At 39.4% G+C, this 228,439-nt stretch overlaps 1 protein-coding gene across 1 annotated transcript; it reads right to left on the bottom strand.

The window, feature by feature from the left end:
• Positions 1-13,078: 13,078 nt before the first annotated feature.
• Positions 13,079-136,192, bottom strand: CYYR1 (cysteine and tyrosine rich 1). The gene is made up of 4 exons (XM_043892709.1): positions 135,746-136,192; positions 129,544-129,646; positions 27,258-27,415; positions 13,079-15,498 (listed from the first exon to the last, which is right to left on the bottom strand). Exons 1-4 carry the CDS (start codon positions 135,816-135,818, stop codon positions 15,374-15,376), a joined length of 459 nt encoding a protein of 152 aa, XP_043748644.1. The 5' UTR covers positions 135,819-136,192; the 3' UTR covers positions 13,079-15,373.
• Positions 136,193-228,439: the final 92,247 nt, after the last annotated feature.

Below are 228,439 nucleotides of genomic sequence, written 5' to 3'. Positions count from 1 at the left end.
TATCTTCTTTCATTTGACTCATCTTACAAGGATAGCTTTCAGAGAAAACTGGAAAATGCCATGAATTATTGACTCAAGGGAAATGCTAATCTTACATTGAGAACCACTGTGGTTATTTTCAAATTTGAAGTCATCCTTTGAATGTTTTATGTAGGTAAGGGATTAAAATCTGGTAATTGATATAGGAAACATTTGAATGGTTTGTAAATTTTATTTTGTAATGGACTAATTTGGGGATGAAAAATGATTCATACTCATAAATATATGATGGGTTCTCTGGACATCACCTCCATATCTATCTGTTATTATGAATGCTTAAGTGAACATGAGACACACACTAAATTACTCGTCATTGAAAATGTAAAAACTATTAGATATTCATAGCAATAAACTAAAAGTTTCTACTTTCAGAAGTGTACAGCCTCCTTAAATTCATTTTAGAGGGAACTTATGGTCAAATCATATTTCTCATTTTCACTTCCTATCTGCTGAAAACATGCACAAAAGAATGTTAAATGTATTTTGTAAATTACAATACCTTTAGGAAGTAAAAGGCCCCACGTTACATGGCAGTTCTGGCAAAAAAAAAAAAAAAATGGTAAAGCAAAAGAACATTCATAAGAACCAAGGACTGGCTTCCCTGGTGGCTCAGTGGTAAAGAATCTGCCTGCCAATGCAGGAGACACAAGTTCGATCCCTGGTCTGGGAAGATCCCACACGCCACGGAACAACTAGGCCCAGGTGCCACAACGATCAAGCCTGTGCTATAGAGCCGCAACTACTGAGCCCTCATGCCTCAACGACTGAAGCCCGTGCGCCCTAGAGCCCAGCGGTCAGCAGCAAGGAAGCCACCACAATGTGAAACCCACACACCACAGCTAGAGAGTAGCCCCTGCTTGTCGCAGCTACAGCAAAGCCTACAAAGACCCAGCACAGCCAATAAATAAATAAGATTTTGCATATATATATATAAAGAACCAAGGGCTTACTGCCTCTTATATTTCTAATAATCTGACACAACCTTTCTTGTACATACTCACTGCCCATATAAAGAATGAAATTTTATGTGTATTTTTGTGTAGTATCATAGAGATAGTAAACACTCAGAAACGTAGGCAGAACCATACAAGCAACCAGATTTTCCAGTCCAGGAAACTGTAAATTGGCTGATAGAACATCTCAGACTGAAGACCTAAGGGCTTCTTCAAATGAAAAGGAAACTTTGACACCTAATCTTGGAAGTTTTATTTCTGGATGTGCCTCGGGTGGGCAGGCAAGGAAGGGCTGAGTAGAGCTCGATCACTATTCTCCAAGCATTAGGGGACATTTTAGGGATCAAAAAAACTTCAGGGAACCATTGCTCCCCACTTTGAAGTGACCCTAATTTTATTCCAGTACCGTCTCTCTGTGAGCTACTCCCAACTGCTACCCAAAAACCCAACTCTGCTCCCTGCCCCCTCAAGATCCAAAGCAGTGACCCAATTCTCAAAATTTTATTTATCTTGTTGTTGTTTAGTCACTAAATCATGTCTAACTCTTTGTGACTCCATGGATGGTAGCCCAGGGGTTCCTCTATCCATGGGATTTCCCAGGCAAGAATAGGTTGTTACTTCCTTCTCCAGGGGATTCTCCTGACCCAGGGATCAAACTCACATTTTCTGCATTGGCAGGAAAATTCTTTACCGCTGAGCCACCAGGGAAGCCCAAACTCCCTAGGAGGATACAAAAAGCTGTTTATATCTGTGACTTAGTTAAGCCTTGCTAAAGCTAGCCAACCAACCAATCAACTGACAGTCAAACAAATCTAGGTTTATTAAGCAAAATGAAATAAAAGCAGTCAGTGTTGGTCACATTAAAACAATAAATAAAAAAGAACTCTCAGGTTCAGAAGACAAATGTTCTTAAGGAAGACTCTTTAGATGACATGAGTTATGAGCCTGACTAGAGCTAAAGTGCATATACAGCTGTATTTTCCCTATTGGTGGTCTTGTTAGTCTTCTACGTGGATGAAAATCACTTCTACTTCTTCTGCATTAACTGGTGTGATCCTCAGGCATGCCTCTTCCTCTGTCTAGGCTCACCTAAGCCACTTCCCCTTCCACTTCATCCTTCCCATCTTTGAGATAATGGAGTCAAGGTTAATGACTTCTAAGGTTGCATCTTGGACTAATTTCTCTTCACAGAACTTCCTATAATTGGAGTGGATAAATGGATTTTGACTGGTATTTTTCCTGTATGGCAAATAGAGACTACTGTAATCTCTGTGAGTCCAGAAACCTTGTCCATTTTCTTTATTGCTAACAACCCAGAATTTAGTGCCTGACACAAAATAGGTTTGCTATAAAAAAAATAATCCTATTGATTGAAAAAAAAAATGCCCAAAGGGACTTCCTTGGTGGTCCAGTGGCTAAGACTCCTGCTGCCAATGCAGTGGGCCTGGGTTCAATCCTTGGTCAGGGAACTAGATCTCACATGTGGCAACTAGGAGTTCACATGCTGCAACTAAAGATCTCACATGCTGCAACTAAGACCCAGCCCAGCCAAATAAATAGCCAAATTCATGAATGAATGAGTGAAAGAAAGTGATTCTTAAAGAAAGTGTCCACAGATGTTCCAGGATTTTGCTGTTCTTCAGTCACGAAGTTGTGTCCAACTCTTTGCTGCACCCCAAGGACTGCAGCATGCCAGGCTTCCCTGTCCTTCACTATCTCCAGAGGTTTGCTCAAACTCATGTCCACTGAGTCGGTGATGCCATCCAACCATCTCATCCTGTCATCCCCTTCTCCTCCAATCTTCAATCTTTCCCAGCATCAGGGTCTTTTCCAATGAGTTGGCTCTTTGCATCAGGCGGCCAAAGTACTGGAGCTTCAGCATCAGTCCTTCCAATGAGTATTCAGGGTTGATTTCCTTTAGGATTGTCTGGTTTGATCTCCTTGCTGTCCAAGGGACTCTCAAGAGTCTACTCCAGCACCACAGTTCCACGATTTTTTGTAACTTTCTGGAAAAATATCACTCCTTCCTGTGAAATCTACCAACTTCGTTTTATTTTAAACCTAGACCTGGAGATATCATTAGATCAGTGGACCCATTTTAGTAATTTTGTTTTGTTCTCCTTATATAAGTAGAGAAGTGGCCTCTAACATTTTAATTTCCATCATATCTCATGGTTACAGGGCCTGATTTACTTAAACCCAAGCCCAGAATATGTAAGAAGCCAATGTTTGTGCATCCAAAGACATTACCTTAAGCCTGGTATCATAAAAACAGGGCTTCTTGATTGAACTTCCCCTAATGAATGGAGTCCATAAAAAGGACTTATTTCCGACATCAATTATTCATACTCCAACAACTTCCACTTCCACAAGTTACCATGCACCTCTTCACCAACAATAAAACACAGCAGCTTCACTCTGGATAGAATGCAGTTTGCTGTCAGGTAGAAATATATCCTGCCTTGAATAGTGGATATTTGCATCCATTGCTGAGAGGCAGCAACATGTGTCCATGACCTGAGTGAAACACAGCTGTCTAGACAAAACTGCACTCAGAGAGGCCAGAAAGCTACTTGAGATATTCTTGCTGTTTACCACGTGTCTTTGAAGTTTGAAGTAGAGGATGGAGGTAGCAGATATATTAATACTCCCTTGTTCCTCAGACCAGCACAGTCAGGGGAGCAATTCACTGCTAATGGCATGTCTTGTGGTCATTAATTCTTGGAAACATTTCAGAATTAATGATGCAATATGTAATTGTGGATTTTTACCTTTTGCGTTGACTCTGAAGTGCTCGAGGAAAGAAAACCTGGGGTAAAACTTTGGCACCTGTTGCTGTTGGGGTGGGTCAATTCTTTGTTTTGCTTTCCAGTGTGATGTTAGTTTCTATTGTACAGCAAAATGAATCAGCTATACGTATACATATATCCCTTTTTTGGATTTCCTTCCCATTTAGGTTACCACAGAGCATTATGCAGTGTTTCCTGTGGTACACAGGAGGTCCTCACTAGTTACCTACTTTATGCATGCATGCACAGTCACATCCGTCACTTCGAGTCTGTGACCTCAAGGACCATAGCCCACTAGGCTGCTCTGTCCATGGGATTATCCCAGCAAGAATACTGGAGTGGGTTGCCATGCCCTCTTCCAGGGGATCTTCCCATCCAAGGGATTGAACTTGGGACTCCTGCATTGGCAGGCAGACTTTTTATAGCTGAGCTACCGGGGAAGCCCCCTATCTATTTTATACATAGTATTGTGCCTGCGAGCTAAGTCACTTCAATTGTGTCTGACTCCCTGTGAACCCATTGACTTGCAGCCCACCAGGCTTCCCTCATCCAGAGGCTTCCCCAGGCAAGAACACTGGAGTGGGTTGCTACGTCCTCCTCTGGGATATGTAGTATCAATAGTGAAAATAGGTCAATTCTAGTCTGCCAATTCATCCAATCCCTCTTTCCCCCTTGGTATCAATATATGTGTTCTCTATGTCTGTGTCTCTTTTTCTGCCTTGTAAATAAGGTCATCCATACCAATTTTTTCAAAGTCCACATACATGCATTAATATACAGGATTTGTCTTTCTGACTTACTTTACTCAGTATGACGTCTCTAGGTCCATGCACTTCTCTACAAATGACCCAGTTTAGTCCCTTTCAGGACTGTCTTTGTGCTACGCTAAAGGTCAGTAGCATCTCTGCAGGCACTGCATTAACTGATGCAATTGCAGGCATTGCATATGCATGTTGTTCCGGGGACCCCTGGTCCCAGGTGGTGGTGATAATGAGGTCAGCTGTGAGTCTGGCCTTAGATAAAGTGCAAACACAGCTATACTTTGCCCTTTAGTGATGCTGTGACATGTGTAGATGAAGATCTCATCTACATCTGTGTTAACTGGTGTGAGCCTCAGGCCTGTCTCTTCCTCTTCCACGGCCCCTCATCGTGGATCATGCCCATGAAGGCAGGGAATAGGGAAAGAGAGTAGAGAAGGTAACACATAGGAAATGGTGACTCAGAGTAATGGCAAGGGAGAGTTGGAGACTTAGCCAGATCGGGTTGCCAGGGAAGCCTTGGATTGTGGTTTGATATTTAAACTGAGATGTGAACAATGAGAAAAACAGGATCAGCAGGTGCAAAGTCCCTGAGGTTGGAAAGAGAATGGTAATAACAACCAGAACCAGCAGCTGTATAGAGATGCGGCATGGCGCAGTGGGTAAGAGCGAAGGCTTTGGGATCCTATGAGTTGCCACCACCAAGTTGGCTCATCACCAATGACTTTGAACAGGTCTCTTCTCCTTTCTTTTTTTCCCCTTTCCCTTTTCTATGTCTATTTTCTCACTTTAGAAATAAAGATATTACATAAAAATATTCTTATGGTGCCTTATAGCTCTGAGTCTATGCAATTCTTTTTATTAGCTTGTTCATCTTAAAAGCTGCCACATAGCGATTTATCAGTCCCTTATAAGACACATTAGTTTCTTATTTGGTTCAGTTCAGTCGCTCAGTCATGTCCGACCCCATGGACTGCAGCACACCAGGCTTCCCTGTTCATCGCCAACTCCTGGAGCTTGCTCAAACTCATGTCCATCTAGTTGGTGAAGCCATCCAACCATCTCATCCTCTGTCTTCCGCTTCTCCTCCTGTCTTCAATCTTTCCCAGCATCAGGGTCTTTTCCTTCACGTCAGGTGGCCAAAGTTTTGGAACTTCAGCTTCAGCATCAGTCCTTCCAGTGGCCCAGGCCTCAGGGTGTGTGTCTGTCCAAACTATAATGGCCCCTGGAGCCAACAGCCTTCAACAGCATCTGGAGGCAGATATAGCCCATGGGTTATTCTTCATGATAGTTCAGTCACTGCAATAGTGGGCAGTGACAATGTAACATGGTACCTCCTGAAATAACAGGAACACTGGTGTCTGGGCCCAGCAAACCAGCGCACAGATCTTAACATGGGTCTTGAACAGCATGGTAGGGCCACGTGACCTCATGCACTCTAGTGGTTGGCAGATGTCAAGCTAATAACAGCAGTAAAGGGAACCTAGAGAAAAAGAAACTGGAAGATACAGCTTAGTAACTTAAAGGCTGTAAGGCATATCCTCTGGGGACTCCCAAATATAATTATAGGCTGTACTTTGTAGGAGTATGAAAATCCTACAGTAGCAAACGAGACCCAAGATGCAGATATACAGTTTATTAGATTACTATGGCCTGGAGAAACACAGTCTTCATAAATATTTTAATTTTGACATTCAGGCATAGATAGCAGTGTGCTGGGCAAAACTTATTTTATTTCTTGGTTAATATAGAACTCTGTTTATGCAGAATTATCTGGAAGGTTATTATTATTGCCTTTGTCTCATTTAAAAATCCTTCCCTAACTATGCTAACATGTTATTAATGTCATTCAATATTTTCTTGCTTATATGTATTTTTTCTCTTAAAATTCTACAGAGATCTTGAGTTTCTGGAAAAAAAAAGTGTGCAACAGAAAACCAAGAAGCAATTCCATAGGAATATTAGGTCTGTACAATGTAGACACCAACTTTTACAATTTTTATTCATTGTTACCAATATTTATGACTATCCCTTCAAAATTAATTAAAAGTTCACATCAGTTTGCAGGTGTCCCCCCCCTTAATGGGCTTCCCTGGGGTTTCAGTGGTAAAGAACCTACCAATGCAGTAGATGTGAGTTTGATCTCTGGGTCTGAAAGATCCTCTGGAGAAGGAAATGGCAACCCACTCCAGTATTCTTGTCTGGGAAGTCCCATAAACAATGGAGCCTGGTGGGCCACAGTCTATGGGGTCTCAAAAGAGTTGGACAAGACTTAGGGATTAAACAGCAGCAATAATAACAACCTCCCTCAAGGCCTCATTGACTCATTCCTTTGTCCTGGTCAAAAGAAAATACAGAGCATCCCCAGAAAATTCGTTGTGGTTTCTGTACAGGTGAAAATTCATGACTTAAGAGATAACTGAGTGAAGAGGTCTGCTGAGACCAGGTGCCGGAGCAGAAACGAAAGGGTCCTGCCTCTCTCTGTCTCAGCTGCGGTGTACTGTAAGGACTGGAACTGATGGAGACAAAGTGATGAATTGCAAGAGAAGGACAAAGTGAAGGATATGAATCATCAGTATTGCTCAAACACGTACAGTCATCCACTTGGAACTCATGAAAAGGCAGTTTCTACAATCAGCTCCAAGATAGCTATGGGTAGTTCTACAAGCAAAGAATAGATATGGATATATTTTGTTGCAGCATTAAAAGTTTATCCTCACTGAAAGATATTATGAATTGCTCTGTCTATAGTTTATGCAAAATGGGGATAATAATAATAATAATACCTACATTGTGGGACTGGAAGATTAAATGTAATTAAATATAAAGTGCTTACCACAGTGCTTGGCACCTATACTGACCCCAAACTATCATTATTATTATTAGATTTAAGGTAAGGTATTTCTAGGAAAGATTCCTTTTAGAAACAGTCTCTTTTCATAATGGTATTATCTGGATAAACACTCTGTTGCTCTCTCTATATATTAAATAGTAATAGCACAAAAGCTGATGGCCATTGTATTACCCATTTCCAGCAGTTTTGGCCTTTTTCGTTTCATTTCAGACTATGCAGTGGTTTTTCAACATACCTTGAAGGAATGGTAATGTCAAAACTATGGCATCTTGCCTTTAGTGAATCCTTGGGACACTGCTTCTGAAGTCAACATTATATTAGGATGCATTCTATAAAAATGTGATTTATGAGACCATTCTTTTCTGATATTTGATTGGTGTTCTTTTTATGTAAAAAAAGGAGAAGCTCAATTTTAACGTGAAGGATTATGAAAGTGCCGCTCCCATGTCGGCGTGTTGTCTTGTTTGGGGATGAACCTGTGTAATTACTTGAACCAGCGTATGTTCACTTGTGCTTAAAAACACAGTCCAGCTGTTTCTGGATTGACTTGAACCATCAATTAAAAACCACAAAAACGGTAGCCTTTTGTCTAGTTCCCTGAGCCATATCTTGCGTTATGGACCCCTTTTAGAACACGCTGTACTAAAGTTGCTTCAGCTGTGTCCGACTCTGTGAAATCTTATGGACTGTAGCCCCCCAGGCTCCTCGGTCCATGAGATTCTCCAGGCAGGAATACTGGAATGGGTTGCCATTTCCTTGTCCAGGGGATCTTCCTGACCCAGGGATCGAACCCACATCTCTTATGTCTCCTGCATTGGCAGACAGGTTCTTTACCACCAGTGGCATCTGGGAAGCCCCTTAGAACATGTTGCTCAATATAAACTCTTTTCCTTTCATTCTTAAAGTTACCTGAACTTTGTTGCCATGTATTATTTGCTGACTTAATAATACTTCATTTATTTCAAATATCATATTTCAAAGTTTTTTCAAATATTTCAAAGTCATTTATTTCAAATATCATAGAGTCACCACCAGGGACTACAGATGTCCAAGAAACAGTTCTTGGAGTATGAAGATAGGTACAAAATGAGGCAGAAGTGGGGATCAATTGATTCTGACTTGGAGAAATGGGCTGACCTCACCTCAAAGTATATGCCCTTTTGTTACATCTGGACAGATGAGCAGGGGTTTTACCAGGCAAGGAGGTGAGGGAGTTTGTATGTTCAGGTGATGGGTCCCCAAATGTGTTTTCACATGTAAAACACAAGGAATTGAACTTCAACTACTTCAAGTTCAACTATTTCAACTGAACTGCTTTCAAGCTGTTCCCAGTCAACAGAGAAAATAATACACAAGATGTGTGATAATGAAGACACTGATTTACAGGATGTAAAAATGGGGAAATCAAATCACTTGGTTTTCTGTGGACTTTAATCAGAAAAAAATAAATTATCCATCTTTCAGGGCATGGAAACAGTATGAGATTTCCTATTCACCTACTACTTACTACCAGATGTCATTCAGAAAGTTATCCCTCTGCCTCTTCTTCACTCAGGAGTGGCTGGTGGCACACCCTGAAAAGCTGCTCACGACTTGGGCAGTGGAGGGGGAGCAGAGGAAATTCCCTGGTGGTTCAGTGCTTAGGTCTGCACACTTCCACCGCCGTGGCCCTGGTTTGAGCCTTGGTCGGGGAACAAAGTGGGATTCCCAGGTGGCTCAGCGGGTAAGGAATCTGCCTGCAATGTAGGAGATGCAGGTTTGATCCCTGAGTCAGGGAGATCTCCTGGATGAGGAAATGGCAACCCACTCCAGTATTCCTGCCTGGAGAATCCCATAGACAGAGGAGCCTGGGGGGCTACAGTCCATGGGGTTGCAAAGAGTCGGACACGCCTGAAGTGACTGAGTGCACATGGGTGGGGAACAAAGACCCCACAAGCTGCACAGCGTGGCCCAAAAGAGAGGGGCACGGAGCTGAAATAAGAGTCGAAAAAGAGTCTGTGCTTCATTGTTCATTGTTTTAAACCAGTGATTCCTGAATGTACCCAGAGAAGGCAAACATTCCCAACACATGTTTCTGCAGTTCCAAACATTCTTCAGGTTTGTTTTCCATTTTTAGTGAAGGTATTCAGGATTAGGTTAGGTAGCGACATGATCCACTGTACACTCATCTGGAAACTTGTCTTGGAAGTGTTTTCTTGATGAAGACGAACTATTTTGGAACAAAGTCAAAACAGAGGTTAGAACTGGGACCATGTTAAGACTTGTTCATAAGGTACATGGTATGTGTTTACTTAATTCCCTGTCAAATGTGATGGGCTTTAGAGCAGCTCATAAATGAAGCTCATGGAAACGCAAACGTGGTGTCTCCTTTCAGTATTCTTCAGGAATGCAGCGCTTGTCCAGTTAGCCTGGGCCTCTGAATGCTGCTGGCTCCATCCAACCCCTGCCGACTCCCTAAAAGCAACTTGATCACAGCCAAGCATGGCCCTGGTATTCTTTTCCCTGTTGCGTTGGCACGTTCCTGTTAGAGGGAAGATTGCCTAAACTCCAAATAATGAACTTAAAGGGAATGAGCTGAAATATCCCTGCTCTAGTAGGCCGATTACCAAGACGGCCCCAAATGCTCTCATCTTCCTGTAATCCCCTCCTTCTCTTTTGTGCAGAGTGGACCTGGGGAGTGGATTCTAGGGAACAGGGCATTTTAAAAGGGATGGGATGTCACTTCTGAGATTAGGTTTTAAGTGTGTGACTTCTCTCTGGCTAGCGCTATGATTTGCTAGCAGTTTCTTTCATATCGCGGCTCTTCTTGCTGGCTTGCACTGGGGAAGAAAGCTGACATATTTTGAGTTGCCCTATGGAGAGGCGCATATGGTAAGGAACTGGGATAACCAACAACCAGTGAGTGAATGAAGCCCTCAGTCCGAAAGCCTGCAAGGAACAGATTCCTGTCAGTGACCATGTGAGTGACTGAGCTTGGAGGCAGATCTTTTTGTCTGTTGCATATTAAGATGACTGTAGCCTGTGAGAATCCACAAGCTGGAGGACCAGCTAAGCTGGACCCAGATTCTGGACCTATAGGAACTGAGATAATAATTGAAGCTGTTTGAAGGCACCAAATTTTGAAGTAATTTGTTTCACAGAGATGGATAACTATTTCACCTGCTTATAGAAGGCGGCACCAATGGTAAAGAACCTGCTTGCCAGTGAAGACATGAAAGATGTGGATTCGATCCCTGGTTTGGGAAACTCCCCTGGAGGAGGGGATTGCAACTTGCTCCAGTATCCTTGCCTGGAGAATCCCATGGACAGAGGAGCCTGGCGGGCTACAGTCCTTGGAGTTGCAAAGAGCTGGACACAACTGAAGTGACTTAACACACACACATAGAAGTGGTAAGGTTTGGAAGTGGGGACAAAGATTGGAAAGAGAATAGGTACACATATTTGTGTCTTTCTGAGTCACCAACCAGATCAAATCTTTATGACATATTTTATATACTGTTTTTATATAGATAGTATATAAAAACAACATCCTGGCAAGGGTGGTGTGGGCATGTTTTGGACAAAACTTAGGTTATGGAAACTCAGTTATTTGGCTCAGACACATAGCTTAGAAGGTAATAGACATGAGAGAAACTAGAATCTTACTCTGAAGTCTTAGTTCTTTCACCCTAGCCAGTCATAAGAGGCATGTGGTAGGGTTGGGATTAGGGTGGAAATCAGAATCACCTCTAGATCTTTTTTCAAGCTGGTTATGTTACTTTCCTTTCCGACAGTTTGGGCCAGACTATACCACACTGCGGGACTGCACCTTAAGAGCACTGAACTTACACAAGTGCAACCTCATCCTTTGTGTCTTAGACTAATAAGTAGAAAATAAAACTTGTACCTTTCAAGTAGGTTCTGATTGAAGGTCCAGTAGTCCTTAGACGCCTCTACAGTGATGAGTAAGGTGATCACGTGGTTTTAGCATGCTGGTATTGGATGGTTTAAATTATGTTAATAAAGAACAGCACCCAGAATTCCATTATTTGATGGGCTTCAGCTTGTCTGATGTGGCAGATCCTGTCTCACCTATAGCCCCAGACTGGCAAAATGGGTTTGGCTAAGCAAGGACAAGTTGGGAAGAAGTGGATGCGTGGTGAGTGCAGCTTTCATTCAGTAGTAAGAACAAGATGATGTAGTAATGAAGGAACCCACCTCAGTGCTGCATCTTAGGAACATGTGTGTGGCCCTGGAGATCCCTGTAATTGCTTCTAGAGCTGAGCAAGGCAGCTGCAGAATTGATTAGACTCCAACAGGCCGTGGCCCTGTGTCATCCACTCCTGGACCAGGTCCAGGGGTCTCCTCCACCTTCAGCCCTGGTCCTGATGAAAGCATCACTGGGACTCTCATTGTTCATGGATCTCCTGTAGATCACAGCCTTACTTCCATAGCAACGGCCTAACACAGTTGTGCAGGACAGTACAATTAACTGACAAAGACTATAGTTTCTCCTGGACAAGATGACTGTAGCAGCTTTTTCTTACTTCAGCTCCTTCCTGCTACCTCTTTGCATTTTGCAGAGGATTTTCTAGAGCTGCTGCTGCTAAGTCACTTCAGTCGTGTCCGACTCTGTGCGACCCCACAGACGGCAGCCCACCAAGCTCTCTGTCCCTGGGATTCTCCAGGCAAGAACACTGGAGTGGGTTGCCATTTCCTTCTCCAATGCATGCATGCATGCTAAGTCACTTCAGTCGTGTCTGACTCCATGCGACCCTATGGACAGCAGCCCACCAGGCTCCTCTGTCCACAGGATTCTCTAGGCAGGAACACTGGAGCAGCACTGCCCGATAAGGCAGCCACTGGCTACATGAGACTCTGTAGCATTTGAAATGTGGCTGGTGAGACTGAGGGATTCCATTTTTCATTTAGGATTTAAGTCTTTACTGAATGTGTTACAATATTGCTTCTGTTTTATGTTTTCATTCATTGGCTGGGAGGCATGTGAGGTCCTAGCTCCTCGACAAGGAATCAAACCTACACCCCCTGCATTGGAAGGTGAATCCTAACCACTGGGCCATCAAGGAATATCCCCATTTAGTTTAATGTAAACATTCATTTAAACTGAAATAATCATATGTAGCTGGTGGCTAATGTGTTGGTCACACAGCTCTAGAAGCTGTTGTCTTTATGTCATTCTTTTGTTAATTTATTTTTGGGTAATATTTCTAGAACATTTTCTACATGCCAGGCACAATATATAGAATGTTGTGTGCATTCATCCAATTTTCACAAAACCTGATGAAGTTGATTCTATTATTCATTTTCCAGAGCAGAAACTGGAATTTTAGAGAGGTGAAGTGGCCTGCCCAGGTGCCTCTACTGGTAAAGAATCTGTCTGCCAATGCAGGAGACATAAGAGTCATGGGTTTGATCCCTGAGTCGGGAAGATCCCCTGGAGAAGGGATTGACAACCCACTCCGGTATTCTTGCCTGGAGAATCCCAGGGGCAGAAGAGCCTGGCTGGCTACCTTCCATAGGGTCGCAAAGAGTCAGACACACTCCTCAAATCATTCAGGCAAGAGACAGAATTCAAAATAAAGTTTATCTGGCTCCAGTCCTGTGTCTCCTGTATAGATGAATGAGGTTAAATCTGCAGAAATGGAGGATGAAGCAGAATAGACGCAAGATGATTTAAAATATGACTCTTGTTATAATGGGTTATTTTATTTTATTGCTTATTGTAAACACTTTGGCCACAGCAAATACATTAGTTTTTAAATAACTGTAATTCAAAGCTTTCACATCGTATACTATTTCCCCCCAAGATGTGTCACCTATGAAAATAATCAGTGAACTCCAAAAGTCTATACTGACATTGTGCACATTTACACTATTGTGACACTAAATACAAATAGTAAAAATGCTCATCTATTGGAGGTCTATGGGTTTGTGATATGCCTTAAGGGAGGCCTTAAAACCACTCAGAGAAGAGAGATGGTGTGGATTGTAATAGCTCCTATGCGAGTAATGTTGGCAGAACATAGGAGGTATGCAGTAAACATTTATTGACAGCAAAGATGATGAGAATTCTATTACTGCTGGACTTGCCCTCTCCATTTTTTCTTAAGGAATATATGGTGCATTGGGAAACATCACTCTGAATGTCACAGAGGCTTTAACACTTTGAATTGTGTAGCTACTGTGTAATTGGGTCTGATCACACTTGCAGAAGAGAGATAAATTAAAGCATATGTACTGTTAAAATTGTGCTAAAATCTCAGTTACTAGGTAGGACAGGCTGGAATGCTTGAATGGTTTCCATCTTCATAAGCAAGAAAATCACAGTGCCTGAAAATCAAGCTAGTCATTCAAAACAAATCTAGCTTTCAGATCTCACTGGCAGTTAGACTGTATTTCAGTTCAGTCAATGTCTTTGAAAGTAAAATATGCTACTTACATGAGTTACTGAGTTTCCTAACTATGATTTTTACTTTAAGCCATTTCTTTTGATTGTTTTATTCAACAAAACTCTTAGCATCATTTTTGGATTTCACTGAATTATGCTGATAATGTTGGATTAAACATTTTAGATTTAATTGCAAAGTGACACACAAATTTCATGATCTATTCTCAATATTGTGTCAACGTACAACTTTAAATACATGAAAATAGAAATGTTAAGATCACCTGCAGCAATGAATATGGCATATTAGAATTATTTATTAAAAACTTTTACACCTAAAGGTAGGCACTTTATAAAATTTGGGTTTTGGCAAAAGGCAACAGTCAACAGTTTGACATCAATATGTTACTTTTCCATTAACTGTGTAACTTTTCAAGAGACTAGATTATTAAAACATTACAAGAGACACAGAAATTTGTCCAAGTTGCATGTGAGTGGAGTTATACAAAACAGAATCCAAGCTTCATTTTTCCCTCTTCCTTTTGTAAACTGCTATATAGCTTCCTGGTCAAGTTCTAAATTTTACTCCCTGATATAAAATCCCATGGGATTCTGGCTTCTTATCTTTTAATCTGAAGTGAAGTATTTGTTGCTTGTGGAACTTGGTACGAATTTTTTTTCACAGTTGGAATTACCATTATCATCATATACTACATAGAGTCAGAAGATTTTTAGGTGGCAATAGCTAGCAGTGAAGAGCTCTTGGCTTCAAGCGGCTGTTGAGTCCTTTGGATTATGTTTTAAGTCTCCAATTATGTAGATTCAACTACCCCTGTTGTTTTCATTCTTGGTGATGTAGAAATTCACCTCACTTCTATCTAAAACACGAGCAGAGCTTTGGGGGCCCAATGAACCCATCTACCATTTGACTTAGCTCTCCCTTCTCGAGCAGGTCTCTACCGGGTAGTCAGCCAGAGTCTGTTAGGAGTCTTGGCGGCAGGGAGCTTCACAAAGCAATCTAGTCATTAAGAAAACCCCAACTGCCCTTTCTTATACTGAAACCCGAGTTCTCTTTCTGCAACTTCCATCCAGTGTTTCCAACAGTGTAAGGCACAGAGTAGGCTTTCAGGCACTTGATCTGCATCTGTGGATGAACAAAAAGACTGAAGAGTTCTATTTCTGACTCGTAAAGCTACAGAAGATAGTCGTTTCCTCATGTGGTCCAGAGTATCCTTGTATCTGACATAAATCTTCTCTTTTTCAGGGTGAATATTGCCATTTCCTTCATCTGTTCCTTAAGCGACACGAATTTACGATGTTTTGCCTACCCATTACTCTTATCTGAGTGTGCTTCTGTTGATCAGTAGACCTCTTCAAATGTGGTCCCTGTGAAGCCAACATAATACCCCAGATGGGATCAGCTCTGAGTAGGGTAGAAATGCTGTCTCTTCTCTTAGCCTGGCTATTCCACTTGACATACTGTCCAACCCAAAAGGATGTTCCTTAGGGCGATCCTTCCCTGTTTGTTTCTGAGTAGAGGCATTTTATTCTAGGCAAGATTGCTGACTGGCACATACTCTGTTCCAGGAGAAGGATTACTTCCTCGAATTTCCAGGATATGGAGGGGGTGGAGAACGCTGTGCTGGGGTTGGGGAGTATGGAGGAGGCAAGTCTGCACAGTATTCCATCTCATGGTCATAATTATAGGGGGGTGGTGCCACTGGAAGAAAACAAAACGAGAAGTGCATCAGGTATTTAGCAATGATAGAGTGTCCATTATATTTGAGACACTCAGCTGTGTACTCTGGGGGGGGACATAATTTTTACAAAGGTTCCTATAGTCAAAACTATGGTTTTTTTCAGTAGTCATGTACAGTGGTGAGAGTTGGGCCATAAAGAAGGCTGGGTGCCGAAGGATTGATGCTTTTGAACTGTGGTGCTAGAGAAGACTCTTGAGAGTCTCTTGGACAGCAAAGAGATCAAAACAATCAATTCTAAAAGAATTCAACCTTGAATATTCATTGGAAGGACTGAGGCTGAAGCTGAAGCTCCAATACTTTGGCCTGACTCAAAGAGTTGACTCACTGGAAGAGACCCTGATCCTGGGAAAGACTGAAGGCCAAAGGAGAAGAGGGCGGCAGAGGATATGATGGTTAGACAGCATCACCGACTCAATAGACATGAATTTGAGCAAACTCTGGGAGATAGTGAAGGACAGGGGAGCTTGGCATGCTGCAGTCCATGAGGTCACAGAGTTGGACACAACTTAGTGACTGAACAACAACAACAACATCATTTTTGCCTTCAATAATCAGTTTTACCAGGCTGAGGACACACATGTATGAAAAGTCAAGTGCTATAAAAAATGGTGCTATCGACCAAAGTATTAGAATTGGTGGCTTAAGGCAAATTTCTTGGAAAGATCATCTTGAAGTGACAGAGAAAGGACTAAAGGGTAATTCAAGATGAATAAAAGTTCTGAAAGAGGGAAAAACTTTTATTCAAAGCAAAAACTACATGGAAGAGAGAAATGGGAAAAGATACTGAAGAATCTAATTGTATCAACATCATGGTGGGCTTGGACTCTCACAAAAGGTGTGTGTGATATGCAGTTTTTAGAGATTTTTTTGAATATGATAGTATGCTTTAGGAAGATGACTCTGTCAGCATTATGGATTCAGGTGGACCAAACAAAAGGTGAGATGATGTAGTAGCATACGTGAGGGATTATAAAGGACTCATGGAAATTGGTGGTGGGGATTATTAGGAGCTCTTGAGCATTTGAGAGCTTCAGTGATGACAGGGTGTTTGGAAAAGAGGTAGAGAGCAAGAAGGTATGGAGGTATTGGGTGTCTGGTACTGGGCTCCTGTAACTTGGAGGGTCATGGAGTCATTATAGAAATAAGAAACAAACAAAAAGGAAGACAAACAGGTTTGCAAATGAGGATGGAGAAACTTTTCAAATCTCATTAGAAAAAGTTTCTTATTTACTGTAATATACATCAGTGTGTTTTAAAATCACATTTAATATAACAAAATCATATTTGTTATGATTATGTATGGACATCTATTTTGTCATGCTCTCCACCCCATCTACAGGGTTGGAAAAGAGGTACTCCTTGAGCACTCCATGTCTTCCAGAACCAAATCACTTGGAAACATTTGAGCAACCCTTCTGGTGATTTGCCAGTAGTTTTGATTTATCATCATGATCACAATTCTAGTTGGAAATTGACATGTCTTAATTGCTTCCTGTGAATGTAACCTAAACCACAGACTAATGTTATAATAATGTGAATAAACAGCCAAGCTTTCACTTTTAGAAAGGCAGAGAAGAACAAGCAACATTTCAACAAACCTCAACAGGTCTTCTCAGCTGATAAGACTATGATAGTATTCTGATCAATATGCATGTATTAATAAACATAGGACTTCACCCTATATGCAAACACAAGCTGTTTCTTCAGCATCTCTTTATTTTGTATTTGTGTTTTAAATTTTTAAAATTAGTTTCTATTGCGATATGGTTGATTTACAATGTTGTGTTACTTTCTGCTGTCCAGCAAAGTGAATCAGTTATACATATCTTGTGTTCAGTGGCTCAGTCATGTCCGATTCTTTGCTTCCGAACCAGACTCCTCTGTCCATGAGGTTTTCCAGGCAAGAAGCCTGGAGTGGGTTGCCATTTCCTCTTCCCGGGGATCTTCCTGATCCAAGGATTGAACCTGCGTCTCCTGCATTGGCAGGCAGATTCTTTACCACTGAGCCAGCTGGGAAGCCCTAGTTATCCATATACTCACTTATTTTAAAGATTCTTTTCCCATCTACATCTCTTTAACTTGGCTCGCTTTACCAGGAGCTTGGTGATTTGAACCATTTACTGATCTACCTATGCTTAGGAAAGAATTGAGACCCCTGACACAGAAAAAGATGGAGATGCAGAACTGAGTGGGCTGTCCTCTGAGAGACACCCTGGTGAGGAAAGACTCTGAAACTCTCCTGTGGGTTGAGCAGGCCAGGGCTCACAGCAGAGGACACAGTTCTAGGAGAAGGCTGCTTTAGGCCCTCAGAGGCTGGGCTATTCCAAGCTTTGTTTTCTACAACAAAATGGAGTAATTCCCATTGAGTCTAAACACACCTTCCCTCTGCATACGTCCACTCCTTTGCTTCATTATATCCAGGAGGACTGAGACAGAGATAAGTATAATAAAATTCCTCCAAGCCAAGCAATGCACCCTCCACGTAAAACAGAAAGTTGCAGCTGGATTCCCATTGAACTGTTTCGTATAAGTACGTGGTTCTAAGTTGTTTATATGCTGAAGCTTTTCCCTGCCTCCCACCTGAGGGGCACACACCAGAGGAATCTACAGATTGACTCTGCATCCTTCTTGGTCATGAAGCCATGGCATGCCTTTATGCTTCGGTAACAAAGCATTTGTATTTTGCCATCTGCATAAACACTGCTGGGGGACATTTCAGTGAGATTCCCTCTGGTTTACACAGCTTCATGTTGAACATGAAAATCTAAGACCTGAAGCCATGTTCTTTCATTCATATAGGTTTTGAATTTTGATAAAGTGATAATACAATGCTGAAGAATGGTATTTTGAGGATTTTGAAGACCATATCCATCATGAAATAAACATGGCACATCTTTTACAGTATCGCCTATGGGAAGGCATTGTGAAATAATACTGGTGTAACTGTGAACTGTGCTGTCTTTCATTCTTTCAGATAAAAAGGTTTCACCAGGAAATAAACTTTTCAGGGTATCAATTTTAGAATTCCTGATTAACTCTAATAGTTTTTTTTTTTTTTTTCTATCTCTTAAAGTCAAATCATCTTTAAAAGATACATGGATGTAGCTGGAAATGCACTTTTGAAATTTTTTCATAACCAATAATTCCAATTCTCTAAACAGTGAAAATATGCCACTTATCATGTATGTCAGTATAGTTGTCTAGAATTTCACAAAATTCAGGAATGCTAAGAAATTCATAGCAGAAAGTTAATTTTTTTTTAATCCACCCAGGACAACATCTCTAAAGCAAATGCAAAGAAAGATGCATGGTGTTATCAAAATTGTACAACATTATTTTAGAAAATTGGAAATAGAGTAAAATTATCCATGATTTTGTCACCAAAATTTAATAAACAATCCACCTGCCAATGCAGAAGATGCAGGAGACACAGGTTTGATCCCTGGGTTGGGAAGATTCCCTGGAGAAGGAAATGGCAACCCACTCCAGTATTCTTGCCTGGAAAATCGCATGGGCAGAGGAGTCTGGTGGGGTACAGTCCATGGAGTCTCAAAGAGTTGGACAGGACTGAACGACCGAGCAAGTATCTTTATATACTCTTTTAGTCCTTTGTATATTTGTATAAACATAGTGTTATGCCTTTTCACTTTGTATTGTAAATTAGTCTTTTTCATTATGTTACATATTTTTCATTAACTTTATTGGCAACACTTCACATTATTCCACTGACCATTTACTTATTTTTTTATTAGCAATTTTTTTATTATTATAAATACTGGAGTGAAAATATCTTCTCACACATAGACTTTTTATTACTTTAAATTCATTTTTTTGAATGAAATTCCAGGAATCAACTAACTGGCTATGATTTAATATTTTAGCAATTTAATAGTGAAAAAATTTCATTATTGAAATACCCTCTAATTTTATATTTATTTGATAGTTTTACATCTTATTTATTATTTATAATTCATATTGTGTGATTTTCTTTGCTTGGACTGATAATTTAAACACTGGGATCTTTAATAGAATTAAGATATAATTAAGATTGTCGTTGTTCAGTTGCTCAGTCATGTCTAACTCTTTGCGACTCCATGGACTGCAGCACATCGGACTTCCCTGTCCTTCACCATCTCCCAGAGCTTGCTTGAACTCAAGTTTATTGAGTTGGTGATGCCATCCAAATATCACCAACTCAATGATAACAAGATATAAACATGTGAACAAAGTTATTTATCTTTTCTATACCTTTCTTAAAATAAGTGTCAAAATGGTAAGCTATGTTATTTTACCTTATTGACTTACTGAAGTTTAAAATATATCTAACAAAATATATGGTTCTTCATCTTTCTTTTATATTGTTTCCAAGCTTAAACATTTATCTTTTCAGATATCTGATTCATAACCAATCTATTTCTGAATTTCTCTATGTTAATTAATATATTTGACGCTTCCTTACTTCCATTATTTCATGTATTTTGTATCAGTGCTCATTTTTTCTATTTAAAATTTTGATTAAATCAAATCATTGAAAAGTGGCTTCTTAATCCTTGTTTTTCATGTTGTTTCGTTATCTTTTCTATAGAGTTTGTGGGCTTCCCTGGTAGCTCAGTTGGTAAAGAATCTACCTGCAATTCAGGAGACCCTGGTTCAATTCCTCAGTTGGGAAGAACTGCCAGAGAAGGGATAGAATACCCACTCGAGTATTCTTGGGCTTCCCTTGTGTGGCTCAGCTTTGGTAAAGAATCTGCCTGCAATATGGGAGACCTGGGTTTGATCCCTGGGTTGGGAAGATCCCATGGTGAAGGGAAAGGCTACCCACTCCAGTATTCTGGCCTGGAGAATTCCATGGACTGTATAGTCCATGGGGTCGCAAAGAGTCAGACATGACTGAGTGACTTTCACATAGAAATTTTAACAGAAATTTCATGTAGACAATTTAGTCTACTTGTCTCATGACCAAGGCATATCATTTTTTTTATCAAAAATACCCAATTTTAGTTATTATTGATTCTAAAGGTTTTAATACCTGGTAGGATAGATGAAGTTTCAAGGCTTATTTTTAAGATTTTTAAAAAATTAATATTTCAATTGAGATATAATTGACTTAACATTGTGTAAGTTCAAGGTATACAATGTGTTGATTTGATAAATTTATATATTGCAATATGATTATCACCTGTTAAATTAATTTAAAAAGGAAGTTATTAGATTGATATGGGCTTCTCAGGTGGCTCAGTGGTAATGAATCTGCCTGTCAATGCAGAAGGCTTGGGTTCAATCCCTGGCTTGGGAAGATCCCCTTGAGGAGGATATGGCAACCCACTCCAGTATTCTTGCCTGGAGAATTCCATGGACAGAGGAGCCTGGCAGGCTACAGTCCATGGGGGTGCAAAGCGAGAGACACAACTGAGCATATGTTACATTATTAGATTGATGTGGCTCTAATGCCATGGTGTCTATGTAAGCAAGGGCTTCCTAAGTCACTCAGTTGTAAAGAATCCGCTTGCCAATGCAGGAGTTGCAAGAGACGTGGGTTTGATCTCTGTGTTGAGAAGATCCCCTGGAGGAGGAAATGGCAACCCACTCCAGTATTCTTGCCAGGAAAATCCCATGGACAGAGGAGCCTGGTGGGCTTCCATCCATGGGGGTGCAAAGAGTCAGATACAACCGAGCGATTGAGCATGCACGCCTGCAGTATGTATCTGTCAATCCCAACCTCCCAGCTCATCCCGCCCACCTTCCCCCGCTGCTAACCATACGTTTGTTCTCCACGTCTGGGACTATTTCTGCTTTGCAATTAAGTTCATCTGTACTATTTTTCTAGACTCCATATATAAGCAATAGTACATTTGTTTTTTTCTTTCTGAGTTACTTCACTCCACATGACAGTCTCCAGGTCCATCCAGGTCTCTGCAAATGGCACTATTTCATTCCTTTATAGGGCTGAGTAATTATTTCATTGTATATATGTACCACATCTTAATCCATTCCTCTCAGAACCATTTGTAAACAACTGTCTTTAAAAACCTGAGCTCTTTTGTAGCACATTCTAAGAGATTATACTACTTTCTTCTCCTCCTTGTTATCCGTATCTGTGGTCCTCTCTACTCCAAAATCTCACCTATTGAAGATTTAGTATCAGGCTCATTGCCTTTCTTTGCATCACAGCTTCTAGTAATAGTATCATTCTCTTGGTGATTTCAACACCCCTTTGTTGAAATAAATTTCTAGCCCCAGAAACCACTGGGTTTATAACCACTCCTACTCGAGCTCCCATATCAGCAAACTGAAACTTACATCCATGTCCTTGCAAACCTCCATATATCAGAAACAGTACATCCATTCATAAAATCTCCAAACAGCAAGCCCGCTCTGGGTTTTATACTCAACATTCCTGGCTCCTTCTCACCCAAACAAGGCTGACTGTGTGGCCCCAACCAATCAGATTGTTTCTACTTTTCTTTGTTCTTTATTCTTCATCCTACAAAAGCTTCTTACCTTTCTTCCACTTTGCTGTTCTCCCCATGAAAACCTTCCACTCCATGAAGTGTTAAATAAAGTTATCACCTAGATTGTCTTCTTTAATCTGTTTTTAATATATGGATGGCATCACCAGTTCAATGGACACGAACGCGGGCAAACTCTGGGAGATGGTGAGGAACAGGGAAGCCTGGTGTACTGCAGTCCATGGGGTCACAAAGAATCTGACACGACTTGGCCACTGAACAACAACAATCCTAACTCTCTGTCCCTTGGGTCTTTTGTCTTCAAAGGTCTTTTTCTCACTATTATTGTAACCAATGATGGTACCATATTGTAATCTAACCAACACTTCTTATCTTTCTAGAATATACATCACAATATATCTTGGACTTCCCTTGTGGCTCAGCTGGTAAAGAATCCGCCTGCAAATGCGGGAGACCTGGGTTCCATCCCTGGGTTGGGGAGATCCCTTGGAGAAGGGAAAGGCTACCTACTCCAGTATTCTGGCCTGGTGAATTCCATGGACTGTACAGTCCATGAGGTTGCGAAGAGTCGGACACGACTGAGCGACTTTCACTTTCACCTGGATTTCTGATTTACTGATGGCCTTAGGCAGATTAATTTAAACTGACATCACTTCTTTCCTGTCTTCATGTCTTTCTTCATTCAGCTTATATTTATGGTCCATCAATAAAATTATCTCTGTGCATCTATCATCAAATTTATCTCCTTTTTTCCCCACTGCCTGACAAAACTCCAACCCAACATTTTGGCTATCCTAGATCTGTATCTAGGAGCTTAATATACTTAGAGAAAAATGCACAATTATGCCAACTGATCTCACTTTAAATGCATGAGTTTATTCTTAAGTGTGGAGGCCCTTGGCATTGCTCTGAAATTGTGCATTAGGCATCTCACCATCCCTCCATTCTCTGAGACGACTGTTTCATGGTTTTTTTTTTTTTCTTTCTCCTTAATTACAAACTCCTCAAATTTACTTTCAGCATAAAACTTACTTCTTATTTCACTAGATAGATACAATTGGAAGATACGATACAATTGGAAGAGACCATCCTCATATCACCAGATCCTTTGTTGAGTACATGAGTCATAATGAAAAAAATTGTTTATCTATTTACCTGTCTAACTTTATCACCAGCATCACCATCCATCTGTCTATCTACCATGTATCAATCAATCAGTGAGTCAATAATCTACTGACCTAACTACCATTAGGGACTCTAAAATGTATTGATACTTCAAATCTCCATTTTCTCGATAGCATTATAACCCCTAGTTTTCCTTTCGTTGGCATTTAATTTTTATATCTTTGACAAGCCTTTTTCTTATGTTTTATCCATATTATTTCCTTTCATATATGTATCATCCAAACCCATTTTTTTTAAGGAGGTTAACATAATCACTTTCTTTTGTTTATACTGAGGTTCGGAAAAGATATGGAAATTTAAGACTTGATAAATAATTCTTATTTTCACACTGAAGGTTTTTAAAATAGTTGTAATTAAACAGCACATGGCTCAGGATACCCAGGGTGGCAGGAATACAAAACCATTCCAAAAGGTCACTGTGCAACAAAGGGTTGGATGTAGCAGATCACCTTTCCTTGGCAATCTCCTCCCAGTGCAGAGTAATAATGTTCACTGTAGGGATCCCCAATAAGGACTTTGAACAAGAGATACACTAACCTTGACTAAATTATTTTCTACTCATTTATGGGGCCTCCCAGCTGTAGGACTATGTAATAACTTGAGTGGTTATTCAATTATCACAGGGTTAATTAATTAATGTGGGTGAAATCATTTTATATATCCACGGGATGAGAGATTTTTGAAAAGCATTCAATACTGCTCTGTGTTGTTTCCTGATCCTTTAAGTGAAAGCTTAATTAGTGACTTTATGAAGGAAATGAGAAGCAATCAAGCAAATTATGTTTTTGAAGGCCTAGTCTTTTTACAGTGAAAAATGCGTCCACCATAAGGCTTATTATGTTTTCTGCATTACTCAGTTCCCAGAACAATGCATTTACTGAAAAGGCAACATGGCGCTGTGATCTGCCAGTATAAACAATGCCAGTAGAATAAAGTGTTTAAAAACACATTTCCACGGGTGGAAGAGAAATCTCAGACCCAAGAACACAAAACATCACATTAAAATATTTTATTTTTTCTAGTCTAATTTTATAAAGAATATTTTTAAATGTTTTAAAAATTAATTTTAATGACACTTTTTTTTTAATCAAGGAAAGCAAATCTGGGATATTATCTACAGAGTGTTTCTCCTCATCTTCTCTTGGTTTAATGTCTCTGTCAGACTCTCCTCCTCTCTTGGGTTATGGGTTGACCAGGAAAAATGGGAAGATTTGAAGAAGAAAAAAAAAAAAATCGCCCCTATTTTTTCCTTACACCATAGTCTTAACAGTGTCATATTAACCCTAACCATAATCTTAGTAAATTGGGGAGTTTCAGAATTGTGAATTGCTTTTGTAGTGAGTAAAAGGTATAGTATATTCCAGGGTGGAATTTAAGGTTAATTTTCTAGGTGTTAATACAATTAAATCAGATTTTGTCATGATATTCATCCATTCAGTCATATCTACTGACTGCCTGTTACATGCCAGTTCTGGTCTTGTATGCTTGGGATTGAGATATAAATAAAACTGACAACAATGCCTGCCTCGTGGAGCTAATGTTCTAGAAAGAGGGGATGAACAATAAATAATAAACATAACCATTGGGTGAACTATATGATATCTTAGAAGGTTAAATGAAGCCCTCTGGACAAAGATTAGAGTAAAAGGATGGATTCATGTGGGAGGTGAGACACCTTACAATCTTAAGGAGGGTGACTGAGGAAGACCTCATTCATAAAGTGACCTTTAACAAAGACTTGAATTAAGTAAAGCATTGATGCTTTTGAACGGTGGTGTTGGAGAAGACTCTTAAGAGTCCCTTGGACTGCAAGGAGATCCAACCAGTCCATCCTAAAGGAGATCAGTCCTGAATATTCATTGGAAGGGCTGATGCTGAAGGTCCAATACTTTGGCCACCTGATGCAAAGAGCTGACTCATTTGAAAAGACCTGATGCTAGGAAAGATTGAAGGCAGGAGGAGAAGGGGACAACAGAGGATGAGATGGTTGGATGGCATCACCGACTCAACAGACATGAATCTGAGTAAACTCCGGGAGTTGGTGATGGACAGGGAGGCCTGGCGTGCTGTGGTCCATGGGATCGCAGAGTCGGACATGACTGAGCCACTGAACTGAACTGAATTAAGTAAGACAGTCAGTGTTCTAGGCAAACCCTAAGATGAGAGTTTGCCCTGTGTGTTCACAGAACAGCAAGAAATAGTGTGAGTGGAGCCAGGTGGCGAGAGGGAGAAGGAAGTGAAGTCAGAGAAATAAAAAAAGGAGCCAGTTCCAGCACTGCCTTGAGGGCCCTGGTAAAGAATCTGACTTTTTGGATAAAATGAGAAACCACTGACTTTGACTCTTCCTCTGGGGACGTGGGGAGCCACTGAAAGATTCTGGGCAGAGAAGTGATATGATCTGACATTTAACCATCTTAAATAGGTTCACTCTGCAACTGTGCTTAGAATAGACCCCTAGGGGGCACAAGTGGATGCTGGCAGAGCAGCTAGGATATCACAGTCATGGAAATGAGAGTTGATGATGGCTCCCACTAGAGAAGGAATGGTGAAAAGTAGTCAGATACTGTTTATATTCTGAAGGTGGAGCTGAGAGGTTTTCCTGCTAGACTGCATGCAGATGTCAGGGTAAGAGAGGAGTCCAGGACGATGCCAAGGTTTCTGGCCTAAATCGCTGGATGGCTGGCGATGCCATCAGTTAAGATGTTTACTTATCAGAACTTATCAGTTAAGTTTACTTATCAGTTAAGATAAGTAAAGTGAGTGGAGGAGGCTCTGGGGGGATGATCAAAAGTACAGATTCAGGCATGTAACGTTTGAGATCTATCTGTTAGACATCCAAGTGGATAGGTTCAACAGGCAGTGGGATCAAATGAGTGTGAAATTCAGGAAGGAGGTTTAGAATGGAGATATGTAACTCTGGGAGGCATTTAACATATAAATGGTCCTTAATACCATAAGGCCAATTGATACAACTAAAGAGGTAAGTCTGGATAGAAGACACAAGGGTGAGACTTGAGGCACTCTAACACAGAGATATTGGAGAAGAGGGAGAACTAACAAAAGATGACAGAGAGATGATCATGCTGACGTTCATCTGAAATTTGCTCCCTCAAGGTGACTGTGATGGATAAAAGATTAAGAAAGGAGAGAAGTTATTAGGGAATTGATACACAGGGCAGACCAGATGTAGAAATTGCCTTCTTCCTTTGCTATAAGGAGTGAGAGAGAGGACATGAGTGTGGTTTTAAGCCTCTCTCTCTCTTTCTCTCTCTCTGTAAATATTTAAGTGAAAGTCACTCAGTTATGTTCAATTCTTTGCGACCCCATGGACTGGGGCCTGTCAGTTTCCTCTGTCCATGGAATTCTCCAGGCACGAATACTAGGGTGGGTAGCCTATTCCTTCTCCAGGGGATCTTCCTGACTCAGGGATCGAACCAGGATCTTCTACATTGCAAGCAGGTTCTTTACCAGCTGAGCTACTTACATATAGACTCAAAAATCAAAGTGAAACACAGTACTTTGTTTATGGATTCATTTGTGTACAATATATTTATATGTGAAATTTCTGGAAGATTCTCAACAAATACTTGTCAAATTACTGAAAATTATATTTTCTCTTTGGTGATAATTTTAGTGTTATGTTAAAACCATTTTGTTGCATAAAAAGGACACATAAAAACTTTCTTCAGTACTTTTTTTCTAGACATACATACCTGTTGAATCAGATGCCAGTTTAGTCAGACATGTAACTTGTTCTTTCTCTATAATTATTTGTCAAAACTCACTGGCAGATAGACACAGTAGGTGTGAATTGTCTATTTCTCTTAACTATGGCAGGTTGGCAGTTGTAGTCAATAAGACAACCACTGAACATATTAATATCTTTAAATAGGAGGTAGATAGTACAATGTAGATCCAAGTTAGAGTTCAATCTACATTGACTAAGAAACATCCTACATGGGGATTATTCCAGTGAGACTCTTCAGTGATTCTTCTCTCCCAGAACCAGAGCGTAACTAACAAATCTGACTCTTCCTTCAGAATGAGTAAGCAGTGTTGCTTACCAGGGTAGGAGGAGATGGCATTGATGTGGGTAGTCCTGATGACACCCACCCGGGTCCCACGGTTGTTTTTCATGCACATGCAGATACATATGGCAATTCCAGCAATTACGCCCATGATGAACACGATTCCAAATACTATGCCAGCAATTGCTGTGCCCCTAAAAAAGAAAAACAAAAGTATATTTGTTTAAAAGACCCATAGGGATTCCTCAGTCTTTCAAATACAGTTCTATGACTATACGACAAGTGCCCTTTTAGAAATGTTCTTAAGAATAATGTTAAAGAAAAAACACAAGTTTTTCAGTTCTTGAAACCATTCCATAAATTAATAATTTCCTTTCTAGCATTTTCTCTGCTTTTCTTTCTGGAAACCTATTCTGAAATACGCCTCTTAGTCTCCTGGATAACTTCTCTAATTTTTCTTATCCCTATTTTCTTGAACTACTTTGTGGGGGATTTCATTGACTTTATCTTCTAAAATTTTACTGAATTCTAGAATTTCAGTGATCATATTTTTCATTTCCAGGTGCTCTACTTATCCCTTATTTCACTTCCTTTTTTTCATAGTGTCATTTTTGCTTTTAAAGATGCAATTTCTTCTATTCATCTGTAACATACTCATGATGATATATTCTTTGAGACTATTTTTCTCCTCTGTCCTGTCTAGGCTCCTTTGTATTGATTGTTTACTTTGATCTGTTTGTGGTTGATATTTTCCTTAAATGTCTACTGTGGTTGTTGTTCAGTCACTAAGTTGTGTCTGACTTTTTGGAACCCCATGGACTGCAGCACGCCAGGCTCTTCTGTCCTCCAATATCTGCCAGAGCTTGCTCAATGATTCCTGAATTTACTCCTATGTTAAAATTTGTGGGTTGGAAGTTCAGCATGCAAAGTCAATACTGGGCAGATGAACCCCACAGTAGGGGATCAACTGAGGTCAGTTCTCATAGTTTTGTTTTTCTTTTGGATTGTGGATTTTACTCTTTAAAAGGATCCTCCAGTTTCATACTTGGGGAACATGAACTGGGCTGGCTGCCAGTTTCCTGGAGCCTAGAGTTTTATCCATAAGAGTATGAATTTAAAAAAAATCCTCGGGCTTTCATCTCAGAAGCTCAGTCTCATTCTGCTGTGATAGGGGAGGCTTTCAGGATAAGTCATCAGTAACAAAATCTTGTGCTTTAAAGCATGACTCCTAAAGTCAGACTGCCACGGTTCCAACTATAGCCTTGGGTAACCTTGGGCAAGCTGCTCAATGCCCCAGTTTGCTTATTAACGAAATAAATGCTTTGGTGCTTTTCTGACTCTCCTCTTGAATTCAATGTCATGAAATAACTGTGCTCCTGGATTCAGTGGTCACATCAATAAGGTCCTATTCTCCAGTGCTATATAAACAGCTATCCTGTACTTTTCTAGGACAGGTCCATGATCTCCCATCCCATGTCCTTGGGACTAGATGTGTTCATAAACCAGGAATGTTCAGATTTTGGAAAGGGAATATACATATACTGTATGTTCTATGATACTCCCACAGCCAGCATCTGGAGCATAACACATGAACATTTCTGAATATTAATACTTGGATTACATGGAAGCTATAAAAAAATCCCAGGTTCATTCAGGTCCAGGCTTGCCACCAATTGTAATGCATAAAACCTTTACTTTTCAGGGTTTTTTTAAAAAAGATTTCAGAATTGCAGATAAGGAACTGTGGACCTATCTGTATGTACACTTTGCAGTAGAAATCTTCTCTTTATGACTTTCCCCCACTCACTTAAAAAAAATCATAATACTCCATTATGCATTCCAATAGACTCCTTTAAAGTATTCCTACATAATTTTAACTCTGTTAGTAAATTATGAAAGTAGAACATGAGATATTTGGATGGTCTATTAGCAATTAAAGAATGACAGAGTCTAGCAGTTCAGTAAATAAATCCTTTCAAGGAAAAAGATTTATCAAAGGAGATAACATGAAATTAAAAAAAAGTAATCTGGAAACCTCTTTTTCATTGTAATTTTTAGGTCTAAATAAGATTAAATTGGAGGGCTTAATTCATGTCCCAGAAATAATCAATGACCCAATTATTTAGGCGTAGAGTTTCCAAAGTGTGTGCTATGGAAGCTAAGACATCAAATTGAGGCATATTTATATTCATTAATTCCTCTTTAAGTGGAAAAAAGTAGAAAATCAGTCACATTTTATTTTCTTGTCAGCAGCTCCAGCAAAAGTGTCTGCTCTTGAGGTCAATAATGAGGTTGCAATTAATGTGTTAAGAGGTTTTTTGATTAAATCATGATTTTCATGTCCTTGATACTTTGATACCCATTAGCAATTATAAATTAGTTATTTAAAACATGGCAAGTATAAAATTTATAGCATTATTTACTCAGTTATTAATTTAAAAACTAAACAGTAACCTTCCAGTATATAATATATATGGTTTAGTCATCTGTTTGAAAGAGAGAATCTATTAAGTTGAGAAATTTGACTTCATAAAATCCTTGAAAAAATTTAGGGAATGTATTTTTTTTTTTTTTGAAAGAAAGCATTACAAGGTTTGCATATTTTTTCTTTTCTAAACTTCTAATTTGAAATAATTATAGATTTCCAGGAAGTTGCAAAAGTTCTGCAGAAAGGTCATGTGTATCCTTCACCTGCTGCTGCTGCTACTGCTAAGTCACTTCAGTCGTGTCCAACTCTGTGTGACCCCATAGACGGCAGCCCACCAGGCTCCCCCATCCCTGGGATCCTCCAGGCAAGAACACTGGAGTGGGTTGCCATTTCCTTCTCCAATCCTTCACCTAGTTTCCCCCAAAGGTTACATCTTAGGTAGTCAAAGTGAAAAGTGCAAGTTGCTTAGTCGTGTCCAACTCTCTGACCCCGTGGACTGTAGCCTGCCAGGCTTTTCTATCCAGGGAATTTTCCAGACCAGAATACTGGAGTGGGGAGCCATTCCCTTCTCCAGGGGATCTTCCCAACCCAGGGATCGAACCCAAGTCTCTGGCATTGCAGGTGGATTCTTTACCCTCTGAGCCACCAGGGAAGCCCTAGATAGCCAAAGTACAACATTAAAACTAGAAAACTGCAATTGGTATAAAGTGTGTGTAGGGCTTCCCTGGTAGCTCAGCTGGTAAAGAATCTGCCTGCAATACAGGAGACCTCGGTTCAATTCCTGGGTTGGGAAGATTCCCTGGAGAAGGGATAGGTTACCCACTCCAGTACTCTCAGGCTTCCCTGGTAGCTCAGCAGGTAAAGAATCTGCCTGCAATGTGGGAGTCCTGGATTAAACCCTGGTTTGGAAAGATTCCCTGGAGAAGGGAATGGCTACCCACTCCAGTATTCTGGCCTGGAGAATTCCATGGACTGTATAATCTATGGGTTCACAAAGAGTTGAACACAACTGAGTGACTTTCAGTTTCATGGTTGGTTCTATGTCATTTTAACACATGCATAGATTTATGCAACCAATTCAGTAAGCAAGGTACTCTTCCATTACCACCAAATATTTCCTTGTGCTTCTTCTTTATAGTCATACACACACCTACCACCATCAATAACCCCTACCACTAATCTGTTCTCTATTTCTATCATTTTGCCATTTCAAGAGTGTTATGCAAATGGAATCACGTAGCATGTGACTTTCTAAAATGGTCTTTTCTTCACTCAGCATGATGTCCTTGGAAGCCATCTTGACTTTCATGTATAGCAATACATTCTTTTTTATTACTGTGTAATATTCCATAGTATAGCTATAACCCAGTTTATTAAGCCATTACTTATTATAGGACATTTTGGTTATTTCTAGGTTTTGCCTTTTCCATTTATAAAACTGCTATGAACAATCATGTACTGGTTTTTATGTGGACATGGGTATTCATTTCTCCAGAATAAATGCTCACAAGTAGGACTGCTAGGATATACAAGCATATAGTCTATTTTAAAAGAAACTGCCAAACTATTTTCCAGAGTGACAGTACTAGTCTACATTCCCACTAGCAGTGTAGGAGAGATCCAGTTTCTATACATCCTCGCCAGCATTTGACATTGCCATTATTTTCTATTTTAGCTATCTTAACTGGTGTGCAGTGATACCTCACTGTGACCTTAATTTATACTTCCCTTTGGTTAGTGAAGCTGAGCATCTTTTAATGAACAGATTTGCCATTTCTATATCTCCTTCAGTGAAATGTTTCCTATCTTTTGCTCATGTTCTTATTGGGTTGTTTGTGCTTTCACTGTTGAATTTTTGAGAGTTCTTTGTAAATTCTGGATATGAGTTCCTTCTCAGATAAGTAAATTGTAAGTGTTTTCTCCCAGCTTGCAGCTTGCCTTTTCATCCTCTTTATAGAGTCTTTGGCAAAAGTGAAAGTTTTTCATTTTAATGAAGTCCAACTTATCAAGTTTTTTCTTTTATGAACTGTGCTTTTATTATCATGTCTAAGAACTCTTCTCCAAGCCCTAGTTTCTGAAGATTTTCTCTTATGTTTCATTATAGTTTTATGTTTGATGTTTAAATCTATGATCCATTTTGACTTAATTTTGTATATGGTGTCAGATTTGGATTGAGCTTCATTTATTTTGCCCGTTGATATCCAACGACTCTGGAACCATTTATTGAAGACACTGTCCTGCTTCCATTGCACTGCTTTTGCACCTTTGTCAAAAACCAGTTGGCTTTGCTCTTTGGGAGTGTTTTTGGGCTCTGTATATTTTCTTGTTGCTAGATGGGGTGTTTTATAAATGTTGCTTAGATTTTGTTGGTTGATGATATTGTTCAGTTCTTCTATATCCTTGTTAATCAATTCTATATTCTTGTTTCTGCCTAGTTCTACTAATTGTTAGTGAAGGATGTTGAAGTTTCCAACTATAATTTTGGGTTTCTGTGTTTCTCTTTTATGTGTTTTGCTCCATACATTTTGCAGCTTTTCTGTTCTGTCTAGACTTCACACTTGACCTTTGCTGATAGGCACTTGGGTGGAGTGTTTTTTGTTATTTTTTTCCCTTATAGTGTTTGGCTATAGTTAAATTAGTCCAGTTGTTACTGTCTAAGAATTTTCTGTTTTGCTAGACTGTCTCTTTCTGGGTCCTTTGACTGAAGAGATCAGGCTTTTGTTGGGGTTTTTATTGTCTGCTCCCATTGGTATCTATGGGTTGTCACTTTCTTTATCTATAAAGCTGGGAGAAATGAAGCAAAAAGAAAACCCAGGCAGCTCACTGGTCTTCAGCCCATGGGGTTCCTGGCTGCTCTGCCTTCTTTTCTTCACCTTTCAGGATTTTCTTGTTTGTTTTATATGTAATATCAAGGGTTTTAAAGTACTCAGAGGGAAGAATAAGGAAATGTGCATCTACTGTCAAAAAACCAAAATACTGTAATATATGGTATTGTTTAAAACTATAAAGTGATTCTTTTAAAGTACAATATAAAAACATCTTTATGGAAGAGATTAAAAATGGATGAATATCCTTAAAAACATAGTTTTCAATATTGCTTGGGTTTTTAGGGAAAAACTGTGTCAACTATATATTATATATATATATCCTATGATTTTGAGCTTTTCCTATACATATTAAAATTGGTCCAAAATCTTTAATACACAAATTAAGCTAAACTTTTGCACTTGGTCACTCAGTCATGTTTGACTCTTTTCGACCCTTTGATTGCAGCATTCCAAGTCTCCTCTGTCCATGGGATTCTCCATGCAAGAATACTGGAATGGGTTGCCACTTCCTCCTCCAGGGGATCTTCCTGATCCAGGGATCAAACCCTTGTCTCCTGTGTCTCCTGCATTGCAGGCAGATTCTTTACCCGCTAAGCCATAAGGGAAGCCCCTAACCTTACCCACACTTATTAAACTATTAGGGACTAATCCACAAAATTCTTTCTCTGTAATGAAAGTATTTCCTAAAGGCACCTGTTAATCCGTTATTCAGCTCAAACCTGAAAGGGCATTTTTCTTGGGAAAAGAAAGAAATATAACTTCTTTTTGGTGTTGTCCTTTTTAATTTTAATTGATGACTTTTTGGATTATAAAGCATAATTCATGTAAATATTTATATATGCAAAGAGAAATTTCTATTTTCAGGGGACTACTGCAACACCTTTTATGAATTCTACAATTTCACAAGTAATTATGCTTTCGTGCTTTTCATAATTTCACACGAACTCGGTACTAAACAAAAGCATTTAGTTAATTGGTTATAAGAATCACCAGGCAAAAAATCAAAGGTTTGTGAACAAATTCTTCTTTTAAACTATCCCTTATCATTATTTATTATAGCAAATGACTGTTTTTTTACTCAGTTTAGTCTAAGGGAAGGCGAATTATGGCCATGGACCAAATGGGGCCCACTAGTTGTTTCAGTAAATAAAGTTTGATTGGAATAAAGCCAAATCGTTTGTTGACCTGTTGTTTGACTGTTTTGCTGCTAGAATGGCAAAGCTGAGCAGTTGTGACGGAGACCACATGGGCACAAAGCCTAAAACATTTACCATCTTGTGCTTTATAGAGTAAGTGTACTGAGCTCTGATTTAATTCACTTGTGAATAAATTAACGCTGCCTTTCCCTAGATGATGTTTTCTGAAACATGCCAGTAACAAAAGGGTAACAAAGCAAGCACTACCATAGGCAAGACAATTTGTACTGAAAAGTGAAGGTGTTAGACTCTTCGCGACCCCATGGACTGTAGCCCACCAGGCTCCTCTGTCCATGGAATTCTCCAGGCAAGAATACTGAGTGGGGTGCCATTCCCTTCTCCAGGGGGTCTTCCCAGCCCAGGGATTTAACCTGAGTCTTTCCCATTACAGGCAGATTCTCTACTGTCTGAGCCACAGGGAAGCCTCGTTACAACACAGAGCATGAGCAGTAATGACTAACACCATGGTATAATACATAAAAAATAAACATCTGCTCTTTGTCCCAGGCTCCTGACACACAGTTTATAAAACCTTTAGAATCTCCGGAGTGACTAAAGTGTCTTTTGTATGCTAATGAGATGCCTGGTGGCCCCTAGATAACTTAAACAGGGGGTCTGGTCTCCAGAAAGACCAAAGCATAATTAGAGGGTTGGAACTTTCAGTCCCACTTCTAACCTCCAAAGAAGGGATGAGAGGCTAGAGACTGAGTTAGTCACCAGTGGTAAATAACGTTTTTTTTTAATTTTTGAATTATTTTTTATTGGAGCATAGTTGCTTTACAATGTTGTGTTAATTTCTTCTGTAAAGCAAAATTAATCAGCTATACATATACATGTATCCCCTCCCTTCTGGACTTTCAGTCCAGGTCACCACAGTGAACTAAGTCGAGTTCCCTGTGCTATACGATATGTTCTCATCAGTTATCTATTTTAAAAATAGCATCAATACTGTGCCTGTGTTGATCCCAGTCTCTCAATTCCTCCCACCCTTCCTTTCCCTCTTGGTACCTATATGCTTGTTCTCCATGTCTGTGTCTCTATTTCTCCTTTGCAAATAGGGTCATCTATACCATGGCTCAGATGGTAAAGTGTCTGCCTGCAATGTGGGAGACCTGTGTTCGATCCCTGGGTTGGGAAGATCTCCTGGAGAAGGAAATGGCAACCCACTCCAGTATTCTTGCCTAGAGAATCCCACGGACGGAGGAGTCTGGTAGGCTACAGTCCATGGGGTTGCAGAGTTGGACACGACTGAGTGACTTCACTTCACTTCATACCATTTTCTAGATTCCATATATATGCGTTAGTAACCCAACATTTGTTTTTCTGACTTACTTCACTCTGTATGACACTCTCTAGGTCTATCCACGTCTCTACAAATGACTGGAGAAGACCCTTGAGAGTCCCTTGGACTGCAAGGAAATCAAACCAGTCCATCCTAAAGCAAAGCAACCCTGAACATTCATTGGAAGGAGTGATGCTGAAGCTGAAGCTCCAATACTTTGGCCACTTGATTTGAAGAGCCGACACATTGGAAAAGACCCCGATGCGGTGAAAGATTGAGGGCAAGAGGAGAAGGGGATGACAGAGCATGAGACAGTTGGATGGCATCATCCACTTAATGGAAATGAGTCTGAGCAAACTCCAGGAGACAGTGAAGGACAGGGAAGCCTGGTGTGCTCATGGACATGGGATTGCAAACAGTCCGACATAACTGAGTGACTGAACAACAACAACAATTTCATCAAGCGTGCCCACAAAGGAAACCTCCATTAAAATCCCCTTTTTTATGGGGGTTCAGAGAGCTTCCAGGCTGGTGAACACATCATGGTGCTGGGATGGTGGTGGGCCTGGAGAGGGCACAGCAGGTCTGCAAGTCCGCTCCCCCTCCCCCAATGCTTTGCTCTACGCATCACATCCCTCTCCTTTGACTGTTTATGAGTTGTATCCTTTACAATCAACTGGTAATAAATGGCAAGTAAAGCATTTTCCTAAGTCCCATGAGTTGTTCTAACAGTCAAACCTGAAGGAGCGGGCTCTGGGGATCCCTGACTTTGTAGTCAAGTTGGATGGAAGTGTGAGTAACCTGGGGGACTCAACACTTGCGATTGACATCTGCAAGGAGGGCAATCTGATGAGACTGCCGGGTGGTGTGTGTCAGAATTTTATAGAATTGTGGGACCCCTCCTGACCATGGAATTCTCCAGGTAAGAATACTGGCGTGGGTTGCCATTCCCGTCTCCACAGGTTTTCCCAAACTAGGGATCGAATCCGGGTCTCCTGCATTGCAGGCAGATTCTTCATTGTCTGAGCCACTAGGGAAACCAACTAACTCGTGTCATGTCCTATTAAATAGAAAAAGAAAAAAAAGGCCACAGAGATATTTGATGCCTGTAAAAGATGCAGGTAGAATTACAGAATATTTCTATTAGGAGAAACTTTGAGAAACTTTTCAAATGAACATAAGAGATTTTAAGAAGTACATTAAGTGAGAGAAAACTTTTAGAAGAGATTTTTCTGGAATAACTACAACTTCAAAAGAATAAACTTAAGATGAGTTAATTTCCTATTACAATGAAAAATAAGTCATAAATGCAGCAAAAGCATTTTATCTTTCTATTAAAGAAGGAAATATTAAATAATCCTATTTATTTATAATAATCCATAAGTGATTAATTTGCTTTTTGTTTTTTTTAGTTACTAAATCGTGTCTGACTCTTTGCAACCATATGGACCGTAGCCCACAAGGCTTCTCTGTCCATGGGATTTCCCAGGCAAGAATATTGGAGCAGGTTGCCATTCCCTTCTCTGGGGGATCTTCCTGACCCAGGGGTCAAATCAGCATCTCCTGTATTGGCAGGCGAATTCTTTACCACTGAGCCACCAGGGAACTAATGCACAAAGTGATTAATTAAATTATGAAAAAAATATCATTCCAACTCCTGGGCTGAAAGTAAAAAGCACACATGAGAAGGATAAAACTTGGTAAAATTTTTCTTCTGACTCATTTATTTGCTTGATAATTACTCTTTTGGCCAGTGCATTAAAATATGTAATACAACATTTTCATGCTCAAAATCTTCAAAACTCATATTTTATTTTACACTTATCTGCAGTTTGTAAGGCATACAACTTTAGCAAAACTTGCTTAATTTAAAAATGTATGTTTCCTCCTTGTTGCTTTGATAAATCAATATAGAAGAGTAAGAATAGAAAAGCAAGCTCAATGGAGTATGATTTTCAATATGAAGAGTATTTAGTTTTGCCCCTTTTATTAAAAACAATAGTACTCCAGAACTAAATATATCTATATCTGTATCTATTTATCTACATATACATATATATGTAAAATAAGATGACTATAATTTCCAGTAAGTTATTGCTAAATATTGTTACAATTCCACATATAAAATGCTTATGAAGAGTAGAAACACCAATCCATATGATTTTCCCAATAAGTCTATATTACTTGCAAAACCAATCCATATGGTTTTCCCAATAAGTCCACATTACTTTCAAAAAAAAAAAATTCCTGTAAAATTCAGATATGCCAAAGATGTTTATGTTGCCTTTTTTTTTTTCATTTTAATCCCTCTCTCTAATAACACCATTCAACTTATCCTCTTTCTTGGGGTTTTACAGGTAATTCTCTGTTGTCCTCAGAATTATAAAATTAGAAACTAAATTTTTCTCTTAAATGCTTAAATTTACTTCATTTACTGTCTCAGTCCCTGTGGTAGATAATTGTCTACCTCAATCTATTCCCTATGTTTTCCTTGATAAAAGAACTCTTGATGTAAGTTAACTGGGTACATGCTGAAATAAATACTTTTTTCCTAGATACGCTTAAAAATAGTCTTTTTATGTGGTACAGTTCTGGGAAAATGCTGTAAGTAAAATGTCTTGTGAAATCACACAAGAAACCCCCTTAGAGATGGCTAGGTTGGGTTTTTTGCCCCTTCTTCCTTATCTTACTTGCCATCTTGTTTTCTGTAATGTGGGTGTGATGGCTGAGTTCTAGTCTCCATGTAGGACCATGAGGCTAGTTCACCTAGAGAAGGGGGAGGTATGAATTTGATGAAGTAGGCATCTCTAATAACTACATGAAGATGTTATATCACTCCCAATTGCCTATCTCTAGATTTCCTTTACATGAGACAGAAGCAAACTATTTTAAAAAAAATTATTAAAACTTCTCTTATTTTAAAGTGTGTGAGAGAGAGAGAGGGAGAGAGATATACCACTTCACCTAATCTTACCAAATACTACTCCTTTGCCACAATAAGCTCACTGGGTAAACAAAAAGAAATACCTAACATGCAAATAGCAGTTTCTAGCAGCACACAGGTACTCTGAGATCGCCGGGAAAGTGTTCCATAAAACCATACAGAACCAAAAACGCATAAGCCTGCATTCCCTTCTACTAAAGTGAGATTATTCATCTTCCATCTTATGTAGAATTAAACTTTTATGATTCAGTAAGAGACCTTTGAAAGAATCCCTTCATTGACTACACGTCAAAGATATATACAAAATGAGAATAAAAAATGATCTTGGATGTGTTGTGAACGGTAGGGTGACCTGTATGATTAAGCTTTATCACTAGAGATCAGTACTAACTGATTTGATTGATGAGGACAGCAAGAATAACTCAAGCCAAAAAGTACCCTTTGAGAATTGTTTGGTTTGCATTTACTCCACTGATCAAATTTTCTGAACAAGTGCCCAATTCCTATGTTAGATTTGTACCTCAGTCCCTGTGGTAGACAATTGTCTTTGAAGACAGTGAAGACCAAATCCATATAATAAAATAATATTAATAATATCAATTAATTGTTTGATCACAGTATATGATCATATATGAACGTATTGGGCTTCCCAGGTGGCGCTAGTGGTAAAGAATCCACCTGCCAATCCAGGAGACTCAGGTTCGATCCCTAGATTGTAAAGATTCCCAGAGGAGGAAGTGGCAACCCACTCCAGTATTCTCGCCAGGAGAATCCCAAGGACAGAAGAGCATGGTGGGCTAGAGTCCATGGGATTGCAAAAGAGTCAGACATGACTGAGCATATGAGCACATGAACATATTTAACTTTAATTTAGAAAAATAGGAATCTGAGTGAAGAACTACATTACTTGACATATTCTGTATACTGTGTACATTCCAAATGCCATGATCTGACTCATTGTCAGTCTAGCCCTGAGACAGAACAGCATAACACACTGTAAGTCAAAATTTAAACACAGTCATTCATAATTACAGACACTTCCAGGGCACTTTTGTGCAATACTCACAAATGTGATTCATTTCATTGTTTATTTAGCAATAATACTTGGAAAAATAGAATTGACCCACATTTAAGTTGGTTTAAATTTCCAGTCATGGTCTTAAAATATTTGATTTGTTCCTCAGTCATTATGCCTGTAATTTTATTTATAGACAAGAAATGCTTTCTCTAATGTATTACTAAAAAAAATGATTAATTTATTTTAACTGGAGGCTACTTACTTTACAATGTTGTAGTGGGTTTTGCCATTCATTGACATGAATAGGCCATGGGTGTACATGTGTCCCCCATCCCGAATCCCCCCCACCTCCCTCCCCATCCATCCCTCAGGGTCGTCCCAGGGCACCCGCTTTGAGTGCCCTGTGTCATGCATCGAACTTGGATTGGTCATCTGTTTCACATATGGTAATATACATGTTTCAATGCTGTTCTTGCAAATCAATTGATGTATTACTTTTTAATTTTTATTTGTTTATTTTGGCTGCCCTGGGTCTTCCCTGCTTTGCCTGGGCTTCCTCTAGCTGCAGTGAGTGGGGGCCGCCCTTCTCGGGGTGCACAGGCTTCTCAGTTCCGGGGCTTCTCTTGTTGCGGAGCACGGGCTCTGGGTGCACAGGTTTCAGCAGCTGCGGCTTTTAGGCTCCGAGCTCAGTAGCTGTGGCACAAGGGCTTAGTTGCTCCCCTGGCATGTGGGATCTTCCCAGACCTGGGATCAAACCCCTGTCTCCTGCATCAGCAAGCGATTAGTATCCACTCTGGCACCAGGTAAGTCCCTATGCTTGTAATTTTCAATTGCAATTGCTGCATAATGAAGAGTCATTGCTTTATTCAGGAAATATATATAGGTTATTACCTATATGTGCTGGGCACTATTCTGGGTGCCAGGATGCAAAATTGAGTGATACATGGTATCTGCCTCCAAGGACTTTAGAAGCACGTATGGGATAGTAAACAAAAAGAGAGATTTCGATGAAAACCTACTGTATGGCTAAGGGAACTCTATTCAGTGCTCTGTGGTGATCTAAATGAGAGGGAAATCCAAAAAAAGAGGGGATGAATGTACACATATAGCTGATTCACTTTGCTATGTAGCAGAAACTCACCATTGTAAATCAATGATAGTCCAATCAAAATTAATTTAACAAAGAGAGAGATTTGGAAGGTCAACTATCTCCAGGCATAGAAGACTAAAGACAATAAAATAATCAAAGAATTTGATCATACTCAGCAAAAGAGAACCGTTCTTTTCTTCTTTTTTTAATGAATACAATCAACTCAAGAGAATAGTAATGATTTCTTACTACTTCTTAGTTGCATGTAAGAGATTTTTGACCCAGAGGATGCTTTTGTGAAATAAAAGCCAACTCACTTTTTGCACATGAAAAAATCAAATCCTTGAGAGTCAAAAATAACTACCTTCTAGCTAGTTTTGCTGTAAGGAACAAAGCTAAAAAGTCCTAATTTTCATCCCAGAGTTGTTTATATATCTGTGGACTGTCTTGCTCTTATTCTTTCAACCACTGCCCACATGTTTATGGAGTCTCTCTGATACTCCAGATACTCTCTCAGATACTCTCATGAGCAACAGACAGATAAAGATGAACAAAGTCTCCTTAGGAAGCAAAGAAGAGGGGAGAAGAGATTCCTGGAATATCTGGGAAGCGGAAGCCCTGAGACCTGATGACTGATTGAGCATTAGTAGCTCAGTCATGTCTGACTCTTTGCGAGCCTTTGCAACCCGCCAGGCTCTTCTGTCCCCAGGCAAGAATACTGGAGTGGGTTGTCATTTCCTTTTCCAGGAGATCTTCCTGACCTGGGGATCGAACCTGGGTCTCCTGCATTGCAGGCAGATTCTTTACCATCTGAGCCACCAGGGAAGCCAGATGACGGATTGAATTGGGTAGTACATGAGGGACAAGAGTGTGGATCACTTTTCACGCGGATGACTGCCCCTTGCTGTACCATATACAGTTCATAAAGATGTCTTGAAATGAAGAATATATAAGACAAGCAGTTATAAACCAGATTTAAGAAGACACAGCCACTGCACACAGGTTTCCTTGCCTTCTGCCTTCTAAACCTAACAGACCTTGATGATGTAATGGACCCCTGGGCCATGAGCCCATGTGCCACCAAATGCAGTGTTTTCACAGGTGGCTCTGTCAACTGCTAGACTATACACATTACAAGGCACCCAGCCCACCCAAACACCTGTGGTCCTCTTTGCAAGTCCCCATCCTCGGCTGAGACAAACCTGTGACTGATCACCATCTGCTGGGGTGGTCTCCATTCAAGGCCCGCCAGGGATCTGCTTGGTTCTGACATTTATCATTCCCACACAGCTGCCGCAGCTCAGGGCTGCCCAGGCCCCAAGACAGGCTGCCTGCTCTCACCTCTCTGGAAGTCTTGTTCACAATCTCCCCTGCACCAGCCTAATGTGGTAGATCAGCGATGTCCACTTTGCTTCTTCATATAGGATCTAGCCTCATACTCCCTTAAATGATTCTTGAGATCACGCACAAACAATACATCCTCATCACAGCATCAGTGTCATTCTCTCTCAATCTAGATGGCTGCCTCTACATAGCTCCATACGGTTTCTGAGTCTCACGCCATGAGAGGAAAACTAATTTCAACCATGTCTCAGTACAATAAATCCACTACATAAGAACCTTCAAGTTGTGAACTTTCAAAGGTGTGACTGGACAATGAGATGCCTAGAGGTGTAACTCTTCCTGCCGTTTTCACTTGATGCCAGCCCTGTATGTGAGCTGTTGTATTGTGTTTTTGTTGCTCACTCGTGTCTAACTCTTTGCAACCCCATGGACTATAGCCTTCTAGGCTCCTCTGTCCATGGGACTTTCCAGGCAAGAATTCTGGGGTGGGTTGCCATTACCTTCTCCAGGGGATCTTCTCGAGCTAGGGATTGAACCTGCGTCTCCCGCATTGGAAACCCTGTTGTACTGTTCTACTGTAATTTTCAAGGAATTGTAATGTAAGATTATAATGTTTTCTTTATTTTGTGTGTTTGTTTTTATATATTATTCATGTGAAAAGTATTATAAACTTAGTAGAGTACTACATAGCCGGTTGTGTTAAATGGGTACCCAGGCTAACTTTGTTGGACTTATGAACAAATTAGACTTACGAATGCACCCTCAAAATGGCACTCATTCATATGTGGGGGACTTACTGTATGGGAGATTCGGTCCCAGAGGAGGAATGTGATTGACTCAGGTGGTCCAGGGCCTGGAATACCACAGTTAGGCCAACTTGAGTGAAATGCCTGTCCTCAGATCTGTTCCATGTAACCAATGCAGAAACACACTGGGGAAACATCACTGTTCTTGTTTAGTCGGTCAGCCATGTACAACTCTTTGCAACCCCCTGGACTGTAGCCCACCAGGCTCCTCTGTCCATGGGGTTCTCCAGGCAAGAATACTGGAGTGGGTTGCCATTTCCTTCTCCAGGGGATCTTTCCAACCCAGGGAATGAATCTGCCTCTCCTGCATTGCAGGCAGACTCTTTATAGAGGTGATTAATTCAGAAGCAGTGACAGGAGTTTGGCAAACAGTAACAGAGACAATTCACAGGCACAATAACTTTGTATAGTTGACATTAGGATTCCAAGCCCAAGTTCATGGATGTAAGCTATGATTATAAAAAAATTGAAGGACAGACAGAGGCAAATGCCTCCAAATCTCAGTTCTGTTCATCCTTCATCTAAATATATATGTGGTACCACAAAATCAGAAAGATAACTTCAGACAAATAACAGAGGTATGAGACTACAATGCTTTCTAGTGGCCATCTGTTTTGAAAGACCATATTTCAAAGAATATTTTAAAAGTTATTTATTTGTCTGCATTGGGTCTTAGTTGCAGCACATGGGATTTTATTTTATTTTTTTTTGTGGCATGTGGGACTAGTTTCCCAGTCAGGGATTGAACCCAGGCTTCCTGTATTGGGAGCATGGAGTCTTAGCCACTGGGTCACCAGGGAGGTCCCTAAAGAATCTTAAATTATATAACTCTAATCATATTTGTGCATTCCCAACATATGTTGGGAGTTTCAAGGAAGACAGAGCCTGAGGAAGACATGATTGCATGCATGTAATTACCATGCACAGAACTGACTGCAAATAGGATAAGCATGGGGAAGCTTCCACGACAGCAGAGGACAGCAGATGTGTGAGTGTGTGTGGGTGAGTGCAGATGGGGTGTGTGAGAGAAGGTTTATCACTGAAAGAAGATGGATGTGTATATGTATGTTTTTGGAGGGCGGTCCTTGTGAATGCATAGATTCCCGAAGGAGGTAACCCCTCCTGAATCTTAAAGAAAGATGAGGAATTAATAAAAGAGGATTGAGGGGATTGGAGCAGAAGCACATTTGAGATCAGAAGAGCAAAATATAAATGTCATAGGGATGTAGGATGCTGTGATGTGGTTAAGGGACCATGAAAAGTTGAGAGCGGCTGAAACAGAAAAGAGAGAGATGAGACAGAAGAATAAGCAGGGGTTTGGGGCGGATATTAGGAGGGTCTTCAATAACACTGTAAAGAACTTGACCTTTTGTATTGATGGTAACGGAAAAACAAGTGAAAAGCTACAGCATGGATCAATCTAAGAGTAATGTGAAGAGTGGATTTGATGGTTACCAGGCTGTACCCAAGTAGTCATAATGAAAGGCCATTGTCATTCTCTGGGCAAAACATGGTGAAAGACTGAGCTTGACCATGAAAATGGGGCAGAGAAGGTGGGGAGGAGGGCGTTAAAAAACACAGAACATAGAACATAGAAAGTGAAGTTAATAGCGTCTTCAGGTCATCAAATTCTAACTCCTAAATGACTGTTATAACTTTGTGCTATCCCTAGGCACCCAAAGCCTTTGGACACTCCCAGCATTTAAAAGTCACAATGTCCGCAGGCATCTTTTTCATTAGTGAATAATTCCTTGTAAGTATGTGACACTTCAGTAGACTGAGTTCACCGGATCTCTTATCTCTCTAGCAGAAGGGACCTCTGCAGAGAGAAAGCTCGGAGTTTTCATAGGAAAGAAGAGAAGTGTCAGGATCAGAAGATGTCAGAGAGCAGGAGATAAACTTTGCTCACCCTTGTTGCCCACTGGTCTCATTTCAACCGTGTGTTTTCCAGAGATGTGTATGTTTATGAAAAAGCATATATACCCTTTAATATTGTATTACATAAACTTTTAGCATAATGAGCATGCATAGATAGGAAGTTTGCTTTATTTGTATAATCAGTGAACTCTTAATTGCCCTTCTCTGAAGCCAATGTCCTTAAACCTCTGTAAAACATAAATTAAAAATAGTAGTCTTTGAGTTATTCTTAGATTGTTTCTGCAGTCTGATCTTCTGATCCAAGTCTTTGTGCAGTTTGAATCTAATTGGATCAGATGATGCCCCAGGTCCCCTCAAGCTCCCCAGTACCACAACTAATTAGCAGAAATTCCACTTTAATTATACAGCTGCTGCAGGTCAAGAAAGGAAAGCAGAACAGAGGTGGAAATCACAACCTAATGAACACAGAAGAAAGATTAGAAGAGAGTTAAACTTCAGTGTGATAATTAATTACAGTCCAAGAAAATGAATATTGGCTCATTGTAATTTAAGCTCTATTTAGGCACACAAACCTATTCCACAACATCACCTCCATTTCCAAGATGGAAAGAGAATATCTCTTCTCAGTAATCTTATCTCATTTATTGTCAATATGAGCAACAATCTCAAGTCTGTGAAGATGTAAAAATCATCAAGGTAGTATTCAATGTTTTACGTAAGTAATTATAACTGTACGTACTCATGCATAGTATCAAGGCAGCTCTTTATTATTTCTACTTTGGAAAGTCATAGTTTTACCTCAAAGATCTTATAAAAAATAGCCATACTATTAATACAACAGTTGGTGTGGAAGATATTTTACATGATTTTTTTTAAAATAGAGAGAATAAAAGATTTAAAAATCAGATGGATTCGGTGCAATTTTAGGAGCAGCTATTATAAAGTGCTTGGATATTTCACTGTATTCTTTGACATTCCAATGGGCGGGGTTCTACTCTGACAGCCATCCAACATACAGGGATGGCATTTTGCCTGATTTGAACCACCAGAGTGGTATAACATCGCTTTTGTCTTTTATTTGTATGTCTCTTAAACTAGGCAGATTTCATCCTTTCCCATCTAGTAGCACAGTCAAATTGGACGAGTGACCCAAAAAAATAACAGCTCTCTTACTGGGGAGAAAACAGTTAGCCAACAGAAGCTATGCAGTCTAGCGAGATGAGGCAAACAGTAGGTTATTTAAGTAAGTCATGAGTCATGAACAAAACACAAAGATTCTTCTGATCAATTCAATGCAGATTGAGCAGAGAGGTGGGTCCAACAGGAAGAAACACAGCAGTAGAGAACCCCTGTTGGCTCAGCAGTCAAGAATCCACCTGCCAATGCAGAGACTGCCTGCAATGCAGGAGGCAAGGGTTTGATCCCTGGGTTGGGAAGATCCTCTGCAGGAGGAAACAGCAACCCACTCCAGAATTCTTGCCTGGAAAATTCCATGGACAGAGAAGCCTAGAGGGCTACAGTCCATGGGGGTCTCAAGAGCCAGACACGACTTAGCGACTAACCCACTACACCAATCTTTAGTTCTGCAGATCCATCTGGGGCAGATGAGTGCTGGCAGTCGGGTTGCTATGGCAATAGGAAGAGTTACCTGCTCCTCCTCTACATTTCCCAGCTTTCCTTGCATCTGGGAAGGGAGGGGCTGTGTGACTGATTCTCCCCAACAGAATATTAAAGGAAAAGATGTGTTGTTTCTTGTCAAGATCAGCTGATAGCTGGTGTTCCTTCCTTACCACCTTTCACTACTGTAACCAAACTGGACCCTATGGGGCCTTCTGGGGTCAGGCCTTCCCCCATATCCTCTGCTTTAGCTCCTCTCTGAAGCACCTAGATAACAGTCAGTTAGTCAGTTCAGTCGCTCAGTCGTGTTCGACTCTTTGTGACCCCATGAATCGCAGCATCCCAGGCCTCCCTGTCCATCACCAACTCCCAGCGTTTACCCAAACTCATGCCCATTGAGTCGGTGATGCCATCCAACCACCTCATCCTCTGTCATCCCCTTCTCCTCCTGCCTTCAATCTTTCCCAGCATCAGGGTCTTTTCAAATGAGTCAGTTCTTCGCATCAGGTGGCCAAAGTATTGGAGTTTCAGCTTCAGCATCACTCTTTCCAGTGATTATTCAGGACTGATTTCCTTTAGGATGGACTGGTTGGCTCTCCTTGCAGTCCAAGGGACTCTCAAGAGTCTCCAATGCCACATTTCAAAAGGATGAATTCTTTGGTGCTCAGCTTTCTTTATAGTCCAACTCTCACATCCATACATGACTACTGGAAAAACCATATTGACTAGATGGACCAATAACAGTATTGGATGCAAATTGTCTGCATTGTTTTGCAGACGTGAAAACTCCCCATCAAACGCAATATAAGTGTTGCTGCTGCTAAGATGCGTCAGTTGTGTCTGACTCTGTGAGACCCCTAGACGGAAGCCCACCAAGCTGCTCTGTCCCTGGGATTCTTCAGGCAAGAATACTGGAGTGGGTTGCCATTTTCTTCTCCAATGCATGAAAATTAAGTACTTGATGACAATAAGCACATAGCCCTGGGTATCTTGGAGCCTAAGGACAGACAATGTTAACCTCTCAGACACCACCCTGTTCCCTCCTATCAATACAAGAATTGTGCGGGTCTGATCAGGTACCCTAGGACATCCCCTCCCTCACCTGGATTTTAAAAGTGCTGAAACTTAAGGGAGCTCAAGGCATTTTAAGGCTTGAGTCACATTGTTTCCTTGCAAGGCTTTGCTATAAACCTTTCTCTGCTCCAAACTCCATGAAGTTTCAGTTTGTTTGACCTCCCTGTGCCCATGAACATGAACTTCGTTAGCACTAGCCCAGCCTAGGTGGATGGAAGCAAAGGATTCTGGAATGGTGAGCCCACAGTGTGGAAGGAGGTGGAGTCCCTGATCATGGCTTCAGGGAAAGCCACACAAGTGATGCTGATATGATCAAGAGGTAATATGGCATCGGGTTGAGCCACTGAGATTTCAGAGTTTATCTGTTTCTGCAGCTCAGCCTAGCTGTCCTGTCTAATGCATCAGTGCTACGACTCAGAACACAGGATGTGGATTCAACATACCAGTGTGTAAATCTGGTTCACACCACTAACGAGTTCTGTGACTTCGTGTCTCTGAGCTTCAGTTTGGGGCAAGAATTCTGTTATCAGGATAAGACGTCATAAGTGGTTTCAACTCAGGAAACAGAATTTAAGTCCAGCAGTGGAGTGGGCCCCTGGAAATATTATATCCTAAAACTTGATGAAGCTTCCAAGATGAAACTTCTAAGGAATTAGGTGTAGATCTCAGACTTCTTGAGGTACAGAGCTGAATCGGCCTGATAGGGTGCCTGATTTAGTAAAGAATATGAGACCCAATCCCATTTTGCCCCAGAGTGAAGACTGGTCCTCAAATCTGTCTTCATGTTAGATTCAAATTCAGTCACACCTAGGTGGCGCAGTGGTAAAGAACCCACCTGCCAATGCAGAAGACTCAAGTTTGATCCCTGGGTTGGGAAGATTCCCTGGAGAAGGAAATGGCAACCCACTCCAGTATTCTTGCCTGGAGAATCCCATGGACAGAGGAGCCTGGCGGGGTATAGTCCATGACTAAGGGATTGAGTGTGCACGCGTGTGCACACACACACACACACACACACACACACACACAAATATTGATGCCGGGGTCCAAACACAACTCAATGAAACCAGAACCTCTGGGGATGGTATGCAGATATTATTATATTTTTAAAATTACCCTGATGGTGCTAATATAGAGTGAGAGTTAGGAATCAAAGGGTTGGAGTAACAAAGAGATCTAAAGCTGCCTAAAATCTTTCAGTCTCAGTTGAAATTGACTCAGGAGGTGAAGGATGGGGCTCAGCGAAAAGAAACACCAAGCGGACTCACATATGTGAAAGCAGTTGCTCAACAAAATAGAGAGAACGATTTAAGTCAAAACATTTCCATTTACAGAAATTACATGGATAAATATCATTATGAATATTCCTGTTATTTTCTGTTCAATCCTCATTCTATTTCATATTCTTAAACTACTAAATGCATTTAAGATATGGGAAGATACCACGGTGTACGCAGTGAATATTCAGCTGTGAATATTCAACATAGAAAAATGTTACTGAGGCATAATATAAAAAACTAGCAAACATTAACAAAATGTTACAGACATAAAGAAACTGAATAACTGATACGTTTGGCTCCATGAAAGTAGGCAATCAGTGGCTCCGAAATAGAAAATTTAGTTCAGCAACTATTCGTTCAGAAACTGCCAATTTGTACAGATCCCTATTCATCCAATGTACTGTTCCATTGCTGACCTAACCCACATTCAGCAAGAAAGATCAATTACCTAGTGGATGTGAATGACTCTTAATGGAAATGCGTATGTTAATTTCCTTTAGTCATTTTTAACTATTCCTCAAGTTTCTCTTAAGGTCCAGTGGAATGACAAACTTGAAACCATCTGCTAGTAATGAAAGGCATTTATTGGACACTAACATATTAATTACTTGGTTTTGATGATGTAAGAAGGTTACTAAAAGTACTCAATTTAGGTCCACTAAGTTTCACTGGCATCAAGGTTTTTTTTTCTTCTTTACTTGAAATCAAGGCCAACAATCTTAATAATTTTGACTGGTCCTTAGAACATTCTCACATTTGCTCAGATTTAATTTGCAAATCATGAAAGATTGAAGGCAAAAGGAGAAAGAGGTGGCAGAAGATGAGATGGTTAGAGAGCATCACTGACTCAATGAACATGAATTTGAGCATAAATCTGGGAGACAGTGGAGGACAGGGGAGCCTGGTGTGCTGCAGCCCGTGGGGTCGAAAAGAGTCAGATGTGACTTAGCGACTGAACAATATCAACCACACTTTGCAAATGAGCCCTTTCCCACCAATCTACCCTTATCAGGAAATCTAAATCATGAAAATTCCAGTGCACAACACCAATAACATTTTATGTACACAGTTTGGGATTATGTCAATCAATTCAGCAGTTCATGATTTCAAAGACTATTTCATCAATCTTGTATTACTCAGGTCAAAGAACATAAAATAGACCCTTTAACAAGAATTTGTATTTGATTTTATAGGAAACACAAGGTCATTTTTTAAAAGAAAATCAGCTAGCCAGAGGGCTATGAGAAGCATACCTATAAAGAAAAATGGTCACAGAACCTTTGGGTTCTATTCTATAAATCTTGACTTTTATTTTTCCCTTCCGTTACTAATTTGCTTCCTATAATATTTCCTAAAGGAAGTTCTAGCATCACACGGGGCTAAGAAATACAATTTGGTCTTTTACTATTTTAAGCTCAAACTATTAAAATGCCATGAACTCAGTGAAGTGTCCAACCTCAGAAAGCATCATATATCCTGTCTCTGACAATACTGTGATAATGTGAAACTAATTGCTTTGGGGGAAATCAATTTAAAATCAAGGCTCCTAAATGTTATGCTTCAAAATACCTTAGAAACACACATTTTTTTTTTATTCTACACTGAAAGACAATCAAAACATGAGTCTTTTAGGAAACCCACATGTAAGTAGTGATTTTATGCTGACCACTGAATTAAAAGGGTTTCTCTGATAGCTCAGTGGTAAAGAATTCACCTGTAATTCAGGAGATATAAGAGACGTGGGTTTGATCCTTGGGTCAGGAAGATCCCTGGGAGGAGGAAATGGCAACCCACTCCAGTATTCTTGCCTGAAAAATCCCATGGACAGAAGAGCCTGTCATGTTACAGTCCAAAGGGTCACAAAGAGTCAGACGCGACAGTGACGGAGCACAAACACCCCGAATTAAAATGTCTAAACTGGATCTCAGGTTTCCCTCATGGCTCAATCGGTTAAGAATCCACCTGCAATGTGGGAGACCTGGGTTCCATCCCTGGGTTGGGAAGATCACCTGGAGGACGGCATGGCAACCCACTCCAGCATTCTTGCCTGGAGAATCCCCGTGGACAGAGGAGCCTGGTGGGCTACAGTCCATGGGCTCCCAAAGAGTCAGACACAACTGAGCGAATAAACTGGATCTCACACCAAAGAGTCAGACACAACTGAGCGAATAAACTGGATCTCACATAAACTGGATCTCAAGTTGAGTTCCTGTTTCATCTGTATCATATATTTTCATTTGGTTTTAAACTCCAAGCAGCTAAATTTGACATCAGTTTGAGAAGATTTCCATTTCTTGTACTTGAAAAGATATTGAAAAGAGAGTGAAGGACACACATCTTCATATATTCATCAAGTGTGATGATATACCTGTTCAGATGTTTGCTTAGGAGCTGAGGACACAATAATGATCCAGAAAGCATCTGCCTTGACCTCTACCATGGAAGAAAGATGGATAATAAGTTAGGACATAATAGATAATATTTGGAAATATTAAGAAGTGGTGATTAAAATGAGATTTGAAAGGTGAATTAGTCAAGGAAGGAAACAAAGGATTCAGGAAGAGAAAACAACCTATGGGAAATCAGAAGAGAGAAGGAATGTTTTAAGAGAGAAAGATCAGTAGAGCAAGTACCATATATAGCTTTGATGGCAAGAAGGTATTTGACTAATAGCTACAGATGGGCTTGACAAGGAGCTAACTAGCAATAAGGTAATGAAAGGTTTTCATGCCTTGAAAGAAAGAAAGAATGTTTAGTCGCTCAGTCATGTCTGACTCTTTGCAACCCCATGGACTGTAGCCTACCAGGCTCTTCCCATGGGATTTTCTAGGCAAGAGTACTGGAGTAGGTTGTCATTTCCTTCTCCAGAGGATCTTCCCAACCCATGGATCAAACGCGAGTCTCCCACATTGTAGGCAGACGCTTCACTGAGCCACCAGGGAAGCCCTGAAAACCCTGGTAAAAGGGAGAGCATAAAGTAAGGTTGTAGGTAACAAGAGGACAATTGTGTTTCAGGGGGCTGTGGATATAACGACAAAGAGATTGCCTGAGATAAGAGTGTAGACAGGGATACCAACTGGGAGGTAAGAAAACACAATGCCAAGCAGAGTGAGTTCAATGGCATTCCCCCAACAGACATGTCCATGTCCTAATTCCCGGATCCTGTGGACATCACCTTATTTGGAAAGGACCTTTGCAGATGTAATGAAATGAACGATTTTGAGATCAAGAGATCATCCTAGATTACCTGGAAAGTGTGGAAGTGTTAGTTGCTCAGTCAGGTCCGAATCTTTGCAACCCCACGGACTGTAGCCCGCTAGCTTTGTCTGTCCATGGGATTTTCCAGGCAAGAATATTGGAGTGGGTTGCCATTCTCTTCTCCAGGGGACCTTCCTGACCCAGGGACTGAACCTGGGTCTTCTGCAACTCAGGCGTCCTCATCACCATCTGAGCCACCAAGGAAGCCCCTGGTGGACTCTAACTGGGTTAGACTACCTGGGTAGACGCTAACTCCAGTGTCAAGTATCTTATGAAGGGCACACTGGGGTGCTTTGAAAGAAGAGGAAAACGCGATGCAACGGAGGCAGAAGTTTGAGCAGAAGCCAAGGGATGTCAGCAAACACTGAACACTGGGCAAGGTGAGAAAATGTTCTCCTCTAGGGCCTCCAGAGGGAACATAGCCCTGCTGACACCTTGATTTGGGACTTCTGGCCCCCAGAACCATGGAACAAATTTCTATTGTTTAAACTACAGTTTTTGATAATTTGTTATGGCAGCTACTAAAACCAAATACAGCAAAGCAAGAAAGAGATACAGGAGGAGGCAGAGAACACAGGGCGTTTGGGAGCAGGAACTCGTGAGTGAAAGTGAAAATGAAGTTGGGCAGACAGGCAGGAGGCTGTATTAGTGAAAAACTGCTGGGTCTGGATGCACACAGAATGCCAAATATCAGTGAATGTACCAGACTGGCTGAAGGGGAAGAATTATGGTCTTGAGTCATTTGAAGGAAAATTGGAAAGGGAGAAAGAATGAACAGAATGCAATATTTTCTGGCCAGAGGAGAGGTCTACGGCAATACAGGGAAAGAGAGTTAAAGGGATGGGTCTGGGGAACTTACACCCCAGCCAAACACAAGGCAGTATCTTAGTCAGCTCAGGCTGCTATAAGAAATACCACAGACTGGGTGACTTAAACAACACAGCACACAGCTCTGGAGGCTGGGAAGTCCAAGGCCAAGGTGCCCTCCTCCTGTCTCCCAGATGACTACCTTTCCAGTCGGCAGAGAGAGAAAGCTCTAGTGACTATGCCTCTAGTTGTTGTTGCCAAGTCGTGTCTGACTCTTTGCAACCAGATGGACTGTAGCCCAGCAAGTCCTCTGTTCATGGGATTTCCCAGGCAAGAATACTGGAGTGGGTCACCACACCCTCCTCCAGGGGATCTTTCTGACCCAGGGATCAAACCCAAGTCTCCTGCTAGGCAGGTGGATCCTTTACCACCAAGCCACCTGGGAAGCCCCAGAGAAATCCTAGTAAATGATTTTTCCCTCAGAACCAAATCAGTCAGGTGGTAAAGCCCCATTCTGAACAGATGCTACCCAACTGCCTAGTGCTCAACTGACCATCACAAACCATGGTGTGATTACTGGTTTTTCTTTAACTATGTGCTGCATGAGAGCATGCTAAGACGCTTCAGTCGTGTCTGACTCTTTGTGACCCTATGGACTGCAGCCGGCCAGGTTCCTCTGTCCGAAGGATTCTCCAGGCAAGCATACTGGAGTGGGTTGCCATGCCCTCTTGCAGGGGATCTTCCCTACCCAGGGATCGAACCTGTGTCTCTTACATCTAACTGCATTGGCAGGCGGGTTCTTTACTGTTAGCGCCACCTGGAAAGCCTTTCTTTAATGGTATCACTTAATAATTCTTAGGGAAAGTTTTATACAGAAGTTTCTACAGCATACCATCCAGTTCTGTCTCTTTTTCCGCAGTAGAGAGAGAGATCTGTAACAAGATCAAATACAAACGAGCCAGGAATTGAGAGCTGGGATTGAAAAAGTGTTTGCACTCTGTTCACACAGCCTCTCTTCCGGTTCCCGTGCTCACTAGTGCAGCATCTGAGCTCATTTTCTTCATCTGTACAGTGGAGATAATGGGTCCCAATGTCATTTTGTTATCTTGATGGAAGTTAGACTGAATGAAAATCCAACGAGTGATGCTCACCTATGTGCCTCTCTGAAGTGTTGTAAGAATTAATGATGGCTGGGAAAATGTATTGAAGACGAACAGCACATCCTGAGAGAAAGCTGATGAGTACTATTAAAAGTGTCAACCGATAAGTATATTTTAATGAATGTGGGAAAAAAACACCCATCAAAGGATCTTGGCTTACCTGCCCTAATACTTCAATGCCTTAGGGTAGAAAGGAATATGCATAATTTCTGAGTAGAAAAATAAAAGCAATAACAAAACCTGACATTCCAAGACCATAAACCCATTCACAATAAAATGTGCTTTGCATCCTAAGAAATCCAGCTGATTTCTAAAATAAAGCACTGATGTATGCATCCAGGATATAATGAAATCAAGCAACATGTCTTGGAAATTTAGAATAGTCTGCATAGAGAGTCAAAGGACAAAAGACAGAAATGTTCAGAAATCAAGTCAAGCTGATGTGATCAAGAACACGCTTCTCCCCAATTCAAAATGCAGCATGGGCAGAATTCATTTGCTGTGTATAAATTTGATAACTGCATTTTTTTCCTGGTCTTGCAAAAAGAGATGAAAAGGATATATGAATGTGGCTTGCTTTGGAGGATATACAGGGAGCCGATGAAAATGCATAGCAAGTTTGACAAGAAAGGTAAGATACATTTGTAAAGCAATAAGAGAACAAGTTATTTATGAATTTAAACATTTTAAAAGAAAGTTAAAGTCACTGTTTCCTTCCTGTATACTAATTATTTCAGGCTGTAAACCTTCCAGCATATAGAGAATAGTTACATTATCTTGGCCCTTCCACTTTCTCTTGGTCTTTGTATCTACAAGGACAAGGTATTATATTAGTGTCTGTTTTTTCTTTTTAGAAGACTCTTTTGATTCCTTGTATACATAAAACAGGTGTCGAAGTCTATTTATAATATATTTAACTTCAAATGTATTTTCTATTTCATATTGTTATGTTGTAATACACCAGTGAGCTGTTGTTAATGTTAAAGCTAAGACATTTTATTTAATTTCTTATCTTTAAAAACATGTGTGAAACAGGTGGTGCTCTGTTCCCATAGATGAATATTTTTGATGATGACTTTTTTCTTTTTATTCCTTATTCCCATGTGCTTGTTTATTCTGGTCCAAATGTTGATATTCTTCCCTAGAGATATGGTCTGAGTATATGTGCTGTAGTCAAAAGTGTCTATTTTATATTTGATTCTGGAGGCAGGTGGGACAAGGAAACAAGAGTAGATGGAACACATAATAGACTTTACTTTTTCTTTTTTTCACAAAGTTCAATTTTAGAGCTGCACTGGGGTCCACAAAAACCAGTCTCTTTGATATTAATTCTAATTTCAGTAGGGTAATTTCATCACCATTAGAAGTACTGGGAGGTACTATTATAATGAAAAGAATATTCAGGGGCCTCATTTATTTAGGATATTAGTGAGATAATTTAGAGTATCTTCCTGAGTGATGAGATACTAAGTCCTGCTTTCCTAATCACTGATTTCATTCTTTAAAAAAGAAAATAGTAATTTGAGGTCTGTGATCAAAATTGAGCCAACATTATTTAAGAGTATGTTAATAAGCTTTCACTTTGGCCACCTGATGCAAAGAGCTGACTTTGGAATAAGCCCTGATGCTGGCAAAGATTGAGGGCAGGAGGAGAAGGAGGTGACAGAGGATGAGATGGCATCACTGACTCAATGGACATGAGTTTGAGCAAATTCTGAGAGATAGTGAAGGACAGGGAAGCCTGGCGTGCTGCAGTCCACAGGGTCACAAAGACTCAGACATGACTGAGCAACTGAACGACAACAGTAATAAGCTTTCCATTCTATTAACAAAAATTCAAATGTTATTAAAGTCCTGAATAAATAATTTAAAAATCCCGTATTCTAAGAAATTAATTATGGGTTAAAATGCCACCTTTTAACTCCTCTCTCCAAGACACTAGAATGTTCTGACATGTATCCCTCAAATGTGTCTACATTTTTTGTGAATTCTTCCTTTTTCCAAACTCAGTGTCTCATCTTATTTCTGTTCACTTTTGTGTCCTCTGAAGTATCTGCCTGGAATCCCGTTGCCTGGAGACCGTTCTTGAAGAACATTCACTGCTGTGGCCTCTTGGAGATTTAAGACTTCTAATGAGGAGCTGACAGCAATCTTTAGCTTGCTCCCCATCAACTGACATTTTTTTTAAGGTCACAATAAACATTTGTCTGGGTATTACCCATTCATGTGGTCATAAAAGTAAAAGTATAGGGTGCAAAGTAAGGGGGAAAAAAAAAAACCTTGAGAAAATTCTAAATGTTACAAATCGATGCCAAAGGCAGGTGGGACAAAAAAAGTAAATCTTCAATTTTTTTTTTAAAGAGAACTTTTCAGGGCCCCCCATTATTGTATATCCATTTTAATTTTCAAAATTATTCTAAAAGGCTCTAATATCTGTATTTTAAGCTTTGTTTGTCTAGTAACGTTCTCTTTAGCCCAAAGGACTTTTAAATAGCAAGTTCAATGAAATGGCATAAGGACAACCAAGAAAAAAAAGTTAACAATAATGGAAACACTAAATGCAGCTATGAGAATTCCATATCAACAAAAAAATCAACAAAATGAAAAGGAAACCTATGGAATCAGACAAAAATATCTGCAAATCATCTATCTGATAACAGGTTAATATCCAAAATATATAAAGTACTCAAACAACTCAATAGCTATATATATGTATATATATACATATATATATATAATGGGCTTCCCTGGGAACTCAGCTGGTAAAGAATCTGCCTGCAAAGCAGGAGACCCTGGTTCAATTCCTGCAATGGGAAGACCTCCTGGAGAAGGGATAGGCCAGTTATTCTTGCCTGGAGCAGCTGAGCATAGCACAGCACATATAGGCTTCTCCAAAGCCCATGGACAGAAGAGCCTGGTGGGCTATAGTCCATGGAGTCACAAGAGTCAAACAGGACTTAACGACTAAACCACCACCACCACCACCACAAGAAAAGGTGTGCAACATCCCAAATCATCGAGGAAACACAAATCAAAACTATAATGACATGTCACCTCATGCCTGTTAGAATGGCTGGCATCAGAAAGAGGTGATAACAAAAGCTGATGAAAATGGAGAGGAAGGGGAACACTTGTGCGTGACTGGTAGGATTATAAATTGGTGCAGCCACTATGGAAAACAGTATGAGGCATCTCAAAAAATTAAAAATAGAACTACCGAGTGTGTGTGTGTGTTTGTGTGAAGTCACTTCAGTCATGTCTGACTCTCTGTGACCCCTATGGACTGTAGCCAGGCTCCTCTGTCCATGGGATTCTCCAGGCAAGAATACTGGAGTGGGTTGCCATGCCCTCCTCCAGGGGATCTTCCCAACCTAGGGATAGAATCCATGTCTCTTATGTTTCCTGCACTGGCAGATGGGTTCTTTATGACAAGATCACCTGGGAAGTCCTAGAACTACCATATGATCCAGCAATTCCAATTCTGGATATTTATGTGGGAAAAAAAAAGTTCTGAGACCTCTAGGGCTTGCTACCCAAACTCAGTGGTTGCCTACGTGCTAAAATGACCCCGGTTCCTCATTTGAGCACTTGGCCACTGGACACTTCAAGCAAATGAAGCTTGTGATAAGCCGATGATCAAGATTTAGAGCTGATCACAGAGAAACTAGTATCATTTCCAATATCATCCTTTTCATAACAGGAATAGTGAGCTCTGAGCTTGGATTTTTCCATTTGCTGCATGAAAATACAGAGTATAATGATGCAACTTGGAAAAAAAAATCAAATAGTAGCTATGAAAGCCCTCAGCCCACAGGTTGCTGTGATTTTTCACTTGAGTATGTTCAAGGGTTCATTTTACTTTTAGCTTTAAAACTCACACTCAATTTTGACACAAGACATATGACTCAGCTCTTTACAGTACCAATCCTATAAAAACCGATGACTCAGCCACTAGTTATAACAGCATATTATTGCGGTATTCAACCAAACATGCCTTATGCTGACTAGAGAGGGGTTTCAAGTTGATGAGGCAAAAACAGCACTGTCCCAACTCAGAACATACGCTGCTCTGTAATAAGAAAAAATAAGAGCCAAATACAAATACTAAACAATGCTGTATCACTGAAATGTACTTTCTTAAAAAATCAGGCATCTTTAAATTTTCCATTATTTGATTAATTTTAGAATAGTTGCTCTTAAATAAAATCTATTTTTACACAAATTTCAGAATTCAGATCTGCATATGAACCAAGAAACCAGAGGCTGATTTTTCTCAACAGGTTTCCCTTTCATAGCCAAAGTATCCAGTGAACAAGAAAATGAGGTCAGCCCTAAGAAGAGTGGTAATCATTTAATAACAGCGGCTGCAAGCCAGAAATTTACAAAGACAAATCAATCTGAAACAATAAAATGCCAGGGGAAAAAAAAGCCTAAGTAAGGACAGGCTCAATTTTAAAATATCATTTGTGTTCAACTTACTCAACAAACTGATGAAAGAAATCACCATATTTTCCTCAAAAAATGTGACAACATAAAGCCACTTTCTACCCATTGAAGTGTCTGACTCTGAGACCCATGGACTGCAGCCTACCAGGCTCCTCTGTCCATGGAATTCTCCAGGCAAGAATTTTGGAGTGGGTAGCCCATTTCCTTCTCCAGGGGATATTCCTGACGCAAGGATAGTACCTGGTTCTATTGCATTGCAGGTGGATTTCTTACCATCTGAGTCACCAGGGAAGCCCTTCTACCCACCAAACATCGTAGGATATTGGGATAAAGACATGACATCCTTTTCATTATGTTGATACCAGGCAGTAGAGCTAGACTGGCATTTTGGAGTGTTAATTCACTCAGCTTGGGCTGAGCACCTACTATGTATCTACTCTGCCTCTGTCTTAGGGGCTTGACAGGCACAGAGTTGTCTTGTGGGCATGACAGATATAAGCTCAAAGTCACCATTGAGATAAAGTTACATATGAGAGGCCCTGGAGGGGAGAGCAGGGAAGATTTCACAAACAGTATAGCATATAAGCAGAAGCTGAAAGCAGGAGAAATTTTGCAGTTAGACAAGGTGAAGAAATATTCCAGCAGAGGGCATATGTAAAGTCACAGATGTCTGGAAAACAACAAGCAGATTTGTGTGGCTGCCGCAAAAACGGCAATCTAGATGAGACAAGAGATATTGATAAAAATGCAGGCAGAAACTTGATGGTCAGGAATCTTTTAAGTCCAAAGGGTTTAGCTGATTCTTTCTTTTCTTTTTTTTGATGTGGGCCATTTTTAAGTCCTTTTTTTCCCCATTTATTTTTACTAGTTGGAGGCTAATTACTTTACAATATTGTAGTGGTTTTTGCCATACACTGACATGAATCAGCCATGGATTTATATGTGTTCCCCATCCCGATCCACCCCCCCACCTCCCTCTCCACCCGATTCCTCTGGGTCTTCCCAGTGCACCAGGCCCGAGCACTTGTCTTATGCATCCAACCTGGGCTGGTGATCTGTTTCACCCTTGATAACATACATGTTTCGATGCTGTTCTCTTGAAACATCCCACCCTCGCCTTCTCCCACAGAGTCCAAAAGTCTGTTCTGTACATCTGTGTCTCTTTTTCTGCTTTGCATATAGGGTTATTGTTACCATCTTTCTAAATTCCATATATATGCGTTAGTATACTGTATTGTTCTTTATCTTTCTGGCTTACTTCACTCTGTATAATGGGCTCCAGTTTCATCCATCTCATTAGAACTGATTCAAATGAATTCTTTTTAATGGCTGAGTAATATTCCATGGTGTATATGTACCACAGCTTCCTTATCCATTCCTCTGCTGATGGGCATCTAGGTTGCTTCCATGTCCTGGCTATTGTAAACAGTGCTGTGATGAACATTGGGGTGCACGTGTCTCTTTCAGATCTGGTTTCCTCTGTGTGTATGCCCAGCAGTGGGATTGCTGGGTCATATGGCAGTTCTATTTCCAGTTTTTTAAGGAATCTCCACACTGTTTTCCATAGTGGCTGTACTAGTTTGCATTCCCACCAACAGTGTAAGAAGGTTCCCTTTTCTCCACACCCTCTCCAGCATTTATTGCTTGTAGACTTTTGGATAGCAGCCATCCTGACTGGCGTGTAATGGTACCTCATTGTGGTTTTGATTTGCATTTCTCTGATAATGAGTGATGTTGAGCATCTTTTCATGTGTTTGTTAGCCATCTGTATGTCTTCTTTGGAGAAATGTCTGTTTAGTTCTTTGGCCCATGTTTTGATTGGGTCATTTATTTTTCTGGAATCGAGCTGCAGGGGTTGCTTGTATATTTTTGAGATTAATCCTTTGTTTCTTCATTTGCTATTATTTTCTCCCAATCTGAGGGCTGTCTTTTCACCTTGCATATAGTTTCCTTTGTTGTGCAAAAGCTTTTAAGTTTCATTAGGTCCCATTTGTTTATTTTTGCTTTTATTTCCAATATTCTGGGAGGTGGGTCATAGAGGATCCTGCTGTGATTTATGTCAGAGAGTGTTTTGCCTATGTTCTCCTCTAGGAGTTTTATAGTTTCTGGTCTTACATTTAGATCTGTAATGCATTTTGAGTTTATTTATAAAAGTATAACCTTCCAAAACTGAACCAGAAAGAAATAGAAGATCTTAACAGACCCATCACAAGCAAGGAAATCGAAACTGTAATCAGAAATATTCCATCAAACAAAAGCCCAGGACCAGATGGCTTCACAGCTGAATTCTACCAAAAATTTAGAGAAGAGCTAACACCTATCTTACTCAAACTCTTCCAGAAAATTGCAGAAGGTAAAATTCCAAACTCATTCTATGAGGCCACCATCACCTAATTCCAAAACCAGATAAAGATGCCACAAAAAAAGAAAACTACAGGCCAATATCACTGATGAGCATAGATGCAAAAATCCTTAATAAAATTCTAGCAAACAGAATCCAACAACATATTAAAAAAATCATACATCATGACCAAGTGGGCTTTATCTCAGGAATGCAAGGATTCTTTAATATCCGCAAATCAATCAATGTAATACATCACATTAACAAATTGAAAGATAAAAACCATATGATTATCTCAATAGATGCAGAGAAAGCCTTTGACAAAATTCAACATCCATTTATGATTAAAACTCTCCAGAAAGCAGGAATAGAAGGAACATACCTCAACATAATAAAAGCTATATGTGACACACCCACAGCAAGCATTACCCTCAATGGTGAAAAATTGAAAGCATTTCCCCTGAAATCAGGAACAAGACAAGGGTGCTCACTCTCACCACTACTATTCAACATAGTTTTGGAAGTTTTGGCCACAGCAATCAGAGCAGAAAAAGAAGTAAAAGGAATCCAGATAGGAAAAGAAGAAGTGAAACTCTCGCTGTTTGCAGATGACATGATCCTCTACATAGAAAACCCTGAAGACTCTACCAGAAAAGTACTAGAGCTAATCAATGAATATAGTAAAGTTGCAGGATATAAAATTAACACACAGAAATCCCTTGCATTCCTATACACTAACAATGAGAAAACAGAAAGAGAAATTAAGGAAACAATACCATTCACCATTGCAACAAAAAGAATAAGATACTTAGGAGTATATCTACCTAAAGAAACAAAAGACCTATACATAGAAAACTATAAAACACTGATGAAAGAAATCAAAGAGGACACAAACAGATGGAGAAATATACCGTGTTCATGGATTGTAAGAATCAATATTGTCAAAATGACTATACTACCCAAAGCAACCTATAGATTCAATGCAATCCCTATCAAGCCACCAACAGTATTTTTCACAGAACTAGAACAAATAATTCTACAATTTGTATGGAAATACAAAAAACCTTGAATAGCCAAAGTAATCTTGAGAAAGAAGAAAGGAACTGGAGGAATCAACCTGCCTGACTTCATTTTAAAGTCTTTAATTGAATTTGTTAGAATATTGCTTCTATTTTATGTTTTGCCTTTTGGCCTCAAGGCATGTGGAATCTTAGCTCCCTAACCAGGGATCGAACCTGCACCTTCTGAATTGGAAGGTAAAATCCCAACCACTGAACTGCCAGGGCAATCCCAGTTTAGTTCATTCTTTACATGGAGAACGGTGCCACAACTGGATTTGTGTTTTAGAAAGATGCTTAGCAATGTGCAATGAGAGGGTGGAACCTGAGAGATGCATTAGTGGCTGATTCAGCAGTTCACATAAGAAGGACTGAGGACTAGATTTGAAGGTGTGTCTGAGGAAGAATACTTTGGCCACCTGATGCAAAGAACTGACTCACTGGAAAAGACCCTGATTCTGGGAAAGATTGAAGGTGGGAGAAGTGGACAACAAAGAATGAGATGGTTGGATGGCATCACTCACTCCATGGACATGAGTTTGAGCAAGCTCCAGGAGCTGGTGATGGACAGGGAAGCCTGGCATGCTGCAGTCCATGGGCTGCAAAGAGTCAGACACGACTAAGCAACTGAACTGAACTGAACTGAAGAAGAAAGGTAAAAGGGAGGATTTGAAAGGTGTATGGGAGAAAGAACTTTTAGAAATGGTTATCAATCTTTAGATTTTCTAAATTGAGCTATGTGGCAATAGGTTTTTGTTTTTTGGGTTTGTTTGTTTGTTTGTATATACTGAGCCAAAGATTTCTTTTGGAGATCCAGGTGGAATTGACAAAATAGTTTGTGGGGTCAACATATTCACTATCTAGGATACTCCAAGTGCTGGTTTCATATGTTATGAAATTATATCCAACTCTCTTTGGCAATTTACAGTGGATATTCAGGAGATTAAAGAGTCTTGCAAAGATTTCTTTGATAGCTTTATGGCAGTGATTCAAATCGGGGCGCTGCAGCCTAGTGTATTATTGGGAACCTAAGATGGAAGTCTGATCGTCATCGATATAGTTTGCACTGTATGTGAACACGACCATTATTGGGTTGGTGAGAATTATTCCAGGATCATAATGACCCATGAGTGAAACCAGGACTATATTGCAACAACAGCATCCATTGTAAATAACTTTTTAGTGTCATAAACACGCTTTTAGAAGATAATTCTCGATAAATATAAACCAAATCATGTCACTACACTGCACCACCATTTCCAATGGATTCCAGCTTCAGAGTAAGAACCAAAGTCTTTGTAACAGCCCACGATGTTTTTCCCTCTTTTCCCCTCTAATTTCATTTCTCATTACTCTCCTCCTCCAGTCACTATATTTCAGCTACACTGGCCTCCTTGCTTCTCCTAAAACAGGGGTCCCCAACCCCTGGGGCTGCAGATCAGCAGGAGATGAGCAGAGGGTGAGTGAGCAAAGCTTCTCTTCTGCCTCACATCACTTCCCACTGCTTGCACTACCATCTGCACCATTACAAACCCCCATCCTTGCCCAGCCCAGGGAAAAACTGTAGTCCATGAAACCAGTCCCTGATGCCAAAAAGGTTGGGGACTGTTGTCTCAAAACATCAGATGACTGAATATTCTCTTTTTGCTGAGAGTGCAATTTTCAGAAGATTTCTACATGGCTTCAAATCATTGGTCAAATTTTATCTCTTAAGTGAGTCCTTCCTTGACCAACTCAATGTAACATCTAAAGGCACCGGGGCCTGAACCAATCCCTGTCACCTTCTCTTGCTTTATTGTCTCCATAGCAACCAAGAGGAGTTTTTGTACCTTCTTTAAACATCTTAATTGGACATCACGGCATATTGGGATGGAATAGGTAAAGTGTTGCTAGGAGCTGCAGAAAAGATCTAGATGAGATATGTTAGGATATGCTGAGCTTATGCTACTGTGACAAACAAGCCCCCAGTTTCAGTGGCTAATGGCAAAGTTTATCTGTTCCTCAGCGGAAGTCTGCTTAAGTCAGATGACTCGGCAGGACAGCTCTCCTCTATGCAGCGAGTGACTAAGTAATTCAGGCTCTCAGTGTCTTATGGAACCACTGGCTCCACGTGTGGCCTCCACACTTGCCGCCAAAGGGGAAGAGAGACAGTTGGAAGGTGCTATTGAAGCTTTAATAAAGCCATACAAAAGCAACACACATTTCTACTCATGGTCCAGTGATCAGAGCCATTCCAAACCCCACTGACTACAAGAGGGCTGGCAGGGGAGTGCAGTCTTCTAAGCACTCTGGAAGGACAGATAACCAGGATATTGGTGGGCACTCCTTACAGTTACCACAGTAGCTGACTTTGGAATGAGCTTTAGATGCAGGGTGATGTGATGGAGAGAACGTGGGAGTAGGATTCATTAGGGCTGAGCAGAAGACTTCGTTGAACCATTTGGACTAAGTCAGATATCATCTCTGGGACTCTGTTTTCAGATCCACAAAATGAGGTAAATAATACATATCCTGCTTATTTCAGAGGGGTTTGTGAGTCACTAACATAAATGTCTGCAAAGAGACTTGCCAAATTTAGGTTACCATTCAAATGCAAGTAGTGTACATAAATAATGCAGTATGAAACATGGAAAATCTGCCTGGGTGAGAGAAAATGAATTATGCTCCTATTTCACATCAACATTGATAAAGTTATCCCACTGTTAAAGCCATAGAGAATGGTATCATTTCCAGACCTTCTGGTTTAACAGCTGTGACATCTAAGCAGTGAACTAATGAGTTGTTTATTTTATTAGCACTGAGGGGGTATGAAGAAAATGCCAAGGAAATCCAGATATATATCAAATATTAAAGATTACAAAAGCATGAGTTATTGGAGCCTGAAGATGCCTTTGTGTTATCACTTCTGTGTCATCAAGAGTGAATTAATCCAAACTGGCAGCTTGTATGGTATCTTATGCTCTGTTCCCAGAGGGGGTTCTCCTGGTTCAGTTACAGGGTGACAACATCAAGCCTAGGCTCCAAGGGTAGATGCATATTTAGGAGAAGGTGAAATACTGACTGACTATTAGCTATTTGAAAAATCTCCCTGGAATGTATTTAAGGATTTATCAAAATCTTGTAGTAGATTTTTATAGATTTGGGTAGTTAATGAGTACATGTATTCTCAGACTTCAAAAAATACTGAATTTATACACAATTATTTTGCTAGTACCTCAAGATTGTTGTTGATGATAAATGTTCTTAATGTTAATCATGATATTCTATTTGTCCATTTCTTATATTCAAAGAAATGTTGTAAATAGCAAATGTCATCTTTTAAACACATTAAGTGCAAAATACTCAAAGATGTGGATTCTACCATTAAAATATGCTTTGGGTTCTCTGGAAAACTTAGTGGAATCCTACAACATTATGACAGGAGGAGTCAAGTATTTCAGTATCCTACCAAACTGTCTGTAAGGAGAACTTCTGATTAACTTGCATCTTATTCACTTTCTATAAGAAGGTTCATTCCATTTGTATATATCTCTGATAGAAAAGTATGTCCCATATCAATCAAATATTTGTTTAGGTTTGACCTCCATCCATTACTGCTGTTAGTAACAGGACTGTACACACAGATACTAAACATTAGGAACATCTTTACTATTTTTTGATTATCATAGACTGCTAGTCTGAAATATTAAAGACCATAAACCAGTCAGTATTAGGGTTCAGTTCAGTTCAGTTCAGTCACTCAGTCGTGTCCGACTCTTTGCGACCCCATGAACCGCAGCACACAAGCCTCCCTGTCTATCACCAGTTCTTGGAGTTTACTCAAACTCAGGCCCATTGAGTCGGTGATGCCATCCAACCATCTCATCCTCTGTCATCTCCTTCTCCTCCTGCCCTCAATATTTCCCAGCATCAGGCTCTTTTCAAATGAGTCAGCTCTTTGCATCAGGTGGCTAAAGTATTGGAGTTTCACCTTCAACATCAGTCCTTCCAATGAACACCCAGGACTGATCTCCTTTAGGGTGGACTGGGTGGATCTTTCTGCAGTCCAAGGGACTCTCAAGAGTCGTCTCCAACACCACAGTTCAAAAGCATCAATTCTTCGGTGCTCAGCTTTCTTTATAGTCCAACTCTCATCCATACATGACTACTGGAAAAACCATAGCCTTGACTAGATGGACCTTTGTGGACAAAGTAATGTCTCTGCTTTTTAATATGCTGTCTAGGTTGGTAATAACCTTCCTTCCAAGGAGTAAGAGTCTTTTAATTTCATGGCTGCAATCACCATCTGCAGTGATTTTTGTAACTAACATTGAAAACCATCCCTAGGACAATTTCCTAATTGAACCTTGTCATGGAGCTTTCCTGCCCTAGTGACTGGCCCACATAACTCCTCTGGGATAAACAACAGAAGATGGATCCAATAGGGCTGGCCACAAATAGATATCAACAGCTACGTGCTAGAATGCCGACAGCTCATCCACAATGAGATAAAGCTTTCTGAAGCAGAAGGTCACTGAACCAAGATTTCTGACACCTGCCCAAGTGCTGGCTTTTCAAATGGGGAGCAACAGAAAGCAGCGAATTTTGTAACATGCTTTTTGTGATGTCGTGATAAAACAGAACCAGGTTATCGTTAAAGTTGAATGCTCCTTTGTTTCTTCTGGCTGACAGCTTATATAATTGCTTTGACTCAAGGGTTTGGGTGCCCTCCTCCCCCACTGTTACAACCTTGAGAATGACTGCTTTTCTTATTCTCTTTAGACACTTCTGCTATTCTCTTTTATAAAAGACATTCAGAGAGCTCGTCACAGTGTCGGGTTGCTGGTCACACGCTCTATAGTTGATTTGGAATAGAGAGTGCAGAGAAAGAAAGTCTAGGTCAAATGTCGCTTTCTACATGGCAGTTCAAAAATGTGTCAAAAATAGTGCACGTGCGTGCACACACACATACACACAGCTGGAATTATGACAGGAGCCTCAGAACTGGCCTTCTCAAAAAAAAAAGAAAATGAAGAAGAAAAGAAAGAATTGGCCTCCTATCTCACACCTCTTTGCCACGATTCTATTTCTTATCTAGCTTTGACAATATCATCCTTGGGGGGGGGAGTATAATTGTTTTACCATGTTGTGTTAGTTTCTGCTTTACAACGAAGTGAATCTGCTATTATTGTTGTTGTTCTATCACCATGTCATGTCCGACTCTTTGAGACCCCATGGACTGTAGCACACAAGGCTCCTCTGTCCTCCACTATCTCCTGGAGTTTGCTCAAATTCATGTCCATTGAGTCAGTGATGCTATCTAACCTCCTCATCCTCTGTCATCCCCTATTCCTCTGGCCTTCAGTCTTTCCCAGCATCAGGGTCTTTTCCAATGAGTTGGCTCTTCGCATCAGATGGCCAAAGTGTTGGGGCTTCAGCTTCAGCATCAGTCCTTCTAATGAATATTCAGGGTTGATTTTCTTTAGGAGTGACCGGCTTGATCTCCTTGAAGTCCAAGTGACTCTTAAGAGTCTTCTCTAGCACCGCAGTTCGAAAGCCTACTTCTTTGGTGCATAGCCTTCTTTATGGTCCAATTCTCACATTTGTACATGACTCTTGGAAAAATCATAGCTTTGACTATGTGGACCTTTGTTGGCAAAGTGGTGTCTCATTTTAATATACTGTCTAGGTTTGTCATAACTTTCCTTCCAAGGAACAAGCATCTTTTGATTTCATGGCTGCAGTCACTGTCTGCAATGATTTTGGAGCCCAAGAAAAAAAAAATCTGTCACTGCTTTCCCCTTTCTATTTTCCATATATATACATATATCCCGTCCTCCTAGAGAGTTCCTCCCACCCCACATTCCACCCTTTTGTTTGTCACAGAGCACCAAGCTAAGCTCCCTGTGTTTTATATATATATATATACGTATATATAATGGAATATTAATTACTCAGCCATTAAAAGAAACAAAACTGGATCATCTGTAGTGATGTAGATGGACTTAGAGTCTGTCATACAGAGCAAAGTGAAGTGAAGTGAAGTCGTTCAGTCGTGTCCGACTCTGCGACTCCACGGACTGTAGCCTACCAGGGGCCTCCATCCATGGAATTTTCCAGGCAAGAGTACTGGAGTGGGTTGCCATTTCCTTCTCCAGGGGACCTTCCCAACCCAGGGATTGAACCCAGGTCTCCCACATTGCAGGCAGAAGCTTTACCATCTGAGCCACCAGGGAAGCCCTGGTAGAGAGCAAAGTAAGTCAGAAAGAGAAAAATAAATATGGTGCATTAACACATATATATGGAATCTAGAAAAACATTTGTTTCTAATAAACACCAGCAATGGCTTTCCACCATAGCCACTGTGTCTTACAGTTCCAGGAGTATCCTTCACATTGAATCTCAGAGTTGGCAAACTATATTGAAGTCACTCGGTCATGTCTGACTCTCTGTGACCCCATAGACTGCAGCCTACAGGGCTACTCTGTCCATTGGATTTCCCAGGCAAGGGTACTGGAGTGGGTTGCCATCTCCTTCTCCAGGGGATCTTCCCGACCCAGGGATCGAACTCAGGTCTCCCACATTGCAGGCAGGGAGACACTTTACCATCTGAGCCACCAGGGAAGCCAAAACTATATGCTGAGGGCCAAATCTGCTGTGCTGTTTGTATAACCTATTAACTAAGATCTTTTTTTTTTTTTTTTTTTTACATTTTGAAATGGTTGAAAAAAATCAAAAGAATAATCTTGTCAAATTCAAATTTCAGTGTCCATAAATAAACTTTTATAAAAAAAAAAATCCATGCTCATTTGTTTACATATCATCTGTGACTTCTTGAGTTATGAAGGCAGAGTTGACCAGTTACAACAAAGACTCCATGGCCTGCAAAGCCTAAAATCTTTCCTATCTGACCAGACAAAACAGATAAAGTCTGTCAACTCGCCACGTGTAAGAATTGGACCTGGTGGAGTTAAGCAGTGAATAGCTGATGTGGCTGTATACTTCAGCCCTGATTTTCACTGCTCATCACATTAAGTGCTTTTTCGCTGACCAGGCACTCAGGAGTTTCCATAATGCAGCTTAAAGCAGGCTCTCTCTCATCCACATCACTCCTTACGCTTTCCTTGGTGCCCTTTTTCTGTCTTTGTTGCTTCTTTGTTCTAGCTGTGCGTTCCTCTTTATCTGTCAATTGATAACTAAAACGCAGTATTTTTGTTTTGTTTTGTATTTCAGTCACTAAGTCTTTGTCTGACTCTTTGCGACCTCGTAAACTGTAGCCCACCAGACTCCTCTGTCCATGGGATTTCCCAAGCAAGAATACTGGAGTGGGTTGCCATTTCCTTCTCCAGGGGATCTTCCCCACCCAGGGTTCGAACCCACATCTCCCGCATTGGCAGGCAGATTCTTTACTGCTGAGCCACCTGGCAGGCCCGACACTCAGAGGCCACCTCAAATGTCATTTTCAACAAGGCAGTTCAGAACTGTGGTCTAGTGTGATTTCTTCTAAGAATTCTTGCTTCTCTGATACACTTGCCATGTTCTAAGTATCATGTGCTTAGTCAGGCACTTGCCTCATTTCCTCTACTTTGTTATGTGGGGACTTGTTGTACTCATCCTTGTACCCTGAAGAAGGGTGCGGAAGTTAACAGGCCTAGTACAGATCCCTGTAGACCCAGGGACTAGTGCCAGGAGCCGTGCCAGGACTGAGTACACACGCAATCACATACTTCCTCACGGTGGCAGGGTCCCAGGGAAATTCCAGCGGTGTGGCAAAAGACCCAAATCAGTGCTCTAATAAAGCTTCTGTGGGGAGGGGTGGCTCAGTTCCATAAAAAACAAACAAGCGCTTTGAAGGGCACAGGCCTAGGACTCAACACCGAACCGGAGGATCTCAAGCTGAAGATCAGTCAGGCCCTAAACATGAGTCGCAAATGTTGTAAGTAGCAAGATTCAATTAACCAGAACAGGGCCCAGGACAAAACAGCCAACAGAAAAGGGGATACAGTGGGGGCTGTGGAATTTGGCAAGAAAATAAAGACCGGGTCTTAGAAAGACTGAGGTTCTGAAGAGGAGACTGAGCCAAAGGTCAAAGACATAAAAACACTCAGGATCAGAGCTGAACTCCTACCAAGAGGATGGTTCAGTTCAGTTCAGTTCAGTTCAGTCGCTCAGTCATGTCCGACACTGCGACCCCATGAATCGCAGCATGCCAGGCCTCCCTGTCCATCACCAACTCCTGGAGTTTACCCAAACTCATGTCCATTGACTTGGTGATGCCATCCAGCCATCTCATCCTCTGTCATCCCCTTCTCCTCCTGCCCCCAATCTCTCCCAGAATCAGGGCCTTTTCCAATGAGTCAACTCTTCGCATGAGGTGGCCAAAGTATTGGAGTTTCAGCTTCAGCATCAGTCCTTCCAATGAACACCCAGGACTTATCTCCTTCAGGATGGACTGGTTGGATCTCCTTGCAGTCTAAGGGACTCTCAAGAGTCTTCTCCAACACCACAGTTCAAAAGCATCAATTCTGGAGTTCCAAATATTTGGTAAGGGTTCCTTCCATGAGTCTTGCTTAGGTTTAGAGGGTAGAAAAGCCTATACCGAAGGAATAAGTGGCCCTAGCTATGGGGGAAGACAAGAAACACAGAAAGGGAAGGAACAGAGCCCTGGAAAAAGTTGGAGAGAACTTCTCTTGAGCACCAAGTACGCCTCTGATCTTGTGACAGTAAGTCTTTTACTTATAATACCTCATTGGACATACATAGGAGCTCTGCAAGGAAGCAGCATTATCGTCATTTTACAGATGAGGAAACTGTGGTTCAGAAAGACAATAAGTAATTAGTGCTCCTGAGATTTGAAGGCCAGTCCAAATGAAACCAAATCAGTTCCCCTTGGTCCCCACCACTACGTCATGCCTCTCAAATAAATATTTACTAAATGTACAGTGAAGATAGAAAAATTATGAAAGGACAGTCTTTTTTACAATTCAATGTAGTAAATAAGTGTGATAGTACTAATCTTTTCCCTCATGTTTTCTGTAGTTTTTTTTTTTTTTCCTGGTAAGTTAGGCACCTTTTGTCCCTTTTATTGCTAGCCCATTGACTCACAACGCATGGATTCTGTGTCCCACGAACCAACAGGCACATAAACTAATTTAAGAACATATTGATTGCTCTAGGTTTCTGGTTGCTCTGGATTTCTGACCTTCCAAGCCTTTCACAGACTAGTATAAATTTCCTTTCCAGGATTATTATATTTTGCTCAATCCTCCTGGGCTACCTACTGTCTTCCAATCAACCATTGCACACCTTGTACCCTCCATGTGAAATGTTATCTCCCCAATAAAACCTGCCTTGGTCTCTTTATTCAGAAATGGTCTCTCACACTCTCTCCCCTACTCTCACAGCATTTCCATCTATACCATTTACATCGTTCTATATTTCATCTGAAATAATACTTGTGTGCCTACTATAAATTCTATGAACTTCAGAGTTGATAAAATCTTTTTATCCCCCACAATGCCTGATAGTGTCAGTTATACAAAAGAGGTGTTTAAAAATATATAAGTACTAAAGAATAATGTGTAAATGAAACTTCACATTCTTAGGCTCCTCTGTGTTAGTGATATTCCTCTCAGAACTTTCCTTTGTCCCCTTATTTTTGACTTGGTTCTTTCCAGCTAATACAATCTTTCTCATCACGAGAATTCTGTACAATGAGCAGTTGTATGAAATGGACGTAAAAGTTAGTATTGAAATTAAACTATGGCTTTAAAGTAGACTGTGTTTCATACTACTTGCAAAGTCAATGTGAGGATATGCATCTAAAAATACTTTCTACTATCAATAGTATGTGCAGGGCTATTGGTATACAATCTGTTTTTCAAAGTCTTTTAATGAAATAGATTGATCTGTATCTTACAATCACATATTCTTCCAAGAAGTTCTATGTAAATAACTGCATAATTTCTTTTATTACATAATTCACATCATTGTGACATACTGATGGCTCACAAGGGTCTTTTGACAGCCAATTGGATTAGAGGGCAAAACTTATTCTTAGGACATATTCATTTCCTTTGATAAATATTCAGTTCAGTTCAGTTCAGTTCAGTTGCTCAGTCATGTCCGACTCTTTGTGACCTCATGGACTGCAGCAAGCCAGACCTCCCTGCCCATCACCAACTCCTGGAGTTTACTCAGACTCATGTCCATTGAGTCAGTGATGCCATCCAACCATCTCATCCTCTGTTGTCCCCTTCTTCTCCTGCCTTCAATCTTTCCCAGCATCAGGGTCTTTTCAAATGAGTCAGTTCTTTGCATCAGGTGTTCAAAGTTTTGAAGTTTCAGCTTCAACATCAGTCTTTCCAATGAATATTCAGAAGTGATTTCCTGATAAATATTAGTGCATTTATTTTGGGGCTTCCCCAGTGATTCAGTGGTAAAGAATCTGCCTGCAATGCAAGAGATGCTGACCTTAATCCTTGGGTTGGGAAGATCCCCTGGAGGAGGAAATGGCAACCCACTCTAGCATTCTTGCTGAAAAAAATCCCATGGACAGAGGAGCCTGGCAAGCTATAGTCCAAAGGGTTGCAAAGAGTCAGAGATGACTGAGCAACTAAGCACGCACAGTGCATTTATTAATGGATAACCAAAGGGTGTATATTGTCACCCTGCTTGTTTACCTTATATGCAGAGGATATCATGAGAAACGCTGGGCTAGAGGAAGCACAAGCTGGAATCAAGACTGCCGGGAGAAATATCAATAACCTCAGATATGCAGATGATACCAGCCTTATGGCAGAAAGTGAAGAAGAACTAAAAAGCCTCTTGATGAGGGTGAAAGAGGAGAGTGAAAAAGTTGGCTTAAAGTTCAACATTCAGAAAACTAAGATCATGACATCTGGTCCCATCACTTCATGGGGAATAGATGAGGAAACAGTTGAAACAGTGTCAGACTTTATTTTTTGGGCTCCAAAATCACTGCAGATGGTGATTGCAGCCATGAAATTAAAAGACGCTTGCTCCTTGGAAGGAATGTTATGACCAACATAGATAGCATGTTAAAAACCAGAGACATTACTTTGCCAACAAAGGTCCATCTGGTCAAGGCTATGGCTTTTCCAGTGGTCATGTATGGATGTGAAAGTTGGACTATAAAGAAAGCTGAGTGCCAAAGAATCGATGCTTTTGAACTGTGGTGTTGGAGAAGACTCTTGAGAGTCCCTTGGACTGCAAGGAGATCCAACCAGTCCATCCTGAAGGAGATAAGTCCTGGGTGTTCATTGGAAGGACTGATGCTGAAGCTGAAACTCAAATACTTTGGCCACCTCATGCGAAGAGTTGACTCATTGGAAAAGACCCTGATTCTGGGAGAGATTGGGGACAGGAGGAGAAGGGGATGACAGAGGATGAGATGGCTGGATGGCATCACTAAGTCAATGGACATGAGTTTGAGTAAACTCTAGGAGTTTGTGATGGACAGGGAGGCCTGGTGTGCTGTGATTCATGGGGTCACAAAGAGTCGGACGTGACTGAGTGATTGAACTGAACTGAACTGAAAGGGTGCTAAATTATGAAGAAATAATCTTGAATTTTCAGCAACTACAGGAAAATTCACCTTACTGAGGCCAAGAGTATGTAATACATTCTTCTGAAAACTGCATCGTAAAAATACTGGTGGTAGAATAACAAACTAATATACTGTTGGATGATAAGTTCTCTAGACTTTGGTAGGTTTACAGAGGATTCCCTAAGTATAATAAATTTTAATTATCTCTGCAAATAGACAATAGGAGCTATGTATATTATGTATGATAATGGCTAAATATAAAGCCACTTACTGAACTCTAGAATATGTTATATATTCAAGGGAATATTTGCTTCAAAATTTTTTGCTTAACTTATTGTTAAAATTATTCAACAAGTAAGTAATGAAAAGATTTTAGGAAATAATAAAAGAAATGTTTAGCCAAGATTTAAGAATTCACTAGGATAATCTATCCAATTATAATTTTGCCTATGATCAAGGCTAAAAGTATGTACCTATCAATAAAGCGAATTACAAGGAAGAAATAGAATACTCTGTCCTAGGATTATCTGAACCTATTTCTTCTAAAATCTGTTTTTTGTTTTTTTTTACTTTTAATGTTATTATATGCAGATTTAATATGGTATTAGTTCTAATCTTTCAAGTACTGCTGTCAGATAAACCTAATTATTTTCCAGAAGTGGCTTGCAATTGGAAGAAAAATGCAGCAGAAAATGTATTCATCAATGAAGTATATTTAGTTTATATAAAATATTTTTCTTTTTATTCTTTTGTCTAAAAAGAGAAGATTCAGATGAGGAATAGGGTATATTGGCTGAGGTAGAAGGTCGGTGCTGTGGGGTAGGGGGAGTCCAGGCAATTCTTTGTTAAACATCTAAGAGACCCCAGAAGATTTCCAAACAGTACACACAGGTATTCCTTGGGGACTGTGTAAGGAATAATATTCGTGCCCCTCAAGATTCAGATGTTGAACCCCTAATCCCGATGTGATGCTATTTGGAGTTGGGCCCTTGGGTAAGTAATTAGGTTTAGGTGAGGTCAGGAGGGTGAAGATGGGATTAGTGTCCTTTTCAAAAAGAGACCAGAGAGCTGCTTTGCTCTCTGCCTCACCCTTCATCAAGCCAGCAAGAAAGCAGCTGTCTGTAAGCCAGGAAGAGAGCCCTCACCAAGTGCCCAACCGTGCTGACTGACGTCTGACTTCCCAGTTCCTAGAAATGCGGGACATACATGGTCAGTTTAGCCCCCCAGCCTATGGCTGCCATAGCAGCCTGAGCAGACCTGACCTGAAGGTGTTCAGTGTTCCTCTCACGTGGCTTGAGGTCTTGGCCGACAATATCACTGAATCTTTGTGTCTCAGTACCTACACAGCCACATGAAGGCATTGATCCTTAAAAAGGAAGGGTTGACTTCAAATGTTGAGAGGGCAGTGTCAAGACAGACTCCGGGTCATGAAAGCAGAAACCAGCACCTAAGTGTCTGCAACCACCTGAGATCCAAATTAGACCCCTGACCCTGATGTCCAGGACACTAACTTCCTGAACCTACTGCTTTCATCTCTTGCAGAGATTAGGCTGCTTTATTCCTTGTAACTTCACACTTTACGACGCTCCCAGAGGGATATCTGCCTAAACTTAGCCTACCGATACATAAACCAATGGCTCAATTTACTTCCTCACCAATCGACCACTGCAAGAAAGGGAAAAGGCCCTACAACAGACTCACAGACAAAGAAATCAAAGGTGTGGGAAAGGGTTAAAACAGAAGTATGAGAAGAACAAAAGAACCATATATATATAGTACACAGCACTATATATATAATAGGTAAACAATAAGAATTTACTATATAGCATGTGGAGCTATTCTTTTTGTAAAAAAATTATTTATTTTAATTAGAGGCTAATTACTTTACAATATTATAGTGGTTTTGGAACCATTCTTAATATCTTATAATAACCTATAATGGAAAAGAATCTGAAGCTGTAGACCTGAAACTAACTATTGTAAATTAATTATAGTTTAATAAATAAAAGTGAAAAGAAAATAGGAAGCTGCTAGAAAAAAAAGATAATTTGTTACATTAATAAAAAAAATACAATTATTCCTCTTTTTTTCAGAAGTCCAGAAAACCTGTGGTCTAGAAGTTTTCTTTTTCTAACTTCCTCCATCCGATTACATTAATTCTACCTCTAAGACATTCAGAATCTGCCTCCTTCTCTTTATTCCCACGTCATCAGCTGAGGAGAAGCCCCCATTCTCTCTCTCCTGAGCCACTGAGATAGCTCCAAGTTTATGATTCTGCTTTCTCTTATCCCTCACAATTCTCCACACTGCAGCGAAGGACCTTTAGAATAAAATACAGATCAAATCATTTAATTCCCTTGTTGAAAACGCCCACTATGCTTAGAGTCACATGTAAACTTCTGACTGTGGTCTTCCAGGCCCTGCGTGATTGGGTCCACGGGCTCTGCATCTCCTTCTCAATCCCTAGGACCCGCATGGGGGAATGATGCTGGAGCCACAGCCACGTTCCTCCCACTCCAGGCCCACTCCAATTCTTCCCTGCCTTCTTCTTCCTTCTTTCCTGCCTGCCTTCTTCCTCTTCCTGACATGACTCACTTTCCAGGTTCCAGACCAAACGTCCCTTTGTCAGAAAAGCCTGGCTGACTCCTCATTCTAAGGAAGCTGCCAGTCTCATCATTGCATTCTGCCTTTAATAGATGCATTGTGTATCACATGTGGGGGCTTCCCAGGTGGCGCAGTTGGAAAAGAATCCGCCTGCCAGTGCAGGAGATGCAGGTTTGATCCTTGGGTCCAGGAAGATCCCCTGGAGGAGGAAATGGCAACCCACTCTAGGATCGTTGCCTGGGAAACTCCATGGACAGAGGCGCCTGGCAGGCTACAGTCCATGGTGTTGCAAAGACCCTGACAGGACTGAGCACACACGCACCCAACAAGGCAACAACGACAGATCGTTTGGATGTTTGAGATCTCTACCTTTCTCCCCCTGTTTCCCCCACCCATGCATGCTCCATAGCAAGCAGGGTATCTTGACTGAATTGTTCCGTGTTCTGTTTCTGGCCACACATCTAGCACGGTGCTGTCCACTCCAGTAATCATCAGCTACCTGTGGCGATTCAACTATGAGTTTAATTAAAATTAGACACAATGAAAAATTCAGTCCCTCATTTGCACTGGCAGCATTTCAAGTGCTCAAGAGCCACGTGTGGTTATCATATTGGGCAGAGCAGAGACAGAACATTTCCACCATTGCAAAGAGAGCTGGTAAATATTTGTGGAACGAACACATTGTTGAATGGGAAATGCAAAGCACTACCACTTCCTCAACTTGACCTCATTGTAAGTGGCCACTCATTTTACAAAAACGAATTAAAACCCTGTAACTTACTCAAATAAAAAGAAAAACTCTCTAGGATTCTAGAATAATCACCTTTCACACATAAATATCCAATCGTTAGGGACTGAATGCTCATGCTTCAAAATTTATATGTTGAAACCCTCACCCCCAATGCAATGGTATTTGGAGGAAGGACCTTTGGGAAGTAATTAGGCTTAGATGAGGTCAGGAGGGTGGGGTCTTCATGATGGAATTAGTGTCTTTATAAAAGGAAGAGACAACAGAGCTGCTCGCTCTGTCAAGTGAGGATACAGCAGGAAGGCAGCCCTCTGCAAGACAGAGGGTCCTCACCAAGAACCAAATCTGCTAGCACCTTGATGCTGGATTTCCAACCTTCAGAACTGTGAGAAATAATGTTTGTTGTTTAAGTGACTGAGCTATATTTTGTTATCAAAGCTCAAGCTGATTAAGATACCAACACGCAAAGTTTTCATTAACATTTGTTGCTTTGGTTAGCAGGGACTCCAAGCAGTGAGTGTTGGCAAAAACTCTGTGTGTTAGTATCTTAGGTCTAAGGTCCAGATTTGACAGGAAGACAAGTAAATGCACACACATTTGTACTCCATTTTCAAGTTGGGTTTTCCCCTTGGTGAGGCAGAAGGCTCTCAGGGCTCTGGTTTCCACGGTTGAAGGATCCCAGAGAAAGGCTATTGTCAGGCCAAAGCTGTAAAGTTATTGAGATCTTGTGTTCTGGGTGGGTGATTGGAGCAGAGCTCCACCTGATGTCTTCACATCCACACTGCTGACCTCCCACTTCCTTGTATTTCTAGTGCCCTCTACTGAGAAAGCTTAGCATCATGCTCATTTTATAAGGGCAAAGTTTAATGGAATTCCATCTGTCTTCTCAGAGAGTATGCTGAAGGGTGAATCTGGAGCTGAGAGGCAATAAGTTGATAACTGACATGGGAACATTTTTAGAATATTCCATCTGTCATCTCCTTTCTGGTGTCCCTTATAACTTTCTCAAAGCAACCTTCCAATTAACTAAATCTCTCTTCAACCATGAAGGTGAAAGTGAAGTCACTCAGTTGTGTCCGACTCTTTGCGACCCCATGGACTGTAGCCCACCAGACCCCGCTGTTCATGGGATTCTCCAGGCAAGAATACTGGAGTGGGTTGCCATTTCCTTCTCCAGGGGATCTTCCCGACTCAGGGATTGAACCTGGGTCTCCCGCATTGTAGACAGACCCTTTAACCTCTGAGCCACAACCATACGCACATCTTATTCTGTGAAATTTTTCTTTTATCTCAATGCCACATTTTTAACTTGCAGGACTTAAATTATTTCTTCTTTCCCCTACCCACCAGGGTCTCTTCCTCTTTCTCCTCCTTTTTTACCTTCCTCACATTTTTTTCTCTTTGTTTGTTTTTCTTTGTTGCTCTTCCAAAATTTTTAATGGCCTTCTTCCTTTATATTATTTAGACTCTAAGAAACATTTATTCTGAACTATTTTCAATGGCTCTATCATGTTATTTTATTTCAACTATTTTGACCTCTCTGAAAGGTGGGTAAGCTTATTGCAACCCCATAAGCACTTACAGGTTTAAGCAGTGAGTGGTTTCAGACCCCAGTCCTGTAACCTCCACAATGAGTGCAGAATTTTGGGAAAAGAAATTCCCAGACCTCCTTGCCTGCTTCTCTTCTGAAAGTTTCCAGCCCTTACTAACATCTGTGTATTTCTATTCATTTTTTTTTTTATCCATAGAGCTATTTATTCTGTTTCTGAGCCCTATAACAACATTTAAATTAAAAAAATGTTATTCCAAGCTTTTGCACAGCAAAGGAAACTATAAGTAAGGTGAAAAGACAGCCCTCAGATTGGGAGAAAATAATAGCAAATGAAGCAACAGACAAAGGATTAATCTCAAAAATATACAAGCAACTCTTGAAGCTCAATTCCAGAAAAATAAATGACCCAATCAAAAAATGGGCCAAAGAACTAAACAGACATTTCTCCAAAGAAGACATACAGATGGCTAACAAACACATGAAAAGATGCTCAACATCACTCATTATCAGAGAAATGCAAATTAAAACCACAATGAGGTACCATTACACGCCAGTCAGGATGGCTGCTATCCAAAAGTCTACAAGCAATAAATGCTGGAGAGGGTGTGGAGAAAAGGGAACCCTCTTACACTGTTGGTGGGAATGCAAACTAGTACAGCCACTATGGAAAACAGTGTGGAGATTTCTTAAAAAACTGGAAATAGAACTGCCATATGACCCAGCAATCCCACTTCTGGGCATACACACTGAGGAAACCAGATCTGAAAGAGACACATGCACCCCAATGTTCATCACAGCACTGTTTATAATAGCCAGGACATGGAAGCAACCTAGATGCCCATCAGCAGATGAATGGATAAGGAAGCTGTGGTACATATACACCATGGAATATTACTCAGCTGTTAAAAAGAATTCATTTGAACCAGTTTTAATGAGATGGATGAAACTGGAGCCCATTATACAGAGTGAAGTAAGCCAGAAAGATAAAGAACATTACAGCATACTAACACATATATATGGAATTTAGAAAGATGGTAACGACAACCCTATATGCAAAACAGAAAAAGAGACACAGAAGTACAGAACAGACTTTTGGACTCTGTGGAAGAAGGTGAGGGTGGGATGTTGTGAAAGAACAGCATGTATATTATCTATGGTGAAACAGGTCACCAGCCCAGGTGGGATGCATGAGACAAGTGCTCGGGCCTGGTGCACTGGGAAGACCCAGAGGAATCGGGTGGAGAGGGAGGTGGGAGGGGGGATCGGGATGGGGAATACGTGTAAATCTATTGCTGATTCATGTCAATGTATGACAAAACCCACTGAAAAAAAAAATAAATTAAAAAAAATAAATAAAAAATAAAAAAATGTTATTCCAACGTGTATATGAACCATTTAATGAGTGAACTTATAGCAATATATTAAATGGAAATGTTTTTTCTTAAAGAGATCTACTTATTCATTAAAGCTATTCTAGGCTGTCTGACCCCCATTAAACTCTATAATCATTGCCTATAGTTTAAAACCACTTTACTCTGCTAACTTTATAGGTATTTTTTAGCTTGCTGAAAGTTAAGTATAGGCAGTAGCTAGTTTACTGGTTAACTGTTTTACAAAAGTTACATTTGAACCTCTTATGGTAATGTAGAAGTTACCTCCATGTTAAGATCAGGACAGCCATTTTTAATTTATAATTTATTTGATGAATATGATAATTATGATTATATTTGAAATAATTTACAAATATCTCAAATTTTAAAAAAATTCCAGTTCCAACTTCAGGATTCCATAAACATATATTCCACCTTGGATTCCTAGTGTTAGGTTCAGAAAACTAAGTTTCCATCTGAGATCAGCAATCTAGCTATCCTTGCCTGCTCCCTTTCCAGTGGCTTCAGCCCTGACTAATGCCTATGAGCATGTATCCCTTTTTTTGTCCACAGAGATATTTATCTTATTTTTGAACACTAATATAACCTCCTTTTGGGCTTCCCATGTAGCTCAGCTAGTAAAGAATCTGTTGCAATGCAGGAGATCTGAATTCAAATCCTGGGTCAGGAAGATCTGCTGGAGAAGGGATAGGCTACCCACTGCAGCATTCTTGGGCTTCCCTTGTGGCTCAGCTGGTAAAGAATCCACTTGCAATGCAGGAGACCTGAGTTCAGTCCCTGGGTTGGGAAGATTCCCCTGGAGAAGGGAACGGCTACCCACTCTAGTATTCTGACCTGGAGAATTCCATGGACTGTATAGTCCATGGGGTCACAAAGAGTGGGAAATGACTGAGCGACTTTCACTTTCATAACTTTCTAATAGCTAAGGGACTATGTAAATCCTATGTAAGGCTCTTTGCCTATTCAATGCTTGGTTTTTATTTATTTTTATATCTGATGTAGTAGAATGCTTCCAGTCCTTACTTCAGAGTTCTAGGTATTAAGGGAAACAAGGAAGGTGAACACATTTTAAAATTCAGGAACCCCACTTAAGAATATATCATGTGTTCTCCAAACACTATAGCTTTGCTAGTTCTCAAAATCTGCCTGAGATGAAGCATTCTTATCCCTGTATAAAAGAAACCAAGGGTTCAGGTCAACCACTCATAATGAATTAGACAATAAACTAAGTTGATCCTAATGGTGAAGAGGCTTTGGACTCTTCTAGCTTTTTCCTTGCAAATATACTAGGGTGTTGATAACATGAAGGATCAGTGTCAGGGCATGGCTGCTCTCAACTCTCTTCTGCCCAGGAAATGCACCATAGGACATGTGGATATTTGGAGAGTAAAGGCCAGAAACACTGCCAGTTTTTCTCTTTTCCTCTCCATAGGCCAAAATGCTACCATGCTAGTCCTGTCATCAAACCAGGGTTTAGAATTTAGAATTAACCAAATTTCTGAACTATTATGGCTTTCTCTTTTGCTTTGATTTTGCAGGCATGAAATTGTGTAAACTCAGCATATTTTAATTATGTAAAATAATCCAACTTACACAACCACATAAAGTCAAATCACTTTTACTTTTTCTCAGTGAATGATGAATAAACCTTGAAGTTTAGAAAGCCAACTGCAAGAGAAGATCTAATAAGTAGCTTTTTATATTCTCCCTAAATTTAGGAATCTTTCATTCTATAATAATCGCTGGATTGTTGAATAGATCTGTTTTCATCATCCAGTAAAAATGGCCTATGCTAGAATGAGTATCCTGTTTGATTACTGATTCTGTACATTTCTTTTATTTTGCATGAATATGGCAGATGAATCATATACAAAGAAAGCTCAGCTCCTTCAGAACACTGCTATTTTACAAAGAGTTCTGCTGCCAACTTCAAAGCTAAATTCAGGTTTGAGGTATCAGAATCTTTTATAGGTCCCAGGAGAATATTTTGTTCAAATAATATAGCCCAGTGATCAGAAGTTCTATTCACCTGCTGGGCCTCCAGAAATATGATATTCAACAAAATCAGAAGTAATGAAGGTTAAGGCATTATTATATACTTTTTTAATAAAGCTCAAATTAAAGAGGAACTGTTTTATAAAAACAGCACATAGAATGTTCAAGAAATAACTCTAGCAATTCTATAAAGAAAGGATAAAGGAAAAAATTCAGCAACACTTAAAGTGAGTAAAAATCTAGAAATGCTGTGTTAGAAATAGAGTCAACTGTCGATCAAAAAGAAACAAATATCATTACAGAAAAAACATTTGGATATAATAGAAATAGCAATATTTTATGCCAAAATACTATCATTTTGATTAATAGCTAAATTTCTGCTTTTAGAGTAAAAGGTTGACATTTAAAAACATTTGTTTTATTTTTTAAATTTTTATTTATTTATTTATTTTTTAAGACATTCTTATTAAATAATATTTTCCAAAAGTTTGTTGATGCAATTTTGGCAAGAACTTAAAATGAGGGAAAAAGTGAAAGTAAAATCTTAAGATTCAGTTCAATCTGTTTGGATGGTATCATTATTTATATACTCAGAGAGAAGTAATTTCCTGATAGGAAATCAATTTGACCTACAGTTATTGAGGCCTTGGTTACTGATTACATGTGGCCATCGGAGGAAGAAATATGCAACAGAAAAAGGAACATTCAAATGAGTCTCTGATGAGCTTTTTCAACACAGGATTTCTGGAGCAGTCAGGATAACACTGTAGAGTTTCACTGGTTTAGTATCTATTTCACACACACCTCGTCTGTCATTAAGAGCAAACACAGGAACACAGGTGAAATGATCAATTATTAAGTCTTTCTCAAAGACACTTTACAAAGACATTTCATGTATATTACATATTTCTCACAACAATCCAATAGATGTGTATTGTAATTGTCACTTAACCTAAAAGTAAGGCTCAGAGGGACTTATTAATTGGCCAAAAGTCTTCTAGTTAATAAGTGGCAGAGGTGGCAATAATCTTTTTGCCAATTTGAATGGAAATATTCAAATTCTATTGGCTTAATCCAAAACCGATCATGTGTCTATTATATCAGATATTCTTACACATCTTTACCCTGGCATATTTTTAACAAGATATACTGAGTTTGATGAAATAATTGAGTTTCTAATAAACCGAACGTAAATTATCTTATATAGATTGAGCCATATGTTAACAAGTATGTGTGTGTGCTCAGTCATGTCTGACTCTTTTGTGATCCCATGGACTGTGGCGAGCCAGGCTCCTCTGTTATGGAATTTCCCAGGAAAGAAAACAGGAGTAGGTTGCCATTTCCTTCTCCAGGGGATCTTTTTGGCCCCAGGACTGAACCTGCATCTCCTGTGTCTCCTACATTACAGGTGGACTCTTTACCTGCTGAGTCACTGGGAAAATCCATATATTAACATATATAAGTTAAATATTATTTGTGTTTAAAATATGTATTTAACAATTCTCCAAGCTAAGCTTCAACAGTACATGAACTGAGAACTCCCAGATGTTCCAGCTGGATTTAGAAAAGGCAGAGATCAAACTGCCAACATCTGTTGGATCATCGAAAAAAGCAAGAGAGTTCCAAAAAAAACCATCTACTTCTGCTTCATTGACTATGCCAAATCCTTTGACTGTGTGGATCACAACAAATTGTGGAAAATTTCTTCAAAGGATGGGAATAGCAGACCACTTTACCTGCATCCTGAAAAATCTGTCTGCAGGTCAAGAAGCAGCAGTTAGAACCAGACATGGAACAATGGACTAGTTCCAAATTGGGAAAGGAGTACATCAACGTTGTATATTGCCACCCAGTTTATTTAACTTATATGCAGAATACGACATGCAAAATGCTGGGCTGGATGAAGCACAGGCTGGAATCAAGATTGACGGGAGAATGTCAATAACCTCAGATATGCAGATGACACCACCCTTATGGCAGAAAGTGAAGAAGAACTAAAAAGCCTCTTGATGAAAGTGAAAGAGGAGAGTGAAAAAGTTGGCTTAAAGTTCAACATTCAGAAAACTAAGGTCATGGCATCTGGTCCCATCACTTCATGGCGAATAGATGGGGAAACAGTGGAAACAGTGGCTGACTTTATTTTTGGGGGCTCCAAAATCACTGCAGATGTTGACTGCAGCCATGAAATTAAAAGACGCTCACTCCTTGGAAGGAAACTTATGACCAACCTAGACAGCATATTAAAAAGCAGAGACATTACTTTGCCAACAAAGGTTCATCTAGTCAAGGCTATGGTTTTTCCAGGGGTCATGTATGGATGTGAAAGTTGCACTATAAAGAAAGCTGAGCACCGAAGAATTGATGCTTTTGAACTGTGGTGTTGGAGACGACTCTTGAGAGTCCCTTGGACTGCAAGATCATCAAACTAGAGGAAATCAACCTTGAATATTCATTGGAAGGACTGATGCTGAAGCTGAAGCTCCAATCCTTTGGCCACCTGCTGTGATGAGCCGACTCATTGGAAAAGACCCTGATGTTGGGAAATATTGAAGACAGGAGGAGAAGGGGACGACAGAGGATGAGATGGTTGGATGGCATCACCGACTCAATGGACAGGAGTTTGAGCAAGCTCCAGGAGATGGTGAAGGACAGGGAAGCCTTGCGTGCTGCAGTCCATTGGATCACAAATGGACATGACACAAGTGTGCAACTGAACAAAATCACAGCAAAACATTTATTTTAAATACAAATAGTCCCTCTTGGCTTTGCATAAAATGGACTAAATTTATATAAAACATGGTTTTGCTGGAGCTAACAGCAGCTGTTAGCATGATTTGGGGATAAGGGCACAGTATTGCAGATTTGGAGGATGGAAAGACCAACAGTACTGGACATCCACACACAGATCCTGATGGCACAGGGGAATGTGGGATGCACAGTCATAAACAATATCATTAGTCTCTATTTCACTGAATTTAAAATTCTCAGCTGTAGGTAGCTTGTTTTTGATAGAGGTCACTGTGGTTCAACAGTACTGGATTTTATCTTATTAAGCATTTAAATTTGTTTGCTCAAATGACTGCGGGGCAAAGTTATATCTGGAGTAGCTAAGGAGTTAGCTGTTAGACATTTGCTAACAGCAGATCATTAAAATGAAGGAAACAAAGGATCTTTGAAAGCTTGCTAACTATTTTATATTATTGTGTCCAACCCACATTTTCAAGCAACACTAAATATTAGTGTTGATAAATAATATCAATAGGAATGCTGACTTGTTAATGTCAGTGAGCAAGGCCATAGCTGTGGTAAGTAAATAACCAGTTCTTCCATCAGAGACTAGAGCAAACCCAAACTCTAGGATTTGGGATGGGCTGTGATGCTCAGATGTGTTAATCAGTCTGCCTCTATATGTGTGTTATGGAAGTCACTGAAGTTGAAAACCTGCTTTTGGATTCCAGCATGCTACAGCAGCCTACATGCTTGTTTCATAATAACAAAATTATGTTTTCTTAATGGAGAAATTTTACTGGTGTCTAAAAGTTGAGTGGGCTTCCCAGGTTGCACAGTGGTAAAGAATCCAGCTGCCAATGCAAGAAACATGGGTTTCATCCCTGGGTTGAGAAGATCCCCTGGAGAATGAAATGGCTACCCACTCCAGTATTCTTGCCTGGAAAATTCCACGGACAGGAGGAGGTCCTTCTACTAAACTCTCTTCGATTTCCAATTTGAAAGTGGTGTCTGTCTTCTTTGGGGAACTTGTCAGGTACCAGCTGCTTGCATAGATCTTATGTAATTTATTTTATTCCACACACTTGCAAAGAAAATAAGACTATTCCCATTTTACAGAATAGCTTAAAATAGATAATAGAAATAGATACATAATATAAATATATAATGAAACATTATAAAATAATGCTATAAAATAGATATAAAATATGCATATTATATATGAATATATGATACATATATAATAATACAATATTATATTCCTGGCAGACTGAAGTCCATGGGATCACAAATAGTCAGATATAACTGAGTGACTGCGCACACACTGGGCACACAAAAGTTGAGGAGCTTCTTATTCTGGCCACTTTACAGGCAGCACATTCATCACAAAGTATTGACTAGGCTGTTGCTATTACCATTGTTGTTGTTCGTGGTGGTGGTGTGTGTGTGTATGTGTTTGTGTTCTGTGCTTGGTAGTGGTTCTGAGAGTGAAAAGACTTGTAAAAGTGAATGTCAACAAACCCTGGTGTACATAACATAGCCAGCCAAGACCACTTACTCTTTCATGGCAAAAAGGCCTAGAAACTTTTGTTGAGATGTATTTGCTTTAAGGTCGATTCTAATGATATAAAATCTGGGATTCACCTCTAACTGCCATACAAGCACGCATGGCATGCCCTTCACCAGTATTTCTGGGACTGTGTCAGTGTTTATTTCAATCAGTTTAACCAACTGGTCAACCAGAATCTCAAAATAATGACCTTTGAAGAAGACTTTGCCAATAATTTCACTGATATCACCATGATGTACTGTCCTTTGCCCGTTTACGTTATCTGATCTCTCCATTACACTCTTTCAAGGCGGAAGCGCTATCTTATTTCTTTGTGTTCACAGGAAGAAGAGGCGTTCCTTTACATAAGGTCTTCACAAAGGGTTAATGTTATATGCGTGAATTGATTCTCACTTCTCAGCCTCAGCATCAGTGGCCATACACTGAGTCTACCATGTGTCAATGTGCCAGATACTATCTTCGTGTGCCTCTGAGCCATCCCCCCACCCTCTTCCACCCTGCTCAGTAATCAGGAAGGCGGACCCACAGTGACTGCATAGGCGATCAACATGCCCTCTGCCTTCTGTTTGGGTTTGGCCAGTGGAAGCCGGAGACAGAAGCCTGGAGGCTGAGAGGAGAGTGAGGATAAGAGCCACGATGTTCTGGCTTCTGATCCAGTCAGTTACCAGTTGGCTGCCTTCTACAGAGAGTCATGGTTCAGGTGGGAGCTACTCTGTCTGGATGTGGGTAACTGCTCCCTCGTCTGCCCCTTTCTGCTTAGGGATGGTACAGGCTCTCTGCTGCTGACAGTCCACAATCCTGAACCAACTTTTCCTGGTTTCTCCAGTCCCTGCCTGCACCTTTACAGAAGATATTTCTATTAAACTCTCTTCAGTTTCCGGTTTGAGTGTGCTGTTTGTCTTCTTCTGCGAACTTGTCTGGTACCAGTTGCTTGCATCAATTCAGTTCAGTTCAGTCACTCAGTCATGTCTGACTCTTTGCAACACCATGGACTGCAGCATGCCAGGCCTCCCTGTCCATCACCTACTCCTGGAGTTTACCCAAACTCATGCCCATTGAGTCGGTGATGCCATCCAACCCTCTCATCCTCCGTCATCCCCTTCTCCTCCTGCCTTCGATCTTTCCCAGCATCAGGGTCTTTTCCAATGAGTCAGCTCTTCGCATCAGGTGGCCAAAGTATTGGAGTTTCAGCTTCAACATCAATCCTTCCAATGAATATTCAGGACTGATTTCCTTTAGGATGGACTGGTTGGATCTCCTTGCAGTCCAAGGGACTCTCAACAGTCTTCTCCAGCACCACAGTTCAAAAGCATCAATTCTTCAGCGCTCAGCTTTCTTTATAGTACTACTCTCACATTGATACATAACTACTGGAAAAACCATATAGGCCTTATGTAATTAATTTTGTTCCACACACTTGCAAATACTATTCCCATTTTACAAAATAGCTGTAATAGAAACACATCCTACCTGTAGCTTTTATTACTTTCATCCATTCCTTTTCTGTTTCCCAATAAGTTATGGGAAGTTCGTCTGCTGACAATTCAACTGCTGAGGTGTAGTCCCTGCCAGAGCAGGAGAGCCCAGAGACAGCCTGGCCCAGAGCAGGTGTCTCTGCTGGATATAAGAATAAGACAGTTGAAAGGGGCTCTTTGCTGAGTGGGGACAAAAAGAGGGAGGAGGGAAGCTATGAGAGGAACGGAGGTATTTCAGGTCAGAATAATTTTGCTATAATAAAGATCAGTTCTGCTGAAGTTTTGTTCCTTCTATTCATTTGGATGGAGAGGGGACAGACTTGTGAAACTCCTACTATTACTTGGCTCAGTGGCTGTAGAGTGGGGTCAGTAAGTTTCCAACTAAGTTTCATTACAGCTCTCTCTAAAATCCAGGAGACTCTAATTTCATTTGTTTTGCTCACAGTGGCTGCATTGCCAGGGTTCTTTTCTCTGCATGAGCTGCCATGGTGAGTCAGCAGCCACTCTTAGATCCTGCCCTCCACGGGCTGCCTCAGTTTCTCCATCAGGCTCAAGAGTCGAGTGAACTCTGAGGGACCTTCACTGGAGCATATTTGTAACTTGCTTATCCAATAGGCCACTGGTGGGTTGGTATATCTCCTTTGCCACACAAGACTTCAGTTACCAGAGAAACATGAAGAAAAAGGCAGAAGTGATATATTCTTGAAAGCACTGTGGGTATTATGACCTGCTTGGCTATTATGCTTTTAACAAATGGGTATATGTATAGTCTTTGTGAATTAAGAAATCATGTACATTATCAAAGGAAGGCAATGTCAAATTATAACATTTCGAAATCAGGTATGACAGGAACTTAAGACTTTTTGGGGGACGTATAAGTCACCTTAGTACATTTTAAGCACCATTTTCTCCACACTTCAGAGATTTTCATTTCAGAAAAGCATGGCAGGAGTCACTCTAATGTGACTAGAAAGGGCCTGAAGCTTTGCTTTTAAAATTCAATACTTAGGTAGAAAGAAAATGATAACTTTTTCCCTTTGATTTTTTGCCACTATTTTTATAACACTAGCAGCCCTGAGACACCAGAATGGAAATGGATCTTCTTCTTGATGTCACCAGGGCACCAGTAAATTGCAGGCCTTGAACTGGTTCTATTTTCATCTGTGCCTTGATCTTTATTTCTGCATTTTCCCCACACCACAGAATTTCTGTATTCTTTAGACTTATTCCCAGATTTCTGGATGCTACTTAAATGTGCTTCCTCATTCTACTGAGCGAGCACCTATTAAGTGCTAGACCCAGAGGTGCTGCACTTATGAAGTCAAGCAAAAGAGCCAAGAATTTGTAACAGTAGGGACTTCCTTGAGGGTCCAATGGTTAAGACTCTGCACTCCCTGGGTTCAATTCCTGGGTAAGGAACTAGATTCCACATGATGCAACCAAAGATCCCACAGGGTGTGATGAAGATCCCACATGCTGCAACTAACACCCAGCGTGGCAAAATTACAAAAAAGAAAAAAAAATGTAACTGTAAGCTCAGATTCATTGTAAATATTGTGAGGGAAAAATACAAGTGTAGGAGCATAAAGCTTGGGGACCTTATGTGGTATCTGGATTTGGACAAGTTTTCATGGGAAATGATGTTGGAGAGAATTGAGATGTGTGAACACAGTTAATTAGTTAAGTGAAGAGTACAAGAAAAGGTCTAGGGAGAGTTCATCAGATAGAATGGCATGTGCTTGATACAGTACTATGTGCTTCTTTATTAATGCATCACGCAAGAGCTTTAGAGTTATGTCTAATAACTGTTGAAATAATGATGGGTGTAAATACTCCATCAAGATATATGCAGTGAATTATGTGATAAGAAAATAACTGTGATTCCTGTTTGTGACGAAGTCACAGGTGCTGCTAATACTCCAAGGGTTTCTTGGCCACACTCAGAAATGACAGAAATGCTAACTCTCAGAGGTTGGGGAAAGCAAAAATAAATTACTGTTCTCATTCATGTTCATAGACCCTCTGGTTAAAAATTCTTACAGGAGGTTTTTACTTCAGTATCACTTTTTTTTTTTTGAAGAAGACAGTTTACAAATCTCTAACCTCAAGTATGTAGACCTGGTTGTATGCTTTTCAGGAGCCAGGTGAAGAACAAATCTCTCTGCAGTGGGAAGATTTTCCCATAATCCCTCTGTTGCAGCACTCATCCTCCAATCTCAACTAGACTGGCTGTCTCCAAACCCAGAGGCTGCAGATGAAACCTCTCCAAAAACTGACCGCAGGTTTTCTCCTGATGAAGCGGGGGTGGAGAGGGGATATGGGGATCAACCTTCTCTTTTAAAGATATTCAGTCCACTCTCCAGTTTTCCGTCTCGCTCTCTCTTTTGCACACCTGCCTTTCAAGCACTAGTTGTTTCCAATCCCTGAGGATTTCTGTAGTTTTGTGTGGAAATGACTGGCTTTTGGCTTTCTGCCTCAACAGATTCAGATCATTGCTTTCTCTAGTATAAGCAGTTATCAGTAGCTAGACAATTCCCCAGATTTCAAAAATGTTACTTTGTTGTCTGCTGTCTTCTTTTTGTCCTTGTGAGTTGTTTTTTTTTTTCTTTTTCCTTCTTAATTTCTTTACTGTCATTGCTTTGTGAGGCTTCAGGAGGAAATAGACATTTGCATTCAACGCTGTATTATCAGAACCTTTGATGCATTCATAAATAGCATTTTATTATGTCTTGGATCCACATTTTTTTTTCCCCTCTCACAAGAGCATATTTCCTTCTTTCTGATTTAATATAAATGTAAGTGAGAAAACAAGGTTGATATGCAAGGCCACTTTAAGAAGATATCTCCTCTGTGTTTTAAGAAAATAATTTCTTTAAAGACATTTTCTTAGACTCTCTCCAGAAGCTCTTAGCCTTTTGGCTTAGGACACTGGAATATGAGTTCCTCAAAGTCAACAACCAGGGAGTGGATAGTTTCTGCTTCCAGTAGAACAGTAAAGTGGAGTATTTCCTATGGGTCCAACCTTACCACAGATAACACCTATGAATTCTTAACAAAATACAAAAAGCAACTTCCTGAAGTCACTAGAGAGAAACCAAACACAGACATAAGTTGGACGACAGTCAAAACTTGCAAGAAGGAAATGGGGTTGGGTGCTTCCTGTGGATAAGACCTTTTGTTCAAGGGCATGCCCCAATCAGATTAAGCAAATTAGCTAATTTTTAGATAGAAACCCTGGTAGTGTACTGATTTGAAGAACCAGAAGAGAGAGTTTAGTACTATCAAAGTAGATGGAAAGTGAGGGAGAAATCAGGGAAATAAGAAACTATGGGGGTAACAAAGGCATTAAATTTTGCACATAAGTTGTGAGAAAATCTCAGGATCATATCTGAATTACGCATGCATGGTTCAAACTAACAGAAGTCCAGACACAGCTAAAAGAACTGAGCAGAGATGATAGCAGTTACCCAGTGCATTGGTGACAAAGACTGGACTTAAGTCTTGCCACGTTAACTATCTGATAAAACAAATAAACAAAACAAACAAAAGTCAACACAAGGAAATAACAGAATCCAATTTCCACAGGTATTTTTCACAATGTTCCAGATACATCTCGGATTACTAGATACATAAGTCAAGAAGAAAGACAATTAAAGGCATTAATCCTCAGATGACCCAGATGAATCAGTTAACAAGGATTTTACTGTTAACTATGACCAAGGAGGATACAAAGGAAAATATATTTGTAATGAATGGATAAACAGATAATCTCACAGAGATTTTTTTTAATAAAAAAAGAGCCAAATAGAAATTCTAGAAACAAACAGAAAACTACAATATCCAAAACAAAAAATTCACTGGATGAGCTTAATAGCAGATTGAAAAGACAGTGACTTGAAGATAACCCAGTCGAAATTATACAATGTGGGGAACAGAGAAAAAGAAAGTCAGGGAAAAAACAGATTCTCAGTGATCTGCAAGGCTGTATCAAAGGGTCAAATATAGACAGAGTTTTAGAAAATGAAAGACAGAACAGAGTAAACCCAAGATCTGAAGAGAGAATGGGCAAAATTTTACAGATTAAAAAAATTCAGGGAATTCTACACAGTACAACTAGAAAAAAAAATCCACCTTGGAAATGTGAAAAACAATCTTAAAAGCATCCAGAGGAAAACAGCACACTATACACACAGATACAAAATACAAGTTACCGGTGATATCTCAGCAGAAAGGTTGGAGGCCGGAATACAATGATACAGAATGTTTAAAGTGCCAAATGAAAACAAATTGTCAACCCAGAATTCTCTCTGTAGCAAAAATAACTTTGAGGGATAAAGGTGAAATAAAGGCATTTTCAAATGAATAAAACAAAGATAATTCTCCAGCAGACCTTCCTTAAAAGATCTAAATGTAAGACCAGAAACTATAAAACTCCTAGAGGAGAACATAGGCAAAACACTCTCCGACATAAATCACAGCAAGATCCTCTATGACCCACCTCCCAGAATATTGGAAATAAAAGCAAAACTAAACAAATGGGACCTAATGAAACTTAAAAGCTTTTGCACTACAAAGGAAACTATAAGCAAGGTGAAAAGACAGCCCTCAGATTGGGAGAAAATAATAGCAAATGAAGCAACAGACAAAGGATTAATCTCAAAAATATACAAGCAACTCTTGAAGCTCAATTCCAGAAAAATAAATGACCCAATCAAAAAATGGGCCAAAGAACTAAACAGACATTTCTCCAAAGAAGACATACAGATGGCTAACAAACACATGAAAAGATGCTCAACATCACTCATTATCAGAGAAATGCAAATCAAAACCACAATGAGGTACCATTACACGCCAGTCAGGATGGCTGCTATCCGAAAGTCTACAAGCAATAAATGCTGGAGAGGGTGTGGAGAAAAGGGAACCCTCTTACACTGTTGGTGGGAATGCAAACTAGTACAGCTGCTATGGAAAACAGTGTGGAGATTCCTTAAAAAACTGGAAATAGAACTGCCATATGACCCAGCAATCCCACTTCTGGGCATACACACTGAGGAAACCAGATCTGAAAGAGACACATGCACCCCAATGTTCATCACAGCACTGTTTACAATAGCCAGGATATGGAAGCAACCTAGATGCCCATCAGCAGATGAATGGATAAGGAAGCTGTGGTATATATACACCATGGAATATTACTCAGCCGTTAAAAAGAATTCATTTGAATCAGTTCTAATGAGATGGATGAAACTGGAGCCCATTATACAGAGTGAAGTAAGCCAGAAAGATAAAGAACATTACAGAATACTAACACATATATATGGAATTTAGAAAGATGGTAACGATAACCCTATATGCAAAACAGAAAAAGAGACACAAAAGTACAGAACAGACTTTTGAACTCTGTGGGAGAAGGTGAGGGTGGGATGTTTTGAAAGAACAGCATGTATATTATCTATGGTGAAACAGATCACCAGCCCAGGTGGGATGCATGAGACAAGTGCTCGGGCCTGGTGCACTGGGAAGACCCAGAGGAATCGGGTGGAGAGGGAGGTGGGAGGGGGAATGGGGATGGGGAATACGTGTAACTCTATGGCTGATTCATATCAATGTATGACAAAACCCACTGAAATGTTGTGAAGTAATTAGCCTCCAACTAATAAAAAAAATAAAAGAAAAAAAAGAAAAGCTAAAGGAAGTTCATTAAGTAAGGGGAAATGATTCCAGGTAAAAATTCAGATTTTAACTTCTCTAAACTATTTATGATCTTTTAAAGTTAAATGATGCATGCATTGCATCTTATGTAACAAACATGAAATCTACAGCACAAATTATAGACAGTAAAAAACCTATAAGATTCTATTTAAAAAAACCCAAAAGATTGCAAAGTTGTTATATTTAATGACATTAACTTCCAGCATACTGAAAATCAAAGATGTATATTGTAATCTTTAGAACATCACTAAAATAATAATAGAAAGAGATAACAATATAAACAAATTCTAAAAGTAATTTCAATGAACTCAAAATGACAGGAGAAAAGGATAGAGGAACACACACAAAAAAAGATGGACAAATAGAAAACAAAGAGAAAGCTGATAAACTTAAATTCAACTACATCAATACTTAAAGTCAAATGGAGGGTAACCACTCCAAAAAAAAAAAAAAAAAGGCAGGGATGGTCAGAAGAGCTTAAAAGGCATGAAATATATGCTGTCTACATGGGAGATACTTTAAATACAAAAGTTCAGGTAGATTCATTCCAAATTCAAAGACTCACTGAAAGGCTGTAAAGAAAATACATAAATATTTCCATAATGTTAAAGGTCAATTCAACAGGAAGACTTAATATTCACAAGTGCATTTGCACTCAGGAACAAAAAGAGTTTCAGAATCCATGAGACAAAAATTGGTAGAATTGAAGAGATGAAGAAACAAATCCACAGTTATGGTTGGAATTTTAACAACTTCTCTTGGCAGTTAATACAGCAACTACATATAAGGTCAGGATAAAGACCATCTGAACAACACCGTCAACCACTTTGACACCTGACATATCAAACACTACACCTAAGGAACACAGAAGCACATTCTTTTCAAGTGCACACATATGTTCACCGAACAGGCCATATGTTAGGCCAAACACAAATCTCATTAAAGTCCAAAATTTGAGATATTCTGGAGTATGTTCTTCTCCCAAAACAGAACTAAATTAGAAATCAATAATAATGAGATACTGAGTAAAACTCCAAATAGTTGAAATTTAAGAAACATACTTCTAAATAAATGAAATGATGAATCAAAAAAGAAATCATAAAGGAAATCAGAGCAGATTTTCACATCAATGATTATGAAAGTTCACATCAGTATTTGTGGGATGTAACTATACACGGCTTAGAGGAAAACTTACACCTTTAAATGATTATATTAGAGAAGATCTGACGTTAAATGATCTAAGCTACTATTTTAAGAAGAGGAAAAGAAGAACAGTGCAAATATAAAATAAATAGGAGGAAATAACAAAGAGCAGATAGGTATCAGTGACTTAGAAAACAAACAATAGATAACATCAACAAAGCCCAAAGTTGCTTCTTTGAAACTATTAATAAAACCAAGAAACCTCTAGATAAGGTAGACATTAAAAAAGAAAGAGAGGAAGAATGAACAAGAATACAAATTAGCAATATTGAGAATAAAAGAGGATTTATCACTATAGATCCTAGGATATTAAAGAATAATAAGGGAAAATTATGAACGTAGTAAAATTAAGTTTGAAGACTTAGGTGGAATAAAAACAATATTTTGAAAAATATAGAAGTGGGAATAGAAAATCTAAATAGTTTCATACCTATTTAAAATTAAAATCATTATCAAAAACATTTCCCTCAAAAGGACTCCAAACCCAGAAGACTTCATTGATGAATTCCAACCAGCATTTAAGGAAGAAATAAATCAATTTCACATTTTCTTTCAGAAAAGAGAGGAAAAAAGAGCACTTCATTGGCTGTTGTAGGAAGTTAGTGCAACTGAGAACAAAATTAAAAACATTTACAAGGAAGTAAAATTACAGACCAAGATCCCTCATTAACATAAATGTAAACATCCATAATAAAATCTTACCAAATTAAATTCAGAAATATGTTTTAGAAATTAAAACATCATTTACTAAGTAAGAATTCTTCCAGGACTTCAAGGGTAGCATGAAATTTGAAAATCAGTCAATATAATTCATGTTACAAGAGAATTAAACATATGATCATTTTAATAGATGTAAAAGAAAAGGCGTTTGATGAAATTCAATCCCCAATCATTAGGAACAGTGCAGAACTTTCTCATTCTGACAAAGAGGATCAGCAAAAAAAAAAAAAATCACGTTTATGATAACTTAATGGCATATTTTTACTCCTAAGTTCCAGAATGAGGCAAAGATGTCTACTTTAATTACTCATATTCAATATTTACAGGGAAATAAAGTAAGAAAAATAAAAGGCATACAGATCAGAAAGGAAGAAGTATAACTCTATTTAAAGACGACAATTTTTTACCCAGAAAATCCTAACTAATGTGTGAAATAATTAATAGGAGTACTAAGTGAATTAGCAAGATTGCACAAGGATTTATACACAATACCAATTATATTTATATACTAGCTGCAAACAGAAAACAAAATTAAAAACAACTCTTATGTATTCATGCATTAAGAACAAATGACTACTTAGGAACACATTTAACAAAGGCAAGAACTGAATCACATTTACCTCTGTTTCCACAGCAACTAGCAGAGTTCCTGCCAAGGAACACATTTAATAAAATTTGTTGAAAAATGAAAGAATGTTTGTCTGCTATAGCAGAGATTTAAACTGACATCTTAAATGTAAGTTGTTTTCTCCCTCATCTATCTGTCGTGGTATAAGTTCATCAGAGATCAAATGATGGTACCCTCATGTCAAAGGTCACTCCTTCCTTCCCCCTCTGGAACTAAGCTACTTATGCATCGCAGCCAGAGCATACGTATGTACTGCGGTCATGCTTATAGCCTGTGTTCACACACCATGAGCTGCGTTAGTCACATGGTCACACAGCTGCAAGGAAGGCTGCCAAATGTAGTGTTTATCTTGGGCAGACATGGGGCTCCATGAAAATTAAATAATAATTTCTATCATTATAGCAAAAGACAGGTTGGATATTAGAAGACAGCTCGTGGGTTTTGATGTACCAGTCCCAAGCTGGCAACAACTGTCAGTAATCATTGCAATTACAATATTTTACTTTTCTTTTTTTCAAGATAGATTAAACTTTTATTAAAAAGAGAAGCATTAGTATTTTTTATTTTTATTTGAGTAGAGTTGCTTTACAATGTTAGTTTCTACTGTCCAGGAAAGTGAATCAGCTATAAGGATACATATATATATTCTCTCTTTTTTGGATTTCCTTCCCGTTTGGGTCCCACAGAGCATTGAATAGAGTTCCCTGTGCTGCATAGTCAGTTTTCACTAGTTACCTATTTGAAACCTATTTTGTACACAATATCAGTAGTGTATATACGTCAACCCCAGTCTCCCCATTCATCCCATCATCAACCCCTTTCCACCTTCGTATCCAAACATTTGTTCTCTAAGTCTGCGTCTCTGTTTCTGCATTCTAAACAAGATCATCAGTGCCAATTTTTTCAGATTCCACATGTATGTGTTAATACGTGATATTTGTTTTTCTCTTTCTGACTTGCTTCACTCTGCATTAGATTTATAACCAGCTCATTCGTTGGTTCCCAGGATGTCTTTTTCCTTTTCTTAAAAAATTTATTTATTTATGTATTTATTTGGCTGCGCTGGGTCTTCGTTGCTGGGCACAGGCTTTCTCCACTCGCGGGGAGTGGGGTCTACCCCTCCCTGTGGTTCGTGGCTTCCCATTGCGGTGACTTCTCTTGGGGCGGAGGGCAGGCTCTGGAGCACGTGCTTGAGGCTCCCGGGCTTCCCGTGGCTCTAGCTCACAGGCACAATGGTTGTGGCCGCTGCATTTGTTGCCGGGGGCATGGGCCAGGGGCCGGGGGACCTTCCCCGGCCAGGGATTGAACCTATGTCCCCTGCATTGGCAGGTGGATTCTTGACCACTGGGCCACCAGGGAAGCCCCCCCCACCCCCCACCCAGGGTGTCTTAAGAGCCACATTAAGCTGCCTTTGCTCACCTTCTGAACTGTTTCTGCTTCCTCTGATCTTTCCTGATGGAAGCACACCCATTCAAGTCTCCTCTTACCACTGGCCCCAGCTAGTCAAGCTGCCCTCCACTGCTTCTGTGCTTTCCCGCAGCTGGGATATTCTCCGGGTCAGCAGAGGTAGCTGCATCATGTTTGAAAGTTCCTGATGTTCACAGAACCAGCTTTGGGTGATGCCCTCTTGATCTGGCCAGTGAGTACACTTTTTATACAGTTGATGTTGCTTCAAATTGAGAAAAGAGTGATTCCTCCTTCAGAGACTGCTTTTAGTCCAAGAAACCAGAGGAAAACTTCTTTTTACTGTTCTTAAAGTTTTTTTTTTTGTTGTTCTTAAAGTTTGAAATCACCAATAAGTGTAGAGCTCACGTCTACCAATGCACCCACTAGAGTTCAGACAAAGTTCTCCTTAGCTGCAGTTTTTAACTGAGTTATGTACACGCTATCAATCATTAATTGACATCCAAAAATATATACTTACAAGACCCACTGCTAAATGCAGAGCACTTAGAAAACTAAAAACCTACACTGACCAGGATTTATGAATTACATGTCAAAACAGAAATAAGATTTGTGCCTGATCAAACAGTAGATTTTAGCATACTGACTCATAAATCAGTCACTTGAATCCTAACGGCAATAAAAGAATTTATAAATCAAGACTTATTTAGGATTTATTAGCAAAATGTCTATCGTAAGAAGGCCATGTTTATAAATCTCTTTCCTGACTTACAAAACTAAATTTTATAAACTCTTTTTTTGTGATCAAAGTGAAAGTTGCTCAGCCATGTCTGACTCTTTGTGATCCCCTGGACTGTAGCCTGCCAAGCCCCTCTGTCCATGGAATTCTCCAGGCCAGAATACTGGAGTAGGTAGCCGTTCCCTCCTCCAGGGAATCTTCCCAAGCCAGGGATCAAACCCAGGTTCCCCTCATTGCAGGCGGATTCTTTACCATGTGAGCCGCCAGAAAAGCCTGTGGTCCTTCTCTAATGACACTTTTGGTGAGTAGACATTGTGAGGTACGCTGGTGATGCTTAGGACACACTGATTAATGATAATATCAGAAAGATACTTTTATTAAAATTGTTTAACATTAAATTTTTTATTTAAATAAATTTAAAGGATACTTTTATAATTAAAACATAAGATTCTATCTCCCATCCAAGTACTAACCAGGCCCGACCCTGCTTAGCTTCTGAGATCAGAAGAGATCGGGCGCGTTCAGGGTGGTATGGCCGTAGACAGATTCTATCTATATTTTTTTATTTTACAGAGATGTGAATGCTTTTGAGTTTGAATACTTAGAGAATAAGATAAACTATACTTTTAAAATAACATAAAAAATAATTTAAACAGCAAAACCATATCAGAACAGGTTAAATGTCCCAGAACACGTGAAATAACAAAATTTCCCTACTATAAATCCTGGAATATTACTCAGCCATAAAAAAGAATTTTGCCACTTGCAACAACATGGATGGACCTAGAGGGTATTCTGCTTAGAGAAGTAAGTGAGAGAAAGACATTGGCTTGCAATAATTTAGCTACACATGGACATTACTAGGAATCACCTAAAATATATACTAAACTTAGACTAAATGCATCCTCAATTCCATTTCTCCAATCTGGAACCCCCAAATAGTACAGCTATTCCAAAGCCCTGATGGTGAAGACAATGAAGGGGAAAGAGATTATGGTTTTAAAAGAGGCAGTCAAAAAAAAAAAAAAAGAGAGAGAGTCAAAATATCACATCTTTGTGCTACAAAAATGCAGGACCATGTCAGTGCACCTCTTAGATACAGTGTGGGGGCCCCTGCAAGATAAGAGTCCAGAGGAGAAAACTTCCTTAAGATCACAATAGATTCTACTGGGCTTAGAGTAGTCCAGCAACAATTATGGATGGGTACTCAGGAAATAACTTGTTCAGCTCCAAGAGGAAGCTCATTGTGGCCTGAGGCTGCCTCAGAGGATATTAAAAAGACACAAACACAATCTAGTGGAAATGCCAACTTCCCAGCTTGGAGACAAGGCATCAAAGCCTGAGTAAGGCTGAGGGTGCAGTTTTGGGGGTTAAGGAGCCTCAAGTGTGAGCACTCATTTTTATTTTTCTTAAAATAGCACAAGAAAGGATCCAGCCTGTGCAGCATTTAAACTAAGGGTCTTACCCTTTCCGGCTGAAGACTGTAATTCTATTCTGACTTTTTTTGGACTCCCTCTGCCAATGAAAAATCATGTGTCAACCAACATAGCTTCCCTGTTGCACTAATACCACGCCTGATTTGCCTATCACATATGAGATAACTAATGTAATGGATGCACACGCTGGAGAAGAGGAGATGGTAGCTAATAACTACTGGGGCTTCCCTGGGGGCTCACTGGAAAAGAATATAGCAGGAGATGCCAGTTTGATCCCTGGGTGGGGAAGATCCCCTGGAGGAGGGCATGGCAACTCACTCCAGTGTTCTTGCCTGGAGAATCCCTTGGGCAGAGGAGCCTGGTGGGTTACATAGGGTCACAAAGAGTCAGACACAATTTAGTGAGTGAGCTCGCATGTACACATGCAGTAACTACTGAGCACCAGCTACTGTTCTAAAGTGGCTCCTAAGTAGTAACTAATTTATTTTCTGTAGCCACTTATGGGACAGATTCTAATGGCCTCATCCTTTTACCACTCTATTTTTGGTTGTGCTAAAAGCTTTGTAAATTTGACTGTTCATGGCTCACTGAGAACTCATTGATCTCCCCCCATATTCAATTACTTTGATCAAACATAAATTTTATAGGACTTTAAGACTCCTAAATATATTCAGCATAGTCATAGGAAATAACCCTTTCTATGTCTATGCATGTGTGAAAATTTTATAGTTTATGAAATTACAGTTATATCTCTTAATTTGATTACTAAACAGGATAATAAGTGAGGCTTTCCAGGTGGCACTACCCGCCTGCCAATGCAGGAGACATAACAGAGATGGGTTCGATCCGAGGGTCAGAAAAATTCCCTGGAGGAGGTCATAGCGACCCACTCCAGTATTCTTGCCTGGAGAATCTCATGGACAGAGGAGCCTGGTGTGCTACAGTCTATAGGGTTGCAAAGTGTTGGACATGACTGAAGCAACTCAGCACACACGAAAATAGAAAAGTAAGAGTTCAAAAATGAAATGTTTTTTGGCATGGTTTATTTAGACTAGTGTGGTCCAAGGGCCATTTGTTCTAGAATTCCCTAGTGGGAGGTGGTTAATAAAAATATGTTTACTGCCCCTATTTGGACCAACTGTACCTGAATTTATAGATTACATTCTGAGAAAATGGATTCTTGGGAAGCACTCTTGGGTGATTATAATGCATATAAAGTTTGGAAACCCCTAATTTAAAGTAATTTAAATGCTGTGAAATCTCTACTTTCCAGTGAACAAACATAACTAATGTCTGATATGTATAATTGCAAGATACTTAAAAGTTCGAATGTGATTTAAGAAATGAATAAATATGTTTTTGTTTCTTGTATGCTAATGTAGGCTTAAAAGTGGTATTTGAAACAAATGATGCAGTACAGGAAAAAAAAACTGCAAGATTTGGCAGATCTTTAAATCAGATCATCGATTAATTGAAACACCTGGGAGGTTAGTCTTCTTAATAACATAATCTGAAAAGTGGAACAGATTTTACTGGCTTTGGATGAATCGTTTCAGGGTAAGCTCTTCTCCTTGTGCACGACTTCCTGTCTGCACCCAGAAGGAGCGAGTTTTGGGGTCTTGCATTCTGAGTGAGCTCTCCCTTCTCATAAATATTTAGACTAGAAGAAAAAAGCCAGGATCATTCTTTTAAAAACCTTAATGAATTTTTAAAAATGTATGAACATAGTTGGGAAAGCCTGCCAGTGATTAAAGGGTCTCAAGTTTAATATTACATTCCTTTCCCTTTCCAAATTCTCTTCCACATTTCATGAGACAATATATTTGTCTTAATAAATCTAAGTTGGGATTAATTCTTTTAGTAATTTTCATCACAAAATTTAATTATCTACAAATTTTCTGTTGCTCCTGACTTTGTCTTTATTCTCTGTCACCTACAGGGCAGACTCTCCTTCCTGCAAGTTAAATTAATATTTCTACCATCACTTCAGTGGCTTTTTGGTGCCATTTGTGTGGGCCATTTCCTTAAAGATCTCATTTCCTAGTTGAGGTGTTTACACATAAAAATGCCACAGACTGTCAAGTTCCAGATTGGTTTAAAATTAGAATAGAGTAAATATAAGCTTCCAAGCTATTGTCTGTAATTCACTGCCATGACTCATGATGAAAAATGAAGAAAAAGAAAATGTAAATAATTTCTCTTAGCTATCCATGTAAATCAATATACACAAATTGTTATTTTTCCCTTTGGAGGTTAGTTTCAACAAAGAAAATTAGTTTTTTTTTAATTGCTACTTATAAAACCCAAGTATCAAAATTCTTAATCTCTCCTTTTGATTTTTATGCCTTCTGTGGGTTGTGGCTTCTATGCAAATTTTATTTCCAAAGCCTCTGTGGGCATGTCTGCACCTGTCCCACGGGTATACCACTCAACTGTCGATCTAGGACTTGGGTGGCTCTATATCCTGATTCGATTCTTAAGGTCAGTGGTGTACTGCTTAGGATCAGCTCCATGCATGTGCAATCTGAGATGAGCCCAGGGGTTCACAAGCAACTTTCGGGGCCATGTCCTTGAATTCTTCTGTCTTGATGATCTCCCTAGTACTATCTGGTTTCCTGGGGCCATACTTGGCAGATCTCTGGTCAGAAAGTTAGACTTTATTTACTCTGCTTTTTTGCATACTTACACAAATGGGCTCATTTCCAGGGTTGAACAGTAGGAAGGGAACGAAAAAATAAAAGCAATGGGGATTCACCCTGTCCTCCTGGTATTACAACATTCTGATCAGGAAGGAAGCCTTCTATTCTTAGAGTTGCAGGCTCCTGTCAGGTCCTATTGCTGCCATTGCGGCAGCAACCAGAAGATCACTTAGAAGCTGCTCAAGATAACAAAGAAAAACACTGGGGGACTTCCACCACCATCTGTGACCATAAAGAGACCTAATTTCTTTTGCTAGAACTAAGGAGATTCCTTGTATCTCTCTCTGTCCATGTCTTGGAGCCCACTTATGTACTCTGGACTATGTTGCTGTTCTTTAGTTGTTCAGTTGTGTCCGACTCTTCGCGACCCCACAGACTGTAGCCCTCCAGGCCCCTCTGTCTATGTCCAGGAAAGAATACTAGAGTGGGTTACCATTTCCTTCTCCAGGGATCTTCCTGACCCGGGGGACGAACCTGTGTCCCCTGCATTGGCAGATGGATTCTTTACTGCTAGGCCACCAGGGAAGCCAGACTAAATGAGGAGGGCGGGGGAACAACCTGGTGAACTCATACCTAGTTTGGTATCACTTTGAATTTGGTTTTGTTCCTTAATCTGCATATGCTGTGGTTCTTCATCTACCTGAAATACCTTTTCCATACATTATATCCAAGTTTTAGAGCTGCATTCAGTGGGAGGCAGAGAGTGGAGTGTGCTCTCTGTGTAGACCAGAACTAGAACCATTGTTCCCAGCAAAAGGTAATGAGACAAAAACAACTTTACCGTGAACACACAGCAAATGTATAATAAGCTTAAATTGTTTAAAGCCAACAAGCTGAATAAAAGGAAACTCATTTCAGAACTGATGGACCTCAGCTGATCCTTGTTATGATCAATGACTTTGTATTCAGCATGCCATCTGGCATTTATTTGCTAGCACTGAAAATAACTTTCAGTCTGGCAATTGTTGCAAAATGTAGGTTATGTACAATACCATCAGAGGTAAGCTACTGCCCTTTTCATTCTTATATGTTTTATAAGCACTGACATATTGACAGAATTGCTGATTAACAATTTTAAAAAATGTTTAATCAGGGCAAGTGTAAACTTTTGCATGAGATATTGTTGTTAGTCGCTCAGTCATGTCCGACTCTTTGTGACACTATGGACTTCTCTGCCCACCAGGCTTCTCTGTCCATGAAATTTTCCAGGCAAGATTACTGGAGCAGGTTGCCATTTCCTTCTCCATTTTACATGCAAAGGCATGCTCAAATCTAGAGACTACTGTGATCAGTTCACTGAAATGGCTGTCAGTTAGGATACTGTTTTGTGCATTAATTATTGACATGTTATCAATAGAGATGGGGAAAGACCCTGATGTTGAGAAAGACTGAGGGAAACAGGAGAAGGGGATGACAGAGCATGAGATGGTTGGGTGGCATCACTGACTCAATGGACATGAGTTTTCGCAAACTCAGGGAGATAGTGAAGGACAGGGAATCTTGGCATGCTGCAGTCCATGGGATTGCAGAGTTGAGCGTGACTTAGACTGAACAGCAACAATAGAGATGAGACAGGCACATGTGAATACATATTTCTGAAAAGTTATGAGTAAAATGGGTCTTCCCTGGTGGTTCAGATAATAAAGAATCTTCCTGCAATGCAGGAGACTCAGGTTCGATCCCTGGGTCAGGAAGATCCCCTGGAGAAGGAAATGGCAACCCACTCTAGTAGTCTTACCTGAGAAATCCCATGGACAAAGGAGTCTGGTGGGCTACAGTCCATGGGGTCTCGAAGAGTCGGACAGGACTGAATGACTAACACTTTCACCCACCCCAATAAAATAAATTATGAAAAGGAAATTAACTGGAACTCTGTAATGAATCCTTTTATAGAGCAAAATCATTGGCCTCTGATTTTGATATTACATATATGGTATTTTCATAAACCTGATTTATATATTTTTATTTAAACCGATTACCCTGTTTTGGGGCAACTTCTCTAATTCTCAGGTCAGCCTGGGGCAACGTGGCAGATTCGCCACTTAACGCACATGACTTTGGGGCTGTCTGTTACTTATAGCAACTGCTGGGCAGCAGGAGAGAGTACTTAATCAGCTGCCTTTGCAGTTATCAGACTGCAATCACATTTGATTAAGAAGGCTGTTTATTTCACTCAATGCTGAGAAAGCTCTCCTGAGGAGAGACGCCCATGTTTCAGCCAAGAGGACCAGGAAGATAGCCTCATACCTGAAGGGTCCCTCTGCAACTCAGCCCCGGGCTTAGTGAATGACCTTGGAGGAGTCATTTTGTTTCCCATCTTCTCCCTCTTTTCCCATACACCAAATGTTTTCAAAGCACCGTGTTTTCATTAACGACAGGAGCATATTTCAAAGCTCTTCTAAGCACTTTTATGTGCAAATATATCTTTTCATCTAATTCTGTGAAATAGGCAAGTTGTTATTATTATTCCCTCTTTACAAATTAACAGAGGTTCAATGATATTAGAAGAATAAAATTTACACAGCATGAAAGAAGAGGAGCTCAAACCCAATTTGGTGAATCCAAACTTTCTCAGCTGCTCTTCTACACCCCTTATTTTAAAACTACTATTAATTAAGCACAGAATCACAGTTGTTTCCTGTTTAATTTCACCTGGAAGAGGGCAAGAAAGTCTATTTACTTAACATAGGCTGTGTGCAGCTTGAGATTGAAACTGGAAAGAAGAGTCTTCACCATGTATTTGGTAAATTGAAATATTTCCCTACATGCAATATGTTGGAAGTGGACCTTGTATTATTCCTGGTGTTTTTAAAGGATAAGTCTGTATCAACATGTATGGTTGGTCATTTGCAACCATGGGTAGCACTTATTTTTTGTAAAATGAAGCACAAAAAGATAGTCTGTTCACCTTTTTGACAGTGTGAATTCCTACTGAGTATGTTTGAAGTAAATTGTCATGTTTTTCTCTATTTCGGTCAAATTTGTGCAAAGGCACAGAAAAGCATTCTTCTCATTACCTGTAAGACTTTCTTTTTTCTCTTTCCTTAAGAATGACTATCTAAACTACAAAGTCTATTTATCCCTGAGTTACTAGGGGTTAAATAGCCAAGGCTCTCACCCATGGCACTTTCTGCTGGAATCCTATTACACTTTATGAGGGTATCATCTGCCTCTGAAATTTCCATTAGTTATGGGTGTGTTCATCCTAACATTTGGCAGTGGAGAGACAGCTGAAAAGATAGTGTGCTCAGGCCAGCAGCTGCCCGCCAGAATTCTTCCAATATAATGGAATAAAAATCACTGTGTATGCATAATTCTTGCCTCCTCAATTTTATCAATAAAACATTCTGTCTCCAACAATTATGCAAGTGAAGAGTTGTACAAGAGCCTGTTGCCTTTAGAGTCACAGACTGACAGGTCATACTGTCTCATGGATAGATAGAACACATTCAAATACGTGAATTGTGCAAAAGCAGATCTGGACGGGAGGTAGGTAGGACCAAAGTTAGACCTACTATAAGATGCTTGAGTCAGCATTTAGGGCAAAGCGCCTTCTACCTGTGGGTTCCAGACATTCTGCAGTGGAGCCATTTTTCAATTTTCTCCACCGAAGCACTGAGCATTGATAGAGCACATTAAAATACGTGCTCTACAATGAAACATGACAAGAAGTTAAATCACTCTAATCAAACTGGCTTTTGAGTTCTAATTCCTATCATCTGATTATAATTTATCATAAACAGTGTGGTAAGAGAGTGATGGCCAACTCCCTAGAAATCACTCCTTTTATTTTGTAATGATAGCTGATTTGTTCTCCATGAAAGAAATTCTCTGAAATCAATAACATATTTGAATTATGATCTGATTATTTTAAGAAAATATTTATCTAAACATATTTATTTAGAATTCACATAATATCAGCTTTTTCATGCTTCAGTGGAGGACTACTTGTGTCTACATGATCTGCTCCGGATCATTCAGTTGGTCAGGCCCTGTACCTTCAGTGGTTAATTGGCCAACCTCCTGTTCTCTTGGAGTCTAGAGTGTAGAAGGGCAAACAGTTCACTTAGGAACTCGAATACAGTGATAAATAATAGCAAGGTGAAGAAAGTATACAATTATGGCAGCATATAGGAGGGAATTTAATTCAGACTGAAGGTAGGAAAAGGTTCCCACCAAAATATGATGTTTAGATTTTCATAAGGTCTCATAGTAATAAGTAATTTTGATTTATTCTATCTTGGAGTCCTCAATTCTTCAGCAAACAATGGGAAGTAGTAGAAAAATGTCAGGTACAGGTAGTTCTTTTTTTATATTTTTAATTGGAGGACAATTGCTTTAAAATGCTGTGATGGTTTCTTCCATCAGTTCAGTTCAGTTATTCAGTCGGTGATGCCATCCAATCACTCATGCTCTGTCATCACCTTCTCCTCCTGCCTTCAATCTTCCCCAGCATCACGGTCTTTTCCAATGAGTCAGTTCTTTGCATCAGGTGGCCAAAATATTGGAGCTTCAGCTTCAGCATCTGTCCTTCCAATGAATATTCAGGATTGATTTCCTTCAGCTTTGACTGGTTTGATGTCCTTGCAGTCCAAGGGACTCTCAAGAGTCTTCTCCAACACCACAGTTCAAAAGCATCAGTTCCTCAGTGCTCAGCTTTCTTTACAGTTCAACTCTCACATCCATAAATGACTACTGGAAAAACCATAGCTTTAACTAGATGGACCTTTGTTGGTAAAATAATGTCTCTGCTTTTTAATATGCTCTCCAGGTTTGTCATAGCTTTTCTTCCAAGGAGCAAGAATCTTTTAATTTCATGGCTGCAGTCACCATCTGCAGTGGTTTTGGAGCTGAAGGAAATAAAGTCAGCCACTGTTTCCATTGTTTCCCCATCTATTTGCCATGAAGTGATGGGACCGGATTTCATGATCTTCGTTTTTTTGAATGTTGAGTTTTAAGCCATCTTTTTCACTCTCCTCTTTCACTTTCATCAAGAGGCTCTTCAGTTTCTCTTCCCTTTCTGCCATAAAGGTGGTCTCATCTGCGTATCTGAGTTATTGATATTTCTCCCAGCAATCTTGATCCCAGTCTGTGCTTCATCCAGCCTGGCATTTCGCATGTTGTATTCTGCATATAAGTTAAATAAGCAGGGTGACAACATACAGCCTTGACGTACTCCTTTCCCAATTTGGAACCAGTCCATTGTTCCATGTCCGATTCTAACTGTTGCTTCTTGACGTGCAGATAGATTTCTCAGGAGGCAGGTAAGGTGGTCTGGTATTCCCATCTCTTGAAGAAATTTTCCACAGTCTGCTGTGATCCCCACAGTTAAAGGCTTTGGCACCGTCAATAAAGCAGAAGTAGATGTTTTTCTGGATCTCTTTTGCTTTTTCTATGATCCAGCTTGAAAAGTGGCAAGTTCTCGGTTCACATACGTTTGAAGCCTGGCTTGGAGAATTTTGAGCATTCCTTCACTAGCATGTGAGATGAGTTAATTGTGTGGTAGTTTCAACATTCTTCAACACTGCCTTTCTTTGGAATTGGAGTGAAAACTGACCTTTTCCAGTCCTGTGGCCACTGCTGAGTTTTCCAAATTTGCTGGCATATTGAGTGCAGCAATTTCACAGCATCATCTTTCAGGATTTGAAATAGCTCAACTGGAATTCCATCACTTCCACTAGCTTTGTTTGTAGTGATGCTTCCTAAGGCCCACTTGACTTTGCACTTCAGGATATCTGGCTTTAGGTGAGTGATCACATCACCATGGTTATCTGGGTCATGAAGATCTTTTTTGTACAGTTCTTCTGTGTATTCTTGCCACCTCTTCTTAATATCTTCTGCTTCTATTAGGTCCATACTGTTTCTGTCCTTTATTGTGCCCATCTTTGCATGAAATGTTCCCTTGGTATCTCTCATTTGCTTGAAGAGATCTCTAGTGTTTCCCTCTATTTCTTTGCTTTGATCACTGAGGAAGACTTTCTTAGCTTTCCTTGCTATTCTTTGGAGCTCTGCATTCAAATGGGTATATCTTTCCTTTTCTCCTTTGCCTTTAGCTTCTCTTTACTCAGCTATTTGTAAGGTCTCCTCAGACAACCATTTTGTCTTTTTGCATTTCTTTTTCTTGAGAATGGTCTCGATAACTGCCTCCTGTAGAATGTCATGAACCTCTGTCCACAGTTCTTCAGGCACTCTATCAGATCTAATCCCTGGAATCTATTTGTCACTTCCACTGCATAATCGTAAGGGATTTGTGAATCACTCATATTCATACGTACAAGTCCCCTCCCTCTTGAGCCTCTTCCCCCCGCCCCCATTTCACCCCTAGCTCATCGCAGAGTGCCAGGCTAGGTTCCCTGCGTTACACAGCAGCTTCCCGTCAGCTATCTATTTTACACATGATCGTGTATATGTGTCAGTGCTGCTTGCTCCATTCAGTTCACTCTCTCTTTCCCCTACTGTATCCCCAAGTCTGTTCTCTACATTTTCTTCTCCATTCCTTCCCTGCAAATAGGTTCATCAGTACAATTTTTCTAGATTCCATATATATGTGTTAGTATATGATTGGAGCTGGAGGAATCAACCTTCCTGACTGCAGACTATATTACAAAGCTACAGTCACCAAGACAAGATGGTACTGGTACAAAAACATAAATATAGACCAATGGAACAAGATAGAAAGTCCAATGATAAACCCACACACCTATGGGAACTTAGAGGAGGCAAGAACATACAATGAAGAAAAGAGAGACTCTTCAACAAGTGGTGCTGGGAAAACTGGACAACTACATGTAAAAGAATGAAACTAGAACACTTCATAACATCATACAAAAAATAAACTCAAAATGGATTAAAGACTTAAATGCTCTCACAGGTAGTTTTAAATGCCAGCTAGCTGTGTGAAATTAGACAAATTACTTAACTCTGAGTCTCAACGCCCTCATCTGTATAGACAGGAACCCAGGTCATGAGGGCTATTCTGAAGATTAGTAAACTAATATATTTTAAGCTTCTGGGACAGAGACTGCACTAAACAAATGATAGTTCCTTTCACTCTAGTAATTTCTCCCACCACAAAACACTCTTTCTCTTATAAAATACAACTTTGATTTCTATCTAATGAGAGTGGCCCCTACTTGGAATATATGACCAGCTGTGATTTGTTTTCGGCACAGTCCCATGGTTGAAAAAATAAAGATGCGTCCTCACATAAACTACTTTGTTATGGCAATATATTAAATTCAGGATGAGCTGAGATATCACAAATCCTATCTTTTACATAATATAAAACACAAAAAGAACATAAAAGAAAATTAAGGTATTCACTGTCCCACCATCATGGAAGGTGAATTAGGTTGATGAAGAACAGATCAATTCTGGTAGTGAAGGAGTTTTGAAAGGATGAAGAACACTTTTAGGGAACCTGAAATAGATGTAGAATGCTTTTCAGGAGGCTAATGGAATGTAAAAGGGGAGAAATACAGTGTATTCCTGAATTTTCATGTGTTGGTTTGCTGTTCTCTTTCTCCAGGGTGGGGAGAGGAGCTGGAGGTTGAGTTCAATCATCTATGGTCAGTGATTTAATCAATCATGTCTGTCTAATGAAGCCTTCATAAAACCCCAAAAGGATAGGGTTCTGAGAGCTACGTGGGTTGAAGATTTGGGGGAGGGACCCACCTGAAGAGGGTTATGGAAGCTTCTATCCCTTTCTCTGCACCTTGCCCTATGTAGCTCTTTCATCTGACTGTTCCTGAGGTGTGTTGTGTGTGTTCAGTCGCATTGTCGTGTCTTACTCTTTGCAACTCCATGAACTGTGGCCCCCAGGCTCCTCTGCCCATGAGATTTTCCAGGCAAGAATACTAGAGAGGGTTGGGTTGCCATTTCCTTCTCCAAGGGATCTTCCTGACACAGGGATCGAACCAGAGTCTCCTGCATGGCAGCAGATTCTTTACTACTGAGCTGGGAAGCCCATTTCTGAGTTACATTGTTTAATTCCAGTGAGTAAAATGTTTCTCTGAGTTCTGTGAGTACTCCAGAAAATTAATCAAACCCAAGGGTCATTGGAACCTCTCATCTACAGTTCAGAACCTCAGGTGACAACCTGGACTTGCAGTTGGTGGCTAAAATTGGGGAATGGGGGAATAGTCATGTAGGACTGGACACTTAACCTGTGGATCTGATGCTGTCCCAGGGTCCACAGTGTCAGAACTGAGTTAACTGCTTGTGGTGCTGGAAAACCCACACCATGGAACTGGTCTTGAAATTGCAGGCACCTACTCACTCCAGTATTCTTGGGCTTCTCTGGTGGCTCAGGCGGTAAAGAATCCACCTGCAATGTGGGAGACTGGGTTTGGTCCCTGGGTTGGGAAGATCCTCTGGAGGAGGGCATGGCAACCCCCTCAGTTTTCTTCCAGGATTCTGGAGAATCCCCAAGGACAGAGGAGCCTGGCGTGCTAGTCCCTGGGATTGCAAAGAGTTGGACACGACTGAGCAATCTCTTACTGTTTTCATCAAACTTTGTCCTTGCTTTCCTTCTTTTAATCATAAGGATTTTTAAAAATAAAAGAATTCCAGATACAAATATAAAAAACCTACATACTCACTATATACACTTATTACATGTTAATAATTTATAATACATTTCAGATTTGTAGTTTTTAATACATTGCATACTTTATTAGAGTGATAAAATATTAGAGTTGAAGGCCATGCTACTCTTCTGCCTAAGGTGACTGACTTGTCCCAGGACTTTTCCAACTGTAGCACTGAAAGTCTTACATCCCAGGAAACCCCTCCGTTCTGGGCAATCCCAAAATTCATCTGTACTTCTCTCAGTTCAATTTAGTTCAGTTGCTCAGTCATGTTTGACTCTTTGCGACCCCACGGACTGCAGCATGCCAGGCTTCCCTGGCGTGGTCCATCACCAAATCCCAGAGTTTTCTCAAACTCATGTCCATCAAGTCAGTGATGCCATCCAATCATCTCATCCTCTGTCCCCTTTTCCTTCCACCCTCAATCTTTCCAGCATCAGGCTCTTTGCAGATGAGTCAGTTCTTCATATCAGGTGGCCAAAGGATTGGAGCTTCAGCCTCAGCAACAGTTCTTCCATTGAATATTCAGGACTTATTTCCTTTAGTATTGACTGGTTTGATCTTGCAGTCCAAGGAACTCTCAAGAGTCTTCTCCAACACCACAGTTCAAAAGCATCAATTCTTTGGTGCTCAGCTTTCTTTATGGTCCAACTCTCACATCCATACATGACTACTGGAAAAGCCATAGCTCTGACTAGAGGGACCTTTGTCGGCAAAGTAATGTCTCTGCTTTTTAATATGCTGTCTAGGTTGGTCGTAACTTTCCTTCCAAGGAGCAAGCATCTTTTAATACTTTTCTCAACACCCCTCTGCAGGGGCTTCCCTGATAGCTAGTTGGTAAAGAATCTGCCTGCAACCCAGGAGACCCTGGTTCGATTCCTGGATAGGGAAGATCCCCTGGAGAAGGGATAGGCTACCTACTCCAGTATTGTTGGGCTTCCCCCATATTTACACATTTACCACATATGCATGTTTCTTAATAAACAGAAGTATTCTCTGCATTTATCTTTACACAAACAGTGCCATGTTTGGCACATTCTTTTTCTGTTCGCTGTTTTTCACACAGCATTACCGTTTTGAGATTTACTATAATGATACACTAACATGCATGGATTTAATTGCTATATCCCATTCTACTGTATGAATATGCTCCAGTTTACTTATTCATTCTCCTCTGAAATGAATTTATGGTGGTTCCAACATTTTGTTATTTTAAGTAATATGCCAACCAGCATTAAAACGTCTCCTGGTATGTATTTGGGAGTTTTCTAGGGGAGACATGTAGAAGGGGCATTGCTGCGTCATAAAGGGTGCCCACCTTCATCTTTTCTGCATGTGGTCAGATGGTTCCTCAAGTGTTGATAATGGTTTGTGTTTCCCACCAGCAATGTGAGTTCCCTTTCATGTTGTCCACAATGCTCGGTGCTATCAGAATTACAGAGTGTTGACAGCCTGACAGCTCCGGACAGTCTTGCGCTGTTTTAAACTTCACTTCCCTGCTTTGGCTAATTAGGGGCAGCATCTCCCATAGGTGTATTGCCCTTCCAGTTTTCTGCTCTGTTATTCCTTTTGAGCGACACATTGTCCGTTTTCCTTGTGAAGCATTCTGGACACTAATCTTTTGTGAATCATATGAATTGCAATTCTCCAAGTGGGAAATTTGCCGATGGACTTATTGCCTTGCATAATTCAAAAACAGCTTCCCAGGTGGCATTAGTGGTAAAGAATCCATCCGCCAATGCAGAAGACACAAGGGACACAGGTTCGATCCCTGGGTCAGGAAGATCCCCTGGAGTAGGAAATGGCAACCCACTCCAGTATTCTTACTGGGAAAATCCCATAGGCAGAGGAATCTGGGGGACTACAGTTCATGGGGTTCAAAGAGTCGGACATGACTGAGCAACTAAGCGTATATTCAAAAGGACATTTTTAAAGATTGAAATATAATTCACATACCATAAAATTCATCATTTTAAAGTACAGAGTTCAGTGATTTAGTATATCTCTTTTTTCATTGTTTGTGCATTTCATCTATTATTGTAGAAATCTTTCCTGTCCTGATATGATTGTGCCATTCTACCTCTTTTTAAAATGTTGTTAATGTAATATTTGCTTCTTGTCTTTATGTAATCAGTCCATTTTGGGTGTAGTGTGATGGACTAGTTTGATGTTTATCCACATAGCTACTTTCTCAGCATTATTTATTAAATAATACATCCACCTCTACTGGTTTTTAGTGCCATCTCTGTCACCTAACAAGTCCCACAGGTACACGAATCAATTTCTAAGCTCTGTATCCTATCAGTTTATCTGTGAACTGTCAAACTCAACAAAAAAATGGTCTTGTGGTCTTGATTAGAATTTCACTGAATTTATACATATTTCAGGAAGAATTGACATATCCGAATATTGACATCCTTATACTCCCATCTGCAATTTGGTATATCTCAATTTCTATAGGTCTCTCTTTCATCTCTTGAAACTTTTATATATTTATATTACTCCATAAGCACCATGCATAAATTAGTGGGTTTCTTACTAGGTACTCAGCCTTTGGTTTTGTAAATGAGATTTGTGTACACACATACACATCACATTTTCTGAGTGTTGTTGATGTACAAGGATGCACTAATTTTCATACACTGATCTTAACGTCCTGCCATTTTTTTTTTCCATTTATTTTTATTAGTTGGAGGCTAATTACTTTTCAATATTGCAGTGGTTTTTGCCATACACTGACATGAATCAGCCATGGATTTACATGTATTCCCCATCCTGAACCCCCCTCCCGCCTCCCTCCCCATCCAATCCCTCTGGGTCTTCCCAGTGCACCAGCTCTGAGCACTTGTCTCATGCATCCCACCTGGGCTGGTGATCTGTTTCACCCTTGATAGTTTACTTGTTTCAATGCTATTCTCTCAGAACATCCCACCCTCGTCTTCTCCCACAGAGTCCAAAAGTCTGTTCTGTACATCTGTGTCTCTTTTTCTGTTTTGCATATAGGGTTATTGTTACCATCTTTCTAAATTCCATATATATGTGTTAGTATACTGTATTGGTCTTTATCTTTCTGGCTTACTTCACTCTGTATAATGGGCTCCAGTTCATCCATCTCATTAGAACTGATTCAAATGAATTCTTTTTAATGGCTGAGTAATACTCCATTGTGTATATGTACCACAGCTTTCTATCCATTTGTCTGTTGATGGGCATCTAGGTTGCTTCCATGTCCTGGCTACTATAAACAGTGCTGCGATGAACATTGGGGTACACGTGTCTCTTTCAGATCTGGTTTCCTCTGTGTGTATGCCCAGCAGTGGGATTGCTGGGTCATATGGCAGTTCTATTTCCAGTTTTTTAAGGAATCTCCACACTGTTCTCCATAGTGGCTATACTAGTTTGCATTCCCACCAACAGTGTAAGAGGGTTCCCTTTTCTCCACACCCTCTCCAGCATTTATTGCTTGTAGACTTTTGGATAGCAGCCATCCTGACTGGCGTGTAATGGTACCTCATTGTGGTTTTGATTTGCATTTCTCTGATAATGAGTGATGTTGAGCATCTTTTCATGTGTTTGTTAGCCATCTGTATGTCTTCTTTGGAGAAATGTCTGTTTAGTTCTTTGGCCCATTTTTTTGATTGGGTCATTTATTTTTCCGGAATTGAGCTGCAGGAGTTGCTTGTATATTTTTGAGATTAATCCTTTGTTGCTTCGTTTGCTATTTTTTTCTCCCATTCTGAAGGCTGTCTTTTCACCTTGCATACAGTTTCCTTTGTTGTGCAAAAGCTTTTAAGTTTCATTAGGTCCCGTTTGTTTATTTTTGCTTTTGTTTCCAATATTCTGGGAGGTGGGTCATAGAGGATCCTGTTGTGATTTATGTTGGATGTCCTGCCATCTTAATGAATTTTCTCATTCACTTTTATAGTCTGAGGAATATAGGTAATTATATCACTTGTAAATAATAACAATTTAGTTCCTTCCTTTCCAATTTGTATCACTTCTTTTTCATTTGTCTTGTTGACCAAAGACAGCAGGATGCTGAATAGAGAGGTGTTAGATGCTAGCTTGGGCTTTCCCAGTAGCTCAGAGATAAAGAATCTGCCTGCCAGTGCAGAAGCTGCAGGAGATAGGAGTTTGATCAATCAGTTGGGAAGAGCCCCTTGAGGAGGAAATGACAACCCACTCCAGTATTCTTGCCTGCAAAGTCCCATGGACAGAGGAGCCTGGCAGGCTACAGTCCTTGGGATCATGAAGATGCTAGCTTGTCTTACAGTTGCCTTTATATGGAAGGGTTATAACGTCATAGCATCGAGTATGGTGCCTGAGGTATGGGTTTTTTTTGTTTGTTTTTTTCCTGAGGTCTTTATTCAGTTAGGAAATTTTCCTCTCTATTTCTAGTCTAATTTTTTTTTTTCTTTTTTAACTCTGAGTGATGGATTTCATTGATTGCTATTTCCTTCAAGGATCATCATAGAATTACTCTCCTTCAAGAAGTCTTCTTAGCACCCTAAAGTTGGAATAAAGACTCCTCCTCTCTGATTTAACTGTGTTGAGTCCTTTCCACAGCCTATTAAATTGAAAACTATGTTCCCCAAGCGTCTTCCCAGGTGGCACAGTGGTAAAGAATCTGCCTGCCAATGCAGGAGCCCCAAAAGACGTGGGTTTGATCTCTGGGTCAGGAAGTTCCCCTGGAGGAGGGAATGGCAACCCACTCCAGTATTCTTGCCTGGAGAAACCTATGCACAGTGGAGCTTGATGGACTACAGTCCATGGGGTCGCAAAGAGTCAGACATGAGCATGCACACACGTAAAAAATAGGTTTCCCAGTAGCTTATAAGCCATTCAAGAGCAGGAACTGTGTTTGATTCACAGCTATGTCCTCTAGCACCTGGTAGAGAACACAGAATACCTCTGTACATATTATGAAAATAAATTGCTGAGAACATGTTCTAGAAACTTCATGTAACCCTTCATAAAAATAATGTTTTTCATAATGAAGCTTAATTTACATAGGCAATTATGATTGAATAGAGTTGATTCAAAAAAGTTTTAGATATTTTCATATTTATATTTGCTCTTAATAATACATAAAATGTGCTTATGTAATACATATAACACATGTCTTCTGAGAAACAATGGCTACCTTCTTATAGCAAATATTATTTTCTGTGTGTGTACTCAGTCTTGTCTGACTCTTTTGAGACCCTGTGGACTGTAGCTAGCCAGGCTCCTCTGTCCAAGGGATTTTTCAGGCAAGAACACCGGAGTGGGTTGCTGTTTCCTCCCCCAGGGGATCTTCCTGACCAAGGGATTGAACCTGGTTTTCCTGCATTGGCAGGAAGATTCTTTACTACTGTGTCACCTGGGAAGGCCAGACATAACTTATTACTACTATATATATATATATATATATATCTCCAATTACTTAAACTAAAAAAATAAAAAACGTTCTCTGAGCATGACATTCTCTGCAAATCTCCATGTGTTCACTGACCTGGCAGCTCTCCAAAACCTGTTCTTTTGCATTTTCATGGAAGCTTCACTAGAAAGGCATGATTGATTAAATCACTGGTCGTTTATACTGAGCTCAGTCTCCATTCCCTCTTCCCTCCTCACAGGTTCAGGGGTTGGGACTGCAAGTTCCAACTCCCTAATCATAGGGTTGGTTTCCCTGACAACCAGCCCCCACCCTCAGGTGCTTTCCAAAAGTCACCTTGTTAACATTAAAATCAAGTTTATATTTATTTTAACATTATATTAGTTATTTAGCTTTCTATCATTATTAAAACAAAAACAAGACTCCTATGGACTTTAATTTGCTCAGTATGTACCTTTCATAAGTGGTTTTTTTTTTTTTCATATCTAAGTGCTCAGAACATTTTAATTCATTTAATTCAAATGATGTTCTTGCCAGTGACAAAGGGGTTTCAAGCTGAATTATGTTTCTGTCCTTATTTGAACAGCCTCACGTGTTTTGTTCAGAATGCTCAGCTACTTCATTAGTACAGGACCTCAAATGCCATTTGGAAATGTGAAACCTCTATTTTTTAACTCAGTTTTGCTTTCATGCATAACATGGCTCTAACACCACAGCTTTGATATTTATTAGCTGTCTTTGCAAAACTTGGGGCAATACATCTTTCATATTTCATTGAAAAGAAAAGAAACTGAATCCCACCAGGATCTCCATTATTAGTTCTTCCTCCATCTTCTATCATCTGGCTCACTATGGCCAACCCATTGTCTAACCCAGTCATTTGGTTTATGTTCAATACTATACAGTTATCATCTTACTCACATAGCAGTTTTCCTTTATTTTCAGTACAGTCCTGCTTTTAGTCTGCCTCATTATTACCGGTAATTAGCTACTCACTTGCATCCTCTGATCCTTCAAATTCTACTAATTCTAAGGAACACTCAATAAACCACAACTTTATGTTGGATTCTATCTCCAGGAAATGTCAGTCCAATTTCATCAGCAGCAAAATTGAAACACTGCTTTCCATATTCATCACAGAATGTTTATTTTCCACGGAGAAAAGTGGCTGGATGAATTGTTTGAGAGTCAAGTATGATGAGAAATTGTTTACTTTGTAAATTGGCCCAGTTCTCATTGTGAAACACAGTGAGGTTTCTAACTGTCAAGTACTTAACTCCCTGATCAAAAATGTCAAAAATGGAGGTAGGAATGGGAGAACAAGATGGTGGAGGAGTAGGTGGATGCGGAGTACATCTCTCTCCATGGATACATCAGGAATACACCTTCAGGTACAGAAGTGCGTGCAGAACACCAGCTGAAAGTGGACAGGAGTACTTGACCAGAGGAAAGGAAGATATAGAACAATGCAAAAATTGTCAACAGCAGCCCTTGCCCTGGGATTGCTCCACAATCCCTAACCTCCAGCTCCCAGTCACTGCGCCTTCCAGTGGACCAGCGTTCCTGTCCAGGAGATCAAGCCCTGAGCCTTTGGAGTGGGAGCATTGACTTCAAGACCCTAGACTACCAGAGAACTAACCGTCAGTTCAGTTCAGTCTTGCAGTCGTGTCCGACTCTTTGCGACCCCATGAATCGTAGCACACCAGGCCTCCCTGTCCATCACAAACTCCCGGAGTTTACTCAAACTCATGCCCATCGAGTCGGTGATGCCATCCAACCATCTCATCCTCTGTCGTCCCCTTCTGCTCCGGCCCCCAATCCCTCCCAGCATCAGGGTCTTTTCCAATGAGTCACCCTTCGCATGAGGTGGCCAAAGTATTGGAGTTTCAGCTTCAGCATCAGTCCTTCCAATGAACACCCAGGACTTATTACCTTCGGGATGGACTGGTTGAATCTCCGTGCAGTCCAAGGGACTCTCAAGAGTCTTCTCCAACACCACACTTCAAAATCATCAATTTTTTGGCACTCAGCTTTCTTCACAGTTCAACTCTCACATCCATACATGACCACTGGAAAAACCATAGCCTTTACTAGACGGACCTTTGTTGGCAAAGTAATGTCTCTGCTTTTTAATACGCTGTCTAGGTTGGTCACAACTTTCCTTTCAAGGAGTAAGCATCTTTTAATTTCATGGCTGCAATCACCATCTGCAGTGATTTTGGAGCCCAAATAAAAAATAAAGTCTGACACTGTTTCCACTGTCTCCCCATCTATTTGCCATGAGGTGATGGGACCAGATGCCATGATCTTAATTTTCTGAATGTTGAGCTTTAAGCCAACTTTTTCACTCTCCTCTTTCACTTTCATCAAGAGGCTTTTTAGTTCCTCTTACTTTCTGCCATAAGGGTGGTGTCATCTGCATATCTGAGGTTATTGATATTTCTCCCGGCAATCTTAATTCCAGCTTGTGCTTCTTCCAGCCCAGCGTTTCTCATGATGTACTCTGCATATAAGTTAAATAAGCAGGGTGACAATATACAGCCTTGACGGACTCCTTTTCCTATTTAGAACCAGTCTGTTGGTCCATGTCCAGTTCTAACTGTTGCTTCCTGACCTGCATACAGGTTTCTCAAGAGGCAGGTCAGGTGGTCTGGTATTCCCATCTCTTTCAGAATTTTCCACAGTTTATTGTGATCCACACAGTCGAAGGCTTTGGCATAGTCAATAAAGCAGAAATAGATGTTTTTCTGGAACTCTCTTGCTTTTTCGATGATCCAGCGAATATTGGCAATTTGGTCTCTGGTTCTTCTGCCTTTTCTAAAACCAGCTTGAACATCTGGAAGTTCTTGGTTCACATATTGCTGAAGCATGGCTTGGAGAATTTTGAGCATTACTTTACTAGCGTGTGAGATGAGTTCAATTGTGCGGTAGTTTGAGCATTCTTTGGGATTGCCTTTCTTTGGGATTGGAATGAAAACTGACCTTTTCCAGGTCACAGGACTGCTGAGTTTTCCAAATTAGCTGGTATATTGAGTGCAGCACTTTCACAGCATCAAATTTCAGGATCTGAAATAGCTCAACTGGAATTCCATCACCTCCACTAGCTTTATTCGTAGTGATGCTTTCTAAGGCCCACTTGACTTCACATTCCAGGATGCCTGGCTCTAGGTGAGTGATCACACCACTGTGATTATCTGGGTCTTGAAGATCTTTTTTGTACAGTTCTTCTGTGTATTCTTGCCACCTCTTCTTAATATCTTCTGCTTCTGTTAGGTCCATCCGTTTCTGTCCTTTATCGAACCCATCTTTGCGTGAAATGATCCCTTGGTATCTCTAATTTTCGGGAAGAGGTCTCTAGTCTTTCCCATTCTGTTGTTTTCCTCTATTTCTTTGCATTGATCACTGAGGAAGGCTTTTTTTTTTATCTCTCCTGGCTATTTTTTGGAACTCTGCATTCAAATGGGAATATCTTTCCTTTTCTCCTTTGCTTTTTGCTTCTCTTCTTTTCACAGCTATTTGGAAGGATTCCTCAGACAACCATTTTGCCTTTTTGCATTTCTTTTCCATGTGGATGGTCTTGATCCCTGTCTCCTGTACAATGTCACGAACCTCCATCCATAGTTCATCAGGCTCCCTGTCTATCAGACCTAGTCCCTTAAATCTATTTCTCACTTCCACTGTATAGTCATAAGGGATTTGATTTAGGTCATACCTGAATGGTCTAGTGGTTATCTGTACTCTCTTCAGTTTAAGTCTGAATTTGGCAATAAGGAGTTCATGATCTGAGCCACAGTCAGCTCCCCGTCTTGTTTTTGCTGACTGTATAGAGCTTCTCCATCTTTGGCTGCAAAGCATATAATCAATCTGATTTTGGTGTTGGCCATCTGGTGATGTCCATGTGTAGAGTCTTCTCTTATGTTGTTGGAAGAGGGTGTTTGCTATGACCAGTGCGTTCTCTTGGCTAAACTCTATTAGCTTTTGCCCTGCTTCATTCTGTACTCCAAGGCCACATTTGCCTGTTACTCCAGGTGTTTCTTGACTTCCTACTTTTGCATTCCAGTCCCCTATAATGAAAAGGACATCTATTCTGGGTGTTAGTTCTAAAAGGTCTTGTAGGTCTTCATAGAACCATTCAACTTCGGCTTCTTCAGTGTTACTTGTTGGGGCATAGGCTTGGATTACCATGATATTGAATGGTTTGCCTTGGAAATGAACAGAGATCATTCTGTCATTTTTGAGACTGCATCCAAGTGCTGCATTTTGGACTCTTTTGTTGACTATGACCATTTCTTCTAAGGGATTCCTGCCCACAGTAGTAGATATAATGGTCATCTGAGTTAAATTCACCCATTCCAGTCCATTTTAGTTCGCTGATTCCTAGAATGTCGACATTCACTCTTGCCATCTCCTATTTGACCACTTCCAATTTGCCTTGATTCATGGACCTAACATTCCACGTTCCTATGCAATATTGCTCTTTACAGCATCAGACCTTGCCTGTATCACCAGTCCCATCCACAACTGGGTATTGTTTTTGCTTTGGCTCCATCCCTTCATTCTTTCTGGAGTTATTTCTCCACTGACCTCCAGTAGCATTTGGGCACCTACCAACCTGGGGATATTCACTTTCAGTATCCTATCATTTTGCCTTCTCATACTGTTCATGGCGTTCTCAAGGCAAGAATACTGAAGTGGTTTGCCATTCCCTTCTTCAGTGGACCACATTCTGTCAGACCTCTCCACTATGCCCCAACTGTCTTGGGTGGCCCCACACGGCATGGCTTAGTTTCATTGAGTTAGACAAGACTGTGGTCCTGTGATCAAGTTGGCTAGTTTTCTGTGATTATGGTTTTAGTGTGTCTGCCGTCTGATGCCCTCTCGCAACACCTACCGTCTTACTTGGGTTTTTCTTACCTTGGACGTGGGGTGTCTCTTCACGGCTGCTCTAGAAAAGTGCAGCCACTGCTCCTTACCTTAGATGAGGGGTAACCCTAGGGAGTATCAAATAGTGAGAACTCACACAAAGGAAACCACTGAATATAAGACCTGGCATCACCTAACCACCACTAGCACCCTGTGCAGGACGCCTCATCTAAACAACAAACAAAGCAAAAATACAAACCCAGTCATCAGCAGACAGGATTACCACCTCACTCGGTCTTGCCCATCAGAGGAAAAACAAACAAACAAACAAATAAAAACTCAGCATAAGTCTCACCCTATAAGAAGCTTACACAAACCACTGGACCAATCTTATGAGGGCAGAAATCAAAAGGAAGAAAGAATTCAACTTTCTTCAAGGAAAGAATTCAACTTTCCTTGAAGCCTGGTAAAAGGAGACCTCAAACACAGTAAGTCAAAAAAAAAGAAAGAAAGAAAAAGCAGAGAAATATTAGACAATTGAAGTAACAAACTAGAAACCCAGAAGTCCAAATAAATGAAGAGGAAATAGGCAAACTATTTAAAACAGAATTCAGAATAATGACAGTAAAGATGATCAAAAACCTTGAAAACAAAATGGAGAAAATGCAAGAATCAATTAACAAAGACTTAGAAGAATTAAAGAATAAACATACAGAGACAAACAACACAATTACTGAAATTAAAAATACTCTAGAAGGAATCAATAGCAGAATATCTGAAGCAGAAGAACAAATAAGTGGGCTGGCAGATAAAATGGTGGAAATAACTTCTGGAGAGTAGAATAAGGTAAAAAGAGTGAAAAGAACTGAGGACAGTCTTAGAGACCTCTGGGACAATATCAAATGCACCAACATTTGAATTATAGGGGTCCCAGAAGAAAAAGAGAAAAAGAAAGGGTATGAGAAAATTTTTTAAGAGATTATAGTTGAAAATTTCCCCAACATGGAAAAGGAAATAATCAATCAAGTCCAAGAGGCACAAAGAGTCCCATACAGGATAAACCCTAGGAGAAACATGCCAAGACACATACTAATCAAACTAACAAAGACTAAACATAAATACAAGGGAAATTCCACATGCTTAACAGCTGATCTTTCAGCAGAAACTCTGCAGGCCAGAAGGGAATGGCAGGATATATTTAAAGTACTGAAAGGGAAAAATCTACAACCAAGATTACTGTAGCCAGCAAGGATCTCATTCAAAATTGATGGAGAAATAAAAAGCTTTCAGGACAAGCAAAAGTTAAGAGAATTCAGTACCACAAAACGAGCTTTACACCAAATGTTAAAGGGACTTATATAGTCAACAATTACAAGAGAAGAAGGATCTACAAAATCAACTCCAAACAATTAAGAAAATGGCAAAGGGAACATATATATATCAATAATTACTTTAAATGTAAATGGATTACATGCTCCAACAAAAAGACAGAGATTGGCTGAATGGATACAAAAACAAGACCCATATATATGTTGTCTACAAGAACCCCACTTCAGACCTCAAGACACATATAGACTGAAAGTGAGAGGATGGAAAAATATATTCCATGCAAATGGGAAGCAAAAGAAAGCTGTAGCAGCAATCCTAGTATCAGACAAAATAGATCTTAAAATAAAGAAGATTGCAAGAGATAAAGAAGGACACTACATAATGATCAACAGATTAATCCAAGAGGAAGACATAACAATTGTAAATATATAGACGCCCAACATAGGAGCACCTCAATACATAAGACAAACACTACCAGACATAAAAAGAGAAATTGACTGTAACACAGTAATAGTAGGAAACTTTAATACCCCACTCACACCAATGGACAGATCATCAAAACAGAAAATTAATAAGGAAACACAAGTCTTAAATGATACATTAGATGAGATGGATCTCTTGGATATCTTCAGGACATTCCAGCCAAATGCAGAATAATACACCTTCTTCTAGAGTGCACGTGGAACATTCTCCAGGATAGACCACATCTTGGGTCACAAATCAAACCTCAGTAAATTTAAGAAAATTGAAATTGTATCAAGCATCTTCTTCGACCACAATGCTATGAGACTAGATATCAATTACAAGAAAAAAACTGTAAGAAACACAGACACATGGAGATTAGACAACACATTTCTTTTTTCTTTTTTTCTTTTTGTAGACAACACATTTCTAAATAGCCAACAGGTTACTGAAGAAATCAAAAAGGAAATAAAAAAAAATTCTAGAAACAAATGACAATGAAAACACAACAACTCAGAACCTATGGGATACAGCAAAAGGACTCCAAAGAGGGAAGTTTATAGCAATACAATCGTATCTCAAGAAACAAGAAAAACATCAAATAGACAACCTAACTTTACACCTAAAACAACTAGAAAAAGAAAAACAAAACAAAAAAAGAAACTAAAATTAGTAGAAGGAAGTAAATTATAAAGATCTGAGCAGAAATACATGGAAAAGAAATGAAAGAAACAATAGTAAAGATTAATAAATCTAAAAGCTGGTTCTTTGAGAAGATAAACAAAATTGACAAACCTTTAGCCAGACTCATCAAGAATAAAAGACAGAAGAAACAAATCAACAAACTTAGAAATGAAAAACGAGAGGTTACAACAGACAATGCAGAAATACAAAGGATTATAAGAGACTATTATGAACAACTATATGGCAATAAAATAGATAATCTGAAAGAAATGGACAGATTCTTAGAAAAGCTCAATCTTCCAAAACTGAACTAGGAAGAAATAGAATTTATGAATAACCCAATTACAAGCACTGAAATTGAAGCTGTGATCAAAAATCTCCCAAAAAACAAAAATCCAGGACCAGATGGTGTCACAGGAGAATTCTATCAAACAATTAGAGAAGAGCTAATGCCTATCCTTCTAAACTCTTTCAAAAAATTGCAGAGGTAGGAACACTTCCAAACTCATTCTATAAAGCCACTATAACCCTGATACCAAAAGCAGACAAAGACAATACAAAAAAAGAAAACTACAGGCCAATATCACTGATGAACATGGACGCAAAAATCCTCAACAAAATTTTAGCAAACAGAATTCAGCAACACATCAAAAGGCTCATCCACCATGATCAAGTTGGGTTTATTCTGGTACTGCAAGGATTCTTCAATACACACAAATCAATCAATGTAATACACCATATTAACAAATTGAAAGATAAAAACCATATGATCATCTCAAGAGATGCAGAAAAAGCCTTTGACAAAATTCAGCACCCATTTATGAATAAAACTTCAAAAAATGGGCATTGAAGGAACTTGCCTCAACATAGTAAAGGCCATCTCTGATAAGCCTACAGCAAACATTACTCTCAGTGGTGAAAAACTGAAAGCATTCCCCCTAAGATCAGGAACAAGACAAGGAAGTGTGTCCACTCTCACCACTATTATTCAACATAGTTCTGGAAGGCCTAGCTACAACAATCAGAGAAACGAAAGAAATAAAATGAATCCAGCTTAGAAAACAAGAAGTAAAGCTCTCACTGTTTGCAGATGACATGATACTGTACATAGAAAACCCTAAAGATAGTATCAGAAAATAACTAGAGCTAATCAGTGAATTTAGCAAAGCTGCAGCATACAAAATCAATACACAGAAATCACTTGCATTTCTATGTACTAACAATGAAAAATCAGAAAGAGAAATTAAGAAATCAATCCCATTCACCACTGCCACACAAAAAATTAAATATCTAGGAATAAACTTACCTAAGGAGGCAAAAGAACTGTACACAGAAAATTATAAGACACTAATGAAAGAAATCAAAGATGACATAAACTGATGGAGAGATATTCCATGTTCCTGGGTAGGAAGAATCAATATTGTGAAAATGACTATACTACCAAACACAATCCACAGATTCAATGTGATCCCTATCAAATTACCAATGGCATTTTTCACAGAACCAGAACAAAACATTTCACAATTCATATGGAAACACAGAAGACCCTGAATAGCCAAAGCAGTCTTGAGAAAAAAGAATGGGACTGGAGGAATCAACCTTCCTGACTTCAGATTATACTACAAAGCTACAGTATGGTACTGGCACAAAAACAGAAATATAGACCAATGGAACAAGATAGAAAGCCCAGAAATAAACCCATGCACCTTGTTTTTGACATAGGAGGCAAGGGTATACAATGGGACAAAGACAGCCTCTTCAATAAATGGTGCTGGGAAAACTGGACAGCTACATGTAAAAGGATGAAATTAGAACACTTCTTAACATCATACACAAAGATAAACTCAAAATGAATGAAAGACCTAAATGTAAGACCAGAAACTATAAAACTCTTAGAGGAAAACATAGGCAGAACACTTGATGACATAAATCAAAGTAAGATCCTCTATGACCCACCCCCTAGAGTAATGGAAATAAAAACAAAAGTAAACAAGTGGGGCCTGATTAAACTTAAAGGCTTTTGCACAGCAAAGGAAACTATAAGCAAGGTGAAAAGACAATCCTCAGAATGGGAGAAAATAATAGCAAATGAAACAACTGACAAAAGATTAATTTCCAAAATATATAAGCAACTCATACAACTGAATACCAGAAAAACAAACAATCCAATCAAAAGGTGGGAAAAAGACCTAAATAGACATTTCTCCAAAGAAGGCATACAGATGCCTAACAAACACATGAAAAGATGCTCAACATCACTCACTATTAGAGAAATGCAAATAAAAACCACAATGGGATATCACCTCACACCAGTCAGAATGGCCATCATCAAAAAGTCTACAAGCAATAAATGCTGGAGAGGGTGTGAAGAAAAGGGAATGCTTTTGCACTGTTTGTGGGAATGTAAATTGACACAGCCACTATGGAAGACGGTATGGAGATTCCTTAAAAAACTAGAAATAAAACCACCATATGACCCAGCAATCCGACTCCTAGGCATATCCCCTGAGGAAACCAAAATTGAAAGAGACACATGTATCCCATTGTTCATTGAATTACTATTTACAACAGCTAGAACATGGAAGTAACCTAGATGTCCATAGGCAGATGAATGGATAAAGAAGTTGTGGTACATATACACAATGGAATATTATGCAGCCATAAAAGGAACACATTTGAGTTCTAATGAGGTGGATGAACCTAGAACCTATTATACAGAGTGAAGTAAATTAGAAAGAGAAAGATAAATATTGTATTATAACACACATATACAGAATCTAGAAAAATGGTACTGAAGAATTTATATATAGGGCAGCAATGGAGAAACAGAATAGACTTATGGCCATGGGGAGAGGGGAAGAGAGGCTGAGGTGTATGGAAAGAGTAACATGGAAACTTACATTGCCATAGGTAAAACAGAGAGCCAACGGGAATTTGCTGTCTGGCTCAGGAAACTCAAACAGGGGCTCTGTATCAATCTAGAGGGGTCAGATGGGGAGGGAGATGGGAGAGAGGTTCAAAAGGGAGGGGCTATCTGTATACCTATGGCTGATTTATGTTGAGGTTTGACAGAAAACAGCAAAATTCTTTAAAGCAATTATCCTTCAATAAAAAATAAATTTTTTAAAACTGTCAAAAATGGACCAATAGTTCCCAAGTTATACATTCCATCATAAATGGTACTAAAAAGTGTAATATCTCAAAGTGTTCACTCTAAATCTTTTCTCTATGGAATAAATAAAAATAATCTTCATTTGGTGGCTTCTCACCTCTGTCCCTCATCTTAGTGGTATCTAAGGGGCTTCCCTGGTGGCTCAGATGGTAAAGAATCTGCCTGCAATGCCGGAAACCCGGGTTTAATCCCTGGGTCATGAAGATCCCCTGGAGAAGGCAATGGCAACACACTCCAGTATTCTTTCCTGGAAAACTCTATGGACAGAGGAGCCCGGTGGGCTACAGTCCATGGGGTCACAAAGAGTCGGACACAACTGAGCAACACTTTCACTTAGTGAGATCTAAGAATGTGTCCTTTCTACATGAAACCAGCTATCTTATTTCCAGAAAAATACTGAATTATTTTACTTTAGTTTTGTTAGACATGACCAGTAAGATTATGTAATCAACCAAAAAAAGTCTAAAAAAGTAAGTATCTACCTTTTGTCTTACCTAAAGTTTAACCTTCCATTTCTAGCAACCCTGACCAACATAGGTTTCCCCAAACTGACCATTTACTTTATTAAATCTTTGCCCTTATAAGGGAGACTCTGTCTATCTGGAATCCACTTCCTTTTCTTCACTGTTCACTTATGTAAATATCTACTCTTTCTTTAAAACTCTGTTCAAATTTCATATTTATGAGGCTTTTTCTAAACATCTCTTTCTAGACACACACACACACACACACACACACACACACACACACACTTAATTGCTTTCTCTCTTCTCGGCCCTTCAATAACACTCTATAGATTAATTCACTGAATTAGAATTATTGGTCTGCATTTTCTTCTCTTATTAAGATTGAGAGATCATAAAGGTCAGGGAACATCATTTATTTATCTTTGGATCCTATGCTGCCATGGTAACAGGTACTTAATATATATCTGTAAATAATTGATTGCATAGGGTATGCTGACTTTTGCAAAAATTATCCTTAAATTCTAAAAACTAATATTGTTACTTTTCTGTATGGAAGTCAATATCTGTGACCATAATGAGCAAAAGTAGGCATGCCATTTTAAATAGATTTATGTCAAATAGACTTATTATAGTGATCATTTTGCCATATATACAAATATTAAATCATTATGTTGTACATCTGAAGTCAATACAATGTTACACATCAATTATATCTTGATTGTTTAAAGTATTTTTTAAAGTTGAAGTTTTAAATTGTTTTCACATGATATACGTTTAAAAATTTATAACTGAAAAAAGGGGGTAAATCTAAATTTACTTGTCAAAATTAACTCATATTTAGAATATAAAATATGTAAAGGGGAGAGATCTGAGTCAAATAATACTTTCAAACTAAAAGGTAAATTGAATGCTAGCTTTTGGGATCTATTTGAAAACAAGGCTTACTGGTTAATTTAAAAAAGTTTAGAAAGGGTAGCTGAATTAAGGGCTAAATATCTCTACTCTGATTATTTTGGAGAGAGGTCTCAGCAAGAAGGATCAAGTGTGCCTTACCTTACCAATTTATACACAGTCTGCAAAGACCCAAATTGTATTTTATATTCTCTTTAGCTCATTTTAAGCTAGGCCAAGACATTTTCTATTTTAAAAACAAATAAGACTAGAAACCAAATTAAAACCAATTTACAAAATTATCCATTTAGGATACATAACATTCCAGTGGGTTTACTGATTTCTTCCCTATTACCTTACTGATAACCATAAAGATTAAATTTTCTGTTAGGATGATTAAAATGATTTTACTAAGAGTGTGCCTAGATGCTTCCAAAAGAGGAAGCAGAGTTTATGAGTTCCAAAATAGCAATATTTGAAAACATGTGCATGAAAGAACTTTTGTAAGCATTCTTGGAATTATTTACTCTTTTTCTATTCCTCCCACCCTAATTAAAAAAAAAAAAAGGAAAGCTTTGGGTGGAGTTAACTCTTTTCAAATCTTAAACAATAACTGGAAATCCTGAAAATGTATTCTTTATCCAGTGGGGAAAACACTTTAAAGCTCTTTTTTTTTTCCTCTAAGAATTGTTTAGCAAGGGAATTACTTGGTGGCTTCTATTTTGAACAGAAAATTCAGTTTAACTGCCTGAAATATTATGCCATCTGTGTTTATTTCCGCCATCCACAGAACACAATTCTGTTTTTCAAACATAACAAGTACATGGCCCTAAAAACCTAGATAAATATATAACTCAATGAATTCTTTACCTAGTAATGAAATTAGTTCAAAGGACATGTACCATTAAAAAAAAAAAGGAGAAGAATCTGATTGTAGATATGAAACATAGTTCAATGCATGCCATGATGCAGTTAGTGGGCAGACACCTGGGCCAGGTACCAGAGGACCAAAGAGTCACAGAGGCATGCTGACCCCAGGCTGCTCAAACCTATACCACCCACGAGGCCCACTCACACATCTGCCTGGAACAAGCAGCCTCTGATGTGTGAAGACCACTCAAAAATCAAATTTGAATTTAGTAATCAAGTACTTAAAAAGCATGAAGTGATATACAAATGTGGAACATCATTATTTGTCTTTACTTAAGGTATTCTGAACTGATTCTTACCATTCTCTAAATGTAAGGGGACTTAATGTTTTTCTAGCAAGTCTTCAATGAGGAAAAATTCAAACATTTTATTTAGAATTTATACATACCTCAAAGAATGTTTAAATTCTATTCATCAGTCTTTATGACAACCTGACATTTCTTCCATCGCCATGACAATCTTCAAAAATATCCTGAACTCTGATTCTTTCTGGCCTTATTCAGGGAGAGACATAATCTCTAAGATCGATCCCACTTTGCGTCTAGAAAGTGTACCATATGCCAGGTTTCCTGTTCTCAGGAAACAGAGGATGATTTACAGACCTTGGTCACACACGTCAGTGGGATCTTTCCTGGCTCTACTTAAGCCTTCATAGAACACAGACTAAGTCACAACAGAACAGTTTTCAAATCATCCTGATTGTCACTTAAAAAATACAAGGTAAGGAGGACAGAAGCAGACTCCTGAAAGCCTTGAGTGATGGTCGCCCCTGGGTGAAATTCATATGCTCCTAATCCTCTGTCTTCTATTTCTCAACTTGAAGATGTGTGTAGAAGGACAGAGTTGCACAGTTCTCAGACATACAACCCTGCAGGCAGCTTCTGCTTGTCCACTTCCCTTACCCAGAAGCATCTCTAAAATAAATTCTTAATTAGTTATAGACAAATGCTTAACATATTCTCTGTGTTATGTTTCACTGATTTTTGTAGTTGCTTATCAGGTTACACTGTTGCCACCTAGCTTTTCTTAGGCTCTAATCTTGTTGCCTGAAGTTGCTTAGGTAAAAACTGACCTTTCATGTCTCAAATGTTTTTTATTTATAAAGTCTCTTTCCCCTGATATCTACTGGATGAGTCTGACAAATACATGGGATGGCAAAATAAACTGGTTATCATTAAATGACAAAGTCTAATCTTTCAACAGAGCAGATAAAAACATGTCATTTATAATGTTAAAAAATGGATTGATATTATGAATATGATCTACTTAGGACATTATTATTATTATTATTATCATAAATACAAACTAAGCAATAAAAGAATATATTTTAAACTTCTAATAAAAGCAATTTATGTTGTATATTAATTTACACATTTAGTGAAAAAAAAAAATGACACATTAGACTGTCATGAGTGTTTAGAATCTCCAGTAAGGATTTTATGTCAACAACCAATCTTAAAATTTCCTACTCAAAACAATAACTTAGCACTTTTTGAAAATATAACTGGGTAAAGGAAAGAGTATCAATATTGCCAAATGTGATTAATACTCACGAAAGAATATTCCCAATATAGGCATAGTAGGAGCAACAGTAAGGTGTGGTTCCATCACAGCAGTAAGATTTGCAGTCTTTGCCACAGTGAGCAAGGCAATCCTCTACAAAATAAAAACCACATCCACATAGTTACTATTCTAAAATCGCAGCTTTACAAAAAAAATTACTTTATTTTACATCTTAATCGATCAATGGCCACTTTTTAGTGCATTTAGATTTTCAAAATGCTCAGAATTCTAAAACATTTGTAAACATTTAAACTAGCTCCTTGTTGTTCTTTAGTTGCTAAGTCATGACTGAGTCTTTTGTCTGTAGCCCACCAGGCTCCTCTGTCCACAGGATTCCCCAGGCAAGAATACTGGAGGAGGTTGCCATTTCCTTCTCCAGAGGATCTTCCTGACTCGGGGATCGAACCCAAGTCTCCTGTACTGGTGGGTAGATTTTTTTTACCATTGAGTCACCTGGGAAGCTCCCTTCCTCTTTATCAAACATAAATCTAGAAAAGGCAAAGACCATTCTTGGAACCTCCTGCATCAAGCACCATAACTGGTAGTCAGAGTGGGTTGAAAGAGACAATGAAGGGAGAATGAATGAACCAAACAATCAGACATTCAATTTGTCAACAGAGTTCCTACAATAAATTTTAAATGATAAAGTCTTTTGACTTCAGAGTGTTAATCCTAAATATATTTGACGGAAAGTGTTGACAAGAATAATAACAACTGGAAATCATTTTAAAATATTGAATGTTTTTCATGACAGTGCATTATATGCTTTTCTCTACCATTTTTGTCTTCATAATTACAGCGTGCATACATAAGGTAACACATATGAGTCTGCATATCATGTCAATCTATTTGGAGTCAGTTGTGGGAAAAAGTTCCTATAGATAATGAACTGGTGAATAATTAAGAGTTTGTTTAATGTCAGATTTATGAATCAATAAGCTATGAAACAGCACTACGTGAAGGGGAAGTATTTTCTGATTTAAAAGGACATATTGGAGCTGATAAAACCAAATTATTGTCTTTTCCCCATGTTTTTGGCAAGGAAAATTATACCAAATGTCCAATAAAAGTTACCCTACCTATAAAAAAATTCTTTATTTCATCTAAATGATGTATGTTTAACAAGTGAAGGCTATCTTTTAGCTATGTGTGCGCTAAGTCACTTCAGTCCTGTCCAACTCTTTGCAACTCCATGGGCTGTAGCCCACCAGGCTCCTCTGCCCATGGGATTCTCCAGGCAAGAATACTGGCGCGGGTTACCATTTCCTTCTCCAGGGGATTTCCCGACCCAGGAATCAAAACTGAATCTCTTATGTCTCCTGCACTGGCAAGTGGGTTCTTTACCACTAGCACCACCTGGGAAGCCCTATCTTTTAGTTACAATCAGTTATAATCAGTGGTATAAATTATAATGAGTGAGTTTATAAATATAAAAATAAATATAAATATGTGAGTTTCAGGTACATGTAAGAACACATGTATAAGTATAGTCTGATAATTTGAGATACACATTCAAGAATCACAAAAGAGGTCATTTCCAACTCAATCTCTGAAGGCAATAATTCTTACAAAAATTATACAAGACTTTTGTTTTCCTGTCAAAGTCATAATATAAAAGTGCAAATGTTATATTTATGCCTGCAGGTCCATGTAATTGATTTGTCTAGAGAGGAAAATATAGTTTTGGCTTTTAAATCACCTCCCTGACAAAATGATTCTTTACAAATTGATGTGATCAAAAACTAGCAAAGTTCATTCACCTCTATCAATAATGCATGACCTTTGTGGAATAAGTGAAAAGTTCATGTTTTCTTTCCCTCAATTTTATTTCTACTTCATAAATGAAAAAACCTTAATGTTTTCTTCAAGGATGTGGTAAGAAGGCATGAAAGTGGAAAATAATCAACTTTGTAAGATTCAGTAACTCTACTTAAATCCACTTAAAAATTTTGAAGACAGAAACATGATCTAATGATTTATTGACATTAATGTTTTTTGCATTAATATGCTGTGTATGCTTTTTGCAATTTATTTTACCGTTTTCCCAGGGAATTTCCATAGCTCTCATTTTTAGTACTGTTTAATTCAAATATTTAGACTGCTCAGCTATGTCAAGCATGTAGCTGGGATGTTCTACTTTGTACACTTAAAAGTCATTCAGATAGTGGGAGAGCTGACACCCCTCCTTACTCTGGTGGAGCAGAACAAGTGATATTTCAGTAGCTTCACGGGATCCTTTTTGAATGACGCCCAAGACAGTGACATCTTATTAAGCTCTCCATGATTATCAAAGATTCAATTACTATTATTATAAGGACACAGTGTTATCAAAATATTTTGAGTCAATGTTTCAGGAAACCAAGCCCCGAGTCTTGTTGCCAAGAAGCTGGATTATACCTGCAGCAAATATCTAGATCCTGTCATACACTGTTCATTATTTTAATGGCATTTTCCAGCACTTTAGTCTGCTTCCCAGAATTAAACAACTGAAAGTGTGTGTTAATAGCTCAGTCATGTCTGACTCTTTGCGACCTCATGGACTGTAGCCCGCCAGGCTCCCCTGTCCATGGAATTCTCCAGGCAAGAATACTGGAATGGGATGCCATTTCCTTCTCCAGGGGATCCTCCTGACCCAGGGATCTGAAATAACTGAAAAGGAAAGATTTAATAGCATGACAAATACACTCACAATCACATTTCCAAACCTGGATGTCAGTCACACATCAAACTTCTTTTGAGAGGTTAGTTGCTTTCTCCAGTTCATTTGAAAATAATCCTATAAAGATCACACTTTGGGCAATATGGAGACAACTTCTCACTTGCAAAAGTGTGAAACATCCCAATGGCCCTCAGAAGATAAATAATATTACTACTAATATTCAAGTTAATATTCTTGAAAATTAGCCAGTTCCAATTTTCTTCAGTGGCTTTAAGGCAGGATCTGGAAGAAGCCTTCCCACTCTCTTCTCAAGGAATGTGTAGAACAGGAAAGCATCTGGCTCCAAGCACTTGCTCAGAATTGGCTCTTGTAATCTACAGCTAAGAATCAGAAGGGAAGGAAAGGGAGGGGACAGAAATCACTGCACAGGCCAGGAAGGTTAAAACCTTGGCCAAATCCTGCCTTTGTAGCCTGCAGTGGGAGTTAGATAATCATATAAACACTCCCATGGATTTCTTTCCAAAAGTGACTCCAAAGTCAAACATAATGCTTCAGGTATAGAAACCTTGCTTTTATTTCGCTGACAAATGGATCCTGTATTTAATATATTTTCTTTGGGGAAAATAATTCAGGTTATGGACAGCTTCCCAGGTGGTTCAGCGGTAAAGAATCCGCATGCCAATGTCAGAGACTTAAGAGACCTGGGTCTGACTCCTGGGTTGGGAAGATCCCCTGGAGAAGGAAATGGCAACCCACTCCAGTTTTCTTATCTGGAAAATCTATGGACAGTGGAGCCTGGCGGGCTACAGTCCATGGAGTCGCAAAGAGGTGGACATGAGTGAGTATGCGCGCACACACACACACACACACACACACACACACACACACACACACACACACACACACACACACACACACACACACACACACACACACACACACACACACACACACACACACGCAGTGCATCGACAGGTTTTTGTCCCATTAAAGCTGGCAATTCATTTAACAGGGTGTCTGGATCAATCCTGGACTTTCCTGGTGGCTCAGATGGTAAAGTGTCTGCCTACAATACAGGAGATCTGGGTTCAATCCCTGGGTCAGGAAGATCTCCTGGAGAAGGAAATAGCAACCTACTCCAGTATCCTTGCCTGGAAAATGCCATGGACGGAGGAGCCTGGTAGGTTATAGTCCATGGGGTCTCAAAGAGTCGGACATGACTGAGCGACTTCACTTCACTTCACTTCTGGATTAATTCTATTTCTGTAGTGTTCCCCCATCTCATCCCAATCCTCACTTCCAGCCTTATCTCTTAGTTCCAACCCAACTGTATTGTCTGTTTCTACACTTCTCATGATTTCTGCCTTTGTTCATACACTATCCTACTTCATCTTCTAAAAGGTTTAGGTCCTAAAAACCCTCCTCAATTTAAATTCTCTGAGCAAATATTTATTGCGCTCCTCTTATGGGTCAGGCATTTTGTTAGTCTCTGAGAATATTATGTTAAAGAAACAGACATCATTTTCACGGAGCATATACTCCTAAGTCAGCAGTAAAGTCTCCTCCTTTGAATACCTAAAGTACACCATTGTTTGTCTTCCATAATACAGCTTTTTATAACGTCGAGTAATGGGCACAGTTTATCTTCCAGACAATACTCAAAGTATGACCTCTGTCCTAGGCATCACTCAGCATACCTCACTCAATTAACAGTAGTTGAGTAAACGCTGCAAGCATAAAGAAGCCTCTGAATAAAGAGCTCAGGAATTAATATCAGAAATGCATTAGCTAAGCATTTCTTATCAAAGGTGATAAGCTGACCTAGCATTGGTGAGTTATGACTTTGTAATGTACTGAGGAGGGATGCAGATGGAGAGAGGGAATGAGTGGAGTAAAAACTTCTACATTGATCAAACTCCCTGCTGGCCAGCTGCTTGGGTTCCCTGAATCCTGGGGGTTGGGGGTGGGGTGGGGTGTGCACTTAACATTGGGGGAATCAGAAGAAGGGAAGGAAAATCAGAAGCTTCAGCTCACCAAACAGAATAAAATAGACAAAAGAACAAGAAAAAGTTGTTCAATGATGTGGTTGAAGATGAGTGAAGGTATTAAAATTTCACTGGCTGTATTCTATTTTCTCATTTCTGTTTTCTTTGGTAAACAGTGGAAGTGAAAAGAATTGTCACTGCTCCGAATCACCTAATGAAAAGATTTTAATATAAAATGGATATTAATACAATTGATTCTGTTAGACTCTCAAATTCTGCAAACTTTATAGGACTTAAGTAAAAGAAGTAAGTGCTGGAAACACATTATGATGTGCACTCTCATTAAATAGAAAGTATTTTCCCTATTTTATGCATTTTGTATTTGAAGGTCAGTATTTTCCCTACAATAAAATATCTTTGAAACAACTCACAGACGGCCACTAGTTTACATTTTAAACAGAGTGTAAATTTCTACAGGAGTTATCATTGTGACTCATTTCTCCCAAGGTTGAATGAGAAATTCAATTCTGTTGATGTTCAGGTAAAAATACTGAAGACCATCTTCATTTCAGGTGCCATTATTTTTGCAAATATCAAAAGGTAAATCACAGTACTATATATAAATTTAGTATTGCAAGGTCATAGGTAAGCCTGTGGCTTTTATTATAAGAAGTCAGAGACATGAAAAATTCTACAAAAACTCTGCTTTTATCCTGTTTTATAAAAATATGAAGCACATGGAAAACTGCATGTGCAATTAACTTTATACTTGAATAACTAACGAAAGACCATTTTGGGCTTCACATCAGTCACAAAACAAGAAAACCGCTTCGCTACATCAAATATTAGCTAGCAATTCTAGCCAAGAAAAACTAGAATGAGGGAAATGAGATACTCTTCATTTATAAACAAGCGCTTAGCAAGCTCAGCAAAAACAAGTTAGACGCTGGGTGAATTTATGCCTCTTGAAAACTGTATATTTCAACTCAAAGCTTCCAGTTGCCCTGTCCACCACACTTGAGAATCAAATTCTAAAGAATGAAAACACCAGTCTATGGTTTTTTGGGGTTGGTTTCTGAAAGGAAAAATCTGGAATATTCAGCATGTGGAGGTGGAATAAGGCAGCGGTAGCCTTTACTGAAAAGTGGTCAGTTTATCTGAAAATCTTAGCGATACCTCTAAACTTCAGGTGCTTAAAAAACAAAAATGCTTTTCTTCTACCGCTCCGTCTCCACTCTCACCTTATTCAGAAAATGAAAAAAAAAAAAAAAAAAAATCCCTTAAATGTGGGGTTGGGGGTATTAATAGTTGTTCCGCGGAGAGAAAGCAAAAGAGAGAGAAAAGGACACGTGGAAGGAAAGGGACAAAACAGAACCGCGTGGAGGTCGAGCCTCGGGCTGGCGCGCGCGGGGTTCTCCCCTGCCGGAGGGGACCACCCAGCCTCTGACCGCCCACCGCGCCCCGCTCAACCCGCGCTGCCTGGCCTGTGACCCCAGCGCCGCCGGGAGCCCCAGTACCCCCCCGCTCCCGCCGCCCTAGGTTACCGACCTGCGCAGACAAAGAGCAGGACCAACTTCGGAAGCAAGACCCCTGGACACCCGGGCACCCTCCGCGCGTCCATCCAAGCCGATGGCCGGAGGTGGCGCGCCAGGACAGAAGGACAAGCAGAACCGGTCTGTAGAGAAGGCTGGGAGCCAAGGGCGCGCCCAGCGCCGGGAGGGGATGCGGGCGGCAGGAGGGGATGCGGGCGCCGGGAGGCGATCAGATGGAGCGGGCAGCGCTCTGGAACGCGGGCTGGCGCGGTGACCCGGCCATCGCGCTGGGAGCCTTCGTGGGGAGCCCGGGCGGCCGCGCGGGGCTGCGCGGTGGCCGAGGTCTCTTTGTCTGTCCCCGGGGCGGTCTGGCGGCAGGCTGAGCAGCGGATCCAGCGTCCTCGGCCACCCGGGCTCACATTTCATCTTCGCGGGTGGCACCTACGCGAGGCTGGGGGCGGGGGTGGCCCCGACTCCTCCCCACGCTCCGGTTCTTCCCTCTGTAGAGTGACTCTCAGAGCTTGGCCCTGTCCTAAAGGAACTTCTAACCTTTTGCTCTGACTGTCGGCACGAAGTTCAACAAGCTACTTTATCGCCCTGCCCTCCACTCCACAGTTTTTCCTTTGGAGTAATGGATGCTCCCCAAACTTTGTGATTTATCTGTACACAAATGGACGGAGTTTCCAACGTTGAAGATGTTAGATGAAGAAAGCCAACGAGGAAAACCTAGGAGAACTGGAAAGTACAGAAACAGTATATGTTTTTTTCTGTCGAAAGCTGGTAAAGCTTTTGTTATTTGTTAAACACCTAAAACATTTCCAGTAAAGTCAGGGAAAACAAAACAAGATTGCATACTGTCGTCACTATTGTTTGATACTGTTCTGGAGTTACTGGCCTATGCAATTAGATAAGAGAAAGAGGAAAAAAATCATAAAAACTGGAAGGAAAATTATCATTTGCAAATGATATGCTTTTATACGTGGAAAGTCAAAGACAGTCAACTAGAGGTGACTAAACAATCAATAGTTTTCTCTCATGCAAATAAAAATCAGAAAGTTATCAATTTTATACACAAAGGAGAAGAAAAGACACAAATAAGTGAATAGAGAATCTCTTGACTAAGAAAATTAAGCATAATAAAGGTAAGAACTCCCCCCCCCCCAATTAATCTATAAATCTGGAAATTAAACTGGCAGTTCAGCTGGTAAAGAATCTGCCTACAACGTGGGAGATCTGCATTGGATCCCTGGGTTGGGAAGATCCCCTTGGAGAAGGAAACTGGCTACCCACTCCAGTATTCTGACCTGGAAAATTCCATGGACTGTATAGTCCATAGGGCCGCAAGGAGTCGGACAGGACTGAGCAACTTTCACTTTCTCTTAATAAAAATACCTATTTTTTTTTTCAAAACTGTCTAATTATAATCTATTTAGAAAATAACCAAGTAAGACTATCAGTTAAAACAAAAGAGTGGAATGGAATAAGCCTCAATAGATAATAAATATAACATCACAATAACTGAAACAGTTTGACCAACACTAAAATAGTTAGGTTCAATGGATCAGAATGGAGAGTTCAAAAATAGAGTTATACATGCAGAAATTTAATTCATGGTTTTAAAAAAAGTATTATTTTAAAATAATAAAGGAGGAAATTATGGGTTATTCAGTGAATGTTTTAGGGTCATGAGTAGGCATCTGTGAAGTCTTATCTCCTTTCATCAAAATCAGTTCTATATGAATTAAATATTTAAGCTTAAAGATATAATTATGAAAATACTAGGTAAAAGAATGAGAGGGTGACATTTAAATAACTATGAAATAGAGAAAGATTTTCTAAACATTATTTAAAAACTCAGAAATCACAGAAGAAAAAATTGAGCAATTTGATTACATAAGAATTAAAACATTCTGTAGATAACAAGCTAGGTATTTAACTGTTAAAAATATTTGCAATGCTTAGGCTACAGAGACCTGATCTCTTCACTAGATAAAAAGCTTTTAAAAATTATAAGGAAAAGAAAATCACCAATAGAAAATTAAGCAGGGAGATTAATGGATAACTCTCTTCTAGTCTTCCAAACACTTAGAAGAGGTTCATTCTTACTCTCAAAAAATTTTTTAAAAATTAAAAATCAAACTGACAGCAAGACATCATTTTTCATGTATTAGGTAACCCCCACCCCCAAATCAGTTTTTAAGGACTGCACTGTAGCCATATGTATCAAAATTCAAATGCACACTCTTTAGTCAGTCCTTCTTTAGGAACTTATAAATATACTGCTACATGGGTATTAGAGGATGCAAGGCTACATCATCTCCAAAATAAATATGGCCCGCTGTGTTTTATGCATGATTGGAGAGTTAATCATCCACCAGGTTCACCAAAATACCTGGTCAGTGTCTTCTTTTCCATCAGCCCCAATAACCAGTCTACCACCAGGTACCACTGATTGTACACCTAAATCCCCACCCAACTGTATTTGTATTTTAACCTCCATTTCTGCTCTAATCTACGCTCTTATAGTCTCCATTATAGCCACTCTTCCTGCCCCCAGGGATATGAGCAGACTGAAGCTAGATTATTTCTTCTCAAACTACAGATTTAATCACATTTATTCACCTGTTTAAAATTCAGTGGATTCCTGTTGCCCTGTTGGATTTAAATTAAATCCAAACATTTAATCCCTGGTTTTTGAGAAACTTCATCTCTTGGTCCAATAGGTCTCTACCTGGTCTCGACATTCTGCCAAAGATCACAATGTTTAAGCAACTGGGTGAATGGTTGGAGCCTAGAGGAAATCCCAGCTATACAGGATGTCAAGTTCTAAAAAAAGAAGATACAGGTGTATGTCAGTGTTTGCAGAGTTGGAAATGGTATGAAGGATTCTTGGAATTGAATGATGCTTAATTCTGCAAATGAGGCTGGACCCAGAGTCTGGAGTGGGAATGGGCAGCTGGTGATGGAAGAGGCACCTGTTCCTGCATGGTTGTTGCATACAGCTCTGGAAGGGGCTGGTTTTGCCATTGCAGCCAGAAGGTCAAAGTAGCCTTTCCCAGCTTACTTTTGAGAAGAAAGAGCTTTCTCCTTGTACAGTTCAAGCAACTGACCAAATAATGCTTGCCTACTGGTTCACTACTGCAAAAGAAATTCTGCCTTAAAATACTCAGGTGCTTAGGAGGCCCTACTCAATTGACAGTCAAAGATAAAGAGTGATATCAAGCCATTTAAAGACATGTAGTAGCTTAAAAAAAGGGATTTGAAGGAAAAACTTTAAAAGTAGATACATGTATATGTATATACATATATATGCATGTATGCACAAATTTATATGAAATAAGAAACCTTAAGAGCATGGCATTGGAGGGCACAGAAGAGTTTCTGGAAATTTGGCTTGAGATTTTTTGTTTTTAAATCACAGAAGAATTATAAAATGCTCACTTTCAAAAACAGCGTAGACCATTCAATCAATAGAGAACATATTGGTAGCATAGAGAATGAATACAAAGATATGGAAATCATGGATAAAAATATTTTAAAATGTCAAGGCACATAGAGGAGGTCCAATATGAGAATAATATGCAAGCTCGAAGCAGTTTTAGAAGAAACAAACGTAAAGAGATTTAAAAAAAAAATTCTGAGCTATAATATTTGAATTTTCAGAGTTAAAATGGAGAGTGTATATATGTCAGTCCTAATCTCCCAATTCATCTCGTTCTCCCCCTCCCTGACCCCATGTCCACATATCTGTTCTCTATGTCTGCATCTCTATTCCTGCCCTGCGAATTGGTTCATCTGCACCATTTTTCTAGATTTGACATGTGTGTTAATGTACAGTATTTGTTTTTCTCTTTCTGACTTACTTTACTCTATAAGACAGACTTTACACCCATTCACATCTCTACAAATGACCCAATTTTGTTCTATTTCATGGCTGAGTAATATTCCATTGTGTACATGTACATCTTCTTTATCCACTCATCTGTCGGTGGGCATTTAAGTTGCTGTCATGTCCTGGCTAATGTAGATAGTTCTGCAACGAACATTGGGGTATGTGTGTCTTTTTTAAATTATGATTTTCTCATGCTTTATGTCCAAGAGTGGGCTTACTGGGCCATATGGTAGATCTATTTTTAGTTTTTTAAGGAACTTCCATCCTGTGTAAATTAGGTAGCTACTGGGAACCTATTTTACAGCACAGGGAGCTCAGCTGTGTGCTCTGTGATGAGTAGATGAGAGGGGTGGGGAGGGAGGGAAGTTCAAGAAGAAGGGGCTACATGTTTACATATAGCTGATTCACCTCACTGTACAGCAGAAAATAACACAACATTATAAAGCAATTATACTCCAATAAAAAAAGTTTTAAATGGTAAGCAGGTTCCAAGAACTTTTTTAAAAAAGAATCACGTCCCATACATATCCCAGAGACATATTTGAACTTGCATAACTTTAAAATCATATAAATTTTTGTATATAATTTTTAAAAAGTCTCTTACTTTTAAAAGATTTTTTAAAAGAAAAAGAAGCAGGCAGACATCAAACTTGAAATCTAAAAAAGAAGTGAAAATATTTCCAAGCCATTAAAAGATTAAAAAAATCCTATTCCCAGATCAGATTCTGTTAATATTTGAGTTTATGAAGATATTTATAACCGTGTTTGTTATCATTTTAAAACATGGTAAAGTGCTTGCATGTCCAACAGAGGTAGAACATTTAAATAAATTTGCATGTTATAGCCAAACTTTAAAATGGTGGGAAAAATTCACAAGATATACAGTTAAAAGGAAAAATGGGAAAGGAAAACTCGAAGTAATCCATGGATAAACAAATTGTGCTGTATCTATCCATACAATGAAACACTCTTCAGCAACAAAAGAAAATTTGAAGTGTATGCAACAATGCAGATAAATGTCTGTTAAGAATATGCTGAGCAAAGAAGCCAGGCACAAATAAATCACTGTTTTATTTTGTTTATGTGGAATTCTAGAAAGGCGTAATTAACTGGTAGTGACAGAAGGCAGATCAAGGATTGCCTGGCAGTAGGAAGAGGAAATTTATGGCAGACGGTTAAGAGGGAGCTTTTGAGGGGTGATGGAAATCTTCTATATCTTGATAATGGTCGCTCTTCTACAGGTGTACACATGTGCAGAAGTCATGGACTGTACACTGAATGGTACACTTAAAATGTGTATGTTTTACTGTATGTAAATTTTACCTCAGAGAAGTTGATTTTTCAAAAGCTTTGCTACTTCATAATGGGGGATAAGAGCATATACATGTGTTTTAAAAAGCTACTTTTGACTACTGAAATTTTAACTGGCTATTTCATAATTTCCCCAAATATTCACATATTGCTCTACATAGCTTTAAAATATGATAAATCTAGTTTTAAAGCAATAGTAGGTTCATCATTTGTAGTATCATTCTGTCATTAACTCATGTCTGGAAAATATTTAAAAATACCGGAAAATACTCTTGTTTTCTTTAAGAGGAAGTAAAACTATATTTAAGATCCTAATTTAGTAAATACACAGTACTTCTTTATGCTTGTTTATACATTTTTCAGATATTTTACAGAAAAGCCATATTGCTTTATAATTAGAATAATGGGTTTTTTTAATCTTTTGGTCTGACCATGCCAATTAGAGTGGACATTTGCCAACAATTAATATGAAAGCTTTTAAATGCTATTGCATTTTGAAAATTGAATGGTTTCACTTTTGGAGGTATATTAATTCAGCCTAAGTTCTGAAATTTGAAGATACATGTTCATCAATGGGCATTAATGAGTACATCGTGTATAATTTGGTGGTGTGTGTATTTATAGTTCTACTTAGGATGATGTATACATCTACATTTTATTTTTAAAACATTTATTTATTTGGCTGCATCAAATTTTAGTTGTAATCCTGATGCATGCAGAATCTTTCGTTGGTGGCAGATGGGCTTAACTGACCTGCTGGGATGGAATCTAGTTCCCAGACCAGGGATCAAACTTGCATCCTCTGCATTGGAAGGCAGATTCTTAACCACTGGACTACCAGGGAAGTCCCTACACCTACATTTTAAATGCCTGAAGATGATTTAAAAAAAAAAAAGCAATAGATGGTATATGACAGTTGAGTAATTTTACCTTTTAGTTTTATTTAGGACCAAAGAATTAGTATAGGACAGGACTTCATGGATTGTCTAGATGAACTTCCCAGTTTCATAGCTGAGAAAGCCAAGGCCAAATTATCAAGTCAGCTAGAGGCAAGGTAGGTTCCCATGCCGAGAGATCACGTTAGACTTTGCTCTGATATGGTAGAAAAATTACTGAAAGTGTTAGTCTCTCAGTCATGTCCCACTCTTTGCGACTCCATGGATGGTTTGTAGCCCACTAGGCCTCTCTGTCCATGGAATTCTGGAGTGGGTAGCTGTTCCCTTCTCCAGGGGATCTTCCCTACCCAGGGATCGAACCTGGGTCTCCTGCATTGCAGGCTGATTCTTTGCTGTCTGAGCCACGGGGAAAGCCTGATATGGTGAAAGAAAGTGAAAGTGAAGTCGCTCAATTGTGTCCAACTCTTTGCGACCCCACGGACTATAGCCCACCAGGCACCTCAGTCCATGGAATTTTCCAGGCAAGAGTACCGGAGTAGGTTGCCATTTCCTTCTCCAGGGGATCTTCCCAACCCAGGGATTGAACCCGGGTCTCCCACGCTGCAGGCAGATGCTTTACCATCTGAGTTATCAGGGAAGCCTGATATGGTAGGGTAGGCCTGAATTTGATGATGATTACCTTTGAGTTCTCCTGATCCACACTTTCTTCAAATAATTTATTTCACTATATGGTCAGGCAGAACAGTATAATGTATCTCAAATAGTTACTCATTCATAAATAAAAAACATTTAAGGTGTCTATTGATATATGTGCTTGTCTTCATCTTCATTAGAAAATGTGCAGATGCCAAGAAAAGAGTGTTCAGGCAGAGGGGCATAAAACCCCCAAAGAAAGCAAGTTGGGAAAAAATGAAGTAAAAAGGGAATGAAGTAAGTGTGGCATTCAGGGTACAGGGAGAATCTTGAATGTGGTGTACTAGGCCATTTTTAAGTTCTTTAAAATTTTAATCAATACTCTCAAAGTCCCAATGAGGTGAATATTGTTATTATCACTCTTGTCTATGAGCAAAGTCAGGAGGCCCAGTGTGAGTAAATAGCTTTGCCAAAGTCACATAGCAGTGAGTGGTACCCAATAGCACAACTCCAAAGACAGCATGTGCTTCTAAACACAGAAGCTAAATTGTCTTTCAAAATTAATAACTTGGTTGATTTTGGTGAAGTTTAAAATTCCCAGTTTGACCACATCAAAAACAAGAGATAAAATACTGGCCAATGACCTTTTTCAACTGGACTTATTTCAGTTAGCATCAATAAAGCTTAATGAGCAGTCCTCTGTGCAAGACCTAGTACCAAGTTTAGGAAGTTTTAAGGAATTAAGCTTTTTTGAAGCTTTGCAAAAGGGCAGTTTGATAAAAGCCCAAAGTACTATTGGTTTTAAGATTTTTCTCCCACAATTTTATGTCACACAGTAATAATCTACCATAAATGATGAGTGTTTTTGTAACAGTTTAGAAATCACTTCCTCATGGGTAATATGTCATTTAATCATCATAATCCTAGGATAGACTCTATTACTATTGTTGTTTTCTTATTACTATTATTTTATTGTAGTTTAGACTTATGGTTCCAAAAGTTTAGTATCAGAAAAACTTGCGGGGCCTTTTAAAAACACAGGTCAGTAGATCTATCTCAACTCCATAGGTTACGGGTGGTACCTGAGAATTTGCATTTATAACAAATTCCTGGTTAATGAGGATGGTATTGGTCGGGTACCACAATGAGAACCAAACCACTGATTTAGAAAATCCTAACTTAGAGAATCTCTAAGAGGAAGAAGCGGGCTTTAAATCCAGGTTTCTGTTTTCTAGCTCTCATGCCCATTTTAAGATACTACTGTTTCTCATCTTCTCCTTTTCACCATGGTTAACTATTAGCAGCCCTACAAATCACCTTTTAAACATTCTCATTTTCTTGCCTCACAAGAATGTCTGATTAAAAGTGAGATTTGAGTTTGATGAATTTTTCCCCTCTCAATATGACCATGCCAGCTTTTCAAAAGAAATTTGGGAGAAATTCATGTAATAGCCATATGCTTTGAAATATCAATTTAGTCTTAAAAGTGTATCCATTGGGAAGTAATTTTATTCTTGCAATCTATCTTGTGTGGCATTAAATGCTTGGTTCTTAAAAGACTGCAGTGTAAGAAATTCACATTTTAGAGGACATATACTAGTATTGCTACTAGGCACATAATGTACCTATTTTATTTAACTATTTAAATCAGATGTTTCATTGTTTCTTTAAGTTTGTGTAAAATACCCAACAATCTGCCTTAAATCAAAGAGAGATGGAAACGTTATTGTTTGGATATGTTCCTGTTTATCATTTGTGGCACTTGCATTTACTCAGAGGATGATGGAAAAATGACATTTGTGTACAATTTATTTTTCGCTTTGTTTTCTATTTGGAAATAATGTCAAACAGAAAAATTTGTAAGAGTAGCACAGAAACTTCCATGTACCCTTTACCCAGACTCACCAATTATTAACATTTTGCCCCGTTTATCATTTGCTCTTTTCGTATATATGTGTATGCATTATTGTTTTTATGAACCATTGCAATTTATGGTGTGTGAATTAGTCAAACTCTCCTTCTCCAGCCTCAACTTTAATTGTGTAGTTGGATTCATTTATTTCCACTTGTTTCCAGTGTTAGTTTTTTGAAGTTGTTACTGCTGTCACTGTTGTTTTGGGTTCCCCCCCCATCTTTGTTGATTTAATTTTGTGTTTTGAATGTGTAGAGCTTCTCGAAGTCAAAGACAAACAGAAAGATATATTCAGAGAAGGTTTATCCTTCCCCTATGCCTTTCATCCCAGTCTCCCCATGCCTTGAATGGAACCAGCTTCATTTTTTCCTAGTTTGTCTCTTGAGTGTTTCTTTTTGTTTGCAAAGAGGAGCAGTTTCTCTTTTGTAGTGGGCAAGGAAATTTTAGATGTATTATAGGACTGTTGAATTGGAAATGGAAAGGGAGAAATCTGGGGTAAAAGATTGAGAATATGTATTGTTGGCATTATATTTTCAGGGTAAATTAGAAGAAGTGAAATTGCTAGGTTGTTAAATACTGCCAAACTCTCTTATAAAGGGAACATACCACTTTGGACTCCTACCAGAAGTGAATGTTAGTGCCTGTTTCACACAACTCTACCAACAATATATACTGTCAAGTATTTGATTTTTTATCTGTTTTGTCAATTTGATAGTGGTGGTTTAGTCACTAAGTCACGTCTGACTCTTGAGACCCCATGGACTGTAGCCTGCCAGGCTCCTCTGTCCATGGGGTTCTTAGATAAGAATACTGGAGTGGGTTGCCATTTCCTTCTCCAGGGGATCATCCCAACCCAGGGACTGAACCCGGGTCTCTTGCATTGCAGGCAGATTTTTAACCAACTACGAGGGAAGCCCCTGTCAGTTTGATGGGACAGGAAGTATCTCTTGCATTTCTCTTATCATTAAATTGAACATCTACTCATAAACTATAATTTTTCATCTTTCTGTGAGTTATATATTCAAATCTGTAGGATTTTGGTGTTTTTTTTCAATTAAGAGTTTTTGTCTATAATAAATGAAATCTTTTAAAGTGATGTTGCTGTTTTTCAATCACTAAGTCATGTCCAACTCTTTGCAACCCCACAGACTGCAGTATTTCAGACTCGTCTGTGAAGGAGTCCTTGGGCCTAGAAAAGAAAACAATGGTCTCAAAGGCCCTTGCTGAATCATCTGACTTCAGGGAAAATAAAACCAAACTTTAAGTCCTGCCCTGATGCTCTGGGCCGGTTGCATCTACCTGAGACTTATCACCGCCTGCCCAGAAACCTCCCACCCCCTACATCTGCCCAGGACTTATCCCTGCCCAGGGGACTTATCACCCCCAGTTCAACTACAAATGCCATCTCAACTAAAGATTACCCAAAACATCCCGCCTGACTAACATTTCCCTTATCACTTCCACAAACCTCCCTTTAAATATGAAGCCTCCTCGCATGCTCAGCCTGGTCGTTAGGCCGACTGTCGCCCCTCCTAGACTAGATAAAGGTAACCTACCTCCGTTGAGGTAGTCTCTCCTGCTTTTCTGCCTTGGCCTGAACTATACCTTACATTCTTGGTGCCGAAACCCGGGAGAGGGCGAGGCACTCGTGTCTCTCTCTCTTTCTCTCACTCTCTCTCTCGCTCTAGCTCTCTCTCCCTCTCATTATTTTCCCTTTTCCTGGAATCTAGGAACGTGAACACCCGCTGAGCTCACTTTCTGCCAGGGCTCATAAGTTCCCCTTGGGGATGCCTAGTGCCTTTGTGAGCGGTGCAAGCCTTGTCCTAAGGCTTTATTGATGCTTTACGTACCCCCAGGCCTCTGGCTCTATCCCCTTTTCTCTCCCTCTCTCTCTGACGACCTCCAACACAGGGAACTCTTGCCATTTGACTGCTCTACATGCAACACTCAAGATTAAGTTAAGATCCAGATGGTGTTCTAGAGGTGCTCTCCAGGTCCCAGGGGCCCCTGGCTTAAGGCCACCCTGTAAGCGACAGTGGGGGACACTCCACCTCGACACAGAGCTCTCTTCTCATAACTCGTATTGTGACTATGGGTGATGACTTGAATTCCCAATAGGAGCCTCTGCTTGCCTTTTGATTATGGGGTCTGGCCAATCTGTCCCAATAGATTCCCTTCTGGCCTCTGTCCTCAAAAATCTCAAACCGCTCTTACTCACTGAACTCAAAGCTAACCACTTAAGACAACTGTGTATACAGATCTGGCCTCAATACCAATTGGGTAATCAAGACCGCTGGCCTGAGTTCGGCACATTTGACTTGAACAGTCTTCAAAATCTCACCGCCTTCCTTAAACGGAATGGCAAGTGGCCGGAGGTCCCATATGCCCAAGCCTTTTGGGGGCTTTGGAGCAGGCCCTCCCTATGCCAGGCCTGCTCCACCCACGAGGTCCTTCTATGCACCTTGCCTCCCCAGCAAAAGGGCTCTTTTTCTTCAACTAACCACCAATGATGACCTTCTGCACCCCCTGAGTTTGACATCGCAGACGAGCCCCCTCCCTGCCCGCCACACCCCCAACCCTCTCCTTCCCCCTCAGCCAACTCACCTACTGGCCCCGAAGCCTCTCCTGATTCTCCCTCAACCCCGCCACCCCATCTCCCTGACTCTCCCTCCCCCCTTCCTCCCCCCCCCCCCGCCCCCGCCACAAGGTCATGTACCCAACACATGTTTCCCCTGAGAGAGTGGCAGGACCAGAGGGTCCCACCCGAGTCCTCGTGCCATTTTCATTGTCAGACATGAGCCAGAGAAGAAAAGTTAGGATCATTTTCTGAAAATCCAAACAGATACAGAAGAGAATTCCTGAAAGTCAAACTTAAAAAAAAAAAAAAGAATTCCTGAGCCTCTCCCAGGCCTATAACCTCATATGGAGTGACGTATAGTATATCCTAAATGCCACTTTCAGCCCAGATGAAAAAGACCATATCTGGCAAGCAGCAAAAGCCCACGCCGATCACTTATATAACCAAGAGCAGGATAGCCCAGTTACTTATGAGGCGGCGCCTCGGTTATATCCCCACTGGACATACCAGCCCGGTGACCCAGGTATCAGAAGACTCAATCATATGATTACCTGCCTTCTAGAAGGAATGCAGAAAAATACTCATATCCATGTCAATTATGATAAAGTCAGGGAAATCACCCAAGGGGCAGATGAAAATCCAGCCTTATTCTTGGCACGCCCCACAAAGGCTGTCCAGAAGTAGATATCACCACCCCTGCTGGGTTACTCTACCTTCATGTTCAATTCATCAGCCAGTCTGCCCCTGACATTAGACACAAGCTTCGACAACTATAGAAGGGCCCTGAGACCCCCCAAAGAGACCTTTTAGAAGTAGCCTTCAAGGTGTTCAATAATAGAGAGGAGGAGGCTAAGAAAGAAAAAGACTGTGAGAGAAAAGCTAAATATGCCTTTTTGGTGGCAATAATTAAGGGAAGAGATCAGCCCAGCCCAAGTCATCCCAGACCAGGGCTTAAGACACCTCCCCGCCCCCCGGACCCTGCTTCTGATGCAACCAGTCAGGACACTAGGCAAAGGCATGTCTGAACCCACAGCCCTCCACAAAAGCGTGCCCAATCTGTGGTCAATGGGAACACTGGAAGATGGACTCTCCCCAGGGACGCCCTGGCACCCCTGGGGAGGTCCCCACCTCCCAGACCTGGAGAGTGGAATGTCCACAGGGATGCTCTGGCACCCCTGGAGACATCCCCACTTCTCCCTGGAACCCCAGTCCAACCCTACTAGAGTTGTTCCAAAGACAGGACCCGGGTTCCAGCCCCCCGGCCCATGTCCCAGACATGAGCTTGGAACTTAGGGGTAGATGGGATAGTGGCCGGGAAGAAGACCTTCTTTATAGTAGATACTGGAGCCGCTCTCTCTCTCTTAACTTCCTACTCTGGCCCAACTCAAGAGTCAGAACTCACAATCAAGGAGGTCTCTAGAGTTCCCTTAAGGCCAAAAATCAGCCCTCCATTACTCTGTCAATTTGGAAAATTGACCCTCATACACTCATTCCTCATAATGTCTCAGTGCCCAATGGCACTCCTAGGGAGAGATTTGCTATCCAAATTGAGGGTCTTTATTACCATACCCCTCTCGACACAGTCTCTGTATTCTGCATGCAGATGGCACCTGGACCGTCCCTATACCTCACCCATGATCTTCTCTTGGATCTACCCGCCTTAAACCCCCAAGTCTGGGACACTGATCACCCATCCATAGCCAAACATCATCCCCTAGTCCACATTACCCTAAAGGATCCCTCGACTATAATCACCCAACAACAGTACTCTTTCTCCCCAGAGGCCCACAAGGGACTTAAGCCTATCATAGACTGTCTTCTTCAAGCCTCCATCTTAATTCCATTCACCACACAACACCCCTATTCTGGCAGTAACGAAGGGACCAAACTCTTGGAGACTGGTCCAAGATCTATGAAAAATTAATGAGGCTATTACGCTGACATTCCCAGTAGTCTCTAACACTTACACCCTTCTGTCTGCCATACCTCTGACTGCAAGCCACTTCACGGTGTTAGATGTCAAAAATGCCTTTTTCACTATCCCCCTCCACCCCCTCTCCCAACCCCTTTTTGCCTCCACCTGGCAACACCCCGAGACTCATGTATACCAACAATTAACATGGACAGTTCTCCCCCAGGCATTCAGAGACAGCCCCCACTTTTTTGGACAGGCTTTACAAAAGGACCTACAAACATTCAACCTAGCCCTGAGTCATCTCCTCCAATACGTAGATGACCTCCTCCTTTGTAGCCCAACCCAAAAACTCTGCCTCCAACATATTGCCAAACTCCTTGGGGCCCTGGGATCCTGGGGTTATCGGGTGTCCTGATCCAAGGTCCACGTAGTACAGACAAATGTCACCTACCTGGGGCTCTCCATATCCCACCAACAAAGAACTATTGCCCCAGATACAATCCAGGCCTTAATTAACTGTCCACTTCCAAAAACAAAAAGGGAACTCCTGTCTATCCTCGGCCTCCTAAACTTTTTCCGTATCTGGATCCCTAACTTCTCCTTCGTTGCAAAGCTGCTCTATGAGGCAACTAAAGGATGTCTGGATGAGCCCCTCTTTAACCCCTCCTCGCTGGCCAATCCTCTTCACCAGCTCACCCAGAGCCTCCTCCGAGTACCAACTCTCCACCTGCCAGATCACCTCAGATCATTCTTTCTCTTTGCCCATTCCAACCAAGGACAGGCCCTGGGAATTCTATGTCAGCGGGCCGGAGACACCTGGGTCCCATAGCCTATCTGTCAAAACAGCTGGACATGGTGACCAAGGGGTGGCCTCCCTGCATACAGGCCATGGCTGCTATCGCAGCCCTCGTACCCGAAGCAAATAAACTCTCTAGACATGCCCCTTTAACAGTCTGTTCTCCACACACCTTTTGAGGCTTACTATCACATCGGGCTTTCCTCTCCCTTCCCCCTTCCAGGGTACAGGTCCTACATGCTTTTCTCCTCGACTCTCAGCTCTTGTTCTCCCCCTGCTCCCTCCTTAACCCCGCCAGCTTATTATGCACATCCTCTGCAACAGACCCCCTCCTACATAGCTGCAGCCTAACAGTAGATCTTTCCCAAACCCCTTCCAACATTTAACAAATCAGCCCATCCTAGTCCCAGACACCCCACACTGGTTCCTTGATGGCAGCTCTCAAAAATCCCCACCCTTTGCGGCAGGATATACCATCATCCAGAGGAAACTTCGTCACAATCATGGGACCCAGACAATTGAAGCTTCACCTTTGCCACCTCACACCACCTCCCAACAGGCAGAACTGTTAGCTCTCACAAGAGCTTTGACTCTGGCTAAAAATCTCATGGTTAATATCCACACAGACTCCAAATATGCCTATAACATACTTCACTCAAACATACTAATATGGAGAGAAAGAGGTTTCCTAATCCAAAAGGGATTCCCCCTTATTAATTCAGACCTGATCCACAAACTTCTAGAGGCAGCACTCTTACCAAACAAAGCCGCCATCCTTCACTGTAGGGGACATCAAAAGGGAAGTCTCATATCAACCTACATCAATGCCACAGACCAGAAGGCAAAGGAGATAGCCCTGTCCCTTCCCTCCCTCCAGTCCCCTGTCATCTTAGCCCTGGCTCCATCTGACCCTCCCACCACCAGAGAAATCCTCCCTTATCTACACTCACTCTTTCATCTTTCGTCCAACACACTCCAGCAGTTCCTCCATAACCACTTCCCCATGTCAACTGCGGACCAATAATATTTAGATAACCTTACCTGGTTCTGTCAAACATGTCAATGTACTAATCCTAATTCCAACCTTAAACCTACATCCTTTCCAACACATCAAATGCAAGGCAGCCTTCCAGCACAGGATTGGCAGATCGACTTTATTCATATGCCCCTGGTTTGGAGAGTCAGATACCTTCTAGTCCTTGTGGACACCTTTTTGGGGTGGGTAGAAGCATTTCCCACCACAAACAAAAGAGCCCACACCATGGCCCAAATCCTCCTCACAGAAATTATCCCCAGGTTTGGCCTGCCTTCATCTCTACAGTCTGATAAGGGCCCAGAATTTACATCCAAGGTCACCCAATAACTTGTCCAATTCTTACAGATACCCTGGAAATGTCACATTCCATACCGTCCCCAGTTCTCAGGAAAGGCAGAAAGGATGAATAGAATAATCAAAGAAACTCTTACCAAACTATCCCACAAGGTACATCTGGGTTGGACTAAACTTTTGCTGATTGTTCTCCTCAAAGTACGGGCTTTGTCCAGAAAGACCCAGGGGCTGAGCCCCTTTGGGGTGATGTACGGAAGGCCAGTGCTCCCTCCTGGGCTCCCCCTGAACCTCCTCCCATGCCAAGCTTCCTACACTCCCCTCCGCTGGCGGAACTCTGCAATACCCTCTGGAGATACGTCAACCACAACTTGCCCGCCTCTGACCCCCAAACCCCTTGCCCCGTTTACAAATTGGGTACCTGGTCTATCTGTCTGATAATCCCCAGGGTGACCTAACCCTGATGTGGCAAGGACCATTCAAAAGCATCCTCTTTACACCAACTGCAGCTAAACTCGAGAAGGTCACCTCCTGGGTACACCTCTTTCGCCTAAAACGGGTCATCTCCAATCCTGGGCTGCCCCCCTTAACTGACACCTATCAGGTCTCCCTCTCAGGGCCAACCTCCTTAAAAATCACCCAGTGACAACCCCTGTCAACCATCCGAGAGGACACTGAATGACCTGGACACTCCTCAACCTACAACTGTTCCCGACCCAACTACTACAAGACCTTTGGACCAGCGCCCCGACTGGAACCTCCTTCAAAGATCTGATCATACCGGGGTCTCATCCATGGCTCCAGGGGGCCTTCTAAAATCTAAGTCCGACGAAACTGATCTCTTTACTCTCATTCTCTACAACATTCTACATCCTAATGAACACTGTTCCTCCTCAGATTCAAGCAACCACCAACTTGGGGCCTTCTGCCCCTCGCCCTGACTGGTCTCTCCCTGTCTCTCTAACTATAACTGCACTCTTAATCTTAGTCCTTGCTATAGGCCTAGTAACTGTCTCCCCTCAGGACTGGTCGCCTATCCTTCGTCTCTTCGTCTGTATCACCTACGTCGTTAGCTGTGTTCTACTCCTAGGGCGCTATTTCCTCCACGCTGTCTAGCTGACAGACCCATGACTCCCCTGTTCCTTGTCTTTGTTGCACTCGCCAGCCTTCTGGCTGCTCCTTGCCTCTGTTCAGACATTTATCCCTATGCTCATTCCTCATGTCACAATACGGCTCCAAGACCATGCACCATGAACCTCGGGGTGGGGTGGGGGAGTCCAAATCCTTACTCACTATTAAAGTACAGAAGAGAGGGAGTTTCATGAGCATCTGCCATGAGCCAAACGGAAGAAACATTTGTTTTTATTCCATCACCCATTGGGGGTACTCAGACGTGGGGGGGCGGTTTGGGGTGTGGTGGGCAATAGATTAATATCAGGAAAAGAAACAAGAACAAGTCATAAAGAACATAATTTCCCGGTTACAGGCAACCCCTGAGCCTTATAAATGCCTAGCCCTCCTTTCCCAGTTACAGCCTCTCCTAAAACCTCCCTCTGACAACCAACACCTTACCCGTCTTCTCACCTCTTCTTTCCAGTTCTTCCAGTACACACAACACACATACCCGTGTTGGATATGCATGTCACTGTCTCTTTCACCACACATAGCAATTCTCTTACCCTCAACCTGACTGTCACAGGGCAACTATACCTCCCATCCACCCCAAAAACCTCCCCTCCCTGACGCAACTCATTTGGCCAGTCTCTGACAATGTCTTTCTCTCAGCCTCTTCAAACCTAACCTGTATCAACTACTCTAGTCCCAATTACACTGGTCTTACAAACTCTGCTCCCTCCTTCTGTTCCACTTGGGTTCTCTGGAACAACACAAATAATTGCACCAACCTGGGAATCTTCATTATCTGCAGGACCTACACATATCCATGTCTCCCCCTTGACCCCCCTGGACCTTGTATCTTGGTCTTCCTGACCCCGGGTCTAACCTTCTTCAAAGAAGAAGAGGTAGAACAAATAGTCTACCCCCAAGGGGAACTTTCCCACAGAAATAAAATGAGCTGTCATAGCCCCCCTCCTGATTGGCACCTGCATAGTAGCAGTCCTTGACACTGGGATTGGGGGCATCTCCACCTTGGCCCACTTCTACTACAAGCTGTCCCAAGAACTTAATGAGGATATGGAACAGGTAGTGGAGTCCTTCCTTTCAGTCCAAAGGCAAATTAACTTATTAGCATCTGTTGCCCTACAAAATAGGCGAGCCCTGGAACTTCTCACCGCGGAAAAAGGAGAGACCTGCCTTTTTCAAGGAGAGGACTGCTGCTATTTTGTTAATGAAACGGGCATAGTCCAGGGAAGAGTCAAAGAACTTAGAGACAGAATCGGATGGTGCAGAAAAAAGTTACAAAACCTCTACACTCCCCAAAGCCTGTTCCAACAGGCCCTCACTTGGTTGCTCCCTTTATTGGGAGCATTGGTACTTATCATTTTATTCCTCTTATATGGACCCTGTCTCTTCAATCTCTTTCAAATATTTCTCCAAGAATGGATTCGGGCCATCTAGGTCAAGACCATTCTTCTTCTTGAGAGCCTCACCCCAACCTCAAGAAAAGGAGACCCTGGGCCCTAGAACGATCCTCCATTCTAGACCCAGAACCATCTCCCCTATCCAGCAGGAAGGATCCAGAAAGATACAGCATCGTTTTCCCTATTTTTTATGATTTCAGGGTCTGGAATGAAGGAGTCCTGGAGCCTAGAAAAGAAAACAACAGTCTCAGAGGCCCTTGCTGAATCATCTAACTTCAGGGAAAACAAAACCAAACTTTAAGTCCTGCCCTGATGCTCTGGACTAGTTGCATCTACCTGGGACTTATCACCCCCTGCCCAGAAACCTCCCACCCTCTACATCTGCCCAGGACTTATCCCTGCCCCAGGGACTTATCACTCCCTGCCCAAAAACTCCCACCCCATGTTCAACTACAAATGCCATCTCAACTAAAGGTTACCCAAAACGTCCCGCCTGACTAACATTTCTCTTATTGCTTCCACAAGCTTCCCTTTAAATATGAAGCCTCCCTGATCCCTCTCACGCTCAGCCTGGTCGTTAGGCCTACTGTCGCCCTCCTTGACTAAACAGTGGCAACCTACCTCCGTTGAGGTCGTCTCTCCTTTTCTGCCTCGGCCCGAACTATATCTTACACTCTGTCCTTCACTATCTCCTGGAGTTTGCTCAAAATCATGTACATTGAATCAGTGATGCTATCTAACCACCTAATCCTCCGTTGCCCCCTTCTCCTCCTGCCCTCAGTCTTTCCCAGCATCAGGGTTTTTTTCAATGAATTGACTCTTCACATTAGGTGATCGAAGTTTTGGAGCTTCAGTTTCAGCATCAGTCCTTCCAATGAATATTCAGGGTTGATTTCCTTTGGGATTGACTGATTTGATCTCCTTGCAGTCCAAAGGACTCTCAACAGTCTTCTCCAGCACCACAATACAAAAGCATCAATTCTTTGACATTCAACTGTCTTCCTTTTTTATGGTCCAACTCTCACATCCATACATGACTACTGGAAAAACCACGGGGCTTCCCTCGTGGTTCAGACAGTAAAGAATTCTCCTGTAATGCAGGAGACCCAGGTTTATTTCTTGGGTCAGGGAGATTCCCTGGAGAAGGGAAAGGCTACACCTCAGTATTCTTGCCTGGAGAATTTCATGAACAGAGGAGCTTGGTGTGCTACAATCCATGGGGTCAAAAAGACTTGGACACTGCTGAGCAACTTACACTTCCACTTTTCACTGGAAAAGCCATAGCTTTGACTATACGACCTTTGTCAGCAAAGTGATGTCTCTGATTTCTAATATGCTGTCTAGGTTTGTCATAGCTTTCCTTCCAAGGAGCAAGCATCTTTTAATTTCATGACTGCAGTCACCATCTGCAGTGACTTTGGAGCCCAAGAAAAAAATCTGTCACTGCTTCCACTTTTCCCCCATCTATTTGCAATGAAATGATGGACTCAGATGCCATGATCTTGGTTTTTTGAATGTTGAGGATTAAGCCAGCTTTTACAAAAAAGTGATATGTATTGCAATTATTTTCTCCCAGTTTTTCATTTCCCTTCTGACTTTGCTATGTGCTTATGCTGTGCAAATGATTTTAGTTTGTCAGAAGTCAGATTTTTAAATTTTATTTTTTGGTAATTGGATTTTTTCCCCCTTTCATCAGCAGACATTTATTGAACATCTACTATAAACCAGTAGTTAATAATGAAGAAAACAAATGAGAGTCCAGCTGATCTTATGGAGTTTGCCTTCTAGTTGAGGGAGAGAGACAATAAAACATCAGCGAAGAAGATAGATTTCAGATAGTGGGTATCTGGATTTTGGAGTCATCATTAGAAAGCCTTTTTCCTATTCCAAGGTTATAGAGAAATTCACTTTCAATAAAAATACTTGTATAGTTTCTATACATTTAGAGCTCTTTTTGTAGAATAAAGGGTAACAGGATATAGATTCAACATGCAAAAATCATTAAGCATTTAACTACAGAAGTCATAACTATTTGGAAGGTATGTTCTTTTTGTTGCTGAGATATTATATGGGGAGGTTTGAAATCAGATAGCCACCATTGTTTTCCAGTTGGAGATCTGATGCATTTATTTTAACATAATTAGAAATTGTTCAAGCAGATATCTTTTTTGTGCTTGTAATGCAAAGAATCATATAGGAAACCTAATCGAATGCCTCTTTGTATTAAAAAAATAAACTGAAACTCTTCAGTGATAAACACAACCTCAAATGTGACTTATATTGTCAACAATTTTATCTTCTGGGCTGATAAAAATATGTCACCCTATGAAGAGAAAAAGCAAGAGAAATCTTTCAATTAACTAAAGAAAATTTCCCAATTTATGTTATAAAATAATATTATTTTAAAAATTTGGAGGAAAATATCAATAAAAAAGAAAATAATTATCCATATTTCCACTCTTTGCTTTTCTTTTTCGAGGTAGTTGGGGTGTAGTCTCATTTAAGTCTTTGTATGCATACAAAACCTCACATAGGTGAAGCATAATATCTGTTCAATGTTATATTCTTCTCTTTTCAGTTAACATTGTATCCTAAACTTTTTTAGTATTTGTACAGTCTTCATCATCATTGTTGTCAGTAACTATTCAGAATTGCATTAGCTGATTTTTAGCATATTTTACTTAGACCTCACCTATTGTTCTCATAGCCTTTGTACTGGTCTCTTCATTTCCACTTGACTCATATTCAATCAGTTTTCTGGACATTGGCCTGAGTAATTTTTTAGAAATTGTGTCCTATCCCCCTGAAAGTATTTCATCTGTTTCCTTTGCACTTTGAATAAAATTCAGATTCCTTACCAAGACCTGCAAAACCACACACCAGTTGGTCCCCAACTGCTTTTCCCACTTCTTGCCATCTTTTCATTCTTTCTCACTGTGATTTGCGAAAGAGCCTCTTGGATCTTCCCAAAAGTAACAGTCAGTTTCTTGAGTCAGAATCCTAGCTCCTTTTAGTCCACCACTCCACCACTCTGTAGTAGGTTTTTCCCCACATCTTCACCTTCAGACCTCACCTGAAAGGTTACTTCTTCAGATTCCTTCCTTGATTCACCCTCTGTTCCTGTCAATTAAAACACCAATTAACATGACTTTGAGTTAATTTGGATGCATATTAAAATTTGAGGACCACTGATCTAGAAAATTGCTGTCCAATAAAAATATAACATGAGCCACATATGTAAAATTTTCCATAGCCATGTTTAGCAAATACAATGAAAGAAGTGAAATTAATTTAAGGATATATTGTATTTACCTTGATCACTCTAAAATATAATTAGAGCATGTAATGAGATATTTTGCATTAGTTTTTATTTGAAGTCTTCAAAATTCTGTGTGTATTTTATATAAAAATCCATCTCAATTTGTGTACTAAATTTCCATCAGAAAACCTGATCTGATTTTTGACTTCATAAAATTTCCAGTTGAAAAAGTAAATACATGTAACAAAGTTGTTTCAAATATACTTGAAAGTTTTCCAATAAGTGAATGAAACAGCTATTTTGAAATTTTAATTAAAAAAGGTAGTTTATCAGTTGCATTAGCTACAGTACAAGGGTCCTATAGATACATATGGCTATTGGCTACCATATTGGATCTCACAAATGTAGAAAATACCTGAATGATACCATGAGGCTGCTTAACTGACTCTACATCTTGGGCACCAAATATTACATTAATGATCCTTTTCTGTCCTGGATGACTTTGCAATGTTTATGCCACCCTCAGAAAAAGTAAGTTCTGTGTTTGACTTCATCTTCATGGAATTTTCTTTTGTATTTAACATCAACAGTGTAAATGATCAGCAGAGCTATAGTCATAGGCCTGTGATTTCATTGTAAGAGAGACTAGAATATTGAGTTTGGGGGGGTCTTCTTTGAAGAGTTAGGTTTCCTTAGGTGGAAAACTTGCAAAACACTGGAGAAGTGCTAAGAGGGTGCTGGACAGTCAGAGAGGTATGGTAAATAGCCACTGTATGGCCCCACGAGAGTGTAAGCTCTCAAAGTTAGGAGCAATATCTATTCCATTCATGGCTATTTTATCCAAAGCTTTAAACATGATTTGGCTTACATGGCTATTCAATCATTTGATTCATTTCAGAAAATGTCAATTAAGAAATATAAAACACAAGTTCATTTCTGTGTCTGGGGAAAATCAGTTTTAATCTTACACTCTTGTGAGGTAGACATATACTTATCTATTTGCTTTTTACTTCTGTTACTGCTAGGATGATTTTTCTGATATCTTCCAGGGATTTCTCCACATGATAAATTATAAATGGAACATGGATGATAGCAGAGCTGAAGGGTAGAATGACCTTGAGTACACACTAAAGAGTGATTTACCTGGTGATTTGGGGAGATATGTCAGTCAGGAAGCTTGCCAGCCCACAGCCTCTTTAAAGAGAAACTGACTTGACTGCAATACTGCTCAAGGGAAACTGCAGGCAAGTATTTCAGTACTAACTGATCTTTCCCCTCCATAGGCTTTTTGACTGGATTAAGAAAGGGCATCTGAACCAAAAGTAGTGAATCCTTATATTAGCAAGCAGTGAATGGCATTACTTGGAATCGAAAGGTAATTTTAGCCCACTAGATGAATTCAAATTAGGAAATACCAAAATAATGAGACAGGTAATAGTGAGAACTGAAAATAAATGAGGGTGATGCTTGGAGACAACAGATGAGTAGAATGAACCATTTACTGGCCTAAGTTAGCAAGGGAGGAACAACTATGAATAAACAGGATGAAGGAGGTAGAGAAAAAGTGGACTTAATTGTACAGATGTGTATATACTGTTCAGACTGCTATAACAAAAATATGATAGACTGAGTGGTTTCTAAAAAAACACAGAAATTTGTTTCTTAGGGTCCTGGAGGCTGGGAAGTCAAAGACAGCCCTACATATAGTTCTACCCCAAACTCCCCTCCCATTAAGGCTGCCTCATAACATTGAGCAGAGTTCCATGTGCCATACAGTAGGTCCTTGTTGGTTATCCATTTTAAATATAGCAGTATGCACATGTCCATCCCAAACTCCCTAACTATCCCTTCCCCTCATCCTTCACCGTGGCAGCCATAAGTTTGTTCTTTAAGTCTGTGAGTCTCTGTTTTGTAAATAAGTTCATTTGTATCATTTCTTTTTAGATTCTGCATACAAGGTGAGCACTATTTATAATAGCCAAGACATGGATAAATATCTTATGACATTCCTTATACCTGAAGTCTTTTACGAGAGCACTAATACCAGTCATAAAGGCTCCATCCAGATGACCTGATCACAGCCCAGAGACCCACCTCCTAATACCACTTCTTTTAGGGACTAGGATTTCAACATAGAAAGTTTGGGGGAACACAATCACTTAGACCATAGCACAGAGAAACACAGACCTTCCCTGGTGGCTCAGTGGTCAAGGGTCACTCCACCCGCCAGTGCAGGAGATGCCAGAGATGCAGGTTTTATCCCTGAGTCTGGAAAATCTCCTGGAGGGAGTTGGCAACCCACTCCAGTATTCTTACCTGGGAAATCCCAGGGACAGAGGAGGCTGGTGAGCTATAGTTCATGGGAGTGCAAAGAGTCAGACATGACTGAGTGTGCACACACACATACACACACATATACATATACTTATATGGTGCTGGCTCTTTCATTCTCCATGAGTTATCTTTTCAGAACTTCATATGAGAAACCTTTAACCTTAACTTAAGTTTAATGTCTAATTATCTCTTGGATTTTGAGTCAAGGTCATCTCTACAGTAGAATTTCTCTGACCTGCCCATGAAATCTTGCCTTCTGTGCTTCTTCCCCCCACCCCACCATTCATTTCTAACACATTTCACCACCTAAGTTAACTTATTTATTGATTGACTTATTATTTCCTGTCAACTACTCCATGTGAATACAAATGCTGTGAAGGTAGGGACCCTAAATATCACATACGCTCTTGTATGTGCCATGTTCCCAATGATCCCCGACAAGTTGTGGGTGAGATATAGATATTTGCTAAAAAAAAAAAATGCAGTGAGTATAAATTGATAATGACATGTATAATGTGATTGCTGGAGAGACAGTGAATGCTGTAAGTAGTGAAACATTGTGTGAAGATCTAGGACTTTTACCAGTGAGTTCCTCAGAGTGTCCTTGGCTCCTTCCATTTCTCACCTCTCCTGGAGTCTGATTTGTTTTTACTGAGATCATAATATAATTTAGGGTCAAAAGTGTTTTTTTAAATTGGAGTATAATTGCTTTACAATGTTGTGTTAGTTTCTGCCGTATAACTGCATGAATCAGCTATACATATATCCCCTACCCCCTGAGGCTCACTCCCTGCCCCCACCCCACCCACCTAGGTCATCACAGAGCACTGAGCTGAGCCCCCTGTTCCACAGTAGCTTCCCACTAGCTAGCTATTTCTCACATGGTGTCTATGTCACTGCTACTCTCTCAGTTCGTCCCACCCTTCCCTCCCCACCTCTGGGTCCACATTTCCATTCTCTGTGTCTGTGCCTCCATTCCTGCCCCGCAAATCTAGAAAAACACTACTGAAAATTACTTCTTTAATTGAGGTGTGATTGACATGTAACATCATGTTAGTTTCAGGTGTATAGCATAATAATTTGGTGTTTGTGTATACTGGAAAATGATCACCGCAATAAATCAAGTGACGTCTATCACCCTGCATAAATACAAACATGTCTTGCTTGTGAAAGGAACTTTTAAGATTCACTTTTCTAGCAACTTTCAGATATGCAATAAGTATTGTTAACTGTAGTCATCATTCTGCAGGTGGCATTGTCGTTTAGTCACTAAGTCATGTTTGACTCTTTGCAATTCCATGGACTGTAGCCTGGCAGGCTTCTCTGTCCATGGGATTTCACAGGCAGGAATACTGGAAAGGCTTGCCATTTCCGTCTCCCGGGGATCTTTCCAACCCAGAGGTTGAACCCATGTCTCCTACACAGGCAGGTGGGTTCTTTACCAATGAGCAACCAGGGAAGCCCCTGTATATGGCATCAGCAAGTCTTATTTATTTTATAGCTGAAAGTTTGTAATTTTTGACAGGGTCAAAATATTGGGATATGTCTTTCTGTAACGTTTTCCAAGTTTTTTTTGTGTTTTAGATGAAAGAATAGGTATCTTTCTTGTACTTCACCCCCCTCTTCCTTACCCTGGTAATAGTAGTTTAATTTATCTCTAAATAAGAGGTCCTCAACTGGGAGAAATCTCCTCTATCTCCTTTCACCACAGAAGACATCTGATAACCTCTGGAGACATTTTGTTGTCATGACTGGGAGGGTGGGTTGCGACCAGGGATGCTGTAAACATCCTACCAATGCACAGGACACCTCCCCACAAGAAAGAGTTATCTATTCCGAAATGAGAACAGTGCTGAGGTTGAGAAACATTGCTGTAAATGATCATCCCATTCATCTATCTTATATAGATGATATAGTGCTTACTAGTTTGCTGCTGCTGCTGCTGCTAAGTCGCTTCAGTCGTGATCGACTCTGTGCGACCCCGTAGACAGCAGCCCACCAGGCTCTGCCGTCCCTGGGATTCTCCAGGCAAGAACACTGGAGTGGGTTGCCATTTCCTCCTCCAGTTTACTTGTTTACTTTGTCCCAAATCGAAGGGTTTTCTGTCACTTAATAGAAGAGTTGAAATAGAGAAATCACCATTAAGAATACTTCCCATTAAGCAGGTAGATCGATGACACGCATGTATGTACCCTCTCGCTCAAACTTCACTAAAGAAGAATTAGAAGTGTACCAGTTCATGAGGTCAAAGAGAATAAGAGGCAAGACCCATGTGGGCAAGAGATGGCTATGAATTTTGGAAGCCAGAAAGTCAGTTGAGGAGAAGTACCTGGCTTGGTAAAAGGAAAAGATACCACAGTTTAAGTATCAGCAACAGATAATCCAATTGCAATGCTCAGAACTTGGGAGCATCAGGTAACATGGAAAGCAGCAGTAGGGAGAAGCATGAAACAAGAAGGGCTGGTTTAAAGTTTACAACTGGTTAGACTCCCTGTCTCCTCTGCAACCACGAAATGCCAGTTACTACACTTCCCTTCTCTTCTCCCTCCTGCTTCACTCCCTCCAAACACCATGAGCATCCTCATTCCCATCTACCCATATTTAGACCCTGGACAATTTGAACAAGAGAGTTTCTGGGATCAATGACCCCCAAGCAAGAGTGAGCCAAGCAAGTGGCTAGTGGTATGAGAAGATGGTGTTGGACTCAATTCTTGTTAGTCCTGGTAGACCATAACGAGTTCAAAGTAGTTCTAAATATGGCAGGAAGACTCTGAGAATTTCAAGAAGAGAGTTGTCAGGATTTGATTTACCTTTTTAGAAAATTACTCTGATTGCTAGTATGGAAAATGGATTCTAGAAAAACAATGATATAAGGAGATAATTTTGGAGAATAGATTTGTATTTCATGGTCATTTGGGCCCGTGTGGTAGCAGAATAAAGAAATGGATGACCCTGCTTCCATCTGGAGGTTAAAGAGTGAGAAAGAACTCTTTATACATGTAAGAGATAAGGGTAAGGAAGGAACAAAAGATGACTTTTAGATTTTTATATTGAACAATGAGGTAGATGTTCGTCCCATTCACTGAGATGAAGAAGGCTGAGAAAGGAAAGGTTTAGAGCTGGGACAGGAGGCATTGGGACAGACGATAAGGTTTGCCTATGTTAGATGCCTATTTAGATATCCAAATGGAAATACCAAGTAGGCAACTGAGAGATTGCTCAGGGTCAATATTAAAGCAAATAATTTGGGAGTCATCTGTATATTAGTGGTGTTATAGGTTGAACTGTGCCCTTTAAAAAGATACTTTGATGTTTTAACCTTCAGTATCTTAGAGTGTAAGCTTTTTTTTGGAAACATGGTCATTGTAGGTATAATTGGTCAAGTTAAGATGAGATCATAATGAAGTGGGTCAGGCCCTAAATCCAACAGGAGGCTCAGAGATATAGGCACACAAGAAGAGAGGACCATGGAACGACAAAGGCAGAGACTGGAGTGATGCAGCTATAAACCAAGGAAAGCCAAGAATGGCCAGCCAACCATCAGAAGCTGGGTAGCAGCAAGGAAGGGTTCTCCTACAGGTTTCAGAGGGAAAATTGCCCTGCTGACACCCTGACTTTGAACTTCTAGCCTCCAGAACTGTGAGACAGCAAACTGCTATTAAGTTGCCTAGTTGGTGGTACTAGGCTATTGGAGCCCCAGAAAACTAATAAGATGAAATATAAAGTCAAGGACTTAAATGTAAACATTCAGGGGAGAAAATACATAGACTAGAGGGTGAAGAACTGAGTCATGAGGCGCTCCAAGCGAGAGGTTCTATGTCATTGTCCCAGTTTCTGACTGATTTCTAATTCCAGCGGTAACCAAGTGCTTCCTCCCACGTAGACAAGCTTAAGTTATCCTATCTAGGTCCTCCAGACATTTTGCTCATGGTTTCCCTTGATTTTGTGGTTCTATCTTTTAGAGTGACTCATACCAGTGCTGCCTTACTAAGACAAGAGACAGAAAAGCTGGCAACCTTGTGAAGTACATTTATTACCATATGTTAAAGGAGTCTGTGGATGTGTCAGATTCAATGCTAATAAGCAAAGGATCCAGAATACTAGGCTCCAAAGATTTCAGAACTCATTCTCTTTTCACTATCACCTATCATAACAATCCTGAGACAAGGCAGCCTTGACATTATGGACACGGTGATGTTCTGCTTCAGTGGATGCACAGACCCTCCTTCACAACATCTGAATGTTCCATATCATAGACCAGATGAGACATTCAACCTAATGAGGAGGAAGTCTTACCTTCTGTCTACTGGAATAAATGACCCTATATTTTTATAATTAGGATCTGTAATTATCCAGCTATCATAGAAGGTTTCTTGTATATATTTCCTCTTTATTATGAACAAGATATTATATACTTTACTGAAGGTCTGCCATCTTCCATTTCCCTATGATGGCAAATATTCTATTTGTTTCTTAATTTGAGAAGTAAGCAGGGGTGCAACAATACCTCTTTTTTATTAGGTTAATTCAAACTTAGGAAACTAAAGAAGCTTCTTTACTAACTGCTTAAGAGCTAAAGATGAGCTAAATAAATCTAGTGTTTTAACCTATCCATCACAAGATCATATTAGAGGCTTCATTTTTGGCTTAGAGTCTTTTCCCAGACCTCTATTCCCAAGGCTTAACCGGCATCTCTTCCTATATGCGGTTATTCCATCCACTTGTGTTCTGACTTCCATCTCCTAGTTACAGTCCTCCTAAGAGAATTTTTTCCTGTTTGGGTCTCTTATTCTGCATTTTAGCATCTCCTTCTTTCTTCCCAGTTCTTCTCCTCAGTGTGTAAACATAACTGCAGATGTTATAAACTGGGAAGCTCTGTAGTCTCTTTGGTGATTTTAACTGGCATGCATAGGTTTTTGGCAAACCCATGTCTCTACAGATTTTGCTGCTTCTTTGAGAGATGCACTTCTGCTTTATGAATATATTTATAAAGTAGCCTGCTTGTATACTGTAATTTGTTCCCTGAGATTGTGTATATTCCTGCTTGAGCAGCTGCTTTCTGGAATGAGGAACTCAGATGTAGAGGATTTCAGGAAAGACACAGACATAATTTTAGACATACTGGAAAGAAATTAGAAAAAGGAAAGACATTTTTTCTGAGTGTAAACGTCTTTGATTTCTAATCAGTGGTGTTGTCTAAGTGAATGACAAGGATGCTGAGAAATGACTTGATACAGGATTACTGTGTTCAGATAAGATGTTTCTCTGGGGGTCAGTGGAAAAGGCTACATCTCTGTAAGGGTAGGGAGGGGGTCTCCCTTTAAAGGAGAAGATAGTCCCTCAGTGAAGCTGATTAAGTGTCTAGAAGAGTGTATACAGGCTCAGAGTCATGGCACTTTGGGGGCATTCATAGACATGTGACCTTCAAGCCTAGATAATAAAACATTACCTTCAATACTTCTTCATTTCCCCTCCTCTATTGCAAAAACAAATGTCTTTCCTCTAATCCTGAGAATATGCAATGAAACATAATGGTTGCGCTCTTAGTGACCCATGGGGAATGGTGAATTTACCAGAGAAAAGATGAAGAAACATAGCATTTAATTAATGAATAACTCCAGAGACTATAAATTGGATGTCTATACTTAACTATACTTGGAAAATAATTTTAGGTAAGTATTTTTGTTAGAAATAAAGCAGAGTGAAAGGAAAGTCAATACATTGTGATAGGAAAAACAGCAGCGTATACATCAAAAGATCAGTATTCTAATTCAGAATAATGCTCACTTGCAGTGAGTCCTTGTAGCTAACCCTTTATCACTCTGAGCTTTCATTTTCTGGAACACGCAGTAAGAGCACTCTTACCTTCTCTGCTTACTTATATAATAGTAAGAGTAAAATAAAATAACATATATAGGACATATAAATATACACTCCTAAGTTATTATTTGTTCCATGTAATGAACTCTTGCGTGTGTGTGTGTGTGTGTGTGTGCTTATGGACTATAACCCACCCGCCAGGTTCCTCTGTCCATGGGATTCTGCAGGCAAGAATCCTGGAGTGGGTTGCCATTTCCTTCTCCAGGGGATCTTCCTGAAGCAGGAATCAAATCCACATCTCCTGCATTGGCTAGTTAATTCTTTACCACTGAGCCATCTGGGAAGCCCAGGAAGCGGTTTTAAGTGCATAAAAACAGTTCTTTGTATTAGTCTTCTGGGGCTGCTGTAACAAAATACCAGAGACTGGGCAGCTCACACAACAAAATTTTATTTTCTCACTCTTCTGGATGTTGGAAATCCAAGATTAAAGTGTTGGCAGAGTTGGTTTCTCCTGTGGCCTCTCTCCCTGGCTTGCAGACAGCTGCCTTCCTGCTGTAAGTGTCCTCACATGGCCTTTGCACTGTGCACACATCTCTGGCGACTTTCCCTTTTCTTACAAGGACACCAGTTGTTTGGGATTGTAGCCCCACCCTTATGACCCTTATAATCTTCATTACCTCTGTAAAGGCCTTATCTCCATACACAGTCATGTTGTGGGATATGGTTTCAACATCTGAACTTTGAGGGTACACAATTCAGACCACAACACTATCATAAGACATTTTCCTAAAACTAATGAAAATCAGAAAAATCTAAAGTATATTAGCAGTGTACAGTGGCAAATTAAAATCCCAGTCCAGGCTAATGGCAATAAAAAGAACAATTAACTGGTTCATTTATTTTCTTTCTGGATGCGGCTTAATTACAGAAAATTATTGATTTATAAAAAATACTTTATGTTTCCATCCTAGGTATAAAAGTGTAGACTGTGATTAATCACCTAGTATAAAAGCATAATTCATAATATTAAGACATGGGTTATTAAACATTGTCTCATTTATTATTATCAAGGTTCAAGATTTTATATGAACCCACATGAACAGAGGCTGTGTAAGGAATTTTCTTTTTAAAAAAAATAATTTTATTTATTTCTTTTTGGCTGTAAGGGGTCTTTGGCTGTGCATGGGCTTCTCACTGTGGGGGACCTCTCTTCTTGTAGCGCACAAGCTCCAGGTACATGGGCTTAGTAGTTGTGGTTCGTGGGCTCAGGAGTTGTGGACTCTGGGCTCTAGAGGACAGGCTCAGTAGTTGTGGACTCTGGGTTTAGTTGCTCCACAGCATGTGGTACCTTTCCAGATCAGGGATCGAACCCGTGTTTCCTGCACTGGCAGGTGGGTTCTTTACCACTGAACCACCAGGGAAGCCTCAAGGGATTTTCCTACTGGGATGCAAAGAATAATACAGATGGCTACCTCAGTGTTAATGAGTAAAGGTGATACTGGCAGCAAACTGCTGGTTGGGGAGGTTGCTTCATCTATTTGACCCTCAGCATCCACAGTGGCAAAATGAAGGAGTTACATTAGCAAAGACCAAATTCCTTTCTATCTTTAAAGCATAAATGGTTCTCTGCTGGCTGGTGGTTCAGGATGAGAGGGTGAGTGGTTTGGTGAAGTTGAGGGTGTTGGGAATAGGATGGAACTAAAGCTCTCAAAGAAACTCTCCTTACCTGCTTAAGGAAGATGGGTTATTCATGTGATTGGTCAGATTATGGGACCATAACTGGGACACTTTTTTGGGTGGGCAGGTGAAATTGCATTTAGTGGCTGCACAAAGGAATATGGCTCTCTCATCTGCCCCTTGTTCACAGTGGCAGGAAGGGCTGTGTTGAACCAGATCCATGCCCCCAGAGAGTGTCTTCATCCTGTTCTATTCTTTTTCTTCTTCTCCCCTGAGATATATAGATATGGTGGTGGTGGTTTAGTCACTAAGTCATGTCCGACTCTTGCAACTCCATGGACTGTAGCCTGCCAGGCTCTTTTGTCCATGGGATTCTCCAGGCAAGAACACTGGAGTGGGTTGCCATTTCCTTCTCCAGGAGATATTCCCGACCCAGGAATTGAACCCAGTTTTCCTGCAGTGCAGGTAGATTCTTTACGGACTGAGTTATGAGGGAAGCCCTATATAGATATAGATATATAATATTAATCCAACTATACCAATAATCAGTAATAGATATGTACACACACACACACACCCCACACACAATACAGGGCTTACTGAGTGACAGAGTGGTAAAGAATTCCCCTGCCAATACAGGAGACACGGGTTCAATCCCTGTGTCAGGAAGATTCCCTGGAGCAGGAAATGGCAAACCCACTTCAGTATTCTTGCCTGGAGAATCCTATGGACAGAGGAGCCTGGGGAGGTTACAGTCCATGGGATCACAAAGAGTCAAAAACGACTGAGCACACATAATATGCATTTTTTTTTTTTTTTTGCTACACGACAGGTAGGAATTTTAGTTTCCTGGTCCTGACCAGGGAACTAAATGGAAGCTCGGAATCTTACCCACTGGACCACCTTTGAGATAAATTGAGAAAGTCCCTTGACACCTTTCCACTCAGAGATGGGTCTAACCATCTCTATGAAAGCCTGGGACTACTGCCTTTTGGGTCTCTTTTTCTCCAGGGGTAAGATTCAGATTCAGGTCTCTAAGCCTGCCTAGAGGCTTACTGACTTTCATTTTTTTTTTTTTTCCTTTATTTATTATTTTTTTTTCAGTGGGTTTTGTCATACATTGATATGAATCAGCCATAGATTTACATGTATTCCCCATCCTGAACCCCCCTCCCGCCTCCCTCTCCACCCGATTCCTCTGGGTCTTCCCAGTGCACCAGGCCCGAGCACTTGTCTCATGCATCCAACCTGGGCTGGTGACCTGTTTCACCATAGATAATATACATGCTGTTCTTTCGAAACATCCCACCCTCACCTTCTCCCACAGAGTTCAAAAGTCTGTTCTGTACATCTGTGTCTCTTTTTCTGTTTTGCATATAGGGTTATCATTACCATCTTTCTAAATTCCATATATATGTGTTAGTATGCTGTAATGTTCTTTATCTTTCTGGCTTACTTCACTCTGTATAATGGGCTCCAGTTTCATCCATCTCATTAGAACTGATTCAAATGAATTCTTTTTAACGGCTGAGTAATATTCCATGGTGTATATGTACCACAGCTTCCTTATCCATTCCTCTGCTGATGGGCATCTAGGTTGCTTCCATGTCCTGGCTATTATAAACAGTGCTGCGATGAAGATTGGGGTGCACGTGTCTCTTTCAGATCTGGTTTCCTCAGTGTGTATGCCCAGAAGTGGGATTGCTGGGTCATATGGCAGTTCTATTTCCAAATTTTTAAGAAATCTCCACACTGTTTTCCATAGTGGCTGTACTAGTTTGCATTCCCACCAACAGTGTAAGAGGGTTCCCTTTTCTCCACACCCTCTCCAGCATTTATTGCTTGTAGACTTTTGGATAGCAGCCATCCTGTATTGACTTTCTTAATTGCAGTATTTTAAATGACCAGCTTTTAATTTAATTGGTTCTTTTTATTGATTTCCTCTATTCAAGTTCATTGATTTCTGCTCTAATTCTCATTATTACTTTCCTTCTGCTTACTTTGGGTTTAATTAGCTCTTTTTTTCCCCTCCTAATTTCCTAAGGTGATAACTTAGATGATTGATTTTTCATCTTTTTTTCTCCTCTATGCATTGAATTTTATATTTTCCCTCTAAGCACTGCTTTATCCATACCCTCCAAATATTGATAAGTTGCATTTTTATGTTCACTTAGTTCAAAATATTTTAAAACTTCCCTTGAGCTTTCTTCTTTGACCCACGTGTTATTTAGAAATGTGCTGCTTAATGTCCATGTATGTTGGGATTTCGCAGTTGTCTTTCTGTTATTGACTTCTGGTTTAATTCCACTGTGGTCTGAAAGCAGATATTGTATGTTTTCTAATTTTTTAATTTAATAAGGTGTGTTTTATGGCCAGGCATGTGATCTGTCTTGGAGAATATTCCATGTGAGCTTGAGAGGAATGAGTATTTTGCTGTTGTTAAAGTAGCCTATAGGTATCAATTGTATCTAATTGATTGATGATGTTGTTGCTTAATTCAACCATGTTATTCCTAACTTTCTGCCTGCTACTCTGTCTGTTTCCGATAGACTAGTTTGGAAGTTTCCAACTGTGAAAATATGTGCGTCTATCTCTTTCTCCTTGCAGTTCCATCAATTTCAGCTTCTTGGAGTCTGACACCCTGCTGTTAGGCACATACACAATAAAGATTGTTAGGTCTTCTAAGAGACTTGACTTCCTTAACATTCAGTTCAGTTCAGTCGCTCAGTCATGTCCGAACATTTGCGACCCCATGAATCACAGCACACCAGGCCTCCCTGTCCATCACCAACTCCCGGAGTTTACTCAAACTCATGCCCATCTAGTCGGTGATGCCATCCAACCATCTCATCCTCTGTCATCCCTTCTCCTCCTCCCCCCAGTCCCCTCAGCATCAGGGTCTGTTCCAATGAGTCAGTTCTTTGTATCAGGTGGCCGAAGGATTGGAACTTCAGCTTCAGCATCAGTCCTTTCAACGAATATTCAGGACTGATTTCCTTTAGGACAGACTGGTTGGATCTCCTTGCAGTCCAAGGGACTCTCAAGAGTCTTCTCCAACACCATAGTTCAAAAGCATCAATTTTTTGGCACTCAGCTTTCTTCACAGTCCAACTCTCACATCCATACATGACCACTGGAAACACCATAGCCTTGACTAGACGAACCTTTGTTGACAAAGTAATGTCTCTGCTTTTTAATATGCTATCCAGGATGGTCATAACTTTCCTTTCAAGGAGTAAGTGTCTTTAATTTCATGGCTGCAATCACCATCTGCAGCTATTTTGGAGCCCCCCAAAATAAAGTCTGACAATGTTTCCACTGTCTCCTCATCTATTTCCCATGAGGTGATGGGACCAGATGCCATGATCTTAGTTTCCTGAAAGTTGAGCTTTAAGCCAACTTTTTCACTCTCCTCTTTCACTTTCATCAAGAGGCTTTTTAGTTCCTCTTCACTTTCTGCCATAAGAGTGCTGTCATCTGCATATCTGAGGTTATTGATATTTCTCCCGGCAATCTTAATTGCAGCTTGTGCTTCTTCCAGCCCAGCGTTTCTCATGATGTACTCTGCATATAAGTTAAATAAGCAGGGTGACAATATACAGCCTTGACATACTCCTTTTCCTATTTGGAACCAGTCTGTTGTTCCATGTCCAGTTCTAACTGTTGCTTCCTGCCCTGCATACAGGTTTCTCAAGAGGCAGGTCAGGTGGTCTGGTATTCCCATCTCTTTCAGAATTTTCCACAGTTTATTGTGATCCACACAGGCAAAGGCTTGGTATAGTCAATAAAACAGAAATAGATGTATTTCTGGAACTCTCTTGCTTTTTTGATGATCCATCAGGTGTTGGCAATTTGGTCTCTGGTTCCTCTGCCTTTTCTAAAACCAGCTTGAACATCTGGAAGTTCATGGTTCATGTTTTGCTGAAGCCTGGATTGGAGAATTTTGAGCATTAGTTTACTGGTGTGTGAGATGAGTGTAATTGTGTGGTAGTTTGTGCATTCTTTGGGATTGCCTTTCTTAGGGATTGGAATGAAAACTGACGTTTTCCAGTCCTGTGGCCACTGCTGAGTTTTCCAAATTTGCTGGCATATTGAGTGCAGCACTTTCACAGCATCATCTTTCAGGATTTTAAATAGCTCAACTAGAATTCCATCACCGCCACTAGCTTTGTTTGTAGTGATGCTTTCTAAGGCCCACCTGACTTCACATTCCAGGATATCTGGCTCTAGGTGAGGGATCACAACATTGTGATTATCTGGGTCTTGAAGATCTTTTTTGTACAGTTCTTCTGTGTATTCTTGTCACCTCTTCTTAATATCTTCTGCTTCTGTTAGGTCCATCCGTTTCTGTCCTTTATCGAACCCATCTTTGCGTAAAATGTTCCCTTTGTATTTCTAATTTTCTTGAAGAGATCTCTAGTCTTTCCCATTCTGTTGTTTTCCTCTATTTCTTTGCATTGATCGCTGAGGAAGGCTTTCTTATCTCTCCTGGCTATTCTTTGGAACTCTACATTCAAATGGGAATATCTTTCCTTTTCTCCTTTGCTTTTTGCTTCTCTTCTTTTCACAGCTATTTGGAAGGATTCCTCAGACAACCATTTTGCCTTTTTGCATTTCTTTTCCATGTGGATGGTCTTGATCCCTGTCTCCTGTACAATGTCACGAACCTCCATCCATAGTTCATCAGGCTCTCTGTCTACCAGATCTAGTCCCTTAAATCTATTTCTCACTTCCACTGTATATTCATAAGGGATTTGATTTAGGTCATACCTGAATGGTCTGGTGTTTTCCCTACTTTCTTCAATTTAAGTCTGAATTTGGCAATAAGGAGTTCATGATCTGAGCCACAGTCAGCTCCCAGTCTTGTTTTTACTGACTGTATAGAGCTTCTCCATCTTTGGCTGCAAAGAATATAATCATTCTGATTTCGGTGTTGACCATCTGGTGATGTCCATGTGTAGAGTCTTCTCTTGTGTTGTTGGAAGAGGGTGTTTGCTATGACCAGTGCGTTCTCTGGGCTAAACTCTATTAGCCTTTGCCCTGCTTCATTCTGTACTCCAAGGCCACATTTGCCTGTTACTCCAGGTGTTTCTTGACTTCCTACTTTTGCATTCCAGTCCCCTATAATGAAAAGGACATCTTTTTTGGGTGTTAGTTCTAAAAGGTCTTGTAGGTCTTCATAGATGGTTCAACTTCAGCATCTTCAGTGTTACTGGTTGGGGCATAGGCTTGGATTACCATGATATTGAATGGTTTGCCTTGGAAACAAACAGAGATCATTCTGTCATTTTTGAGATTGCATCTAAGTACTGCATTTTGGACTCTTTTGTTGACTATGATGGCTACTCCATTTCTTCTGAGGGATTCCTGCCCACAGTAGTAGATATAATGGTCATCTGAGTTAAATTCACCCATTCCAGTCCTTTTTAGTTCGCTGATTCCTAGAATGTTGACATTCACTCTTGCCATCTCCTATTTGACCACTTCCAATTTGCCTTGATTCATGGACCTAACATTCCACCTTCCTATGCAATATTGCTCTTTACAGCATCGGAACTTGCCTCTATCACCAATCCCATGCACAACTGGGTATTGCTTTTGCTTTGTCTCCATCCCTTCATTCTTTCTGGAGTTATTTCTCCACTGATCTCCAGTAGCATATTGGGCACCTACCGACCTGGGGTGTTTCTCTTTCAATATCCTATCATTTTGCCTTTTCATACTGTTCATGGGGTTCTCAAGGCAAGAATCCTGAAGTGGTTTGCCATTTCTTTCTCCAGTGGACCCCATTCTGTCAGACCTCTCCACCATGACCTGTCTGTCTTGGGTGGCCCCACACGGCATGGCTTAGTTTCACTGAGTTAGACAAAACTATGGTCCTGTGATCAAGTTGGCTAGTTTTCTGTGATTATGGTTTTAGTGTGTCTGCCGTCTGATGCCCTCTCGCAACACCTACCGTCTTACTTGGGTTTATCTTACCTTGGACGTGGGGTGTCTCTTCATGGTTGCTCCAGCAATGTGCAGCTACTGCTCCTTACCTTGGACAAGGAGTATCTCCTTAACATTAGGTTTTACCATTTTTTATCCCTTATAATGTTCCTTGTTTTGAAGTTTACTTTTTAAAAAAATTAACATAGCTACCCATCCTTGATATCTTATGATCAGCATTAGCATGATTTTTATTTCTCCATCCATTAACTTTACTCTGTTTATATCTTTATATTTAAAGTGGATTTCCTATAGACAACAAATAGTAAGGTCTTGGTTTTGGATCCACTCTGGTAATCTCTGTTTTTGTTTGTAGCATTTAGACAATTGGCGTGCAAAATGATTATTGATATAGTTGGATTAATAGTAAACGTATTTGTCACTGTTTTCTGTTTGGTGTCCTTTTTCTTTTTTCATATTTTTGACTTCTTACCTACAGTTTTCCGTTCGTGTTTTAAAACCCAGATATATATAGGAGTGTATGCAGCATATGTGTATAGTAACAACAAGCTAACAGTGACTCTAAAAGGAAGAAATGGGAACTAATAGTTTATATAATATAGCAAGAAAAAACTCTCTAAATCACTGATATGTCCAACTTTAATGTCAAGAAAAGTGTAATGATTTTATTTGAAAATTTTCATAACATCTTTCTTCATAAAATATTTTATTATTTCTTTAAGTAGATAGAGAATTATCCTTGAAAGGAAGATGTCTAAGACAAGGATATAGAGGGCAACCTTATATTATAGGAAGTTTAATCTGTCTCCATGGTACTTATATCTAAAGGGGTTTCCGTGGTGGCTCAGATGGTAAAGAATCTCCCTGCAATGCGTGAGACCTGGGTTCAGTCCCTGGCTCAGGAAGATCCTCTGGAGAAGGAATGACAACACACTCCAGTATCCTTGTCTGGAGAATCCCATGGACAGAGGAGCCTGGTGGGCTACAGTCCATGGGGTTGCAAAGAGTCAGACACAACTGAGCGACTAATGCACGCACGCACATTAGGAACATCTTCCTATCAACTGGGATGTAAAGACACACACACACAGAGAAAGGGATATGAGAGGGAGATAAATGATTTCTCTCTTGAAATAAGCTGGTTTGGGATAAAATTACTTTTGAAATCATACATTTTAGAAATCTTTGTGAGCAAGAGCTCATGGAAAACATGCAAATGGCCAACCACATCTGGCAGTTCACAGTAACAGATGAAAATCCACTTGGGACAGATAACCACTACAGATAATTTTACAAAATTTGGCAGCCTGCTTTTTTGTTTGTTTGCTTTCTAATAATGAAAAATCACATCAGACATATGGAGCCATATGTGTGGTAATGTGCATCTTTTAATCTGTCAAGTGACGAGACTAGGGATAAAGCATTTCGTACATTTTGTATATATTGCTGATTACACTCCTGAGCTTTGCCACTAATCTAGGCAAAGAAGCTGGTTTAGATGACGTCATTCCTTGCATTTAAGTTTGTCCGTGACTATTTTCCTGTGGACTCAATTCAAGTGGGTTTTATTCACTTGGAATAAATATACCCTAAATGATCATCTTGCTTCGTAGAACTACTGCTGTTTGTTATTGATTCTTAAGATGGCTGGGATTTTATTAGTTAGTCTTCGATATCCAGTATAAATTGAGGGCAGTTGACTTTTTTTGAAGGAAATGTGCTTACCAAGTAACCATTTCTGTGCCTGCGACATTTTTAAGCATCCACTCCATTTTCAGATTGTATCTCCTCACTCTCAGCTGGAAAATCAGTAGGAAATTAAAACTAATTTTAATATTGCACAAAGCAAACATAATGAAGAAAATGTATAAAAAATTAAAAAGCTGCTATCCTCATAATGCAGTTCAAAGCTAAAGAGAAATGATGTTTTAATTATGGGCTCATCTGAGTTATGTGCCATTGCTTCCCAAGAGAGATGTCTGTTTCAATCCAAGTGCAGGGCTCAGTACTTCATCATTACACCATGTGCAGGTGTAAAAGGAAGTAAAATTGTTTTGCCTCCTCTCCCTCCTTCTTTCTTATCTGGGCGTGGGGATGGATTATAGTAAGAAGAAGTGGACACGACTGAGTGACTGAACTGAACTGAACTGGGGATGGATTATGGTAAGAATTCTCAATCCAACATTCATTCTCAATCCAAAACTTTTGTTATTCAGCCACTCGGTCGTGCCTGACTGTTTGCAACCCCATGGACTACAGTACACCAGGCTTCCCTGTTCTCCACTGTGTCCTGGAGTTTGCTCAGACTCAAGTCCATTGAGTCAGTGATGCCATCCAACCATCTCACCCTCTGTTGTCCCCTTCTCCTCTTGCCCTCAATCTTTCCCAGCATCAGGGTCTTTTCCAATGAGTCAGCTCTTCACATCAGGTGGCCAAAGTATTGGAGCTTCAAGATCAGCATCAGTCCTTCCAATGAAATATTCAGGCTTGATCTCCTTTAGGATTGACTGGTTTGATCTCCTTGCTGTCCAAAGGACTCTCAAAAGCCTTCTCAAGCAGCACAATTCAAAAGCATCAATTCTTCAGCACTCAGCCATCTTTATGATCCAGCTCTCACACCCACCCATGACTACTGGAAAAACCATAGCTTTGACTATACGGGCCTTTGTCAATAAAGTGATGTCTTTGCTTTTTAATACACTATCTAGGTTTGTCTAGGTGCAGGATAGGAGAAGGAGCTATTATTGAATAACTTCTTCTAGGGAATGTCAGTTATCCCTTTTGTTTTGAGCACATTCAATTCCTCAAGCATTTTTTAAAAAAATTAAAATATAGTTGGCTTACGATGTTGTGTTAGCTTCAAGTGTACAGCAAAAACATATATATTCTTTTTCAGATTCTTTTCCATTATAGATTATTACAAGATATTGAATCAGCCTATTTGTTTTGTAGCGCCAACGGATTTGATTGTTGGGAAGGGAGGTGACTTTCAGCTTTCCCCAACAAGCTAAATCTTTTATCACTCATCTGTCCATTTCTCCATTTTTCAAGATTTTTTTGGACCTATCCTCTCTCTTCTCTCTCTCTCTCTTTTTTTTTCCATTTATTTTTATTAGTTGTAGGCTAATTACTTTACAACATTGTAGTGGTTTTTGTCATACATTGACATGAATCAGCCATGGATTTATATGTGTTCCCCATCCCGATCCCCCCTCCCACCTCCCTCTCCACCCGACTCCTCTGGGTCTTCCCAGTGCACCAGGCCCAAGCACTTGTCTCATGCGTCCAGCCTGGGCTGGTGATCTGTTTCACCCTTGATAATATACATGTTTCAATGCTGTTCTCTTGAAATATCCAACCCTCGCCTTCTCCCACAGAGTCTAAAAGTCTGTTCTGTACATCTGTGTCTCTTTTTCTGTTTTGCATATAGGGTTATCATTACCATCTTTCTAAATTCCATATATATGCGTTAGTATACTGTATTGGTCTTTATCTTTCTGGCTTACTTCACTCTGTATAATGGGCTCCAGTTTCATCCATCTCATTAGAACTGATTCAAATGTATTCTTTTTAATGGCTGAGTAATATTCCATGGTGTATATGTACCACAGCTTCTTTATCCATTCATCTGCTGATGGGCATCTAGGTTGCTTCCATGTCCTGGCTATTATAAACAGTGCTGCGATGAAGATTGGGGTGCACGTGTCTCTTTCAGATCTGGTTTCCTCAGTGTGTATGCCCAGAAGTGGGATTGCTGGGTCATATGGCAGTTCTAATTCCAGTTTTTTAAGGAATCTCCACACTGTTTTCCATAGCGGCTGCACTAGTTTGCATTCCCACCAACAGTGTAAGAGGGTTCCCTTTTCTCCACACCCTCTCCAGCATTTATTGCTTGTAGACTTTTGGATAGCAGCCATCCTGACCTCTCTCTTCTCTTGTAAAACTCTTTTTATCCTTACGGGATTATGACTTTTACCTTTTTTCTCTCTTTACTATCATTTTGGTTAGATTCTTGAAGGCAGCATGAGAAAATGCATCTGAAACAGATGTCCCTGAGACAGTGTTTTGAGTGAAAGGAAAATAAGTCCTTGCTCTCTGCCTTTCTCCCTACAATACTCCTCCTTTATTTCTGTCTCACTTATGCCTTGAAAGGTACCTATAAAGTTCTCAGCCAGCTGTCAATTTATCACCATCAAGATATTAGCTGACAGCAGCTTAAAGATTAGCCTAGGTATATATATATATATATATATATATATCCTGTTCCAGAAAACACATGTTCTCTTTGCATCGAGAAAAATAATACAGAAGGATACAAACAGCAAAATTTCTTTTAAATGAGGGTCTGAAAGACCAAAACCTCCCCCTTTAGACTACTGCAGAATAAATAAATCTTGATGGAAGGTTTAGGCTGATCCATTGCTTTGGGAGAAATTATCTCCATATATCTAATTAACCTCGGTCAATTCAGACAACTTGTCCTCTTTGAGATTCAAGTAGCTGTTATGATATTAATCAAATCAGCAGATAAACTACTGAGTGAATCAAAAAAGGATCATTTAAAGGAGCACTTTTTTTTTTAAGTCAGTAATTTTTACACTGGGGCTACTTTTTAATTGATTAGTCTTGATGACATTTCAAGTAGTGTTTACATACCAAAAGATTTGGGGGGAAAGCTTCTCTTTTTTTCCAAAAATTTTAGGCATCTGTTCAAATTTATGAAAAAAAAATGCATTCTTAAACATATTTCAATTGAAGGCATAAAGATAGATTAAGAAAATAACCTAACACTCAACTGTGTGATATCTGAGAAAAATGACTAAAGCAGATCTCTTTTGAATTACTATTTGTGTTATGCACTCCTTAAATAAAACCATGATAGCTGGAGAGAACTTTGCATAAACACAAAGAACAAGTTTTTGAATGTTTTCACAAATCCTTGAAAAAATAAATTCTTGAATATATTATTTTTTTTGTAAAGTAGACAGAAAATGAAACAAACCTCCCAATTCCCAAGGAAAACATAAGCAGTAATTAAAAATCTATTATTAAACAGTGAGAACAGCAAAATTTATTTTTATGGCTCTCTGGAAATAATGGAAGTGCTTTAGAAAATCTGTATGTGTAACAATATTTACTTTAAGCCAGTTGCACTTACAGAACATTCCCAACTGAAAATTTCAGAAATTTTATCTGATGTTAAATCTTTAACCAAGTAGCTGGCATAGTCATATCCTTCTGTCCCTCTAGGAAAATCACATTGTTCAGGCTTTCATCCTGTTTTACTTAAAAAAAAAAAAAAAAGAAACTTTTGATATTTGATCATCTTTCTAGTTTTAGTCTAGGGTTAAAGAAAAAATTGCATATTGAATCGCTTAATGAATTAATCATTTAAGGTGTCGAATGTGCTGAGCTGATGGTACTGAGGGCCAAAGAAAATAGGATTTAATCACAGAATGTCCTACATTATTTGAGATTTTAATTTTATCACAAGGTACTTCTTAATCTGCCTCCAGGAGTCAACCTCTGGGAGGCCTGATGTCTGGATGGGCTTAGGGAATAGCCTGGAAAGTTGACTTCTGCTTCTCAGAAAGTGTTTAGAAACATGTTGGGGGTTGCCTCGCAGGTGATTCATGCACCTGTTAAGTAGGTGCAGTTGTAGTCAGATTCTTAACCACAGGTCAGTGGTTAGAAGCAGGGAAAGAGGACCTAAAATCAGTAAGTGAGTACACTAGAAGCTGCTCTCAAGTGGTGTTATTCTTTCTCCTTCTGGATGGAATCACACACAGCGTGCATACTACCTCTTTCCACCATAGTTCTGGGAACTGATGAACTGTGTGATCTCCTTATGTAACCAAATCCATACATTTTGTTATCTTTTCTCCCCAGCTGAGCTCTTGTACTTGCATTTGTTGACTTTTTTTCTATCGCGGACACCATCATCTCATTGTGCCAACAATGCACTACCACCAACTCAGAGTATTCAAGACATTGGAGCATTTTATTAGAAATAGATCTGCTTTCCAGAAGATTAGGACTTAGCTTCTGAAATGCAGCAAAGGTTGCAAATTTTTACTTTTAGCTTCACATGAGAAACACTGTTTACTTTTCCTATTAAGTTCTCTTTTCTACTTTTACCCTTTCTTCAATGTATTTTTGGATCATTTAGCATTAGTTTGATCATTGGGAAAATCCCTGTGTTATTGTAAGTCAGGGGTGGTGACTCCCACTGTTAGACCTCTCCCATCTCAGAGGAAGTCTTCTCTGATACCTGTCTCCCACTATGAAGTGCCAGGGCTAGCTCATACCAGTTGATGCACATATCTCTTCCCAACTTTGCATTCATCAAAGGCGAACTGGTGGTGTAAATCTACAATGGTGGGAATGTTTACAGCTTTGGAACTAACCACTGCTACAAATCAGCCCTTCTTTCTCTAAGCTGGTGGTTCAACATTTACCAGCATATCAATGTCCCCAAATTATCTATATGTGCAGATACATTCTGATATATTCAAATGTTATGCTTTAGCATAGATAGCAAAAAAAAATCCATCTGAAAATGTCTTTTCAAAGCAACCTTCAAATCCTGAGAAGATAGCAGATCCTCTTCAGTAGCTACCCAGTCCCTCACACATTATGTTGGACTGTTTGCAATGCTGATTTGAAGAATCAGTAACAAGGAAGTTCAGCCCTTCAGTGTTTCCCAAAGATTCTTGCGTAAACTCCTTAACATACTTTCTGAAAAGTCCTCTTAAGAACGTGTTGAATCATGTGTTCACTTCTGAGTGGTTTAGTATCATAAAAGAAAATCTGTTATTACTTCAATATTTTAAACATTGTAGAAGATACAAGGAATATTATAGTGACCATGTATCCACAGTCAAGGTTAATTGAAATTAGTTGAAGCTTCTTGTCTTTTTCTTATACATAATCAGTATATTGTTTTATTTTTCTTTTTAAAACTTTATACAAGTATTAGACTGTATATAATACTCTGGGGTTTGCTTTTTTTACCCTACATTATGTTTGTAAATGCCATATATTATCCTGTTTGGCTATAGTTCATTCTTTTGCACTGCTATATAATATTCCTTTGTAGAATAAGAAGCTTCCTGTCTCTTATCTCACTCTAGTTTCTGCAGGGGTAACTGTTATTATCTGTAAGATGATCAACATTTTTACATATTTCTTGATAAATTTTATGCATATGTGCTATTTTATTATTTTAAATATATATTTAAGGTATCATAACATTCTTTGAAACTTTTTTGCTCCATATTATATTTGTGAGAACTGTCCCAGTTATTTTAGTTATTTTCATTGCCAATAGTATTTGGTTTCAGGCTATATATAAATGTATTACAATCTATACATTCTTCCACTGACAACACATTTGTGCTGCTTTGACATTTTGAGTTTTATAGAAAATGCTGCGGTGAACACTTTTGTTGGTGTCTACTTATGCACATATCTGAGAGTTTCTTTAGAGCATGTAAGTAGAAGTGGAATTACTGAATAATGGAAAATGCATCTCTACAACTTTCTTAAATACTGCCAAATTGCTCTCCAAAGCAATTATAATAATTTACATTTCATCCAGCAGAATACATTGAGTTCTGGCTACTCCATAATCTCCTATAAATGTGTTTTTGTTAGACTTCAGTGTTGGCTAGTATGATGGATGGGAAATTACCAAACTGGTTTTAAGTAAATACATATTAGAGCTGTATATTACTAAACACAGCATAGCAGGAAAGACAACAACTGGAATAACCAAAAGTATCTCAAAAAGAGAATGGATAGTTCTTTGGCCCATTTTTTGATTGGGTCATTTATTTTTCTGGAATTGAGCTGCAGGAGTTGCTTGTATATTTTTGAGATTAATCCTTTGTCTGTTTCTTCATTTGCTATTATTTTCTCTCAATCTGAGGGCTGTCTTTTCACCTTACTTATAGTTTCCTTTGTAGTGCAAAAGCTTTTAAGTTTCATTAGGTCCCATTTGTTCAGTTTTGCTTTTATTTCCAATATTCTGGGAGGTGGGTCATAGAGGATCTTGCTGTGATTTATGTCGGAGAGTGTTTTGCCTATGTTCTCCTCTAGGAGTTTTATAGTTTCTGGTCTTACATTTAGATCTTTAATCCATTTTGAGTTTATTTTTGTGTATGGTGTTAGAAAGTGTTCTAGTTTCATTCTTTTACAAGTGGTTGACCAGTTTTCCCAGCACCACTTGTTAAAGAGGTTGTCTTTTTTCCATTGTATATCCTTGCCTCCTTTGTCAAAGATAAGGTGTCCATAGGTTCGTGGATTTATCTCTGGGCTTTCTATTCTGTTCCATTGATCTATATTTCTGTCTTTGTGCCAGTACCATACTGTCTTGATGACTGTGGCTTTGTAGTAGAGCCTGAAGTCAGGCAGGTTGATTCCTCCAGTTCCATTCTTCTTTCTCAAGATTACTTTGGCTATTCGAGGTTTTTTGTATTTCCATACAAATTGTGAAATTATTTGTTCTAGTTCTGTGAAAAATACCGTTGGTAGGTTCTCCAAAGAAGACATACAGATGGCTAACAAACACATGAAAAGATGCTCAACATCACTCATTATTAGAGAAATGCAAATCAAAACCACAATGAGGTACCATTACACGCCAGTCAGGATGGCTGTTATCCAAAAAAGTCTACAAGCAATAAATGCTGGAGAGGGTGTGGAGAAAAAGGAACCCTCTTACACTGTTGGTGGGAATGAAAACTAATACAGCCGCTATGGAAAACAGTGTGGAGATTTCTTAAAAATTTGGAAATAGAACTGCCATATGACCCAGCAATACCACTTCTGGGCATACACACTGAGGAAACCAGATCTGAAAGAGACACGTGCACCCCAATGTTCATCGCAGCACTGTTTACAATAGCCAGGACATGGAAGCAACCTAGATGCCCATCAGCAGAGGAATGGATAAGGAAGCTGTGGTACATATACACCATGGACTATTACTCAGCCGTTAAAAAGAATTCATTTGAATCAGTCCTAATGAGATGGATGAAACTGGAGCCCCTTATACAGAGTGAAGTAAGCCAGAAAGATAAAGAACATTACAGCATACTAACACATATATATGGAATTTAGAAAGATGGTAATGATAACCCTATATGCAAAACAGAAAAAGAGACACAGAAATACAGAACAGACTTTTGAACTCTGTGGGAGAAGGTGAGGGTGGGATATTTTGAAAGAACAGCATGTATATTATCTATGGTGAAACAGATCACCAGCCCAGATGGGATGCATGAGACAAGTGCTTGGGCCTGGTGCACTGGGAAGACCCAGAGGAATCGGGTGGAGAGGGTGGTGGGAGGGGGGATCGGGATGGGGAATACGTGTAAATCTATGGCTGATTCATATCAATGTATGACAAAACCCACTGAAATGTTGTGAAGTAATTAGCCTCCAACTAATAAAAAAAAAAAAAGAGAGAGAATGGATAAAAAAGCAATAAAAAAGAATGCAGTACAGCTACATGAAAAATATGAATAAATCACAAAACAAAAATAGAAATGATTATATTGGATAGCTCTATTAATTACAGGGAACTTATTTGTTCACAAGGGTGCAAAGGAATTTTCTGGACTAATGGAGATGTTCCATATAGTTTGAGCATTGAGTACTGGTTAGTTACACAAGTGTATATATTTGTGAAAATTCATCCAACTGTACATTTAAGATCTGTACATTTTATAGAATGTAAATCATACATCATTTTAAGGAATACTGGAAGAAAATAGAAGTTCAAGCATAAAAGAAAAAATACTGACTATGAGTATTCACAGCGTTTGCCCCTTCTCCACATTGAGAGTAAGACTTCTTTGTTGCTTGAGCAGCATTCAGGGTTGCTTTCTTGTTTTATTATTATTTTAAAGCTATAACTTAATCAGGACAATGGAAGCAACTGCAAAGATTTAGGGAGAAAAAAATTGAGGGTATGGGTTGAAAGGAGAAGGGAGACTGGGAGCAACTACCTTGCCATGTTTTGAAAGATAATGAAAGAGATTCTTGATAAAGAGATTTAAACACATTTTGCTCAGAGTTCAAAATACAGTTTCTCTTTGTTTTCTGAAAGCAGCAATAAAAATTTAAATTGCCTTCCAATTTCTCTTCCATATCACACTGGTGCTTCATCCAAATGTCTTCTCTTTGCTGAGATATACCAGGTAACAGTGTTTCCTGAGACACACAGGCATAATAGGTTAAATTTTAGTACATTTTTATGACTATTCTTAAGATAGAGAAGAAAGTTTTAGCTTTTTTTTTTTCAAGTGATAAGTGACATTCACTGGTTAATTTATTTAAATTGAATACATAGGAAAAGTGTGATTTAAAAATAAATAATAAAGATATAATTTATATTTGAAGTCAAATACATGTGGAGCATTAAGAACTATGGTATTTGAAACATAACAGCAGCTTTTATTATCTGCTGCTGGGAAATCTTGCTATTTGTAAATTTTGTGTGTGTGTGGTAATTTTGAGTTTGTTTTTAGATGAACATATAGGAGCTGCCATTTAAAATTATTCAATTATGAATGGTCAATATACTTTGCTAGTTTAAGGAACCTATTTCCAAACAGCTAAGAGTCAAAATAAAGATATTCCATATCTGTATTCTGTCTTTGGGCATTGATTTTTAACTTCAAAGAATCACATTAAGATGTTAGTTAAGACTTTTGACCTAGTAAAGATTACCCTGAAGTGAAACTTTATTTTTTTATTTTATTTTTTCCTTTTTTTTTCCTTCTTTTATTTTTTCATTTATTTTTACTAGTTGGAGGCTAATTACTTTTCAATATTGCAGTGGTTGTTGCCATACATTGACATGAATCAGCCATGGATTTACTTGTGTTCCCCATACTGAACCCCCCTCCCACCTCCCTCCGCATTCCATCCCTCTGGGTCTTACCAGTGCACCAGCCCCAAGCACTTGTCTCATGCATCCAACCTGGACTGGCGATCTGTTTCACACCTGTTAATATACATGTTTTGATGCTGTTCTCTCAGATCATCCCACCCCCGCCTTCTCCCATAGAGTTCAAAAGTCTGTTCTATACATCTGTGTCTCTTTTTCTGTCTTGCATATAGGGTTATAGTTACCATCTTTCTAAATTCCATATATATGCGTTAGTACACTGTATTGGTGTTTTTAATCTTTCTGGCTTACTTCACTCTGTATAATGGGCTCCAGTTTCATCCATCTCATTAGAACTGATTCAAATGTATTCTTTTTAATGGCTGAGTAATATTCCATTGTGTATATGTACCACAGCTTTCTTATCCATTCATCTGCTGATGGGCATCTAGGCTGCTTCCATGTCCTGGCTATTGTAAACAGTGCTGTGATGAACATTGGGGTACAAGTGTCTCTTTCAGATCTGGTTTCCTCAGTGTGTATGCCCAGAAGTGGGATTGCTGGGTCATATGGCAGTTCTATTTCCAGTTTTTTAAGGACTCTCCACACTGTTCTCCATAGTGGCTGTATTAGTTTGCATTCCCACCAACAGTGTAAGAGGGTTCCTTTTTCTCCACACCCTCTCCAGCATATATTGCTTGTAGACTTTTGGATAGCAGCCATCCTGACTGGCGTGTAATGGTACCTCATTGTGGTTTTGATTTGCATTTCTCTGATAATGAGTGATGTTGAGCATCTTTTCATGATTTGTTAGCCATCTGTATTTCTTCTTTGGAGAAATGTCTGTTTAGTCCTTTGGCCCATTTTTTGATTGTGTCATTTATTTTTCTGGAATAGAGCTTCATGAGTTGCTTGTATACTTTTGAGATTAGTCTTTTGTCTGTTTCTTCATTTGCTATTATTTTCTCCCATTCTGAAGGCTGTCTTTTCACTTTGCTTATAGTTTCCTTTGTTGTGCAAAACTTTTAAGTTTAATCAGGTCCCATTTGTTTATTTTTGCTTTTATTTCCAATATTCTGGGAGTTGGGTCATAGAGGATCTTGCTGTGATTTATGTCAGAGAGTGTTTTGCCTATGTTCTCCTCTAGGAGTTTTATAGTTTCTGGTCTTACGTTTAGATCTTTAATCTCTTTGAGTTTATTTTTGTGTATGGTGTTAGAAAGTGTTCTAGTTTCATTCTTTTACAAGTGATTGACCTGATATAAAATTAACACACAGAAATCCCTTCATTCCTATACACTAACAATGAGAAAACAGAAAGAGAAATTAGGGAAACAATACCATTCACCATTGCAACAAGAAGAATAAAATAGTTAGGAGTATATCTACCTAAAGAAACAAAAGACCTATATATAGAAAACTATAAAACACTGATGAAAGAAATCAAAGAGGACACAAATAGATAGAGAAATATACTGTGTTCATGGATTGGAAGAATCAATATAGTGAAAATAAGTATATGACACAAAGAAATCTATAGATTCAATGCAATCCCTATCAAGCCACCAACGGTATTTTTCACAGAACTATAACAAATAATTTCACAATTTGTATGGAAATACAAAAAACTTTGAATAGCCAAAGCAATCTTGAGAAAGAAGAATGGAACTGGAGGAATCAACCTGCCTGACTTCAGGCTCTACTACAAAGCCACAGTCATCAAGACAGTATGGTACTGGCACAAAGACAGAAATATAGATCAATGGAACAAAATAGAAAGCCCAGAGATAAATCCACCTACCTATGGACAGCTTATCTTCAACAAAGGAGGCAAGAATATACAATGGAAAAAAGACAACCTCTTTAACAAGTGGTGCTGGGAAAACTGGTCAACCACTTGTAAAAGAATGAAGTGAAATTTTAGACTTCCACCCTTTGTATGCCTATCTTGTGTGCTTTGGTGCTCAGGTGTGTCTGACTCTTTGCAGCCCCATGGACTGTAGCCCACCAGGCTCCTCTGTCCATAGAATTTTCCAGACAAGAATACCGAGTGGATTGCCATTTCCACTCCAGGAGATGTTCCTAGCCCAGAGATTGAACCCAGGTCTCTTGCATCTCCTGCATAATCAAAATCTAAAGGGACATTCTTTATCACTGTTATCTTTAATTCAAAAGCATTATTTCTTATGCTTCCTCCTTTAATGAATGGTCTAATATGAGTATACATTACATGGGGTATGACCAAAATTGAAAGCAGTGAAAAAAAAAAATTAAACCTTCACACCCTCCAAACTACCATGGGGTCCAGTCGGATACAGTTGAAGCAAAAATCCATGAGTGACACTCAAGAGGCAAAACAGGCCACTCCCTTAAAGGGGTTGTGACTTACATCAAGGTGGCTCTCTTCTGCAGAGGGTGATCACCCAGAGGGGTGGGGGAAGGAAATCTCAGTATTGGAAGTGGAGCACATCAATCCAATAAGAGGATCCATGACCCAAACCAGCACCCTCTAGAGGGAGAGAGTTGACAGATGTAAATACAGGCTGTGTGTGCATGCTCAGTCTCTTCAGTCAGGTCGGGCTCTGCGAGACGCTATGGGCTGTAGCCCGCCAGGCTCCTCTGTCAACTGGATTCTGCAGTCAAGTATACTGGAGTAGGTTCCCATGCCCTCCTTCAGATCTTCCTGACCCAGGAATTGAACCCCAGTCTCTTATGTCTCCTCCATTGGCAGGTGGATTCTTTGCCACTAGCGCCACCTGGAAAGCCCTATCCGGGGATTAAAGGGATGCGAAAAGTGAGATAGGAAACAGAGAATTAGGTGAAGCAGAGATAGGTACGTATGCTCTTTCACAGAACATAAGTGGGTTGGAATCTGGCACTATATTTTTATGTTTGACAAGTTTTCCCTAATGAGAGTTCATATGCATGGCCTTATTTCAAGTGGTGGTGTTAGTCTAAGATCTTTGTTTCACCTGTGTGGTTCAATATATGTTATAAACACAGCTTATCACTGTTTTTGAAACAAATACCATTTTATATAAAATCTATTACTTTAATGTAACTTTCTGGTTTTATACTTGTAGCCATTATTATGATAATTATCTATACTTCTAAGGCATGTTTTATTTGTGTATCATGGATTCTTAATGAAAAATTTTCTTTACCCTCTATTCTCCTGGAGGTTATGTGGCAATTATACATCCTTTTTGCTCATGCATAATGCATGAATAATACAGAAGTAGGTTATTGAAGTATTTCACTTATCTCCTGCCATCACTTTTTCAGCTGGTGTGTAGCGAGTAGAGATTTAATATACAGGTATTTCTTCCATCTTCTATGTCCCAGTTGCAAATCTAGGTTGCGTGTACAGAAAAGAGAGTTTCAGGGAGCTGGTTAATTTTTGAAATAAACAATAAACTAAGTTGGATTCTGGTGTTTGTTCTGATATTCAGTATGTGTGGGATGTGTTCCACACAGTTTTATCTCTCTTGATCTCATTTAGTATTTGCAAAGTGCAGTTTCGGATTGCATTATTTTTATTTTTTCCATTGGTTTTTGCTTTTATTTATTTATTTCTATTTTTTATTTCAGTACAGTTCAGTCGCTCAGTCATGTCCGACTCTTTGCAACCCCGTGAACCACAGCATGCCAGGCCTCCCTGTCCATCAGCAACTCCCGGAGTCCACCCAAACCCATGTCCATTGAGTTGGTGATGCCATCCAACCATCTCATCCTCTGTCGTCCCCTGCTCCTCCTGCCTTCAATCTTTCCCAGCATCAGGGTCTTTTCAAATGAGTCAGCTCTTTGCATCAGGTGGCCAAAGTATTGGAGTTTCAGCTTCAACATCAGTCCTTCCAATGAACGCCCAGGACTGATTTCCTTTAGGATGGACTGGTTGGATCTCCTTGCAGTCCAAGGGGCTCTAAGAGTCTTCTCCAACACCACAACAATGCAATTTAGCCATAATTATACATACATCCCCTCCCTCCCTAACCTCCCTCCCCTCCCCACTACCCATCTCTCCAGGTCATCACAGAGCTCCAGACTGGGCTCCCTGTGTTACACAGCAACTTCTCACCAATATCCAACTTACGCCTGATAGTTTATATATGTTGATGCTGCCTTCTCCATTCATTCCACTCTCTGCCTCCCCTACCATGTCACAAGTGCATTATCTAAATCTGCATCCTCATTCTGTGCCCCACCATTGCAAGTGGGTTCATCAATATTTTTCTGGATTCAAATTCATTCCTTTTTGTGGCTGAGTAATATTCCATTGTATATATGTAGCACATCTTCTTTATCTATTTGTCTGTCAATGGACATCTAGGTTGCTTCCATGTCCAGCTATTTTAAACATTCTGCTATGAACATTGAGGTACATGTGTCATTTTTGATTATAATTTTCTCAGGGTAATTACTTTACAATGTGTGGTGGTCTCTGCCATACATCAGTGTGACTCAGTCCTGATTATATATATATATATATATATATATATATATATATATATTCCCTTGTGCTTAAGCCTTGCTCTTCCTCCCATTTCAATTGCATTGCTTTTAATCACACTACTCAACTCCGATTTCACTGTCTGTTGAATGGGTAGATAGAATTTTTCTATCTATTCACAAAGTTCAATTTTTTTTTCCAAAGAAAATGAATCTTGCCTTATCCACTGTAGCTCAACTTCCACAGACCATTTTGGTGCACAATTAAATTCTAAACATACTTTCACTTGGTTTCATAAACTCAAATCTATCCAAAGCTGTAGTAGGATCAATCTATAGCTATAAACTCCTATGGTTAAAAAAATGCAATAGCTTCATTATTTTTCATAACTGATCAAAAATTCTTAACAACTTTCCATTGTCACTAAGTACAAGAAAAATTCAAATGCCGTTTCAGGTATGTTTCTCTGTTCCCCATCTTATGTTGCAAGTGAGAAGACAGTTCATATATTCCCTGTAGAAGGGGGAGGGTCTATGTGTGGGTTGCTGTGTGTCGTCAGAGGTCTCATGGGTCTCTTGTCTAGCTGGGCACCTACTCTATGTCTTCTAGAGTACAGCTGGTTTCTCTGGTTACGTCTTGAACTGTGTTTTCTCCTCTGCTGATGTCTACCATGGGGAAGTTTCTCTGTGGGCTCCATCCTGGTTTCTGCGCCTATGATTTCTGGTCCATGGTTCTCTGTGAGGTGTAATTGACAGTCTTCAGGCTTTTTCTCTGCAGCATCTTGAAGCTGAGGATCCAGTGGAGCCAGATTTCTACCTGTTCTTCCCAATCATTTGAAAGTGAATCAAAAATTGCCCCTTTGTGGGATTCTTTGGCTTTCCTGGGGCATTTTTTTTTTTTTTGAGAGTCTGGAGAGCTGGCCTCTTTGTGAGCAATCCCCCACTTCCTTCTCTAAGCCCATGTAATACCAGTGATTTCTGCCACTCTTATCACAAATCTAAGCGAAATCAATTTGATCATTTTTGTCTTCTTCTAGCTCATTATGCCAATCAGCCATTTTCAGCCTGGAAGGCACACTGGCATATATGGTCCTCATCTTAAGTTACCATGAAAATATACCAGGACCCATTGGGGACAAAATCACACTGTGCTAGGATTCCTTGACTTACCTGGGTGCTTTTAGCATATTTTAGCAAATCTATTACATAAGCCTGAACATGAACATCTGACCTTCTGTACATTTTTTCCCCCTCCTCTTTTCTAGGCCCCACCTGGGACCTAGAAAGTTTGTCTCACTTCCTTTTTTTGGTCTGGTAGCAACTTTTCCTGTGTTAGTCCTGTCCTCTAACTTCCCAAAGTGGGATTCACTTCCCACCTGCCCTGGAGGTAAGATGATTACCAATAAGAATGGTACTTTAGGTAGCATTGAAAACAAACATATCATTCTCACTGCACGGAGCTAAATCCCTTCAAAACAGGAAGAGCAGTTGCTGCATCTTGTATTAAGGAGAAGGAAAAATGTTTCATGGGCCCCTTCAGTGTTGATGACAATGGATATCACTCTGGGATACTGCTCTGATCCACTTACTGGGTGACTTGTAGGCTACTGGGCTTCCCTGTGGTCCAGGGGAGCTTCTTCAGCAGGTCTTGCAGGGCAAGCAGCTCTGCTGTTTGGACATTTTGAATCAGCAGAATCAATTTTACTTGAACTTTCTTTAGCTGATTGGATTGTTCTGTGGTTCCTATAACAGATCCCAGGAGGGGGATAACTGAGCCCTCTAGGGCAGCATGTTTCACACTGTGTGTTGTGACCCTTTAGTGAGTTGTACAAGATCTGTTCAACAGGTCTTGAGCTACATTTGAAAAGATATGAAAGAGGGTAGAATAGAAAGGAAAATATCAGAGTACATAGCCTATAGTAAGGCAACATTTATTGAAACTTCTTTATTTTTGTTCAGGGTCTTCTGAGAGTATTGTTCAGTTCAGTTTAGTCACTCAGTCATGTCCGACTCTTTGTGACCCCATGGACTGCAGCACAGCAGGCCTCCCTGGTCCATCATCAACTCCTGGAGCCTCTTCAAACTCATGTCCATTGCATCAGTGATGCCATCCAATCATCTCATCCTCTGTTGTCCCCTTCTCTTTCTGCCTTCAATCTTTCCTAGCATCAGGGTCTTTTCAAATGAGTTAACTCTTCACATCAGGTGGCCAAAATGTTGGAATTTTAAAAAATTCTATAATTTTAAAAAAAGGTGTGGGCTGAGGCTCATAGGATTCACAAGTCTTACCACGAGGTGGTAAAAGAGAAAATGGTAATTCTTGTATTTACACAGGCATGCAAAATGTTCCTTCTGGCCCTAGACTCTGAGATAGTTTTGTTGGGAGATTTTAGGGATCAAGGAATAAATGACTTTATTATGAAACATAAGAGTTTCTTCAAAGTGAGACTGGCCATTTCAGGCTTCAGGTTTTACAGCCACTGGATGACACCCAAAAAAGGAGGAGAAAGAGGAGAAGAAGAAGAAGGAGAAAAGAGATGGTAGTGATTCCTGGGGTGATTTATCCTATCAAAGGGAACTAGAATTGGTGTATGTATCTATATCTCTTTATTTGCTATGTAGCATGTGTTTGTGGGCTTCCCCAGTGGCTCAGTGGTAAAGAATCCACCAGCAACGTGGGAGATGCAGGAGATGCAGGTACAGTCCCTGGGTCAGGAAGATCCCCTGGAGGAGGATGTGGCAACCACTCCAGTATAATTGCCTGGAGAATCCCATGGAGAGAGGAGACAGGTGGGCTACGGTCCATAGGATTGCAAAAAGTTCGACTCAACTGAACTGACTTAGCATAGCATGTATTTGTATATATTTAATGCACACATACCTCCACCTTTGTGCTTAAAATGTCATTTAGATGACACATCAAAGAATATCAGAATAGAATCCTGACAGACGTGGAGAAAGATAGCAATCTTGCAGATGATTGGGTTTGGTGCCAATAATAACTGTGACACATTTATAGTCTTGGCTGGTAAGTTCAAAGGACAGATTTGAAGCAAAGCATCAAAGTGGCTGTGGGGCTGGAGATGCCTGGTGATCAGGGCCCCTTGGGCCTTCCCTGGTCTTCATTTGAGAAGAGCTGGTTACAGCATTGTGTCTGACCACAGTGAATTCCTGCCAGATTGCAAGAGGTTGAGTTGGGGCCTACCAAGTTCTCAAGACCCTCACCAAGTCACATTTAAACAACTAGCTTACTATGGATGCAAGCCTGCATTTACTAAGCCAGGTGGCTGGGCTCTGGCAGTCAGGTTCCAGGTAGGATCTCTAACTATGCCTCCAGTGCCATCTGCTCCATTGTTTACAAGTTGGATTGTGATGACCAGGCATCACCTATTTACATTCTTTAACTACACAACCGTTGGTGTCTCCTGAACAAGACCGAGGAGGCTCTTTGCCTGGTCTCCTGTACGCTCTGTACTGCACATAGCACCATATCTAGTGTAGGGCACATTCTCATTGTACCCTGTTCACACTCTCATGGAAGTATCAGAATCACTTCATCACGAAAAGATTTCATCTAAACAGATTGAGTGGACTTCTGAGAGAACATAGGGAAGTGAATTTTCCTGAGTGCATGTTACAGTTTGATTCTTTCATGCTAACTATAAGGCAGGCTTCTGCGTATTAGGTTGAGTTCAGGGGTCCTTCACCTCTACTAGACCATGAACACCTTTGGCTCTTTGGTGAAACCTATGAAACCCTGCTCAGTATTTTTCAAACTTCACAAAATAAAAATAAATAGAATCACAAAGAGGATCAACCAATTACAATGCAATTATCAAAATAATCAGCTGTTTTTTTGAGATATTTTGTATTTTGAGATAGTGATATATATGCTTTCTGAAAGTGAAAGTTGCTCAGTCATGTCCGACTCTTTGTGAGCCCATGGACCATACAGTCCATGGAATTCTCCAGGCCCAGAATAGTGGAATGGGTAGCCGTTCCCTTCTCCAGGAGATCTTCCCAAAGCAGGGATCCAACCCAGGTCTCTCACATTGCAGGTGGGTTCTTTACCAACTGAGCTATTAGGGAAGCCCAATGTGCTTTCTAGTAATGCATAAAATAAAATGGTCTAGCAGTGTGTTGCTTGCTGTAATGTGAAGTTACTTTTAAGCAACTGTAAACAGTTGTAGTATAGGAAAGTATCAGTAATTTCTTGGTGACACAAGCATAAATATTGCTAAAACTATTGTGGTTTGTTACCTATATTCACAATCAAAAGGAATGCTAATGTGTATAGTTAGAAGTTAGTGAAAATAAAAATTTATTTTTACCCTTCCAAAGTCAATGACCTCTGAATGCTATACACAAATCCCTTGGTTAAGTAATCATAGATAAATTCTGAAGATTCAGTTGGATATCTGAAGACAATTCTTCACAAGAGGACTGCCATGATAGCAAATATTAAATGCTTGATATCTTAATATCACTAATTTAAGAAAGATGTATTCATATTTCTTTTAGACATGCATCTATCTATCTACATTGTTTCATCAAAAAATACTTTCTATTTTGGGCTATCCTAAGATTTTTCTGTTCCTGAACTTCCTTTTTTCAGCTATCTATATCATCATTAGAGTTTTCTTTCTCTCTTTTCTCCCTGTGTTTTACATCATTTCCAGTCCAAGAAAGCTGTTTTTATTTTTTCTCCTTTTCATCTGTGTGGAAAAATGGGTAAGAGAATTTATCTTTGGGATATACATCCAACAAAAGATTTTGATTCATAATTCGTGTGCCAGTCAAACATAAGCTTGAGCTTTCACCAGTGATAATTTTTGCCTAATCATATTATTCACTGAATATAACCTCAAGGTAAAACTCATTTATAAAATTACATAGAATATAAATCACAGTAATCAGCCTTTTGCAGGAAATTTAGAAATACTTTATAAATTAGTAATTTCCATGGTGATTTAAACACATTAAATTTGTCAGAGATCATATCCTGTCCAAGATAGATTTATTCTCCCTGTCCTCAAGAATTAGCAATATTAAAGGAAGGAGAAGGCGTGTATGAAGGCTTAAGAAATATAGATGAACAATAATTACAGAAGTTCCATAGATGGATACTCTGCTGCTAGATTTAAGAAAGAGTAAGGTTATTTGGGAAAAGCTTTTCAGAAGACATAAGATGTACATTACTGTTGAAAGGAAGAGAGGGATGCTAATGACAGGATGGGGCTCAGAGGGACACGGAAGCTGATAAGTGGAGGACAGAGAAATGTCTGTAGAGGACCCACAGCAAACTGGGCTGGTACTGATGGTGTCTGGGGGTTAGAAAAATGATAGATGTTGGAACAGACAGATAAGGTGAGAAATATCAGCAGAGAAAAGTAAGTGCAATAAAAAGTTTCTCTTTGATACAAAAAAGGTTTCTATTTGATTCCTTGCCAAGAAAGATAACAAAGTGCTTAGAGGGTTTTAAATAGCAAACATGTATAAAGGCATAAGAAAAATTAGAATTATTAAGCTACACTGGTAAAATTATGCTACAACGATGTAAGTAGTACACAGATTACACTCATTCAATGGATACATTAAGATAAATAATAGTTGATTACTTTTGATCCTTTAATAAAATAACAAGTGTTGCTATATATGAATAGTCCATATTCAAATGATAGCAGTCAAATTAATATGCTAGTGTAAAATATTTTCACAAGCATCACTGTAGTTTGCCTGATGCAAGGCGTAAATAGTTTAAAAACCAGAAAATTTTCACCTAATTATGCATTTAGTCAGTGGACCATGAAAGCTCCAAAGAGAGTCATTCTCGTTTACTGAGCAAATAGGTATTTATTCATGATGGAGTTATTCCTGTCTCTTGAGTGAAAGTTTGTTTTAGAGTTGTCCAAAAATTGTCCAAAATTTGCTTGTAAAATTATAATACAGTTGTTATCTTATAATGCAGTTTCACATTGAAACTAAAGAGATGTTAGCTATTTAGTGTTTGAATACTATAAAGAGACCATCTTAAATTAATAAGGAATTTTATTTTTTTCTAGAAATAATCCCTTAAATAGCCTGCAAATGAATATCACCAAATATTCTCTCCGTTTTTTTCTTCCTCCATTATCTTTCATGAAGAAAAAAAGATATGCACTCTAAAATCGACAATACTGGGAAGGATAATATAAATACATTTTTATTAATGAAAATTATTAAAGCCACAATCATTCTCCTTCTAAACTTAATCCTCAAAGTAAGTGGAACAACAGAAAGAGGCCAAACGTTTCCCTAAGCTGTTTAGTCATGGAACTGGATTTTATTTGACTCTTAAAGCAGTTCCATTGTCAGGTTTACAAAGTCAGGTTTAAATAACCAGCTCCCAAGCTCTCAAAGTAAGAGTCAAGAAATACGTTCTTAATTTCAGGAGTAGTTCCCTTCATATGTATTCCAAATCCTCTAATAGTACATTTCTATAAGAAGTTCTGTTAAGCGTATTATTCCACTTAAATATGGAGCCATCTTTTATGTCCATAAAGCTCATTTTGAATGCAGCAGTACCTGTTTGAGGGTAGAGGATAAATGGGATATAAGAAAAAAATGATAATCTGACCTTCGGCTTTTCCATTAAAAAATAAAATAAAATGCAGCATTTCTGCGCCTTGTGAAAATGATGTTGCTATGGAGACTGGCTTTATGAATCCCGATGAAACTGATGTTAGCCACGTTCTTCTGGTTCTGACTGCCCCTGAGTTAAGGCTGTTTCTCATTCTCTAAACCTTTTTGTTCCTTGTTGAATATGCATCTCTAGGGCAGCAGAACAAGGCATGTAAATCTGCAGGGCAGTCATCTTTTTTTCATAGCAAAGTAGAAAATATGGAGATAAGACATCGGCATTTTCAAGGAAAAGAATGCATTTACACATTGGGTGGAGAATATTCATAAAAATAACTTCCGTGCTTGCTGTGCACATGGGGTAAGAGAAGAAAAAGCATAAGAAGTTTGAAAATTATTTTTCTGCTTTTTAACAGCATTTATGTGAAAATACTGCATAAATAATACTCAAACATGTTAATTTGATCTGTTAGTTTATAAAAATTATAATATACACTGAATTAAATTTTCTCAATAACATTTTTTTCTCTAAATTTTACAGCAATAACAGATGTCCTGTTATTTGCTTCCATAAACAAACACCAGCTTCTCTTTCTGTGTTCTGCATCCCAGGTTGTATCACTTAGGAAAATGAGAACAAAACTCAGAACCAAACCTACCCAAATGAAACCTCTTTCTTCAGTTATAAAGACACTGATGACCAGTCAGAGAGAGAAAAATACCTTTCCTTGATTGTTTTCATATAGCATCCTACTTTAATTTATGAAATGTTAACTTTTACCATATTGTCCCTTTTGATTAATGTACAAATATTACCGAGGGACTTCCCTGTGGTCCAGTGGATAAGAATCCACCTTGCAATGCAGGATCCCAGCCCCAGCTGTGTGCCACAATAGACCTGATGCAGCCAAATAAATAAAATAAGTAAATATTTAAAAAAAAAATCACTGAGCATTTTCTCCTGTGCTCTCATAGCATCTTGTACATGTCTTAGACCACTGGCCCATGATGGCAATGAGTGGCTTCCTTATTTATGTCTCCTCCTTTCTGTGAGATGTTGGACCTGTGTTCTCATTGACCTTCTGTCCCCAGAACATTTGCATAGTACCTGGAAAATGGGTGGTGTGGGTAGGGGCGCTCACTCTTTATTGAATGAACACGAATCAAGTCATGTACTGAAGATTCGGTGAATTCTTACCTTCTATTCTTTTTAAAAGCTCTTTTTAAAATGTTTGTTTCTGGTGTTCAATTGAATGTACATCTTACACTCCCAGTTTCTTTCCTTATTTACAGGATGAATTTACCTGCCAAGTGAGACTGCCTTTAATTTCCTATAATATTTCAGGGATTGAAAAGGTAATAAAAAGAACATTTCACTTAAGTTTTACTTCTGTGAGAAATTTAAAGCTAGTAAAAAGAAATCAAAAGCAAAAAACTATCTTGGGAGTACAGAAAATATCCTTTACACTTTTATTTTTGTCATTTAGTCGCAAAGTTATGTCTGACTCTTTGCAACCCCTTGCACTGCAGCATGCCACGCTCACTCTGTCCTCCATTATCTCCTGGAGTCTGCTCAGAATGACATCTACTGAGTCAGTGATGCTAGTCAGAGATCTAGCCCCTGCCCGTCTCTAACTATCTTATCTGCTGCCCGCTTCTCCTCCTGCCTTCAGTCTTTCCCAGTATCAGGGTCTTTTCCAATGAGTCGGCTCTTCACATCAGGTGGCCAAAGTATTGGAGCTTCAGCTTTAGCATCAGTCCTTCCGGTGAATATTCAGGGTTGATTTCCTACAGAATTACTTAGTTTGATCTCCTTACACTTTTAATATGGCACTATATATGCGGTGGGAGAGATTCATTAAAGGACAGCTAAGTACAGCTTGTCTTCAGGTAAATTAAAATGACTTTAGAAAATCTTAAAGAAAAAGCATATGATAGGAGTGCTGTACTTAGTCACTCAGTCATGTCTGACTCTTTGTGATCACATGGACTGTAGCCCACCAGGCTCCTCTATTCATGGGGATTCTCCAGGCTAGAATACTGGAGTGGGTTGCCATGCCCTCCTCCTGGGAATCTTACCATCTGAGCCACCAGGGAAGCCCAGTGGTAGGCATGGATGTTAATTGCTTTAGGGTGAAATTAACATATGGCTGTTGAGTTCTTAAAATTCTTCTTCCTCAGAATTTATAAGATAACTTCTTGTTTTGTCTGCATCCATTTTCATGTTTTATCTCTTCTCAGCACAGACTTTCCCCAGAGTTCTGCTCAAAATTGTTTCTTTTCTAACTGAGTTCTTTTTGGAAGTACTGCATCCATTTTTCTTTCTTTGTTTTTCTTCAGACTCTGTCATCCTGATTCTCTGCAGGCTCCTAAAACTTCATCATCTCCTCTGCCCAAATGAACCCTTTATCTCTCACTCTCTCTGTCTCATCTGCACTCCAGATCTATGCTTGAGAAATCTCCAGCCACCAGCATGAAATCTGAGAGTCATTTTAGGTTCATCTTCTCTCTTAATCCACTCATCCAAGTCCTCCCAATTTGACTTCCTAAAGATTTCTAAACTCTTGTTCTTCCGCAGTATCTCTTTGAAACTCTCATTGTCTCTCTCACCTGAACTTTCATGAAAACTCCTTGACTGGGCCCTCATTTTTCAGGCTTGGCCTTTTTGAAATCTATCCACCCACCAGAAAAAGCTCTCCCAAATAAATCTGACCTTTAAAAATTATTTTCTAAGAATCTTCTTTTTCTACCCTTATCATGTAAGGTCACGTTGACCTGGTCCTTGCCCATCTCAAGAGCTTTGTTCCCCTTATCTATACCTGAGGTTTTACTATTTGCACTTGTTACCCAACTAAAGAGTTTATATTTCTCAAACATGTATGTTCAACCTGTTTTCTCTGCCTGGAATGTCTTTCTCAATTAAAAAAATATCTGACTTATTCTAATTTATCCCTCAATACTCAGCAAAGTATTACTTTCTGAAATCTTCCATTTATCATTTTGTTCGATTAAGTACAAAAAAAGATCTTCACGGCCCAGATAATCAGGATGATTTCATCACTCACCTAGAGCCAGACATCCTGGAATGTGAAATCAAGTGGGCCTTAGGAAGCATCACTACAAACAAAGCTAGTGGAGGTGATAGAATTCCAGTTGACCTATTTCAAATCCTGAAAGATGATGCTGTGAAAGTGCTGCACTCAATATGCCAGCAAATTAGGAAGACTCAGCAGTGGCCACAGGACTGGAAAAGGTCAGTTTTCATTCCAATCCCTAAGAAAGGCAATCCCAAAGAATGCACAAACTACCGCACAATTGCACTCATCTCACACGCCAGTAAAGTAATGCTCAAAATTCTCCAAGCCAGGCTTCAGCAGTATGTGAACTGTGAACTTCCAGATGTTCCAGTTGAATTTAGAAAAGACAGAGGAACCAGAGATCAAATTCCCAATATCTGCTGGATCATCAAAAAAGCAAGAGAGTTCCAGAAAGACATCTATTTCTGCTTTATTGGCTACGCCAAAACCTTTGACTGTATGGATCACAATAAACTGTGGAAAATTCTGAAAGAGATGGGAATACTAGGCCACCTGACCTGCCTCTTGAGAAATCTGAATGCAGGTCAGGAAGCAACAGTTAGAACTGGACATGGAACAACAGACTGGTTCCAAATAGGAAAAGGAGTACGTCAAGGCTGTGTATTGTCACCCTGCTTATTTAGCTTATATGCAGAGTACATCATGAGAAACACTGGGCTGGATGAAGCAGAAGCTGGAATCAAGATTGCTAGGAGAAATATCAATAACCTCAGATATGCAGATGATACCACCCTTGTGGCAGAAAGTGAAAAACTAAAGAGCCTCTTGTTGAAAGTGAAAGAGGAGAGTGAAAAAATTGGCTTAAAGCTCAACATTCAGAAAACTAAGATCATGGCATCTGGTCCCATCACTTCATGGGAAATAGATGGGGAAACAGTGGAAAAAGTGGCAGATTTTATTTTCTTGGGCTTCAAAATCACTGTAGATGGTGATTGCAGCCATGAAATTAAAAGATGCTTACTCCTTGGAAGGAAACTTATGACCAACCTAGACAGCATATTAAAAAGCAGAGACGTTACATTGCCAACAAAGGTCCATCTAGGCAAGGCAGTGGTTTTTCTAGTACCCATGTATGGATGTGTGAGTTGGACTATAAAGAAAGTTGAGTGCAGAAGAATTGATGCTTTTGAACTGTGGTGTTGTCGAAGACTCTTGAGGGTCCCTTGGACTGCAAGGAGATCCAACCAGTCCATCCTAAAGGAAATCAGTCCTGAATATTCATTGGAGGGATTGGTGCTGAAGCTGAAACTCCAATACTTTGGCCACCTGATACCAGGAACTGACTCATTTGAAAAGACCCTGATGCTGGGAAAGATTGAAGGTGCGAGGAGAAAGGGACGACAGAGGATGAGATGGTAGGATGGCATCACCGACTCAATGGACATGAGTTTGGGTAAACTCCAGGAGTTGGTGATGGACAGGGAGGCCTGGCATGCTGCAGTGCATGGGGTCACAAAGAGTTGGATACGAGTGAGTGACTGAACTGAACTGAACTGGATTAAGTTTCCCTGCTGTTGGAAATTCCTATATCTTATCATTTATTATATTGTATTAGAAATATGTTTACTTGTATCACCCATGCTAGACACTGAATTTGTTGAGGGCCCAGATTATTTCTTATTCATCGATCACAGTGCCTAATACATAGTAGGAATTAAGTAAATTTCTTTTAAAAATTGAACTAAGTTTGTATGTGTGTGCTAAGCCACTTCGGTCATGTCTAATTCTTTGTGGCCCTATGACCTGGAGACCGCCAGTCTCCTCTGTCCATGGGAGTCTCCAGGCAAGAGTACTGAACTGGGTTGTCATGCCCTCCTCCGGGGGATCTTTCGGACCCAGGGATCGAAACTGTATCACTTATATTTCTTGCACTATCAGGCAGTTTCTTTACCACTGGTGACACCTGGGAAGCCCTGAACTAAGTTTAAAGAAGCAAAAATATTCGGTTACTATTTATCATGCCATGTTAGTGTTTTGTACAGTCTCTAACAAAAAAAGTTACCATTTGGGGGGCATGTAATATTGTTTCCATATATGCAGAAAGATTAAGCTTTTCTTCCCATCACAAAGCAGAAGTAATTATCAGAGGTAATTATCCTTGCTTCCATGTAAGAGCAGAGAGGGGCAAAAGTATAATATCTTACACCTAATAAGGTACAATTTTAAAATATATACAGAGCTAAATCCTCCACAATATAACCTCAAATGGAGTAAGACAATCTTGAGCTCAAGATTTTTAAACTAAGGCAGGAACACAACTTTCAGGAGTTGTATGTGGCTAGTGGTAATCTTGGTGGTTCCCTCATTATTTTTTTTACCTAACAAGAGTTTGAAAAATAAAATATTTCTCCCCTCCTCCAGAGGTGAACTTTCTGAAAATATTGCTGTCATGTGTAGAAAAGTGGTCAACAGGGAGCATGCAAAACACCAAGCTAAATTGGCATGTGCCTCTGTGGTCATTTAAATAATTTCTACATGACTGATTATTCTCCCATGGAAGTTTGCTATTATGACCTTGGATTAATGACCTTTCATGCTTGTTAAAGCTCCAAACTAAAAGTGCATCTGGCAGTTTTAGAACCTAGAAACCCCTAGAAGGAAGATGCTGTGCCAATTATCCTGCTCTTTCCATCTTAAATAATTATTTTAGTTTTTCTTTGTTTCTGAATAGGATAATGTATAACAGAAAAGAAAAATCATTAGTTTACATGCTACATTTTTAAAAACTGTGCTTCCAGCTTGAAAAATAACCATAGTCTTGTTGGAAATAGCAGACTTTTTCTATAGTGCATTTCCTTATCAATTTGTATTTATAGTCTATGCAATTGTGCTACTGCACATAAAATTATGCAGAATCATTACAGAAGCAAAGAGAATGCTAATGACATGGAAGTAATTCAGATCATCTCCTGTTAAAATTTTATCAGTAAGCATTCGACTGCATACCAAATTTTTAGTAATGCTCTGTTAGGGGACTTTGATATTTAAGACTTCAAAATACAATTGAAAAGTAAAATGTATGCATGTGGAATTTTCCCTTCTGCCTCAGTCTTAGAGGTAAATCACCAGTTCAATATATTTGGTTGATACCAACCCACATTATTATTCGGTTCAGAAGTGGGAAAATAAAATAAAATGGCTTTATCTCACAAAATACTAACCTTGAAATAATGATTATTAACTTTAGGAGGGTGTGATTACATTTTGACAGTAACCTGTGTCTATAGTTATTACGGTTCATGTGTTTTTAATCGCTATTTTACATTATTTTAGTGTGTGAACATATTCTAACTTCTTTATTAATTTATCTGCTGGTGAAATATTCAGTTCTAGTTTCTGTTTGCTTGCTAGAAATGGTGATACAGTGAACAATCAATCTCATAATGCTTATGCATAGGTGTCACACTTTCTCTAGGTCATATAACCTAAGGTAGAATTGCTAGACTATAGGGCAGGGTATATACATGTTTAATATTATAAAATATTGCCAAAATGTTTGCCAAGTTGCCTGAGGCTATTTGCTCTCCCATCAAGAAAGTATGAGGATCCTGGTTGCTCCACAGTCTGGCCCAGCTGTGATGGTTAGATTTTTTTTCTTTTTATTTTCTTTAGCATTTTAAAAATTAAGGTATAACTGACATACAACAGCTTAAGAATTTTAGGTGTAAAAAATAATGATTCAATATTTGTATGTATTGTAAAATGATTACCACAATAAGTCTAGTTAATTTCCATCACCATATATACTTACATAACTTTTTTTCTTGTGATGAGAATTTTTAAACTTGCTCTCATAGGAAATTTCAAAGACTCAATATAGTATTATATTAGTATTATTATTAGTCACTATGCTGCATATTAGATTTCCATGACTTATGTATTTTATAACTGGAAATGTTTAACTTTGATTACCTTCACCAATTTCACCCACACCCTACTACCAATCTCTGTCAACCACCAATCTATTCTATATATCTATGAGCTTTTATTTTTTTTCTAAATTTTTGAAATTCTACATGTAAGTGAGATCACAAGGTATTTGTAATTATTTTTCTCTTTTCAAGTTTGCTTATCTGATCAGGTTACATGTTATCTCAATCTTGCTCAAATTTGTTTTTTCAAAGTTTTGTAAAATTAAGCATAATTTCAAGCACATACTTAAGAATATTCTTTTCACATGCTTAGCTATTTTTTCTGATGGGTTGTTTGTACTTTTCTTACTAATTTTTCCATTTTTGATACATTCTATATATATACTTTTGTCAGTTTTATATGCATTGCAAATATCTTTATGCCATGGGCTTGCAGGTTTGCTTTTTAAATGGCAACTTTTGATACATAGAAGATTTTAATTTTAATGTAGTCTAATTTATCCCTTACAGTTCACAATTTGTCTTTTCACTTAAAATAATCCACTCATATCTTGGCTTCTTTTATATTTTAAGACATTTTCATACCTTGGTTTTTCACTTTACATCTTAATCCATCTGGAAGGGCATGTGAACATTCATGCATGTGTCTGTTAGTTGTTCAGTTGTGTCCAACTCTTTGCAACCCCGAGGACTGTAGCCCGCCAGACTCCTCTGTCCATGTCCTCTGTCCAGGCAAGAATACTGGAGGGAGTGGCCATTCCCTTTTCCAGGGGATCTTCCACACCCAGGGATCAAACCCGGATCTCCCACATCGCAGGCAGATTCTTTACCTTCTGAGCCACTAAGGAAGCCTGCGTATTCATGCATTCATTTGTGTAAACTCTTATAGGAATTTATTTTGTTCCATTTCAATAATATGCTGTCCAGACACCATATACTGAATGTTCACATTATGTCCTCCTCATTTCTAATTTTAATATCATCTCTGGCTTACATTAAATATTAATATCTATGTGAGTCTCTTGTTTTTCTGGGATCTCCATTTTGTGCAGTCAGTCTATTTGTTTATTATTATGTCAATACTATACTAGTCTGTTTTACTACAGCTTCATCATAAGCCTTGCTATTCACTAGGGAATCACCTCTCGACTAGTCAAAATTAGTATTTCTTCAGTATTGTGTTGTATAAATTTGATCTGATTAGAAAATTTAAATTAATTTAAATTATATAAAATCCTGTTATAATTTTTATTGTAACTATATTCAATTTATTCAATATTGCATCTTATTTTCCATGACTATATATTTCCACTTAGTTTATAAGGTTTTAAAAATGTCTTCAATAAAATTTTGCAGTATTTTCTATATTGCTCTACTCCAGAGTTTGGTACATTTATTCCTGGAAAACTTACTTTATTTGTTACAATTATGAAAATTATATTATTTTAAACATGTATTGGTTATTAACTGAGAGGCAAGTAATTTTTGTTAGATTTTTGTTTTCAGCAAACTCACTGATTCTTATTATTTCTAATAATTTTTCTGCTTGTCTTAGATTTTCTATGTGTTATTCATATCTTTGTGAGATTTGATTTTTTCTCATTTAATCATTATTTCTTCATCTTGTCTTACTACTCAAGCAGACAGTGATAAAATATAACTTATGAGCAATGACGTGTTGTACGTGATCAACCAGATTTGACAGGTTTTATTTTTTAGGAAATATTACAATTCACTTAAATTTTCAATCTATTAGTATAAAATTGCTGAATGTATTACTTTGTCATTGTTTTATTTTTACTCCTTATTGTTTATTTGTGTCTTTGCTTTTGTTTTCTTAGGAAGTTTTGTTAGAAGTATATTTATTTAAATAGCTGTTTCAAACAAACAGGGTTTGGGAATGTTACTAAGTTGATCTTGTTTTCCTTCTGTATCTTTTAAGAAATTATGCTCTTACAGTTATTTAAGGTTTCCATGTTCTTCTTTTTCTAATCTCTTCAATTGTTTTGTTGATAGTTTTCTGTATTTATATAAAAATTTATTATTATACATTTCTAAGGCCTGAGTTACCTAAATTCTGCAAGTTTTGTTGATAACATTTTCACTTTTTTCATTGTGAAGTATTTTATAAATGCTACTATGACTCTCCTCAAAGCAAAATTTATGTAATTATGTTTTGTAATTTCAAAATGTTTTACATTTTCTCACATTATTTTTCGTTATGAATTTTAAATTTAATATCATGTTCTACATTATGGCAATGTTTTTTTCTTTGCTTAAATATGCTTTGAATTCTAAATTGTCTGTCCAGTTTTAAAATTTCATGTATATTCTGTAATTATAAGATGCAACTTCTTATATGGCTTAATTTGTTAATTATGCTGTTCTGTATCTTTACCAGTATTTTTTTTTCTTGATTTATCAATTGCTAGGAGACTTGTGTAAAATCCCTATTATGTGGATTGACATATTCTTACTAATTCTGTAAAAGTTTATTTGCTCCATTTTAAAGACTTTAGTATATGTGCATAAGTTTATAGCTGCAATTGGATCTTATATATTAATTTTACAACTGTGAATTAGCTTTATTTACTCACTTTATTTTTATCAGATATTATAGGTGAATCATTTCTTTTAACCTTTCTGTGTCATTAAATTCTAGATGTGAGTTTCATAGTGCACAGTTGGATTTTTAAATTATACTTAGAATATCTCAGAAAGACAATTATCATGTGATATCACCTGTATGTGTAATTTATGATACAAATGAATTTATTCACACAATAGTAGACTCACAGACAGAAAACAGAGTTTAAGTTACCAAAGGGGAAAGGCAGGAGGGAGGGATAAACTGGGAGTTTTCAGTGAACAGATACAAAATACTATTATATAAAATGAAAAAAAGAACCTACTATATAACACAGGCAGCTATATTCAATATCTTGTAATGGTCCACAGAGGAAAAGAAGATGAAAAAGAATACATATAAATATATATATATATGCAGAACATTGTACATCATCTATACTTCAATATAAATAAATAAATAATAAAATATCTAGCTTCTAAAAGCCATTTATTCCATATATATCATTATAATTATTTATATATTTGCAGTTATTTTTACCATCTTGCTGTTTTTTCCCCTTTATTTTGATTTTCCATGCATTTATTATTCTTTTTCTAGCCCTCAATTGGATTAGTAAAATTTTTAAATTCTATTCTTTTCTTATTTTTATAATCTGAAATATATGTATTTTTAAATTTTAGGAAGTAAGTCTTGAAATTGTAGCTTGTATGTTGGCTTTAAATTTATAAAATTTATTATCATCTTTACCTTTTTTTCTGAACAATTGAAGTACCTTAAAATGCTTTCACTCTGGCGAACTGCCCCCACTTTTATGGGGTCATTTATTTCTCTAGTTTAGAGGTCCATTTTCACCCCTAACTTTTGGAACTTTCATCTCTTATATGTGGGCATGCAAAATGGTGGTATTGTATTTCAGTTATATTCAGATAAGATATGAGAGGAAATAAAATAAACACACACATTAAAACACACATAAAATATAACATTATACATTAAAATAAAGTAAGACATCTCATGGATAAAACTGGAGCCCATTATACAGAGTGAAGTAAGCCAGAAAGATAAACACCAACACGTATACTAACACATATATATGGAATTTAGAAAGATGGTAACGATAACCCTATATGCAAAACAGAAAAAGAGACACAGATGTACAGAACAGACTTTTGGACTCTGTGGGAAAAGGTGAGGGTGGGATGGTCTGAGAGAACAGCATCAAAGCATGTATATTATCAAGTATGAAACAGATCACCAGTCCAGGTTGTATGCATGAGACAAGTGCTCGGGGCTGGTGCACTGGGAAGACCCAGAGGGATGGGATGGGGAGGGAGGTGGGAGGGGGGTTCAGGATGGGGAACACGTGTAGATCCATGGCTGATTCATGTCAATGTATGGCAAAAACCACTATAATATTGTAGAGTAATTAGTCTCCAACTAATAAAAATAAGTGGAAAAAAAAATAAAGGGATTTATAAAACTAAAAAAAAAAAATCAAGTACATCAAATATTGCATTAAATGAATAAAAGATGTTCAATACAAAAAAAATAAAGTAAGACAAAGCTTTGAAAACAAATTTAAAACATATGAAATATGCTTTTTCAGAAAAATGCAAGTTATTGATATCAAGATCAGATAGGAGTAAAAATAACTTAGAAATAAAAGAAAATGAGATACTTGTCAAACAGCTAATATACACAATGAGAAAATAATGACTAGATATTTTTATGAGAATTCTTTCTCAGTATTGAAGAATTTTAAAAGAAAAATTTTTCTCAGCATTTAAGAGAACATCTTTCTGAATCTATTTAAACTATTCCAGAACCTAGAGAAAGATGGAAAGTTTTCCAGTTATTTCATGTAATTAGCATAACCCTGATTTCTTTCTTTTCTTGGAACCTGCATTATAGCCATTCTCCTGATAGCTTATGGTGAACAGTGTCAGATTCGTGATCTCCGAAGGAGAGAATTTCATTTTGGGACCAAAGACATGGCTTTAGTCACTCAGAGCTTCATGTGGCAAGAGATTTATTACAGTGAAAAAGGGATAAAGAAAGCTTCTGACATATGCATCAGAAGGGGGCAGAAACTGCCCCACTCACTAGTCTTATCAAGGCCTTATATAATTTTTCAGTTGGTTGCTAACAACAGAAAGGTCTTATAAGAACCACTCTCGTGTAAATCTATGGCTGATTCATATCAATGTATGACAAAACCCACTGAAATGTTGTGAAGTAATTAGCCTCCAACTAATAAAAAAATTAAAAAGCAAAAAAAAAAAAAAAAAAAAAAGAACCACTCTCACAACATCCATTTTAAGATAACAGGATTAGTCGGAAAGTTTGTTGAGAAGGAAAAGCATGTCCTCAAGCAAGATGCATTGTTGTTACATAATCATTAGCACAGAGCATAAGGAAAAACTCATTGTGTATGAGCACAATGAGTTGTCTAGTTGTGCGATCATTAGATCTGGGCTTTAAAAAAGTTAGTCTTAGAAGAAACAGATTGTTGCCATTACAACTCAGAGCTTAAGAAAAATGGTCTCATGTGACTAAGACTAAGGGGTGTAGAAAAAAACGTTGTCCTTCCCTCCTCTTCAAGGGCCCCAGACTGCCTATCAACCTACCTAAGAACTAACTTTCTCTCACTATCTGCTTCCTATATACACTGGATTGAGAACCACTTCTATAAACTAATGATTAATAAATCTGATGACATGAAACTATTTTTATGGAAACAACAAACAAAAAATCATTTGAGTGTAAATGCACACACAAAGAGGAAAATTATTTGTATCTGACATGATATAAAAATGGTGACATTGATTAACTCACAAGAAACTCATAGAAATAAAAAATCTGGCAACTCCATAAGTTCTGGCAGGCTATAAAAAAGCAGTTCAAAAAAGAGTCATTTAATGACCTATTGATATTAGCAAAGATACTCTAATTACCTCATGATTTTTAAAATGGAAACTTAAAGACGACATGCCAGTCCTTTCCCATCAGAGAGATTATTAACCATTATTGTCACAGTGGAAGGTGGGAAATGGGTGTCAATTGGTGCAGGTTGTTTACAAGATGAATTAGGTGATATTTTTCAAAATAAACATAAGCATGGCATTTGATTAAATTATTTCACTTTGAGAAAATTTATGTACAGATAATTTTATTCTGGTTCATTTAAGATATAGATACTAAGATAATCTAGTATTGTATTAAAGTGTTAAAAATGGAAGCAGTCCAACTGTTCACTAACAAGAACCAATTAAATTATGCCACAATCTATTAATAGAATAAAGACAGTCATGAAAAGAATAAGGTAAATCATAAGTGATTGAACAAATATTTATGTAACGAATTTATATGGGAAAATAGGAAAGTTCCCAAATGTAAATCTAGGTTTATATTTCAATCTTTATACAATATTCAGGTGTTATTTTGTTTATGAAAATGTGGAATAATATGCACTGAAATGTTAACAGCAGCTAATCACTTAAACTCAGACAGCAAGGAGATCAAACCACTCAGTCCTCAATGAAATCAACCTGAATATTTATTGAAAGGACTGACACTGAAGCTAAAGTTCCAATACTTTGGCCACCTGATGCAAAAAGCTGACTCATTGGAAAATATCCTGATTTTGAGAAAGATTGAGGACAGGAGAAGAAGGGGGTTAGAGAGGATGAGATGGTTGGATGGTGTCACTGACTCAATGGACATGAGTGTGTGAGTGATAGTCACTCAGTTGTGTTCGACTCCTTATGACCCCATGAACTGTAGCCTGCCAGGCTCCTTTGTCCACAGAACTCTCCAGGCAAGAATACTGGAGTGGGTTCCCATTTCTTTCTCCAGGGGATCTTCCTGACCCAGGGATCAAACACAGGTCTCCTGCATTGCAGGCAGAATCTTTACCATTTGAGCCACCCAGGGAAGCCTACTATTAAGAGACATTTCTAAATATAAAGACAGATCAACTTAAAAAGTATCAACAGATACATGCTTGACTTTATCTTATAATCTATAGACAATGTATTAGAATACGTAATGAATCCATGCAGCTTTTTCAAGGGAATACCTGAGACATAAATAGCAATAAAGTCATAAATGACAATCATCAATTAGATGAAATAATTGAGATGATGCTAATCTCTTTCAAAGAGATGGGGACTGGGCAAGTGGTCAGGGTGAACTATAATGTGCTTTTTAACTTTGTATGAAAAACAATTATTATATTTCATACAAATAACTGTATGAAACTATGTTGCTGAATGAGTTTTGTTTTTGCCAAAGAAATCCTCTACTTCAAATTACTGTCCAACATGAATTTGATTAAACTCCCGGAGATAGTGAAGGACAGGGAAGCCTGTTGTGTGGCAGTCCATGTGGTCACAAAGAGTCAGACATGAAGCAGTGACAACAACAGCCACTGTAAACAGGGGTGAAGGAAAGGGGAAAACCACTCACTCTATCTTGTCTCTTTACATAGCTCTATAGTTTGACTTTTTCATGGCCAGAATGTATTACTTTTCTAATTATGAGTTTTAAGGGTTTGGATGTGTGGAGGTGGTTGGGTAAATTTGGGCCAATTGCACTTCTGTCGTAGGAGACTAGATGAAGTTTGTTGACCAGTAGAGGAACTTCTGAAGATTTTTGAGCAGGAAAGTGAGTTCAGTGCTGGCCTGTCGATGAGCTCCAGATTGAAGATTTGTGTCTCTCCAAAATTAATGTGTTGAACCTAACCACAATTAGGGTGGAATATTGGAGGTAGGACCTTTGGGAGGGGATTAGATTATGAACAAAGAGCCCTCAGAATGGAGCTAGTGTCCATATAAGAGATCCCAGTGATTCCTCATCCCTTTCACCAGGTAGAGATTCAGCAAAAAGTGGCTGCCACCCTCTATAAACCAGGAAGCGGGACGCCGCCAGACAGCGAATCTTCGGGCACCCTGATTTTGACCTTCCAGCCTCCATAATTGTGAGAAACAAATTCGTGTTTTCTATAAGCCACCCAGTCTGTGTTATTTTTATCTCAGCCTGAATGGACTAAGACAGAGGGTTTAGCAAATTAGTGCTGTGGCCCTAAGAGAATTAGAACTGTGGAGACCAGATAGGAAGTTTTAAGTTAATCTCGGGGAGAAGAAAAGTGGACCTGACCTAGGTGACAACTTTGGGGATGGGCAGAAGGGGGTGAATACTGGAAGGTATCAGAAGTATGATTATAGGAAATAGCAACTGATTGAATGTTGGGGGGACAGAGAGGAACAAGTCAATAGTAACTATACCTTTCACTTTATAGATATTTTAGAAGCAGACCCAGAAAGACTGAATAAAGGTTAGAAAAACTTTTGTGGAATTGTTTAGCTTTATGATATTAGATCTTTTAGGCAATTTTTATTGACATATTTTTCTTTAAACATAAAAATTCAGTAAGTATGACTCCTATCTTTTCTTTCCATAATTTTTTTTCTCTTGATATCTACTTTTAGAAGATGTGTATCTTGCAGGATTTGTTACCAGAGTAATATCAAAAATGGGCAAGACTTTTAATATGATAAAGTGAGAGCAAGAAATAAGGAACTTGTTTTTTCATTTATCTTGAGGTTGATAGGATTGAAATTATTACTTTAGTGTGAAGTCACCATATAAATGGGTCTCTTAGAATGCCAAGAATAAGATAATAATAAGATAAAATAGAGATTCTTTTTCTTCCTAAGTTTATTAAAAATTCATTTCATGAAAATTCACTGAAGCAGTTAAATTAATAATTCTTATCTTGTGATTTTAGTCTAGCCCAAAGGAAGCAGCCTTGTTTTAGATAGGTGCAGTCAACAAAAAAGCCACTTTTGTTCATATTTGGTAATTTCCCTGTAGTATGTTTCTAACTGAGATTAAAGGATAAAAGAGTTGCTTTTGGAAAAACGAAAGGGAAAAGAGTCTCTTATCATAAAATGGATCCAGAATCATCCCTTTAGTTCTACACATGCCAGAATAAAATAAAGAAGAAATTTATCCAGTAAAAATAAGGATATGAGATGAGTAAGGTAAAAAGTTAAGCACACAGTAAAATACATACAATTTAATAAATATCATTTTACTAGAGGGTTGCCACACATGGATTTTTAAAGCAATGAAAGGTGAAAAATTGAGTCATAGTATTTAGGTAATTTTTTTAATTGAGGTGAAATTTACATATTGTGAAATGCACATATATTAAGGATTAAATTCAATGAGTTTTGACAAATGGACCTACCCTTGTAAATAGCATGACATAACACATTACCGTCACCTCCCAAATTCTCTCGTATTCCTATTCAGGCAATTCCTCATAGACAATCATTGTTCTGATATCTATCACCCTTGGTTAGTTTTTCTTGCCCTTGAACCTCATAAAAATGGATAGTCTCATAAAAATGCATCCTTTGGCTTGTACATTTTTATAAGATAAAGCTTATATTTTCATTTATGCTTCCGTGCTGGATGTGTTCATATTTTTCTTGTCAATATTCATTCAATGAACTTCATTTTATTGGATGAATATAACACATTTCTTTATCTATTTTCATTTGATGAGCACTTTAGGCTGTTTCCTGTTGGGGACTGTGATGAATAACATTGCTGTATTCTGGTCAGTCTTTTTGTGAACACCCATTAGTGTAAGTTTATATGACCACTTCTGTGAGTCTAAAACTTGGAATAGAGAGGAAGCTGGAAGCATGAGCAGTTAGGGCATCTGGCACAAGGCCAGGGAACGTTTTTATTTTATGCTGAGGCTCTGTCTTCTCCCCACCTGGGGCAATCAATGGTGACGTTTGTGGTCAGATGAGGTTCTAGTGTATCAGGAGACAGTTCTGTTGCCATTGACTGTGATTGCCACGGCCACAGTTGACCTCACATGACATCCCTTTCTGATTGTTTGGATCCACAGTGTGAAAAAGATCTGCTACATTTTCCTCCACTACATTGTCAGCCACTTTCATCTCCATCCTTCTCTCCATGTTTTAGGAAGTGCTGCAGTTCTGACCAGATATCCCACTAGTCATATCACTCCTATTCTTTCTTGGGAGAAATAGTCAGGAGTTGGCTTTTAGGCAAATCTTTTAATCTAGCCCCAGTTGGATTACTTCTACTAGATATACCTCTCATTTCATTGTGTGTCATTGGGATGCTTCCATCATTTCTTATGCCAATGTAGATTTTCCATTTCTTTAACGTGTTTTTTTTTTTTTTCCCTCTTCATTTAGTTCTGGGAGGGAAATTTTAGATGCCAGTATTATACCTCTGGTCTTACCCAGATGTACACTTTACTCAAGATTTTCTTTTCTTTTATATTTCTTTGTAGGTTTAGAATGCAAAACTTGGAAGTCAAGAGATACCTGGAATAACAGGCAAGTTTGGCCTTGCAGTACAGAATGAAGCAGGACAAAGGCTAACAGAGTTTTGCCAAGAAAAAGCACTGGTCATAGCAAACACCCTCTTCCAACAACACAAGAGACTCTATACATGGACATCACCAGATGGTCAACACCAAAATCAGATTGATTATATTCTTTGTAGCCAAAGATGGAAAAGCTCTATACAGTCAGCAAAAACAAGACCAGGAGCTGACTATAGCTCAGATCATGAAACCCTTACTGCCAAATTCAGACTTAAATTGAAGAAAGTAGGGAAAACCACTAGATCATTCAGGTATGACCTGAATCAAATCCCTTACGATTATACAGTGGAAGTGACAAACAGAATCAAAGGGATTAGATCTGATAGACCGAGTGCCTGACGAACTATGGACAGAGGTTTGTGACATTATACAGGAGTCAGTGATCAACACCATTCCCAAGAAAAAGAAATGCCAAAAGACAAAATGTTTGCCTGAGAAGGCCTTACAAATAGCTGAGAAAAGAAGAAAAGCTAAGGGCAAAGGAGAAAAGAAAAGATATACCCATTTGAATGAAGATTTCCAAAGAATAGCAAGGAGAGCTAAGAAAGCCTTCCTCAGTGATCAATGCAAAGATATAGAGGAAAACAATGGAATGGGAAGGACTAGAGATCTCTTCAAGAAAATTAGAAACATCAAAGGAACATTTCATGCAAAGATGGGCACAATAAAGGACAGAAATGATGTGGACCTAAGAGAAGCAGAAGATATGAAGAAGAGGGGCAACAATACACAGAAGAGCTATACAAAAAAGATCTTCAAGACCCAGATAACCATGATGGTGTGATCAATCACCTAGAGCCAGACATCCTGGAACGTGAAGTCAAGTGTGGCTTAGGAAGCACCACTGTGAACAAAATTAGTGGAGTTGATGGAATTCCAGCTGAACTATTTCAAATCCTAAAAGATGATGCTGTGAAAGGGCTGCACTCAATATGCCAGCAAACTTGGAAAACTCAGCAGTGGCCACAGGACTGGAAAAGGTCAGATTTCATTACAATCCCAAAGGTAGGCAATGTCAAAGAATGTTCAAACTACTACACAGTTGCACTCAGGCTGTGAGTTGCCTCTCACAGGCTAGCAAAGTAATGCTCAAAATTCTCCAAGCTAGGCTTCAACGGTACATGTACCAGGAACTTCCAGATGTTCAAGCTGGATTTAGAAAAGACAGAGGAACCAGAGATCAAATTGCCAACATCTGTTGGATCATAGAAAAAACAAGAGAATTCCAGAGAAACATCTGCTTTATTGATTACGCCAAAGCCTTTGACTGTGTAGATCACAACAAACTGTGGAAATTGTTCAAGGGATGGGAATACCAGACCACCCTACCTGCCTCCTGAGAAATCTGTATGCAGGTCAAGAAGCAACAGTTAGAACTGGACATGGAACAACAGACTGGTTCCAAGTAGGGAAAGGAGTACGTCAAGGCTGTATATTGTCACCCTGCTTATTTAACTTGTATGCAGAGTACATCTTGCAATATGCCAGGCTGGATGAAGTACAAGCTGGAATCAGATTACTGGGATATATGTCAACAACCTCAGATATGCAGATGACACCACCCTAATGGCAGAAAGCAAAGAGGAACTAAAGAGCCTATTGAGGAAAGTGAAAGAGGAGAGTCAAAAAGTTGGCTTAAATCTCAACATTCAAAAAACTAAGATCATGGCATCTGGTCCCATTACATCATGGCAAATAGATTGCATAACAATGCAAACAGTGACAAACTCTATTTTGGGGGGCTCCAAAATCACTGCAGATGGTGACTGCAGCCATGAAATTAAAAGACACTTGCTCCTTGGAAGAAAAGTGATCACCAACCTAGACAGCATATTAAGAAGCAGAGACATTACTTTGCCAACAAAGGTCTGTCTAGTCAAAGCTATGGCTTTTCCAGTAGTTATGTATGGATGTGAGAGTTGCTCTGTAAAGAAAGCTGAGCACCAAAGAATTGATGCTTTTGAACTGTGTGTTGGAGAAGACTCTTGAGAGTCCCTTGGACTGCAAGGAGATCCAACCAGTCCATCCTGAAGGAGATCAGTCCTGAACATTCATTGTAAGGACTGAGGCTGAAGCTGAAACTCCAATCCTTTGGCCACCTGATGCAAAGAACTGACTCATTGGAAAAGACCTTGATGATGGGAAAGATTGAAGGTGAGAGGAGAAGGGGACGACAAAGGATGAGATGGCTGGATAGCATCACTAACTTTATGGCCATGAGTTTTAGCAAGCTCTGGGAGTTGGTGATAGACAGGGAGGTCTGGCATGCTGCAGACCATGGGTCACAAAGAGTCAGACATGACTGAGCGACCACTGAACTGTAAGTTTAGAGTTTCAATTCAGTTCAGTTGAGTCACTCAGTAGTGTCCAACTCTTTGTGACCCCATGAATCGCAGCATGCCAGGCCTCCCTGTCCATCACCAACTCCCAGAGTTTACTCAAACTCATGTCCATCGAGTTGGTGATGCCATCCAGCCATCTCATCCTCTGTCATTCCCTTCTCCTCCTGCCCCCAATCCCTCCCAGCATCAGGGTCTTTTACAATGAGTCAACTCTTCGCATCAGGTGGCCAAAGTATTGGAGTTTCAGCTTCAAGCACCTGTATTTCTGGTGCCTCAGTGGTAAAGAACCCATCAAGACTGGATTAGATCCCTGGCTTGGGAAGATCTCCTGGAGAAGGGAATGGCAACCCACTCCAGTATTGCCTGGAGAATTCCACGGACAGAGGAGCCTAGCAGGCTACAGTCCATGGGGTCACAAAGAGTCAGACACGTCTGAAGCAACTGAACATGCAGATCTCCTCAAAGATGGGAGTGCCTACTCAACAATAAAAGATTTCCAAGTTAACAAAAACAAAAGCAAAAGAACCAAGACATTAATTAGATTTTATGTGTTTTCAAATTCTGGAGTAAAAGCTTATTGCAAGCTTCCACTATATCACAGATTTCTGACTGATTGGATTTGAACAGTACATTTGAGAAGGGATTACACAGTCCCTTCTTTTGCTCTGGCATGCTATGCATGTTACATTTGATATTATTTTATGCTGTTAAGCTTTAAAAAGTTGACAAGAATTTCAATGAAGAAAGGTCTAAAAAGCTTCAGCTTAAGAATTCTACTATATTGGGAGCAATATTTAAGAGAAAGATGTGTTAAAATGTATATTTACATGATTAGAAAATAGGCAAAGTTTAGATAACAGGGAAAATCTATAAAATCAAATCGCTCATTTTCATTGGTAATATAATCTGTTTTCTCCTATTAGCCTTTAGTTCAGTTCAGTTCAGTCGTTCAGTCATGTCCGACCCTTTGTGACCCATGGACTGCAGCACACCAGGCTTCACTGTCCATCTCCAACTCCTGGAGTTTACCCAAATTCATGTCCATTGAGTCGGTGATGCCATCCAACCATCCCATCCTTTGTTGTTCCCGTCTCCTCCCGCCTTCAGTCTTTCCCGGGTTCAGGGTCTTTTCCAATGAGTCAGTTCTTCGAGTCAGGTGGCCAAAGGATTGGAGTTTCAGCTTCAGCATCAGTCCTTCCAATGAACACCCAGGACTGATCTCCTTTAGGATGGACAGGTTGGATCTCCTTGCAGTCCAAGGGATTCTCAAGTGTCTTCTCCAACACCACAGTTCAAAAGCAACAATTCTTCAGTGCTCAGCTTTCTTTGTAGTCCAACTCTCACATCCATACATAACCACTGGAAAAACCATAGCCTTGACTGGATGGACCTTTGTTGGCAAAGTAATGTCTCTGCTTTTTAATATGCTGTTTAGGTTGGTCATAACTTTCCTTCCAAAGAGTAAGCGTCTTTTAATTTCATGGCTGCAGTCACCATCTGCAGCGATTTTCGAGCCCCCCAAAATAAAGTCTCCCACCCCTAGGATTCAATAAGGTTAAATTAATATTAACAATCTTAGCTTCCTTCCAGCCCTCCACAGTTAAGGAATCTCCAAAATCTTCTCTGTCATTTCAGCGTCCCCCCTGTCTATTTCTAAGAGACTTTAGAGTTACTTTCATAAAATAATTTCTTTCAATAATTTTTTCTTTTTCAAAGTGACCCATCATCATACATGAGCTTCATATACTCAAGTCCTCTCAACCTCTATAAAAATGGCATGCATCTCTTGCAGTTAGTCAAAATGTACAAGGAACCCTTGTTGAGTCTCTTCCTGTGGCCTCTGCTGTCTCCGGAGGCTGAAGTGCTGACTGCAGTACTCTCTCTGATAGAGGCTGAAGCTCTGACCACCCTCTAAGTTTAACCAAGACTTCCAACCACAGGGGTGTTCAGCCTTCCCTGATGCTGTCACCTTTAGCTGCTAGTGCTAATAATGGGCCATCAGCAATGCTTGTCATACTGCTGCTTCCTTCTGTCTTCATCTGACAGAGTTTCAGCATGCCAGTGTCTCTGTTTCAAAGAAGGAGAAATTTCTTCCTACCAGTCTCATTTGAAAAGACCCTGATGCTGGGAAAGAGTGAAGGCAGAAGAAGGGGTCGACAGAGGATGAGATGGTTGGATGGCATCACCGATTCAATGGACATGGGTTTGGGTGGACTCTGGGAGCTGGTGATGGACAGGGAGGCCTGGCGTGCTGCAGTCCATGGGGTTGGAAAGAGTCCAACAGGACTGAGTGACTGAACTGAACTGAACTGAACTGAACATCATGCATGCATGCTGTCACTTCAGTCTTGACTCCCTGTGATCCTGTGGACCATAGCCCGCCAGGCTACTCTGTCCATGGGGTTCTCCAGGCAAGAATACTAGAGTGGGTTGGCATGTCTTCCTCCTGGGGATCTTCTCAACCCAGGGATCAAATTTATGTCTCTTATGTCTCCTGCATTGGCAGGCTGGTTCTTTACCTCTGGCGCCACCTGGGAAGCCCCCCCAACAACATAGAGTCACTCTGTTACGGAAAGAGGGCAATTTTGGATCTCTGTTACAGTGTGTGTTTGTGTATGTATATTTGCTAAGTTTTTGTTCTTACGGCTTGCCTAGTCATCTGAGAAATGAGGGACACTGGGCCAGAAGAAAATGTGAATCTGAATAACCTGTGTTAATGATTTTTTTAGCTAGATTGTTATTCCCTGGGAGACTCCTCTGACCCTCTGCTGATCTCACTCACCAGTATTCCAGGCAGACCAAGGTATGTTAAACCACAATTTAGACTTTAGCTGTTAATTACCCCTATCCAGCTACATACATATTGTTTGAAAAATTAAGATTCTGTTCCTTCTTTCAGAGTCACAGACTACAAAACTTATTTTCAAGCCACTGAAATGTAAATAGTTCAATATCTTGGACTCAAATTTCATCTCTGATTTCAGATGCCAGAGATTACCACATCATGTCACACCTTCAGTATTATTTGCATAAAGATGCATATATTTTCTGATACAGAATCTCATTCTATTGCTATACATGTACACATTTAGAGTTAGCCTAGCAAAGATAGTATTTAATATTGATTGTGTGGTGGACATGTTCTTGACTATCAACATGAAAAATAGGACTAAGGTGATATTATTGTTTCCAAGCAATTTAAAAAAATGTGAAATACAACACTCAGTCATGTCCAATTCTCTGTAACCCCATGGACTGTACCCCACCAGACTTCCCTGCCCATGGAATTCTCCTGGCAAGAATACTGAAGTGGGTAGACATTCCCTTCTCCAGGGGATCTTCCTGACCCAGGGATTGAAACTTAATCTCTTGTATTGCAAGTGTTCTTTACTATCTGAGCCACCAGGGAAGCCTAAAATATAACACTCACAAAAAATTCCCCAAATTCACATATATCTTAATTATTAATATGTGTTTTAATAGAAATAGATGTAAAATATCACAAATCACAGAGAAAACACTAAAGTAAACATGATTCAGGTCCTGACACAGAACACTAATCCATTCTAGATGCCTCTTTCAGACCTGCTCCTCAGTGGTGCCTAGATCCCCCAACAAAGATTATTAGTTTTTTGGTTTTTAGCATCATCAATTAATTTTGCATGCTTAACAATGTTGTTGAATAAATTTTCATTTAAAACAATATATTCAGTAAGGTGCCCAGGCTAAAAACTTTCATAAGGTGACCAAATCTATTAAAAAATATTCCAGAAGCCCCCTCATAACTCCTTCCAGAAATTCTGCCTCCAACAAGAAGATATCTATTATTCTTACTTCTCACACCATAATTTAATATTGTTTAATTTAGAATTCAGAAATTTTGAATTCAACATTCAGAAAACTGAGATCATGGCATTGGTCCCATCACTTCACAGTAAATAGATGGGGAAACAATGGAAACAGTGACAGACTTTATTTTTTTGGACTCCAAAATCACTTGCAGATGGTGATTGCAGCCATGAAATTAAAAGACACTTACTCCTTGGAAGAAAAATTATGACCAACCTAGGCAGCAAATTAAAAGCAGAGACATTACTTTGCCAACAAAAGTCCGTCTAGTCAAGGTTATGGTTTTTCCAGTGGTCATGTATGGATGTGAGAGTTGGACTATAAAGAAGGCTGAGCACCAAAGAATTGATGCTTTTGAACTGTGTGTTGGAGAAGACTCTTGAGAGTCCCTTGGACTGCAAGGAGATCCAACCTGTCCATCCTAAAAGAGATCAGTCCTGGGTGTTCATTGGAAGGACTGATGTTGAAGCTGAAACTCCAATCTTTTGGCCACCTGACTTGAAGAACTGACTCATTGGAAAAGACCCTGAACCCGGTAAAGATTGAAGGCGGGAGGAGACGGGGACGACAAAGGATGAGATGGTTGGATGGCATCACCGACTCAATGGACATGGGTTTGAATAAGCTCCAGGAGTTAATGATGGACAAGGAAGCCTGGCATGCTACAGTCCATGGGGTTGCAAAGAGTTGGACATGACTGAGTGACTGAACTGAATTTTGAATTGTATAAAAATGGAATCATATGCTATGTCATATTTTATATTTGGCTTCTTTTACTGAACATCATGTTTAATGTTGACTATTGAACATTATCGGGGCTCCCCTGATAGCTTGGCTGGTAAAGAATCTGCCTGCAAAGCAGGAGACCCAGGTTTGATTCTCAAACGCCATAGTTCAAAAGCATTAATTCTTCAGCTCTCAGCTTTCTTTATAGTCCAACTCTCACATCCATACATGACTACTGAAAAAAAAACATAACTTTGACTAGATGGACCTTTGATGGCAAAGTAATGTCTCTGCTTCTTAATAAGCTATCTAGGTTGGTCATAGCTTTTCTCCCAAGGAACTTTCTCCCAAGCGTCTTCTAATTTCATGGCTGCAGTCACCGTCTGCAGTGATTTTGGAGCCGAAGAAAATAAAATCTGCCGCTGTTTCCATTGTTTCCTCATCTATTTACCATGAAGGGATGGGACCAGATGCCATGACCTTAGTTTTCTGAATGTTGAGTTTTAAGCCAGCTTTTTCACTCTCTTCTTTCACTTTCATCAAGAGGCCCTTCAGTTCCTCTTCACTTTCTCCCATAAGGGTGGTGTCATCTGCATAGCTGAGGTTACTGATATTTCTCCTGGCCGTCTTGATTCCAGCATGTACTTCATTTAGCCCAGCATTTCTCATGACGTACTCTGCACAGAAGTTAAATAAGCAGGGTGACAATATACAGCCTTGATGTACTCCTTTCCCAGTTTGGAACCAGTCTGTTGTTCCATGTCCAGTTTTAGCTGTTGCTTCTTGACCTGCATACAGATTTCTCAGGAGGCAAGTAAGGCGGTCTGGTATTCCCATCTCTTGAAGAATTTTCCACAGTTTGTTGTGATCTACACAGCCAAAGGCTTTGACGTTGTCAATGAAACAGAAGTAGATGTTTTTCTGAAATTCTCTTGCTTTTTTTATGAGCCAACAGATGTTGGCAATTTGATCTCTGGTTCCTCTGTCTTTTCTAAATCCAGCTTGAACATCAGGAAGTTCATGGTTCATGTACTGTTGAAGCAAGCCTGGCTTGGAGAATTTTGAGCATTACTTTGCTAGTATGTGAGATGAGTGCAATTGTGTGGTAGTTTGAACATCTTTGGCATTGCCCTTCTTTGTCATTGGAATGAAAGCTGACCTTTTCCAGTCCTGTGACCACTTAAGAGTTTTCCAAGTTTGCTGGCATATTGAGTGCAGCCCTTTCACAGCATCATCTTTTAGGGTTTGAAATAGCTCATCTGGAATTCCATCACCTCCACTACCTTTGTTCATAGTGATGCTTCCTAAGCCCCACTTGACTTCCCATTTCAGGATAATTGGCTCTAGGTGTGTGATCACACCATTGTGGTTATCTGGGTCATAAGCATCTTCTTTGTATAGTTCTTCTGTGTATTCTTGCCACCTCTTCTTAATATCTTCTGCTTCTGTTAGGTCCATATCATTTCTGTCCTTTATTGTGCCCATGTTTGCATGAAATGTGCCCTTGGCATCTCTAATTTTCTTGAAGAGATCTCTAGTCTTTCCCATTCTATTGTTTTCCTCTATTTCTTTGCATTGGTCACCAAGGAAGGCTTTCATGTCTCTACTTGCTATTCTTTGGAACTTGCATTCAGATGGGTATATCTTTCCTTTTCTCCTTTGCCTTTAGTTTCCTTTCTTTTTACAGCTATTTGTAAGGCCTCCTCAGACAACCATTTTGCCTTTTTGCATTTCTTTTTCTTGGGGATGTTCTTGATCCATGCCTCTGTACAATGTCATGAACCTCCATCCATAGTTCTTCAGGCACTCTGTCTATCAGATCTAATCCCTTGAATCTATTATCACTTCTACTGTATTATTGTAAGAGAACTGATTTAGGTCATACCTGAATGGTCTAGTGGTTTTCCTTACTTTCTTCAATTTAAGTCTGAATTTGGCAATAAGGAGTTCATGATCTGAGCCACAGCCAGCTCTCGGTCTTGTTTTGCTGACTGTATAGAGCTTCTCCAGGTTTGGCTGCAAAGAATATAAATCATTCTGATTTCATTATTGACCATATGATGATGTCCATGTGTAGAGTCTTCTCTCGTGTTGTTGGAAGAGGGTGTTTGCTATGACCAGTGCGTTCTCTTGGCAAAACTCTGTTAGCCTTTGCCCTGCTTCATTTTGTACTCCAAAGCTAAATTTGCCTGTTACTCTAGGTATCCCTTGACTTCCCTGCTTTGCACTGATAAGAGTAGTGTTTAGTTAATATTTATTTCATTGGTATTGGTGAGACCAAAATAGTTTTTAAAAAGTTTATTTTACTCAAGCATAGTTGATTTAAAATGTTGTGTTAATTTCTGCTGTATAGAAAAGGGATTCAGTTATATGTATATATACAATCTTTTTGATATTATTTTCTTTTATGATTTATCACAGGATCTTGAATATATTTCCCTGTGCTAATACAGTAAGATCTTGTGGTTTATCTATTCTATATACAATCGCATCTGCTAATCCCAAGTTCTCAGTCCATCCCTCTCCTAACCCCTCCTCCTTGACAACCACAAGCTTGTTCCCTATGAGTTTGTGGATCTGTTTCATGGATGAATTCATTTATGTCATATTTTAGATTCCAGTGTAAGTGATATCATCTGGTGTTTATCTTTCTCTTTTGACTTATTTCACTTAGTGTGATAATCTACCTCCATCCATGTTCTGGAAGTGGTTTTTTTTCCATTCTTTTTATGGCTGAGGAATACTTGATCGTACTTAGGTACTACATCTACTTTATCTACTTGTCTGTTGATGGACATTTAGGTTGTTTTCATGCCTTGGCTACTGTGAATAATGCTGCTAGGAACGCAAGGGTGCATGTATCTTTTTGCATCATATTTATGCCCAGGAGTAGGATTGCTGGGTCATGTGGCAATGCTATTTTTAGTTTTATTGAGGAACCTCCATACTGTTTTCCATTGTGGCTGAACCAGTTTATATTCCTACAAGCAAAATAGGAGATTTCTCTTTTCTCCACACCCTCTCTAGCATTCGTTGCCTGGGGACTTTCTAAGCATAGCCATTCTGACTGGTGTGAGCCCAGTGTTCACACCTTTTTTATATGCTTACTGGTCATTTGAGAAATCTCTGTTCAAGTGTTTCACTCATTTATTTTTTACTGTATTCTTAATCTTTTTCTTTCAGCAAGGAGAGACAACCAGTCCATCCTAAAGGTAATCAGTCCTGAATATTCATTGGAAGGACTGATGTTGAAGCTGAAACTCCAATCCTTTGGCCACCTGATGTGAAGAACTCACTCATTTGGAAAGACCCTGATGTTGGGAAAGACTGAAAGGTGGGAGGAGAAGGGGATGACAGAGGATGAGATGGTTGGATGGCATCACTGACTCAATGGACATGAGTTTGAGTAAACTCCGGGAGTTGGTCATGGACAGGGAAGCCTGGCATGCTGCAGTCCGTGGGGTTGCAGAGAGTTGGACACGACTGAGCTACTGGACTGAATTGAATCTTTTTCTTTTTTTTTTTTCATTTATTTTTATTAGTTGGAGGTTAATTACTTTACAATATTGTAGTGGTTTTTGTCATACATTGACATGAGTCAGCCATGGATTTATAAGTATTCCCCATCCCTATCCCCCCTCCCACCTCCCTCTCCACCCGATTCCTCTGGGTCTTCCCAGTGCACCTTAGAAAGATGGTAATGATAACCTTATATGCAAAACAGAAAAAGAGACACAGATGTACAGAACAGAATTTTGGACTCTGTGGGAGAAGGCGAGGGTGGGATGTTTCGAGAGAACAGCATCTAAACATGTATATTATCTAGGGTGAAACAGATCACCAGCCCAGGCTGGTTGCATGAGACAAGTGCTTGGGCCTGGTGAATCTTTTTCTTAATGAACATGTCAGCAATAATTATTCTAATAAGATTCCTACCAGAATGAAAGAAGTGGAGGAAATCCAGAATGCTGTAGAAGCTATGATTTTCAGATGGGCAGCTGGCTACTGTGTTTTGGTGCCACATTTTTCAAACATATTGCAGGAATCTGATTGACTCATTCAAGCACTTGCCTACTTGTTATTTCTTCTGCTTTTCAGACTGGTGTTATCATTGACTAGATGATACTTAGGTCCATTGCATTCTTATGCTTGTCCCTTTTTGTACAGGCAAATTTAAGCAACAATGTATTGCTCTGGAGAATAGGACCAGTGACTTTATAATTCTAGAACCTCCATCAGCTATGAAGAGGATTGGATAAATTGCATTTGGTGGGTTATTTGACAGCAGATTTGCACAAAGGATGCCACAGGCTATGGTGAAATAATGTGCGCTACTTGTGGCAGGCATGCTTGAAATAAAAACACACTAAACTGTATTCTCAATAAGGCAGTTTAGGGACTGGACTTCCCTGGTAGCTCAGCAGTAAAGAATCCATCTGCAATTCAGAAGGTGCTGGAGATGCAAGTTTGACCCCTGGGTGGGGAAGATTCCCTGGAGGAGCAAGCAGCAACACACTCTAGTGTTCTTGCCTGGAGAATTCCCTGGATAGAGGAGCCTGGCGGGCTACAGTCCACAGGGTCTCAGAGAGTTGGACTGAAGTGACTGAGTATACAATGTAGGAAATAAGACAGAAATTAAATAGATTATCTCTCCTGGCCTTTTGGTATACATCCAGTAAAGCATGTTAAAGAATTGCTTTATACAGGGAACTCTACTGAGTACTTCTAATTATATATATATAGGTATATATATACACACACACACACACACACACATGTAATAAGTATATATACATATAATATGTATATATGTATATACCAGAAAAGAATCTAAAAAAGAGTGGATATATGCATATACATATAACTAATTTACTTTGCTATACAGCAGAAAGTAACCCAACTTTGTAAATCATCTATACTCCAATAAAAATTAATTTAAAAATAGTAAGTCACTTCCCTAAAAAAAAAAAAGAATTGCTTTGTATTGAGGAAAACTTCTCTTTAAAATGGTTTTAGAGACTTTTATGAAATAATATGGGAAGGTTGTATTTGTGTCTAACTACAACAAAATACATTATTATAAGACCTATTTTTCTTATTATTAAAGCAAAACATATTTAAGAAAGATATAAAGGAATCAGAAAGAAGAAAAAAATAATCTAACTTTCAGAAATAAATTAATATAGCCTTTCCACATTACTATATACAAGATTTTTATATACAGTTTTTGTGTATACATTATTTTTAAAGAGAATACATGGTACTGGAGTCTGCTTTATTTTTGTTCATTTAACAATGTATGGTTAATATTAATGTTAATGAAAACATTCAATAATAATTATTTGAGAAGTTGCTGAGAATTATTTAGTTTTACTGATGGATCCCAATTCTTTCTTTTTCACCTCTCCCACCTACTCTCATTTCTTACTTATTTTTGGTATGTCATGTTACAATGAAAACCTTAATAGCTATAGATATATATGTGATCCATATGTGATTATCCTTTTATACCAGATAACTAGAAATATAACTAATGGATGAAAGGGTATGTGCATGGTGTAGACATCAGCTCAGCTCAGGGCACAGCAAATAATAGTTTCATTCTTTCCACCACTATCCCTTTAAACTTTCATTGTGAATCAGTTCTTTTGTTAGACGACTGGATGAAATCTTAGGCAGGTTTCATATGTTCATGACCCTCTTAGTTAACAGATCTTTTGTTTGACATTTAAAAGAATTGTCCAAAACTTGGAAGAATCTTATGGTCTAATGTGATTAAGCATTCCTTCTGGAAGTAATTACCATTACTGATAAAATTCACCAGCAATTCCCTGATAGATATTAATAAACATAAGAGCCCCTCCTAAAATTCCAACAGTGTTCAATCTCAGGAAGAGACTAATGTCATTTAATTAGCTGTCACATTATATTTTGCTGAAACTAACAACTATTATACAGCCATTTTCTTGATAAGATATACCTCCCAGAGGAACGGTATAAATTGACATGTTCATAAGCTCCTTTCTTTGCAGCAAATTTCTTTTTTTTCTTTTTCTTTTTTTTTTTAAATTTATTTATTTATTTATTTTTTGTCATACATTGATATGAATCATAATCAATTTGAGAAGAATTTTTAACAAACATTAGAACATTCTATCTCAAGGCTGACTGGGGTTAATTCCAGGTAGATAAATACATATTTTTTTAAAAAATTGATAAAAATACTAAATGAAACTACATAATTGAATACAAACTAAAGGTCATATAATCAATCATATTGAAAGATACAGAAAAGACATTTCATTAAATTCAACACTTATTTATGATAAAAACAAGCAAACAAATAAAAAACCTCTTATAAATTAGAAGAAATACAAAAGAATTTTCTTGATCAGAAAAAGAGTTTCAATGAGTAATGTATCAGAAGAAACATATATTGTGGTGAAATAATGATAACATCCTCCAAAGATCAAAACCTGGAAGATGACACCTCTTTTATTCTATATTTTAATTTAGTCTCTATCCAATAAAACAAGAAAAATGTAAGTATAGTTAAGTGGGAAATAATGATGCCGTTATGTAGAACAGGATGATTATATACATAGAAATTTCAATGAAACTATTGAATTCATAGTAAATTGAACAGTGTGATTATACTGATGATTATAAACAAATCAGCAACACAGGTATAGGGAAAAAACTTATACAAAATATATTAGTTATAGTAATATAAAAAACCAGATACATCAGAATATATCAAAATGATTTGTAAAATCTTTTTCCTAAAATGCAAGAACCAATGAGAAATGAAAGGACACCTATATAATTTTAAAATATTTTATGAGGTTTTAGAAGTCTCATTATGGTAAAGATTTAAATTATCCTCATACATATCTAAGATCCAATAAAATCACAAGAAAAAATAACATCAGGATCTATCTATTTGTTTCAGAAATCACTGTGATGAATTTAAAAATGCATTGGGAAATGCCAACGGCCAAGGTTGGCCAATGCAATCTTGTAAAAAAACAAAACTGAGAAACTTACACTATATATCTAGATTATTATAGAGCTATAGTAATTTGTAGTGTGGTGGTGACACACACATAGACAAATCTATGGAATAGAGTTCTAAAATGTCTGTTATATTATATATAGGATATATATATATATATATATATATATATATGTGTTATTTGTAAAAGCAGACATGAAAGTGAAAGTCACTCAGTCATGTCAGACTCTTTGCAACTCCACTGAATGCAGCCAACCAGCCTCCTCTGTTCATGGAATTTTCCAGGCAAGAATACTGGAGTGTGTAGCCCTTCCCTTCTCCAGGGATCCCAACCCAGGGATCGAACCTAGGTCTCCTGCATTGCAGGCGGATTCTTCACCATCTGAGTCACCAGGACAAACATAGTTCATTAATAAATGGTAAGTGTTTTTACAAATATCCCATTTGATACTCAAGTGGGAAAAAGAAGATCTTGACCCTAACTCACCTAACTCACCCAATTCTGATAAAAGAATGATCAGATGAATTGCAGCTCTAATTGTTAAAAGTAAAACAATAAAGATATTAGAGGAAAACATGATTACCTTCATCATTTTGATTAAATAGGACGAGCGCACGTGGTGGTTCAGAGGGTAAAGAATCCGTCTGCAATGTGAGAGACCTGGGTTTGATCCCTGGGTTGGGAAGATCCCCTGGAGGAGAGCATGGCAACCCACTCCAGTATTCCTGCCTGGAGAATCCCCATGAACAGAGGATCCTGGTGGACTGCACCCATGGGGTCACAAAGAGTCAGACACAACTGAGTTCAAAGCACACACACATTGAAGAAAGTCCAATGAAGATATTGTTTATGGGAACACATATTAAGTCTTCTGCTATGTTCATAATGCAGTAACTTGACCTAGATTTTTTCCTCCTGCCATATAAAATTAGAATAATAGAAAAAAAACTGTAATAGTTTCAGAACTTGAAACACAAGAGCTGTGGTCCCTGAAACAAGGGAAATCAAAGAAGGGAGTTGGAAGAATACACTGGTTTTCTGGGTGAAAGCACTTTCTGGATCACGGTGAAGGGAGTAAAATCATAAAGAGAGCATGGTGGTCCCCAGGATTTGAGGAGATGGAGTCCAGTTTTGAAAGAACGAAGTAGCTGTAACATGTGAGGAAGAGTACTAGGGAGGATAGCATTGCATGGGGAAAGCTCTGGAAATCCACATAGGGTGCCCTTGATTGTGTTGATGAATGCTGGGCTGTGCTTTGCTTAGTCGCTCAGTCCTGTCCAACTCTTAGCCACCCCATGGATTGTAGCTTGCCAGACTCCTCTATGCATGGGGATTCTCCAGGCAAGAACACTAGAGTGGGTTGCCCTGCCCTCCTCCAACAGATCTTCCCAACCCAGGGATTGAACCTAGGTCTCCCACATTGCAGGCTTGTCCTTTACTGTCTGGGCCGCCAGGGAAGCCCAAGAATACTGGAGTGGGTAGCCTATCCCTTCTCCAGGGGAATGTCCAAGCCAGGAATTGAACAGGAGGTCCTGCAGTGCAAGTGGATTCTTTACCAGATGAACCACCCCGGAAGTCCATGAGTTGACTATCAGGACTCATATATGCATGATGAAATGTCATGAGATTTGGAAAAGAATAACCAGGAAGATGTAATCTGAGCAGTCCTCAGACCACACATAGGCTGGAAGACATTTTATGTTCTAACAGGAAAGAGTGAATGTGGTCATTCCACGTCCAGGGCATCAGATGAGGATGGTGGAAAAGCCATGCCTCTGTAATGTGTACACCCCACAATAATGGTTTCTCTAGACAAGCCATGAAAAGATCAAGCAGCTCTGCAAGTAATTTTAAAACTTGACGGAACAAACTTTAAGACTCTTGAAAGGAAGACTATAAAATCCAGTCCTCATTATTATAAATTTGCCATGTCCAAAATTATTAGATGTTCAAAGACCTATGAAGAGGAAGAAGAAGAATGTACCCCACTAACAGGAGAAAAATTAGGCAAAAGGAGAAGACATAAATGGCAAAAAAGATGGAATCAGTAGTTAAAACCATTAAGAAAACTTCTATAATTGTTCTCAACGTGTTCAAGTATTTAAAGGGAAATGAACATAATGAAAAAAGAAAGAAGATATAGCAAAGAACATATAGAGATAAGAATATGTAATACAAAGAACAAGAATCAACTCAGTGAATGGGCTTAAAAGTGGACAATATTGTAGAGATTCACTAGTAAACTGGAAAGTAAATTAAAAGTATAGGGACTTAGGCAAAAAAAGAAAAAAAGACAGAAATTAATTGATGATCAGACATTCTGTCAGAGGATGAACTGTGCTCTGTCCCCCTCAAATCACCAGCTTCCCTCATGACTCAGATGGTAAAGAATCTGCCTGCAATGCAGGAGACTCGGGCTTGATTCCTGAGTTGGGAAGATCCCCTGGAGAAGGAAATGGCAACCCACCCAAGTATTCTTGCCTGGAGAATTCCACAGCCAGAGAAGCCTGGTGGGCTGTAGTCCATGGGGTCACAAAGAATTGGATGTGAAAAAAGTGAGTGACTAACACTTTTTTCACTTTCACTCCAAATAATTACATGTTGAAGTATGAACTCCCACAATCTCAGATTGTGACTTTATTTGGAAATTAAAGTCATTGCAGAGATAATTAGTTAAGCTGAAAAGAGGTCATCTTGGTTTTAGAGTGGGTCTCCAATTTTATATGATTGATGTCCTTATAAAAGAGAGAAATTTGGACACAGACATCTAGGGATTATGCCCTGTGAAGATAAAGACAAAAATTGAGGTAATACATCTACAACCCACAAGGAATGCCAGAAACCTGGAGAAAAGCACGAAACCAATTCTTCCCCACAGCCCTCAGAAGGAACTGGCTCTGCAGACATTTTAAACTCAAACTTCTAGCCTATAGAATTTATGGGCAGGCAATAAATCTCTATTGGTTAAGCCACTGGT

Source organism: Cervus elaphus, chromosome 31 (genome assembly GCF_910594005.1).
Source record: "Cervus elaphus chromosome 31, mCerEla1.1, whole genome shotgun sequence".
Classification (NCBI taxonomy): Eukaryota; Metazoa; Chordata; class Mammalia; order Artiodactyla; family Cervidae; genus Cervus; species Cervus elaphus.
Note: the sequence above shows the minus strand (reverse complement) of the source record. Positions and strands in the feature narration are given on the sequence as shown.

Coding starts and splice junctions, on each gene's coding strand:
- CYYR1 (XM_043892709.1), bottom strand. CDS start 135,818: ATGGACGCGCGGAGGGTGCCCGGGTGTCCAGGGGTCTTGCTTCCGAAG. Junction 129,647..135,745: donor CCTGCTCTTTGTCTGCGCAG/GTCGGTAACCTA, acceptor TTTATTTTGTAG/AGGATTGCCTTGCTCACTGT. Junction 27,416..129,543: donor TATATTGGGAATATTCTTTC/GTGAGTATTAAT, acceptor TTTCTTTTTTAG/GGGCACAGCAATTGCTGGCA.